The 288,358-nt window shown below is 36.9% G+C and overlaps 1 protein-coding gene across 1 annotated transcript; it reads right to left on the bottom strand.

Moving 5' to 3' along the window:
* Positions 1–116,638: 116,638 nt before the first annotated feature.
* Positions 116,639–237,405, bottom strand: CPS1 (carbamoyl-phosphate synthase 1). Its single transcript, XM_026002212.2, has 38 exons — positions 236,899–237,405; positions 215,439–215,548; positions 211,974–212,118; positions 210,765–210,854; positions 209,014–209,070; positions 206,789–206,881; positions 204,018–204,107; positions 202,077–202,205; positions 201,406–201,512; positions 200,413–200,551; positions 199,689–199,766; positions 197,753–197,851; positions 196,083–196,178; positions 192,934–193,123; positions 191,778–191,935; positions 190,178–190,306; positions 187,231–187,375; positions 185,284–185,494; positions 183,694–183,892; positions 179,534–179,710; positions 176,044–176,162; positions 157,100–157,241; positions 155,731–155,796; positions 155,216–155,279; positions 153,259–153,440; positions 146,545–146,739; positions 146,056–146,123; positions 143,905–143,980; positions 139,853–139,930; positions 137,267–137,374; positions 135,553–135,642; positions 134,046–134,216; positions 131,395–131,469; positions 128,614–128,712; positions 120,840–120,899; positions 119,914–120,026; positions 118,468–118,597; positions 116,639–117,747 (listed from the first exon to the last, which is right to left on the bottom strand). Exons 1-38 carry the CDS (start codon positions 237,022–237,024, stop codon positions 117,649–117,651), a joined length of 4,503 nt encoding a protein of 1,500 aa, XP_025857997.1. The 5' UTR covers positions 237,025–237,405; the 3' UTR covers positions 116,639–117,648.
* Between the last annotated feature and the right edge of the window lie 50,953 nt (positions 237,406–288,358).

The raw sequence follows: 288,358 nt of genomic DNA on the forward strand, positions 1-288,358 counted from the left end.
AGACCTAACTTGGCCCCTCTCCCAGAGTTCATAAACGCACACCAAGGAGTTCTCCAGGGAGAGATATAGTCAAATTGTGTCTTCCTTTAATGACCCATTTAAATGGCCAGCCCTGTCCTACCTGCTCTCAATTTTTTTCTGTTAATACCATTCACCTTTCCTTTAAGTACTTGACCGTTTGCCTGTGTCTGAAGTGTTTATTAGAGCAACTTGAACCAAAGCAAAATAGATTCTACAATGTCTCAGGTTTGCAAATAAAAAAACTTTGACTATAATCTTAAGATCAGCCACTCTTTGCCCATTTCAGTCCAGTTAAACCTAAGTCCCCATTCTATTTGATATAACTATGAATGTAACTATGATGTAACTATGGAACAAAGAGAGAAAAACTAAAAATATGAGGAAGTATCACTTAAAAGAATTTAACTGGAAAAACGAGTCTTCTTGATGATTAGATTTTTTTTCTTTTAAATAATTAAGCACTGCATAAGGGAAAAAATCTAAACTAAGATTTAAATCCCAGTCCAGACTTCTAGTTTCAGCTCCTTCTTGTAAAGAGCTTGGAAGTTATCATTCATCCTACAAAAACAAAACAAAACAAAAACAAAAAGAACAGTGTCTTTGCTTGGACCTGTCAGGGAACTGAGTTCTCAGTGAAAACCTGAAATCTGGAACCACAATTGAGAGCTGAGATCTGCTAACCTGGAGGAGAAACTGCTGAGAGCCATAGACTATAGACAAATTAAATAATTCTCACAAATTGTTGAAGGCTGAACATACTAGATTGAAAGTGAGGAACTCCTGGGAGCCCAGAGGCTTAGAAGGAATCCCACATTTTCATGAGTTTTATCTCCAGGGACCTCACAAATTTCTCATAATAAAGATTTTTAAAAGATTCCCTTATGGCTTTGTAAGGGTAGGGAAATTGTGATCATTGTGAAATAAGCCTAAAGGATTCTCCATAACACAGACCTATTCTCCAAAGAAAAAGATTTTATCAGAGTCTTAATCTAGCTATAGAAAGGGCAGTTCTGGGGATCCCTGGGTGGCGCAGAGGTTTGGTGCCTGCCTTTGGCCCAGGGTGTGATCCTGGAGTCCTGGGATAGAGTCCCACATGGAGCTCCCTTCATGGATCCTGCTTCTTCTTCTGCCTGTGTCCCTGCCGCCCCCCTCCCCCCCCCCCCCCCCCCCCCGCCTCTCTCTCTTTCTGTGTCTCTCATGAATAAATGAATTTTTTTAAAGGGCAGTTCTCCTTCCATATCGGCCTTAACTGAACTTCTTGTCTCATCTAAGTGGAGGGAAGGGGAATCTATACCTCTAGAAACAATTAAAAGTCACAGTCTAGATACACAGATTCACTAAAAACATAAAATTACAGAACATTTATCCTCCCCATCCCTTATCTCCACAGATCGACAGGGTTTGAGTAAGTAGATTGCAGTTAGAAGAGCTGCAAACCAGAGACTCTCTTTGAAGAGGAATACTTGGGGAAACCCAAATTCAAAAAAGAAAGCAAAAACAAGCACATTAAAAGCTGACACCTACTGCTACAGGAAACATTTTAAAAAGCCCAACCCCTAGCCAAATGAGCATAAAGCTTCACATTAAAGCCCTACTTACCTCAATGCTTATTACATAATACAATGTGCCTGGTTTCCCGCAACAACAACAAAAATTACAAGATATTAAAAAAAATAGGAAAAAAATGTGAGGGGACAATGACAAAGATGTTGGAATCATCACACAGGAAGTTTAAAATAACTACAATTAATGGGCTAAGGGCTCTGTAAGAGAATAAATGGACAATATGTAAGAATAAATAGATAACATAAGGGAAAAGATGGAAATTCTAACACAATTTAAGGGAAATGCTAGAGACCCAAAATACTTTAGTAAAAGTAAAGAATACTTTTGATGAGCTCAGCAGTAGACAGGACATGGCTAAGAAAAGAATCATTAGAGACCTCTAAAACTGAAATGCAAGGAGAAAAACAAATGAAAATAAAAGAAAATTACAAAACTGCTATGGAAAATTTTCAAAATGTATTAACATGAAAGTAATTAAACTATCAGAAATAAAGAGAAAACAAAACTGAAGAATTATTTGAAATAATAATGTCTAAGAACTCTAAATGTAATGACAGACACTAAGCCATGAATTCATGTGAAACACCCCAAGCAGAATAAAAACAAACAAAATAAAACAAAACGAACACTACGCCTGAACATATTTTTTTAAATTTTTATTTATTAATGATAGTCACACACAGAGAGAGAGAATGGGGCAGAGACATAGGCAGAGGGAGAAGCAGGCTCCATGCACCAGGAGCCTGACGTGGGACTCGATCCCGGGTCTCCAGGATCGCGCCCTGCGCCAAAGGCAGCCGCTAAACCGCTGCGCCGCCCAAGGATCCCACGCCTAAACATATTAAATTTAAACTTCAGAAAACCCAACCAAAGAGAAAATCCTGAAAGATGGCAAAGGGGAACAAAAGAATGCCTTAGCTCTATAGGAACAAAGATGAGAATTACAGCAGATTCCTTAGAAACCATGCAAGGAAGAAGAGAGTGGAGTGAAATATTTCAAGTGTTAAAAAAAACACAGACATAGAATTCCATACCTGGTATAATTATGCTTAAAATGGGAAGCAGATATAAAAACTCAAGACAAAAACTGAGGGAATTCATTGCCAGTATAAATATCCATCAAAATGTTAAATGGATTTCTTCAAGGGGAAGGAAAATAATATAGATCAGAAACTCAGATCTATGTAAAGAAAGGAGGAGTTATAGAAAAGGAAAAATTAAATAAAATATTTTATTTTTCTTATTCTTAGTTGATCTAAAAGAAGGCTTTGTTTAAAAATAGGAATTATAGCATATGAATATGTAAAATGAATGACAGTAATGTCATATGGAATGTGAGGGAATATACTATGATAAAAAAACCTGTATAACACATCAAGCGTGTAATTTAAGGTGATCTTAATCCCACAGATGATGAATTCTGAACAACCACCATAGATTAACGTATGGACTGAAGCTGAAGCCAAGAACTTCTATGACTATTTTCTTCATTCCATCCCCGTTCCTCAAAACACCCACCCATTTCCCCTAAGTAACACTAAATTTCCTACTTTGGCTTATGGCAGGACACAAGATTGCATTCTTCAATTATATGAGATGGGTTCTTGAGATTTTATATATATAATACATATATTATATATGTAATATAATACATATCCCATAGGATAGGAGATGGTGCTTAGATTATAAAATGTTACAATTACCAAGAAATTACATGAATTTTCTGTCATTGTTGTGTTAGAGTTGTGCTCTGATTTTTTCCTATTAACACATTTAACTGGAAAATTGGAGATGTCAGGTATTTGAGACTAGATTAATATAACTCTGAGGGTTCTGATTTATTCCTACCTTTTCCAAGGAAAATGACTCAGGCTACATTTGTTGGCAGAAACCAGAGAACAATCAAGCACCTGCCTGTACAGGATTTCTCTGGCTGAGAATAAGCACAAGAAAGCAAGGAAGAAACGATAAATGAACTCATTCCTTTCAAGGAGAAGAGATTGTATTTTGGAAGTTAATATGGTTTTGACAATAAGAGAAGAAAAATTTTGTGGTTTGGATCTTTATTTCCCTTTTAGGAATTAATAATGAAAAGAGGATTTAAGACCTTTACTTTGTAGTTATACTTTTTAACATAATACTTCTGTAATGCTCTTTATAAGACCTTCTCTGATAATCTCAGACAATATAACAGGCCATAGTTTGAGATGAGAAACAAAATAGTGAGTGAGTCTTCAACATGATATAGGGTATACTTTGTGTTAATATTAGTTATTCTAAGCTGCTAACTCAAGCATTTAGGAGATAACATCTGAACTCTTCATTTCTCTAGTGTCACTTGGATTGTGGCTCTGCCCAGCTAGCTTCACTGAAACTTCAAATACATTTTTTTTAAGATTTTGTTTATTTATTCATGAGAGACACAGAGAGAGAGAGAGAGGCAGGGACACAGACAGAGGGAGAAGCAGGCTCCATGCAAGGAGCCTGATGTGGGACTCGATCCTGGGACTCCTGGATCGCGCCCTGGGCCGAAGGCAGGTGCTCAACTGCTGAGCCACCCAGGCGTCCCTGAAACTTCAAATACACTTAATGGATATTAAGAAATAAATATGGATAAGAAAGAAAGAAAGAAAGAAAGAAAGAAAGAAAGAAAGAAAGAAAGAAAAAGAAATGTGGATAAATGTAACCAACACAATGACACGTTCTTTCCATGGCGATGAGGGGAACCTTAAGGTTTGGCATAACCTCACCACAACGTAAAATAGTCTAAAGGCAATAAATCTACAGTATTGGGTTTTTCTGTCCTGGCAGATTTCTCACTTCATTAAGAACTGCTATGAGAATTAAGAAATGAGCTGAGAGCTGCATCTTATTACCTGAACATGCATTACTTGATCTTACGTTGGGCATGAGTCACTAGATAATGTTTTTAAAGATTTCATTTATTTATTTGAGAGAGAGGGAATGTATGAGCAGCAGGAAGCAGGGGCAGAGAGGGGACAGGGAGAGGGAGAAGCAGATTCCCTGCTGAGCAGGGAGCCTGATATGGGACTTGATCCCAGGACCCTGGGATCATGGCCTGAGCCACCCAGGCACCCTCACTAGATCATTTTGATGGTAAAGATAAAGTAGAATTAATATCAGCCAGGTTTCAGGTATCATATCCTTAACAGTGCTCAAACCTGGACCGTTTGAGTGAGTCTAGTTCATAGATATACAGAACATCTGTAAATACAACACCAAGTTTCACAGATGCTGGAATAAGGCCTATCTGGAACTCTGTTAATATCGTCTGCCAACAGAGGCAGCTCATCTTTGGGTCTTCAGAATCTTAGCAATTTTGTCCAGGAAGCCAACAGAAAGCACAAAAAAATAAGGCAATGGAAGGAGGAACAAAAATCTCTCATCACCCTTCCTATGAGGAGAATACACTAAGCTGGTTTACTGCCTTGACTCTCAGCTGTAATTCACAAAACTTCAGATCATAATCAATTAAGAAAAAGGAGGAAATTATGTATGTGCATGAGAGAGAGAGAGATACTGTACTATATAATGGTGCGTGTACTATATAATCTGTGTGTGTGTGCACATGTCCATACAGCTCACATAACTAGGAAACACTCCCATCCCCTTTCACTAAGAGAGCCAGGGACTGCGCGAAAACTGATTTAATTACACCCCCACCCTGCCCCCATCAAATTATGTGCTCTGAACCTTTTGGATTTGGAGTCACTGGTGATTTGGAAAGCAAAGCAGATTTGTGCTCTAGTCAAATGGAGTTCAGTTTACCAGAAAGTTCTGTGTTGAGTCACAGACACCTGACTAATAATAAAATGGTACGTTTTTCCCCATTTGCCATGCTACCTTATAGATAGGGTGAACATAGGTCCCAGTTTTCAAAAGGCAGACCTAGTTTTCCCAGCTCAATCAATTATTAACAGTATCCTTTTCACACACAAGTATTCCACTTTGAGTGGAAAAAAAAATGCTACGATCAACTTCCTTATAGTTGGTTCTCTTTTTCCATAAATTGAGTTACTATATCAAAATGGGTTTTGGACTATACTGGGTATTCCACTGAACCCTGACCAAATTGAAAATGCATAAGCAAATACATAAGAGTTGTTTTAGTCCTCCCACATTTGGGGTGGTTTGTTACAAATCAATAACAAAACATCAAAACCAAAACTGCATTCTCAACATTAGCCAATCTTCTTCCATGATGATTTTTTTGGAAAAGAACTAGCCCTCCGTCTGAAACACTTCCTTATATATGAACGCTTCTTTCCAGGTGTAAAGAGTCCTCACAGCTGTGCTGGCCTTATCATGCTGTGTGGGATACCTTTTCTTGTTTCACACTCAGCATGTGCTCTTTTGTTCTGTTTACAGTATGTGCATCATAGAACACCTGGCCGTCTTCATGGCTGTATCTGCCGTCCACGGGGTGAGGACAGGGTTCCTTATACTCCGGCATGAGAATAATGCTTGTGGAAACACACTGACAATGGGGCATTGATGCCCACCTCTTAAAGCTGGTTTTGTTCCATCTCTTCTCTTTACTCGTCCAGTGCTTGACTGTACTGTTTTCTTCAGTGATTCAGGTACCAAGATGCAATGGTCAGAAGTATTTGGACATCTGTTCCTGGTGGTTGGCAGAGAGATGATCTTTGTTATCCCCCAGAGAGATGACATTTTTACAAATACCAATCCTTCTCCTGGGATTGGTGACCAGTGTAAGGTACTCTGCTCAAGAATGATAGGTGGCATGATGCCTTTATATCTTCTGAGGTTTCATTTTTATCTTCTGAGGGTTCTTTTCCCTCAAGTCCTTGTACCCTACAGAGTACCCTAGAGAAAATTCCTTCTCCTTGAATGTCTAACACCTTCTTTGCTCCAAAGATTAGATGAGAGACTAATGAATTTATAGTTAACCTTGGGAATAATAAAGCTCTTATTTCAGGTTACATTTATATTACCTCTGTTAGTTAATAACACAGTAAAAAATAACCAACACATTTCATGTGTCTTTGACTATCTTTATACAATGAAGAAGGTGTAAGAATTAACCTATCTCCTGTAACACTTTGGCAATACTGAGAATGTGTTCAAAGTTTTCTTTCCCCAATAGCCAGGAATTTTTGCGTAAGTTATTCAGATAATTTATCAGATAATTCTTTATGAGAATAATTTTTAATCCTATTTGGTGTAAATTAGAAAAAAAATAAGTACTAATAAGGTAGAAAGTATTGAATTTAGACAACTGTAATCCCAAAGAATTAAAGTGATATGAAAGAAGATTTATGAGAGTAGATTACAGGAAGAATATATTTTATCTGGGAAAAGAGACCATCATCCAGGTAAATTAATAATAATTATTACACACATGATAGATTATGATATGCAAGATGTTGACCAGCTGTTCCTTATTTCCACTGAGTACTGACTATGAGGAAATGTATTTTAAAACACAGCAGAATTTTAAGAACAATAGGGGCAGAACTGTGCTATGCATCCCCTTTTAAAATGTAGAGTGATTATTAACATTTTAAAGTGTAATTATAAGGATTATAAAGCTTCCTTTCTCAAAAGATGTGTTATGAATCTAAATCGAGACTAAGTCTAATGTCTGGCCAATAGATTCCTTCACAAGGAGTATTGACCTTCTCATGTTAGAGTTGATTTTTTCTGTTTTTGTTTTTGTTTTTCCCGAAAGAATAAACATACTATGGTTTACAATGAAAAATAATGTGATTTACTTAAATGTCCAACTTTTTGAGATGCCTTATTCTCCTTGAATGTTCCATTTTTATTATCACATCGTCACATTTCATTTATTTGTGTCCACCTGCCTTTTTTTATATGTAGCTGGAGGGAAATACCCTACAAAGTCACACTGAGCCCTATTTCATTTGCCACATTGCCTGGTTTACCTTTTTATTCTCCTGGTTGCCCTGCTTTCCCTCCAATCCAGTCATACTGACCTTTGCTATGCCGAGAATTTGGCAGCACTGGTTGCTCCTTCTGCCTAAAACCCCCCTCATGCATTGCATATGCTAGCCTTCTTTCTTTCAGAGTTTGCTAACGTGTTACCTTCTCATGAGGTGATTCCTGACAACCTTATTTTATTCTGAAGTTGACCCTCTCCATCACAATGCCTGGGCACTCTCTAGTCTCCTTTCTCTATATTTCCTGCTCTTTTTTTTTTTTACAACATTCATTGCCTTCTGAAAAATAATGTTTTTATTTATCACGTTTACTATCTATTGTCTGATTTTTTTTTTCCCCACTAGAGTGCAATGTAATCTCCATACATTTAGGAACTTTTATTTGTTTTGTTTGTTGAAACATAGATATGCCAAGTGCCTAAAGTAGTGCTTGGCGCTCATTATATATTCATTGAATGAATTAATAAATAAATGAACATAAAAGATAGATCCAACTGAATATTTGCCCAAATTGAGTCACGGAGTATTTGATTATATAGAACTCCTGATTATATGTATAAATGTCTTATCTGCTGTTAAGCCACAGGGATTTTTTCAAGTACAATGAATTATAGGCATAAAAAGTAGATGGACATATACACATATAGAAACACACAAAACTGATGTTTAGGATCAAAAGACAATGACAGGCCTTGCTGATGGATGTTTTATAGAGACTTTCAACCCCAATTACCTAGAATTTTATGTTAGCCTTGATATCTCATGTTATATTTACTAGTTCTTGGTACTATTAACTATTTCTTTTTTAAAAATTCTATTTATGTATTTGACAAAGCAAGCATGAGCAGGGGTGGAGGAGCAAGGGGCAGAGGAACAATCAGGCTCCCTGCTGAGCAGGCAGCTGGGCCTGGGACTTGATCTCAGGACCTTAGGGATCATGATCTGAGCTAAGGCAGACATAACTGACTGAGCCACCCAGGCACTCTAGTTCCTGATTCTATTATTCTCAACTCAGATATCATGATTGCTAATTGGCAAGTCAAGGAGGGATAAAAATAATTTTAAACTTAGAACTATTGAGTCAAAGGGAAAAAAAAAAAGATTATAAGTGTGTCACATAGAAACAATGCTAAATCAACCACTGCTTGCCTTTGCACCTAGTCTTAAGCCATGCTATTCTTTAAGCTGCACTATTTAACTGAAATTTTCTATAAACCAAGAACTAAACTAAATGCTTTACAATTATGATCTCTGATCCTCCACTATTCATTCTAAAATACATATTGTTATCTTATTCTACAGAAGAAGAAAAAAAGATTCTAATAGGTTAGTTAAATTCTTCAAACTCACATAGCTAAAACATAAAAAAAAAAAAAAAAAAAAAAAACCTGGATTCAAGTCAAGTTGTGTGGGTTAAGACCCACGTTCCTTCTATTACAGTAGGCTGCCTCCCTCACTTTGATTGTTTTTGCATTAAGAGCAGGGACATTACTATAGATCATCAGTTCAATAGTAATTTGGCTTCCTGGCAGTCACCATGAGACCATGAGAGTGAACTGGGGTATGTGGGGGAAAAAACTCCAAAAATCCTCAGACCCCTTTGCCCCCCCGACCCCCACATCATGAGTTTTGAGGAGACTCCAGGTCAAAGAATCAAATCAGTGGCTCCTTGACTCTGTCCGCTCTGCATGTTGACCTTTCAGGCAGATTAATCAATACTACAAGCCAAAATCCAGAGCCAACCATGAGGCACATGCTAGGAAAGTTTGGTGGGTCGAGCTTCTGGGTACCAGCATAGTTACTGATTTTTAGCTCTACCTGGAAAGCATTTTGGTTTTTGTTTGCTTTATTTTCTGACAACTTAACAATATGTACTCATTGGGTTTATAGGGACATTTTGAAGTCCTATAAAAACTACCAAAATATTACATGCATTCTCTACACACAAGTATTAATGTGAGTTTTTTGTGTTTTCTTTCCTTTAACTCTCTCATCTTCTCTTCTTCACACACCACTCTTGCCTTTCCTGTACCTAACTAACACTCACTGATGGAACCCAAGTCCCAGAGAGTGAAGGCCTCCTAAGTAAATTTAATTAATCATTCATTTGTGTGCTGCTAATTTCCTATCTTGGAATGTTTGAGGCACAATAAAGAATAAAAGCCAACAGTGCTTGAACTTAACATAGAATCCATCAAAGTAATCAAATAGAATTTATTTTAAAGAAACCACCATCACATCTACTTATGAATTAAGAGAGTACGTGGTATCTACTGTTAAGGAGTTTATTACACTGTGGATTGTGGGTCTTCCATCCAGCTGGGTGATGGTAGAGAAGTCACTTCACCTAACCTCATCTATAAATATAATAGTAGTAATTATAAAATAATGGAAATTACAATATACCTTTCAATGTTGTAGAGTTGTAGCAATGGATAGATGAGCTCACACATTTGAAAATGTACAGCAGAGACATTTAATTCCATCTACACATCATATTCTTCCTATATTTCCCTGCTCCCTCGCAGCTTGGCAGGACCATGTGACTATTAATTGCCACTGATTTATCAGAAGTATAATGAATCATGTCCAGACCAAATCATTTTAAGGAGTTTGACACCACTAGTGTTTTCCCATCAGTGAAAGTGGAGGCTTTGTTTTAGGATGGCAGAGGGATGAGATAGGAACAACTAAATCACTGAGTCTTCATTTCCATTGCATGGAAGACCTATAACAAAGTTTTCATGTGGGAGAAACAAACTCTTATTTGTTCAACTACTAAGAATTTCGGTTTATTTTTCATTAGTGTAATATAACCTTCCTTAAAAGAATAGTAGTCTGATACAGGGAAATATTGTGGACACTTGATAAATCTTCACCTTAAACAAATTTCATGAATACTTCATTCTAATAGGCAGTTTGAGATTGGATGCTACATTGCACAGTAAAAACCACAATTGGGAAATTAGCAGAGAGGGGTCAGAGGTGTGATTAATGCTGGATGGGATTTCATGAGGTAGAGCAGACAGTAGACAGCTATTTATACAGACAAGGAAGATTACATGAGTGAGGGCAGGATGGACTGGGATGAGCACAGTAAGTTGGTTGTGAGATTTGTATGCTTGGAACAGATAATGTGAGTTGTAGAATATTACAAAATCATGAGATTAAAAAAAAACATGAGATAATAAACACGCTTAAAGGCTGGGCAGAATTTAGACTTCATTCAAAAGCCAATGGAAATGCCAAAAAAGATTGGGTCTGTGATAAAAGTAGTGATTAAGGAAAATGCCTTGGCTTTAGCATTCGTAAAATATTAGTCCAGAGAGTGGTTCTCAGCTGTGGCCACACAGTTGAATCACATGGAGGACTTTGAAATGTTGCCTAGGTCTCTCCCCTAATTCCTGATTTAATTGGTGAGTCTGGGCATCAGTGGGGCTTTCAAAACTAAACAACTGATTTTAATTGTTCTAAATTGCAACAAGTATTATGATAACTAGAAATCAGAAGGTCTTATCCTCTAGAAGGCCAGTTAGGGGGATGATATACAACAGCCTTTCAGGTGTGATGACATACAAAAAAAAAAAAAAAAATCTGCTTATTTTACTCAGGCATTGAGGTGGAAGGTATGAAGTGGAAGTGATAGTCTGGATCTTCCTTTGCTATTTTTAATTCTTCTCCCAACATCAGAGCAAGAACAAACTATATTGGTGCACTCCTATCCTTTTCCCCTTTTTTGTTTTCAAAAAACCGTACTCTGCAAATACAGGGTCTGCAGCATAAGGAGTGAAGTAGGACCATACATATTTCTCTCTGTATTCCATCTCATTCACCAACTCCACACTTTAAGCTCTAGATGTAACCTTCATATTAAAGAGGGAAAGGTTAAGTAATTTGTTTCAGTTACTTGTAAAAGAGTTATCCAAACTTCCAAGTGCTTTTACCAGGCTTCCAGCTTCCTACACTTTAATTCATTTTCTAACTCCATAACATACTAAAAATAAGCTGAATGGGTCCAATCACAAATCATATATACAAATTATAATGTACCAATATAGTAGTGATCTCATCCATTTATTACATATCTTCCTATTCCTGACTCCCTTTCTCAGACTCCCAGCAGGCATCCAAACACAGAGAAAATCCCAGAATATAGACAAATATTTGAGGCTGAGCAAGCTTAGAAACAACAACCCACCAGTCAGCTTTTCCAAAACATACTGAATTCAGCACAATGAAATATTTCCTCACCAGAAACTTTCATGATGGCGGCGATCAATTTTTTGAAAGGTTAACATAACTCCCTTTAGCTTCTTAACAAAATTATCCCAGTCATCAGAAGTTGTGAAAGCCAGAGACTCCAGTGTGTTCAGCTTCATGATTTGGTAGAAAATCTCTCATATTTAACAAGAATTAAGTGTCTCTTACATGATCACACTTATTTATTTGTCCCACGCACTAGTGTGTTGGTGTGTTTATCAAGGAGAGCTTTTTGTTTTATTCTTTCTGGTTTGTTGGCTTCAAAACACTATCTGGCCCCATAGGAAACCATTTCGATCTAAAGAAGCCACTCTCCAAAGAGCATGGAGCTCCTGCAATATTTATGAAATCTAAAACCTCTCTTCTTGATCTTTTTAATAAAGATCCTAGAGGAAGGTGTTGAGGCTAATAAAGAGAGAAGGGAGAAGAAAAAGCAGCTTGTAAGGGAGTCTAACAGTACACTCTCAGCAGACTGCTAAAATGTAAACAGAGAGGTGATCAATGACGGACTCTGTTTCTAAATTAGGTCTTAAAATGCATATTAATGAATGCTTTTTGGGAAAGTATATTACACTGAGAATGACACTTGGGCAAATAGAAGCTACTTTAATTTTAGATTCAGCCTCCCACTCACCCGAGTTTCCTGACTAGGAAATACTTGCCTACTTAGTGGGTAGAGTTGTATGGTACATTTTTTTAAGTAATCTGGAAAGAGGATTAAAAAAAAGAAAGAAAGAAAGAAAGAAAGAAAGAAAACTTCCCAAACATAAACAGGTCAAATGTGGCTCTCAACTCATCCCCGAAGGGTCTCTTAGAAAGATTCACAGCTGTTCAGTTTTATAGGGCCACCTGCCATACTGATGAAAGGGATGGGATCGCTTTGAATAGCAAGGGAAAAAAGCCAACCTCCTGGAAATGAGCATGAAAAACTGAAAAGATTAGGATTCAGTGTCTCGATTCTATGAAACAACTGTGCAACGTAAAGCATATTCATGAGTCCAAGAAGAAACAAAATTAGAACTGGTCTAATTCAAATGGAATATTCTTCTGAGGGCAGTAGCACAGTGAAACCCCATCTTTCCTTTATTAAGTAAGTGGCTAGATGAATGTGATGGAGCATAAATTAAAAGTCAGGAGAATTTTAAGGGATGAGGCTGGTGAGCTGGTCAGAGGCTAGGTCATGCAAAGGGTTGCCAATCTTGGATATTATGCAGGCTGATGGCTCTCAGACTTCATAAAAACAGTCAGTTCCAAAAACATCCATCCTTGCCCCCATGTCATATGGCACTATAATACATAAAAAATATAAAAATGGAACTACTCTGGTTAAGAATGCAAGAATAGAGTACAGATGTGGTGAAAACCCAGGAAGTGGACTTTTAATAAAATGTAAACTCCCCCACCAAACCCCACCATCACCACATGGAGCCACAGACATTTCCAATGAACCTTAAGGCTTTCAGAGAACCATTTTGAAAATTGCTCACATAAACAATGAAGGGTACCTGAAAGTTTTAAGCAAAAGATGAGCATGTCCCAATTATGATTTAGATGTTGAACATCATTCTGATATGGGTAAAGAAGATGGATTTGAGTTTGTGAGCTGGAAGGCAGAGCAAGAGTTGGGAGACTATTGCAGTTGTCTAGAAAAAGAAGGCAAATGGCCCAAACTGGGATGGAGGTCATGATAATGACATGTAGAGGTCATATGAGAAGGCCTGGTGATTAATCAGACATGTGAAATTCAGGGTAAAGAGGATTCAAGAATATATATTATGTTGGTTCCAAGCACTGCACCTGGGTAGAGGTGTAGAGAATGCTAAATGCTAGTGGAACAAATATTTATTTGTGGGGTAGGGATAAATTTAGTTTTAGTTATTTTCAAGTTGGGGTGCTTGAGAGGTTCAGTCAGCAATCACATGATTCTGAGTCTTGAAAGACAACTCTAGTTTGGATGTTTATATTTAGTGTTATTAACATATATATAGAATTAAAATTATAGCAAAGCAGTAGACAGAAAAGAAGAATCTATCTAAATTTGAACTCTATGGACCAATATTTAAGGAATAGGTAATGCAAAAAAGGTGTATGTATCAGAAAACATACAGTATGAGAAATAAGAACAAGGAGGATATCAAGAAAATCACCAAAAGTTTTTAAGAAAGCGATCAGCATTGTTAAATGCAACAAAGTAGTCCACAAAGACAGAAAAAAGAAAATACTTCTTTTGCATTTAGCATTTGAGAAGTCCTTTGAAGGGCTGCCTCAGTTGGTTAAGCCTCCGACTCTTGATTTGGGCTCAAGTCATGATCTCAGGGTTGTAAGATCAGGTGCCCTCCCCCAGCCCCGACTCCATGCTCCACCAGGAGTCTGCTTGAATTTCTTTCTCTCGATCTCCCTCCACCCTTTCCCCCATCTCTCTCTCTCTCTCTCTCTCTCTCTCTCTCTCTCAAAAATAAATAAATAAAGATTCAAAAAAAGTTGTTTGGGACCATAACAAAAAAGTCAGGAATTGGGTTACAGTAGTTGACAAGTGAATGAAAGGTTTAAAAGGAACCAGTGACTCCTATAGAGAGGGAAAGAGGGGAAAAAACAACAACTGGACAATGGAAGAGGATTTATAAGATGAGTAGTGTAGTATGCAAACAATGTCTGGCAAACAATAGGTATGCAATCAATACTGAAGGAATAAATGACTGAATGACTACCAGAATGAATGAATGAAATAAATGTAAAGAATAGTTAACAGGATAAAATTAAGGAAACATAACACATCTATAATGATTATATTTCTTTTACATTCCTCAAGCTGCCTCGAATCTTTTTGGTAATTGAATGACAAATTAATGATTTAATCAATCAGGAATCCTTGTAGGATTCAAATTTGCCATGAGTCTTGCCATGTTTCCTTATCCTTGGACTTACACTGAAAGGGATGAGAAAGGAAGGGAATTGAGCTAACATTTATTCATGCAGAGTACTTCGCTGCATTATTGCATTTGATCTTTGAAGAATCCTGTGAGGCAAGTATTATTATTTCATCATCTTACAAATGAGGAAACTGAAGGTCAGAGGGGTTAAGTGATTTGCCTGAGGTCTTACATCATTATTTATATGGCACTATTCTCAGCTATCAAAATCAGCTACTATAAATAGTGTATAAAGGATGAAAATAGGTCTGTGAGTGCAATTTAAAAACCATTCTGACTGGAGAAATTGAGTGGCAACAGAATGTGTTTAGAAAAACAGCATGGGAAGCAGGAAATACTTGAAACACTGAAGAACGTAGAGGATGAGAATGTAGGTTTTGGAATCAGATTGTCTATGGTCTATGACGTTGGGCAAGTTATTTTTCCTTTTCATGCGCCAATGTCCTTATCTGATGAATGGGGATTAGAATCTATCTTCCCTAATGCATGATATAATGTATACAAAATACTTGGTACAGTGCCTGCCACATGGTAAATAATTAGTGAAAGTTATTTTTCATCCTTGGTACCATTATCTTTTATTAGATTGACCTAAAAGAGGAAAATCATAAATGTGATATTCCCTTTAAAAAGTGTTCAGAGATTGTATATTCAAAAAGTACAAAAGGTAATGCTACAAAATTCTGTCTTAGAATATGGTCCATTTGGAAGGGCTCCAGCAGTCTCATGGGTGAAAGATATATGTGGGCTGCCAAAGAATATGAGAGTCAGACCAGATTTTTCCAAGATCTATGCCTGAAACTCATTAAAAAACAAACAAAATTTTCCCTATTTAATTTTCCCTATTATAGAGATTGTGAAAGAAAACATCCTTGAGCTCTGCAGCTGAATGATAAGGTGACTTGATTTGAAACCGTGAATACTCATAATACGCGACATGTAGCCATGCTAACAGGACAATGCTGCTTCTGAAAGATCTACCCTGCTGTGGAATGAATCAGCCGTCTCATCTTAGAAAACATTCCTCTTCTGACCTGAAAACTCCAAGAAAGAGAAGGCAATTCTATTTCTCTGGGTGCTCTAAAGGACAACTGTCCTTGAGAAGTGATATTAGCACACCACCCACTCTAATGTTAACCACTGAATCATCTACTCTGCCCATGATGTGCGGATGCCTTGATGCAGCCACCCATCTTTGGAGAAATCTAGTCCCAGGAAGGAACTTACAACTATGAAGTGATACTTCCATCTTAACATTAACGGTGCTGGCTAAATGAATTATGGGAGGATATATATATAATTCTAAAGTCAAATCCACATGAAAACAAAAATGAGATTCTGGAGAAAATCAGGATGACAAAGTAAAGTTATTTATGGAGCATGGAAGCTTGACCTTTGAGTGGCAAGGTCGGCAGAGACCATGTCCTGTAATGGAAACAAATTCCTTAAAGGGTACCTATGGGAGTCCAATAGTACATAAAAGTAAAATATAGCTGAGGGCTAGAAATGATGAAAAGATGACCTGTGGTCTCTGAGCATAGCTTCAGTCTAAGGAAACATTTTATTAGATTGGGATAAAAAGAACAGCAAACGATTTTCTCTGCCTCACTTCTGTTCCCACTACCTCTGAGTGTAAATATCACCTATGGACAATGAAAAGAAATACTACAGAGAAGCATAACTGCTTGGAAGAGTATGAAGAAATTTGGAGTAAAACTAGAATAAAGAGAGATATAAATGCAGTTTATCCCTAGACACAACTCTGAGAGGAAATATATTATCATGTGTAAGAGCTTAGACACTATCATCAAACTCGCTGGGACTGAATCCTAACAGGTGTTAGCAGTGTACAGTTTTTGGTGAGTCATTTCATTCCTCTCAGCCTCAGTTTTTTATTTTTTTTAAATTTTTTAATTTTTTATTTTTTTAGCCTCAGTTTTTTAATCTGTAAAATGAGGATTACATTGGTACCTGTGTCATCGTGTGATAAAGAAAAATGCTTTTTTCTTCTTCCTTACCTCTGAGTTCTTTGAGGGCTCAAAGTATTTCCTTGGAATCATCTTACATACCTAATTCCTAATAGTGTCTAGTGCATAGTAGAAAATAAAACATTTGTTGGATAAAATATGGAATAAATTATTCCTTGAATGCAACTGCTGAATTACATAAGAATTTTCCTAAGATGCACCCAAATTCATGTTTTACTTAAGGCCAAACAGAATCAAGGGTAGTTTACATGATCCTTAGCTTGCATTTCTGAAAGATTATTCAATAAAAGGCATAAACACTGTAATCAAATTTTGGTAAGCCATAAAAGATGGGCATCGAAAAGAACTATTTATTAAAAATAGTTTAACACAAAAAAAGTCTAATGGACATTCGAAAATCACATTGCTCCTTAGTGTTATTAGCTATATAAAATTAGGCTGTCAAGTGCTGCTTTATGAATAGTCAGTAAGGAAGAAAAAGAAATCACAAGGGACAAATCACTGTCATTCACAGAAGACTACCTGGCAGTCTAAGAATTAAGTTCACTCTTCAGGGCATGCTATCCTCAGCTGTTATAAATATGCCAGAATGCTTCTGTCAGCAGGCTTAATAAAGAGGCCGCCTCCACCAATATGGTGCTTGTAAGGTGCAGTCTGTTACTCAGAGGGAAAGGGAACAAAGACATTTTGTTTCCAATTATTGTCACTTTGCCTTTTAGCTCAACTGAGCGATTTCATGACCAGTAAGACAGACAGGATTCTGAACAGTGGAGTAACTAAACAAAATCCCTCTAATTAAATGACACTTGGCAAGGGCAGAGGACACCCAGAGTCTAGTTTAGAGCAAGTTGTCTCTACATGAAGTCAGTAGCTCAGCGTTTGGGGGTTAGGAAAGACTTCTACATTTCCAGACTACTTCCACTCGCTCATTCTGAACTACTTTTAGGCCTTTAACTATGCATGAATTTTTCTCAGGGGCTCACTGCTTATTAATCCTTACAATATGTCATGAAATAAAGAGTGGTCTTTGATACAACCATAGTCTTTTACAAGTGGTGTACAACTGAAGTTCCCTAATCTATTTTTCTGCCTGCTTTCCTAACCAAATACTATTAACCTACATCCCTGGCGTTATTGATATTTTCAAGTTTACATATTTAGCCTACAAGTTGCCAGAGGTCAGAAAGTGGTTTATAGACTGTATTTAGGAAAATCCCAAGATTTTCAAGTTATGGTAATGGCAGACCGATGTGATTGTAGTAGAGCCAATCTGCAGCTTATCCTTAAGGTCCTAGTTCTAAAGTCATAGAAACTTCTCAAACTCTGAGATCTAAGAAGCCCTAGGGACCAGGGTAGGAAATGAATAGCAGTACGTGGCCAAGGGGCCTCCCTGGACCACTGCACACATGAAGAGAACATATTTGTACAACACAGAACACAAAATATCAATGATTACATTCTTAACAGTCATATCTGGCTGTTGTTCTAGAATCTTTCAAGAGGAATCATAGAACTATTTCCTACCATAGGAGTCATAAATCCCTGGGGGCCCCTGTGGAATAATTAAAGGTCTTCAAATCCAAACATAAAGGCAACCTTGTTAGTAGAATGAATAAAATATCTTTTGTACATAAATGTACTTTCAAATGTATACTGACACTAAGAAATACACAAATTCATTTAAAATATTTCCTGAAATCATAGTATCTATTGATTGTTATAGTTTTGTATTGTTGACTGAATCTAAAAGTTGAACTGACAGCCAGATTGTGAAGAACTATAAAAAAAATGTTGATAATCAAGTGAGTTCCCCTCATTCTTAAGAGTTTAGAAGCAATTTCAAAGAGAAAACAATAAACTTGACATCTATGAAAATTGAGGGAGTGGGGAGTGTTTCAGCTACTGAATTTTCAACTCAAAGAAGAGATTTGGAATTACCGAAACTTATTCCAAGTGCACTAAAACCTATCGCCTCCATACAGTACCAACATTCTGCTGTAAGACACATAATAATGTGCTTTCTGATTAGCACTTTGATATTTTTAGCCTTATTCTTCCTTTATGTGACAGTGAGATCTAACACTAAATTTGCTGATCTTCTATCGCAGCATAAGTTTTATGAGACTTTCAGTATGCCATTACTCTTGCTTATTCATTCTTTTCCTCGCTCACCTTCTATCTGTAGAGTCCTTAGTCATAGATGGGTGGCTTATGCTGACATACTGAGATTTTTTTTAACATTTATCTTGTGATAGGTGAAGTGGTCTACACATTTTAATATCTGAATATATCCTCCATGTCCAATTCAATTCCCCAAGCAATATAGAAGGTGCAATCTAAACATTTCAAGTAGGAGTGAATAATTTACATAGAGAAATAGTTCTTGCTAATAGCATCTAAAATGATTTATATTTTACTCATTAAGACATAAGATAGAAAGCTTTCTCTACTAATGACCTTCACATTATGACATGGATCATATGGAACTTAGAAATGTAATTATGAACTATAAATCCTCTAAAGGCAAAAATGTTAGCCCTTTTTTTTTCATATTATGTTGTTTCATTACCATCTAACACAATAATTGGCATATTGTAGATGTTTGCTGTTTTTGAATGGATAAATAAATGAATGGATACATCAGTGAATTGTATTAGCGATTTAATAACTCAACAAACTCACTTTGCCCTGAAATGATTAGCTCAGTAGTGGAAATAAGGTATAGCTTGGGACAGAAGAGAAGGGGCTTTAGAATCTATACTTCTGTCACCTCTTCCCCAAAGTCATTTCAAACAAACATGAGCTCTAAATTGAAATGATTTATCTTTCTATGCGTACCTTGGCAGATTGGTCAACTGCCACATTCTTCTAAGAAGATTACCTCAATTCAATTTTGTTTTATAAGGAAATTCTAGAGTTGTGATTCAGCAATTAACTGAATCCATAAATTGTTCTTCATTTCATTTGCCTCCCAAAAATTTTGTTAAAATTTCCAAAATTCCATGAAGTCTGCCATAGCATTACCTTTCTCAATTACTCTGAATCACTAGAATACAAGCTCCACAAGGACAGGCTCTTCGCTCAGTTTGTTTAATAATGTATTCCAATACAGTATTGGAATTCCTTGTTACCTGATTTGGCACCTTATGGTCCAAATTATGTTCTCCTTACTCAAAACTCATTTACAAAAACAAACAAACAAAAAGAAAAAAAACCCATCTATAATCAATACAGTGGAGACATTTAGTTATTAATTGGACTCCTACTTAGACGCTGCTTCAAGAGTGAAACACTATAAGACTACCATTGGGTAGACAGAACAGGAAAGTGCCAAAGCAAGAAGGTAAAATAGTTGTCCCTATGCACATCAGCAGTTACACTTTAGAAAGTACTTCTCCATACCCCACCTTATTTAATAATCTTCATAACTGCTTTTTTAGAGTCAGAAATATCTTATTTTCTCAATATTCAGGAAAAGAGACTGAGGCTCAGAGAGACTGACTTCCCTAGGAACACATCGTTAATAAAAATTTGACCAAGTTCTTATTCATTCCCCCTTGAAAATTTGCTTTCTATCTAGCACTTTGGGTCCATGCATTCCACAGAATTATTATAAACTTAGGAAATGAAGAAAAAAAAACAAATGCTAAACATGGGCAAGGCTATGTCTCACACTTGCCCCATTAGATTGCTGCGCAGGAGCTGTAATAATGAAACTGATGAGTGAAATGAAAGACTAAAGAACAAGTCTTAATCTCATAGAAACAAGCCCTCCAGTGGAACAAATCTATATGCAATAAAAATTGGAAAACTGTGCAGAAGACAGAGAAGTCTGTAAAGGCACAGGTGGACAACCTTTCAAAGTGAAAGAGATAATTGTAATTCTGCAGGGACACACACCCTCCAGACCATGTGGCAGCTGCTTTCCAGACCTCTGTCACACTCTTCTCTGCATGTCCCTGAAGTCAGTGGGGGGAAGGAGGGCTTCTTTTCCTTTCTCACTAATCATCCTTGACATCCAGTTGGCACACCCATCAGAGACAGTCTATTTGTGGCTTTCTAGGTCAGCATGGCACTGTGCGAGGAGAGTGTCAGTATTTATAGGTAGCCTAAGGTCGTAATTAGAGTTCCTTTGCATTGTTTGGGGAGCTCTGGGATGCTTGCCCTGGGACTCCATTTGCAGATGTGTTCCCATGTCCTTTGAGGGAGGCAGATTCAATCTGAAGTTAAAGAAACTTATGCTGTAGGACCCCTCATCTGCACGAGCATCTTCCAAGGCCTTGGGAAAAGGTCCTAGTAATATCTGCACATACTCATGTATTTTGCAAATTTTATAAAAATCATATTATTCTATCCTATCTACCCCTCTTTATATTTCCCCTTCTGTCTGGTGGCATTAGAGTAGCTACTGGCACTTTGTGGAACTGGCCAAAGGTGGATTAAATTGGAAATACATTAATTTGGGTTTATAAAATACATTTGTGTAGTTTACAGTCACTTTCCTCTACAGTTAAGTTACCGCTAACAAGGTTGTTCGGCTAGTGAGTGTCAGGGACGGAACTTAAACTGACCTTTGTCTGACTCCAATGCTAATGAATTTAGCACTACGCTATATGGCCCTTCATATGCTTAGTGATCCATCCATAGACATTTGATTCCTTAGCCTAAAAGGAGGAGTAGAGAGCTTCAGCTACTTGCCAACACCTGACAGATCACATTTCTTTACCTGACCCTGACACACTTGTCTAGCCTTATTCCTGACTGCTCCCTCATTGCACACATAGTTAAGTATGCCACACGATTCCCTATAGTCTATTCACGTCTTTTTGCACATGCTTTTTCCTTAGCCTGAAATAGCCAGACCCAATAATATTTTTACAGATACTTATTAAGTTCTGATTGACTTAACCTACAGTACTGACATTGACAAATAAAAACAAATCATAATATGCCACTACTCTGAGGATACCATTGGCAACTGCTTAATGAGAGTTATAAAATTCAACAGTATCTAAGAATACTCACAGTACATAGAAATTTGTAATGCCCTGATATCTTACAATTCCAATGAGAAACTTTTTCCTACTTCTAACAACTCCAAAAACTTACATGACAAAACCAATAGCTAAAAAGATGAAAAGAACTTTGCCATGGTGTCAAAATTAAATATAGTTTTTTTATGAACACTGGTAAAGAAAAGGCTTAATCGTGTTTGTCTTTTCTCTGTAGAAAATGGTATTGCAAAGTTGTTGTCAAAGATTGTACAGCTAAAATGCAGGACGAAAGGTATTACGGAGGTGTGCTGAGCATTTAATTAACAAAAAATCACACGCTATTTTTCTGGATCTGGTGGTGTTTGTAGCATTTGTTCCTTTTTCAGAATTCATGCTTTGCTGTGATTTTTTTTTTCATTCTGATTTTTTTTCATTCTTTTCAAATATTCTATAAAATATTTATTTTGTTTTGGTAATTTTATATTATCTCTTCTTAAAGAAGAACCCCAAGCTTCAGGCCTCACAAAGCCTGTGTTGGATTTTGTTGGAGGGGGACTTAAAGAAGTCACACATATTAATGATGTGTCTAAAGGTCTGAATTTAGATGCTGTCAGGACAACACAAGGGGTCTCCCTGGCAGGATAGAGAGAAGAAACTCACTTAGAGCTAAAGGAATATATTAATGGAGCTAAGGGGCCATAAAGGAAGCCCTGGGGGGTCAGGAATGTGACACTCCATGATGTTGCACGAATTTGTTTCCTTAGACCATGACAAACAATACAGAGAGCATTCTTGGTAAAGTTGCTCTCAATGGATTTGGATTTTGGTGGTGCCGATGCTGGATAGTTCACTGGGGAGAAGGTTCTGTTCATTCCCTAGAAAAATTGGAGGAAGGGCCCAGAATATAGCTTTAGGGGGTTTAGGCTTGTTGAAACCAGGATTATCTGAAGCCTACACTGGCCAGCCAGTGGTGACAAAGGGATCAAGAAGCATGCTACTGAAGAAGCTGTTAAGCTCATAGGATGCTAAGCACAGGATGACACCTAATGTACAGAGCAGGAATTCTCAGTGGGAACCATGTCTCAGGGGTGGTTTGGAAATGTGTAGAGAGAGATATTTTTAGTTGTTTCAATGATTGTGAAGCACTGAGGGTTTATTGGTTGGGGATCGATCCTAGATGGTCTTCAATGTGCAAAATGGTCAAGCCTAATAAGGAATAAGGACTACTGTATTTTATGCTCTGCACTTGGTTTCAAATGTGCTTCTGCATATTAATGTCAAATGGGTGATAATTCTATTTGTAAGTATTTGAGTCTTTTTATATAAATGTGATGTATTTTTGTATGGTTCTAATATAAATTGGACTTTACACCATGTAAATAATGGAAATTTGTTTATAATTTCCCCATCGTTTGTTCATCTCTTTCAAATATCGTGGCCCTCTTGGCAAAGGAACATATGTCACCTCCATTATCAATACATAGTACCTAAGTCATTTTGTATTTGCAGTTGCATTTACAAAATTGTACCCATATGCAGAAATATACGTACATTTCACTGACTTCAAATTGTCAAATGTAAACCAAAGTTTTTTTTATAAGTCTTAAAAACCTATCCACTATAAATATGTGCAAGTTCTTGTTTCCTTATATATTCTATTGCGGTGGTTCCTGAACATGTTTGTAGTGTCAAAGAGTAATTCCGAGATGTTTACATAGTTATTCTGCTTGCTAGAAATTGGTTTCTCAAATATGAGAGAGTACGCTTGTAGGCTGAATAAAGTAATAAAGGCAAAAAAAAATAATTTATAAGAGGAGGGAGGCTCTAGCCTGGCAACAGTGAATCTTGTGTGTACAGATTTTTGGTTTAGCCTGTTGGCTGGACACTAACATGGAAGCATTTGGACTTTAAAGAGGACAAGTAGGATATTGAAAAAAGACAATTTCAGTGATTACGGATTCTCTAGAAGACCTTGAGAGTTCTAGACATAAGCTTTCATGTCAGCTGTCTGTGTTAGGTCCCCTGGGTTAGGTCTGCCCCATATCCTTCATTAGAGTTTTTAAATAGTGATGTATACAATATTTTATTTTAAATTACTTTACCTTTCTTTTATATTGCTCTAGGGATATAATTAAGCTTTTAGGAATTAGGTAAATAGGTGTTATGTTAGCTATGACTTTTATATCAGGAGAATAAAGAGTGTTCCAAAATGTTCACTATGAAAAAAGGAATTGAGTCTGATAGATCTGAGGACTAGGAGCACAGAGCCAAGCAACAGGACAATCTCATGCCCAGAAGCCTTTGGCTTGGACTCTTTCTTGTCCATATAGGTCTCCCACAGGTGGAAAGAGGTACCTAGCAGAGTGTCTCCCGTATGAGAGAAATTCAACTCTTGTTTAACATGTAGATGGATGAACTTAAAATAAAATTAGGTTTTACAATCCTCACATCCTGGAAGGAAAGTAGAGTCTTTCATTTTGTTTGTTTCTTCTCAGTAAATGATCCACTGAATAGAAAAGGTGATTTGGGAATTTTTCAGTTTCAAAGAAATTATAGATAAAAAGCAAGGGAAAGGTACTCAAGATTTCCCCTCAGAAACCCTTTAGATTTGGCCTGAGGAAACTCAATGGAGCATCTTTTAAAAATCGATAATTTTAAATTTTACTAGAAATAAAAACAGGAGTAGAATCATAAGCCATGAATTCTCTCTGACTTCTAATAACAAAAACAGCTAGGCCATGTTGGATATGTTTGCTGCCAAAAAAACTTATGGCTTTATAAAATAAATGGCCAAATCAATGTGGATATTTTATTATTCCAGAGAAGGTGTTTCACAAATTGGGGTGCAGACATATCAGCAATTCACTCTATTACTCTTAATTGTTACCATGATTTTTCTCAAAATCATGGAGACTGCCATGGTCTCTCGCTACATAGTCATCAATTGGAGTGGTGTTCTAATGGTTAAAAGGCTTACTAGTACAACTCCTAAAGGAATTCTTATTTCCCAAATCTCCTGTCCATACTCACATCTACCCATACCTGTGTTAATGAGATGGTCATCTTAAACTTTAAAAAAAATATATTTATTTATGCATGAGAGACAGAGAGAGAGAGAGAGAGAGAGAGGCAGAGAATAGGCAGAGAGAGAAACAGTCCCCATGCAGAGAGCCCAATGTGGGACTGGACTCTGGGACTCCAGGATCACGCCCTGAGCTGAAGGCAGATGCTCAACGACTGAGCCACCCAGGAGTCCCCATCTTAAACTTTCTACCAACACTATAAATAAACCTATGTCCCAGTGAATATTTCATCTTAGGTTTTTCCCCAGCATCTAACTTATGCCTCTATTGCAACAAATCTCAAAACCCGTTTTTCTCCCAGACTCAGCCCCTCTTGCCAACTCTTAGCTTCCTTCTTACTGGCGCTCTGCTTCCCTCTGTAATTCACTATTAGTTCTGGTGATAGGTATGGATGGATAGAAAAGACTTAGCAAAAGTCATTATATCTCTAGAGGTCCTATAAGTTTCTCAGCATTATCGTGTTCAGATATATCATAGGATGGCATGCCAATGCTTTCATTCCTTCATTTGCTTAGTCACTGTTGGCTGAGAGTTTGTGTCATGCCTTAGGTATTGAAGGTGGCTTAAAGTCCAATACCCTATCACCTGGTCCCAAGGTGAACACAGTCCCATTGTGGGGACAGCTATTTCTGTCACTAGTCAGCCTGCTGCCAAGGGGGCAAATACCACATTGTGTCTCAGACAGGGCTCTTTCGTAGAATAATGAACTCCCATGAAAATCATCAATAATTAAGAGCCACTAAAAACTCTCTTCAGCCTTTTGAAAGTTAATGAAAACAACAGGGAATTTAAAAACTGGGCAATTTTAAAAATCTCCTCTGTCTCTTCATTAAGACATTGTTAAGCGAAATTCATGACTAGAAATCCTAAACCTCCTTTCTGGAATGCAAACTGTGGTGGTAATGGCTTTAGAACTACAACCACATGAGAAAACACGTTAGGCACTAATGTGTATGCAAGCAGAGCGTCAACAAAATACTCAGTTTCATAAAAAGCAGAACATAATTTCTACGCTGCTTTTCATTCGTATGTTTGCAGGACTTTTTCTTTAGCCTAAACATGGTAACCCTGCTTAATGATAACCACACAGGATGCTACTCGCTGCTTACAAAAGAATTAAAATAAAATAAATGCACTGAGTTGGATCATTTGACTTCCGAGTGCTTCTACCACCAATCTTGCCTTTCCAGCAGCAGCTGGAGAGAAGCAGGAACAACACCATGCTTCAGTTCAGCTTTACTTTACAGCCTGACTGACTCCAGATGCTAGGATTACTCTGGGAATGTAATTAGTTTCAATTAACTAACATCTGGCCAAACATAAACATATTTGGGATTCAGGTAAAGAAAAGCACATTCCTACTGAGCAAGCTTGTTTACTAAACAGTCTGAAAAGAAGGTTAAGAAATCCTATTTGGGTTCATTGAGAAAGAACTATTTCTATTAGAAATGGCTTTTAAAACATACTCTGAGATATTCTCCATCTCCAGGTTTCTGGATTAACCTCCAATATAATTACAAGAGCTGAAATTGGTTTATGTAATACCCGGTCAAATTCTATCCCATCTGAAATCTCTGCATCAATTTCAGCCAAGAATTCATCTATTTCAAGGAAAAATTTGAATCTGTTTTCAACATGACAAAAGAAGCATCTCCTTGGAATTGGCTGTAATAGGATTTGAATTGCACCTCCATGGGATAATGTGTATGAGGGAAGAATTTGGCTCTGTGATAGCTCTAAGTAGTTCTTTACATGGGAGCTGTACATAACAATATCGATGATAAATCTCTAGTTTGATGTGCAGCATGTAGAGCTCAAACCAAACACTGCCAAGCTTAGTGGGAATAAAAGTCATGTTTCATTAGAGAAATTTTTCTGCACATGTGCTTATGAGGCCATAATCGCTACACACTTCTATTCAAATTTGAGACTTTAGAAAACACACACTTGCCAATGGCTTCAACATTGTCAACATAGACAGAAGACTTCAATCTGTGGCTATAAAGTGGTAAATAACTCATGTCCTGGAAGACCTAAGTGGGAAAACATTTGGTTTCTTGCTCATTTCCATGTTTGTAATATTCATAAAATTACCTTTAATCACCATCCAAAATAAAGAATCAAATAAGAAAGCATATCCAACCATAGGAGATTGAAAAATTGATGAAAGCCTCAAGCTCTCTACTAAATAAATGTTTTTAAAGCACTTTGGCATTCTACCCTCCTGTACCAGAAAGAGTTAGACTAACTGAAGGTATCACATTTTACTTCCTGAAAATAGCTTTTTCACTTTATCTATTCTACGTATAGAAGAAAATTATCATCAATAACAAATTTCAAAAAAAAATTTCAATCCAGTCCATCAGTTAGCATCATTGCAGCTTCATTCAGTTAATGCAGATCGTACACATGGAATAAACAACAACCAACTAAGAACACATACGATAGTGACAAGGTACGTTGTTAAGTCACAAAAAACAACTTCAAATTTATTTACTACACATTTCCTTAGCATTACTTATCTCTCTAATTCATAGCCAAATTCAATCTACATTTCCTCTCTTCATTTTCTCATCACTCTCTCATCCTCAAACCATGCTTTACTTTCATGCCTTTACTGAGAAAACAAATATTTCTCAATGCTTTTCTTAACATTTTCGCTGTGACAAGTTGAACAATGACTCTTCCCTCCATTTGGAAACATTCTGAACCTACCAGGCTCTTGCTTCTACTCCCAGGTCCACACCCATTCCTTTCCTGCCTCCTGGCCCTCCATCCTCTATATTGTCCTTAAATGTTGGTGTTGCCTTGGGTGTTCTCATCCTATGCAGTCTCCATGGCTGATCCCATTTATTACTTCAACCACCCTCTCTGTGCTGACAGCTAATAAATCTATGCCTTTAGCCCATACTGTCTTTCCAAGACCCATAATTATATTTCTAACTGCGTACCACTTACTAAGTCATAGGTGTTGTCTAGATATATCAAACTCATTCTATCCAAAATAAACCTTAACTCTCTTCTTTATGAGCTAGCTCCTCCTACTGAATTCCCAATGTAATTCACCCTATCATCATCTACATAATTTCCCAAACCAGAACATGAGTTTCATCCTAATTTCCTGTCTTTCTGACTATTACTAGTGCTTCAGATTGGGCCCTTATCTGCTCTCATCTGGATAAGTATAACAACTTTATATCAGCCTCATTGCTTTGAGATATGACCTCCCCACCTTGAACTCCAGGCCTTGAGTAGTCATGTTTCATCGTTTAAATGCAAATCTAATATCACTGTCTTGATTAAAGGCTATAAATGGCAACTAAATGTCAATTTTTCAAGAGTTGTATACCATGAATTGTGATATGTTAGATTTATTTATTTTTTGTCAACTTGGTTACACTAGGAACTGTTTCCTATAGAGTTTCAAGTTAGAATTGACCAAAAGTGAGATTGCAAGAGATTTGGGAGGTAAAAGTGAAGCAACTGCCATTACCTTTTGATAATCATTCTTTAGAGAGGATGAGACAATGCATATGTGCTGGAAAGTTCCACTTCGGTCTCTTTCCATTCTACTTCCAGTTTTTCTTCCTGATTACCAACCATTCTAAGTGACAGAGGCTTCAAGCCAATGAGCAGATTCTACACTACAAACTCACAGAGGTGATAGTTACCAAGATTAACAAATGTCCATAGAACTTTATGCAATTCTAACATTGTGTAAGGTCTAATTCTTGTGATAAATTCCTAATTTCCTAATACTCCCTGCCTGAGGCCTGACTGACACCTCTGACACACAATCCCCACATACAATACTGCTGTAGCTATCCTCTAAACATACCCTGATCATAAGTATTTATGCCCATGCTCTTCCCTTGTCCACTATTTATCTGCCCAGACTAGTCTCCCCATGTCTCCTTAACTATTTTTTTTATCAGTTTCAGGTTTCAATCCATCATCACCTTTTATAGGAAGGATTTCCCCACTATGCACATAATAACTGACATTATTACATTAATCACTATATCATATAATTACTAATTGATCTAGTTTTCCTAATTACTAAATTATCTCATTTATCTCCTGGTACCTTTCCTAGATTGTGAGATTTCTGAAGGTAGGGACAATGTTTATGTAGTACCTTCAAACCCTGACACAGAACTTATTGATGAGATCTAAAATAGTAGCCAGATAGGAAACCACTCCAGCCAACCAAATCATCTGACATATGGAATGAAACTCTTCATATGTAAAGATATTTTGCAGAGTTCAAAACTCAAGTTCAGCGCCCAAAAGACTGGCATTCCTCCTTCATTTCATTTTACAACCTGCTTAAAACTCTCCAGCCATACTTCATCCTCTACAGCAATGGTTTTCAAACTGGATTCCTGAAATTCTGAGATTTCCTTGGAGTTATTTCAATGGTCCCCATGGGGGAGGGGGAATTAATAAACCCTAGATTGGTCCAAAAAAACAAACAAACAAACTAAAAGATGTTCTTTGTTTAACATTGGTTAAAAATCACTGGTCTACAGAATAATGTCAAAACTCCTTAGGAAAGCTAGTCCAGATCTCCATGAACTATCCCTGACCTAACTCTATAGATTCTTCTCTTGCCATCTCCTCTATAGCTTTACATTCTAGTATTTTGCAACATAGAGCATGATTCATGCTGATTCTGCTTTGGTTCATGCTACTGCCTTTGCCTGGAAGGTTCCACCCACTTCTTACCTAACTCACTTCACTCTTATGTCTAAAATAAGCTCAGACATGACATCATCATCTCCAGGAAGCCTTTTCTTTCTTTCTTTTTTTTTTTTCAGGAAGCCTTTTCTGAAACCACAGGATAAGGTGGGTTTTCATCCTCTCCACTCTTGTGGTACCCAAAATACACCTCTGTTGGAAGATAGCATTGTACTGACATTATCTTCCTGTCTCTTCCACATAGGACTGTGAGTGTTGCGAGATATGCTTATAGTGATTAGTCCAGCCAGTAACATAGTGAGTGTTCAATAAATCACTGTTGAATAAAACCCTCCCACATATAAAGATCATAATTCATCAAAATATTTTAGATTAAGGAGGAAAAAGATCAAAGGAAATGGAAGGTAATTCAGTTTATTTAGAATGTGCTACTTAATTTCCATACATAGCCTATATGAGCCTCACAAGAACTCCATGACAGTGATATTATTGTTTCCATATTACAGTTAAGAAATCGCAGCTCACAGAAGTTAGGTAAGTCATATGGAGCTATCTAGGAAGAGAATGAAAAGGATTTGATTTCAGGGTTGCATGACTCCGTAGCTGAAGTCCTTATGAAATACTACATGTGTGATAATTAATTTTATGTGTCAACCTGACCAGCTAAGGGATGCCCTGATAGCGGGTAAAACATTATTTCTCTGTGTATCTGTGAGGGTGTCTCCAGAAAAGACTAGGATGTGAAGCACTAGATTGAATGAAAAAGGCTGAGCTAACCAGTTGGGTGGGTATCACCCAATCCCTTAAGAGCCTACATGTGGAGGAAGAACAGATTTGCTGTCTTAGTTGAGCTGGACTTTAAATTTCTCCTGCCTTTGGACATTAATGCTCTTGGTTCTCAGGCCTTTGGACTCAGACTGGGACTTTTACCCTTGACTTTCCTGGCTCTCAGGCCTTCAGATTTGGGCTAGAACTACATCACCCATTTTTCTGAGCCTTCAGCTTACAGATGGCAGATTGTCGAACAACCTCCAGATCACAAGAGCCCATCTCTCACAACAAATTTCTCTCTGCCTATCTACCTATGTGTATATCTTATTGGTTCTGTTTCTCTGGAGATCTCCGGTTAGTATAACATACAAATAACATATGTTAATGCATATTAAAATGTGACACTGAAGAAAACTGACCAAGAGAGTGTGTCTTTTCTACCAGAGTCCCCCATAATACTTAAAATCTTTCCCAAATTTTAAATAAATTTGGCAACCAAGATTTTAAAATAAAACTTTCCTTTCGAAGAACAGCAGTCTATTCTTAAGAATAAGCCACTTGCTCAGTCAATTGAATAAACATTTATTTAGCACCAACTAAATGCAAGTCACTGCATATAGTCCTAATGGAGATATAAAATGAGAAAGGCATGGTCCTTGCCCTTCAGGAACTCATAATCTAAAAATATACATTAACAACTCTGAATGGAGGCAGATGGTGATAAGTGCTATAATAGAAGCACTTACAACGTGCCAAGGAAGCATAAAGCAGGGAGAGATTAATTCCAACTATGGAGTAATAAAACACCTTGGTAAATGTATCTTTCACTATACACCAAGAAAGTCTTTTATGACCCAAGCGAAAGGATGCATTTCTTTGTGAAATACCAGAGCTTATTCAAGAAACTAATAGACACGGCTTTTGTTAGCAAGAGTAGGATTTAACAACAATAGAAGCAGCCCTACCTATATGTGTTTCCCATAGCAATCGGAGGAAACCCAGGGGCCTATTTATTTAAAGGGCTCTCAGTCTGTTTGGAAGAGACTGTACGTGGTTCTGCCTACAAATCCATGTCCATTCATAGCATTTCTTTTCAGTTCACTTGTGTGCTTAAAGTGAGACTCTGAATAGTCAATCTTGACAGAGGAAATGTAGATTTCAGAGGATACAGCTCAGGCCTAAACCAACGAAGGATGAAGGAAACAATTTTTTTTTCTTTTTTAGTAAGAAGCAACTACAGCCACTTACCTAGTTGAAGCTTTGATTCAGAGGACTTAAATGACTGTGACTGAGGCCAACAATGCTAAATGACTTCCTCGATGTGCCAAGTAGATTTATTAGGTGCTGGTACCACTGTATCAGACAAAAGTCATTAGACTAGAATTAAAAGAAAAAGCACAGACAATTCATATGATTCTATCATTAAAGGATCAATGTATCAAATTTGCTCTGTTGTTCACAGATGGATAGTATGCTGTATTGACAAAGAAAAATATAGATCATTCACACTAATAGTATTTTAGAATAAAGCAATTTTTACTGTAATGTAAAAATACACATAGGGTTTATTTTACATAAATCTCTTTGTAAAAATTAGCCATTTTCTTAAGATATATCCATGAGAAAAAAATGTAAACTAATGGGAGGTCAATGTGTTGTTATTTTTAAAAGCTGTGTCCCTGGCAGGATATTCAGGTCATATAAGAGAGAACAGGAAGGATTTGCCATAAGCCAATGGGCCAATGAAAAGTTCTGCTTTTGTAAAATCTTGAGTTTGCTTTAGAGAAAATGAAAAATTGATGAGGAAGTACCCATGACCTTACTACCACCTTGTTTCTTTGAGCCCTATCTCTTCCATTTAGTTCATGTCTCTGGTGTTCTCCATCTTTCATTCTCCAATATCAAGTTCCCCACTAGCTTCAAAGATGAAAAGCTTCTCCTTGTCTTCGGGGGAAAAAATCCTTTGCTATCAATATATTCTTCTACTACAAAATATATATATTGGGCAGCCCACGTGGCTCAGCGGTTTAGTGCCACCTTCAGTCCAAGGATGGGAGACACAGGATCGAGTCCCACATCGGGCTCCCTGCATGGATCCTGTTTCTCCCTCTGTCTCTCTCTCTCTCTCTCTCTGTGTGTGTCTCTTATGAGTAAATAAATAAAATCTTTAAAGAAAAAAAATATATATATATATTTTGTCTTTTTCTTTGATTGGAACTAGCCGATTTCTAATACTTTTTCATGCTTTTACTTTTTTTATCAGTGTTTTACTTCTTAATATGTTTAATTTGACCTTTGTCTCAGCTATTGCTGTTCTGTTAAAACATTCTCAATAATTAGCAATTATACCCTCCAACCTGATAACCTTGCCTTTGTCCTTCTTAACAAGGTGATCTTTCTCTTTTCAACTCCTGACATCCCCTTCCTTATGAAGAGGGTTCAGTTAGCATGACTCTGGGCTTTGATCTGATACTGTGGAGATGATGCAACTTATCTGACTCATAAATTTGGGAAGGAAAACTAGGCCTATTGAGCTAACCTCCAGCTGCTTCTTACTGGTGGTGAATCTGCCTGCAGAGAGCTTGGGTTATACATTCAGGTACCCACGTCAGCCTATCCAGATATAGAGTTGACTGTGATCAGATCAGAAAACTGGATTATTTTAGGATCCTGTTGGGAGGTCCATTGGCTCAGCAGTAGTAAAGCTGTTATTTTTCATCCTTTGTTCTTTGTCTTATTTGTTGTTTCAACACCTAGATTTGGAAGAAAACCCCCTATGATACTTTCTCCTCCTGTGGCTTCTGATACATACTTCATCTCCCACCTTTCCAATGGTTCCTTTTTTGTGGTTCTTTTATTAGGTTTTGTTATTTCCTTTTTTTTCTCTTCACAAACATTTTACATTGAATGTCCTACTTCTCTCTTCATCTTTTTTCTCTCCCTTGCACACACATCTCACACATACATATATACACATACATACATATGTACTCATACATACACAAAAACACACACATATATATATTCTCATTACACTCATAAAGGAAGCTCAAATGTTTTCCTTGTATTGAATAAATCTTCAGACTGCTCCTCACTGATATTCATGTTTTGTGATTAAAACTTACCATTAAAACCAGGCATTCTGCGTCAAAAAATGGAGTGATCTTAAGCATCTGTAATTTAATTCTCTGTATCCAAGCACTTGCTAATAACTGACTTTGCACAATTATTAACTTTCAGAGCTTTGTTTATGTATTCTCAAATCATTATCAATAAATTTCTTAAGTGCTTATGGAAAATCTATGTGCCAGCCACAATAATAGATGAAAAAACGAGTAAGTATGAAACAGACATGGATTCTATTACCAAGGAACTTACATTTTAGAAGAGGAAAGACAAATATTAAACATCCATAATTACAAAATGTGACAAGTGGCGTGGGAGGGGGAAGTGCTATTATAAAAAATAGCAAAGGAACTGGTATACACTGTTAGATGAGGAGATGCCTCACTGGGGAAACGATATTTGATATGAAAACTGAAGAATTGGTTGGAGTATACTTGATAGAAGGGAATTATAGTTCTTAGAATGAGATCATAGACATTTGTTTTATTGTGCTTCATAAGTGACATACATGTAGCATATATTCAATTTCAAGCTATAAAAGTTACAAAATAAAAAGAAGCTTTATATATAAGCTTTTCATAGAATTATGGGATAGATAACATTTATCAAAAGTGTAAGGTTGCATTTGTACGAACACATATACACACATGCACATACATGATTCTTATAGGAACCTCGTAAGTTTAACAAGCAGCTAGAGTCAAATCAATCAAAGGCTCTTGGTATCCAGCTTTAAAAAATCTGAATCTTTCCCATTTGAGAAGCTTTAAAATGGACTTGCCACAAGAGATGCAACATATATGGCTCTGATCACCTTATAGCAACTCCTTTGAAAATGGATTTATAGTAAGAAATTGACTCCAAATTCATTGGTTCCCAATCCTATTGCCCCCAAAGTGAAAATTATGAAGATGATGAAGACAATTGCAATCTCACGAGGCAGAGCATGAGCGCTGTATTCAGATAAGCCTAAAATTATACCTCAGGTATGAGTTCTCTCTCCTCATAAAACAGAACTCTAAATTTAAAGAGATGTTTATAGTATTCTGAATGCAACCTCTAGACAATATGCTTATTATATCCCAGAATAGCACATCCTAACTTTCCACGTCATCTGGCAGGTGTACAGCCATGAAGTCATGGGGGAATGTCTCACAGTTGCTACATGTAGCATTTTATGTCTTACAGCAGCAGCTTAATTATTCATATCATTATCATTGTTTTTCTGCAAGACTTTTGTCTTAAATTTAAATTATGAAGGCTTCTGACAAATGATAAAATTATTGTATTAAAACTAGTGCAAAAGGCTTAATGACATTTGTTGAAGTTTAAATGAAGATTCAGAGAATGTGTATAAAATAGTCAATGAGATAAATATCAAACTTCATTTTTAGCTCAATATATATTTTGTGAATTTAGCTTTCTAATGAACATGTGCAATTGTTCATAGACATGAAACAAATAGTAGCTGCAGTTCTCATATTGATTAAATTGCTACTTCTAAATTTTTTAGCCAATAGTGATTTTGGTTGCCATTTAGGTGATTTCCAAGGTTATGTGCCTAGGAACCATCTTAGACACTGGAAAAGAACAGCCAGATTTCCATCTAGATGTCACATCCCTCAGTAGCTCAGACTAGAGCTTTGTCCTAAAGGGACCGGTGCTCAGAAAGTATGGCTCATTTCCCGTAACACTAGTTAAGGTTTCAAATACACAGTTAAGAGTGAAAAATGAATAAACAAATTGGACCTGCCAGAGCCTGCATCACCAGTCAGAGAAGCAGAGAAGGAGAACAAAGAAAAAAAAATGAAGGAAAACTAATGTGGCCTTGTCCCATTCCAGAGCAATGCTCACAGTTTCGGAAAAATCTCTTTGCTTCCATTTACACACCATGAAGACTGATCGTTATAGTTGTGGTAGTGAGGGGAGACACACACAAGTGCAAGCAATCTGAAAGTAAAGTGCTGCCACAAAGCATCCCCCAGCTCACTCTGTTCTCCTCCAAGGCAAGACTGCATAGAGATTGCTGACAATGTCACATGCTAAATTCATTTTGTGCTTTGGTGGGCATGATTTGTTCTTCTGGTAGAGACAGAAATTCACTAGGGACACACATGAGACTGTCACACTCTTTCCATTTTGCACTAAAACAGATTGGAATGCCAAAGGTGGTAAGGTGGGGGTTGCACAAAGGAGTAGTTGCAGGATGTGTAGCCTCCTTTCTTGGTTGAATCATGGGACATGGCCAAGGCAGGCATCCTTCCCAGATCTTACTGGGGAGACATCCTCAACAAACACTACCAAATGGGAAGAGAAGGGAAGAGAAGGGAAGGGAAGGGAAGAGAAGGGAAGGGAGGGGAAGGGAAGAGGAAGGGAAGAAGGAAGGGAAGAGGAAGGGAAGGGAAGGGGATAGGAAAGGAAGGGAACGGAAGGGAAGGGAAGGGAAGGGAAAGGAAGGGAAAGGAAGGGAAAGGAAGGGAAAGGGAGGGGAGGGGAGGGGAGGGGAGGGGAAAGGAAGGGAAGGGAAGGGAAGGGAAATGAAGGGAAAGGAAGGGAAAGGGATGGGAGGGGAGGGGAGGGGAGGGAAGGGAAGGGAAGAGGAAAAGAAGGGAAGGGAAGGGAAGGGAAGGGAAGGGAAGGGAAGGGAAGGGAAGGGAAGGGAAGGGAAGGGAAGGGAAGGGAAAGGAAAAAAGGAAGGAGTGAAGGAAGGAAGCAAGCAAGCAAGGCCACTACAAATCTTTCAAATCTAGATTTAAAATGCTTTTGGGACTTCAGGCTATTACTTTAAGCAACACCATCCCACCGGGCAGATGAATATAGATTTTGATTCCTCCATGTCTATCTAACACCTCTTCATAAAATACCCTCCTTCGCTTCACCCCAAGCATCCCCACAAAGAGCAATTAAACCCCATTACCCTTCGGCAGGGCCACTCAGGCACAAGGGACACTGACAGCCTGTGAAGCTGTCATCAGATAATCACTATCAAGGTAGCTCAGTTCCTGTCAAGAGCAGCCAACAGAATTCAGCCTGGAGCCCAGAAAGCGGCTCTAGCACTCTCAGGAATCCCACCCACTCTGAGAAGCCGGACTCCTGGGTTTTCCCTGATGATTAGTGTTACTGCAGGGAAGTCTTCTGGGACGTCCCTTAGGGGAAGGAAGCCACCTGCCTCATCATCTCTCCACCGTATTAGCCGCCACCAGAACGGGAGTCCTCCCAGGACCCTGGAGGGAATCAGAGTATTACTGTCATTTACATATCATTAAAGAAAACCCAGGGCAAACCACTAGAGGAAGAATGAGTCATGAATGTCTGGTCAGCCCTTCTTTTCTCTGGGTACCCCTTGGTCTGAGAGCCCAGTTTAGGGACCCCCATAGTATAGTATGTTCTGCTCAGTGTTCCTTCTCAACCACCAACTTTGCAAGGTGTGAGGACAGTCTTCATAAGTCATGTCAGCCTGTTAACCTTTAGAATATTGGCATTTTCCAGTCTTGCAGGTAAATGAATCTTATAAGAAGTGCAGGTAGACAATCCCCAGTGTGCAGCTCAGAGAGCAGCATTTGAAGGCTTCCAGCCTGGCTCAGAAAGGGCAGCGCCTCTGGCTTCCCTCAGCACACCTTTCAACGGGCAACCGACAGGAAAAACTTACAGTTTTGCCTTTTTTCCTCACCTCAGAGAAGCACACAGAGAAGTAAGTGGATCAATGGGGTGTCGTCAACGAATATTCACTGAATGCTTGATGTGTCTAAGTCTTCCCTAGAAGAAGGAAAAGGGGAGCAATGGAGGAAATCTTCCCACAAAAGTAAGGAGGGAAAGGGGAAAAAAAATAAAAGCAAAAACATACTTGTTCACATATTTATATTTAATGAAGTCTCTGGCCTTTATATGAGCAATAAATTAATTTTATGAACTCACGGCTTATAAACATTTAGAGAAAAAAAACGTAAGGTAAACATTATCCAGCTTGTAGGCTAAAGAGCTGAAATGGACCCTAGAGATTATCTTGATTAACCTTTTCCATTTACCACTAAGGGAAAAAACAGCTCCAGGAGGGAGGTGGCTGAGAACACAGATGGGGGAACACAGACCAACCACTTCTCCAGCTAACGAATAATAAGTGGATTGGCGCAGAATTAACCAGAAAGTTCGTATCAGACAAAGAATTGGAATGTCACTGGATTCCCAAGCCTTTTTGTTTTCCTCTATTTTTAGATCTAAGTTATTTAGCTTATTTATGCAGATAAAAAGCCAGAGAACCACTAAAGTAGTAAAACACTTATTCATAGACAACAAAAAGACATTTGAAAAAGAAGTAATAAATAGGCACAATAAAATCTGACTAATTCAAAATGCAGGGAAGACAGGTAAGGGGAACTGACTCATTTGGGTAAAAAGTATTTTTATATACTTTATATACAGGGATACAGCTAATGACTTTGTCTTATACAGCTACTTCCAGATTAACTTTAATGAAAATAAGTGTTATATTGTATGTGGACGTGCCTTCTAGAAGGGTATGTGATAGGGATGCTATTTTGAAACACTTCCAGGTACTTCTTATCTCGTTTTCATACAGATTTTCCCTCCTCCTTAAGCTTTGTATCATTAGGGGTAGGCCAAGAGACTGTTGGCTAAAAGGAGAAAGAAGAAAGATGCAGTTTGGTCATCTACCTGAAAGGAATAAAAACTAGGGAGGAAAAAAACCTTTGGAGAGAGTGGCTATCAATGTTTTGGAGGAAAGGATGGTGGAGCCTGGAGAGGAAAAGAAGGGCCAGATCAAGGGGCGAGATGGAACTGTTTTCACTTTCTTCAGCTCAGAGTATAGAGAGGGGAGGTGGTAGGGGATGAAATGCTAAGGGGGAGACAGAGCACAGGTAAGGTTGGGAGGATCCGAACTCAGAGACCAGCCCCCACTGCTCTGCACACGAACCAGGGGAAACTACATCTCAGGGAAGTGTATTGTGCTTTGGGCACAATACCGCATCCCACATGGTGTGAGGGTCTCTCCGGATCGTAGCTGTGGCTGAGCAGGTGCCTGAGTGCAGTGTCGCTGAGCCGTGAGCACTGCAGGTGAATAGGTACAAAAGCATGAAGGACTTTGTGTGTGTGTGTGTGTGTGTGTGTGTGTCTGGGGGATGAGCATGCACTGGGGCTCATAGGCAGTGAGAGAACTAACAGACTGGAGTCAACCCTGAGTAAAGACAAGGTGGGCATCCACAGAAGCTTCTGAAACTCACCCAAATCCCTCTGTTCAGATGTTTCTCTAGATCTCCCTTTGTTTTTTGTTTTGTTTTTTAAGATTTTATTTATTCCTGAGAGACACACACAGAGAGAGAGAGAGAGAGAGAGGCAGAGACACAGGCAGAGGGAGAGGCAGGCTCCATGCAGGGAGCCTAACATGGGACTCGATCCCGGGTCTCCAGGATCACACCCTGGGCGGCGCTAAACCACTGAGCCACCTGGGCTTCCCCTAGACCTCCCCTTGTTTAACAGAAAGTTGGCTCTGCCTTAAGGGTCTAAGTGGTGGTGGTCTTCCCTTCCACATTCTTCACACCACTGTCTTTGGAGGTGGGATAGGTGTTCTTGTTCCTCCAGTCCCCTTAGAAACCCATTCCATCCCACACACCACCCATGTACACTTCCTTATCACAGCGATCCACGCACTCCTCTAAGTGGCAGGATCACTCCTTTTTAGTTCAGGAAACATCAGACGCTGGTTCATTGACACTCTTACAAATGCACTTGGGTCGTAACTGGTATTTCCATTTCCACATTGTTACATAAAAAAGCTTCCAGTATGCTTGCCTCTTAATTCCTTGACTTGTTCCTTGATTTACTTGTCACTGACCTGTTCTACGTCTTCCATTGTTCCTGCAAATACTAATATACTAGAAGTATATTAACATTTTATTTTTAAGGTTCTATTTATTTATTCATGAGAGACAGAGAGAGAGAGAGAGGCAGAGACACAGGCAGAGGGAGAAGCAGGCAGGGAGCCCGATGGGGGATTCAATCCTAGGACCCCGGGATCATGCCATGAGCTGAAGGCAGACACTCAACCACTGAGCCACCCATGTCCCTTCACTTTTTTTTTTTATTATTTATGATGGTCACACACAGAGAGAGAGAGAGAGAAAAAAAAAAAAAAAACAGAGAGGCAGAGACACTAGCAGAAGGAGAAGCAGGCTCCATGCACCGGGAGCCCGACGTGGGATTCGATCCCGGGTCTCCAGGATCGCGCCCTGGGCCAAAGGCAGGCGCCAAACCGCTGCACCACCCAGGGATCCCCTTTGACTTTTTATTTTTATTCTCACTATCCTATCAGCTTGTTGTGTATCTGCCTCACCTCCAAGTAGCCCGCACTTTCAGATGGTGCTTCCAGGGGTGGAGACAGGGAAAGTCCTGATTCATTGAGCCAAACTGCACTTCCCCGGCCACAGTGATTGGTTCAGAAATGGGAACATGATCTATAAGGCTCAATAAATACAAGGAATTGTTTGTGGAGAAAGTATCTTTCTTGATTATCTGAGAGAACCACCTGAGGGAGCTCTTAATTCTTTTTCTGGACAACGTGGCATAAAGATTTACCATCTGGAACTGCTATGGCCAGTTCTGCTATGACGCTATACATTGCTATACATTGATTTCAGCTCAGGTCATGATCTCAGAGTGGTGAGACGGAGCCCTGTGTCAGGCTCTGCACTGGGCATGGAGCCTACTTAACATTCTCTCTCTCCCCCTTACCCTCTACCCCTCCCCTATCCCTCCCATGCTATCTCTTGCTCTTCTCTCTTTCTAAAATAACAAACAAATAATAAACAGTTTATGATCACCTGAAAACTTAACTGTGTTGACCACCTGAGGGTTCGTTTTATTATAGCCACTGGCTTTATCCTCACCAGTAAACCCTTGTAAGCCCTGGTAAAAAGTCTGAATTCTATTATTCATGTAAGAGGGGAAAGCCATAGGAAGGTTTAAAACAAACAAACAAAAAAACAAACATGTTTTGACTAAAAATTGAGGCCCTAATATAAATAGGCCCTAATATAAACAAATGCATTCTGAAAGGCAGTATTCACATAAAATAATCATCACATTCACTCTATGATTTCTTTACGTACTATGGGTCCTCTTATATTTATTTTTGTTTTTTCCTGATAAACACTTAAGGCAATAATTGATTCAGAAACACAACAAAGGCAACTTTCAGGTATTCTTTATTTTCAGAACATCACTCAAATAATTGTATTGTTCTGACTTTTTATTCAAAATAGATCTCCATGTTCTATTATTCCTACTTGGGTCATCTTTATGGATGTACAATCTATGCAGTCACACAGGCCACAGGCTGGACAGGTCCCATGCTTGGCCTAAGGCTCTTTTGTAGCTATTTTCAAATTCTTAGTAATATTTGAATGAGAAAATCCATATTTTTCCTTTGCCCTGGGCCCCACAAATTATGCAGCCAATCCCGCTCCTACTTAGTCACTACTGTGCATGTTGGCATATGTACACACACGCACACTTTTACTCCATTGCACCCCCTACTTCAATAATAAAAATAGCTAAGGCTCAATAGGTTTATTCCTATTATGCACTAGATATAGTACTTAACACTTTTTTTTTAATGATAGTCACAGAGAGAGAGAGAGAGAGAGAGAGAGGCAGAGACACAGGCAGAGGGAGAAGCAGGCTCCATGCACCGGGAGCCCGATGTGGGATTCGATCCCAGGTCTCCAGGATCATGCCCTGGGCCAAAGGCAGGCGCTAAACCGCTGCACCACCCAGGGATCCCCAGTACTTAACACTTTATATACACTGTCTTTTTTAATTTTTATAACAACCTTATAAGGAAAGACTTTTACTATTCCTATTTATAGGTAAGACAAGGAGAGATTAAGTAAATTTTACCCAAATGTGCCCAACTTTTAAGAGACTGACCCAGGACTTGAATTAAAAGATTCTAACATAAAAAAATATTTATTTATTTGAGAGACAGCAAGAGAGACAGAGCACAAGCAGGGTGAGGAGCAGAGGGAGAAGCAGACTCCTCACTGAGCAGGGAACCTGATGCAGGGTTCAATTCCAGGGCTCTGTTATCGTGACCTGAGCCAAAGGCAGACGCTTAACTGACTGAGCCACGCATGCACCCAAAGATTCTAAATTTCAACTGCTGGGTTGCAGTACAGATATTTTTTTAAGTAGACTGCAAATTCTGTGTGTAAAAAAGTGAAGGGAAATAATACATTCTATCTAATTCTGCTTTCTGGTAGAAATTAGCATCACTATTTTGGATCAGAGCCATATAAGGTAGTCCATATGAGTATTAAAAGCCACTGATAATAATGACCTTTCTTGAGTAAAACATATGGATATGGGCCTTCAGTAAAAGAAACAAATTTATTTTAAATTATGCTCTACTAATATTCTGCAAGGCAGCTATGGAAACTAAAATACATGCACAATATTCCCCTTAATCTCCTTAAATATCAAATTTTGACTCATCCAGTTGTTTAACATTCATAACATAATGTTATAGGAGTTACGGATGAATTATTAATCAGAATCTGAAAAAAATTTATAATTACATATTTATAAAAGTAATCCCTATCTTTGGTTCTACACTTACTGAGAAGAAAAGGCAGCTGAATCTCGGCTCGAAGGAGCCAGCTGCCAGCTCTTTTCATTGCAGCACGAAACAATTACAGATGTGATGCCTTTTAAATATGCTTAAAATGCAAATTTAAAAAAAAATCAGTATTCCTAAAAACTAAGCTGAGAAGTATTAATAAACTCTAGTGTTACTAATACCAACTGGTTAGTAAGAAACAAAGACCACTTACCCATTTAAAAAAAACAAAACAGGTTAATTTCTGTGAACGTCTCAGGTTGACTTCACTTAACGTAGTGTACATTTTTTTCCTCATTTTAGACACTGAGACAAGACAAACCACTCCCCAGTTAGAGACAAATGGGCTTTTGCCCCTGCTTTGTCACATTCTATTCTAGGATGGATGCTCCTTTCAAATCACCACTTCATCTCCTCCTTACTTTCAGAAGATGAACCACACTTATTCTGGTAATAACTCATTTCAGTTTCCACTTTAATAATATAAAGATCCCAATGAGTTTCATTTTCCTACACTATTACATAGGAACAAAAAAATTTTCATTGCATTTGTCTTCAAACTATTCATGTTTCTTATAGTCAAATTTGTCCTCTTTGGGGATTATTTCTTTTAAATTTTGATCATATTTTCTCATTCACAATAAATCACATCAAAATGATTTTCAGCTTCTCTAATATGCTTCCATGATATTAATCTCCCCCTTGTTTGAATCACTTTGCAAATGAATCCTATCCTCCCAAAATACTTTCAGAAGCAGTTTTTTTTTTTTTTTTTTTTAAGGGAGAGAGTCAGGGGAGGGGCAGAAGGACAAGGAGAGAGAGAGAATCTTAAGCAGGCTCCACACCCAGCAAGGAACCTGACACAGGGCTTGATCTCACAACACTGAGATCATGACCTGAGCTGAAATCAAGAGTTGGATGTTTAAGTGACTGAGCCACTCAGGTGACCCTCAGAAGCACCTTTTTTTTTTAAGACTTCCCTACTCCCATCCTTTCCTAACACTGTGGGAACCTGATGCCTCTCATAAGTTTCCTTTATTATAGCTCTGGCTAAACCATATTGTGTAATATTTGCATGTTTTCCCATGTCTTTGATCTCCATTCCAAAAAGAATTTTCCCTCTATCCTTCTCAGTTATTGGCTGAGATCCCTGTAATAAAACACAGATTAATAAAGAAAAACAGAAGTTTATTACCATGTGTACCTCATGTATACATAGGAGATGCTCAGGGAAAAATGAGTAACCCACTGATGTGACTTTAGAATTCAGGTTTAAATATCATACTAAAAATGGGAAAAGAGGCCTTAAAAGGGAAATGTAGGTCTCTTCAGGCTACATGAGTTTTGAGAAAAATGAATGGTTCTCTCAAAGAATAGATGGGAGGTGTGAGAGTTGGTGACAGCGTGTGCCTGGGTATGGTGTTGACTTCTATTTTCCTCTCATGTGACAAGAGCCAATCTTCCTTGGTTGATGAAACTCCTGGGGAGTGACAGTTGAGTTCCTTTTGGAGGATGTGTCTTTAGTAGTTAAGGAGAGTTCAGAGAAGGCTTCTCCTTGCATTTGCTGTTTTTCAAGTGCCTACAGCTCAAAATCATCAGTATGCCCAAGTGGCATATTTGTGGGCCGCATCTCCTGAATTCCTGTAGTCATATTCTGGGGCAGCATAGTCTGTTGCCTCTCACTTCCTATCACAATCTAACATGGTAATAAATGTTTATTGTATGAGTGTTGAAGAAAATATAAATTTCAGGGAATTTGGGGTAGTGATTATTAGCATCAGTGTGTGAGGGACTCTATCATTGTACAATGGACTGAAACGTGGCAGTGTTAGTACACACTGTGTTTGATGAAGAAACTCCTAATGATTATCAGAAGATTCCTACCATGACTGAGCAACATTTCCAGCCTTTGTTCTGGTTGCACATGCCACTGGTGTTACTTAGCTGGGGCTAGAGCTACTGGGGCTCCTGGGCCAAGTTTATACTCAGTTTTTGAGAAAACGTCTTTTTAACAGTTTGTCTTCTGAGCCCTTGCTTCATTTTACAAAGGAGAGATGCTAGAAAAATATGCCAAAAAAGTTATCTCCGAAATAAGTTGGTTTTGTTGCATGGTATTTGATTACTATAGCTTGGATCTTAGGTCTCTCCTCGGAATAATTTAAGTAGTAAATTAGTTTATAAACTGTTTACTTACAACACCAACCATCTTACAAAACCACGACCTGATGATTCCTTTAGGAAAGAATCATTCCTGAAACCTGGCACATATCCTTCATCCCTGCAAAATCAGCATGATAAACCTTTGTTCTTCAAAATGTTCCTTGTATAACGGCATGCAGATCGTCCTCATGCTCTAAGCTTTACCTGGGCCATCTACAAGTGCTGAGAATTTATAGATTTACTACCAGAGTTTTAAAATGGTGTGTTTTTTGGTAACAAATAATTTTATTGACCTGTAATTTTCAGAGTTTCAAATGTATATGTGCAATAATAACATAAGGTTCAGATATATAGTGAACTCTGAGTAAAATAATAATACTTGATAAGAATGGTAAGTGTGAAATTTTTATTTTTTTTTCCTTACATTTTCACAATAACTGAATGACACCTAAGTTGGCTGGCATTGTCATTCTGCATCTCCTATAAGAATATTTGTCCACTTCCTTTCAAGATTCTTTTCTCATAGTAGTCTTCTTCTTACTAAGTTTTATACAAAGCTAAATTTCTGGGGTTTTGCATATGATATCATGCAATTTGTTTTTGCATATTATATTATGCAAAAAGTGCCCGAATATTGGTTTGGAGAATACGGGGAAAATATAAGCTACAAAGCATTCTTGAAATTCTCTCTTTGAGATGTGCAGGAGGAGGCTTCTCAAACAGAAAAGTCAGCACCCTTCAGAAAAGGTGAAATTGGGACAGAGTTATATAAACTTTCCATCAGAAGAGCTACACTATATATATATATATATATATATATATATATATATATACACACTATATACACTATAGTGTATATATATATACACTATATATATATATATATATATATATATATCCACCCCATATATATTAAAAGGAAAAGAAAGAAGTGGCTCCAGATATAAGCCTCAAAACTAAAGTTTCAAGGACAGATATTTTCAATTGCAGGTGCTAGTTTTCTATTTAAACTGCTTCTCCTATGGGCAGCTATATGTTCTGAAATGAATACCAACAGGGGTTGATTTATTTAATGACAGGTAATGATTACCTGCAATGCCAAGAGGACAGCTCGGGTGGTATAAATTTGGAGAAATATATAAACACAAAAACTAAATATTCAGATGAAATCTACTACTACTTTGGAAGCACAGATTAATAAAAGAAAACAGAAGTTTATTACCATGTGTACCTCATTCGAACAAGCTGAATATTTTAAAAAAACACTTTTCATTAGCAAAAGAATTATTTCTCTTTCATATTCATTTAAAATTTGGAACATCCTGTAATTATTGTTAAGTATTCTGACTGGTGAAATGTGTTGACAAATCAGTACATCCACTTTATTTAAGTGACCTAATAATCTGTCATTTGTATTTTACAAAACGGAAAGAGAATTTAACATCCCACCAGTTTAACCATGAATCCAGATTCTTTTATGTGCCAGTAATTTTGATAATATTTGCTCATAGAAAACAAATATAAAGCTTGTCCTTGCAGGATCTATAAACTCATTTATATGAATAATCACCAACAGATTATGACTGTGATGTAGCTTCACAAATCCGTGGGGTGTAAAACTGAACAGAGAAATTAAATAAATCACAATAGCCCAATTCAAACTAAGCAAATTGCTCTTCTTACATTAAATTGCACAAGGTCATTTGACTCACCCTGAGTTTGCCCGAATTACCCAAGTAGTAACTACTAAATTCCTTGCCTTCTTTTAGCAAAATTAGCTGCAGCAGTGGCCACTCTTGAGCCATCCATTTGACTTTGCCTTAACACGGTCCCTTAACAAAACTGCAGAATGACCCAATCTGGCAAACTCACCAGGGAAGGAAAGACAGCCTATTGACAGCTCCTGCTAGAAGAGTGGTTTATGTTTCATATCTGTTAACAACACACAGCTGTAACTTCCAATATTCTTGCCAGACCTCATGTTCTAAGTTTCTAGTTATAAAAACAGAATTTTTGTAACCCCAAGAATACCTATGAATACAATCCAATTCTAGATGGCTGGTATTTTGGACTCAAAGAAAAAGATGAATGTGATTTCTATATATCATGCTATGGTTCAAAGTTAGAGGTCTGAACCCTTTGGGGTTTCTCCCATCACTCACCACATGCTATAGTTAAGGAAAAGGATTAGCCAAGAGTAACTTTTATACCATAAAGGTCTATTTCTGAAAGCTTGTTCATCTTTTGCCGCTTACACTTTTCCAACACGATACAACTCCTAGCAATAAAGTTGGAGCCTCTCTTCTATTGAAGAACCGATCACCCAGAAATCAGAATATATTGCAGCTCTACCTCATTTAAGTCTCTTGAGAATTTTGCTAAACATGAAATTTTTAGTTACTTTTACTTTCTAGCTCAACCATTTTTAGTTTGAGAAAGAGAGTGGGCAAGGAGGGAAAGGGCAGAGAAAGAGAGAGAGAGAGAATCTCAACCCCAGGCCCCATGCTCAGTGCAGAGCCCAATGTGAGGTTTGATCTTAGGACCCTGAAATCATGACCTGAACGGAAGTGAAGAGTTGCTTGTTTAACCAACTGAGCCACCCAAGTGCCCCTCAGTTTGAGCTTTTAATGATTACTGATCAGATTTTTTAAAATTCTAAGACTGATCCAAAGCTTATTTTTCTTTTCCAAGGTCACTTTCAAATTCTACATTCTGACTTAAGATTCCTAATAACTTCTTCAAATAGATTGGCTTCTCCACAAGGTTTATTCATCCTGTTGTGAACAGTCATATCAAACAATCTCATTTGTCAATTTATAGTAACTAGCGTCACCAAATTTCAGGAAGTGCCTACTTTAGCCCAAGGAGTTGCTACCACAACTAAATAAAGCAATGCTAAATTGGCCAGCATAGATGCGAAAAGTGGATTTGCCTGGCTGTTAACAAGTACAGACAAGCTCAAGCCCCCAGAAAGTAAAAAATATTACTTAAAAAATAAAAATTCGGGATCCCTGGGTGGCGCAGCGGTTTGGCGCCTGCCTTTGGCCCAGGGCGCGATCCTGGAGACCCGGGATCGAATCCCACATCAGGCTCCCGGTGCATGGAGCCTGCTTCTCCCTCTGTCTGTGTCTCTGCCTCTCTCTCTCTCTCTCTCTGTGACTATCATAAATAAATAAAAATTAAAAAAATAAAAAAATAAAAAAAATAAATAAATAAAAATTCAACAAAACCACAATAGTAATCGATTTAATCAGAAAACTACATTTAACTCTTTTTTTCATTCATTTATTCAAGAATTCATTCACTCAGCAAATATTTACTGCGCAAATATTTACTTTGTATCATTTTATAGGTGTTAAAAAGACAGAGAAAAACAAGTCACAACCTTTGCCTTTTAAGAATTTATATCCTAGCCTAAAAAGACAGAATAAACTGACTAAATAAATAAAATATAAACTATGTCAGTTGATAATCAGTGCTATGGCAAAAATAAAGCAAGGAAGTGGAATACAGCATGTGGGGTCAAGAAGTAAAAGGGGCAAGAAGGGATGAGGAAAATAGTATGGAAAGGACCCACTGAAAAGGGGGCAGTGATCATATATTAAAAAGAGATGAAGGAACAAGCCACATGAATTTCCAGGAAGGGAGGGCAGATATGTATCTGGATCGAGGGAGCCAGAGCAAGATTAGATGGAGATAAGGAATAGGCCACAAAGATAAGGGCAGGTGGGGAGGAGGAGCATGAGGTCCCACATTCCCAGGGTCTGGCCATCCACGGGAGGCACTCTCAGTGAGGTGGGGCACCACTGAGGGGTTCTGAGTCGAGGAACAACATGATCTGCCTTAGGTGTCATGATGACTGCTGCTGGGATGAGAAAAGATTTAGAAGGACAAGAGCAGAACAGAGGAGCCTTCTTACTGTCCAGGACTGGCAGGCGGAACTTTTCATCCATCCTTTTCTAATGAGAACTCTCAGCATCTGTTTCCTCATGTGGCAAAAACAAGTGTACCTGTCGTGTCTTCTGAAGGGAAACTCCTCCGCAAGTACCATGGCAACTTCCTGTATGTTAAGAGTCATTCTATCAGTACAACCAAGGCTCCCTGTGGGCCTAAATGCTTTGAGAGAGCTCCTTAATTGCGTTTAATTAAAGAGCATGTAAACAATCTTAATTTGAGATGTCTATGTGAGGTTGGATTTTAATTATTTAATATTAAATTTAAAAACCCTCCCCTATAAGTGGAATTTTTTCTCATAGGGAAAATGGATGTAGCTACATTCTCTGGATTAGACATATGGTGAGGTAGTTTTATAACCACGAAAATATAAGCAATTTAAATCTGACACATGCTTAGAATTCTATAATATTGGTATTAAATATTATATACCTTAAAATTCATAATTATAGAAGAGAAAAATGCAAATATCTGTATTTCAGGAAGGTTTCTTTAATCTACAAATCACCATAGGATTCCATAAAATGAAAGCTCCCATAGTAAATTATTAATATATTGATGTCAACACTTTTATAGAAATGTAGTTATACTTTAAAGACTGAGATTTCCAACCTGGGTTATTTGGGCTCATTACTAAGTTCCTGAAGTCTATAATCCCTGAAATCAAAGGCAGAATTCTGTGTTTATGTATGTGTGTGTATAATATGGATTTTTCTGGAGTGATCATAGATCTCACCAGAGGTTCAAGGAGGGTTTTTACCCAACAAATTTAAGAACTACGGTACAGTGAGTATGAAGAGAAGATTGTAGTAGCAAGAAAAATAAGAGTTTAAGGAGATATTTTAGTATTTAATCTGAGAGACATTTTAGGGTCTTCTAAGTGCAGAGTACATGTAATTCTCACAAAAAGGATCTAACTCTTCTAAAATTTATGTTCTTCTCTAAAAGATAAATAAAAAGTACATAAAACAATTCAGGGAAAAGACAGGGAAGTGAACTGAGCAATGATCAGAAACCCAATCATACTAAGTAAAAAGGAATGTAGTACAAGGAATCAGGAGACCTGCAGAGGCAGGCCCCAAGTGCCAAAAGTACACCCAGCTGGAACTAGAACTGAGAGATCTCTTGTTTTCTTTCTCTTTTACTCTACAATATATCTAGATCTATTTTTGGGCTGTCAACTATCTCCAACAAGCTGATCATTTTTGCTCTTCCAAACATTGGGTTATGATTGGCTTTGGATCATCATGATGTTGATGCTGAATTCCCAATTCAGCAAGCTTCTAAGTCTCCAAGCTTAAATCAGATCCAGCTTCTGTTTCTTTTAAGAATATGTCAGTTCTTTAAAGAAAGAGAATCTGATACTCTCAGCTTGGGTTCTGAATCCATCTGTGCTCCAAGAGGTAGCATTATCTGGTATAAGCCTGACCATAGGGGCTGCTACTTTTTTCCTCTGGAAAACCCTGACTAATACAGATTTTATTATTGAAAGCAGTTCTAGAGAAACAGAATCTTGTTTTGTTTTTAAATATTTTATTTATTTATTCATGAGAGACACAGAGAGAGAGGCAGAGACACAGGCAGGGGAGAAGCAGGCTCCCCACAAGGGGCCTGATGTGGGACTCGTTCCCGAACCCTGGGATCATGCCCTGAGCTGAATTCAGGCAGACACTCAACCACTGAGCCACTCAGGCATCTTAAGAATCTTAAGAATGAATTTTCTTTCTTTAAAAAAAATTTTATTTATTTATTCATAAGTGACAGAGAGAGAAAGAGAGAGGCAGAGACTCAGGTAGAGGGAGAAGCAGGCTTCACGCAGGGAGCCTGATGTGGGACTCGATCCCAGGTCTCCAGGATCACGCCCTAAGCTGAAGGCACTAAACCGCTAAGCCACCTGGATTGCCCAAGAATGAGTTTTCTAAATACGTTCTGGGGTTCCTGGAATTGCTATTCTGATTAGATTTGGAAAAATTATTCTATTTCCCGTAGCAAAAATAGCACTGATAGTTCATAGTGTGATGTGGCAACAAAGAAACAGAAAATATCACCATTGGATATTCCTGATGAAATACTTACAAGAGGCAGGTTCTAAGTGACCATGTATTTGATCACTTAGAAGATTTTTGCCAAACTAATGAGTATTATGAGGTTGGCTGGTTGCTCCTAACTGTGCTGGACGAACTGGTGAGAGAAAAGGATGAGCTCAGGGATTCAAATTCCCTGCTAGGGTACTCTATAAATGACCTGCAAATTTCTAGGCCTACCCTTATCTCCTATAGCTGCAGGACTGAGGTCACTGAAAACTAAACCCAGAATCCCATTCTTTGAATGGCTGAATTACAACACAAATTGAATTCCTAATGTCAGAGGGTTTCAATGCTGTTTAAGTGAGGGCATGGACTGGAAAGGAATGGGGTCCTGAAAATTACCCTGGAAATGGACAGGAAGATCCTGATGAAGGTGAAGACATTTGAAGCCCTAAATTTTATTGAGGTTTCTTTGCCGGTAAAAGTGGTCATTTGACCCCCCCCCCCCCAATTTGAGGCAATTTACCCTACTTTGCCTAAGGAAACTGAAATGGCCTCCCCCAAGGAATTGTCTTGTGAGATACTCCAAGTTCTCCTCAGGAGGCTTGCCCACCACTCCTCTTTCCTTCTAACTCTAAGCTAAACCCAGGTCCCAGCAGGCCCAACAAAGTTACATGTAAATCACGACCCATGAGGACGTGAGCTACACTCTAAAAGAACTATGTGATGTTTCCAATGTACATAAAACAGAAATCTGGGGAGTATGTGACAATGGATATTAATGGTGTGAGATGGCAGTGCAACATAGAGTTGCATCAGGCCAAATTTATTGATACAGACCTATAAAGTAGAGATTCTGAATTTAACATTACCATTTGGTGGATGAGAAATAATTCTAACAGTTTGTCGGGACACTTTGGTTGGCTGAAACATGGACCCAAAGGTGGCCTACAATAACTAAAATGATATTTCAAAACTGCCATGGTATGTTATAGAGGAAGGGATCCAAAGGCTTAGGGAGATTTGAATGTTAGAGTAGATTTAGCATTTAAGACCTAATCCTAATAAATAGAAACTAATAAAAACAGCCTGTAAGGCTACTAATAAACCTATTTTGGTAGACAGTTGGAGACAGGAGGAAGGAAAAAGATGTCATATGATAACCACAAAAAATTTTAAGCTTAATGTTCTATGCTGCAGTGTGGAAGATTGAGATTTGGTTTGTCTTACCTTCTGTTCTTGCTACATATAATAAAGGAAACTAGAGGGACCCCTGGGTGGCACAGTGGTTTGGCGCCTGCCTTTGGCCCAGGGTGTGATCCTGGAGACCCGGGATCGAGTCCCACGTCGGGCTCCCGGTGCATGGAGCCTGCTTCTCCCTCTGCCTGTGTCTCTGCCTCTCTCTCTCTCTCTGTGTGACTATCATAAATAATAAATAAAAATTAAAAAAAAATAAAAAAATAAAGGAAACTAGAACAAGAAAATCACAATTTTAGAAAAGATCAACTTCTTATGATATAGTTTTTCTCCCAACCTACTGTTCTCACCTTTGATCTACACAGTAAGCTTTGAAGAATAGAAAAGAAAGTGTTCTCACTTGAAAGTTTAAGATCATAGATCTTCTTTCCTTACTCTGATTATAAATTTGTTGGGAAAAACCCATCATAGACTCTTGACTCTGTCTCCGTCTCTGCGAAACTAAGATGCAGTAGTACTTTTTCCGACCAGTATTCTCCCAGAATATGACATCATTAAATGTCGTATTTAATACTGTTTGTTATAAAAACAACAATAAAAGGGGGGGGGCATGTTAAGTTACTGGCAAGATCTTTATCTCCACCAAGCAAAGATCAAATAGACGTGTAATTGATATTTTTCTGACTACAAAAGTAAATATATATTGGCAAACATGTAATTGCCACTTTATAAGATACAGAAGTAAACCACGATGTACCAGTATATGTAGACAATGTATAACTAAGTCCAGGATAAACAAAAAGGAAATCTTGTGTTTCTACTCATTCTAAAATTGTATTATGTATCTAGTATTTACTAAATATATGCTACTAAATATTTCTGAAAAAAATGTAACTTTATGTAACAGTAAATACAGTTAGATGCTTACTTTTTGGGATCTCATTTCTTCATTGTCTTCTAGTATTTACAGATATGAACACACATAACCAAGACTCCTAGGGTTTTGCTAAAACATCCAAATAATTTCTTAAAATTGTTCCTGATCTGTATGGAACATATTTTATGTTATCAGTATTATTGTATATGTTCAATAAAAATAAAGAAAAGAGAATTTTAAGTGAGATGACTTGGACATTTGAAATGGAGGTTAAATATGCTTTCACTTAAGATCAAATGCCTACGGGCAGCCCCGGTGGCAGAGCGGTTTGGCGCCACCTGCAGCCTGGGTGTGATCCTGGAGACCTGGGATCGAGTCCCACATGGGGCTCCCTGCATGGAGCCTGCTTCTCCCTCTCCCTCTCCCTCTGCCTCTCTCTGTGTGTTTATGAATAAATAAATAAAATCTTTAAAAAAAAAAAGATCAAATGCCTACAATGAGTAGGCAGTGAAGTGAGCAAGAATAAAGAAATATAGAAGATACAGAATGTTAATATGGGGGATATGGTCCATTTGAAGTGGGACAAAATCTCTGCATTCTGGTTTAAATTTGCCATTTGGGAAGTGAGGCTAATAAACATTGCCAGACACCTTGAATTTTCAACAAAGCCAGAAATCCAAATTTCATGTTATTTTAAAGTATCAGTAATGTACTTTTCAACATTCAAAGCTGGTGTGCAGTGTCTAGATGGGTAGGTGTTGGGAACCTGGATATGCCCCAGCTTCAGACCTCTGGCCACTTGCTTGCAATTTCTTGGTCAAACAACACTTAAAATTAATTTCCTATCATACAGCTTCCTTAACTAATGGGAACAGAGTGCTGCATATCTCAGGCCCTCAAACATAAAATTGTGAGCTACGATTCAGTTTCTGAAAGCTAATTCAGAAAATAAATCCAATTCCTGTTGTAAAATTATGCAAACTAATTGAGCAATATTACCTTACATGTGCAATAGGATTGGGGTGGGCTTATTTCAATTAGGCAAACATGCAGTGCTCTGACAGGCAGAACAATTTCTAAGAAAAATATCAGGGAAAACCCTATATAAGCAATTTGGTTATGATCACAAACTGTTTCAAATCAACATCATCAATCTGTTTTAAATAAGCAATAAACAACTAATTAAAACTAGAATCATAACAGATTCAACAGTTAAAATTCTTGCTGCCAAACCAGCTATTTTTTATCTAGAAATAAATCTTCAGTTGACATACACATAAGTTATAGCTTCTAGGCTTCTATGCACCTGCCTCCTTTTTAGGAAGGAAAAAAATCAGCTTAATTTTTTTTCATAAATACAACAAATACAAGATGCAATCCAGTCAAAAGTCCCATCGACTTGCTAGCTTGGAAATACTTAGAGGCTTGACTAAGTGAAGTCAGTCGGCTGTATTGTTCATTCCTGTACCGTGCCTGTCACTGTCCTTGATATTCATTGTTTCACTCTGGAAATGAAAAGTCTACTCTCACAGGGAGGCTGGCATGACTGTTAACTGTATTTAAAGCAAAGTTTAAATATGCAAAGGAATGAACCTTTTCCCCAAGTGCAACATTTCCAAGGCTTCTGAAAATGCCTTTCTGCTTCTAAACTTCCACACAAGGGTGTGTGGGTGGCTCAGTTGGTTAAGCAACTGCCTTCTGCTCAGGTCATGATTCCAGGGTCTTGGTATCAGTCCTGATCAGGCTTCCTGCTCAGGGGGGAGCCTGCTTCTCTCCTGCTTGTCCTTCTCCTTCTGCCTCCTACTCCTCTTGCTTGTGCTCTTTCTCTTTCTCTGTCAAATAAATAAATAAAAGCTTTAAAAAATAATAAAGTTCCAGATGAGCCCCTAATACCTAATGTTTTTTTATACTGATGGAACTAGTATTTATCAATTTAGTTAGTTTTTTTTTATTGAAGTATAAGTGATACGCAATGTTACATTAGTTTCAGGTATACAATACAGTGATTAGATATCTAATCTTGGTAAGCACATAGCTCTATGCTTATATCTTTTGGCCCATACCTCAACTACAGCATTATTATGGCATTTATTTTAAGTCTTGTCCTGTTTTTTTTTTTTTTTTTGTTTTTTTTTTTTTTTTTTTATGATAGTCACACAGAGAGAGAGAGAGAGAGAGAGAGAGGCAGAGACACAGGCAGAGGGAGAAGCAGGCTCCATGCACCGGGAGCCCGACGTGGGATTCGATCCCGGGTCTCCAGGATCGCGCCCTGGGCCAAAGGCAGGCGCCAAACCGCTGCGCCACCCAGGGATCCCTCTTGTCCTGTTTTTAAACAATTTGTGTATGTGTTTTCCTTCACTGATTAGTACCAGGTACATGGAAAGCAATATGGTCCTATTTTTTATTGTTTGTCCACAGAAGACCAACATGTCATAGGGCCTTACATAGAATAGTATACACTCAAAAGATATTTACAAATTAATTGAAATACAAGGACTTGGAGATTTAGATATGAAAGTCAACCATCCTTTCACTGGTACTTTTGTTTTTGATTTGTACCAACAACTGGTGGCAGGTATCAACCAATAATTTTTTAAGATATAGATCACATTGTTGTTGAACTATATAGAAGAGCTTTTGAGTTTTCCAGTTGCCAGCAGAAGATGTCTTTTAGGAATATGAGGATAAGACATATACGTACATTTACCCTTTTTTTTTTTTAAGATTCTATTTATTTATTCATGAGACACACACACACAAACAGAGGCAGAGACATAGGCAGAGGGAGAAGCAGGCTCCCTGCAGGGAGCCCGATGTGGGACTCGATCCCAGAACTCCAGGATCACGCCCTGAGCCAAAGGCAGAGGCTCAACCACTGAGCCACCCAGGCGTCCCTACACTTACCCTTTAAATGGAGTATAGAAAGTGATATGACAAGAGCAATTACAGGATTATATGAAAAATCTCTGTTTCTCCCTTTGCTCAAATACAAATCCCTCAAGATACTGATCATGTCGGTCTCTTCACACTTGCAAAACTAAACACAAGACTTAACATTTAAGAGATGCTCAATAACTATTGACTATCTATTAATATATAACAATGAAAATTCAATTGGAATAAAGATGGCATCACCACCCTCATGATCATACCCAATAAAACATATAGTAAAGGAACTTCTAGGTAGCCAAGATAATGGTAGCTGCCTAAACCCAAACCTCCCCACATGTCCTCCAAAAATTATACAGATCAACAAATAAAACAAATGAAACCACACAAATTCTATATTTTCAACAAAAGTGGAAGACAGAAAACATAATTTCAGATTATCTAAAAGTAGAAAAATAAATATCAATTTCCATCAGAACTATTTCTTAAGCCCCCATCACAATCTTTTGTAGAGAGTTAGTGAGATTTAGAAAGAAAATCCAAAAGAGAAAAGACGGGATTCAGATAAAACATACTCTCACAGAGAATTTTAAAATACCAAAAAGAAACAAAACAAAGCAACAAAGAGGCAAACTGCACAGAGTAGTGAAAAATGACTTAAAAGTTTACATAAAGAGTGATGTCCTCAAAAATGGCAAAGTAGTTAGCTCCAAGGGCCCATCTCTCCCCAGAATTATTGAAAATAGAAGCATAATTATAAGAAACAACTCGGTAAGAATTCTGAAAAAAGTCAAAAGTTCTCAAAACCTACCGAACACTTAATCAAGAAAAATACAACTTAAAAAAGGTAAGAAAACTTTGCAACATTTTTATTTTCTCTTGCCTCACCCGCCTTCACAGCTCAGTGGTAGTCTTGAGACACAGCCCACACTCACAGTGGGAGACCTTGCTCCTGGTTTCTGAAGGGGAACAGAAGGGATCTTATCTCAAAGAATTGTGTTTGTCTGTTCTAACCTACCTGAGTAGCTGAAGAAGGCATTTGCTTTTGTTTTGTCTAACTCAGAATGTGCTTAAGAAAGAAAAGCATTGATACAGAAGGCTTCCCAGTAAACACTGTAAGCAAATGAGCAAAAGGGCCAACACTAGACATGTGGAAAGCATGGGGCAAGAACCTGGGGAGAAAGTTCTAGAGACAGAGTTCCTTTGGGAAATAAGGGCATTCAAAAGCACATGTGTGTAAACTGGAAAATTTTCAAAGCTCTGTTCATATGCAGGGCAAAAATGCTTGCTCAGAAAAGACTTGAGAAGACCCTAAGCTTTCAACCTCTAGGTATCCTTAAGGCTCAGGTTGAGCACCAAGTTAATGCTAAGGCAAAGTGGCAAATGACCTGACCCAGTATCAAAGGACATCCAATCTGCAAAGATTGAGAGAGTTTTATTTTCCTTTCTTTTCTTTTCTTTCTTTAATTTTCTTGTCTCTTTGCCTTTAAGTAAATCTCAGTCAAAACATTAGCTGAATATATGCTAAAAGAACAGAAAAACAGACTTCAGAGCTCACATATGCCAAAAAAAAAAAAAAATACAGACTTTAAAAAATTAGATTAGAAAAGTCTCTTAAAAAGTAAATATGTACATCCCACACACAACAAGCAACATAAACCCTAAGGAGGGAGAGAACCTGATTTCTGCAGGTACCACATGATTATACCCAAATATCAAGGTTTCAACCAAAAAAGTAGAAAACATGCAAAGAAACAAAACTGTGGCTGATACACAGAAGAAGGTTATAAAACCTATCTTTGAGGAAGCAAAATAAGAAGGAAAATAATATTGTCTTTGTTCATAGGGAATATTTTCATCTATGTAGAAAATCCAAAGAATTGACAAAACACTCCTAAAATTAATAAGTAATTCTTGGAAAGATGCAAGATTCAATGTTAACATGCAAGAGTTGACTAATTTCCAGCAAAAACAAGTAGAATTTAAAATTAAAACAATAATACAATTTACATTAGCAAAAAAATGAAATACTTAGGTGTAAGTCTAACAAAATATGTATAAGTTCTATTTGGCAAAAATAACAAAACCGTGATGAATAAAATCAAAGTACTAAATAAATGGAGAGATATTCCCTGTTCACAGATATAACAACTCAATATTGTCAAGATGTTAGTTCTTTTCCATTTGAAATACCGATTTAACATATTCATAATAAAAAATAACCCAGCAAGGTATTTTGTAGATACTGACAAACTTAGTCTCAAGTTTATATAAAAATGCTATAGTCCCAGAATAGCCAACAGAATATCAAAGAAAAAGGACAAAGTAGAGGAACCTCAAGATTCCAAAACTTACCATAAAGCTAAAGTAATTGACTTTGGTATTGGTAGAAGAATAAATAAATAGATCAATGAAACTTAAGAGTCCAGAAATACACCATATAAAGAATCAACTGATCCTTTGACAAAAGACCAAAGGCAATACAATGTAGCAAAGAGAGTCTTTTCAGCAAATAATGCTGAACAACTGGGCATTACTTACAAAAAAAAAAAAAAAGAATCTAGACACAAACTTTTCATACTTCACAAAATTAACTCAAAATGGGTCAGAGATTTAAATGTAAAATGCAAAACTATAAAACTCCTAGAAGGTAGCATAGGAGAAAACCTAATGACCCCAGTTTTGGAGAGGAATATTTAGATGTAACACCAAAAATATAGTTCATGAAAGAAATGATTGATAAGCTAGACTATTAAAATTAAAAACTTCTGTTCTGTGAAAGATAATGTCAAGAGAAGGAAGACATAAGTCCAGACTGGCAGAAAATATTATAAAGCATGTAATCTGACAAAGAACTCTTAGCTAAAATACAAAGAAATAGAAAAAAGCAATAAGAAAAGGAACAACCCAATTAAAAAATGGCTGAAAGACCTGAACAGACATTTTACCAAAGAAGATATACAGGTGGCAGGGAAGTATATGAAAAGATGCTTAGTATCATATAGTCTTAGGGAATTGCAAATTAAAACAACAATGAAATACCATTACATGCTCAGGATGGCCAAAACCAGATACACTGACAACCCTATATCTTGGCAAATGTGTGGAGCAATGGGAACTCTCACTCATTACTAGTGGGGATGCAAGTGGTACAGTCATTTTGGAAGACAGTTTGCCAGTTTCTTACAAAATTAAATATATGCTTACCCTGTGATCCAGCAATCATTTGTATTAACCCATATGGTTGAAAATCTACGTCCACACAAAACCTGGACACTGAGGTTTATGGCAGCTTTATTTATAATGGTCAAAAGTTAGAAGCAATGCACATGTATGTCAGTAGGTATGTTAATAAATAAAGTGATACATCCAGATAATGGAATACTATTCAGCACTAAAGAAATGAATAATCAAACCGTGAAAAGACATGGAAGTGAAAGAGAGAAATCTGAAAAGGTTTCATACTGTATGATTTCAAATATATACCTTCTGGAAAAGGCAAAGCCATGGAGACACTAAAATGATCAATAGTTGCCAAGAGTCAGGGGGAGGGTTGAATAGAGCATAGAGGATTTTTAGGGCAGTGAAAGTATCCTGTATGATACTATGATGGTAGATATATGCTATTATGCATTTTTCAGAGTCCATAGAATACACAATATCAGGAGTGAACCCTATGTAAACTGTGGACTGTGGGTGGTAATAATGTGTCAAGGTAGGTTCATGATCATAACAAATGTACTACTCTCACATGTAAGACCTTGACAGTAGGACCAGGAATAAATGGGGCTTCTGTGCTTTCTCTTCAGTTTGACCGGGGACCCACAACAGTCCTAAAATAGTCTATTTCTTTTTAAATGTGGTGGCAAGAGAGGAATAATAATACATAAAAGTTTTATGTTCTGAAGAGTAGAAATAATGCAACTAAAAGTCAGTGGAACAAGTAGATATAAAATGGAAATATAATAAGACAATTAATTGTTATATGGCAATAAGAAGCAGCAAAAATATATTATTAAAAGCTGACAAAAAGACATTAAAAGGTTAAATTTAAAAAGTGGAGAAACAGGGCATAAAAATGTATAATTCATAAAGGTAAACACTAGAAAAATGGTATAACCTTATATATAAAAGTATACTTCTTTTTAAAAAGTTGAGTTTAAAATATTGATATCCAAGCCCAATTCAAGACAAAAAGTGAGAATAATAAAAGAGAACAATTTGTTCTCAATTGCTAAAAATCACAATAAAGTTGAAACAGTAGTGACTATATATCAAACAACACAGTGACCACGGCTCAGAAGTAGGAACTGCAGAAGATGCTAGAGACATACACTAATAGAAGATTTTAACATACTACTTTTTTAAAATTTATTTATTTATTTATTTATTTATTTATTTATTTATTTATTTATTTTAGAGAAAGAAGAGAGTCAAGAGAGGGGCAAAGAGAATCTCAAGCAGACTCTGAACTGAATGTGGAACCCAACATGAGGCTCTATTTGACAACGCTGAGATCATGACCTGAGTTGAAATCAAGAGTCAGATGCTTAACTGACTGAGCCTCCCAAGCACCCCTAACATACTACTTTTAATTTAAGTACAAGTTAAGAACAAAAAAGAAAGCATTAATATAGAAAATGTAAACAATATAATCAATAATATAGATTGTGTATATATTTGTGTGTATCTAAACTTTATGCCTTCACAGCAAAGAAAAAATCTTTCTTAACAACACAGGAAATATTCACAAAATTGCATTATATTTGTTGCTATAAAGAAAGCACCAAAGAATTCCATATACTAGAAATATTACAAATGATACTCTGCTCTAAACAAAATGGAACCAGAAATTAATAACAAAAGTTTTATAGTCCTTTTTATATAGAAATTTACAAAAAAACCTATTGAGCAACTCCTGCATGAAAAGCAAAAAACAAACCAAAATGATAGAATTTCTCAAAAGTAGTAATAATGACAATTTTATGTATCATAACCTCTGGGCTATACTGAAAACAGTAATCAGTTGAAAATTCATAAACTGAAACTCATGTCAATTAAAATAGAAAAATAAACTAAATGAATTAAATTCTCCAATTAAAGGCAAGAAAACAACAATAAAATAAACCAAAGAAAACCCACAGGAAGGAAATAATAAAAAGGAAAAATTAATGAGTGAAAATAGTACTGTTCAATAGAATTTTCACATGTCTTCACATATGAAAAGTAATAAAAAGCTATTAAAAGGAGCAAACTACTGATACAGGCAATAATGTGGATGAATGTCAAAAACATTAGGTTGCCTGAAAGAAGCCAGACATAAAATAAAAGGGAATTCTACTCTATAGATGTAAATAGATCACTTTTTGCCTTGGGTTTGAGGATGAGGCTAGAGACCTACTGCAGATGCATGAGGAAATTTTTTGGAGTAATGGAACTGTTCCCTAATCTGATGGTATGGTGGTTGTGTGGGTGTTTATACTTGTCAGAACTCATTGAATTGTACTCTAAAAATGAATGCATTTATATATGTTAATTATGCCTCAACTTGATTTAATAAAAGAATCAATGTATCTATGCTAATACAAATATAATAAACAAAGAGAGGTGAAGTAGACCTCTTCCTTACAGTAGACTCCAAATGACAAATATAGCAACAATGATTAAGTTACGAAATGAACATAAGCCTCTATTACAGTGAGTTAAATACGCGAGAATCATCACTGGATGCTAAAACTCATGGTTGAAATTTGGTTGATGAAAAGCAGACTATTTATACAGTCCTAAAGTATCTTCTAGCAAATTACTTAGTAATTACTAAAAAGACCAAAAAACCCCCACATTTTCTAATGGAGAAACAATGCAAACTCCACTTTAAACTGGTGATCAAAGTTAGCATCACTAGTAACGGTTCAAACCAACATCATATGCCTCCTGATATGGTGGCACTGAAGACATATCACACCTGTCACACACCTATTTAGATCTTATGAAAATAGCAAACATTAAAAAAGATAATAGATATCTGTTTTCAGAAACATTAATTGCCTAAATCCAAAGGGTTGGTATAAAAACTAACATAAAGCATTGAAGCATATTAAAGTACCAGTTTAATAAAGATGGAATTAATATGCTGTCTTCCTCACCAGAAACACGTATTCCTCGTTGCTCTAAAGACCTTTACATTCTTCATATACCGAATCTAGTCATGTGGGAATATCAGACAAATTCATTGAGCTCGGTTCTACAAAATACCTAGCTTCTACTCTTTAGAAATAAAAAGGTCATGAAAGAAAAATACTGAAAACTGTTCCAGATTAAAGAGATATGTCAACCAATTTTAATGTGTGTTTCTGGATCCTAGATCAGATAAGACATATGCACACATATTCATAAACATATATTCAGCGATATGTTACCTTTAAGACAAGTGGTAAAATTTTTATGAAGTCAGTAGATTCAATAATATTATACCACTATAACATTCTTGAGTTTGGTCATTGTTCTCTGGTATACAAGAGTGTTCTTGTCATTAGGTAATAGACATTAAAGTATTTTAGGTTAAGGTGGCATCATATCTGTAACATATGATCAAGCAGCTCAGAAAAAATAATTGTGTGTGTATGCGTGTTTGTGTAGATATGTATGTACTTGGAGAAGGATAAAGCAAATGTGGTAAATGTTAGCAATTGAGGGGTCTGTATAAGGAGTAAATGAGAGTTGTTTATTCTCACAATTGTTCTATAAGTTTGAAATTATTTCAAAATCAAAAGTGACAAAAAAATTTTAAAAACATACATTAAATATGTAGTAAGAAATGGTACAATACTCAGCTGGAGAATATGGATATGCAGGAGGTTGTAAGAACGGCCTATTCTAATAAACCCATTTCCTTGGTTGGAAGTAAGGAAAAAAACGTAATTAGAATGGACCCTTCTCTACTGCCTACTGATCTCTGTGATTCACTGAAATACAATGTTCTAGCATTTCAAGGCAGCACCTGACCTCTTCTCTCTTCCTTATTCATCTCTTCTGAAGCCATGTTTCAATATTGTCTCATGAGATTTTCTTGAGGTTTGAGTCTTGAGGTAAGACTCAAGAAGTCTTGAGGTACTTCTTTCTACCTCAGTATAATTGAACCCTCATCAATTCATGGTAAAATACAGGTTCATGAAATCTCTAAGCAGAGAAGCCTCTATATTTAAGAAAATTGATTCCTAGATAAGCATCTCAATTTGAGGTACTATAAGTGAATAATTTATACTGTTATTTCAATAGGATATGCTGAATTTCTGATATAAACTTATAGAATTATAATAAAATGCCAATATTAAAATATATAACAGGTATATGTTTTTAATATTAACTGCCTAAAACCAAACCAATGGTTATAAAAACTGATAATATGCTACATATTATACTAGTAGTTTAATAAAGAGACAATTAATACATGTCTTTCTTACCAGTTACATTTGCTAATAGCCTGAGGATCTTTAAATTGTGCTCAAAAATGATCATCATCTGTCTCAAAAATTTCATTGTCAATTTGATTTTCATGAATGTCTCTAAAATTAAGTTAGATGATGAGTTCTGGGAGAGGGGAAGATTTTATCACTGCTATTTCTTCTTCAATAACTTCTTACTTTATAGACAATTAAATACTTGAAGCAAGCAATAGCATCTCCATTAATAATTTCAGCTAACTATTGTGGAAATTCTTCAATGCATCTATTTGTAGCTTCTCCCTAGACTTTGACAATCTTAGAAATTCTGACTGGAATAGTCACAAATACTCATTCTCACAATAACTGCTTATTGCTACACAAAGCAAAAGACTGCTTGTTGGAAGATGGAGATTCAGCTAGCCTAACCATGCATCCGTGGAAAGTTACGTTTTCCTTATAGTTACTTGACTCATCAAGTTATCTTATCACCATTTATTTAATTGATCAGAACCAGTTAACTTCATTGGACATAAGTTTAGTTCCCACCTTCACCACTTTCATTGGCAGTTGTAAATACAAGCTATGAGTATCACTGAACCAGTAGTGCAGCAGTCACCTGCTCTGACCTACTGCCAATTATCAATGGTAGGAAAAGAAAGCTGACTTCAAAAATTATCATGCATTAAGAAAAAAATATTGCAATAGATAACCAATGCACCAATATGATTAGTATTTATTGGTTCTCTTTTTACATATAGTTTTTAGAACAGCTGGATGCTACTAGGGCTTTAAAAAAAAATGAGATGCACTGCACATGATACATTTCAAACAGACTCAGCACCTTCACAAGACTATATAATCATCAATAATTTTCTAATAATAGGGGCACCTGGGTGGCTCAGTTGGTTGAACTACAGACTTTTGCTTTTGGCTGGGGTCATGATCTCATGGTCTTGGGATTTGAGCCTTGGGCCAGTTCTACTCTCTGCAGGGAGCCTACTTGAGATTCTTTCTCTCTCCCCTTCCCAGACTCATGTTGTTTCTCTCTCTCTCTCTTTCTAAAATAAATTAATAAATCTTTAAAAAAATAAAATGTATTTACAAAATAATAATTTTCCAATAATAAAGTATCTTGAGTTTGTATCAAAATAATGTAAGAGAGAAAGTAGATAGGTGAAAGTCTAGCTCTGAGTTATCCCCACAGGGAACCTGCATCTCCTTTTGCCTGTGTCTCTGCCTTTCTCTGTGTCTCCCATAAATAAATAAATAAATAAATAAATAAATAAATAAATAAATAACAACAACAACAACAAAAAAAAAAAATACTTGTATTGGTATTTAACTCATGACTGTGATCCTGACTGAGGTCTCTCTGTAGTCTCCCAGGCCTGCCTCAACACATTTTTACTGTCAGGAATCATGTGGTAGAGGCAGAAAAATCTTCCCTCTTTCCTTCTAGGTTCTTTGGCTGGCCTAATAATTAAACTGACATAAGACAGATTAACAGGAGAAGAACAAATTTAATTTTATATGTATAGGAGTTCCATAAAAATAGGATACAAAAACATGACTAGGGCAGAAAGTTTTTATACCTTTTAGATAAAGAAAACAATAAATTTGTGAAGAACTGACAAGACAAAGGGGTTTGGGTTTGAGGTAGTAAAATGGTAAAGAAGATACAAGTTTGTTTTTACAGGCTTCTCGTCCCTAGCTTCCCCATCTCTGGTTATAAGGATGCCATCCACCCTCCTGGTACAGGGAGGGTACATTTTACATGGAAGATTTAGCTCCTGCTTTCAAGGGGATGAATGTGAATCAGAGTGTCCTTCTGACACCAGCCAGCTCTCAAAGTTATGTTAATTCAAAATAATCAATATGCAAAGCAGTATCTTCTGGGGTGGCATATACTCCTCCCCTTTAATGCCAATAGATAATAGTCAATGGTTTGCTACTAGTGCCAAGATAAAGCTGAGCATTTAACTTACAGTAGAAACTTCTAGGAGATGGGGATTGTGAGCAAAGAATTAAGTACTTCCGAGGTCAACACAGACGAAATTCCAAAGTGTTTACAAGTGGCAATGGTCAAGAGCATGAATTCAGACTGCCTAATTTCAAAATCTGCCTCAATCTGTTACTTGTCATGTAGCCCTTGGGCTAGTTCCCTGACCTCACTGAGGCCCAGTTTCTTTATCTCCATAATGAGACTATCAGTGCATCCAAGGGCTATTGTTTATTATAGGAGTTAAATCCCATATAACTGGATTTTACTTTTTTAGATTTTCTTTTCTTCCTTTTTTCTAACCACAAAAGCGGTAACAGAGTAAGAAGGGAGAATAATAATAATAATATAGAAGAAATAATGTATCAGTGAAGGGTTTAGGCTCCTCAAAATTTACAAATACCTGGTTTTAAAACCTGGCTCTGATACTTAGTATCGACCGGCACATTTACTTCATCTCAGTCTCCTAATCTGAATAATATACATACATAAAACACAGTTAGTGGGAACTATGGACATAGTGAATATTCAACAGAAAGTCAGTTCAAAAAATATATCTTACTTTTAGAAAGTTTGTATGCCAAACAAGTAATCGAACATAGTATGAAATCAATATGCTATAAAAAAAAATAAGTACTGAAGAATTGATTATAAAACATTTTGCCAAATGATTTGCAATGATGGTAGCACAAGTTTACAGACACTTAACTAAAATTCTTGAGCCCCATTTCAGAACTCAGAATTATTCAGATTCTAAAAAGATAATATACAGCAAAGTCTGCATATTTCATACCTCCAGTGAGGTCTGAGGCAGCACCCCATAATTAAATATATTAATTTTCTGTAGCGCTTTAAAAATATTATAAGTCGTCTCAGCTCAGTTGAGGTCAGAGTTTGCAGCCAGATAACTTGAAAGAAAGCTTTTAGTTTTCTGAGATTTAGAATTTCAGAATTGTAAATAGGGAACCAGGGATCTGTATTTGCATACCTAACTAATAGAACTGGGCATACAGAGAATTCTTTATGTACCTGTTAACTGGGTGATTGCCTGATATGAGAAAATTTTCATCAAAACATTCTTGTCTCTTCAAAGAGTCAAATTTGCACATCACCTACATAAAGTTCAGTGAGTCCGCTATGAACTCATAGCTTTTCTAGACAAAAAAGATCTGGTGGGACTGTGAAATGGGGCTACTGGTTCCCCAGCAGGTTGCCTCATTAGGAGATCTGTAACAGTTTCTATGTCTGGATTGGGTTCTTGTTAGGATATTCAGTAGTTTTGCTTCAGTTCTTCCCAGATTCTCAAAAATACAAAGGAACGTAGAAGTAAAAAGGGTTTCATTAAAAAGAAGGAAGAAAGGGGAGAGGGGAAGGAGGTAAAAGAAAAAAGGTGTCATCTACCCAGATTTATTGGGACTTTTGCAATTCAGAATTTACTCTCATGATAATGAGTATTTTATAAACTCTTTGTCTTAATGGTTATCTATGATTCTTTTTAATGTTATGAATATAATCCAAAACTGTGTAAACTTTATGTTTTTCAAGAAATATATTAAAATAATTCTTTAGATGTCACTGGTATGAAGTCTTCAGTAAATGTTTGTTTTAAACAAAACACCCATAAATATACTTTGTTGCTCTGTTTTTTCTGAATTTCCCCTAATTACTTAACTCTCCATATATTTAATTAAAACGAGTAATGAGTAGAATGCTTTGATTGTCTGGGTGAAACGTTTCATAATTATGCTGACCATTATTATTAATAATTACAACAGTAATTCAGTATAAGTTAATTTAGAATGTATTAAATCAATGAGAAAAACCACATACTGATCCTGCAAAAATGTTATTTATAATCAATTGTAATTCCCTTGTCAGCAAATTTACTTTTATATTTGGCATACACACATCAAACGCTATGGATATTTGAAGCCCAGAAGCCCAAAATTAAAATGCTATAGTCCAACAGGACTTTTAAAAAGTGAGAATTATTTCTCTTCATAAATGGATAATATCTCATCGTTATCTAAAATCCTATATTCTAATTTGGCCAAAGTCACTTTAAGAAAAATAATCAATGGTCAAAAGCAAAAAAATAAAAATAAAAAATAATAAAAATAACCAATGAAGAAAGATAAATATTGAGGAAAATGTTATTTTTCAAATACTGAAGAACTTTCCAGATGCCACGTAATACTCCAGTCAATCCATCTATGTGGAATTTTTACTATACCTTCCAGGGTAAATCAGAGCCAAGGAAGACCAGTAAATTTGAAACTTGACTCTTCTCTAATTGATATCTTAAAGATTCATCAGATGGATTCAAGTACTTTAAAAATAACAACAAAGCTGCTTTGTTTCCAAAGCCTCATGGTTTACCCACCACATCCCATAAGAGTGATTACTAGGAACCATGTTCCATTCCTTTAAATAGGTTTCTCCAGAGCAAAGTTTCAAACTCCGTGACAGAAAAGCATGCTACTACCACTACTCTGACCGGGCTGCAAAGCGCTTCTTTATCATGCTTAAAGCTGAGAAACAAAGCTTATCTTTTTCCAAACCAAAATAAATCACTCAACGTCCAGCGTGATGCTAACTACAAAAGATTTTACAAAAGAAGTCAAGGGCCTCTCTGGGTTTGTTGAAGGAAAGGAAGCAACATTTAGTTCTTGTGAGTGCCAATTGCAAAAGATTAATGAATCGACAGACTAACTGGAGAGGGAGTAAATCAACACAGAAACCAGTAGCCCAGATGTCAAAACACAGAGCAAATAGGCCATTTATTGTGATGTTTATGGAGGATTTTCCCAGGGAAGGTTACAAAGTGCTGTGCCTGCAAATACAAGAGGTACAGAAACTCTTCCACTTGCCTACAGGGAGGGTCTGTGTTCCTGCTGGATGTAGGTGAAAGCATCGTCCTTATGAGCTTGCTCATTTCCTTAGAGGAAGTGAGGCAGTGGCTGGAGAATGTCTTCTCTCTACTCTCACTTATGGGAGCAGATGAACAGATCTTAGACTGCACAAAAATCAATTAATCAATCAATCAATCAGGGAAATTTAGGGGAGAGGGACCAGGAGGAATTCTAGAAGCTGAAACAGAATGAATCTCATATAAACCATCTTGAAGTGCAGGGAGGACATGAGAAGAAAATTTGCATCTCTGTTTATCAAAGATTCAAAGTTTTACAGAAATGTTAATAAAGTCACAGGATCATATCTTCTATTGAACATAAAGAGGAACTTCTAGCAGGCAAGACTCTCTATTTCATGCATATAGGTGAAACCCTTTTGAGGGAAAGAAAGAAGGCTATATTCATACCAGTCATTATGAACCACCATTGTTGGCCCTGCTAACTAACCATCATTACCAGTGATCAATGTTGTTCTGCAGAGACAGAAAAAAAAAAAAAAAAAAAAGACTGCAAACTCTTACATAACACACAACCTATGTTCCTCTATCTCAGGAGAATGAAAAATACCTCCAAAAGAAATTTGGATTGGCACCTTAATGCAAGAGTATTTAATGTCAGGTCCACAAACACTACTCAGGAAAGCTAAAATTCCAACCCCACTCCCTGCCACACACATAGTGTACTTTGTTAATCTGTGTGCATTGTTCTGAGAATCTATAGTTTTCCATCAAATTCTCAAATGATCCGTAAAGGGTTAATCACCACCAATGTAATACCCTACCCATATGGCCAGGAGATAGAACATACTGAAAGGAAGAGAAAGCAGTGACCATCCATTTAACTAACCCAAGAAAAGAGCTAGTTTCATGGAACTCGTGTGTGTGTGTGTGCGTGTGTGTGTGTGTGTGTGTGTGTGTGCGCATGTGTGTTGGAAGAAAGAAAAAAGAACTGAGGTAGAGTCAAAAACATCTTTGTATTATATTGTCAGTATTAATAATCACAATTCTTATTAGTTTTATATCAGAGTAAAGAATTTCAGCGAGTAAAAGGAAGAATGTCAGAGAACAGAATGAGAACATGTTAAGTAGGGTTTTTGCTGATTCATCAAAATGTCTTTAAATAGAAATTTGAAGGAAAGAGAGAAAATTGTTTTATAAGTCTATAAGCAGATACCAGGGGAGTCATCAGAAGAAAAATTGAAAGACCAAGCTGTGGTGACACAGAGTTGTGCAAATGTCCTCCAAATGTCATTGCTTTACATAAATTAAATAATTACTAAGGAGCTCATATTTTGCTCCTTTTTCATTCAAGTGATGTACAATAAGCTAAATTACTCAAAATCAACGTTTTTCTATGAAATGTTCATGTGAGATTCTTCTGTAGGGTAAGTAGACAATAACCTTGCATTGATAAACTTGCTGGGATTTAAACCAGTTTACAAAAAAAATTGTATGATATTCATATGAGAGAGAAAGCTTGATTTTATCTTCTTAAAGAAGAAAACTGGATTTCAACATGGGAAGAGTAGGAATACACAGTATCAGAGATAACTGAAGTCAAATACGATATGGATGAGAAGATAATTAATTTCCTTTTGGAAAAATAAAATCTAGGAGACAGAAAGAACTTGTAGATGAGGTTAGTTAATCATTTTTTGAATCTTCGAATTATAGAAACATCCAAAAGAGTATTACAATACTGAACACTAATCAAAAATCTTGATTTTCAGAAAGAAGAAATTATCGAATTCTGTATATACCGACTGTTGACACTGGCATTGTTCCCTAGCCAAAGTTCAGAACTTATTAGACAAATGGGTTATGAATACATAGAAAAGAAAGAAAGTTGGGTTACTAATGGCCTTTGCGGGTTCACCGGGAAGTGACACTGATGTGAACAGTCCTCCTTGTGACAGAGCTTGCTAGTGCCCACTTGGGGACTTCAAATCTTCAAGCAGACTTTGAAATTTTCTGATCTTATTTCTTATCAATGAATGTAAGTGAATGCCTAAACATTTCATAAGAAAAATGTCTGACTGCCTTGGAAGGATTAAGAGCAGTTATGATAGTTAAAAGATTGAAAAGCATAGACTAAAACAGCATGAACCTGGAAATAACATAAACAAGACAGAACTGTTTGCAAGCTCAGTGTGATCCCTGCGGGACAGGTAGCTGTCAAAACAAGCAAACAAGGATATAAATGCATTTTAGGTTACATAAATAATTTAATAAGCGAGAGAACAACGGATACTCAAGAAACAGATATGATTAGTAAAAAGAATGCATTGGGCATGACAATGGAATCTTTTTCACACTCTGCCTTACGGGGCTAAGCTGGAAGTATAGATGCAATGACCCACTAAGTTCCTTGGTTCTGTGACCCTTAAACTTTCATACTTGGGGCTACATAACCCAGAGATCTGGACTCTGAGGCAGAGATTGTGAAATAAGCAGCCCAGAGTAAGACAGTAAGAATGATAGGGATGTTGGCAAACCAGGGGGCAAATGCCTCTTTCATGGGGACAGATCCATTCTGTTCCAGTCTGTTGTCAGGCAACAAAAGAGGCCCAGGTGGTCAGATCTTCCAGTTGCTCAGCAGAGCCAGAAATCTACTTTTTTTTTTTTTAAATATGCAATCTACTGATTTCTTAAAATATTGGCAATTAATTTAATATTTAAAAAATAACCAGGATCAGGCCCTGGGCTGAAGGTGGTGCTACACCACTGTGCCACCTGGGCTGCCCATTATCTTTATTTTTTAAGTTATTATTTAAATTTCAGTTAGTTCTAACATATAGTGCAATAACATTAGTGCTACTCTGAACTTATTCTTGAGCTCATGTTCTCTCACTTTTTCTTGAGACAAACCTCTGATATATCCCACTCTACCAACCCAATTCCTATCTTGGTTTCCTTCATGGTCTCAGATCCTATGGAGCTGGCCTACCTCTTGCTCTTAACTCTGCTTAACGTCTTTCCAGAGACCGTGGAACTTCACTGAACCTAAATTTCTGAGGCTGTTGTCCACCATAGGGTCTGTTCTATGGCCCACAGACATTCCTTTCACTTCTGGGCTGGCACAGTTGCATATTGGTACCAAATAATGGCCTACCCACTTATTCTAATACCTGGGATATGGATTAGGGTCACTTGGTAACGTTGGTCAAGTTGTCCAAGGTGCACCATTCATGTCACCATTTCCATTTGTAATTTATTTTAACAATTTATTGGCAGAAGGGAGTAAAATGTCATGTGGTGGGTACGTCTCTTTCCAATTCACACAAAGCCATCAATAGTAGGGAAGTCCACATCCCTACTATTGCAAACCCTATTGCCTCATAGATTTTATTGTAAAGTATGTTAAAGATGGATTAGCAATAATTATCTAATTATCAGAAATAAATTCAAACTGGCTTGAGCATTTTAAATACATATATATATATATATATATATATATATATATATAAAATATGTCAGGAAATTTCAGAAGGAATACAGAATATGATAAAACAATCTAACTATACTGTAAATACATGAAACCCTGTCGCTGAAAAGACTGGGAGAGAAGGTGCTGACCCAAGTAACTTTAGAAATGAGCAGTCTATAAGACTAAAAGCAAAATAAACTGTACATAGGGACTTTACTCTAGTTTATAAATTATTTCCCATTGGGGATACAAATTAACCATTCTGATACTAAAATGAATGTTTAATTGAACAATTAAATAAATGGATAGCAGATGGGAGAGCCAAATTTTTCATTATTAAAATAGAACATTATAGGTAACCAAAGGAAAGAAGATAGAATGACCCATGTAGTAATGGATTTAGAGGTGGACACGTTAGTATAAATTCATATTCTGCTTAATATAGATACAGATGGTTTCATACAGAAATATTTGTAGAAATGATAATGTATGCAGAATAGTATATACATATGTTTTCCTTCTTTGACAGCTGAAAGGGCCTGGAAGCAGTGATATTCCATTAGTAATGGACACATCTCATACACAGATCTTGGTTTCTAATACTATTTCCCCCAAAACTGAACTAGGGTTTCTCAGAGAAATGGCTGATTCTAGGACTAGGGCAGGAAATGTGCAACATCTATCTAAAACATCTTGTAGTACCAGAAAGCACAAAAGTGGTTTAAATAAATAAATAAATAGGAAGAAAGAAAGAAAGAAAGAAAGAAAGAAAGAAGAAAAATTAAAAATACTACAATACAATTTTGTCAAAAGGACACAGAAGCCAACTGAAAAAGCTCCTATTGACCATATCTGGAACAATTTGAGCTTCTAAATAAATAAGTTATATTGGATCACAAACTACATATAAAATAAATATCCATCAGCCCACATTATATGAATAATTGATAAAGAGATCAATGAGAGAGAAGAGAAAAATACTCCATGCAGAAGAATCCCATCATTTATGCACATACTCAGCTCTAAAATAAGTAGAATGCCCCATTCTTTAAGTGTGGGCTACGCATAGTGACTTTTTTCTAAAGGTGATAGTATAGAAAGGAGTAACCTTGCAGTAAGAAAGCTGATAAATATTACCTCAGTCAGCTGATTAGGGCCAATGATAGTATGATGCACCTTTGATACAATGTGATAAAATGGCAATTTATTGATGGTATTTACCCTTCATATGAGGTGATAAAATGGTACTTTACATCTCTAGTCTTGCTGTTAAAAATGCATAAGCTCAGTTTAATGATGATGAAAACAGTAGGACATTAGAATTGTGAGACAGTCTAAGAAATGCTTGATTAGTACCCTCCAACAACAGTCAAGGTCATCGAAAGCAAAGATAGTCTGAGAAGAAGCCAGGAGGAGCCTAAGAAGACACTACAGTCAAATACAATGTGATATCCCAGAGGAGATCCTCGTTTGTTTTTTTTTGGGTTTTTTTTTTTTTCCAGAGGAGGTCGTCGCACAGAAAAAACACCTTAGGCAAAACCTAAGGAAATCTGAATAAACTGTTGACTTTAGTTAATAGCAATCTACCAATATTGCTTCATTATCCGTAAAAAATGTATCATTATTAATAATTGGGCAAAATGAATGTGAGATATGCAATGGCTCTCCATACTTTGTATTTCGTGTGTGTGTGAATCTAAAACTATTCCAAACTAAAATTTTTATTTAAAAAAACAAACACATGATTCTAAGAATAAGATTCTTTATTCTAAGAATAAAGGAATAAATTACCAAAGGTAAGGGAGACATTTGAACATTCAGACCTCAAGAAAAGCATGAAGAAGTAGAGCTAAGTGGACGGCAGTATAGGAGCTTTTGACTCCATCTAGTTTACTACCAGTAACATAATTCAGCCTCTGCCTTTCTCTTGTCAGAATTCCTAATCCTCAGAAAAGGAAATTTGTTCAGTGTGCATAGATCAGATAACCAACCTAGACTTAAGTGGCTATAGCTCAGAGAGTAGTATTAATGACATGCCTTCATTCGGTATATTGCAAATGGATCATAGAAATAGGGAATGTATGGTTCAGTTATCCAAGAGTCCATTCTTCAGGGAGGCCTGAAAGGAGGCTATACAAACAGAACTGGGCTGAGCTATACCCCCAGATGGAAGGATAAATGAAACCAATCAGCATTTTAATTCTACTTTACCATTTTGGTTGGCATATCACTTAAGGTTCAGGTTAAGTGATATAAGAAAAAAAAAATTTTTAAACTACCCATTTAACAAAATGTAAGTTTATTTTTCTCACACATAACAATCCAAATGTGATTGATTAGTCCAAATCTGGTGGGTGGCCCTGCCACTCAACACTTAGCTTTCAACTCTAGACCCAAGGTAGTTTATTTTTTTTTTGCCACCATTTCCTAGCTGGTGTGGAAGGGTTAAAAAGAATAGAGAGCAAGAAGCTAGAAACAGGGGAGGAGGAGGAAGAGCAGGAGGAGGAAGACGAGAGGAGGAAGAGAATTGCACATATTATTTCTATTCATTCCCTACCTCACCCTCACTCCCTACTAAAACATTCATTCTACCTATTACAGGCCATGCCTAACTGCCAAAGAAGACTAGGCTGTACAGTCTTTAGTCATATGCCATACACCAGCTAAAACTTACAGAATTCAATTACAGAAAGAAAAAAAGGGGGGGAATACTGGGGGGTCATTAGTTATCTTTACCACAGGCAATAATCAAACTTCTACTCCCATGTATAATGTTTTCCACATTGATTAATTCACCTTACTAGTATTTTATGAATCTCTACCACTTTTGTTTAAAACATATACAGTGAAAAACTCCATTTTATTCTAATACTTTTATAGGCTTTATGATTAGCCTATTACTATATAGCTTGAGTTGGGATGATTTAATATACATTATTGCAATCTGTGGCTACAGGTTATAGGTAAATGCCACAGGTATTGGGGCTGCTCCCCAAAGATGGCACTTAAGAAACTTCTGGAAGCATGAGTGAATTCATTGTCTTATTACTTGGGCCAGTTTGAACTGGGCTTTCTGTTACTTGTAAGACAATTCATATTGATGAATAATTTTTACATCTATCTGGACCTTAAGAAGGACAGTATGCCTTTGAGCAGCATCTTGTCAGGGATCCCTAAATCAACATAGGACTGTCAAGTCCTGGTTGGCTGGTGTACCTGAGAATTTGAAGGGCTCATGAGGAAGTAGAAGACACCTGGAAAAGAACCCCATGAGAAATAACTCTGAAATAAAGACAAAGTTTGCATTTGTTCAATAAAGACAAAGTTTGCATTTGTTCACTTGCTCTTTTGACTTTGCTTATCTTCTATGCCTTCACTGTTCATATTGGAATGGGTGCTGTGATGATGATCAGAAAGTTAAACCATGAAAGGATTATTACAAATGATCGTACATGATATATAGTGAGATTTGTTCTATGAAAACTTGTGCAAGTTTACTCCTTTGCATTATGCTTTGAAATGCTATCACATACTCTCTTGATGCCAACATTAACCCCAAAGTCAGTAGATCCTCCTAAGATTTCCAAGACAGTCTGTTCCATGTCTACTGTCTGTGACCTGGGGGTGAGAGGGGGACAGAATGAATAGAGTTTCAAGTCAATGTGTCAGTCAAAAAATAAAATCAAATAAACAAAGAAACAACAAAAATATACAGAAGGTCAGAAAGAAAGGGGTGGGGAAGAAAAGGAAAAAGTCAAGCCAGAATACCTGGCTGAACCTGACTACACCTTGTTTTAATTCAAGTGAAGTGAAAGTGTGGTTGATTCCTGGTAACATTTAATTCTTACTCTCTTTCATGAGACTGGACTGCTAGTTTCCATAAGGATAAAGACCACAATTTTACATTTCTATTAAGCATCAACTCCCGACTTGACAGCACTGCTGAGCTTCCACATTCCTCACACAAAAATTACTTGTTGATGAATGTACTTTAGTTCAGAAAATCTAAAATTGAATATTTCTTCTATCAGAAAGACTACCTGATGACTTATTTTACTCCCCCCCACCACCTACTTTTCAAACATTTGTGGGCTAGAGTTGAGATGCATCCAATAGAAAACCAGCGCTTGTAACTGCAAGATCCACCTGAATGAGAAAAATTAAAAACAAAAGCACTAATTAAATTTAATTAGGTTAGACAGAATAGACTGATCATCCTGCTTCATTTACTGAATTATTTGAGCTTGAGGAAATGGTAACTCATTAAGCATTTCGCATAGTACTTCAGTAATAGCTAACAGATACTATTCCCTCCATATCATGATTATAACAGAAAAAAAAGATAAAATAAAAAGAACTGAGGTAGAACTTAAACTTGAAACAAAATTTCATGAAGATTAAGAAAAAAGACCAAACGTCACTTACAAACAGGCATTAAGGACCTTAGAGTGATACATTCTTCCTCTCTTCAACATCTAGAGAATTTTGTACTTAGCATGGGGGAATAGTTATAGAAAAGACTAACATGTGGCTTTTTTTTCCCCTCAGATGAGATTTATATACTCATCATGGAGGTTCTCTCCAGAGTTTGGTAGTTTGGTAGAGAGGTCAAACTTAACTACATAGTCCAGTAGTTTCCATCATCATTGTGTGTATGTGTATGTATCTGCATATACCTATATATATGTGTATATATATATATATATATATATATATATATATATATACACTGTCTGTGACATGGCAGTGGGAGGGGGACAGAATGAATAGACTTTCAAGTCAATGTGTCAGTCAAAAATTAAAATCAAATAAAAAACAAAGAAACAACAAAAATATACAGAAGGTCAGAAAGAAAGGGGTAGGGAGGAAAAGGAAAAAAAACAAGCCAAAATGCCTGGCTGAACCTGACTACGCCTTGTTTTAATTCAAGTGAAGTGAGAGTGTAATCAATTCCTGGCAACATTTATATAATATATATATATATATATATAAATGTTGCCAGGAATGGATATATATACACACACATATATGCATATATATATATATATATATATATATATATATGCATTTTTTGGGTACAAGTAACAAAAGACAACTCTGGCTACATTAAGAAAAATGTGGAAACAAAAATATATCAGAAGTGTCCTAAAATCAAATGAAAAGCTAAGAAAATATCTAGTGTAGAAATTGGCAGGAACCAGAGCTGTTCTGCAGCCCACAGAGCAGCTCTCTTCACAAAAGAATGAACCCCAACTATGTTCTGTCTTTATGTCACTCACATCAACATTAAAATTCTAGGGTGAAAAATCCCTTGAACCTAGCTTAGTCCCATTAGAAGGGCCAGGAAACCCTGAGGAAAATTATGCCGAGATATATATACAGTGAGAACACGAGTAATCCCCTCCACCTCCAAAATTTGAGATCCTATTACTAAAACAATGAATGTCAGGTCATTTTAAAATGACAGATATCCACAGCAACCACTAAGGTCTGAATCAATCCCTAATTCCAAAATGGTGGTTGGCATAGCAATGATCATAAAATCCAAGTTGGATCAACCAGGGTTCTTCACAGGGACTTCATGTATCTAAATCTGCTTCCTTGGGGGTTGTTAGTATAAATGATGCAAGTATAGAACCGTCACAGCCTCTTAACTTCTCCTACCACATGGAAAGACTTTCTACAGAAAGGAGGACAGTCCACAGAGGGAAACAAAAAGGTAGCAAGAAAAGGAGAGTAGAAGAAACTGAAAAATATCTTACATCAAGTGAGTTTCTGACACTGACATGACTGTAGACTTACCAGCTCTTTACAGTTCCCATTTGTGGTGGGAGGAGGGGGTGTTAGGATTAAAGTACTTTGAGTTGAATTTCTGCCACTTATTCCCATAAGAAACCTAACTAATAAACCACTTTATAAAACAGCTATTCCCAAACACTAATCATTTCAGGCATCCCCTCTACTCATAACCCTCCTAGTTTTTGTAGATGTTCTTACTAAGTTATAGCAGAAAAAGAAAAAAAAATTGTCTATCATGTGAAACCTCCAATTTTTTGGACCATCCTAATACTAACATGTGCTCAAATCTACTCTATCCACTATTACTCTTACCCTCTTTGTTACAACCTTAAGGGGAAAAATTGCCAACCTTCTTTCCCAAACTAATGTTCAACCTTTTCTTGCATTCATTTGCTCGATAAACATACATTGTGCATTTGCTAGTATCTGGGAAGACCTGATAGAAAAGAGACATGTTAGAGGTAGGAGGTAAGGAAATAGGAAGCAAGAATATTCACAACACAGAAATCCAGTCTAGAGGACATAGAGAAAGCAGCCACGTGGTGATCTCTCTGGGTGCTCCGCGAAGAAAGGCCATAGAGGGATAAGGGCTAAAGCAGAGAAATATGTCAGGAGGGCATTTCTGGAAACCACTGGAGAAATCATGTTGCTTAGACAAGAGTGAATGTGGTAGAAAACATTTTGAAGAAAGGGTTAACAGGTTTGGTCAATGGATTAGAGAGGTAAAGGAGAGGAAACTAGAATGACACCAACATTTTTGGCCTGAACAAACAAGGAAAATGGAGATAGAACTAACTGGGCTGGAAAAGACAAGAAGAGAAACAGTTTGTAGAAGAAATCAAGGATGTCATTCATGGCCATGGTATAATAAAGATGAAAATGAGACACTCAAATAGAGATACCATGTAGGCAGCTGGACATAGAAATCAGTATTAAGAGGAGTGGTCAGAACTGAAGATATAAATTTGGAATGTATTAGCATACGTACATCATTTCAAGGTATTTTGCTATTTGAGGTCACACATAGAAGCAAAGAAGTCTCAGGACTCTGAGGTACTTTTAGAGATTGGAAAGGAGGATCTAGCAAAGGAAATAGAGACGGAAGAGCTGCCAATGAGAGATCCAAGGAGTATCCGAAATAGGTGAGAATATGTTTCTAGGAAGAAGGAGGAATCAAATGCTGTGGAACACTTGATTTTCAAGCTTAGGGTTGAAAAATGTTTCAACAATTCCGTTCAATCGTTATTCCATGTCCCCCTGGCCTTATCCTTATTCTATCTCCAGTGTAGCCCTCCCATCTGACAACAACTGGTCCCCTCCTAGCAACCAGGATAGTAGCCCTTTTCAGTTTTAGCATCTCTTCCTAAAGATAGGGTAACTAAATCACATTTAATATGTATCAGGGGGCAATGGTTTAATAGTGCAAGCGATAGCAGATGCAAAGAAAAACAGTCTTGAAAAGCAATTACCTTGGACATAAAATTATAAGTTGTTTAAATCAGGTGAAAAATTTTGCAATCGTTTATGCTTTTCTAATTTTCTTGCCTCTACAACTCACTGCGGCAGCATTATACATAGCTCAGGGATTACCCTAATTTAGGAGCTTCAGTTCTTCCTGTTTTGAAAGTAATTCTGATTGATGGTATTAATATTATAATATTGCATCAGAAAAGCTATCAAATATTCATTTTTAAGTATTTGTAACCCCAATTTTCATTACATGGAATGACAATAAAGAACGCCTAGGACAATACTGGCAATTCTACAAATAAATTCCAAAATCGATCTAAAGTTGTGCTGGTTTAACTTGCAAAGCAGAGACCAGGTCATCATGTCAGTTAAAATGGTTCTTAAAGTGTGGTCCTTGGACCAGAAGCAGTGGTGTCACCTGGGAACCTGTTAGGAATTCCCAGATTCCAACTCAAATCTACTGAACCACACACTCTGGGTAGGGACCAGCAACTGCTGTTTTTTTACAAGCTCCTCAGGTCATTACAATGTACAGGAAAGTCTGAGAAGCACAGAGTTAAATACCGGAATGGGGGAGGGCAAGGGACCTAGAGGAGGAGGACTAGAAAGGGTGAGAGAAGGAGAGGAGGAAGAGAAGGGGACTAGACAGAGGGAAAGCAAGAAATATGGCAATTAAGGGGGAAACGCTAAATAGCATCCTAGGTATCCTAAGATGTAATAAGCAATTCGGTGTCTACCAATGAGAAGGGCAGAATAATTATCTCACAGTAGTGCTGTAAGACTGGAGAAAATTAAATTAAAACACTTTTCCGGGTGCCCTGGCACCTATGTTGGTAACATCTGTATAAAATGACCGGCCACCACCAAAGAGCTCACTATGAAATTTGCTCAACCACAGCCACAATCTTAACCTTCATTGTCCACTATTATTAATAACTATTCTCATTTGTTTTCTTCAAGGCAAGTACTTCCTGGGAATCCTAGTCTTCATCTAATTTGCCTTTTGACTTATTTTAACTCTGCTTTCCTTCTAGACACGTCATGCATTTCTCAAACCTTCCCCACGCCCACCCACCCCTTACCGTCTATAGTCTAACTCATCCAACTGACTTCCAATTACCAGAAAAAGTTACAAAGGCACAGTTGAGGAGTGGTGAGACTCAAGACTGCCACCGTGTCAGGTTCACCAGTGAGACACAATCTTGGCAAAGAATGATGGAGGAGATTGATACTTGTTCAAGCTGAGACAGGAACACGTTCCTTTTCAAAGAGAGCCAGAGAGAAGAGGAGCCAAATTGTCTTTTTTTTTTTTTTTTTTTTTTTTGGTATCGTTTGACTTCCTTATGGAGACTTGAAGATTTCCTGGAGTTTTATTACCAACAGAAAACACCTGAGAGGCCAACTAATTCCAAAGATTCAGCTCTTCTTCGTTGTTTAATAAAAACCATAAAATCCAGCTGGCTAGGAAATTTAAAGATAAAGAAACAACTAATTAAACTTAATTGGGTCAGTCTGGGCAGGCTGATTACCCTGCTTGGCCTCAGGAGAATCTGATCTTGGATTCACTGAGCACAACTTGGCAAAGGAAAGCCTGAAGTCAAGACAGGTGCTATATTTTTGTCTGACTAGAGATGTAATTTTTAGTGAGAAACAAGAAAAAGAGGTTAAAAAAGGAAACAGTATACTGGGGTATGGCACAATCAACCACAAACAAGTCATTCCAGACCCATTTTATTTTCTCAGAGTGGAGCAGAGGGAATTATTATAATAATAAGACAACAGGCTTATAGGAGGCCCTGGATTTCCTTTTCCTGAATTAACCAAATATATTTTATCGGGTTTTCTTTGCAAGTTCTTGCTTGCTTGCAATCCAGAAGAGAAACTGAAAAGAATGAGACATACAATGAATTGAGTACATGGATGAAGGCCCAGTCGGTTTGAGGAATCCAAATCACAATGTGCCATGAAGAAGAGTGCTGATCCCTAGAACTTGAGGACAATCTTACCAACACACATATGATAATCATTTATTCTGAAACCCTTTATTTTGAATGTAATAATAGTTAATCTGGCTAATATTAGCTTGGATTACATCAAGATAAAAATGGCTTTGCACACAGAAACGATTTTTCTTCCTAGGAAATGACTTTAGAATTTCAGTCCTATACCTTATAAAAGGTATTTCAAAAAAATTTAAATAAATAAATAGTATTTCAGTCCTTTCACCTTATAATAGGACTCAAAAAATTAATTGAATTTTCTTCAAGGATGTATAAACCCCATGCTTCTGAAAGTGATCTGTGGAACATCTGCATTTAATCCATTAGAATCATGGGTTAAAAATACAGATTTTTAGGGCCCAACCCCCTAGTAAATCAGAATCCATGGTAGTAGGTCCAGGGACAATATGTTCTCAAAAAAATGCTTCCCTTAGGGTGCCTGGGTGACTCAGTTGGTTAAGCATCTGCCTTCTGCTCACGTCGTAATCTCAGGGTCCTGGGATCTAGCCCCATAGAGGGCTCCCAGCTCAGCCTACTTGTCCCTCTCCCTCTGCCCCTTCCCCCTGCTCCAGTTTTCTCTTTCTCTCTCACTGTCTTTCATAAATAAAATCTTAAATATACATACATATATATATATATATATACACACACACACATATATATATATATATAATGCTTTCCAGGTGGCCCTCAGTAACCCTTAAACATGAGAAATATACTTTCATTGTCTTGGTGAATAACATAGTAGTTAAGAGTTTGACTGCCAGGGACCCCTGGGTGGCTCAATGGTTTAGCACCTGCCTTCGGCCTGGGGTGTGATGCTGGAGACCGGGGATCAAGTCCCACATCAGGGTCCCAGTGTGGAGCCTGCTTCTCCCTCTGCCTGTGTCTCTGCCTCTCTCTGTGTGTTTCCCATGAATAAATAAATAAAATCTTAAAAAAATAAAAGAGTTTGACTGCCAGCTCCATCATGCCAAATGATGGTGTGACTTACCTTAAGCAAGTCATGTTACCTTTTGTTGGTCCCTTGTTACTTAAATGAAGATAATAAGAGTACCTATCCCAAAATGTTGTTGCAAAGATTAGCACATGGAAAGTATTAAGTACAGTACCTCACTAAATAAACCTTCCCTCCAGCTCTTATTAACAGTAATATTACCTAGATAAAAATAGCAAGTCATTTAAAAAAGTGGAGTCTCAATGAAATCCATGTGGTGACCTATTGTACTATTGCATTTTTGCCATTTTTACATATTTATGCTAAATTTTCTTCATTAAAAGCTAATTTTTTAAGTTTTTGAAACTCCTGGCTCAGTCAGTAGAGCACATGACTCTTAATCTCAGGGTTGTGAATTTGACCCCCACATTGGGGAAGTCTACTCAAAATTTTTAAAAAAAAAGGTTTTGAAACTTCTTTTTTTGTCTTTTACCATATTTCTAATACTGTTAATCTCTTGAAAGAAGGAGAATAAATAAGCAGACAAGGAAATTTTTTATCACACAAGGATGAAACAAGAGACTTAACCTTTATGAAGTGTCTACTATATGGCAGCAATGTTTACATATGACCATAGGGAGAACTATGTATAAATTTATGACCTTTAATTACCCAGAATAATGGCTGATGACCCAAAGCAAGAAAAACCTCTCAGACATTAGTCACAACTGTCAAAAATGGATTAAATCAGTTATGTATTTTGTGATATATATTTCTCATGACTCTGAGACATGTAGAGTAAATTTTTCATTAAGAAAAGAAGTAAAGGGTGCCTGGGTGGTGCAGTTGGTTGAGTTTCTGCCTCTTGGTTTCAGATCAGGTCCTGATCTCAGGGTCGTGAAATTGAGCTCTACCTCTGGCTCCACACTCATCACAGAATCTGCTTGAGATTCTCTCTCCCTCTATCTCTACCTCCAGCAGTGTCTCTCTCAAGTAAATAAATCTTAAAAAAAAAAAAAAAGAAGCAGAAGAAGAAAAGACGTAAAACACAGGAAGATAATGAGTTCCATATCACACAAAGGCCACATCCAATTATCTGTGCTTCATCCACCACAGTTTTATGCTATTCCTACAGATTGATATGCATGATCTCATTTAATTCTCAAGAAATTGTACAAGAAAGGTATCATTCCTTTTCACATGTAAAGAAAATAAGGTTAACGGGATTAAGTAACTTACCCATGGTGACACACCTCATTCAACAGGTGGCTGCCTGCTTCTGGCTCCAGAGTCCTTTTCATCCCTCCGCCTGAGTAATAGGTACAAAGGAGCCTGCTGAGTGCCCAGAACTGAACCAGCCTCTGAGGACACATGCCCTCATGGAGCTTTCAGTCTAGTAAAGAAGGTAGAAAATAAGTACATTCTGATCAGCATCGTAAGAGTTATGGCCCGAAGGGGGCATAAGAAGTTCTTTTTTTTTTTTTAATTTTTATTTATGATAGTCACAGAGAGAGAGAGAGAGACAGAGACAGAGACAGAAGCAGGCTCCATGCACCGGGAGCCCGACGTGGGATTCGACCCCGGGTCTCCAGGATCGCGCCCTGGGCCAAAGGCAGGCGCCAAACCGCTGCGCCACCCAGGGATCCCCCTGCATGATAAGTTCTAAGAGCATGTAACAGGGAGACTAATTTTACTCTGAGGTTAAAGAAAGGACTTCTCAAGGAAGGGGCATTTAATGTGAGATGAACAATGAGTAGGATCAATAAGGGAAAGGGAGAGTACCTATAGTGAAGGAAGCAGCAGGCATGAAAAATCTGAAGCAAGAATGAGTCAGATACTTTGAAGAAAAATGATATCCAGGAAGGCTGGAGCTGATGGGGCTGGAAGGGAGGGCTGGAAAGGAACCAAGGGAGAAATAATGGGAAGACTTATAGGTCATGTAAGGTTTGGAGAATTTATCCTAAAAGATAAAAACAAACAAAAGAAATTAAGCAGATGAAAGATGCAGGCAAATGTTCTGACTTGAGAGGCTCTCCACATCAATGACTGGCACAGACGTACTAGCTGGAGTTAGCAGTTTTCAGCCTCTACTCAACATGCTTTTGAGCAGCAGATCCATAGCTCTCTTCAAGCTATACTCCTGCCAATTCAACGAATGCACCACAAATACAATAAGTACTATAAATACTCTGCAATTTCTACTAAACTATAGCTCCAAGCACCACCTCTTATCTTGATCTCAAGATGTACATCAGCTGTTCCTCTTGGCTTATTGTCTGCAGCTGTGTAATAACAACACCCCAAGCACCCATTAGAGTCAATTTTATTGGTAACTTCTGCTTACTTAGGACAACCATCATTAATCAGCTTCTGGGAATCAAAGCCAACCATAGCCTCTGTGCTGACATATCCTTGCAGTCCAGTGAGTACTAGAACCACAAGGAAAGACAGAGAAACAGCCTTTTTGTGTCGTGTTGATAAGTCACTGGCTGCTTTAATAGATTTTTGTAGGAATCACTGCTGACTATGGAATGAAACTCATCATGTTAATCTTGAGTAATGCCATAGTCTTGAATGTTCTTCACACCTTCTAAACTTTCTTTTTTAGCATTTCATTAACTGATTCACTAGGGATTAAAAATAGGTGTTTGAGTAAACAACTGAGCTGATTTTATTCCTCTTTTGATTTGCTACTAAACTATAAACAAGATTACAAAAGTCTGTCTTTTCATTCCCTGGCTATTCCTGTTGTTCTTTTTTAGCTTATGTATAGGCATCTGTCTCCTAAAATCTTCACCTGGGCTAACCCAGTCCTGCCTCTGCTTTTAAAGATTTAGTTTAGAACTAAAAGTTTCCAAGGATGTACCCTACTCCTTGGAGGCTGAAGCCACAGAATATAAAGTAGAAATGGAAAATAAATAATGTATATTGTAATTTGATGTTGTGATTCCCATCAGAGCCTACAGAGCAAATATATAAAGGTCAGGGCACTGCCCTGAGAGAAGAGATTTTGCATCAGGGACGTTTGGAAGGAAGATGTTCAGCAGGCCCTCCTCCGTGAACTGATTGTTCAACTAGTAACCTACCACAGACTATTCTAAAATTAAGTAAAAACTTTGTGTACTGATGATACGGGAGAGCTTGGTTCTTGTCTCACGGGTTCAGAGGATGAATCTCGTGGACAAAGCAGAGCGAAGGTTGCCACTGAGGGCTTTGTAGGGTTGGTCTTTTATGGAAAGCCAACCAGGGAACCTAAATCTTTTAATATATCTATTGAGATCACCATTGAAATAAGGACTAGTGATAACATCTTTAATGGCTTACTTCCTTCTTAGGGTCCAGTAATTCTTTGCTGGTTACAAGTAATTGATATAATAAGACCCCACCTCTGGCACCTGGGACAGGATGGTCTGGCTTATTCATCTCTGGTTTCCTTTCATCTCCACATTTTTGAGATTTTTGTGGGCCTGATTCTGTGGCCCCCTACCTAGCCCTGCCTAGCCCCATTCGTCCCTAACTCACTGGCATTCCTATAAAATATTCCTAGTATAGAAAGGTTTGGTGGACACACCCTAAAGTCATGCCCTTGTATAACTGCCTCCTCTTGAAGAGGGTGGAACCTGCTAGTACTTCTAAATGATGGATTATGGCAAAAGAGCTAGGATGTAATGCCTTTGATTAAGTTACTTTATATAGCAAAGGTGATGCAATGTCACTCCCATGGATATGTTACATATTTTAAGACTGATTTAGAAGACTTAGAGAAATTCTCCTGCTGGAGGTGAAGTAAGCAACCATGTTGTGAGGGAGTGAAAAGGAAGCTCCCATAGCAAGGAACTGTGGGAGGCACGCAGACCCCAGACAACGGTGAGCAAGGAAATGGTGCCCTCAGTTCCATAGCTACAAGGAGATAAACTCTGTCAACAACTGGAGGGAGTTTAGAAGCAGAACTTTCCTTAGTCACTAAAGCTCTGATGAAAATATAGTCTGGCTAATACCTTGACTGCTGATTGTTTGAGACACTGAGCAGAAACCCCAGCTAATATGTGTCTTCTGCCCCCCAGAAGCTGTGAGATAATAGCTGGTGTATTCATTTTTTTTTCCTTTTCCTTCAATACTTTTTAGTGACATTCCATTATCTTCTGCAATTGGGTTTCTGTGGCAAAAAGTATAACATAAAACTGTCTTGTAGGTGATTTGCTCTTGTTCTTTGTGTATTTGTTAGAATTCTCTTTTTGACTTAACTGAATTGACATATGTACAAGTTACACATTCTTCTCAGGAGAGTATGGAGAGAGATAACATCTGAAGTAGCAACACTAGGAGCTCTGTTGACCGTATTGATACAGGAAATGTTGGGGTTCGGAGCCTATGACCATGAAAGAATCCTTGAGACATCTTTGGCACCAAAAGGTGGTTTATTAAAGCACGGGAACAGGACCCAGGGACAGAAAAAGCTGCCCTAGGGTTGTGAGAAGTGGCCCATTATATACTTTGGAGCTGGGGGAATTAAAGAGAAAGGGAGGTTTCCAAAAGGACTTTCATATGCTAGAGAATACTCACAGGACCTTGGAGCTCTAGCTATTATCAAGCTAAAGTTGTTTTTCCCTCTAGCAAAGCATTAACATTAAGACAGTTGGGAGTTTCCTGGAGAAATGTTATACTCTGCCTGCCTCAAGTATTTGTCAGTGGGCTGCAGGTTATAAGGAAATTTAATTTTATCTGCATTTCCTTCTGCCTTTGTTCCCCACATCACCATCACCAGTGAAACAACCATAACTGGTGAAAATTATTGAAAAAATAAATTAAGTCTCCAGATATTGTCCTATGGGCATATAGAAAATGGAAAAACATTTATTTAAGACTATCTGTGCAATCTTCATAAGAACAGTGAGTCTGTGGCATTTTGAGCCTTTACTGCCTTTCCCCCAGCTCACTGTGATCATAGCTCTATTCCAGGCAGGTGCAGCCAAGAACACAGGGATCTCTTCCCCAGCAACTTGTCAGGGGTCACACAGATATAAGAAAGGCATTAGGGTTCGAAGCCGACAGCCAAGAAAGAATTCTTGAGATGTCTTTGATGCAAAAAGGTAGTTTTATTAAAGCAGAGGGACAGGACCCCTGGGCAGAAAGAGCTGCAGTGGGGGCATGAGGGGTGGTCCATTATATACTTTTAAGTTGGGAGGGGGGGGTTAGGGAGGTCATAAGTCTCTAAGGAATTTTGGAAGCAAGGCTTCCAGGACCTTGAGGGGGTAGCTATTGTTGGGAAAAAGTCATTTATTAGTCTAACAAAACCTTAGTCATGAGACCCCTGAGATGTATATCCATGGGCCATATGCTTGGGGGATGATCGCCAACACGTATCTTGGGGGTTTAGAGATAAAGAAAATTTCCGAAGTAATTTTTATATGTTAAGTAGACTTACAGGACCCTGGGTTTGGGGGGGGGGGGGGTCAGGCTAAGATTACCTTTTGCTCTTAGCAAAGTATCAGCACTGGGACAGATGAGTCCCCAGAGGAAGGTCACTCTGCCTGTTTCAAGGACTTGTCAATGGGCTGCAGGTAGTAAGGAAATTTAGTAAGTTTTCTTCTGCCTCTGTTTCCCACATCAGCACGCACTTGGCAGGGCACAAACCACTAGGACTCATCCTACAGCTCTGCATTGCAGAAGCTCTATTCCAGACAAGAGTGACTGAGCAATCCAGGCCTTCCCAAACTTAGAATACTGGCTCCCGATTGCCTGTCTCTGGTCACTTCCAGCTTGGATAGAGTTTCTATGCTGGGAGAGGCAAGCCAAGATCAAAAGTTAATGCCCCACTCGTGTAGGGATGTCACTTCTAGGGAAGTGGGTCACTTTCCTTACTCTGAGGTCTAGAGCAGTGGCCCAGAGGTTTTGGTCGCAAGCAACTAAACGAAGGCTGATAACTCCAACAAGCTAAACCACAGACCAGGTAGGAGTTGAACAAAAAAGACCAGGGAAAGAGAGAGCTAGGAAGATTTCTTTTGGGGTCAGGACAAACCTCAAAGGCTAGCTTCAAAGACAATCCCTGCTGAGACCAAAATTTAATTGGATTAGACTGGAGATAATATGCCCCAGGACATTGTTGAAAACAATAGAACAATCAGCCAGCAATTAGAGGCAGCCGGCAGCTGGATATGATACCAACGGAGGCAAACAGTTTAACTGAGATCAGAGAAAAAGACTAAGAGAACCCTGCTAATGCCACTGTCATCCCAGGGTGACTCTGTGTGGTGCCAAAGGCGGCATCCTCTGAGGCAGGGTAGAGTGGGGGACACAGATTTCACAGTAATAATCCAGCCAAGCAACCAAAAATGTAAACAAACATCAACAATCACAGCAAGCCCTGGAGGAGGCCCACCAGTATCCAGGGTCGGAACCCATATAGGAAGCTGGTGGAAATGCAAAGCTTCTTTGGAAAACAGGTGATTCCTCCCAAGGTTAATTATACAGCTACCGTATGACCTGGCAACTGTACTGCTAGGTGGAAGCCCCTCCTCCCCAAAAAGAAAAGACCCACCCACACGCAAAAATCAATAAACAAATGTTCAAAGCACTATTCATAATAATTTAAAAAATGGAAACAACCCACGTTGTTAGACCAGGCACCCCTTCAGGCAACACTCCATAGTAAGTGGGATTAGGACCAGATAGGCCCAAGATGGCGGTGCCATGACCAGAACCCCTGACCACATACAAAAGAAAAAGGCAGAAAGTCTGCTCCCTTCCCCAAGTAATGAAAATCCCCCAGCTCACCTGCTGGTAAAAGGACATGATGCGGGAGAGCTAGGGTCTGGTCTCACGGAGTCAAAGAACAAATCTTGCAGACAAAGAAGAGTGAACAAAGTGATAGAAGCTTATTAAGCAAGGATACAGAAAAAGATCTTCAGGAGTGAGAAGGGTCCTGACAGGGTTGCCACTGGGGGCGTGTAGAGTTGGTCCTTTTTTGGAAGCCAACCAGGGAACCTAAGTCCTTTTAACTTCTCTACTGATAGCACCATTAAGGACTACTGGTAACACCTTCAATGGCTTACTTCGTTTCTAGGGTCCAGGAATTCTTCATTGGTCACAAGTAGCTGTTATAACAAGACCCCATCTCTGACACTTAGGACAGGATGGTCTGGTTTTTTTCTTTATCTCTGGTTTCCTTTCATCTCCACATTTTTGGAATTTTGTGAGCCTGATCCTGTAGCCGTCTACCTCTCTCTCCCTATCTAGCCCCACCTGTCCCTTACTCAGATAGAAACCTAAATAAACCCAGGGACTCTGCTTTCTCTCACCCTTGAGCTCACCCACTCTCACATCTTCAGAGTGTGCTTTTGCTCTAATAAACCTTCCCACTTCTCTCACTCGTCTGCTACGTTGGGTGTCTGTCCTTGAATTCCTTCTGGAGAGGAGATTAAGAATCTTCAGTGAGCTCTTTGGAATGGGCTGGGTTGAGAGTCCATGGTCTCCCAGTTCCCCTGGAAACAAAATGTCCATCAACCAGTAAATGGATAAATAAAATGTGGTATATTCATATAACCAAATATGACAACAATAAGGAAAAACTGATACCTGCTATAACATGAATGAGCCTTGAAAACATGCTCAGTGAATGTCTGCCTTCGGTTCAGGGTGTGATCCCGGGGTCCAGGATCAAGTCTCACATCCAGCTCCTTGCATGGATGCAAGCTCCTTGCATGCTTCTTCCTCTGCCTATGTCTCTGCCTCACTCTCTGTGTCTCTCATGAATGAATGAATGAATGAATGAATAAAATCTTAAAAAAAAAAAAGAAAAGAAAACATGCTAGTGAAATAAGCAAACCACAAAAGACCACCTTTTGTCCCAAGATACAGAAAGTAGTGGCTGCCCAAAGAGGGGGACATTGGGAAGAAATGGAAAGTAAAAACTAAGAGTTGTGGGGTTTCTTTTTGAGGTCATTAAGATGTTCTAAAATTGATTGTGGTGATGACTGCACTACTCTTGAACATACTAGGCAATTGACGATTTAAATGGATGAAATGTGTGGTAGGCAAATTATAACAATATAATGGTATTTTTAAAAAACCGGCAATGCCAACCATTTACCTAAATCATCGGACTAACAGAATATTTACACTACAGATTTTATCTAAAGTTTTGTATTTGCCCGAGAATTTTTAGAACATTTCTTTAGTTGTGTGGTAGAGAGAGGGGAGAATTTTTAATTAGTTGGCCTCTGCAGATTTTTCTTTTCAATAATAAAGTATATGTTGCTATAAATGAACACAGAGCCAGGATCTGAGAGGTTTAATATTGCTTAGTAATACGGAGTTTGCCTCCAAAGATTCTGAGGCTTAGTAAATAGAATTCATATTGTGCCTTCTGTTCCCAAATCAATGGTTTAGTTCATTATTATTAGCGATTCTATTCAGGCATACAAAGTGCTTCTATGCTGTGTTTTTAGTTAAGAAGAGCCAACCTTTAAAATTAGGCTTATTCCCTACTCAAAATCCTTGTACCTGCAATTTTAGTTCACTACACATCTATGCTTTTAAAGAAGCAGCATATATATTTAGCAGCATTTATATTTAAGACATTAGAATATATCTTTTGGTACTGAAACATAACTCTTTATTAAAGCAAGTAAATATAAGTAATGCTGCTCAATAAAACATAATTCTTCTAGAGAAAAATTTCTTTCAGAAATAAAGACCTAGGATATATTTCTTCGTAACTACTTTAAAGGAAACAACAACAACAACAACAACAACAAAAAACGAAAAACCTCTAGTCATCTCCCTTTTAACACACGTACACATCTCAGAGTGTGGTTAAAAATCTCCCCAGAAGTTTATTCTCAACCACCCTCAGCATTTGACTGTCCAAGATTCTGTTACCTTCTCTGTTACCAGCCACAGACTATTAATCAGAGTGTTCACATTAATTACGAAAAAAAGTTGGTTCACCTCTGTTACCTACTTGTATTTAGAACATCTGCATCCTCCTCCGCATGCAGCAGAAGAGAGAAGCCTCTAGTCCTTTCCTTACATCCGCCACATGGTCATAGTCATCCTGAGAACCTGCCTTCACAGGCAGCAGGTCTGTCCTTTCTCTTACTCTTTTTAACTTTCTCCCTGCAGTTATTAGACTCCTAAACTGGAGCCAGATATAACTTAATTGACATATATCTTTTTACATTTTGAGAATAACTCCAGGTAGCCTCCATCAAAAAAAAATGTAAAAACTATTCTAAAGCACTGATAATCTCTAAATGATCATAATATTGTAAGAACAACTTAAACAAGACTTTTAAATGGAAATAGTGCTCGTCGAGTTTGGCAGAATGAGGAACCTTATTGGGCATTAGTAAGAAGCCTGCATTTAGCCAACCACATCTGATTCAGGAATCAGGCCCTCTTCAAGCTCCTGGCAGCAGCAATAAATTGATGGCAAGAATGGATCATTAAATTCTGGTAATTAGTGGGATATTATTCCGTCTATCAAATTTGAAGTATAATTGATTAATCCCTTAACTTTGAGATATGTCACATCAATTTATTTTGCTTGTCTCAATAGCAATCTTGCCATGTTCTTAACACAGTTATTCCAAAATAATAGATCAAGCAATCAATATGTATTTACAAGTGCCATAAAGAGGTGGAGCTCTTATGGTAGGCTTTACAGGGGCTACAAGGAAAGATAAAATCTCTTTTGTCACCAACGTACTTAAATATTAGATAACTAGGAACTAAATACATGAAAGATTTTTTTTTTAAGCAAAAGAGAAAGAGGATAAGATGTAATAAGTACGCCAAAAGAGTGGTTTGAATCTCTTTAAAACAATGACCATCATTATTCCATCATTGTCATACACTGGGTTTATGACATTTAGTGCTTGCATTGGCTGCCCAAAGCCTTCATTATACTTGGTGGTAGAAATAAAAATATTCTTATATTCTTTGATATAAGATGAAAACTACAAAACATCCCAGTTTCTTTCTTTTTTTTTTTTTCTTAAGAGTGGTTGGTTTACTTGAGTGGGGGAGGGGGCATGATAGAGGGGTTGCAGAGGGAGAGGGAGAGGGAGAAAACAGATTCGCCACTGAGTGCCTAGGCTGGGAGCCCAGGAATAGGGATTGGGTCTCCATGTGAGGCTCAATCCCGGGACCCCAAGATCATGACTTGAGCCAAGTCAGATGATCCACTGAAGCACCTATGTGCCCTCCAAACAGCCTAATTTCTAATGACAAAGGTAGTTTTGTTTTGACTTGCCATTAAAAAATACTGGCCTTTAACTTATTCATGTAAAAATTTCTTAAAGCATTTTAATCAAATTATTAGTTTCTGCATTAGACTGTCATTTTTATTGTGAATATTCTAATGACCATAGTATAGATACATTTTTAAAAAGTTTAATCTGCTAAACCAACTAATATACAAACTGTAGAGTTGCCAATACTTCACATATCCAGGAAGCAGAACAGTGACAGTTTGGAAGTTTAAAAATAAATATTAGGCAAAGCGTTTACTGTATTTTCATGGCTCAGTTATTTTCATTTTCGTTGCTCTTTTAGAAACAGGAAACTTTTCATACCACATTATATAATTAATGATGGATGTGTGACCCTGTGTACATTTTAGTCCACTGTGATCTCTGGCTACATAAATAATTTATATCAAGGAAACTGCTCATACACAGGAAAAGGAAGCACTGACCTGGAGCTCCTTTATCGGTTTCATCTCTAGTAGGTGTCATATCATAATTCCTTCTTCCATCTCCTTTTAAATTTGATTAAACAAAGAGCAAATATGTTACTGCTGTGCAAGGGTGACACACTCATTAATCACAATACAATTTACAATTATGAGCTACATTTGTTTATTATACTAAGATAATAGATGCCATATGAGTAACTAATCTGATAATAATATTCTATTAAAAGAATTCAACATTGCATTATAAATCTACACTACAAAGAGAATTCAAAGTGATTGGAGAGTTATTTTGTTCCAAAATAGGAGATGTCAGATGTCAGCTATTGTCGTAAGATGGTCCATACAAAATACATAAGGCGCCAATTCCATTGGGAAGATACCTATAGGTAAACACAGAAAAGAAATCTTTTCTTTTATCCTGTAGCATTTTAATTTTGGTTATAAAAGCTGTGGTGTAAAGAGTACATGAAGTCTAAGGGTTATTAAAGCGATATGTTTCATGATATGTGCACAAAGATAAAAGTAACTACCAATGTCTGACTTGTAACTCGTGCTGATAGTTAGGAATTTGCTCTTGCTCATGAATTCATGTTTCTTGTAGATAACAAGCTGCCCTGGGGAAAAGGGCCCTGGGAAGAAAAGGGTAGTGGCCTTTACTGGGAGTGTGCAGAGTGCTTCACTCTATCAACACTCCTCCTTCCTCTGGAGCCTGTCTCTGACAGCTCCCGAAGCTGAGCACTAACACAAGAATTGAAGCAGGTGGATGGTGGGAGGTGATACAGACACCGTTGCATTCTGGAAACAATATAAGTCGCTTTGAATCATGACTCTGCCATTTCCTTACTATATGGCCCTGGGTAGATGACAACCTCTTGAGTTTCAAGTTCCTCATATGTAAAATAAATGGAACATTTTCCATCATCAAGATAAAATGGTATATTGCCCATAATTATCTGGTAAGTCAGAGGTGTCTGATTAATTAAGCTAGTATTTATTTAGAACAATCAAGGTCTACCACATGACAGACACTATGCCGGGAGGCAGAACAGCTTAGGGTGACCGAATGTCCTGGTCTGTCCAAGGATTTTCCTGGTTCTAGCAAAGAAAAATCCCATATTCCAGAAAGTCCTCCACCACAGGCAAACCAGGACAGTGAGTCATCCTACCAGAACATTCCATCTAACAGACTATATCGAGACCCCAGCAAGTATATGACCACAGTGTGAAACTAGTTTCAGAGAGGAGTCAGAAGGGAAAGCAGAAATACCAGCCCTCATCTGGAATTGAAGTGAGCATGAGAATATAGAAGATTCTAAAGGGGCTGGTAAGAGGATGAAGAACTGGATGGCAAACAGGGGGTGCTGGGGAATCAGGTGAGTTTACAGATGACAGAGCCAAACGAGAATCCTTGAAGCTCTAACCAGGAAACTCGAGGAAACTTTCCATCATCTGTGACCTATAGGGAAACATCCAATGGTGAACAGAGGTGTAAAGGAAGCCAAGCGAGTGTAGAGGTTACCACACCATGTGGAGAGGAGCCAAAACATAAAACACTATGCTACACAGGATCTGTGGACAAAGCCTGAGTAGACCACAGACTTGAAGCATCACATAGTCTTAGATGATCATACCTCCATAGTCCCTCCACCTAGTAGTGAAGACACTACAACTCCAGACATCACCCTCAGCCTCCCACTCCTGAGCCATTGCTCCCAATATACACACCTCCGGTCTTCTTTCCTTGCCCAGAGTCTTATCCCAATACTGCTCCAAGCTTTCTGCCTCTAGTGCTTCCTCCCATGCCTGCCCTGCCAACCAAACCTTCCCATAGCCTCCAGATCCCATTATTTTGGATGGGAACTCTCATCAGCTTCTATCTACTTCATCAGCATTCCTCTTGTTTATCCTCTTCCCTCCATTTCGTTGCTGTTTAGGTCACACCTGCATTGCTGTTTTAAATTGGATGGCAGTCTAACTAGTCTCTCTGCCCCTTTTCACCTTTTGCTAATGTAGCCACCAAAGCTGGCAAAGCTGACAGTGTCCAAAACTTCCAGAGAAAGTTCTGAAATGAACATCTGATCTGACCATATCCATTCCTTGCTTTAAAATCATTCCCTTCAAAGTATTTTCTACTTTCTCTTTTGATTTCTTCTTTGATCCAATAAGCAGTCAAGAGTGCGTCGGTTAAATTCTACATATTGGTGAATTTTCCAGTTAAATTTGCTAAGAGGGTAGATCTTATGTTAAATGTTCTTATCACACACACATACTACTACTACTACTACTACTACTACTACTAATAATAATAATAATAAAAGGGAAGTGTTGAATAGGCGTATGGCATAAATTGTGGTGATAGTTTCATAGGAGTGTACTTAACTCCAAATACATCAAGTGGTATATATTAGTAATTTCACGCACAAAGTAATTGAACTTGGAAAAAAAATTTTTTTTCAATTCTGAGTTTAGAATCACACTAAAGGAAAATTCAAAGAAAGGATTTTAGATCAAAAGAATATGATTTGGGCACCCTGGGTGGCTCAGCAGTTTAGCGCTGCCTTCAGCCCTGGGTCTGATCCTAGAGAACCGGGATCCAGTCCCATGTTGGGATCCCTGCATGGAGCCTGCTTCTCCCTCTGCCTGTGTCTCTGCCTCTCTCTCTCTCTCTCTCTCTCTCTCTCTTATCTCTCATGAATAAATAAATACAATCTTTAAAGATATATATTTTTTAAAAGAATATGATTTTACATTAAAAATAGAGATATGCAAAAAATAATGATAATTTAAAATATTGGTAAATGGGCTGAATTAATGTCAAAAAAATCATTCAACTGTCCCCCAAAGTGTTCAGGATGAAGACTGAAGTTCTTGGTTTGGTTTACAAGCCAAACTATCATGGCCTTATTCTCCCATGCTAGTTCCATGTTTCCCAAAGTATGTGCTATGGAGCACCATTTCTGTGTTCTGAAAGTGTTGTACTAAAACAATTTATTTGGTACAATAAGTTTGCTATCTAGAAAAATTCAATAGTATAGGATTTCTTAAAATGATACTATGATTATTTCTTTATAAATCTCCAGAAGAACAACATAATTTATTTTACTGCCCCAAATTAACTGAATCTGAAAACATTTTTTTTTTTTTGTAATGCTAGCAGGACTAACGTTCTCCAAAAGATATTTTGTAAAGTGTTGTTCTAACTTCACCTCCTGCTATCCCCTACCCACAGTAGCCTTTACCCAGTGCGTATGGACCTCCTGGAAATCATTACACTCCTAACACCCTCTCATCTTTGCAGGTGATCCCTCCTCTTCCTGAAATGTTCTGCTTTCATTCTTTCTCCTAGCTAATTTAAATGGCATTTTCAAGACTAAGTTCAAATGTGCCTTCATAGGCTCCCTTCATCTGGTGTAGATGCCCTTCTCCAAACTCCCAGGGCATCCAGTTCTTTCCACTTAGCACTCTGTATTTTACAGGAGAGAGGCCTTCTTACTTACTTTGGTTCCTTCAGGAGTAGTACAGTAACCGACATACACTAGATGTCTGCCAATTGTTGAGTAAATGGATTGTTGAGGTTGATAGAGAAGAAATCATTGAACCAAAATTTAATAGGGGAAATTGGACCAGTAGTATAGCAACCGTCTGTCTGCAAAATTAATAAGAAGAAACAAAGCTGTCTTTCTGGAATGCTCTAAGTACAGGAAAATGAACTGTGTGACCTCTGGGGTCTTCTACTTGCCTTTGGAGTCTGTGAAGTTCTGGGAGAATAATACATATCTCTATGAGTTTGATCTGGCCCTTTCAAATAGATTTATTATTCTTTATTTAAATAATTTATAACTTACCCTTCCAGCAGAATATCAATAGGAAAAACAAATCTGATCTTAGATTTCGTAATGTCTCCAAGTTAGAATGGCATTCAAATTCAATGAGATTAAAAGAACTTGGATAAAAATTATTAGGGATTTCTCCCCAGACTTAACTGTTACTTGCACGGTCTGTCTTTTTCATGTCTATTTTGACTTTCCAAATCCTCTTACAGAGATTTTAAATTATCCTTTCTTGACTTGTTTAGTGAAAACATTTGAATCTACAGAGAAAATCTGCTGCATTTATAACCATCTTTTTTTACCCCTGTCAGATTTTTTTTCCTTATTCTTTTATGACTTCCTTTTTTCACTAATCTACTCTTGCCAGGGATTCTGACAGCTGAAATATGTGATTAGTGCTATTTTATATCTCAACGTATGGATTTAAATTTAGTTACAGTGGTTCTGGTTGAAGTTTTGATTTGTCAAAATATTTTGGTTTTAAATGAAAGCTACCCACATACACCTTTTATAAAAACAGTTCTTACACAAAAAGATTTATGGTACTCTTCCTTCTTAGCGATTCTGAATAGGTCACCTAGAGCAGCTGAAAACTACCAGCTTTATTTCATTCTTTGTACTTTGGGTTTGGATATACACAGTAAAAATTTTCATGCATACCAATACGTAAGACTCAAATAAAGGAGTTAGCTTGCCTCCTGGAAAACATTGTCTGCTAACTTTCCTGTCTCCACTTCCTACTCATGCTTCAATATATGCAACTATGGCTTAATAGTTCACTGCCTTATGAAAACCTTCTTTTAAATGTTTTTTTTTTTTTTTTTTTTTTTTTACCCTTTGTGACACTCTTCAGCGTTGTTTGAGAAACAGGGAAAGAGAAGGTAGTTCAAATACTGATACAAATAAGAAAAAAGAATTTTGGAATGTTGGAACTTGGTCTCTAATTAAAAAAAAAGAAAAGAAGTCTTCACAGACTCCATATATTAACCCTTTTACCTATGTCCTACAAAGGTAGGTAGTTTGTTGCTCTTTCTAAGGAGTAGTATTACATGAATACCAGCAAAACCAGAAATTTCTAAGTCTCATTTGTTATAGAAACAGGGTATTATAAAATATACTGCCTTAGAAGTGACTTGTTTCTGGTCTAAACACATATTTATACACGTAAATTTAATATTTGAGGAGTTAACACATTTTTTAAAGTTTTGATGTGACTATTAAGAAAACAGCCGCTTAAAATCAAGCTTAGAACATCATGTATTCCTTGAAGGAAGTCTGTGTTCTGTATTTCTTTAACTTGGTGCTAACCACACAGCTAGGCACATGATAGTATTTAAAAAGCACTTTAAATTGAATTTCAAGTACAGAACTGTAGCAAATGACTGTATAATCAACAAAAGGCAGACTTTAATTTCTTACATCAAAATCCACCTGTTGGCCTTTATAATCATGGGGAAATTTTACATAAGAGAGTAAAATCACTTTAGATGGTATAACTACCACAAGAGTTTCTCAGTTAAGCAACAAAGGGGGTTTGCTCCACAGAGATAAAACTAGCTTCCCTGTGGTCAGGTAATTCTTTGTGCCAGACTTTGTGCTAGGGTCATCCGTTTCATCTTTCTTTTTCAGATGCTTTAAAGTACCAGAGAAATATAATGCAATGGGGCACATATATGGTTTCCAAATTCATCAAGGACCTCAAGATTGCCTGGCTTGTTTTCCAACTCTCCATGGTGCTCTTCTTAAGTCTTCTGTATTCTCCCTACATCCTGACTTTTCTCAATCCTCTGCAATTTTAGTGGATGATCCTCTCTCTGAGTTTGCTATAATCAATAAATTAGAATCATAAATAAATTAAAATAAACTAGATCCATCGTAAGGAAACTTGTACGACTCATCACCAAACACACAGACCTACTCACATAGGGGTCCAGATTCACCTCTTTCTCTACTTTGAAAATGGAAGAAATATCCTTCCTCCTAAAAAGGGCCTTATCTGACACTTTCTCATAATTCTGTGGCTACAGGTTGTCCCTGGCCTCTCTACTGAATATTTCTTTCTACTAGATCCTATCTTTTAGCATTTAAATATACTTTAATCATCCCTTTGCAAAATTAAGAAGAAAAACAGTCCTTGGATCCCATGTTCTTCCAAGCTGTTCTTCTATCCCTTTTCTCCTTCACCCTCATAAACAGTCCTGTATCTTTCCTGTCTCTATTTGCTATGGACTCTCAAGCCATTCCAGTATGGCTTTTGCCATACCACCAAGGAAAGCACATTTCAATACAGCCAATATATTTTGTAACTCAAAAAAAAGTTTTGATTCTTCATTTTACAAGACTACTTAACAGTATTTGACATAAATGGCCTCACTCTCCTCTTTAAAATATTCTCTTCCTTGAATTCTGTGAGCTCAGATTCTCCTGGGTTTCCTTTTACTTTCTTAAGACCAGCCATCTCAATTTCCCTTGTGAACCATTCTCCTCTCCCCAACTTTTTTCTTTCTTTATAAAGCCGTTATCTTTACATAATCTCTACACCCAATGTGGGTCTTGGACTTACAACCCTGAGATCAAGAGTCACATGCTCTACAGATTGAGCCAACCAGGTGTCCCTCCTCTCCCCAACTTTTAAATGCACATGCCTGGGGGAATCTCAGGTTCTTCAGAATACTTCTCACTTTGCACTCCATTCCTAGCCAATCTCATGCACTCCTACAGTTTTACTTGCCTTCTATATGATAATACCCAAAATTATGTCTTCAACTCAAACATTTCTTTCTAAGCCTCAGATTATCTATTCTACTGCTTAACAGAGATCTCCACTTGCATATGTCACCTGAACCTCAATATGCTAAACTAAACATAAGATTTTATTCCCAAACCTGATCCTCGTTTAATATTGTTTGTATAACCTGGGCATTATGTCATTTACCTTACAGGGAGAAGGTGGGACAGTCAGAGACAGGAAACATTCTCACCAGGAGGTTAATTTTTCCCTGCCAACAAAATGTACATAATTGCTGGTAATGGGAGAGAGAACAGTTGCAAAATGTGGCTTACCCACTTCCAAAGACTGTCAAGGACACATACACAAATCCCAAATTCCAAATAAGTTTCTAACTTCAGAGTCAAGGACTGAGGAATGGTATACTTAGTCTATCTTCCCCAAGCACCATGGAGCACATCACATGCATACTCTTAGAGCCATATCCCTACAGCTGCATAAGTAACACATCTCCTCCAACCCTTCCCCCTTTCAGAGGCATCAGCCCCTTTTAGGTACTGTTCACTCCCAAAGTCCCAATATCCTCTTAGGCCACATCCTCTAACATGGTTAAGTCATTCCCTGTTTCACCCATTTCCACTTGTAGATGAAGAAAGAAAAATTTAGATCACAAAGTAGGAGGACCTAGGAGAAGATTCCATCAACTTATTTACACCCTGAGAGAAAAACATTCAAAGTTTTAGGACATGTTTTACTACTGAGTTTATAATCTTATTGACTTATCTTCTTATTGAATAAAAACCTACCAATTTCACATTATAAAAGTCACCACTATTTTCTTAAATATGAGGGGCATGAGACTCAAGAAAAACGTATGATAAAGACAAACCCATTGTTATGAAACCATTCTCTGAGCCAATGGAATCAACATTCACAAAGTTGTTTATGCCAGAAATATGAAAAACATCCATATCTCTATCTAATTCACTCATCATGTCCAATCAATTAACCTAGTCCTGCTAAATCTGCTATATAATTTTAAAATTCTCAAACTTCTCACCCCCAAATACAAGCCATTATCATCTATAATCTGTAATACTTCAATAGCCTCCCCAAAGCTTCTTCATGTCCAATAGCATGTTCTTGCAAAACGTTGCCATACTATAGTCAGAATAATAAGTTAATTCATTTCTTCCCCCTCATCCTCTTGGAAATCACTCAATACAATAGGAAACAATACCCCCAAATTTACTTTTAATGAACATTCACAGACACCCCTAAAAAAATGAGGAAAGCTGTCAAGTGCAATAAAGATAAAACAAACATGTATGAATCCATCAAAAAAGGGAACCTGTGGCTACTTATCCCATGCAAATTTCGGTGTGTGTTGTCTAAAATATCCCGCTAATTTAAAATAGATCACAAGCACTCAAATTCAAAACCAACATTGCTCACCAGCCTATATCATGTTTGCTTTTTTACAGATACATTCTATACCTATTCCAATCTGCTCTCTCCTTCAGTCAGCTGACTTTGATGGACTGATTAACCAGATGCTTTTGTCTTCACTTCCCCCGTTGGATGTGGCCAATGGGAAATACTTCAGGAGATGACAAGGTGGCAGAAAGTTATGGATGGGGTATTTATTCTGTTAGTTCTCTCCTCACTGAGCCACAAGTTGGCAGTACTTTATTCTTTTACCAAAAAACACAGCTCCTGTTGGGAAACCAGCTTTTACATCTATAGTCTCTCTCTCTCTCTCTCTCTCTCTCTCTCTCTCTCATCTCTCCATCCATCTATCTCTATCTCTGTGTGTCTGTGTGTGTGTGTGTGTGTGTGTGTGTGTGTGTGTTTCTTTCCATAATACTTCATTTCGTATTCCCTCCTGCCCTTGGAAATCCTGGCTCCATCATTGTTAGCCATATAGTACTTCATCATCTCTTAGGGTTTCTCTTAACTATGACTATATCCTTGTTAAACTATTAAATTCTCCTCAATTATTGCATTTAACTGGGCCACTTGATTGGAGTACTAACTGATGCATATTGTTTAGAATAATATGAAAAGAGTAAATGGACTGGGGGCTTGTCTTTCTCTAGAATAAATTTTGTACAACAGAATACAAACACACAGACATGCATGCCATCTTTGTAGAAAGTAGTCTGCAGGTGAGTCTAAAGAGAGTCTGATTTCTAGTCATTTTTGATAACTGAAAAGCCAATAGATTATGTGGGAACATGAGGGCAAATAAAGGCTAAACAACCCACATATAAATTAATTACTGCCAATTCTAATATTGCCCAGACACCTCCTCACATAGGCTTTGTGCAAATAGCTGACTCAAATGTGATTTGTCACCTCAATCAAAACCATATTATAACATTTTTTAGAGGAAACAGACAGAATGATTTAAAAATAGTTTTAGGAAAAAAGAATAGAAAAAACAAATGGCAGGCCAAGAACACAATAACTAGAAAAAATATTGCCACCAAACAGATAAAAATCTTGGCCAGGCATATTGCCATGAATTCAAAATAACCAAGTGAATTAATCAAAGAGTTCAAAGAAAAATTATAAGAACTCAGAAAAAGAAATGCAGTAAGACAACAGAATGAGATGAAACATAATCTTGCAGAGCTCATAAAAGAAGTAAGAAAGAATCACAAAAATGAAACATATCAGAGAAGCAACACAAAGGAGACAAGACTGTTAAAACACACTAAATGATGTGAAGGAAAGGGTTAGGGAAAATAATTAAAGTGAATTGGAAATGATAGGAATAATAATTGGGAAAAGAAGAGAAAGAAGCATATAACACCGATTCCCTCAAATTTCGTATACAGAATGTAACATACATTTTTTAAGTAGTAAATCAAATAAGGAAAATATATTTCTCTAAAGAGGTAAAAAAAATATATAACCTAAGAAAAATAATGTAATCCGTGGAAATCATTTCATAGAGAGTAGAGGATGAAAAGAAGGAAATCTGTACTAATTTCACTACTGCTCTGAAAATAAAATGATATAGGTCATTAGATCATAAACTCAGAACTACACAACACAAAAAGAGAAGAGTTTCAAAGAGAGAACTATAGGTAAAATAAAATATATATATTTTCATATTTTTACTTGACTTAAAAGTCAAGTGTTTAAAGTAATAATGGCAACAATGTGTTGGGTGCTTAGGAATAACAACAGTGTCATAAAGGATGGGAGAAGGATTTGGGAATACCCTGTTGTAATGTTGTAAGTTACCTGAACTAATGAGTACTATCATGTTACTTGGAGGCGGATTTAGATTTATTGAAACTGTATTTGGCAAACTCTAAGGCAACAAGTAAAATAGAAAATGTATAAAAGAAATGAAATTAATGTGCTAAGAAAGAAGGGAGACAAAATGGAATCACATAAAATGCTCAATTAAAACAGGAGAAGGCAAAAAGGAAACAAATGAAATGAATGATAAATAGTAATAACTAATAAAAAGTAAGTAAATAAATAAATAAAACTTTGTTAAACTAAATGTTTATCAAAATATGCAATTAAAATTCTGAAGTAAAGCCAACTGTAGAATGGGAGAAATTTGCAACACACCAACACATATTCACCTATATTTAACAAAGGGCTCAGATCCAGAATATACAAAGCACTCCTATAAATCAGTTTTAAAAAAAGGAAGATGATCCAATAAAAAATAGATTTCAAAAAAATAGATAAAAGATGTGGACAGTTTACAGTAAAGGATGTCCAGATGACCAATAAACACTTTCAGTTTGATTAGTCATCACAGAAATGCAAATGTAAATCATATTGCAATGAAGAAGAGCCAAAATACAAAAAAGAAAAACAAAGACAAAAAAAAAATAAGTTTTGGTGAGGGCATGGAGTAAATGAAAGTCATTTACTGCTAGCAGTAATGTATTGGTAAAATGACTTAAAAAAAACTGGCAGCATGTACCAAAAAAAGCTTAAGCATATTAACTCTCTAACTCAGCAATTCTTTCAGATAAATGCCCAACATAAATAAGCGTGTATATTCACCAAAAGACATGGAGGAGGGTCTTCAAAGCAGCATTCAGAACAGCCAAAACCCAGCAACAATGCCAATGCCCAACAGTAGTAGAATGGATAAATAGGATAAATAAGAAATGACATATTCACACAATAGACTGTGATTTACCTATGGTAGTAAGCTACAGCTGCACACAGCGTAGATGAATATTATAACCATATCCTTGAAGCGAAAAAGCAATCGTAAAAGAGTATATGTGTGTGATTCTGTTTATATAAAATCAAAAGCAGCTGTAATTAATCTACAGTGTTAGGAGACAATAGTAGCTCCTCCTGTGAGGAGGTAGAGACTGGAAGGCACTTCTAGGGAGCTGGTTATGACCGTCTCTTGGTCTGGATGATGATTACATAGATGTGTTTACCTTGTGAAAATTTGTCAAGCTGCATATTTATCATAGTACACTTTTCTGTATATATATTATACTTCAAAAACAAAGTTACTGGAGCAGACTTTTAAATCAAGATAAACTTTCTTTTTCTTTTTGAAGATTTTATGTATTTACTCATGAGAGACACAGAGAGATAGGCAGAGACATAAGCTGAGGGAGAAGCAGGCTTCCTGCAGGGAGCCCAATGTGGGACTTGATCCCGGGACTCCAGAATCACACCCTGGGCTGAAGGCAGGCGCTAAACCACTGATCCACCCAGACGGCCCTAAAGTAAACTTTCTATAGAAAAACTATACATCAAGAATCAGTTGAATTGGTTTTTTATGTTTCACAATACATACAAATACTGAATCATCATGCTGCATACCTGAAACTAATATAAATAAATCAATTATATCTCAATTTAAAAAAGACATATGTGGGAGATAATAAAAGTTGAAGAATAATGAAAACATTTATTAAATTTATTCAATCACATATTAACATTTATTAAATCATATAAAAAGTTATAATAATTTAAATCAAAGTTATAATAATGGAAAATATGGCCAGTATAAACTGGCCACTGTCTGTTTTCCCCTCCTGATCCATGAGTTGCCTTTTTCTACCCTGCTCTGTGCTCTTAGGAGATGGAAACTGTGATTTATCATCAGGCGGGTTTCTGGGTGGGTTCAACAATGGTTGGCCCTAGAGACTGGAGGAACAAAGGATAAAAGTCAAGTAATTATTCCCTTAGCTCAGCTCCTTCTGTGCAGGGGGCTGTAATTTTGGAAGAAGCTGCATTCTTTGACCACACAGCTCCTTTTGGTCCAGCCATTTATTTCTATAGAGGAAAGCCTCCCTGGATTATGGCAACAGTGTTCCCTCTCTTACCTCCTCAGGTTTAGGGGATAAAAGGCTGCCCATTGTTTCTTTTTTTTTTTTTTTTTTTTAAGATTTATTTATTTATTTATTTATGATAGACATAGAGAGAGAGAGAGGGGCAGAGACACAGGCAGAGGGAGAAGCAGGCTCCATGCACCGGGAGCCCGACGTGGGATTCGATCCCGGATCTCCAGGATCGCGCCCTGGGCCAAAGGCAGGCGCCAGACCGCTGCGCCACCCAGGGATCCCCTGCCCATTGTTTCTACTCACTGTGGGCTTTACCCTCCTTTGTGGGTTCCCTTAAATTTGTCCACTCCTCTGTAAATAGACCATTTGGTAATCTCTTCAAATAAACTTTGGAGTATATCATCTATTTCCTACAGGAGCCCCAATTGATATATACTATCAATATGAATAGAAAGATAACTTTCATGAATAGATAATTAGAATAGATAAAGAAGTCCAGAAACTTACAGAAAATTTTGCATATGATAAATGTAGCAAGCATATTAGTTGGGAAATAGGAATTATTAAATGCATAGTGTTGAGGTATCTAGATACTCTTCTAGAAAAAAATGAAGGTTAGATACCTTCCTCACTGGTAAATCTCCAATTGGATCAAACATAAATATTGAAAACCATGAAACTGATAAACACTATAATAAAATAAGAGCTTTTCATTAAGTAGTATGTTCAGATAGGCAAAATATTTTACATGTACAAATAACCCTTATCATCTATGAATTTGAAAACTTAAAAATAGACTGCTCTTTCTTAACAGAGAAATAAATAAAAATCTACCACAGATAAAAGTGAAACAACAAAGTCAAAATGGGAAAAATTATTGAAATGTAAATAATATAAAAAAGCCTAATTTCTTATAATGTCAAAAGTAAAGCTTCTGCAAGTTAATTTTTAAAATGACAATAAGACATGAAATTGCTCATCACAAAGGGAAATATTCATATAAATATTTTTATGAAGAAGTAAAGTCTCTTTCTCTACCCCTTAATTTGGTTTTGGTCATGCAATTGGTATGACCAATGAGATACTAGCATAAATATGATGTATGCTGAGGCTTAAAACATGCTTACACAGTGGAGCTTCTCCTTTAGAACATTTGAACATCATCAATACTTTCTTATTGTGGGAAACCTATTAAGCACAAATTTTTCTAACTTTTTGTTGCTTTGATAGGTATGGTTCTACAATATGAAGATGATCACACTAATTTTTCTCATTTGTTGAGGTTTTACAAACAATTTTATTCCTTCATTGAGCCATATAACATATTAAGCCCTTTGTTCATTTATTAATTCAGTAAAGATCTATTGTATATCCCTTTTGTAGCATGCACTATTCTGGATGCTGTGGAGAAAATATATAAATTCATAAGGACTTAAAATCTTATGGGGTCTATATTATGAAACAATTACAACATACTATGTCAGTATTTGATCAAAGGCTAAACTAACCAATGGACTTTAAGAACCACCTTAGTTAGAAAAGAGTAGGCACTTGGAGGATATGCAGATAAAGGATCCTGAGCAATCGAAGATGTTGTTTTAAACATCTTAAAAGGGACACCTGGGTGGCTCAGCTGTTGAGCACTTGCCTTCGGCCCAGGGTGTGATCCTGGAGTCCCAGGATCGAGTCCCACATCAGGCTCCCTGCAAGGAGCCTGCTTCTCTCTCTCTGCCTGTGTCTCTGCCTCTCCCTCTCTGTGTTTCTCATGAATAAATAAATAAAATCTTTTAAAAAAATAAACATCTTAAAAGAGTATCGTGGGATATAGTGGATTAAATTCTCAAAATTATTTGTAGATATAAAGCTAGATTTGTATGCTTGTCCCTTAAAGTAGGTCACTACTCTGATAATCTAGCTTTATTTTTTTTATTTATTCAATTAAGAAATATTTAAAGTGTTTATTGAGCACTTGCTATGTCCTGGACACCCTTCCAGACACTGGAGATAGATTGATGAATGAGACAGATAAGGTCTCAGAGTTGATAAACTGGAAAATGGGCAATGAATGCACAAATCATGAAACTCATTTCAAATAGTGGTCAGTGTTGTGAAGATGATCAGCAAGGCTACATGATGAGGAGTAACTAGGGAGATGAGGAGGGCCTCTCTGAAAAATAATCATTGAGGCACATTTAAGTAACTATAAGGAACTAGTCTTGACAAGATTAGGAGGAAAGATATTATAAGCATAGAGACATCAGTTGCAAGGTCAAGGAGGAGGAAATCATCTTGGTGAGTTGGAGAAATAACTAGGAAGCTCCAATGACAGAATCACAATGAATGAGAGGCAAAGGAGTTGAGTTGAAAGAAGTAGGCATGCAAATTTATGGTAAAACGTGGCTTTATTCTAAGTGCAAAGGGATAAAGGTTGTTTGATTTGAAGCATCTAGAAAAATGGGTAACTGAAATCCTCATTGAGCTTTATTTCTTGTCAAACAATTTTAAGAAATTGAGGATTTAATCCACTATATCCCACAGTATCCCTTTAAAGGGTTTATAAGAAATTTTTATCTTGCATATTTATACACAAAAGCACAACTTGTGTGCTTTGACCTCGGGTCACATATCTCTTTTACTCTATCTCATTTCTATCCCTGGCTGACAAGAAGCAGAGGACTAAATCTGAGACTGATCTCCAAAAACCAGGCAGAAATTGATGGTTTATTTTGGAGTCCTGAACCTACCGTTAGAGTCATTGCATAATATCATTTTTGTCATCTTATTTTATCTTATTTTACCTTATATTATTTTATTATTATTGGTACTTTATACATTTCTATAATTTCTCTCAAATCCTATTTGGAATGAAACAAGTTGAAAAATATACATATAAAATATGCATGGCCATTCAATTTCTGTAGGCAGCCAAGCTCAGGATCCTTCATCTGTAAATCCTTCAAGTGCCTACCCTACTCTAACTAAGGTGGTTCTTAAAGTCCATTGGTTATAGTTTAGCCTTTGATCAAATACTGGCATAGTATGTTCCAGTTGTTTCATAATATAGGTCCTATAGGATTATAAGTCCTTATGAATTTATATATGTTCTCCACAGCTTCTGGAATAGTGCCTGCCACAAAGGGGTATGTAATACACCTTTACTAAATGAATAAATGAACAAAGGGCTTAATATGTTATATGGCTCAATGAAGGAATAAAATTGCTTTTAAGGGACCCCTGGGTGGCTCAGTGGTTGAGCGTCTGCCTTTGGCTCAGGTCGTGACCCCAGGGCCCTGGGATCAAGTTCTATATCAGAATCTCCGCCAGGAGTCTGCTTCTCCCTCTATGTCTCTGCCTCTTTCTCTCTCTGTGTCTCTCATGAGTAAATATATAAAATCTTCAAAAATAAATAAAATAAAATTGTTTTTAAAACCTCAAATGAGCAAAATTAGTGTAATCATCTTCATATTCTATAACCATACCTATCAAAGCAACAAAAAATTAGAAAAATTTGTGTCTAATAGGTTTCCCATAAGAAGAAAGAAAGTATCGATGATGTTCAAATACATAAATATTAAGAGACCAGCCTATGTCATGCTTTCAGGGTACAGAATTTTACTAGACACAGGTTCGTCAACTATGCAGTGCTTTTGTATTGATTCTAAAGTGCTTTTTGGATGAACTTTGAAAGCCATTTGCTGAGTGTGGGATTCTGCAGGCTTGGGGTTGTCAATAAATGTGTTTTGCTGTAATTAATAACTATATGTTCTTGCACCTGTGGGGAAGATGAAGTAGCTTTCTCATTTCACATTCAGCAATAAACACGAGCAACTGTCTGCATGATTCCTCTTTTGATTCCAGCTGCCAACAGCTTGGAATGCTTTGAGTCCAGCTAACTCTACATTCCCTCATTAGCTGGTGTCCCCATTTATTTTTCTGACTAAATGGGTAGAGAAGTCATTTTGTTTAGCTCATTCGAATCTGTTGAGAAAGATACCAGCAAATCAACACCTGTCACTTTTCAGTAAATCCTAAGAGGAACTGGGGCTTTGTAGCAGATTTGCCTTGGCAGGAAATAAAATGCTCGAGGATTGCAGTAAATGACTGGATTCTATGAAACTGCCATCTCTTCTCTTAAAGTAGGGAATGAGCATCAGTCTATTATGGATGTCATTAATCCAAATCACTTATAAAACAATAAAATTTAATTATGGATTCTTAAAAACTGAGAACCCACCAATTATTGTTAATAGGCTTTTTCTTGATCATAGCTAGTGAGTTAAATTTATGGAGGCTATTTCTCCAACAGTTAACTTTTTTAAAATATCATTTTATTTTTAGTTAAGTAGCTTTGGTATAGCACTGCTTTATAGTGGCAGATCAAATATATCCATTGATTTGAGTGCAGTTCCTGTATTTGGAAAACAATTAGTTAAGAACTAAATTCCTGAATGGGTCTCAATATAATTGACATGCTCTACACCTTTGAGACTTTCTATCTTTATTATCTATTAAGAAAAGTATCTCAACTCTTCTCTGAACAGCTGGCTATCTGTCTTTACATTGATTTTCAGGTACCTCTGTGCTTGAGAGCACAAACATGGCAAAACATTTCAAAATTCATTCTGATTTTGTCAGATCCTGGAGTAGGTCAACTGTTGCTTGCGAGTGAAATCTTCATCCCTTGAAATGGTATTAAAGGATGTCATGGATTTAATGATGCTTCTATCCAAGAGTTAAGCTGTTCCTAGAAATCAGCAGTCTATTCTTAAAAAGTAATTATAAGAATGAATATTTATTGAATTTTTGCTCTGTGCCAGGTACTTTTGTATAGCAGTCTACATGGATTGTCTTATTTACCCGCACTACAGTTCTATAAAGTAGGTACTATTACATTCTCCTCTTTACCATTGAGAAAGCTGAAGCACAAGTCTAAACAGCTTGCCCAAGGTCATACAGCAAGTCAGCGGTAGAGACAGACTTCAAACCCAAGAAATCTAGATTTTAATTGTTACACACACCGGTACTCTCCCCCGACTAGAGGGGGGAAGACGGCGTACACATACGTATGCTGTCATTTCTTTAAAGCCTATCTTGCGCTTCCCATTGCAAAGCACCATGATCAGTACCATAAAATCCCATAGTTACAGAGAGTATATGTAGGTGCCTCCTTAGTAGATCATATTCAGAGTAGTCGTTCTTGCCAAGCAGACATCGTCTTCTCCTAGTCCTAGCCAAGCAGTGTCTCCGAACTTCTGCCTATCTTTTTGAAGACTCATCCAAATAGATCTTCCTAGCAAAGATTCTCTGTTTTTCTTTTGAGTCAGTCAAAATAACTATTATCACAGACCTTGACCCCAGGTGACTTTAAAGTACTACCTAGCCTTCAACAGCAAAATATTATTTTGCACTGTGGGAGACCTAGATACATTTTCAAATAAGAAAATGTTCATACACTGCTGATGAGATTTGCCCTGTGAATGATGTCTACAGCTGTGGTGGTAACTGCACACATAAATCTTCAGGGTCTCAGATCAGTTGAAAATATTTGCAAATTATCTATTTGGAGTTAGGGGTGTGTGATTAATTAAATATGGCTGTAAATTCTTTGCTACTCTTTCAGTTGAGGAATGGAGTCTAATTTCTTCCTCCGGGAATCTGAGCTCGCTCTTAGTGTTGTATTTGACCAATTCTGATGCAGAGGAAGTGACATCCTGAGAATTCCAAGGATAGGTCATACAGAGACTTGCAGCTTCCAGTTAGGTCTTTCACAATCCTTACTCTAGGGAAAGCCAACTGCCATGTAGGGAGTTCAACTGCCCTGACACCACCACATTAGAGACACTAAAGGTAGACAGTCTGGTCAACAGTTTCAGTCTCCCAGGCACTCAGTCTTCCTTCCCAAGGCACTGTACATGTGAGTAAAGCCATTTTGGACCTTCAAAACCAGCTCATCTACCAGTTGAGTACACAAAATGACCTGACCAATACCACAAAAGCAGAGGAATCATACAGCCAAATCTGGTCCAGATGTCTAACCTACATAATTATGAGATATAACAAAATAGTGTTTTAACCCACTATGCTTTGGGCATAGTTTGTTACGCAGCATTGGATAACCATGAAAGTGTATGATACGTGGCTCTGCCACAAGGCAATCAAGCTTAACATTCTGATTCTATCATCACGTAATCCTAAAATCCTTGGCTTAAAACATTCATTTCACATTTATAAGAAGATTTCACTGCCACACCGGGATCCAGCTAAATAAGCAAGGACCTCTCACTCCCCCTTGTAACTGGCTCCTCAGAGTACACTTCCAGGGTATTCAGGAATGAGTCCATGCAAGTTGGCAGCTCTCTCAGCAGACTTCTTTATCCTCTGGGTCCACTGAAAGGCACCAATTCCCACAGATTTGGTTTTATCTCATGGTTTCATGAACATGCTCACAAGGATCCCCAAATCAGCTCATGCGACTAAATAGGTTTTCAGACAACCTCCAGTTCTTCTCTGTTTGTCCATTCCACCTGCCCTCTGTCTTAATTCCTTTGATCTCTTCTTGTTCTCTCTCCTGCAGCTCCATCTCCTCAGATGCACTGCTTCTCCCTACCTCCTCCCTTCACCTGTATATGACCTTGAGCTATAAAAGATAACATAATTCAAATGCTAGCATAGCACAGGTTAGAGAACAAGTGCTCAAAATATGTTCACTGTGATTAATATATTACAATTATCTTTCAGCTTAAAACAGTAGTGGCCCTGCCAGGCAACTCATGCCAATAAACACCTGTCTAACTACCAGCTTCAACATCCTGTCGCCTCTTCCCATAAAAATCTACATTCCATTCAGGCTCATTCAGGTCCATTCAATCCATTCTTTATTCTGCAGTCAATGTGAGTTTTCCAAAAATGCAAAAGTATGTCACTTTCTAACTTAAAACACTTCAACAGCTTCCTGTTATCCTTAGTCAAGTATTCAAATCCCTTAATATGGCTTACAAGGCTCTTATGATTTAGTCTGTGCTATTTCCCTACCCTCACCATCAAGCCTGGACTCACTGCTCCAGTCGGACTTAGCTTCCTTCAATTCTTCAAATGTACTATTTTCTTTGCCTCTGGATCTTCATGCACATTGTTGCCACTGAGCTATACACTGTGGAATGCACCACACTTCTTCACCTAGTAGATTCTTGTGTATCCCTCGGGTTTCAGATTAGATGTTACCTCCTCGTGGAAGCCTGCCCTTACCTGCCCCACACATGTGTTTATATGGCCCCTAAACTTCCCTTTCTACAGCATTAATCAGGCTCTATTATAATTTTTTTAAAACTCTCTGCATTCACCACTAAACTGTAAGCTTCATAAGTCCAAAACTTTTTTTTTAAAGATTTATGTATTTATTTATTCATGAGAGACACAGAGAGAGAGAGAGGCAGAGACACAGGCAGAGGGAGAGGCAGGCTCCCTGTGAGGAGACTGATGTGGGACTTGATCCCAGGAACCGAGTATCATGACCTGAGCTGAAGGCAGATGCTCAACCACTGAGCCACCCAGGTCTCCAAAACTGTTCAGTTTTGTTTAACATAGCTACTCAAAACTATTTGTGAAATTAATGAAGTTTGACACAAAGAGGCTAAAGAGAAGTGATACAGAAATATTATATGCAAGCACACTCCTAAATTAAAATATCTATTTTCAACCCAAAAAAAATGGATTTCCATGAATATTCTGTGTGAAATATTCTATGATAGGAAGTTAAAAAGAACTAAAAGGAAGAGTAAGTGACAATGAACAAACAACCATAGAGAAAGAATAAATGAAGTCACAGATAAATATAACTTTTGGAGCCAATAAATGTCTATTTAACATCATGGGCATGGAGATATATACAAACTTTCATAAGATTACTAAAACAAGTAGGATTGAAGATAATTATATTGATCTGTGATAGTCTTGAAGAGAAAGTAGTTTGAAGATTTGGGAAATTAACACTGATAGGAGTTTCCTTTACAACCTGCTCCAGCCTCCTATATACATCACGAGTGAAGTTAAACTGGAGGCCAGTGGATACTGGTCATAGTCCGGTAGCCAAGAGAGGAAACAGGAACCCCTAACTAAATCAATAGGTGACAGGACCACAATTATTCTGAGCAAAAATTTCATACCACTATTACTTTTTTGGATCAAAATATTGTGGATTCAATAGTTTTCAATGTATACTATCATTTAGGTTCCAGAAATACAAGTCAGTAAGACAATATCTCTCTACCTCCTGGACACTCTACCTTCTGCAGCATAGAGACTCATGATTAGCTCTCAGCTCTAGGTTCAGATTAAAGAAAAAGATGTTGAGATGATCTGGAAATACTTATAATGGAGTAACCTCACTGATTAAACCAACACTGCCATATGGACATTAGTACATACCGACATTTAGCTACTATATGTAACCCAAAAACTGGTGTGGTTCATGTACTTCTGAGAGTATCTGTTTAAAACTGGCCTTCCAAGGAGATTAGTATGGTAAAACTCAGAGATGGAGTAAGTCAGGGACCATTCCCTGATGGTTCAGACTACAAAATACCATCTGGTGGCATTTCCCATTTCCATGGGAAATTCAGATCCACAGACTTCAACAAAACCAGGCATTAGAGTTGGCAAGTTACTTCAGAAGCAAACGGGACCTCACACAGTACCCCAAGGCAGGTAATACAATTGGCCAAGGTAATTTTTTGTTCCGGAGGCCTCCAATGTTGGGGAGGGTCAATTCAGTGTTGCTTGGTCTTATTCTACAATAAGATACAATAAATATTGAGCCCAATTTAACATCAAATACTTATGCCTCGTGATTTAAAAAAAAAAATCTCTAAAATCTCCTACTCATTCATATTTTAACTGCGACATCACTATCTTTCCCCTGAGGCACCCTATATATTTTAATTATGAGTCGGAAAGAAAGTATATCAAACCTGGCAAATAATATGACATTATGTCCTCGTTTTAATTAGAAAACATTTTTTAAAACAGGATCCATATGTAAATCCTCTTGAATGGAGAGATTAAAATAAATGTTACAATCTAATTAAATTATTTCATATAAATTTAATTTGCAGCTTTCTATGTGGAAATTTGTAAAGAGTCATGAAAAACACTCAGCAGAAAATTTCAGTTATGCTAAAGACCTCAAAGTCCTGCCATATTTCACCCTTCAGGATCTTGCATAGGGAGGTAGAAAGGAGACTATGAAAGAATTGCCAAATGCCCTTAAGTTTCAGAAAGGAGAATATGGTCATCTAGACATTGGCCATTAGAATGTTTCTTTGTTAATAAAATACATACATTTTTCAAGTTATTTCTCACTTAGTAACATGTTTTGAGTTTGTTGGATTTCTCTCCTTTCTGCATGTTGATATCTTGTCTGTCTTCATTTTGGCTGCCAACGGCAACAGCTTTGTATGGGAAATTGTCATTTGGAGACACAGCATCTTTGACTTTTTTGTGAGACTGCTGGTGTTGCTTCCTTTGATGAACAAAAGCACTTCTCTGGGGTTTGTGGGGTTCTTCTAAGGAAGGCCTTAAAGAAATAAGGCTGGTAGTTTCAGGAGAGAGAAAGTGGACCTTTAATGCAGAAAAGCCTATTTTTTGTTCTGGTCAACAATCAATAGTTTTCTTTGTGGATACAAGTCCTTTATAAAATGAAAGTTGTCAAGACTCAAAAAATGATCTTTAAGCAACAAGAAGCATGCACAAATGGTGCTAATTTTGACTTGCTGAGGGTTCCCTCCTCCCCCCCTTATTGCATTGATCTCAACAGCTGTAGATACTTAAACTCTCTTTCTGGAAACCTTGCACCCTACATTATGTGCAAGAGAAAAAGTAGGGACGATTATTACCAATTTTTCACAGAGCCCTGAGAGCCACTCAGGAGGAGGAGAGAATAGACATTCTTCTTCTTGTCACGTTACCTTCACACTCACCAGTTGCCCCAGCTTCTCATAAAATAGCACAGTAATATTCATCAGGAAAAATGGAATTTTTATGTATAAGAACAAAGGGAAAAGAAACAGTAAGATAAAGAAGGGAAAGAAAGTTGAGCTAGTCTTTTTCAAGCTAAGGGTGCCTCAAATGATAGGTAATGAAAGGTCTTTGTGGATTTGATTGGGTGTGTGTGAGCATTTATGGCACCTGTGCCTGCGGGGGGCAGCACCAGCAGTCATGTGGTAATACTGGGGTGTAATTACAGAGCACTTAACTGCATTCAGCCATGGTTTGTTTCTCTGATAATTTCCACTTTCATTGTTCAAGAGGCTGTGGACACTGTGGAAGCTGAGGTTCAAGTACCTGCAGCTGTTGAGATAAATGAATGTTGTAGCTGTTTTTTTAAAAGTTTCCAGTAGGAATGCTGTTTAAGAGGGAAGTTTGACAGAAGTACAGTTAACATATTCTACTTACCTTTCCAAAGCCATAAAATCCTAAATCTATAAATGGATCATTCTTTATTCCTCTTCTTCATTTCACAAGCCGTCTGAGCTCCTTTTCTCCCCACCCGGTAGCACTGGTCTTCCTTGCATGCTATTAAATTCTCAGTATGGAAAAAGCTACTTCGATTTTCTATTCAGCTCCACAGACACAGGCCCTATGTTGTCTGTCTGCACTTGTGATATATAACAGAGTCAGACATTTAAAAAACGCATTAACCTGTTTATATGAAAGAATAAAAATGTTCCAAAAGCACAAAACCTTGCCAAATCTGAACACAAATCTGCTTCCATTTCCTTGTATTTCCCTCTGCCAACCAGAGATCCTGAATGCACTGTTTATTTGTGTTTAAAGTATTAAGTTCGAAACATTGGAAAACAGAAAGGTAATCATATCAGTACAAGGGAGAGGGTATGTATCTTGTCTTCTGTTGTCCAGAGACCCTTTATTTCACCAACAAAAAATATGGGCTTCATTTAGGAACAATGCTGCTTGATTCATTATTACTCTTCTCATTTTCCTGTATTTTAAATAGTCTTTTCAAATTAATAAAAAAAATTAAGAACCTTCATTAAATTCCCACAATACAAAGACTTAACTATTGCTTCAAATGTTTAGTAGTTTCAGCAAGCAATATTGTCTCAAACTATGAGTTACATTTCTAAATTAGTCACTTGCAGCCTGATTCCTTTTGGTTGAAGTGTATTTTTTCTCTTCCCTATGTACATGTGTTTAAATAGACGGATGATGATAATGCTGGGTGGATGGGTAGATAGATAGATGATAGATTAGATAGATAGATATAGATAGATAGATAGATAGATAGATGATACAAAGATGATAAAGTAATAATAGAGGTGCCTGGCTGGCTCAGTCAGTAAAGCTTACAACTCTTGACCTCAGGGTCATGAGTTCAAACCCCATATTGGCTGGAGAACTTACTTTAAAAAAAATTAAGAGAGAAAAAGTAAATGGGGTAAAATATTACTAATAGGTAAATCTGAGTAAAGAAGAGTACAATTTTTATTTTTGCAATTTTTTAAGTCCAAAATTACTTACAAAGTCTTAAAAATTTACATGTGGCTCAAACATATACAACCAAGAATCTGGCCCCGACTTCTGCCCCTTGCCCTTTTCTCCACAGATACCCTGAGTTTGTCATATAAATTACTTGTAATTTCCTCCAGTGGCTGCCTTAAACCATTAGTCTCCCTAAGGAACTATGACACACTGTTCAAGACAATACATGAGGCCATCTCCCCCAGAAAATTCTTTCCCTGATCTCTGTAGGCAAGTTAAATCTTTCTTCTTTGTGAGAAATGTATTTTTTTACATGTTTGTCTTCATTATAAGACATTAAAAAAGTGAGACGCCTGGGTGGCTCAGTGGTTGAGCATCTGCCTTTGGTTCAGGGCATGATCCTGGAGTCCTGGGATCCAGTCCCCACATCAGGCTCCCTGCAGGGGAGCGCTTTTAAAAGACATATAGAAAGTGAGACTGCATTTTGTGCGACTTTGGTCATATTACTTAATTTTTACTTGCAGTACAGAGATGACAGCACATACTCATAGGAATATTAGGGGATTAAGTGGGTTAAATCATGTAAAATGCTTAGAATGGCCTGAGTTATTATGGTGATGTGATAGTGATAAGTGGCACAGTGTCAGAAAAGTACTAGAATGACAGGAGGGATCACGGATCCTACACTAACCAGGAGGGGACTGGATCTTACACTAACCAGAATCTCACTAGATATTTTCAGGTGAATGAATGAATGGATGCCCAGGGAGTACATTACTATAATATTAAAGGGACGAAACAATGAAGGTTTCAACCACTGTGGTAACAAGGAGAGAAGGAGAAAATGAATTTGCAAAGCTTTCATGGAGGTCTATATCAAGTGGTAATCCCTTGATTAATCACTGTGGGGAGAGGGGAGGCATACAACTATTAAGCCATCATTACCTTAGGACCTTCACAAAGCCCCATCTTAGGTGGTATTTCTGGAATATGGTTATCACTGGGACCTAAATTAGCACTATCTCCACCAGGCGATATGGATCAGCCTTTGATGGGGTTTAAGTACGTCTCTCTGTGTTGTGTGAGACATTTGTTTAAAAGTTTATTATATATATGTAGCAATCCTTAGTGTGTGGTTGTATATATTTGAAAGAGTTTAGATCAAAGATAATATATAACCATATAACAATGTGATAAATTTTTTATTTATTTTATTTTTTTTATTTTTATTTTTTTGTGATAAATTTTTAAATGAGACTTATACACAAGGTGAGGGAACAAGAAAAAAAGGAAAAATATAACAGCCTGGGTGTTCCGTTTACTATTAATTTGCCCATTCATATCCTATATGACTTTGTATAGAAAAAAGAAAAGAGACATAATCCTGGCCTAAAACTGTGTTTCATCAGAGAAGTGAACTGATTTTATTAAATCAGTTAAATCAATGTTAAAAAAAATAATAAAATAAATGCAAGAATACAAACATACTGCCTCGTAATAGTATTTTATTTAAAAGTTTACAATTAGAGCACTTGTAATAACACAAAAAGTTTAAAAAGGACACAGTTTGCCCTGCAGGAAGGACTTTTCTTGTACGCAGAAGGAATGGGGGCCTTGTGCTTAAAATGTGTAGATTTCATAGTGCAGCGTGGGGCTCAGTAGATCAACAGAATCTATCATCTGAAGGGAATGGACATAACTTCCAAGTTATTCCAAATTTGGCAGGGGGTGGGGAGTCAGGGGTGGGGAGAGAGGGCATCAGTCTGAAGATTTCACTTGGCTCAGGTTAAAATCCAAAGGAAAATGAGAGCAGAAAACCACCTCAGTGGTATCTACCATCTGCTGACATACTCAAAAACACAAGACTGCAAACCAGCGTGCTTTAAGGAAATCCATACTTTAAAGACCTCTGTCACTTCTCAAATTCAGTACTGTGAAAAGGGATAGCGATATCCCTGGATGAGCCAGGTAATGGAGAATAATTATCAAAAAGATACATTACACAAACATCATGACGAAGGGGTTCATAAATTAAATCTGTATTTCATTTTAACAAATTTCTATACTCTTCTTCCTTGTTGAAAATCTCCTGAGTGCGGCAGATGCTATTTAAAAGCAATGACAATAGTGTCTTGAAAGTATGTATAGTAATAGTTCAGAAGATAGAGTAGCAACGTTTTCTACCTCGATCATTGTTAATCAGCACCATAAAATGTTAGCTGCAAAAAAGCACGTAGGTAAGCTTAGCCCACCAAAAATAAGGCATTAGAACACAGATGAATTCTCATGCAGGACAAGTTATTTAGGGAGGAGTTTATGGGAGGTTTGTAAAAAGGGGCTGACAATAATTTGTGAAAGGAAAGAATATTAAGGCATAACCAAGTAAACTGAAATAGTTTGGTATCAATATTTGTCTGTACGGAAGATGGCTGGGATTCAGTTCTTTCAGATACAGTGTGGCTTGGGTTGATTTCGGAGAGAGCTGAGTGTCTATGTCTCTATGCCATTTTCCCAGCACTGTACTGCCTGTAGTGGAAAAGACTCTTGGAGTCCACATTGCGAGATTTCTGCACAGCTTCAGCAAAAAGTTTGGTCACCTGAAAACAAAAGGGAAGGAATCTTAGCGAACCACATGACGCAAAAATGTATATTTAAGGAAGCTGGAGCAAACAATTTCCAAAGGGACATGTGATGAAAGACACAAAAGGATTTATTTTTTCGGGACTTTCTCCTATATCTCAGACCTTACCATAATAAATTTATCCTGCTCCCCAAGTCTCCAAGGGATTAAAACAAATTTAGGGTGAAAAAGCACGATGGGTAGAAAGTTAATGAGTCTTGAAGTACGGATCTTCTTGGTGGTAAATTTGATATATCATGTCCAAGTTGGGCTAAACATACCTCATGTGATCATTTTCTGTGAATTGGACAAGCGCTTGCATGATACCTGGTTCCTCAATTATCATTAACCTGTTGCTCTTATGTGGTGCCTTTCATTTAGAAACAATGGAATAAAAGTTTGTATCTTTATTCCATGTCACACCACACTTTTTATTTGAAAGATAATTGTATGGCTAATGAGAGAGCATGGCTCTCCATGGCTTTTGATTATCTCAATTGCTTGATCACCAACTGTCTCCATTAGGCCATGACCTACCATAATAGCACCATTATTTTAGATTCTATTTAAAAATTCTTCTGCATTCTGAATGTTACAAGAAGGGGAGAAGAGGGATGTGCATACATTGATGAGCACTCTTAAGGGAGGTGCAGAAATAAGAACCTGCACGTAGCTATATTTGAGGAAACAAATATACCTGGAAATTGGTGAGGAGAGGAACCCCACTGTCAACAGCTGTCCTCCGAATCACATAATTATCGTGGACAAACTTAGTGTTGTTATTGGGGAGGTTAATCACCAGGTCAATGCTGCCATCTCTCATCAATCTGGAAGAATAATCAAAATAAACAAAAGTTTGTAGGTGGCCCTATATATTTTATAATTAGTTTTTAAAATACTAATGTGATTATTCTCTTACACCATTCAAGTCAGTGTCATACTGAGTCGACCACCACCTACCCTCCTCTATGCCTAAAGAGGTGTTCAAATTACACTCATTTGGGGGTTACAATTTTTTATTGTGTTCTTGAAAGAATTCTGGTGAGAGTCTAACTGATTAAATGGAAAGGGCTTTCTTTCTCAAATGCTGTCTATCTATGGAAGAATTGGCAATTTGATAGGCATTTACTTGTTTTACAAGGAGATTTTTTCCTCCAATACTGAAGTCCATTCTACCCCCATACGCCCAACTCCCGGATGAACTTTACCTCACTGCCTGCTTCCTGGTGCCTCTCAGATAACAGTAGGAAAACACAAGTCATCTGATTTTGAATTAAACCACTTCACATTCTGTTGTGGGACTGCTACATGCACTAGGAGACACTTAAATGTCCAAAGCATGAAGTAATGCTAATAACTGTTTTTACAAAGTCCTAACCAAGTGCTTATAGCATCATTGGAAGTCTATTAAGGGCTGAACGATTTGCCCATCTTTTAAAAATTTGCTAATGAGTTATAGGTTGCCTTCTTGAGAGCCCTAAAAAATGGTAGCTATATCCTGGAATAACTAAGAATTATCTCATATACCTATGCCGCGTACATCTATAAGTGTGGATGTAATGGAGTTCCTAAAGACTCACGTAATGCATGAAAATAACATGTCTTACCAAATCTCATGACGACATAGCCTAAGGCATATAGCAACCAACCTGACCAGAGAACAGTAAGTTAGGCAGTTCAATGGATGGTGCTATCCTATCACTCATCACAGCCTCCTGCATATAGCAAGTGCTCAATAAGTTGGGCTGATTTATTGTTGCACAACCTTGGAGAAATGCCGCTAGCCAATCTTATACCTGATATACACATCTGTATATAATATAACTTTGATGTAAAATATAAAGTGCTGCATTACGTTCTCCACGTCTCTGATTCTCATCACTGAGATTTCAGTGTCCATCAAGGAAAGCCACCTAACTAGAAAATATTTTGAAAGATGCTACATATCACCATGCACACAAATATGTTATAGTTAACAGCAAAATCACAAGAATGAAACTGAGATCCACAGATTTATTCATCTGAAATGGCTAAGAGGACTTTTAGAAGAATTGCAATAGGGTAAGGTGAAATATTTTCATCATATTGGCTCCCAAAGTTAATCCTCTAGCTGTGGGAGGATAGAAGTGTGCCCAGTTCTTACTTTCTGATGGAAGAGAGGCTGGGATTCTGGCCTTCCTGAGACGGCCATGCCACTGGGGTGGCAGGAACATTGTTGGCATTGAGCCAGTCTGACGTGGCTTCCGTGGCAAAAAGCTGCATTTAAAAGGGAAAAGTCAGTTACTATATCACAGGAAAGGCTTTCGCGGAGCAAAGAAGCCTATTGGGATCACATGTCATTTAAAACATAAAAGTAGAAGAAAGTGGTGTATATGAGAAACAATAATGCCATGAATAGAGATTTGGACTTGCTGTCTTGAGTCACGGACACTGAGGATGTTTAAAATATTCTAAGGAACAATTTAATAACCTCAATTGGTTATTCAGTTGGTTATCGAATATTGAAATAACCTCAATTGGTTATTACAATTTGGTTACTACAAAACCAAAAAAGCTTTTGTAGAGGAAGAAACAAAGAATGATTCACAGCTGAGGATTCATCATCATCAGATCAATAAAGCCCCATGACCACAGGCCCACTCTGAGCCTTGGGAATCATTTTATTTTACTGAACCAGGCTTTGTGTAGAAGTATTCATGGCAAAAAAAAAGTGTTGCCTATAACCGCAGCAGCTGAAGACTGTGACTTCGTATCGAAACAAGAAAAGGAAAAAGGAAAAATATATGGGAAATGCATTGAACCTTGGTCCCAATTCTGCGTAAACGAAACTCTCTAAGTTTGTAGCTGCCAACTTCTGTGGAGTTTATGGTACCTTTGTTATAACTTAAAACTGGTCTTTCTAATAATTTTATTCTATTGAAGTTTTGAAACTATCAAGTTAGTTAAACCTTTCAAGTTGAAAGGATATATTTTGAGCTATTTCATTCCTTAAGAATCATTAATATTCTCTTTTGTGAATAGATTTCAATGCTTATAGAAAAAGACTTGAAAGAAATTAATATCGCATACCTTGAAGCCTTCATTGTGTAATTGTTCAGCCACCCCAAGGAATCTGGGACGGAATGATTGCTGAAATTAAAAGAATTTAACAAAATTCACTTTCTAGGTATACTGCAATATGGTACTCTCTGACGCCATCATGGAAGACGATGCCATACGTACATTGCCAGGTGCTTTATAGTCAAAGGTTCAAAGGTGGCAAGTCCGATCCTTTAATCCTCCTATAGTGAGTAGGAGTTCTACTTACTTCCCGATATAGATAAGATGACATCCACACTGTCTTGCTACCTACAGTCTGACTTTTCACCTTGCTCTCAAATTCCTCCACTCCCTACTTAATCCACTCTGTCTGCAGATTAAGATCCACTCAGTCCTATGTGGATCTTTCCCCTAGTGAGGGAGAATTTAAAGACCTCTGAGTTAGGAGATCAAAACCAAGGCAGCCTTGCTGACCAGTCCGCCTGTTCAACCAGTTCTAATTGCTGAATTCTAACTGGTCCTGCTCTTAGGTAACTGGGCCCTGTCCTAGCAGCTTGTGCACACCTCCCTGCAAGAAGTCAACCATTTGGGACTCAATTTTGTGTTACCTCTAAAGAAAAGAGTGAAAAAGAATGGGCTCTAGAGTCACTAAGCTGCATTTCAGATCCTGGTTTTTCTATTCATTTTTAGCGTGTTCTTAGAAAAGTTAATGTCTTTGAGTCTCCATTTCTTCATTTTTAAAACAGCAGTGAACAAAGTAGTGTTTCTATTTTGGGGGGCTCTACAATAAGCTGTGTGAACTTGAGCAACTTACTTAACCTCTCTGTTGCACTTTCCTCACCTGTTAAATGGGAATAGTAACAGTGTCTTTGTTATAGGGTCCTTGTGAGTATTCAGTGAATTGATTTATAACTGTCAGTACGGGAACTTAGCACAATTACTTGTCCATTGATAGCTCTCATTAAGTATTAATTATTATTATTAAAATGTTTATTTTGAAGACTAAACAAGGACTAGATTCCTGCCCCTGCACCCTAGTTCCCAAGCCTGGATTCCCTACTGGCCATCAAACTTCAAATACAAGCCAACTTCCTCCACACATATACCTTACTTCCAAACAGGCTTCTCTCATGTTCCATCTCACTGTTCAGATATTTTCTTAGAACCCATTGCTGTGAACTTCCTAGAGCCTCAGCTGGACCCATCTGGTTTACAAGTCCTATTTTCTGTGACTCTTGCACATTGTCACCAGAGTTCCACCATTCTGGAACTTACCTCCTTTTTGTGACCACAAGCCAATATTTGCAAGACCAGTGATCAGGGTGAAAGAAAAAAAAAAAAAAAAAGCTAGTGGCCTACCCAGAACTCCCTACCTTGACCTCATTAACTTGAATGTTTGAGAACTGAGCTAAACAGAATATAAACATCATACACAGTTAAAAACATATCTATTTTGCCTTACATGAGAACATTTTGGCTGCTTTCTATAATGTTTATAGATGAAATAATTTGGTTACTTCAGTAAATGTTTTATAATCTATTTAGAAACCATACTGGTAATGGCTAAAAAAAAAAAAAAATCAAGGAGATGATCTTATTTCAGAGTCTCTGAGAAACTAAGAATTGCGATAACAAAACACATCAAGATCCTTGTACAATTTTGATAATGTTCAGCCCATAAAACCTCCTAATATTTACTTGCAGAGGCTTTCTGAGAACAGATCTAAATCCTAGGGAAAGACTCCAAAGACTATGTTCAAATATAAAATTCTTTCAGATTCAGTCCCTCTCAATCCCAGAACTGCAGTTTTATGAGAGGAAACTATTGGCAAATAGAAAAGATAAATGCAACTGGATGAATCTCAGCTAAGGCAAGCTCAGGGGTTATTCATGGACAGTCTTCTAGAGTACAAATTGTAACCGTGCCCAGGATAGTAGCTTTCCATTCCTGCTTGGACCAACAGGAAGAAATGGGCCTGATGTGCAAGAAGCTCAAGGCTAGACATAAAAAAAGGAAACGAATAAGTACGAAATCAGAGTAATGCAGTGACATTAGGGCAATTTAATGAGGCATATGGCAGTCTCTTTAAGAATAGGTTAAATAGAAGAAAAGGATAATCACTTTTCAAGTTTGATTCTTCTTGGAAAGCAAGGGGCTGAATTAGATGGCATCTTAGGTTTTCTTCATATTTTAGGGTTCCTTAAAATATAGTAAATATACATGAAATATTCTAAATGAACTTCTGAATTTTGTCAAATTTCCCTGATTTGGAACATTACATTGTGACCTCCTGCTGAACACAGGACAGACTTGAGTAAGTGCTAGAGCACATTAGAAGAATCAATATAAAATTGTCCAACAGCTTATTTGTTAACTGATACATTAATTGTGTATTAAACAAACTATTCTCAATTTCTTAAATTTTCCCCTAGCAAAATGTAATAAATAAGATATGGCCAGGTGATAACATAACACTGAAACCATTTTCTAAAATATCATTTCAAAAAATAAAATAAAATAAAATAAAATAAAATAAAATAAAATAAAATAAAATAAAATAAAATAAAATATCATTTCAGGAGCATCTGGCCGGCAAAGTTGGTCAAGCACCCAACTCTTGGTTTCGGCTCATGTCATGATCTCAGGGTCGTGGGATCGAGCCCCGCATTGGGCTCCATGCTCAGAGCAGAGTCTGGCTGAGACTCTCTCTCTCTCTCTCCCCCCCCGCCCCTCCCCCCCACTCTCTAAAATAAATCTTTTAAAAATATATCATTTCACAAGTACAGTGGTTCTCAAAATGTGGTTCCCAGGGAAACCAGCATCACCTGGGAATTTATTTAAACTATAAAAGTTTGGGCCCTACCTCTGGAATCAGGAACTCTGAGGATGAATCCCAGTAATCTGCATTTTAATAAACCCTCCAGGTGATTCTGATGCACACTTAAGTTTAAGGGTAGGAGGGAAGAGGGAATAGGGGAACAATCCTTCACTCATCTTATAATTTAAGGTGAAGATGCATTCACCTTGGCCAAAGTCACAATGAAAAATGTTAAGGAAGGAGTACCAGAATGTAATTTTTTTTCTTTGCTATTTTAAAGTAAAATAAGTCAGCAAGTCCTCTAAGACCCGCAGACACCAGTCAGAACCTCATTATGGAGCTGTTTCAATGCTGTCCCCCAAGTGGAAAAGATAAATATCCGACATGACAGTATTGGCAGTTCCCAGCCAGGGAACCACTCTGCCTTCTGGTCTGGGGTGTTGGCTTTCATAGCCACATTATAAACTTCTATCAAACATGTATTGAACACTTGTGACACATAAAACAGCCTCTCTACAAAAAGAAATTACAGCTGTCAGCTTGCATCTGAGTAGCCCCAGATTTAATAGCTGATTGAAAATACCTGGGTAAGAAACCATTTGTTACTAAAGGTGAAAAGTACAAGCTGATTTATTTCCTGGAAAATGTTTATAAGAAGGAAAGTCCTTTAAAAATGAAAAAATATATATATATTTCCTCCAATTATCACTTTCACATTAATCCAACTTCTGGCTCCAGAACAGAAAGCCAAGTTAATACTGTGTGGTGCCTGTGGACTCTATAGGGACGTCTGCATCGACAACTCTATGGTTGTTCCTAATAATTCTGTATTGAAGATAAAAGGTTATTCATGTCACTTGGAGTTGTCTTTTTCAAATAAAATGCTTGCTTTGTGTTTCCGAGCAATGCTGAAGCGCAGATGTCAGGATGGTGCTCGCCACTCCACAAACATCACTGAATAGCCCAATCAGAGGGGAAAAAACAGTGAGTGCTCTTGATCTACTCTAGAGTAAATCATTTATTGTTAAAGGGTGTTCCAGAAAACTTCAAAACAAGGCAGATTGCCTACTCATAGCAACTAAAAATAAATCCTGATGGGATGAAAGGAAGCTGGAAATATTGCAGGAAAATCAAAGATGATTTTGTTGCCATAAAATCTACATTATGCCTTTCTTATGTTAGGATGTGAGCCTATAGAAAGCCTCGTGTTAAGAGACTTAGTGCATGTAATAGTTGACAAGAATCCTTTGAGAAAATCTAAATCTTGATTTTTCCCCCTCTAAGTTCTCGTTATACACAATTGATGTTATGACTATTTCAAATTCCTTGGGTAATTTGTCCCATAGGATTTAACTCTGGGAGGGCAGAAGCAGAGGCGCTGTGTATAAAGGAATAGGATGGGAAAGAGAAGAGAAATAAGAGGCTAGGAAGACTGCAGTATCACAAATTAGCATGTGTGCCCCCCCCCACACACACACACACTCTATTTACTAAATGCTGAGAAGTGGCTGATACTTGCTAGTAAGAAATTACTATTATAAATATGTGTTAAACTATCAAAAATAAGAAAAAAAATGTCTCCTGGCTCAGGGTCACTTTTACCTCTCTCTCCATAATTTCTCTTTTCTCCCAATTTTCTCTTGCAACCTATTGTGAACATTAATGAGTGAAGGTATCTTCAATTAAATCCTCATGTTCATAGCGGGAAGCTGGGTCAAGGTGGGGAGATAAAACGAAAAGGCCTTTCCCTCAAATAAATGGGACAGGTACTATCTTCCTCACTTCTCCATGAAGGAATAATAAAGCAAATTAACTGCAGTGGTGCTGGCTACTGGTGCTCTTCTCCGAGTTAAGTCTCTACAGCATCAGGCTAAATGAATGATTATCTTAAGTCAAAATGTAGTTGTGGATTTCTTTCTTAGAACTTCACTCGATAACTCAACTGGATGTGTTCCTTCGTATTTACTGGCCCTAATGCCCATTTTTCTGTCAGCAGTATTTTTTTTAGGTCCTTCTAAGTTCTGACTTTATATATTTGAACAAGTCCATATGAATTATTCTGACCACGCAGAATCACATTAAATAGAATGATTTCAAAAAAATACAATGCATACTGAAATGTGGAAACTTAATTACTTTGTTCACAGTTTCTATGAAGCTTGGGTAAAAGGCGGAGGTTAGATTTGGTCCCATGCTATCTAAGACACCCAGTGATATTTCTAGCCATTAATGCTCTGGTTAGTATATCCTGTCATATTGTTCAGTTAAATTTATGACGTTACATTTTTAAAAATCACTCTCAATGAAAATCCCCCAGATGGTAACAGAAAGGCTGTACATGAACTGCTGCCACTGGCAGCTCTTCCTTGCCGCCCACATAGAGTAGGTCAGAGAGTGACTCTTACCTATCTCCCACTGATCAATTTTACCACCGCTACAAATACTGTATTAAATACAACTTTACAATAAACGTTTCTTTAAATATGCTTTTAAAACTCTTTAATTAAAATAGATACATATCTAAAGCCCTAACATTGTGCACTTGCAAGAAAAAAGTTCTTTGGGCAGAAGAACCTCATTCCTTTAAGAAAATTCTTTTTACCCTACAAAACCCTCTTTTTTTCACCTATAAAGCAAAAAATTCTGTTCACTGATGCCAAAATCATACAAATATTTTATAGGGATCGAATTAATTTTTGCTTAATATTTCCCTGCGGCACTAGAACCAAACAAGGCACAATTTTATACATCACTGCCTCTTAAACTGGTATTTTAAAATGTTAGCACTATTATGATTAGTTGTGAAGACGGGGACTAAGGGCATGGTCTCCTCTGAATGCCCCCAGGTCTCACATTAAACTTTAAGCCATCACTGGAAGTTGGGCAAATACTCTCATACTTGTGACTTAATAATACTTAATACTCATTTATAACATGATGAGTCTCTCATATGGTGTGATGTGTCTCCAACCTGCCATTAAGCTTGACGATTGCAAGTCATCTTGTTAGCCTCTGCTCTAACTGTTCTCCATCTCCCTTTTGGCACCTTTATAAAGCAGAATTCCAAGTTGATCTTTGCAGAAACTTCTCCAGAGCCACTACCGATCTAGTCTCCAGAGTCTAATTTGCTGATATTAAGACACCCTAATGAGATGGTATCTACAATAATCACCCACTGGCTTGAGAATACCTGGTACTGCTCTAATTATATTTTTATTGATTTTTTTGTAACCGTGCAGGGTTTGGGCTTATTAAAAGTACAGCAGGGGTGACCATCTATTGTTTTTATAGGACCCAAGAATTCCTAACCTTAAATGTAAGTGAATGACCAGGTGGGAAGCATTTAGTATTTTTCAGGAAAATTTATAAACCGAACAGTCTGTACATTCTTGCAATAATTATTCCAAGGAGTAATCAAAGTTTCTTGGCTATCATTTTGCCCTGAGATTTCCATTTGATTTGCAAAAATACACCAATAATGGCCTTTTCATTGTATAAAGATATTGTCTTCTAATTATTTCACCTGGCTTTGACTTAGAAGACTTACCAAATAATAACATTCAAGAAACTCCCCAGTATATTGTGGGCTCTGCTAACTTTCTAAAGCCCATTAAGCTACTTCCCTTCAAGAACTTTCAATCGGTCATGGAGTGAGAAAAATCCCTCAAATAATGTCCATGTCTTCTTCGGCTTTGGATCTTTGACATTTACAAATGGTCCTTGACTTAAAAAGGTCCAACTTTGCAATAGTGAAAGCAATACACATTTGGTACCAACCATACTTTGAATTTTGATCTTTTCCCGGGCTAGCAAGTAGCAGTATAGGACACTCTCTGGTGATGTGGGCGGCAGCAGCTCCTAGTCAGCCACACAACAATGAGGATAACTAACCCATACACCTAACAACCATTCTGCTTTTCACTTTTAATAGAGTATTCAACAAACTACATGAGATATGCAATCCTTTATTACAAACAGGCTTGTGTTAGATGATCTTGCCCCATTGTAGACTCACATAAAGTGTTCTGAGAACACTTAAGGTAAACCACACTAAGCCATAATGCTCGGGAGGGTCAGTATATTAAACTCATTTTTGACTTTCTGACATTTTCAATTTATGATGGGTTTATTGAGACATGACCCCACCATAAGTTGTGGATGATCTATAGCAGAAATTGAAATGTGAATGAATGACTATAAGGAAGAAAGGAACAGAGGTCAGGAAGGGGGGATCCCTGGGTGGCGCAGCGGTTCGGCGCCTGCCTTTGGCCCAGGGCGCGATCCTGGAGACCCGGGATCGAATCCCACATCGGGCTCCCGGTGCATGGAGCCTGCTTCTCCCTCTGCCTGTGTCTCTGCCTCTCTCTCTCTCTCTCTCTGTGACTATCATAAATAAATAATAATTTAAAAAAAGAGGTCAGGAAGGGATAACATAGCTTCAGCTTGGGATGTGTTGCGCTTGAGACATCCAGAGAGGGGTATCCAGAAGATAGTTGAAAATAGGGGATGACCGAGAATGAAGATTTAAAAGTGACAGTTATGGATAGGACAGTGAATACTACAGTCATGAGATGGCAAAGGAGAAAGTCAAGAAATAGAGACAGAGAGAAGGAAGAGGTGAGACTCCCAATTTACAGAAAGCTAAGGATGAAGAACAAAGAGCAGAACATATAGAAAAGATAGAACCAAGGCATAGAAGAGATTCCTGTTTAAGGCATCCTAAGTCCTTTTCAGAACAAATACCCTTTTTACTAGAGACTTTTTCTTTCTGTTCATTTTATTTAGGCACTTATTTGTATTGATTGCTGCAATGGAAAAAGGCAAAACGCAGGGAACATATAGAGAACAAGTGTCCATTTTTTCTATTAGTTGCTGTTTTCTTTAGTGGACTTAAGATCTCTCCTCTTTTATTCCACAATTAAGGTCCTTTCCCAGCCACTCCTAGCATGTGCCCAAGGGCATGCACACAACCACACACCACTTACCTGGATTCCAATCAGGATGCCCTTCTGGGGTATCTTAAACCCTGTAGAAAGCATTGCCTTTAGGAAAGCTGTATGAATGCCTTCACCAAAGCAAGCCACCTGTTTAGAATAAATTAAAAAATAAAATAAAAGGAAAGCAAATCCTAGTCAACAGCTCTTACCAATAAATAAATACAAATGGAAAACACTTTACTCGTAGACCCCTTTGCTAGATTTTATTGACTTGCCCAAAGACCATGCAGTCTGAATTCCAGAATTAAAAAGCTTGCCAGGGCAGATGTATCTTATGTTTTTAATTAAGCATAATGAATGAATAAGCAATTCTTTCTCTCTCCAACAACACTCCATGGAGTAACATAACTGGATTCTACTGTGAGTTATTTGGATACAAATCATAGTGCCTGGTCCATAATGTGGTAAGTTACCAAATGTTAATATGACTTAATGTTTAAATAACGGAGTATATTATGTATGCAATGCCACAGTGCATGAATTCATGGGTCAGTAGCACAAATGCATAACTGCTGATCAATTGGTTAGGAGTCATTTCATACGGCTTATGAGAAAGCCTTCTGAGAAGTTCAATAAATCCAGGAAAATCTCAAAGGACCTTTTTTTAAAAAAAAAATAATTTTCATAAAATGAACCGAAACACCCTGCTACTAGTTCTAAATACCACAGCCAGATGTAAACAAACAAGCAAACAAAACAAAACAAAACAAAAATCCAAACTAATGTATAATGTCAGGATACACAGAAGTTTCATCTCGGGTAATTGTGCTGCTATATGACTACAAGTCAAAAATGGCCACCATAACGGTAGAACAAGTGGTATATTTGAGCATGATGGGAATAGATCTGGCCATACAGATCATCATTTGGCACAGGTACAGAACCACAATTATAGTAAATAACACTGATGGCTAAATTCATTCTTTAAGCAAATGACTCCCTTATTGTAAAAGGGATGTTCTCATAACTGTGACCTTCAGCCAACCCCCAGTCCATGTTGCTTTTCTCTCTACAGCGAACACTATCTTTGGCCAATTACTGGCCAACTAGCCTAAGTCATGTCACCCTCAGTTAATGAAACCCAAATTCTATTGACAGGACCAGGCAATTTCATCATAAAAGCAGACACAACAATACACAGGTTTCAGCAAAATACATAGAGAACAGTCAGGTTTCTACAAAATACATAGAAACCAGTCCGATATTCAAGTAAGCTTTGGACTAACATTCCCACCTTGCCACTGAGAGAATAAAATACCCCTTACCTAGATCAAGAGGTAAAGGTTAATTTAATCCCTCAACAAGCCATTTGAACACTGAAAATGTCTCTTTGAAGCATGACTAAGATCTCACTAAGCTAGAATTATTATTCTGATTTCAGTTATGAAATCAGGCCTTGTAGCATCACACCCAGTGACACCTGGAAGTATGACTCTAATAATGGAAGAAGAATTATCTCTATATTTCTCAAATAGATAAGAACAAAGGTGAGCTGAGCTTCTAATTCTTTCATATTTTCATAGTTCAGCAACTCCAATAATGTATGTCTGGAAGCAGAATGGACAGAGGCACTGAAAATAAGTTTCCCACACTAGAGAAAGCAGCACAAAGAAAAACATCTCTCCTTGATCTGAATCCTGGATCTGCTGTAAACACGCCTGCTACCCAGTGACCATGGGATCCAGATGAACCTGAAGAGTATCTCCTTAAACAGCGGAGAACTGTAATGCAGGCCCCTCGTTTTAAAGCTGGGTTTTCTCACCTATTAAATTAAAAGCAGCAGCAAAGGAGCTAAGATAAGGCAATCTCCAGTCCAAATACAAACAAGATAGCCATTTATTCCTCACTGCCTGCCTTCCTGTCTCACTTGACTTCTCATCACAGATGTTGCTGGTAACCAGGCAACCACATAAACCATCACGTATTTATTGTAATTAAATATTTTCCCTTTTCAGGTGTTCCTTAATAGCAGGAGGAGACAATGATGCCTCACAGTCTGATGTTGCCACTCTGATGTGCACTGATGAGAATCTGAAGGTTGTATCTAGTAAGTCTGTCAAGGGCTAGGTGATTCATAAAATGCCCTGACACTGACATGTAGGGAACTTTCTAGAATCTGACAGCTCTCTACAAGAAACACAGTTCACATTCTTAAAGAAACCTTCAGCTGACAAGCATCCCAACACAAGTGAAGAGGGACATCCAGTGGCCAATTCCATTATAGGTTTTTAGATAGTCCCCAGGAGATTCAAGCTGCTTTGAAAGTTGTTTGGGGATTTTGCATTTATCTACCGATTCCACAATGTTTAGGTCCATGATCTTTCTAATGCTGTACAGTCATTCTACATACTGCTAGTAAAAATCCAATGATCTAATTTCATAGCAGCAAGCAGATGAGGAGGCTGGGGGTGGGAAGTGCCGTTATAGAAAGACCTTAAAATTTAAAACAAAAATACCCAGGAGATATTTACTTAGACATCTAAAGAGATATTTGGAAGCTGTTCTCAATGTGTAATGTGGAAATGAATTAGGAACACATATATTATATTCACAAGTTAAATATAAGTGAAAATTTAGACTCTGGTCCACAGAGGTCTAAGATTCTTCTTTAGTTCAAAATTCTTAAGCCCTTTCAGACCTACTCTGATAACAGAAGTTTCTGTCCCCCTTAATACTTAATAACTTACTTACTGTATTATACTCAGATCATAAAACCATAGATTTCAAAGTAGGTTTAATGAAAGTGTTCATCGGTCATTAACTAGTTACCTCTCCAGTGGAAGCCATCTCACATCGCAGAATGGGGTCAGCATCCCTCAACCGGGGCCAGGAAAACATTGGAGCCTGTCAGAAATAATGGGGAGGAAAAATATGTGAGAGAAAGGTATAAAAGGAATAGGAGAGGATAAATATATTTAGTGAACCATCTCTCACAGGATTCATTTAGGCTATGGTAGACACATAAAAAATCTCTTTGGTCCAAGCATCTGACTTGAAAAATAGCTTTAAAACCCTGTTCCAAGAATTTCTTGAGCTCTTAGCCAAAATCTTGGGTTAAATAATCACAAATTATTTCTGTAAATAGGGCCCCTGTGACCAGTCTAGGCCAGTGTTTCTAATCTGGCCTACACATATTCTTATTGGAGTGATTTCAAACAAAGTCTACTGGGCATTGGTCTCCCCAAACACTGAGTTCAAACACATTTTTTTCTTGGTAGGCCTTTGAAACATTCCTCTTCTTTTTCTGATCATTTGAACTTGCAACAGGCAACCATGCCAGAAATGTCTGTCTGTAAGCTGACTTCTGAGACATTAAACTGTTGTTGACACCTCTTAAAATGCTTTGAAAAACATTCTGCTTGGGAACACTTTTGCCCAGAACTTTCATGTGAACTAGAACATAGATAGGAGTGTTTCTTTTTCATTTATTTTATCAGTGCAATTCACTAAGAACCAAATCCTTATTTCTTGCGTCTCTATCCGTTTGTCTGGTGTGGACCATTCTTCCTTTGATTCTGGTACCCTCCTAAGTTATCCTGGGAGTTCTAGCTAGGGAACATTCTTAGTCAAGTTATTAGACATTTCTGCACTCCATCTTTTCTGTACCCTCATCTCTGGACATCTACCCACCTCACTAGTCCTATGTTAAGAATGAGTATAAATAAGGAATTCTTTTTTAAAAAGTCAAGAATCATATACAATGGTAACTAGGAAGGAAGTAAACTGGAAGATACGGTGCATGTTGAAAAATGAATATCTATCCATCAATATTGTTTTTAGTTGGATATTGTTTCCTATACATATGTATGTGCGTATATTTCTGCGTCTATGAATTAAAAAACATGAATTGGAAATTTATATAGGGTATATCCAGTGGAAATATTTGTCAGAGCCTTCTACTTTTGGTCTCAAACAACAACAACAAAATCCTATGTATTTTTACCTATGAATAATTCTCACTGAAAACTTTAACAATTTATGCTGTATTATAGTCTCCAGGATTAAACTGCCACCCTTCCCTAATATAACAAGTGACATTCCATTGCAATGCACCACAAAACCCAAGTCATCCTAAATTATTAAGTTAAAAAGAATTAATAAATACTTTTTGATTTGTAGCTTCAACTTATTAAAGCTTCCACGGTAAAAGTCAGAAGTCAAGAGTCTCAGCTATAACACAGTTATGTTTGAGATCACTAGTACCTATAGGAATGGAAATCGTTTGAAGGCATCCAAAATATGTAAATGTTGCATAAATACATCACACAATATAAATTGATTCCGTTGTATGTTTTTTCTAAAATATTCAAACATATTTATATGGTATCTCACTAATCCTCATGCTAGCCCCGTGAAGTAGTTAAAGGTCATAAATATACATACTCTGTGCATGGACATACTGAGGCAGCTGGAGGAGCACAATGGTTTTATTATTAAGGTATTATGAGAAATATACATACATATTGGAAATTAGTGAGCAAATCTTAAACCTTTTTGGTCAACCCTCATAAAGATGCCATCAGTTTCATTACCTTCATGGCACCACCATGAATGGTAACTGCTATTTCAACTTTGCAAGTGGAAAAATTGTGCTGCTGAATAAAATAAGAATGAGGCAAGGTGGCCAAGGTAGGTTAGAATTTAACCGACACCACAGGGTAACACTTTTACAAGATCCAGGCATTCCTGATGTCTTGGCATAATTCAAAAGGGGCGCAATTCAAGCCTTATCCTAACAAAGTATGTCCAGAATTTCTGTTTACCAACTAAACTGACACCACCATGGATCAGCTGCATTAACATCGTTTATAATTTACTCAGCTAGTTGGTTTTGAAGTTATGTAATTCTAAATGATTTTTTTGTTATTTTTGAAAGAGATGAAAATTCATATAAAGTTACCCTGTTACCCGTGTGCACTATTCAAAGGAAACATCAAAAATCCGTAGTCCAGCACTTTAGTTAAAAGGTTTATAAAGTAAAAAAAAAAAAAAAAAAAAAAAAAAAAAAAAAAAGTTTATAAAGTAACTTTAAAAAAATGTTTTTAAATTTATTTATTCATGCGAGACACAGAGAGAGAAAGAGAGGGGGGCAGAGACACAGGCAGAGTGAGAAGCAGGGGGATCCATGCAGGAGCCTGATGTGCAATCTCAGGCCTCCAGGATCATGCCCTGGGCTGAAGGCGGCGCTAAACTGCTAAACCTCCGGGGCGGCCTTTTTTTTACTTTTTAAAAAAGTTTTTCTAAGTAAGCTCTACACCAAACATGGGGCTTGAACTCATGACCCCCAGATCAAGAGTCACATTCTCTACCACTGACTGAGCCAGCCAGGTACCCCTCAAAATTATTTTTGATGAAAAATTATTCCTTTAATTTCCTTGAAACTTAAAAAAAATGGCTAATAGATTTTTTTTTAATGTTACCTTAATTGCAACATAGTCAGCAGGAATTATGGGATGGTCCAATGTGGGAAGAGGTTTCTCATCAATGCTCTCTCCAATCATCACCTTGGTGGCCACATCAATGAAGTCTACCCCCAGTGTCTTGGAAACAAAGGGGAAGGATCGAGAAGCTCTCAGGTTACACTCAATCACCTGGAGAGATAACAAAATCCAAAAAAAAGACCAAAGATGGTGAGAGCAAAATGACAACATATTAATATCCTCCCTTTCCTGGGGGTCTAGCTGTTTTTCCCCAGGACTGGCTCTCTTGCTGTCGTCTTGCTTCCCCTCCCACTGCTTACACATTTGCTAACCAGTTTCTTATTAGTCAGTATTATTGAATTCTGACTTTTTTCCATCCATTTCCCACAATTTCATCCCCAAACACTGCTGATAGATCTTAATGCAGAACTCAGATAATGCCACATCCCTACTGAAAAACCTTCAGTGGGTTTCCACTGGCCATCAGATTAAAGTCTAGTCCTTGAAGGCTTTCTATTCTCTTGCCTCAATATGTCTATGTTATCTTATACCGTTTCCCTGATCCCAATTTTACTTTCCAAGTTTACCTTCCACTATTTCCCTAGAAAAATGATCTTGCTAAACTGAATTGGTCATTAACTCCTAAAATGTGCCAAATTTTCTCTTAGATGTTCTATGTAAATACAATGTCCTCTCTCCCTTCCTTCCTTTCCTTGTCAAAATTCCAGTCATTCCTAAGACCCAGCTTAAAATTCAAAATCTCCCTTGAAATCCACCCCAAACCAGGTATATGGTACTCAAGTACGTGTTCAGGCACACACGTGTGCGTGTATGTGTGTACACACACACACACACACACACAGACACACAGGCTAGCAGATATGCTCTCTCTGTTCTATGACTCCAATACGATGTATTTGTACATTCCGTCCAGCAGCTATTATACTCTAACGTATGTTATAGGTGTCTACAAAGTCATCTTCCCAGTCCTCACCAAATTGAATCTCTTTGAGAGCAAAGATTGTTGTGTATACATCTTTATTGCCACCATATGATTTCACATAGTAGATGCTGAACCAATACTAATTACTGATTGGTTACATTAAATAGACTCAATTAACTAAGACTACTTGATTTAACAATTTTTTGTATATGAATAGTATCTAAAACTTCAGTGTATACAATTTATGATTATTCGACATATTCAGATTAGTTTATGATAGTCACTGTGTCCATCTGTACTATACCAGATGGCAGACAGTGATCGTCTTTCCAGTGGATCAGAGAGCTTTGCAGAACTATGACTGATATATTAGTGTCACCAAGGGCCTCTGCCTTCAAACAAGGCAGGCTTTCTATGCTGTACAACAACCTACCCTCAGACATGAACAGCTGTAGGAGTTTCAGCTGCTCTGTCTGTGCTCACAGACAAGATCACCAGAAAGACACAAATCAACATAACCGAACACAGCAGTGCTGTCCTCTCAAGCACCTTGGCATTTCTTACCAAGACATCGTTTCCTTTGACAAGAAACTGGACGTTGAATGGGCCGGAGATGGCAAAAGCCTTTGCAATCTTTCGGGTAGCATCTTTCACCTAGATCAAAAGGACAATGATATCGTGCTAAAGAGCATACCTTGGTTAGAAAACACAAAGAAAACACCTATTACTCAGATTTATTTAATTTCTCTTTACAGAGAACTATACCTCCATAATAATAGCAGTCATAATGGCAATAATAATAATAATAATAATAGAAGCCACTAGTAGGCATCTACCAACAAAATAATAGTATGTACTAAGTATTCACAATAGACTAGCAAGGAAAAGAACAAATAATTTTACACAATTACTTTTCTGCCAAACGTCCCTATCTATCTGCCTCTGTATATACTGGTTTTACTTTGAGGACTAAATGGAATTCTTTCAGTCTAGTTGCTTCAGCATCAGAAACTCCAGTCCAAACTTCCTGTCAGTCTCATGACCTACCTGCTGAGAAGAGCAGGCCCTGATATTACCTGGCACTGCAAAGAGACCAGAAAGATTTCTTTGATGTGTTTTTCTGCTGCCCTGGACTCTACATGGGTAGATATTATTGTCAGAAAGAAATTATATTTCCTTGCAGGGAGGCTCTGCATGTCACATATACAAATCCTTATATCCAACCAGAGCCAGAAGGTATCCATGCAATGAGGGGCCACGGACAGCAAGAAACCAGAGCTCCTCATTCTTATTTTATAAGAGTGATTCAGCAACTTAACCGGTGGTAAAAGGCGGTAGAGTCCATGGCACATCAAACTCTGCAAGGTTTGGAAAAATCTGAGTTCTTGACATTATTTGTACTGATATGATAAACTAAAACACGCTTGAAATCCAGGGATGTTGTTCACTTAGGCAGCTGGTGTAATGATCTTCAGAATCCAGCCCAATGTCCAGTTAGCCAGACAGTCCTACCTAGATTCTGATGGCAGGATATTGGTAAGGCTCACCAAAAAAGCCAAGCCTGACCTAACATACCTAAAGAGTAAAGGAACATTAACATGAATTATTTAAGATGATGGTCTCTGAGGCCACCTAGCAGCGCATATTGAGTACTGAGGCATCATTCTCGGGAAGATCTTTAAAGCAATGGCTCCAAAGAAGAGGTTGAAAGCAACACATTAGGATGTGCTGGTTTGAGATGAGGGTAAGGGTGAGAGTGAAAACTATAGGTTCCAGAAGGTTCCTACGTGACTGCTGCACACCTGCTTCTAATTGAGAAGCATAGCTTTAAATGCAGCTCACTTGAGTGGCTCCCAAACATTAGAATCATCTGCAGCAGTGTTCTTCAAAGGGGGGGGGGGTCCCCAGACCAACACCAATAACAACAGAATCACTGGGGGACTTGTTAAAAATACAAATTTGAGGGCGCTGCTTAGAATTACTAAATTAGAAGCTGGGGATAGAGTCCAGCAATCTGTATATTAGCAAGTTCCCTAGGTTGTTATGGCAACCTGAGGTTCCATACTGAGGTTCAAGAACCACCATGCTCGCATACAGCCAAGTGGGCTCAAAAGGGCAGGAAGGAAATCGTTATCTCTAAAATACCCAGCAGACGCAGAGCAAGAAAGTTCGTTTCATACTTACATATCACCTGAGCTATGACCTACATTGGTACCTAGTTAAAAAATACATATATTTTTTGCTTTTTCCCCTTTCACTTTTATTGATAAATGATGACCTTTTCAATGGCTCCTTGGCTGATGGTTTGTGTGGGCAGCATCAGAGTAGCATCTCCTGAGTGAACCCCTGCATCTTCCACATGTTCAGAAATGGCATGGGAGATAACCTGGCCAAAAGAAGATTTTAGAAAGAGTTGTCAGGCACCTACTTCAATGAAGCTACTGCTTCCCTGTCCTGTCTCTTTCCCTGCCCCAATTCTAACAGATGCCTGGAACGCTGTCAAGTTACTTTGTGCAGTCCTTGATGAGGGGAGTACAAATAGCTGTGCAGGCGTGTAGACTTCACCATCTCCCTGTGCAGTGACAGACTGCCTCTGGGGCAGCGGACAGTGGCTGCCCTGACCACCCTCCTCCATTGATTAGAATGGGGACAAATCATAGGAAAAGAGAACAACTGAACTATGTTGACTTTTAGGAATGAATAGGAAACTAAAGCATTTGGGAGACACCAGAGCAATCTTTATCTTTTCCTTCCAGGTTAGGTTTTAGACACTGGAAAAGAAAAGTTTGGAGGGGATAATGCCTAGCAAGGGGTATGGATAACTTAGGTGGACCAGAGAGAAGACTTAAGATCCAGAGCAAGAAATTTTTTAATTGAAATTTGAGAAAGAAAGGAAGCAAGAAAAAAAAAAGAAAGGAAGGAAGCAAGAATAACATATCTTTCTCTTCTCTTACAGGTAAGGAAACGAAGGCAAGATAAGAAGAAATAACCCAAGTGCATGTGACTACTGTATGGCCAAGTCGGATTTGAAACCCTTACCTGTCACATTCCAAAGTTTATGGTCTCAATCATCATAACCTGAATGTTAACAGTATGTGTGTCGTTGGGAAATAAAAAGCTCACAGTGGGGGAGAATAATTGGGTAACCGTAAAAGACTTAAACAAATTACAGAGATGATTTGTTTATCAGATTTATAAATGGCTTAAAGCAGAGTGACATTTGAGTCTCCTGCTGTCACTTATGAGCTCTGTGACCTGGGCAAGGTATTTTATCTATCCAGCCGTGGTTTCTGGTAAGGCAGTACTAACAATGGTATCTTTGTTTGTAAGGATACAAGAGAACACATACCCAATGTCTGACCCAATATTTAGTGCGTAGTAAATTCTCAAATTTGTCTAGGAATGGGGAGGCAATACTCCCACTGAGCTCTGAAAAAAAATCATAATATAGTTGAAGTACTATGTCCATTTCTGAGTGTGACTATTTAAAAATTATGTGAATAACCTGGAACATTTCCAAAAGAAGGAGTCCAGGATGATAAGCAATGCTGATTTCTGAGAGAAGCTTAGATTAAGAGCATATCCTAGCAAGCTGGAGCCAAATCAGGCCAACGGACAGGCATTATATAAAAAAACCCACAAATGTCTCTAGGCCAGTCTTACATTCTCCACTTTGACATTGGTATGATCACATCCCTCTCATTTTATACCTCAGTCTCAAATACTTAAAATGTTGAAAAGGAAGAAAGATTAAACATATGCTCTACAATTCTGGAGGCCAGAAGGTGAGGAATGAAAAAATTCTAGGGAAACAGACTTTATTTCAAAAGAAGGAATAAATGAGATATCCATATATATATGATATCTTTCAACCTGACAACTTTCTGTGCTGTCTGTAACCAAAGTTGCTAAACAGAAAACAGGTGACAACTTTCTGGGCATGAAAATTCTCATCCTTCAGGATGTGGGGTTGAAATAAGTGATTTCTAAGGGTACTTAAACTCAGGATGATATGACTCTAGTAAAAAGTCATCACTGCTGTGTGTGTGTGTGTGTGTGTGTGTGTGTGTACAGATATAAAGACTACTTTGAACTATTAATCTGGAAGCCAAAAAGCTAAAAAGATTAAACATTTTCAGTAGTGTTTTAAAGTATCTACCAAGTAGAAAATGAAGGACGATTTTTAAAATTTTTCATTAAAGCAAATAAAATGACATGGACTCTCTAAAACATAACTTCTTATATTTCAAGATAAATCATAAATGCCTTATTAGTACAACTAGCAAACTAAAGGAAAGTCCTCTTCACATTTTCATTTTTCCCTGAAGTTGGAAGCATTCGTTGTACTAGCAATACAAGATGTGATGTGGTGAGCTAATTTTATGTTATTATCCTTATCCACCCTACTCTGTTTAGTTTTGTCTTTATTAACGCAATAAAAAGGTGGAGGCTGGGAAATCAAGAGAGGAGAAAAACTAGGGATTCAATTAGGAACTTCAGAAAGAAAAGTATTGGATGTTTTTATAATACCCATTGAAACATAAAAGGAAACCCACAGACAAAAGAAAATGAGAGAGAAAATTCTATTCAAAAAGAATGATGAGTACAGGACGATAATTAATTTTGAATATCATCAAAGAGAAATTCTAACAGTATGAAACACAGGATATATGATGCCCATGACACATCAACTAAATTGTCAGTGAATTTGAAAATTTTTTTGCACTGAGCAACTCATCCACTATTTTTAGAGACCCGTTTTATAGAAATCATGACCTTTAATCTGTGTTGTTTCAAAGAACAACAACAAAAAAGAAACTTGATGGGATGGCAGGGATCTGGGATATGGTGATAAAGCACTTACTCTTCCATCTTTGCCAACAGCATCCATTTCTACTTCCCGGGCCCCTTCGATAAATTTTGTCAGCACCACTGGGTGTTCCTGTCATCAAGGAAAACACAAGGGCAGACATTGTGTGTACAGTGTCAAGTAAAAATTGTATATTTAAGTAAATCCCAGGGTAATACTTGTAAAGATCTTAATGCCAAACACACTACACAGACTCATTAGCCATTTTTTTTCTTTCATTTGGTAAAAACAAGGTCATTCTCTACTTTCCATGAGGCAGAAGGTCTTTCTTCAATTGTGAGTACTCCGTCAATTGAACATCAGTGCTGAAATTTCAAATATAGACATTTCAGTGAGTGAGAGGAAAGAGGGGGCTACGGAGAGGGCCGAATGGGGGGGGTCCCTTTATCTGTTCCCAGAGTCATGACCATCTCTATTTTATTTGTTTACAATTGTATATTTTTCTTGGTTCAAGTTCTTTTCCTCTTCTTACATTCATCTTTCCAAGCACTGCAATTTCCTAAATCAGTTCTCTCCAGGAGATTGTGAAAGAATTTAGGGGGAGAATCTCATTTTGTTCCAGTTTGGTTAGGTCAAAGATGGAATCCATTACTTGGAGCTGACATGCCTTAATCCACTTCTAAAGCATGGTGTTTGCGTGTCTCTCTTCCCCAAATGCACTCCACCGTCTCTCCTTAGCTCCTTCTTTCAAATGTCAACTCATGCTTCAAGGCCTGGCTTAAATGCTACCTCCTCCCCTAAGCCTTCTCCAAACATCTCCTTTTCTGAACAAGTCCCTCTTGGCCACTATCATGGAGTTCATCTCATGCATATGTGTTCAATTTAATATATCTTATCTCCTTTAATAGAATCCTTGAAGTAGAAAGGAATTTTGTGGAAAATTCAAAAGAACCAATATCTTCTGCCATAAATAAGCTTCTCTCTTCTATTAAATGTGACAAATTTCCATACTTTCTTTTCTTCAAAAGCCCATTGGACATGCAACTGTTTATTAGTCAAGAAAAAAAAAGATTCCATCTCTGTTCCATCTTTAAATATTTGATGCTTACTGCAGCAGGCTTACTGGAGCTGTACTGAGACCTCTATGGGATTTTTCCCCTATATTCTGATGATAATAGCATAACTTCAAAAAAAAAAGATAAAGTTTACCAGCTGTCTTAGCTTCTCTAGCCAACTCTGAGACAGAGATCCTTGTTCAAGTGATTTATAAAGAGAGTCAGAAAAACAGGATGGGGCAGCAGGAAAAAGCTAGTACATCCATGGTCTCATGGAAATTGGACTTGGCCTTACCCTACAGGAGGCTCTGGAGGGTGAATTGCAACACAGAGGAAGTCCCACTTGGAGGCAAAGGTCAATTGCTATCTAGCATTTTAAGGGTGGTGAGAGATCTTGCCTCCTTGTTGACAAAGCTTCCATATGACTGAGAATATTTACTCAGAGAAGAGGCACAAGCTGGTAAGTGTTGTCAGCCATCACTACAGTTAGGGACAGGTGCTTCCACAGGTAAAGGGATCTGAGTGGGGCAATGACACAGCATCTACCATGTTGGGCATTTGAACAAATGTCTAAAATAGTCCTGGCTATAATGAGAAAGAAGATTTCTTAATAAATTTCAATCTTTCTGCAGCATCATAAATTGTTGACCTTCTGAAAACACTTTCTTCCTTTGATATCTATAAACTACCTTTTCCTTCTTTGTTAGGCTCCTTTATGGTTCTATTTTCTCTATTTAGCCCTTACATGTGTATCCCTCTTGTCTCTCTTAGTCATTCCTCTTCCTCTATGCTCTCTTCTTGATGATCACTTCCATTCTCAAATCTTTGACTAAACCAATACACTACTTAATTCCAAAATTTTATGTACATCTCTAGAGCTAGCCATGACCTTGTATAACCCACTGCTTTTGAAGCATCTCCACTCGGATTCCTCACAGGCACCTTAAAGCAAAGGTCAAAAATAAAGTATATGATTTCCTTCCCTAAAATTTCTCCTTCTCCAGTATTCCCGATTTTAATAAATGGTACCACCATCCATCCAGCTGTCCAAGGTAGCAGCACAGGAGTCATCCTTTTCAGATACTCTTTTACCTTCTACCTCCATGCACTCCCTAATTGCCTTCTATGAACATTCTCAATACTTCTAGAATATGTGTACTTAGCTTTTATCTTTACTATCTTTACTCTGCTCCAAGGTGCTGTCATCTCTACCCTGAGCTCTGGCAAGAGCCCCTAACCTTTTTCCATGAATGCAGTCTGGCCCCAAACTCATTATAATGGACATAGTTCTCTTTATCTGTTCCCTGCCTACTCTATCTACTCCTCCCCCATGCGCAGTGTGCTAGCCACATACTAAATACTTTATCAGTTTCTAGAAACTCCATGATATCTGTCAGCTTTGAACCTTTACCTGTGCTGTCCTTTCTTCCTACTTACACCCACAATGTAAACCTTTCAACCAGTTAATTCTGAATCAACCATTTTAAATTAATTTTAAAAAGCCCTTCTTTAGGGGTGCATTCCAATGCATGTACACTCACCCTCAGCATTCTGTGCTTTCTTATTGCAATGCTCATTATATTTTATTGTAATTATTTGAAGCCTGATGTCCCTAGTAAAGAGTCCTCTGTGACAGCAGACTGTATCTCTCTTTGTATGAGTGTGGCCCCTGATACTGAGAACAATGCCATTATATAGCAGGTGCTAAACATGAGTGAATACATAAATAGATGAATGATTGATGGGAGTTGATTTTATTCTAGATTCACCGAATGGAGTATACAAGATTTTGCTATAGTTTGAAGGGGAGAATTGAATCAGAATGCACTCAGTCAGGACATCCCCATTATAAACCTTTGGTCCAGTAGGGATTCTTTCTATATGCTAGCAGAAAAAATAGTTTTAAAACTATTCTATGAGTAGAGGCCCTGTGAGATGCAGTGTCCTAGGCAGAAAAGAGAGGAGACCTGCCTCCTCATTTACATGAGCCCAGCTGGGTCTAACTACTGGCTTCTCAAAAAGGAAGAAGACAGTGTCTTGCTCCAGTGCACATTAATGAAAACAGGCCCACTGGAGAGATTCCCTCCTCAGCTATCTGACTTTCATACAGAAGTGAATTCAAAATCTACTTGGTTTTCTTTTTTTGCATTCTTTGTCTTTCTCACCCTCTATCTTTATCTACTCTCTTCACTGACCTGATGTCCTTGGGGAGTAACCACCATACAGAAGGGATGTCTGGATTCATGAGCAGGAACAGTCCATGCTCTTTCTTTGAACTGCTTCTGACTTCACTCTTCAGCTCCCTCCAATTCCACTTGCCTAACATCAAACTCCTCTCTATGAATTGTGCTCTCTCTCTCTCTCTCTCTTAAAAAAAACCCAACACGCTTTTGAAAGCTTTTAAAAGGAAAACATTACTTTCATCCTTTACAGTACAAGGTCTACCGATCAATAGCCCCACTGGGTAAATCTTAAATGGATCACACTGAGGCTATAAAGGAGAAAGTAAAAACTGAGGGCAAGGGAGGAAGGCAGTTGAATCACCAAAAAATTATAAACATTTTTATTAATTGACAAATGGAATGTCCAAAATGAAAAAAAAAAATCAATAGGTGAGCAAAGGAGTTTACTATTAAAATTGCAGGGCTGACTAAGGCAAAGTTTCTCCAAGTGTGAGAATTGAAAACCAGGAAAGCTCTCACTGATACATGATTAGCTTGGTTAGGTAGTCCTTGAGGCTGGGAACCCAGGGATAACTTGATCAGCATCTAAGTTATGAACAGACAAAGATGCTTATCCAGTCTCACTCACTCCTGGAGTCTAAAACCAGATAAATGTTGTGATCAGTATGCACTGGTCTTCTTCTTCCACTAACCCTAAGGATCTAAACACAATTAAATGCATTTGACTTTTCTTATCCCCACATATAGGAGACTACTGGGTGGTGAAAAAAAAGGGAAAACCATCTTAACATGGTGTGAAAAGAAAGACATATGAAATAAAGTAGAAATTAACCAAAGTAAAAGTCACCAAGAAGAAATCAGACACTACCTGAGACACTCTAGTGGCCTCCTCTAGGAATTTTTTCATTTCATCCTCGGAGAATACCACGTTCATGGCTGACCCACTGGAAAGGAGAGAAGGACAGGTAAGTTTCTTTCACAACTTTGGGAACAAAGCATGCTAGACTTGATTGCTTCTCAGAACAGTTCCAGGCAATCTCTAGTTTCAGTCTGGACTAAGAAGATGCTTTTTCCCAAATTGAGTCGTTACTCCATTTAATCACCAGAATAATCAACCAAAGTAAAGAGTCACCCAAGTTGGGGGGGAGAGCTGTGATAATGTCCAAAGAGAACCATGTAGCTGTAGAAATAGCGGTATCCCTAAGTATCCTTTCTGATTTGATGTTTTCACTCTGCTGGTTCCACGTAATTCTTAAACCTTTACAAGATTCATCCCAGGATCTAGCTATTCCTTTTTGTTTTTGGTATTGTTAAAGATTTATCTATTTATTTGAGAGAGAGAGAAAGAGGGAGAGAGCATGCAGGGTCGGGCAGAGGGAGAGACTCAAGCAGACTCCATGGTGAGTTTGGAGCCTGACACGGGGCTCTGTCTCATAAGCCTGAGATCTTGACCTGAGCCAAAACCAAGAGTCGGATGCTTTACCGACTCAGCCACCCAGGCACCCTAGGATCTAGCTAATTTTACCCTGTTTCTTCAGAGGTCATTGACAATGGCTGATCTTAACCCACAGGTCTATTGCCAAAAAAGGTCATTCTACTACCAACCAGGTTACAAAAGAATAAAATTTTTAGTAACATTTGCAAATATAATGTACAGTATCTGGCTGAAAGGAATTCAACTGTGCCCTTCTTACTAATTATGTGAGAAAGAATGCTTATGTCAATTTATGCTGAATTTTGGTATTTTCAAAGTGTAATAGGAAGAGAAGAAAGATGGAGGAAAGAGGAAGGAAAAATATGGAAGAAAAATACTACTTTCTAGTTCTTTTTAAAAAGTAGCATTTTCTTGGGGTGCCTAGGTGGCTCAGTGGTTGAGCATTTGCCTTTGGCTCAGATAGTGATCTCAGGGTCCTGGGATTGAGTCCAGCATCGAGCTCCCCAAAGGGAACCTGCTTCTCCCTCTGCCTATGTCTCTGCCTCTCATGAATAAATAAATAAAATATATATTTTTTAAAAGTAGCATTTTCTTTACCTTTTCTACTCTATTGCAAAATTTTGCACAAAGAGCTTTTAATTTCCATCTACTCAAGACAGGAAGGCTAAGGCAATAACATTGATAATTCACAGGATAGAAATCTGTCCTAAAGAGACAGATTGCAGAGATGAGAAAGGAAGCACAATACTCAAAACTGCTTTCTGCAACCCTCCCCTGAATGTGTGTTGCTTAAATTAACTTACATTAATACCTCAAAAAAGTATTATTTGACTGAGATTTACACAAAATGTCATTTAAATAAAAAGAAAAGCTTTCCACCTCATTTCAAATTTTTCATTATTTTAAAGGATCCCATCTCAAATTCCATTTACACTTTCAAATTGTGCACAGCAAATTGTGTTTCTCTTATTATCCCCTGTTCAGTGAAGTCGGTCCTTACATGTGGTAACATCTGAAGAGAGTAAGTGATAATTCACAACTTCTCTTTTGATGATAGAACTTCGTTTCAAAGTTTAATATTAAAAGATCCTCACTGTCCCTGTCCCTCACCATTACAATTCATCTCCAAAAAAAAAAAAAAAAATGTGATCTCAGAACTCAAAAATTCAAACTAGAGTCCCCATCAGAAGGTGCTGACAATAGTCAGAGATAAGCTGCCAAGTCTGCTGACGAGAAAACAGGTACTGGGGAGAAAAATCCCAAGTCTGATTTGTTTTGGTTTATGCTTTTGGGTTTTTTTTAATTGTTCTCTTCTCTGATGTAAAACTATCCTCCCTCAGTCTGGCAAGGAGATGCCCTACGCTATGCTTCTAAGATGTAGGACTGTAGACTTATTGCCACCCTCTGACAGAAAAGTAGTACGCTGAAGGACCACGCTTACATCCTCTATCTGTCATGTTGACTTGGGGTTTGTGGATGGATTTAGAAGTTACTACACAACAAAGCCAAATGCTATTAGCATACAGCACATAGTTCTGCATCTCCTGATTTTGAAATCATTACTTTGGGAAAACAACATATTACCTCAAAACATAGGAAGGTCTCAACAAGCAGGGGTAGCCCACGGAGCTTGCAAATTCCAGAGCTTCATTCTAATGAATGGAAACAACAACAAAAAAGTGCATGAATAGTTTAAAATACTCAATAGAACTGCAGAAAGGCATCTTTAGGACAAATGGTAACACAATTCTTTCCACCCTTCCTCCCAAAAGACGCCATTAAAATGTAAATTGGACATTGAAATACATAAAATTCCTGGTTTCTAATTGTAAATATCAATCAAGCTCAAAACTAGTTTGAATGTTTTTCATTGTCCGAATCTTAATGAGAATATTCTCACCAATTTATAACGAGCATTCAACTGCAGTCATGGAAATATACCAACTTTAAAGTAAAGTCACCAGGCACAAGAGCCTTCTCTCTGCTCTGCAGTTAGCATCTGCAGTTGTTAACATTCAGGTTACAACTCTTCAAAAGCGACCATTAAAAACAGATTTGTGTTTCTCTCCTTACCAAAGTGTTAACAGCTTTCCAGGGTGCCTGAGCCACCTTCAGCTCATCCAAGACAGCTGAGAAGATGGAGCGATCCTCAGCCCTGTCGATCTGCAGAGGGCTTGTGCCCATGATCTTGACACCATTCTTGTACAGAGGGACTGCCAGGTTGTTTGGAATCTGACCCCCAACGGAGATGATGCAGCCACCACATGCCTGGAAAAAACAGCCACAACATTGGCCACTGAGGTCACATGATGAATGAACCATTGCCTTCGTTTCCATACTGAAAATGTTTAACGTGTTGGGAGCGTTTCATTTCTCCCATCAATGGAGAGTGTTAAATGATGTCACAAGGAGATAAATAAACTTAATTCTTTCCAGGCACTTACAAAAAATCTGTGTGAGACTTCCATAAGACTACATATCATCACCGTGTCAGACTTTCACACAACCGCACATGAATGTGTGACATTTACGTGCATGACAATTAGAGAAAGGAAATAAAGACAATTAATATTTTTGCCACGAACTCTACTACCATCAAGTGCTCCTTGGACTACTGTTGTAATTCCCTAAAGGGACATAGTTCTCCCCTTCTAACGCTCACCTCTCCTGTTCCTTCTACCCCAGCCCTTCATATTCAGATTAATCATCTTACAAAATTGTTTCACCAAGTTACTCCTATACTTGAGTTCTCCAGTTTCCTTATGCCTGAAGGACAAAGTGTAGTCTCATGACCATCAATGTTAAATGAAGAGTCTCCAGCCTTATCTGTCACCATTCTCAGCACCAAGAAGATCTCCTGCTCGGGGTATCCCCAACTATGTGCATGCCTGTTGGCAAGATCTCTACCCTCATTAACCTTCCCGTGCCTTCGCTGCCTCTCTTTTTTTCCCCTCTCCCTTATCTAAACTCCACCATCCCTACACAAAAGTCCAGTCTCAATCCTACCTCCCATTTTTACCTCCTTTCTCCTTTACAGCTACCTTAGCACTTGTCTACAATATCCAATACCTGATCCTCATTCTTGTTTCCTTACTATTTGCCTTAAAAGCAGTGTCTGAATCCTTAACTTTAATCTCCTATTAATAGTCAAAACTTCCAGATTTAAAAAAAAAAAAAAAGAAGTTCCTTCCCATCTTAATTCCCTCTGTGAAACTCCTTCTGATATTCAGTCTTCATGTCTGTACAATTAGAATAATAATATCGGTCTGCTTCAGAAGGTCACTATATAAGTTAAATAAGAAAAAAAAACATTAAAAACCTTACACACTGTAAGTGCATAAATAAGACATTGTTATTAATATTAGAAAATATTATTATATCTGATAGGCCATTGATCTTGAAATAATTTGTATTTGCCTTAATAACCTACTAATGCATATCAGAAGTGCTGAAGTAATAGATATGTACCAAATATATTTTATCATCATTTGAAATAATTCTGAAATAGTCTTAAAAGGGATAAAGCTAATTTCTCTTTGATGAGAGAAATTATAGTACTGCCTAAGCAAACAACCTACAATTGAGTGCTTAAATGCACTGTAAACAGTATGGAAAACAATAATCCACAGCTCTGCATATTTATAAGTGCACCTACACTCCATTTATCATTTTTTATGTTCAATATACATCTCTGCAAAACCGTTAAGAAGATTTACTCTTTGTGCTGTAATAATGGTTTTATTTGCTTATTATTTTTAGTTTATTAGCAGAGTTAATATTTTAGAGGCTTAAAAACTAATTTTTCAATTAAATGCATATAAAAATTTCTTATGTAAAACCCTTCAAAGTAATTTCTAAAAGAGGAGTATTAAAAGAGAAGTATGAACCCATAAGTAAAAATAGGGGTCCATTGCACTAAATAGGAGCTCAAAGTTGAGTGAAAAGCCTTTGATTAATAAATACACTAACACTTTTTGAAATGCTCTATGAAATTGATTTTTATTTTTCAACAAATTAGCAACTTTCAAAACAGTAATAGCATAAGAAGCTACTATTCATTAAGAATATTACTATTTGCCCTAGACCATCTGTTTTGACCTTTACCATATCCCTCTGAAGCAGTTATTACTCTCCCCATTTTACAGCTAAAGAAACTGAGGCTTAGTGAAGATGAAAATGACTTGCCCATGTTTCTTACCTAGCAAATACAAAGCCAGTTCTAGAACTCCGTTCTACACACTATAAAGCAGCTATGTTTAACTAATAAACCAAATATTTGAATCTCAAGCTATCTCTATTTTTCTGCTTGGTTTCAAAGGTGATTAATGTTAGAGGACACAAGGAGAGCTATTTCTAAAACATTCTTTTTGAAAAGTAGTAGAAAAACTTCCTTTGCACAATCCCATTCTCATCATTGACTACATGTACAAATAAAGATCATCACTGGAAACACAAGTACATCTACAGGATGTTTTAGAGTAATGGTTGAAGGTGTAGTCGTAGGTTTTGTCCTCACAGCAAAAGGAAGTCAGTACAAGAGAACATATTTGTAGGATGAAGTTAATATAGGACAGCTTTGTAAAAGAATTTCATCTCAAATTGGCCCCAACTCCAAGCACAGAACTAGCAGGGACTTAGGAAAAAGAACTTGGTATCCCACATGGGTAAATTATCATTATTATCATAATCACTTAAGCCTAAATAGTTTTAAATAACTCACTGACATAAAATATCCTAAAATTCAGATTTGTTTCACTGATTTCTAAATACTATAGACTGAAGATAATTCCATCAGGGTCCCAAAGTTCCATTGATCTTACCTGGATTTGTTTGTATCTTTTTACTCAGTTTAGTTTCCTTTTTTTTTAAAAAAAAAAAAAAAACTTGGTATCACTAAGCTGTAGGTAACACCACACAAGAATATTTCTGGAACGGGATTCAAATGCAATCACACCACAAATGTAGTTTTAGTACTTTGGTTTGTCCTTATTTTTGTGGGCAAATTATGGACAGAATGCAAGGGAGAAAATTTATTTTACTGATATAAATAGCATTTAATTCATTGAAAGATGGCCCAGATTTTTGTAATTTTGTGTATTATCTCTAACTTACAAAACTCTACTCTTTGTACATCTGTCTTTGAGACTGATTTATTATCTTTACCATGCCTTATTATCTTAGTAGTTCACATTTTTGTAAAACACTTTAATTTTCAACACTTCAGGTAGACCCTTAAGATTATATTTAACTATAGTTAAATCAAATGCTAGGAATGAAATTCAATTCTAGTTTAGAGTCATACATTCTTTAATGGGTTTTGTCTATCATTAATGAATGTTTGTCATTCATTCATTTAACTCAAATTGTGTTACAGAGTGCCACTGTATACATATATATACATATAGCATTAGGTATTAAAAATAGAACAATTATATCATTAATCAGAGTACATTTTAAGGGGTATGATCCAGTAAATTATTCATTGTAAAAGCAAGAAAAATTAAGGATTCCAACCAGATAGGGACATCATGAGGTGTCAGGTATATTGCCTGGCATTCTTAGACTCAATCTGGTTTTTAATGAACAAATTAAAAAAATAATAATAAATGGGTCTTATCTGGGACTGAGATATAGAAGAAAATTAATGTTCATTTACATAACTTTTCAAACCATGACTCTCCAAAGAAAAAAAGGAGAATGTGAAGTTAAGACAGGAACTGTGAGTCTTTTTTTCTTTTTAAAGGTTTATTTATTTATATAGAAAGAGACCGTGCAAGCAAGTGGGGCAAGTGGCAGAGAGAGAGGGAGAGAGAGAGAGAGAGAGAATTCTAAGCAGGCTCCCCACTGAACACAGAGCCAACCCAGGGCTCCATCTCCAGACCCTGAGATCATGACCAGAGCCAAAATCAAGAGTTGGCCACTTAAATAACTGAGCCACCCAGGCAACCCATGACCTGTGTGATTCTTATTCATTATTGTAACCTGTAAAGATTATTGCATAATTCATCCCTAGAAAATAGATTTAATAATAGATCTAATAAAAGAGAAGCGCAGTGTTGCAACTTCTATAAATAATGTCATAATTTTCAACTCATATATCTCAAAATAACTTGAGAATATCTCTCCCTTTTAAGAAGCACCCTAAGCAAAATTGTGAACTAGACAAAATATCATCTGTCAAAGCCTCATAGATAGCAGTCACCACTTCTCATTTTCTTGACTCAACACCAAAATTAAGGGGAAAAAAATCACAATGCAAGTTTCTTCTCAAGGAGTAAGAATCCATGAATGCAATCACAAGGAATAAATGACTTAAGTTTTCTAATGATTGCTCTTTGTAAAGTATAAAAAATGTCTGCAGCCAAAAGAATATATCACTGTAACATTTTCTATTAAAAAAATTAACAAGCAGGAAGGAGAGTTTAGCACAAGGGTTCCTTCTGGGGTGCCTGAGTGCCTTAGTCTGCTAAGCATTTGCCTTTGGTTTAGGTCGTGTCCCAGGGTTCTGGGATTGACCTCTGGGTCAGGCTCCCTGCTCAGCGGGGAACTGGCTTCTTCCTCTCCTCCTTGTTCATGCTCTCTTTTGCTATCTTGCTTCTCTCAAATATATAAATAAAATCTTTTAAAAAAGTAATAAGGACCCCCTTCACTCCATCTTAGATCAAGACTTCTTTTTTTGTTTTTTTAGTAGGCTGCATACCTAACATGAAGCTTGAGATCAAGAGTGAATGCTCTATTAACCAACACAGTCTGCTTTACTCACACAGCATGTCACTTTTCTGACTCCCCCTTACGTTTTCTTTAGAGGTGCATCCTTGTTGCCATGGAAATAGCATTGGTCTTGAACTAGACCAAGAGACCTAGACTGGGAGAGTCATCATACTTTCTATCAACCTATGTAGCTATGTAGCCTATTGTCCTTCTAAAGTGACTCAGATGTGTGTTTTTGAATAAGTTTAGATGTCTTCCAATTTTCTGCAGATTTACTACTGAATGTTTCAGTGCCTTTAGCATCACCCAAAGATAGATTATGGCAGTCTCCTGGAGGTTGTGAAGGGATACACAACAACCTCATAGAAGGAAATGTACATACATGTGTGTATGATATGTGTATATGTTAAAATAACATTTCCGGTGAGATAGTCTAACAAACACATCAATGGAATATTGTTCTTAAATTCTCCAATATAACATTTAAAAATATCTTAAATTGTAGCACTATAAATGCCAATTAACTTCAAAGAGGGGCCAATTTATTTTTTACCATCATACTGAACTCAGTTATTATGAAAGGATCTCATTAATATCCATGTATAACCATATCCAAAGGCAGTTGTAGAAGTTTTTAATCTTTCCTTAAACCATTTCAAGGGGAAATAATTAATTATGTGTAAAATGCCCGCTGTAATTCTTGTAATCCTTGTTAATATTTTTTAAACAACTAGGTAATTTTTCATATATTTATGTTATGGGTCCCAGTTCTATTCTAATGTCTTAAAGGTTTTATGGCTCTCTATCCTGCTAAGCCTGGTATTCAAAAGGTACTCAAGAAATATTTGTAGAATGCATTTGGTTTGAAATGAATCTTAAAAAATTATTAGAAAAATCATGTCAAAAAGGGAAATAAAAAGTGTATATATTCTATCTAAAGGTTTAATTTCATTATATTAAAAGATAAGTGGGCCAGTCCCAAATGGACAACTATAATGATATATCCATACTAAATTTGTCTATTTTTCTTCAGTGGAATAAAATCATCACATGTTCTAGCACTGAACTCTACAATGTGATTTCAGCCACAAATCTCATTATCTTCACAGTGCCTTCACGGAGCACATATATACAATCATCTGGTTCATTAACAACAACAACAACAACAAAGATGAAACAGAAGTTAAGAAACTTGAGCAACTCAATGAATTGTAAATTCAAAACTTGAATTTAAGTACTATGTCCCTAATTCAGTATTTTTTTTGTAAGTGGTCATATTTCATACATAGGGATGATTCTCCATAGTAGCAAATTAACTGTAAACACATCAAAGGACACAACCCCTAGATGTCACTCTGAAATCTTCCAGTAGTTATTTTTTTTAACTGTAAGATATTTTAACTTGTTCTATAGACATATAGTAACCTGTGATCATAGGAATTCACAGTGAAGATATTCTCAATAATATTAGAGTACTGGTAGAAGAATAACTGTCAGAAAAAGCTGTAGAAGTACCGATATCAGTCAGAAGGAACTCATCAATCTTAAACTGAAGACTAATGGCTTCATCTGATGGCACAAAAAATTAGCTGGTCATTTGTGAACAACTGACTTCTCTCCTCTGGGGACCATTCATTATTAAACTGCAACAACAAGTGAACTACAGAGATGAGGTTTATTGTATGTCTAGATGATCAATTAAATCATTCTGCAAAGTATTTTGGGGGATTGTCTTGTATAGTTAATCTGTGTCTAGCACAAGTTACCAAGAAGAGTTTTCAATCTTGTTGGAATGCTTAAAAAAAAAAATAATAATCACTCTGTGCCAGGACCTCAAGACTCTAAGGCTGGGATAATTTTTTTAGAGTTTCACTACAAATTTAGACAGTGGAAGACACTGGCAGCTCTTTCTCCTAAGGGGAATTACAACATTAATATATATATATATATATATATATATATATATATATATATATATATTATATATATTGCACCAATAAAGTATGCACTGCATATATTTTTCTTCTTTTTCCCCCTTTTTTTCTTTCTTTCTTTTTTTTTTTTCTCTCTTTTTACCTCCTGATGGTAGATGTCTAGGATCCTCTCCAAAGACAACTCTTCAAAGTACAGTTTGTCACACTCATCAAAGTCTGTGCTCACGGTCTCAGGGTTGCAATTCACCACCACTGTCTTCTTGCCTAGCTGACGCAGTGTGCGGATGCTGGAGACAGCACACCAATCAAATTCTACACTGCTGCCTGCAGAGAGGGTGAGATTGGGAAAGGGGTGGAGAAACGAAGTTACAACACAGAGAGCAGCAGAAAGATATTGCCAGTCAGTCCAGGCGAAGGAAGCTAATGCCCTCTCATTGCAATTTTTAAAACTCTAAAATGTAAATTTCAGATCCATTATGCACACTATATTAATAGTAGGAAAAACAGAGGCTAATTACACAACAATGATATGTTGGCTTGTTTTGTATGCTAAGTTCTGCAATTGGTAATCTCCATATTTAAAACATTCAAATTCAAAGTTAATGGGAGTTAATGTAATGATTTTAAAAACCCCCCATTTATGGAAAAGAACTCAAAGTGAACATACTGGCCTCAGTACACAAAAATAACTCAGCTAGTGATCAGAATACTTGAGTTCTTGTTTTAGTTATTCCACTTACTCTGCTGTCTGAGGTCTAAACCCAATGATCCTTGAAGTGCCTTGGAGCTCTGACATATCTTGATTGATTGGAAAATCCTGTCCTTTCCAAGCATATCCTTTTAGCTTGGCAAGGCCACCCCATACAGAGTGAGTGACCTTCTAAAAAGTAATTTGAAGTACAATAATGGCCTAAATACCTCAAAATATCAACTCTACTGGGATGCCACAGAACTGAAAGTTCTGGGATTTGTATTAATCCTTTGCATTAGGATTTTGTCTCCGAAAAATTCTTATCAGAACAATAATTACTCAAAGATAGTAGCATGCTAATTTTCACTATCAATTAAGTATAGACTTGATTATCAGCCTAGCTAGTCTTCCCTGGGTCCTAAGGTAATGCAGAACTGTTACATGAATTAGGTAAAATTTGAATAGGAAGGAAGATAGGCCTAGAGAAGAAAGCAGTAGACCACTTAGCCATGAGATAACTAAAGTGGTAAAGATATAAACACTTACAACCTACTTCAATATTTGACCAAAGATTGCTGAAGTAGCATATCCTGAAGCACTTGGTTAATTGTAAAACCTAAAATAAACTATGTTTAAAGTAACAGAGTAAAAAAACTAATAAATAAATAAATAAATAAATAAATAAATAAAGTAACAGAGTAAGACTACATACATTTTAAATTCTGTATTTCATCATTTCCATACTAGAATAACTTGTGAGACTAGATGTTAAATATACTTGTTCAGAAATATCATTGTCAAAAAAAAAAAGAAATATCATTGTGTGTTTACTATATACTTTGTAAATGTAAGTTATTATTACATTGTTATTAAATGTCTAATTTTAAGTGACTGGGTGAGGTGTAACAATTTGTGGTGATAATATTTTAATTAAATCATATAATGCTCTGTCTATGCACAAATGATACAAGCTCTTTGTGTTTGATACTAACAGAAGTCATATATTCATAGATCTCATCTACAAATGTAATTTCTGGTTGATATATGAAGTTCTTGAGCAAATACAGATCTTTATGTAAAACTGCCAGATGAGAAAATGCCAAAGTGTAATTCATTCCCCAATCTCAGTGAGAGGCTCAATTTAGTTCATGAGGATGAAAACATAAAAGGGGGACACAGTGAAATGGGAGAAGGAGTTAGATTGGAGACCTGCATTTGAGTCCCATTTCTACCATTTAATAGCCATATCAACTGGGGCTTTACCTCTCTGAATCCGAATTTCTTAATTTGCAAAATATTTCTTCTAACAGCATCGGTTTTATATCATTCTTGGAATAATAGAGTGAACGTGTATGAAAAGTACTATATAAACTGTAAGGTCCTATGTAAATATAAGTTACCACTTTACCAATGTGATATGGACCACAGCCCAACACCATCATGCCATGGTCATCAAAATTGATATCATGCTCCTGAGGAGAAGGGAAAATAAAAAAAGACACAAAAGTTATTGTGTGCTCTTCTTCAACCAAATTAAACTCTTTGTCCCATCACTGAGTCTGCCTTTCTCATCCTTCCTCTTATTGACGTGTATCCCCTACTAGTCTCTGAGAACCCATAAGTATAAATTTATTCATAAAAAAATAAGTTCAGTATCATTTTAATTAAATAGCCATGAGAACACACCATAATTGTATGTTCATGTAGCTGGTATCATTATCATATTTTCACTTGTTTGATTTCACCATCTTAAGGCAGTTCTGAAAAGACCGAGTATAGGAAGAGATGATCACATCTGACCCACACGATGTATTTTTAATACCAACATTAACAGATAAGCAAAACCACAAAACTTCTATTCCCCCATGTGGACCATTCACTAAATCTAGGGCCTTGTGCATCCAACAATTTGGCAGTGCCCACCTGACCATTGTAGGTGACATACAGGTAGTTTGTTACTGATGGGTACTCTGCAGCCAGTGTATCAATCTGCAAGAGAAAAAAAAATGAATAAATTGGGATTTTATTCCCTTTGTTGTATTTTTTTTCAAGAATAAAGTAAAAATTGTGCTGCAGTCCTTTAATGCCTCTTACTGTCAAAGACAATGAAACGGTGGGTACAATTCAATTATTTTCTAATTCTGAAAATGAGATTGTGTGGAGAAACAATGATATAACCTAGTTATCATCTGAGCAATAAAGAACAGTACACACATCCCAGAGCATCACTGATGGATTACAGCAGTACTTCTCATGTCCATAGCAAAATGGTCATATAGTCAACTGGTTACCTGGAAGGTTTACCCAGACAGCTGTCTGAAGCAGATCAGAGCAGAGCAAAATGACCTGTATGCAAGAAAGTCTTTGGTTTGCAAATTCAGGCATAGGATTTAAGTTACCTATGGCACAGAGCAATAGGATGACACAAATACCTTAAAGCCTGGGGAAGAGGGGAAGGGGACAAGGTCTCATTGAACATATTTGGAAAAAGTAAATCAATTCAGTTCTCAAAGGCCAGGAGCTCAGCTTAGTGAGCAAGAATTCAGGGCCAACAGGGCAAGCGAGTGTAAGGCAGGTGAGAAGGAAGGAAGATAATTGCTGAACAGAATATATTCAGCATCAAGCCTGAGACCAAAGGGTATGTGTGTGCCCCCTGAGCACGTGGAGAAAAGTCAATGATTTTAAAGGACAAAAACCAGCTGGTGGTACTTTAAGCCAAGGCATCCCTCTACATTTCCTCTACTAAAGTCCAAAAAGAAAAAAAAAAAATCACAACGCTACACCTATGAAAGTTCTTGTGTGATTGTCATGCATACTAGATGAGCTCATTATGCCCAACCCTATCACAATGAATACTAAATGAACCATAATGATGGGGCACTTAAAATAAAGTATTACCCTGTAAAAAGTTAGTGCCAAAAGAGATAACCATTCTTTTCAAGAGGTCAGCCACCATGCTAGAGTATTTCAAGTCCTCCTATTACACTGAGGATTTACCTTATCGCAGATATATTTGCACATGGGTCAAAAAAGTAAAGGAGAGGTCATTTTGATTTTTTTTTTCATTTCAGCAGAGAAAACCATGTACTCACGTTTACCTTTATGTCCCAGCGCCCCTTCAACCTTTCCCTTTAAAGCTGAAATCAATCCTATGCTGAATAAAATTTGTGGCATCGTGGCCATCTATGGGAGCAGTAGAATCACTTTTGAATTCCACCCCTCTTTCTATTGGTAATGGCTCTACATGTTGGGGCCTCTGTTTACCCCTGTGAGGAAAGGGAAATTCCTTTACCTGTTTAACCCAAGGGTGGATGTTTTTCTTTAACCTCAGCTCCCTCGTCTGGGCCTCAGTCAGCCCAAGGCATTTTGAAATCTGCTTGTCTGAGAACCCAATCTCCTTTGCCTTTTTCAGGGTTTCTTCTGTAATGGATTCACTAGGATTTAATGAAAAAGAGAGATTCAACTTTAGAACAAACACAGTGAGGACCAGTGAATTCTTCAATTTCAAAAATACCAAAGACTCCTTATTTTCCATCTTCAGCATGTTTAGATCTCCTATCTTTTAAAGATGCACAAATAAATAGCCCACTAAATCTTCCAGCCTCTATGAAATCTTTTCGTATTTTCAACGTTGACCAAATTGGTTTTCTACTTTCACACCCCTGGCACCTTCTCCTCTCCTTATTTCCTGAAAAATGGCTTCTGTGTTTACTATCTTAATGAATTTCCTCTTTCAAAATAATCATGGACTAAATTAAATATTATAAGATCTTACTAAATCTAGGAAACTTTCCTCAAGTTTCTTCTCTTCAACTTGTCAACATATGACCTGCTTGATATTATTCTTTAAAGATACCTTCCTCTGGCTCTGGTAAGTTGTTTCTCTCTCTACTTTATAATTCACAAAAATTATTTACTGTTTTTTTCCCCCCTCCAAGGCTCTCTCTTTTGTTCCCAGATTTAAGACTAAAGATTTAAGACTAAAGGTCTGGCTATCTTCTCTCTCCCTCTAGATTTAACCACTGTCATTGGTTCAAGCAACATAATTAGTCAATAATTCCCAAATCTGGGCAGCCCGGGTGGCCCAGCGGTTTAGTGCCACCTTCGGCCCAGGGTGTGATCCTGGAGACCCGGGATTGAGTCCCACGTCGGGCTCCCTGCATGGAGCCTGCTTCTTCCTCTGCCTGTGTCTCTACCTCTCTCTCTCTCTCTCTCTGTATCTCTCATGAATAAATAAAATCTTTTTTAAAAAAATCCCAAATCTGTAGCTTCTTCTCTAATGTCTGACCTATGCTCTAGTCTTTATTTATAGGATCTTCAGGATCACCTTCACCTGGGCATCCCAACATTGTATCTGACTGGGTATCCTCTGCATAAACGGCTTCTTTTTTTTTTCTTTTTTTCTTTTTTTGCATAAACTGCTTCTATTTACTAATATCACATATCTGTCTATGTTGACAAGATAGTTCTCTGTGATTATTTCCCACCCACCGTGTGGACTGTATTTGTGTTGTTTCTCTCACCTGTAATGCCGTGACATTCCTATTACCTACCTGACTGCTCTCCAACTCCCAGTTACTCTTTATAGGTCAACTAGATCCAAGTTTCATCCATGAAGATTTCTTAGTCTGCCCTCACACACAGACCTTCCAAGGCTCTTCACTGACTCATTTTCTTGGAGCCAGAAGTATAATTGGAACTATACTGCTGAGCATGTCAATATTGCCAATATTTGTAATGTTTCTTAGCTTTTATTGACCAGCCTGACTTTTCCTGCTAGATTCATGTGCCACGATGACAAAGATCACATTTGGCTCATTTACTAGATCATTCCCAAAGATTAGCAGGCTAGCCCACAGACAACACTCAATAAATATTTATTAAATGAATAAGGGAAACTGGAATTCCATAGCTTTAATAGAAAAAAAACAAGTTATTAAAATCAGCTTGTAACTAGAATTCAAAATGTACAAAGAAATAATTTGTAAAGAGCCAAGGTACAGAAGAATAAAGTATTTCTGTAAAAGTATATCTAACCAAATATTTCAAGCTATAGTCAATACAATAAAATTCAACTATAACAGTTTGATAGTCAATACCATGAAATTTAAATATAACAGTATGTTCTCAGAAGATCTAATAATAAATAAAACATTTTTAATTGAAATTCTAATAGAATGTAGTTGAATCTATTGCATTTTGTTCATCCTGTTCTTCAATCTTCTTTAATTAATTCATATTCTGAGTTTAGAAAAGAAAGAATCAATCTGGTATATTTAATAGCCATGTCTCTGGATTTTGGATACCAGTATTAGTTGGGATTTTTACAGCTATGTCTCTTCTTAGTCAATTTGCTTTTCTTATGGCACTTAAATTTCCTCTGCTCTCAAGTTAACTCATTATTTCTTCCCAATAAATTTAATGTCTCTTTTTTCTATTCTTATTTTGATTTTTTAATCTTCTCAAGTATTTGATAACATTCTCCCAGAGCAACACATTTTCCTGTCAAATTCTTGAACATAATCTGATTATTAAGTATTATCTGTCACTTGCTATGTGTGCCAAGTACTGTGCTTCATGCTCTAGAATTACACTGTCTAAAATGTCAGCAACTAGCCACATGTGACTATTTAAATTTGAATGTTAATTAATGAAAAATTTTTAAAATTAAATTTGACTCACAATTGCACTAGCCATATTTCAAGTGTTCAATAGCCATACGTGGCCAATGGTTACTGTTGCTATATTAGATGGTGCAGATTAAAGAATACTTTATCATCACAGAAATTTCTACCTGGGAGTGCTGCCCATGAAGATACAAAACAATATTTGAGACAACGGAATGATAGAGAGTGATTCAAAACATTTTACAGAGAGATAAGCTATGTGGTGCAATGTGAGGTCAGAGAAAAGAGATAACAATGAGAGTGGATGTAGTTGAGAAATACTATGGCAGTAGAGAGATGAGAACAGAATCATAAAGAAAGTTCGGCTTTATATGGACGAAGGAGTTGACAGATGTACTATAGGCAAGGGCAACTGTGTCTGCAATAATTTGAGACCACAATGGGCATGGCAGGGATAGACCCTTTCTGTTTTTATCTTATTTATTTTCTTTCTGTATTACCTATTTTAATGATGGAGAGATAAAATATCGAATCTCTATATTCAGGGAGATCAGAGTACATTAGGAGGCAAATAAATAGCCATAGATTTGCCTGCACTGTGAAAATTCATGCAAGAGAAGATTGTGGCTCAGGGGAAATGCTCCCAGCTGCCACAGGAAGTCTGGAAAGGCCTTACCCAAGGGATGACTGCTGAGCTCCTGAGGGCTTTTGAAACACCCAGGTTTCCAACGTTTACCTTTAGTCTTTCAAAAAAGAAAAATTTTGAGACAAAAGCAGAAGAAGAATTTGTTTATTGCTACTTGTTTTGGAAACGTATATTTTCACTTTTCTTGCCAAAATTATGTTCCTAAATCAATTGCTCATTTGTTTATATGCAAGTGTGCATTAACCCTCAAAGTGGAAGTGCTTGATAAATAAGCTATTTTTCTAAATTAGAACTATGCATGATGTTCTTTTTAAATAAATATATTTAATTGTGCGTTTTATGAAAGACAAATCATATTACGTTCACCTGCATGCTGAAAGACTACACATTTTCCCTATGATCTGTAATTTTGTTAAAAACATAAGTATGAAGCTTGAGTTAGGTGGAGAAATACTGCACATACAACATTAAGCCAATTCTTACCCTTAGATTTTTCTAGCTACTTGCTAGGACATTTTCCCATAATTGTGCAATAGCAGTAAAAGAAAAAAGCAGAAATAAACAGATCTTCAGTAGGACATTTCTTTATTATTGCAATAACTATCTGAGGCAAGACCCATATTATGTTCCTTTGTCATAGCCGAACTAACTTACATGACTAAATCCTAATCCCGAATAGCAGCAATCCAGACACACTTAGGAAACATACCTTGAAAAAAACCATCACACCTGTTATTACAACAATGAACTAGCAAAAATGCAAGTTCTTCAAGTCCAAAGATAACCAGAAGTAATCATATATTTATCTTTAAGCTCTTTTGGTCATGTTTCTCTACTTGTTTTTTTTTTTTTCCTTGCCTTGAACAATTTTTTTTTCTTTTTATAAGGAATATCAGTCAATTCTTCAAAGGTTGCTACATTGCTTTAAATGAAAATTATAGATAATGGTATTAAGCAAACAAACAAAAAAGAAACCATTTAGATTCCTCACATTTCTATTAGGGTTGAAATAAATTTGCATTTGTTTTGTCCACATTCAGCAATGCAGTCTTTTCTATTGCTGAAATATGCATAATTCCTCCTATTATTTTCCACCAAAAGAGTCCAATAGAGCATTTAAAGACATCTTCAGCAAATATGCAAAGTCTTCCTCCGCCACTCACCAAATAAAATTGGACTCTTACCAACAAGCAAATAAAAAAGAAAGAAAAAGGAAGACTGACTGATAGACTTGGTCTCATGCACAAAGAAGAGTAAAGTGAATTAATTCTGTGCTGATTTTTGGTGGCAAAAATCAGCTATCTGTCACTAAGACTAACTCAATCATTACTGCTCCCCATAGCATCCCCACCCCAGAGAGTTTTCGTTATTTAAAGGGGACGCCTGAGAAGGAGCAACAGGAACACAGAATAATGAATCACAAATGAGAGACTTTCAGGAGGGGGCTGAAAAACTATTTCCCCATAGGCACCTCCTCAATTCATATCAGGTGATATTTCCAAAACAGATGTAACAAGCCAGATTTGCAGAGTGCATGTTTTGAGTTCACAAGCTGGTTCCTAGAATATTTTCTTGGTGAGCCAAAACAGCTTTTTAACTTTTGCTCAATATTCAAATAGCTAGATCAATATCACAATGTGACATTTTTATAAACATCTTGAAAATCAGGATGTATTAAATTGGACTGGCATGTGAATATAATCATGTTCATCTATTTTAATATGAATGCAAATATTGGGTAGGTATGATCAAAGAATTTCAAAGTGATGTATCTTCTACAGTATTTTATTTATAATCTCTCTGGTTATTAATTTCTACTCTGTAGGCATGTTCATGAAATAGTGGAAAGCATTTCAGTCTTCCTCACTGACAAAATACATGTTAATTCTGACCCAGCACCATAATTACAAAGACATGGATAAGTTAGATCCCTCCCTACATTCAGTGCTATTTTAATTCTGTGGGGTACCCCGACCTCCAAGACAAGAAGCAAGTTGCCTCTCTCTTTATTTCTCTCATCCACTCTCTCTACTGTTTTTGCATAACGTGAAGCTGGCTGGCATGTCACTACATAGGGAAGAAAATTGACTTTATTCCCTACGTGTTCTGATACAGTTTTATTTTGAGTCCCATTATAATAAAATAAAAGAAGAGACAGTTTGAAGACACGATCCATTAGCTTTGGGCCAGTGATTTAGATAAGGTTAAACCTCTTCAGAGTCAAATGCAAGATGAATAATCTTAAGTGAACATAAAGCTCATTTAACAATGTAGAGATTCAGGTACATGCTCCTCCTCATCTTTATCTGCCCACATTGGGCTGTCCTCCATTTTTTCTGCTAAAAAGAACTTCCATCAGAGGGAGACTTTTTTTTTTTTTTTTTAACAAAATCAAGTTGGATGAAAGCTTCTTTTAGGGACAGGGATGTAATTTTTTTATTTTTCCAAAGGAAAATAAAAACCTTAATTTGGAACAAACTCAAATAGAATAATTATTAAAGAAATATAAGTGCTGAATTTGTAATTCAAAACTGCCTTTGGAAGCCTCGGTAGGGAATGCTCCATTTATATTGTATTGTAAATCAAAGGAGCATTATACCAAGCAAGAATGTGATCAGCTGAATGGAGCATATTGCCCAAAGAGCACACAGTTTTAAAATATGTACAATAAATTCTCCTCCTGTGATTCAGTATGTATCTCTGCGTACTAGTATGTGTCTGTTGATCTTCACTGCATCCTCCAAAACGGGCCTATATCATATACGTGATTTTCTCTCCCCACCTCCTTTCAGAGTTCAAGGGCAAACTCTGCAAAGGTTACACTTCTATCGTGGCATAAAAGGATCTAAACAGTAACACAAAGAAGCACCAAGTAGCTGTGATGCTGGCCTTTTCATGATCTTCAGCTCCTCTCTACTTAGCAGCACAAAATGACAGGTCTGAAATTTTGGGGAGGGGGGAAAAACACCTTCAAAACAGACCATCAGACTTTTACACACTCTGCCATAATCTTTTAACAGTTAGACAGCATGGCTCAGCTTCTACAGCGGGAAGTCTCTCGTGTGTTCTCTGGTTTTATAAACAATACGAGCCTTTCTCCTGTCTCTCTCCGACTTCCAGTGTAGATTTGGTGGTTGTTGTTGTTTAAAATTCTATCCTGTCATCTCTGAAACTTCCTCCACTCACACTTAGTCTTCAATAATAAATGATAAAAGGAAATGGAATAAATTCCCCTTAATGAGGAAATTTTCACCTGGCATAGAGGAGCCGGGGAAATCTATTAACTGGAGGAGCGCCTGCAGCATCGCAATTACCAGGGGAGCCAGCACACTTCACACAGTCCTCTCTTCCACTTGACTGGCTTTTATCTGATCCACCAACTCACAAGTAATACTAAACAAATTTCCCTCCAGATTGCACAATCTCTAATGTGAAAATGAGCACTGCACTTGGCCTACAATTATGGGATGGGCTTATGATTTTACTATTATCTTCTTTTTAAAAATCCCCTAAAAGGCAGAAGCTGAGAAAAACACTAGGACCTGATGCTCAGTAGTGACCCCTGCTTTAATAAGCACAGAGAACCGAGGAAGATGCATGTTCTCTGCCCCGAGACACCCCATCAGCCCTCTCCCCTGACTTTTGCAAGGCTTCACAGATTATTTTTGGCATGTCACAGGTTCAAGACCATGCCACAATCCCAATAATGCAATCAGGGGAAAAGTTATTTGTCTTCTCATCTTTTCTTTCAAGGAGATAGGTGGCTACCCTTTTCCTCAAGAGAAATACAAAAGACATTCTTCAAAAGCAGCAGTTGAGTTTAGAAAAGCAAAGGATGAAACCTAGGCAATTGGGTAAATACCACCATTTTCTCTTCATCTCTCAAAGCGCGATGCTTTGTTACTATACAGCAATGAGGTCTTTGGAGGAATTGAAGAACACCTTGATCTTTACCTCTCATCTACAGGACAAACAGTACCCCAGATCCAAGGTCCATGTGAAAGCACATCAGCATGAAAATTATATATTAGGATATAGGTCCACTTAGCGCTATTGTGATAATATGCTACAATATTACAAGTATTGATTTTCAAGGGATGATAACTGAAAGGCTACTAAAGACTACTAAAAACAGAATCAAAGAGGAAAAGCTTATGAGCAATTGATACTGTAGACATTTTTAAGTAGGCAATTCTTAGTTTATGAATTTTACCTTCATTTTTTTTACCAATCTTTATTTGATTCCAATAATCCAGGAATATTGTATTACTTTCAATCTGGTAAGACCACTTATATACTACTGATTATAATATCATGATTACATTCTATGAATACCAAGTAATGATAATGGAGAAAATGACCTAGTAGAGGTTAATTGTAATTTCTGAACTATAATAAATCACATTTTGTATCTCAGCGATTCCTAGTTGAAAAGGCTGTGGCTCTTGGGGCACCTGGGTGGCTCAGCCAGCTAAGCATCTGCCTTTGGCTCAGATCATGATCCCAGGATTCTGGGATCGAGCCTCACGTCTGGCTCCCTGCTCACAGGGAGTCTGCTTATCCCTTCTCTCCCTGCTCTCTCTCTCTCTCAAATAAATAAATAAAATCTTTTAAAAAAAGAAAAGAAAATGCTGTGACTCTCTTTTTCTCTGCCATGGGTTTGGTAATGATGAAAAACAAACAGAAGTCACCCTGTCACAGTAGTAAGTCCTGTCTATTAGTGTATAAGAAAGTGTTCCATCACATTCAAAAGAGCATGTTTCTACTGATTAGTACAGCTTTCACCTGATCAGATCGAACTAAAGGGCAAAGTGCATACTATAGAATACTGCTTCTCTTACTTCTGATCAATACATTTACTTATAATTTTAAATCCGTTCAATAGATCCTTCCCCAATAATTAAGATGTATTCAGTAAGCAAACGCCTGGTTTTTCCCATAAATATAGGTTTCTTATATGTCCAGAATTTAAATTTTAAATTTAAAAATAAATGCTATGTAAGGCCTTAGTAGAAAATTGAGATTAAATGAGCATTCTTTGATGTTTTAAAATCTGTTATTTCCCAAATAAACTTATCTGGAAGTCCTGTATTTTAAAACCTCTCCATTATCTTTGTTTAAAGAAAGTCGTGTTTTCACAGAGTAGTTTTCCACCTATCAGATGTGTTGTTCCAAGAAATAAATGTATAACTTTCAATATAGAACTTTCTTTGACTTCTAGAAACCATTACTCAGAATCTTATTAAAATAAATTCCTGAACTGAAGCCTATCCACCAATAACCGCTACATAGATTTTTTCTTGCTAAATGGAACATATGTAAGGAATAATTTTTAACCAATGTTTTTAGTTCTTGAATGAGCAAATGTAAGCCTTTCCTAAAGGGGGGTAAAATTGAAAGTCATTTCTAGGAGGATGTCGAAAAATTCTAGTTTTAAATGCCTGATGACATGTCACCTTAGATCTATGTTAATTTGAGGACTACTTCCTCCAAGGAAACAAAAAATCTTTATCACTGAGTGTTTTTCAGAAGAAGACATAAAAATAAACATGAACACCCATGGATGGCAAAAATTCTCATTTACTTCACATTAATGACTATATACTCAAGAGCAAATAGAGTAGCTCTCCCTTCAAGTTGCCTAAAGCAAAGGATGGTCAATTAAATCAGCCCATCGGCTAAAGAGTAGGTGGTGGGATAGGGTTTGAGGCAATATTTGTAATATCACCATAGCTATGTTAATACTGATTGCATTATTATCATTATATTTAATTGACAAATAGTGCCTGACTGCCCATTCCAACCATAGGGAAATATCACTGGCCAAATCTAGAGTCAGGCACCAACTCTGCTGGGAAAAAAGGAATCACATCAATCAGATAAAATGGTAGACATGAGAAGTGTGCGGCACAATACCAAACCAGTAATAAATGCTTCCTAAATGGGGGATAAGGGGATAAGGAAGAAAGGGAAGACCTGGCACAAGAGAGGAGAAAGAGAAACAGAAGGGGGAGAAGCAAAGGCAAAGTTATTCAGAACAAAACTGGTACGTCATCTCAAATGGGCCCCTGCACCTCAGCATTCCTCAGACCTTCCCCCCTCTGGAACATTCCTGCGGCTATACCTTGAGGTAATGAGGCCCAAGGTACCTGTACTCTCTGCAAATTACAACTGATCTTCTGGACAGCATATGCACACAAGCATTTTCAACGCTTGTTGGGAAGCATGGCCTAAGTTACCTTATGCTCCTCAGGAAGGAAATCATGCACCTCACCTCCATGGGCTGACTCAGAGCCTCTATGCCTCCATAGAAACGTTTCAGGTATGAATGAACAGGTGAAAAAATTCTGGGGGTCAGTGAGTGATTATCCAGCTTCTGTTAACTACAGCTGAGGCAGACTGTTTTGTATAAATGTAATTTCCATTGTACACTTCAGGAAATCTTTACCAGCTTGCATTAACATGGAGGATAGGTATTTGCATCTTATTTAAAGAAAAAAATATGTATGTGTGTGTATGCGTGGATGTAGACGGTCTTCTATTTGAAAGATGGCAAAATGTAAAAGGAAAACCCTTATCCCAGCTCTCCATATCCTTGAGAATTTTGTTTACATCTTTTAAAGGTGACCTGCCATGACTTTCTCCCTGCCAGGTCCCTGTGTTTCCTCCCCAAGAGTTCTAGAGAAGGGCACATCTCTTACAATGCTTCTGCTCTAAGTGAGGTCAACAATTCAGGCAGGAAAACACACAGCTCACAACTTGACAGCTAAGGAGGAACTGATCTCCAGCTGTCTGATTTAAAAGTCATATCTCTAAAAAGAAGCTTTTGAAAAGGGTTAGTGACTAGAACCGCAGGCAGAAGCCCTGGGCTAGATTCCTTGCTTTCCTCTGACTGCTGTGACATAGAGTCTGACACACACACCTCAACGTGACTCAGTTTCACCATCTACAAAAATAGAAGAGTAATATTTTCCACCTCTACTATGGCAGAAATTCACCTTAAGGTCACCAGAGAAATATGGATCTCTGTATCATAAATAATATAAGTATATATTTTTTGCCTCCAACTTCCTCACTTGGTTAATTAAAATAGAACCTTCGTACAGTTGTAAATACTTTTGAATATTTCTCACAAGAACTTTCAAGAAAATTTGCAAGTTTGAAAACTTGGATAGTTTTTTTGTTTTTAATCAGAAATAGAAAGAATTTTGGCTTGTTGTCCACAGGCAGTAGAGATTTTATAATGTACATATAGGTATTATATTGCTTCCAGTGTGTATAAATCTCCATTTGATAATATAAAACAATTAGATAAACCCCCTTTTATTAGAGAACATCTTATTCAAAGTTTTCCTACCTAATCAGTAGATATATAGCCACTTAAAAAAATGAAAATGTAAAGATAGTGATTTACAGTGTCTTCCAACATAGTGAGTTTATATCTTGGATATATATTTTTCGGGTAATCATTTTGTGGGTCTCTTGAAGCAACCAGGAATTATAAATGCATTTTTTTCCTACTCTAATTTCCCTTCTTTGCCATGACTAAGAAATTCTGATTTTCATTTTCTACTGAGAATATATCTTTATGTAATGGACATACTATCACACAAATATTTCTGAATGTTTGCTTGATGGAAGACACTGTGCCAATGCCCAAGAAAATATATGTTCAATAAAGAATTGGAAGCCATTCTTATCTGTTTCAGAGCTGATGCTATGCTTTAGCATAGCGAACTTTATTCTGTATTCACACAAATTGGCAAAAGCTCTTAAGACTTATAATTAAAGTCTATTAAGACATTATGATATTTGGAATTTGCCCTAAGGAATTTACAATTTAATTGGAGGATGGTACCAACATGCATCAAATAATTACAGAACACTGAAATGAAACTATGTGGTTCCAACTACTACCTACATTGAACAATAGGTAGATAATATCCACTTTAATTTCTGTTCATAGACTTAATTTCTTTACAGTAAGATTCTCACTTTTATGAAACATAGCAGAAATATAACAAAATAAGAGCAAACACGATTCGTTGCTTCCTAAGTAAAATTCATCCATTTACCAGCTTCCTTTCTTCTTGCATATTCAGTCCTTACAGTCTAGTTCCTGTTCCTTCCTCCCCTGATCATCACATTTGGTGGACTTGCTCAATTCTCTCCCTCTCTACTCTCCCTAAATCATGCAATGATGCTGAAAGTGTCTTTCTATTTTATGTATTCTGTTTTGGAAATCTCTCTTTCCTTGGTTCCCCTGGCACTGGGATATATCGAAGGATATTTTTAGGGATATATTCAAGGGATATATGCTGCCTTGGATTCCGCAAATCCTGACCTTAAATCCTGGATCCAACATGCACTACCTCTGGAACTTTGAAAAGTTTACTTAAACATCTGAGTCATTGTTTTATTTACAAAATATGCACGCTTTCTAAGAACTCTTAAATTAACATTTATGTGAGATAATATATGCAGAGGTCTTAGAGCTTTTGTTTTTAACCTCCATTTAACTTTCCTGGCTTTGTGTTCCGGCCTCTAGTTGGTCTGTTAAGAGTATCTATCTTCTGTATAGACACTTGCGTATATTTAATCTTCAAAAAGATTATAAATCCAATGAAGGCAGGTGAATGACTAACAATTATCCATCGACAAATGGCATTGAACCTAGAACCATGCCTTGCGCATAGCAGGTACTCAATAAATATTAATGATTGTATAGATGAACAAATATCATGTGGTCCAATGAGTCCCTAATAAAGAGAAATGCCATCAAGTAAATACATAACTCATCATGCTGAAATCAGAGATATTGACATAGGGATAATCTGTTAATTCTTGACTATTAATAGAGACATGCAAATTATGAGTATATGTTATTTTAAGTCAACTGAGATTTTGAACTATCAAATATTTAAGAATCAATACACAAAAATATATAATCCATTTTACGAATTATCTAAGTATCACTCTGTACATTTTGAGTAAAACATTTATCTTGCCCATGCTAGAATCAAGTTCTCTCTTACACTTTCAAAATGCGCATTTGTAAACACTATTTAAATAGTGAATTCAAAGAAGAGTCTCAGAACATTAAATATTTGATGTAAGCTTTTATATTCTATCTGATTCAATAAATTATTAGTTAAAAAAATTAATGGAGGCCTATTAAATCTATGGCATTACCTAAAATATTTTATTACATGGAACATAAATTAAAAATAAAATGTATTTTTGTCATTAGTTCACAGAGGCACAGTAATTCCCAAAGTAATACTCCTCTTTCAAATAGAAAAAAAAAAAAAACTTTTTCATGTAAGCTTCAATTTTTGGTACTCTTGAAGAGGTTTATTAGATAAGTGGTTTAGGGTATGAAAACTAAAGCCATAAAATGATAACATGTAGTAACTGATAAAATTGTTCTTCCCTGGACTTAATTATTTTGCAGGTAATATGTTATATATTCATCTTAGTTGCATGGCTTCCCAGTAAAATATGAATGGAGTTTGTTTTCTTGTGTCGTTGTTTTTTTTAACTAGAGTGAAACTGAGACTCAGAAATATCGTGAGTTGGCAGTGAGGTCAGAGGACATATAACCCATTGTCTGTGAATCAAATCAATGGGCTCCACTAAAGCATCCAACCATCAACATTCCATCATTCATATATTAAACAACTAATGGTATCACAAAAATATGTCATAGTACAGTATCATCAAAATTATAACATTCAATTATATGTTATATATAAGGAAATATACATATATATATCTTTCCCTAAATTATTTCTATATTGAATACCCTTTAAGACTAAAGTTTTTCATTATTAGAGGTTTTCTCTTTCAAAAAGTATAAATTATTATTAGAAAGCAAAGTACAGACATTTTTCTGTCTTATATCTAAGTTTTAACAACTTTTAGAAGACACTTTTCCCAAAAAACAACTTTAATCAAATATAAGCACAAAATGTTCTTGTCTGGTTTTGCCATGCCTCATGAGCAAGTTAAATAAAAAGTCAATAGAAACTAACATGTGTAGGAGAGGACATCCAAAGGGAGTGTTCCAGCTAAGGTGACACCTGCATTATTACATCTGCCAGAAGTTTGTGGCTGCAGGGAAATGGCCAACTTTACTGAGCTCAATTTAGCACTTGAATGCCCAAGTGGAACTCACCGGATTTGCCCTAGATTGTTTTCCTAAGCAATAGGCACACCTATGATTTTTCAGCACTCACCAATGGACACAGTTTATCATATTGAACATAGCGATGTTCAGATGAAAATTGGGCCCTTCAAAAGTGTACTTTACTTTTTCACTACATTGAATATAGCAGTAAGTGGCAGTGAAGGAGGAAGTTAGAATATCATCAGAATTAAAATAGTAAAAAAAAAAATGAAGCCTATAGAATATTGGACAAAAGCAATTTCTGAATAATTTGTACGTTAATTCACAGTAAATTAAATTTATATCAACAATTAATAGAGAAATAGATCCAAATCTTAGCCTCCTATGTGTTCGTGGTATAAACTATATGGTAACGGTCATATCCCTTATTTTTAAATAGCTAAATTGGACGAAAACAGATTCCTTTTGAAATGCCAATCAGTAATAGCTAAAGCCTCCAAAAAATAAAACAAGGAAATAAATTAAAAAGACACAGGTAGAAAATAAACAGATGCTCAAAGCTGGTAATTAGCAGCCTCACGGTTCTTTTTCTTGCCTATTCATGCTGTCATTTTTTAAGTATCATTGTTGTCTTTCAATCTAAAATCTAAATTGGTTGCTAATCCAACCTGATATTGTAAATAAAAATGTTTGGGGTGTAATGTCCTGAAATAGTCTCTGCTCATAAACCAGCTTTATTATAGTTGACTTCCTTCCTCACTTATAGCAAAAGGGGTTCAACTGAGAGATCCTTATACCTGTGCTTGTCTATTAATGAGTAACATAGTTGAAAACTTTATGTGTGCTAGATCTCTGGTGATGGGACTGATATCCCTTTGTTGATTACCATTACTATATTGAAAGTGTCTACTATATATAACCTTATTTCCCTCAGATGTTATTTAATTCACCTTCCCACATCCTTCACCATACATGTATACAACTATATGTGTGAATACATATATACATATAGCACAGGGGTAAAATATCAAATATCCTAAGCTCTGGAGTCCTGCTCAGGTTTGATCTTACATCTGTCATTTATTAGTATGTAATAGCAAAGAAGTTGCTAAATATCTCAGCGCCTTAGCTTGCATCTATAAAATCAAGATAATACTAATTTCTTTAGGTTGTGGTAAAAATTAAATAATAGACTTAGAACAGTGACTGATATGTAGTCAATAAATTTTGTGATTATTATCTCATACTTGGCAGTCATTCAGAGTTGTTTGATTGAATTAAAATTCAGGTTTCTGTATTAAAAGATATCATTCTAAATCCATTCTTTTGTTACCTTAGGGAATCAGCTATAGCAGGAGAACCCAGCTGATGAAGACATTTGACATTTGATTTATTTGATTTATGGTACTTGTACTTTTGCCCTCCGGGTCAGATTTATTTGCATGATCAAAATTGAATCTATCTATATGCTAATGGAGAAAAGGATTACAGGTGAGGTTTTTGTAATTTTTAATAGATCAAAATAAGCATATTTTTTCTTATAGTGAGTATTTATGAAAATTCTATATGGGAGGAGCATTATGTGTGAAAGAGTTGGTGTTGGTAAGATGAAGGAGTATGGGGAAAATAGACATTAAAATGTGGGAAGCTCAGTTGTGAAAGCCAATGGATAGAGTTTATGCAAACGTTTTAGCTTCATTAAAAATTCTGACAGACTCAACTTTTCTTAAACTTCTTGCAAAGTGATCCAGTAATGTGAAGTCAATAGATTAAACATCTCAATCCCAGTGCATGCGCATAACAAGCATTGGAATCCTACACATCACATTGAGTAAAGAGAAACTTTTCAAAACTTAAAGAAATTCACTGTAAAATATGTTATCACTCTAGGTCGATTAATGCTACTATACCAGCTTATAAATTTGGGGAACTGCCTAGAACCATCAACTTTCCTAGCATGCCCTTGGGCAGCAATAAACAATTTAAGAGGAAAAGGAGAGAGTCAGTGAACTCAAGTGGGGAAGAGAAATTTTTTGTTGAAGCTGTCTGAATAATGGTTATCACCTGAGTTGGTAAGAATGGCTATCGCTCTGGAAGTCTCCCGAGGGCTACCATTGCTATGCTCATGTATTGGAGATGGCAAACTGAGCTCTGATGGGAGCAACTTGCAGACAGGATGCTGAGTCAATTATTCTAACACTGGTCTAATGTCTCATTGCCCTGAACTAGGACAGGCTTTCATATATCATCCTCAGCATGACACATGTTCATCTCCACCCTTCAAGAAAAAGAATCCTTCAAGAAAATTAATCCTTCAAGAAAAAGAATTTCTGTGATTTTCACTTTCTCACAGACATGGAAAACTCATCAGTTATTTCCATAATGCCAACTTCATTACAAACACTGTTTTGTTTTCCCCACTCCAATCTATGGATATTTACATATATACTAAATACATAGGTATATTTCCTTTAGGAGTCAAATTCTGAACTTCATCTTAGAGGACTATATGTAAATATAAGTCATAGACTGGCCATCAATATGAATGATATTCTCATTTTCTCTAGTGAACATGTTTATTGGATTTTTAGGAGAATTTTAGCATGATTAACAACTGTAGAGTAGGAATTTTTGTTCATTAGCATAATGGAATATTATTGATCTTTGGGTAAGAATAGCATTTGTATTATTTGCTATCATTGCTTCTTTTAAAAAAAATAAGTCTGGTATTAAAATCAGTGACAGTACATCATAAAGAAAATTAAGAAAGTTAAGTGACTCTGAAAAACAGTCTTTAAATGTATATATCTGAAATCCCAAAATACTTTTCATTATAAAAAGTAGTATTTTCATTTTCAGGGGGAAAATCTTGTGCACTCATCATGTGCTAGGTGTCCTTTACATTCATACTGTTTAAGCTTCACAACAAAACTATAAAGCAAACATTAGCAGAAAGAATATAAGGCCAGAGAAGTAAGGGAGGTGACCGGCCCATGATTCCACAGTGGGGAACCAGACTAGCTCCGTAGCCTGCACTCTTTCCAACACACAGGAAAAGAATCAAGTGAAACTTGCTTCACTCTAGCATAGTGAAACTCTAGCATTCTATACTTAGTTCGCTCTCTAAGTTTCTCCTCTTCTCCCAGCTGAGATCCCCATCGCCTACTTTCCCAGGGACTTTTATGAGGAAAGTGCAAAGGGATCTGGGCACATTGGCACCAGAGATATGTTGAAGCAAGAGAATTTGGGGACCACCTCAAATCACACCAAATAAGTAGGTACTTTCTGGGCCTACATTGAAAACCAGCCTTTCCAAATGCTAAAACAGTTGATATTTTGAAACAAAGTTAACCACAGAATAATGTAATGCAAACTGGCAATGCATAATTCAGCTATATAATGCCAACTGCTAATAAAGAGTTATTATTACTGTTGGAGGAGTATCTACCTCGATAATTAAGCCTCCTTGGATATTTAGAGGCTGAGAAATATGTTAATATGACATCATAATCCAGGGTAATGGTGAAGATAACCAAAATAGAATAACAAAACTCAAGTCCTACACACTTAAATCTACCAGCTGTGACGTCCACTCAACTTCATATCTTTACACACCATACAATGATTTAGACAGGTAGCTTCAGCAGCCATCTATTCCTTCTTTTTTTTAATTTAACACCTCTAAATAATAATCATTATCAAATTGTATGTGTACATCTAGGACGCTCAAAAGAAAAAAAAAACAGAAAGAATTAAACAGTAAAGTATCATTCAGAAAATAATGAGTTCAGGGTTTAGGTTTACTAACACCATAGATCACCTGTTGAGTTCTTGAAACAAAAGATAACTTTAAAGTATAATTTTTTAAACTCTTAAATTATTAAAAGTTTTATAAATGTTGGTCATTATGAAAAATACAAAATATCTCTATTTACAAATATGCTGATGCCAGAAAATAGAAACTAAAAATGTTAAATTATCAGTGAATAAATGTAACAGCATGTGGAAGTCAGAAAGATATTATAAGTGATTTGTTAACAGTAAGTGGGTCTAATCCTCCAAGGACCTTTTTCACCATCAATATACACTTGCTTAGTTAGAATCTCAACCTGCTTTCTGGTTGTAACAAAACTATTCAATTAAAACATAGAATTTGGGGATCCCTGGGTGGCTCAGTGGTTTAGCACTGCCTTCAGCCCAGGTCATGATCCTGGAGTCCCAGGATCAAGTCCCACATCGGGCTCCCTGCGTGAATCCTGCTTCTTCCTCTGTCTGTGTCTCTGCTTCTCTGTGTGTATGTGTGTGTCTTTCATGAATAAATAAGTAAAATATTTTTAAAAACATAGAATTTGCCCCCAAATCAAAATGTATATCAAGTGAAAATCTAAATCACAAAAACATCTGCTATTTTTCACCCCAGTTCTCTCCTACTGCTACTATTGGCATACTGCAAGTTTCTAGCACCCTCATGTGGTTTAATTGGAGTGGTTTCATAGGCATCCAAAAGCAGTTGTCTGAAACTGGAAACAGTAGGACAGACTATAATTCAACATGGAAGTTCTGCTGGCCTCATAAACCAAAAAAAGGAAACCTCAAGTCAGCAAATTCTAAGATGAATGTATAGGCTCAATTCTTAACGTTATTTGCTATCTACTGTTCATTTTATGTGATCACTAGAAAGGATGACTTGTAAGCAACCACAGCTAGTTTCATTTTTGGCAAATTGGAATCCCCCATTTTCAAAACCAAGCATTTGTTGTGGGCAACTGTTCAATAGATGAAAAAGAATCTCATTTTGCTCAAAGAAAAGCAAATGTTATTATTGCTCAGTCTGTGTGCATCTTGATTAGGTAGACATAGTAATCCAATTATATGTCACAGACGTAGGCTTTGAGAACTTCCACTGTCTTCAACAACATTTTATGTGATTAATATCTTTACATTTTCTCTAATCATTTGGCAATAATTTACACAGACAAAACATTTTTGTCTCTAAACATGCACCTGGGCTTGTAGGTGAGACTTCTTTCCAATAATCATGCATTTCAGAACCTTCTTAAAGGGGAGAAGATGAAGAGGATTATACTCTCTCCCCTAGATTGGTAATAAATGTTCCTCTTATCAAAGATCCATGTTTAGAACCTATCTGTGATTTTATAAGCCTGAGGTGCCCCAACACATGGTCTTCTCATGAAAAATAAAAAAGTGGATTTTAAAGCACTGACATTATCAGAATATTCTGAACATTAAATGAAATTTTAAAAATAATTGGCCATGAAGGAGATAAAATGTAAATTAGTGAGAGGTAAAGAATCTATTAACAGAAACTTGAATGTGGCTTATTTGTATGCTGAACTGGAAGTCCCAATGTTAAAAATATCAGTAGAATGCAAGAGGAATACATTTGCTCATCAATATACCAGCAATATGTAGGTTGATATTAGGAGAGAAAAACTGACTTCAGAACTTAGAAATATTATAGAAAATAGAAATATTATTTATTTGACTATTGATTGATAGAGTTTTGTTTTAGGTAAGTTAAATAATAGCACATGAATTCATAGATGTACACCAATTTTTATGACTTCAAAAGACCTAATAAAAAATCTCACTATGTTTGACAGCAATGGTGCAAGACGGTTAAAAATATCAAGGGATGCCTCTCAAAATGTAAGCAACTAAAACTACCATTTCTTGTGGCTGTGGCTACTGCTTACTGACCTTGGCACTATTTCCTTCATTGAATCAGAATTTTGGCCAAATGCGTAAGGGTAAGAGGAAGACAAAAGCTGCAGAGAAGGTATCTGGGATGAATCAGAGGAACACTGCCTTACCTGTTGAGCCCTTTCAGTGTCTTTTCCATTTTTAAAATGTCCCGCATCTTATACAAAAACCACTTGTCAATGGATGTGAGCTGCATAATCTCATCAAGGGACATGTTGTCTTCCAAGGCCTGCCAAAAGGAGATGAGATGGTTTCTTTGGCAAACATTTTATAAATGTCTTATTTGGTTGAAAATGAAAACATATAGCAGCCATTCATTCCTCTCCACAGTATTCAGAGAGCCTGGGGCTAGAGACTGAGAACGGAACTGATACCATATCATTGATGTTCCTCTCAATAAACCTACCAATGCTGCCAACTATATCCACAAATGGCATACCAAGGAGGTGGCTAGAGTTAATCAGAGTAGTGTGTGCTCAGAAAAATCCCCCTAACAGGCTCTGCTTCCCTGCTTTTTATATAACCATGTTCCCAATTATGTCCTAAACTTGGTACACCTCTTTGGAATTAAAGATTATCTCTTGAAACTAGAGTTAAGGCAAATTGGTAGGGAAATCTAGAATCAATATAATGATTATTTAACTTGTATTTTGGATAATTACTCTTTGGATAAATACCACACTTTTGTTACCTCATTCCACACTCACACAAACCAGTTAGTGAGAATTTATGGATCAAATCTGGCTTAGAGTTATTTTTTTAGAATATTTCCTCAGAGAGGACTTCAAACAATTATTTTGAAATTGGTTACTATGACTTTTGTGCTAAGACAGGCACTTTACAAAATCCTAATATATTCCAAAACAGTGTAGTAATAACTTCTGTTCTGATAGGCAGCTCAGCTTTTTCCTCAAGCTTACTTTAGCAATTTCTCAGAAGTAAAATTACAGCTATGGGTCATTAAGCTGAGTAAAAAAAGGCAATGGAAAGAGGAGATAAACACTCAAAACCCAAACCTTGATATTCAAAAGATGTTCACCCTTCTTCTTTACTATCTTTAGATATATATTTGTACTGCATGAAAATTGATAATCAGATAATACTTCAAGGCCACATATTCTAGAGATGGCACATTGTATTTTTAAATCCCATTAAGAAATGTGGGTAACTAGTAATTCCGCTACTCTATTTCAACCCAAGGAGATTAATTTTCTTTAAACTTTCACTGATTTTAGCACCAGAGAGACAATGACTGTGTCGAGAGGCAGCACAGCTTATAATTCTGTTGACTAGCATAAAATGACATCTAACGAGAATACTCAAAGGCATATTCATTTTATAAGTCTATTTATGTTTCTTTTGTTTAATTCTCCCTATATATAGCCAGGTTTCCGAGGACTTAATATTCTGTCTCATTTTCCAAGTGATTAAAGGCACCATTCGCTGTTGGCCATCAATACTGTGAGGGGGATAGAACCTTAAGTTAGTGAGACTTTGGACAGACCAGAGGAAGTTTTCATACAATCACACACACTCATCACCCTGCCTGTGGCAGAGGACCTAAAATCCTGGAATCCTTATTTCATTATGACAAAGAACAACTACAGTCACAGCCACAGTGTCCAAGCCAAAGCCAGACCCTGCCCATCCTCCGACTTCCATCTTCAAGCACTGCAGCTTTGCCATGTCACACAGCTATAGTGAAGTTCATAATGGCTCAAACAAGTTTGAGGTTACTCTAATGTTTCCCAAATCAAGAATAATGCCCTGTGTTCTCCCCAGATCAAAAGAGGTGATGATCCAGTCATCCTGAAATAAGACTGCAGCAAAAATCAGGCCTCAGAGCAACTTGCCCTTTTGTAAGAACCATGAAAGCAAGTGAAGATTTACTCACTCCTTTCATTCCTTTTCCCCTTCAGCCTTCCACAGCCCTTACTCTCTTTGTCAAAATCACCAAGTTCCTGGTTGCTGGGGAAATGAACAGTAATGATGACCTCTAACAAACAGAAACCAGTTCCTTCTGCTGGCATTCTGACAGACAATAATTTATACCTCAGACCCTGCACATCTTGCTCGTACATAGGGTGCTCTGTGCAAGAAAGAACCTCCACACAGTTGCCCCTGAATTCTCACCCTTTATAAGTCTGTTAGAAAAGAATGAGAGCTTTGCTTGAGTTTTACAGCCTCGCTGGGAACTTGAAAATACTTCCCTTTTTCATCCTCCTCAAAATGGCAGAAGTATGATAACTAGGCTAAAGGAAAAAATCCACTTCCTGCCCTTTGTCTGCACCCCCAAAAAATCATATGTACATCTACACATATGAATATGGTAGAGTGCTTTTTTAAACAAAGGCCTGAAATAAGAACAATATAGAAGGTGAAGCGGCTCTCTGAAATACGCTCTCTTCACTACTATCACCCCCCTCCCCATTGAAAAATGTTAATTCTCTATTACCTTGAAACTCAATATTGAGAAATGTCCATCAAAAGACACTAGCATCTGCCAGAATTTCAATGGAACTTAATATCCTGCATTTAGAAACCATAAAGGTGAGGAGAGTATACATTATATGCAACGAAGGAAACATTCCCTCCCCTTCTCCCCTCTCAGCAGGACAGACTCTCAGTATACGGACATGAAAGCTGCAGTGAGTTCAAAATCATTCACAGCATTTTTCTGTTGCTACAAAGGCAAATTACAAAGACAGAGTTCCTCTTTAAAGAAGAATTCATATTTTCATCAACTCATCCCACATGCATGCACGCACATATAAAATGGTCAGCAGGGTTTTGTAGCTCCAGTGTGGTTTGATACTGTTGGCAGATTAATGCCTAAGCTTCCTTAAATGTCAAAAAGCCATTCAGGGATTTCTGACCAGACAGGTCCCAGCTGCCCAAGTCACCTTTTATAAAATCAGATGAGCTGAAACTTCAAAACCCTACACATAGTAAACATGAAAGGAGATTAATATGGCATTTAATTTGCATAAAAGGGAACTAGGGGGTAGAAGTGAGAAAGGTGGGGCTTTATTGTTCTAAAAGTTAAGATCAATAAAAAAAATCACATAGAAAGGCCTATAATCATGGAAGATCTTTATAGCCCTTGTTGTTTAAACATAGAAAAAGAAGCAAATAAAGACTCTAAAGTCTGAGGTAGCATATACTAAATGATACTATTTTATGCATCTTCTCTTCTAAAATACAATTTATGTATTTTCAAGGAACAAGTAATGAGAGTGATAGGAACTGGCAAGTCAATATGATGAAAACTACTTAAGAGTATTATTGATAGGATATAGAGTAAAAGGAAGGAACATTTTATCTACATGATCATCCTTTAAACTGCAATGTGTCCTCAAGTCTAGGCTTAAATAAAATTTTAAAAAGGCAGATCAATTATAGAATCAATTATAGAATTGATCAATTATAGAAAAATCTGGAAAAAGCCACAGAAGTCTCCAGTCTCTCTACCAAAGAGAATTGGATTCTTTCCCAAAATCCCTGAATTCATGACCACTTTGTGTTTCAGTTTTACTTTGAAGTCCAGGTTGGCTGTACTCTGAAGAAAATAGTTGCTCTGGGCCCCTTATCACATATTACCTTGGCAATGGCATAGATGCGGGTGCTGGATGGGTCAGCCAGCTCTCTTCTGAGATCTATGTTGGATGGCCATTCCTTGTTCATTGGGAGGCGGGAGGTGAAACCATCTATGGATGGGTGGCACATTCTTAAGGCTTTCTGCAAACTCTCCTCAAAGGTACGACCAATAGCCATGACCTGCAATGCACATTTAAGAACTGGTATTTAAAGAAAGCGTCTCTATATTATGAATTTGAAAACACACCTAGAAATGGAATATTTTTCAGAAAAGACTTAGGAACAAAACATATAAGAAAGTATACTGCTCAAATTTAGGTGTTGCTACTGTTTTTTTTCTCTCTCTCTCTCCTTTTCTCCATGGTTTTGATATAATGAGTCTTTAACAATATTAGGTCAGTTTTTTATCACATAGGGAATTTAGTTTTATTTGCTGAGACTGATGAGGAAATTGTCTGCACCTGCTCTGGACCATAATATTAAACTGAGGAATATGTGGAAGGAGCATATAGACCCTTCCTTAATAAAATCTTGCTTTTATACAGATGTTCTTTAGAATGGAAAACAAATGAAGGGAAGCCAGACATACATTAACACAAAAACAGAACTATTTCTAAACGGGTTATCAGTCACAATCCAAGACAGGTTGGCTTTCTTTATAACCAAGTATTAATATTAATAAAACCTTCAGAATCATAATGAATACTGACAGATTCAGATTCTGAATGTAGGTGGAGTCTGAATTCCCCATGACAAATTCAATGTGTCTTCCCACAGTCTTTATAGCTGATTGTACACTAATCAATTAGAAAGACCATGTGGTGATTTGGTTTGGACAAGTTACAAGTCAGAACTAAACTTAAATTGCCTTCAAGCCTAACTGGTTATTTTCAGTGGATAAACACTGTCTTTGAATCTTTCCACGGAATAATAGATTGCTATGCATTTTTGGTCTTCAATTTAAAATAATAACAGTGGTAATGCTGCCTTCAGTAAATTTCCATGATTCCTTAAATAGACCCAAATTCCCATTCATGTCAGTTTCGTAAACCTTCATGTCAATTGTGTGACGAGATACATATTCAAAAATCGCTAAAGCCAAACAGATAACCTTTCATGCGGCCCCAAATTTAATTAGAAGTAGGGAAGATTCTCAAGAGCAGAGATAAATAAAATGTTAGTCCAATTCAGATAGGCAACCGGCAAGGCATACTGGTACTTGAAGGATTACACAATATGGTCATAGACTTGCTTGCCCAAGCATGAGAGAGACTGCCAGAAATAAAATATTTTATAGTACTATCAAATTAGGAAAACATTTCTAGAATATTTAATACAATTTTAAAGTATTATATATTTTTTAATTGGCCATAAAATAACTAGTTCTATAAGTAACTCACCATAAATTTTAATTATTTTTAAGCACACTATACATAATGGTATATGGAATATAATCCATAAAAGAAAAAACATATCTTATAATAATTAAGGAGTACATAACTGTGTTCAGTCAAAATTTGTGGTTTTTAATATTTTATATTATTAAAATTCACCTTAATTAAGTGAAAATCTCATCATTTTTCAATGGAATAACTGACATAGCCCTAACCCTATTCCCTGACCCTATTCTTCTACATTCTCAAAGCACCTGTATATAAACACTTTTTTTTTTTTAAGATTTAAGTTATTTAATTTATTTATTCATAAGAGACACAGAGAGAGGCAGAGACACAAGCAGAGTCCTGCGGTACCTGATCCCAGGACTCCGGGGTCATCACCTGAGCCAAAGGCAGATGTTCAACCATTGAGCCAACCCAGGCACCCCATAAATACTGTATTTTAACTTTCTTTCTTTATTTTTTTTAAAATATTTTATTTATTTATTCATGAGAGACACAGAGAGAGAGACAGAGACATAGGCAGAGGGAGAAGCAGGCTCCTCGCAGGGAGCCTGATGTGGGATTCGATCCCAGGTCTCCAGGATCACGCCATGGGCCAAAGGCAGGTGCTAAACCACCGAGCCGCCCAGGGATGCCCTGTATTTTAACTTTCACCTCAGTTGAATTCATTTTATATTTGGTTCCATTTATGTATTCTGAACTTACCAACTGCAGATAATGTGTAACAAACATCTACATCTTATTCACTGTTTTATTCTCCCAGCATCTTGCATGGAGTAAGAACTCGGGAAATGCTTCCTAACTTGAATTAAATGTCTGATGGGAAATATTCACTGACAACAAAAATCCCTTAGATAATAAGCCCTAAATGAAAACATTACAGAAATTATCTCATATTCTTTGGTCTATAAATTTTACTGTGAGCAATGTGAAAAGGGATACTTCCCACAAAATAAACCAAATAACAGTTGTTTATTTGGCAGAAAAACTACAAACCAGACTTTCCATGGCATTTGAGTTTTAATTCTATTGTATACCTTGAAGCATGATGGAAAAAAAGGAGATTTAAAGCAGCTATGAAGGACTACCAGGTTTGGTTTTTGTTTTTGTTTCACAACTAGTAGGACATTTTAATTTAAAAAGGTCAAATTTTCCTTATCTTTTGTTACTTTAAAATTTTGCATTCATATCTTGGAAACTAGGGAAACCAACATAGTAATAATTCTCCCTTTCATGCATGAATATGATCAGTAAAATGTCTTTTTTTTTTCTTCTTTCCTCCTGCATTGCTGATAGATTTAGGCTGCACTTTCTGCAGTGGCTAGTCTGAGGATAGGCTATAATCTGTAACACAGGACAAATAAAAGCCAATATAGAACAATATGTCATAAATAGTTCTTTGCTCTGTAATCTAACCAGCTTCGATATCTAGGCATAGACCAAGAGCTCCTACGTTGGCCATATATAGACAGGGATGAGATAAAATAAAATAGATAACAGATCAATTAATTGATAGGGATGGAGATTCACGCTTACTGCTGGTAATTAAAAATCCTACTCATAAACAATGACAACAGTACTGGCAAAATACATTTATTGGAGATTCCTTATGAATCTAAAAGACATTACTGAATATTTACATGTAGTAACCCTAAACCTTATAAAAATCCCACAAGGTAGATATTATCATCTCTAATTTTCAGATGGAAAACCTGAAGACCAGTGTCTTGCATGAGTGTCTTTAATAAGAGGAACAAGAGTAAAATCCAAGCTCATGTGGTTCCAAGGCTCATCTTCTCTCAATTTATGCCAAGACAACTGGATGCAAGAAGAAGTAAACCCATTGGTGGGGGAGGGAAGAGAGTGACCATTAGAGACTGGGGTCTGAATTCCTTTCTTTCCTTCTGCACAGAGGAGCACCGCATCTTTGAAAGATGGAATAATCAAACGCTAATTTTATTTTCAAATAGTATAAAAAGGACATTATGAAAAATCTAAGGTCATAAAAGCTTAGACCATTTCAGAATAATGAAAGAGGGCTTCATAGCCCATTTTGCTCTTCTCAGTTTCAAACTTTAGAGCTAGATGGCACATGAGAGAAAATCTTCTAGTCTAGCCCCTTTCTTTTAGAGATGTAGAAAGTGAGGTCCATTGAGGGTAAAGTCACAATTTGTGTGAATAGATTAAAATTGAATTCTTAACCTTAGTTCAGTCGTCTTTTCCGTATACCATTTTATATCATGTTATTTTCTAGATTTGTTTATAAAACACATTATAATTCAGTTATATATGAGAATATGGTTTTCATATATGCAAATATATTCTATATCCACATATATGGCCTCTCCTTTAATTTTTTTAAAGATTGTATTTATTTATTCATGAGAGACACCAGAGAGAGGCAGAGACACAGGACAAGGGAGAAGCAGGCTCCCCACAAGGAGCCTGATGTGGGACTCAATCCCGGACCCCGGGATCACACCCTGAGCCAAACAAAGGCAAAGCCTCAATTGCTGACCCACCCAAGTGTCCCAGGCCTCTCCTTTTAAATAGAAGCTTTTAAGATCCATGAAATGGTCATGTAACAAATGTCTTATGTTAACAGTCAGAGAAATGTTGAAACACCAAGGAGGAAATAACATTCCCATATGTCCTCCAATCAAGAACCCAGTATCCAGGCAACCTTAAGATTTTCAAGGATGTTAAAGATTTGACAAAATAACTGAGAACAAGAATAAATAGGGGAATAAACCAAGGACTCACCTCTCCCACACTTTTCATAGAGCTGCCAATTCGGCTAGACGTTCCATGGAAACGATCAAGATCCCAGCGAGGAATCTTGGTAACCATGTAATCCAGACTAGGTTCAAAGCAGGCTGATGTCTTCCCTGATACAACATTCTTGATTTCTGGAAGTGGGATTCCTAGGGCAATCTTTGCAGCAATGAATGCCAGTGGGTAGCTATAAAGGAGGAGATACTTTTTTTTTTCTTTCAGCAATGAGCATTTTTAAAAACAGCCCAAAACATAAAGTGGTCTTTCTTAGAAATTCTGGTATTATTACACATCAGGGTATAAAACACATCTGGTTCTCTGTTCTGTATGAAGATTTAATAGCCACTTATAAAATAACATGAGTGATGATAAAATAGAGAGGCATGGATCATGAAAGAATTCACTCTCTATGCCTGACATTCAGTGCTACAACTGCCAACCTTCACCTCTTTAATGGGGATTAATGACCGAATCAATGACTTCCTTGATAAACTGCTCACTTGTGTAGAGCCTCCACAAAGATGAGAATCCGCAATATATTCTTTTGAAAATATATATAAGCATCTGCACTTAGGAAGACCATGAAGTTAGCTGGTACTGCAGGGCATGCAATGGTCAGAAAACATTGCAAGCTTGGGTCCTTGCTTTTTCTCCAAATTATTTTTGAGCTTGAGACTCCTTACAAAACTAACACTCTAGGAACTTGACTGGATAGTTTTGGTAATTATATTTGAGAAAATAATGCATGGAACTGTAGAATTACATGTGAGTCTTTTAATACTTCTCCCCCATCTGACAGATGAGGAAACTGATTGAGACAGTAAGTGATGCGTCAAAAGTCAATAGGAGAATTGGAAAGAGAGCTCAGGTCTCCTGACTCTTGCTTAGGGCAACATTTCACTGCCACTCCATGCAGTACCACATAGCTGTATTAAACAAAAAAATCCTTACAGGCAATTATTCTGCTCATTTAAATGCCACGTAATTTAAATGCCATATGCTTAGTATATTAATAGAAACAAAAGGTACTAGTTAATGTTCCCTCCAATTATGCTTGCTAGCAGTTTTTAAATGACCTGCAAATTCATTCATCTGGTTGCAACATTTATCAGTAGAAAAACCCTACAATGTTTGGTCCTGTGGAGTTTGGCTAAAATAAAATAATTTACTAAATGCTTGAATCAAGTCAACTATACAATGTGCCTGTCATTTACTATGTACCTGAAGAAACCAGTTGAGGACTGAAATTGAGAATTAGCTTTCACTTTTTAACAGTATCTGCAAAGTGCAATTAGGAAGCAGATTTTTTTTTTTTTTTTTGCAGCCTGCTTTGACCACCCAGATTTTGATTAGTTTATGATTAGCCAGCAAACAAAGCCAGCTAGCAATATCATTTGCCTCAATCTGGCAGCAAGCTCATTAATAACCATGTCCTTAGGGTCCTAAATGATTTGCAGCCAGCATACAGAAATGGGGACTATAGCTTGTAAATGCAGCTCAAGTCTTCCACTAGCTGTCAGTTTTCCAAAACTATCTGTAAAGAATCTGCAAACACATGGCCAATCAGTCTGATCTTACCCAGTGGCCTTTGAGGCCAGGGCAGAGCTTCGGGACAATCTGGCATTCACTTCGATGATGCAATATTCCATTGAGGTAGGATGAAGGGCAAACTGAATGTTGCATTCACCCACAATGCCCAAGTGGCGAACAACATTGATTGAAGTACGTCTCAACATCTGAAACTCCGCATTGGACAGGGTCTGGGCAGGGGCCACGACAACTGAATCACCTGTACATCCAAGCAACACTTGTCATTTGGTAGCATATCTAAATAACTCATTTTAGTGACTCGACTGATTTGTGTGATACATGACACAGATTAGTCTAAGGGTTTGTTGGGAAAATAACTGTCTCAAGGCGATACGTATAAGGCACATCAGAAACTGATTCTTGTTTGGTCTGTACTACTCTGACACGTTACTGACAAAAACCCCTCTACACTTTCCCAGGTTCACCTAGCTATCAAGGCCTCAGTCATCTACTTACCAGATCGACACTAACTTCTTCAATTTCCCTGCTCTTCATTTCAAAATCTCTCTCTGTGTGTCAAGTTCTCCCTTCTACAAACTCTGATCTCCTCTTCACCCAGACTGGTTCATCCCTCTGCTTTCCACATCTCATCCTTTCCCATTGTCTTACTCCTCTCTAATTACTGCCCTATGTCTTCAATCTCTTAATCTTTAGTCACCATTCCTTCTGCCTACAAACATGCTCAGATTTCTACTGGCTCAAGAAGCTCCTCCTCAGTCACAAGAACATCTCTCTTATTCTTTACATGACTACACTTCTTGAAAGTTTCCCATTTCTGCGTATTCCTTATTGCCATATAATTCTTTTCAATATGGCTCCCATAACCAACTTTGCATTGAAATTGTCCTCTTGAACCTCCAAAAACCCACATGAAAATCCTAATTCTTGACCTTTTGCATCATTTGATTTGGCCAAAACCAAAGCTGTTTTACAAAATATTTTCTTGTATTGGCTTACTTGGTAGTGTACCATTCTGGTTTTCTTCCTATCACTTCTCTCTTCATCTTCAACACTAACCCTTCCTCTTACTCCTGTCCTGTAAATCTAAACAGTTCCCAAGTTCAGTCCTTGACCCTACCGTCTTTCTTTCTATGCCCATGCCCTTGAATACTTAGCCTATGCTTCCAGTTTCAATTATGTCCTTCACACCAATGACTCCCAATGACTTTGTATCAGCATCTTTATTTGTATTCTCTTTTCTTGAATTCTAGCTCCCTATTACCAACCCTCTTCTTGAGAATTCCACCCATGCCTCAAACTTAGCATTTCTAAATCCTAAGTCATCATTTTTGCCCTCTTATCTAATTAGTTTCTCTTCCTAAAAAAACTTATTTTAGGGAGACAGAACATGAGAGACTCCTAACTCTGGGAAACGAACTAGGGGTGGTGGAAGTAGAGGAGGGCAGGGGGTGGGGTGACTGGGTGGCAGGCACTTAGGGGGGCACTTGACAGGATGAGCACTGGGTGTTATTCTGTATGTTGGCAAATTGAACACCAATAAAAAATTTTATTATTAAAAATAAGTAAATAAATAAAATTTGCCAAAAAAAACTTATTTTACCTGTTTCTATTACTTGTGGCTCTTTTTTCATTCACTTGGTAACTAATACTCATCCTCTCATTTAAGCCTTCTTAACCTCATTTCTTTTCAACACCAAGTCTTACAGATTTTGCCATCACTCATTGTTTACATTTGACCTCTTCCTCAAATAAAATCAAGATAATACCTGCCTTACTTCACAGGGTTTTTGTGAAGATCAAAATGAATGTGAGGTTATTTTCAATACTGTGATATACTATTTTCTGTGAAACTTTATCACTAGTCTATCAGCTAAGAATAGTAATTTAAAGAAAATAACTTAATAAAGACTGCGATGCATCATCAGAAGCATGAACTGAAGGCATTACTATAATTCCCGAAGATTCTTTGCCTACCTGTATGAACACCCATGGCATCAACATTTTCCATGTTACAGACAGTGACACAATTGTCATCAGCATCTCGGACCACTTCATATTCTATTTCTTTCCACCCTGTCACTGATCTCTCCACCAGAATCTGGTTGGTCATTGCAAAGGCCTGGAAATTGGTGACAAAAGACATCAAAGAGTAAGGAAAAGCACTGGTTTAAACATGGATATTTGGCAAAATGCCCTGTCCTAAATCCTGGTCAGTATCGAAGTCTGAAGCCCACCCTGCATCCTCCTCTATGCTCCAGAAGGCACAATGTGTCAGAAAATCAGTGAGGTACTAGGAATAGCATCCTGCAGTGAATATGCTTGATTTACATTATTGAGGCTTGCCATTCAAAGTGCTGATATGACATTAAATCAAACTAATTTAGGAAAAAGAGAAAATAATTGAGCAATCAGGCAGAGGGAAATGGAATTATTTCAGCAGCAAGGCTTCTGTGAAACTAGAAAATGTGATAAGTGCGAATAAATATGGAAAAATAAGTCTAAAGACTCCAGTTTTCTCTAAAATAGCTGAGAGTGCTTTGTACAGTGACATACACAATAAAAGTCAGTTGATGTTGATGAGGAGAAGAAAGGAGATAATGATGGTTGTAAACAGTTAGCCAAGATGGCACGCGAAACTTGAGAATTAGAAGAATCATATGCAACTATTATTATGGTTAATCACCGCCTAAGTGCTTAAATACCCTGAGTCATATATCATGTATGCCTGATTAAACAGATATGAATTAGTATAATTATCATTTCATATTTATGAGTACCCACTGGTGTGTAGAATACTGAACCAAAAATATGAAAGAGGCGGTCTCTGACCTTAGGACCTTGAGTGGCTGAAAATCCAACACAGAAAAGTCCCCCTTTGTCTCAGGATATTTTTGATTTGCAATGGCAGTGAGAAGGAAGAAAAAGCAACGGGGGAAAGTACTTTGATTTTTTTTCAAATTATTAGCAGGCAGTGTAATGAAATAATGTTAGTTGAGTGTTGTTGTTGTTTTTTTTTTTAATGTGTCGCAACACTATCTTTTTAACCTCAGTCAACACTACAGGCTCTCCCATGTGCAACTGAAAATGTAACACATTTGTCCCCACAGCTGCCTATGATGAGGTTTTCAAAGTAGTTAGAAAACTCTGTAGCCAGCATTAACAATTTAATAATGATTCATTTGTCATTAGGATTGCATGCTAAAAGAGGAAATCTAGGAAACAAAGGATACGGATTGGGGAAAGTTTTCTGCATTCTAATGGATTCAGCTGGATGTTCTGACACAAGGACAATTGAGATCAAATTTACCTGTTGCCTCAACTTCCTTCTTTCCAGTCTCAAGATTTTATACAAAAGACAAACTCTGAGACCTAGATGAGTAAATGCAACTTCTAAGGGTGCTAAATATAATTTCAAGAGAATAAGGTGTGGTTTAGGAATTAATGATGAGTAATTATTATCAAGGGAAAAGCTAGGTTTTTGATTAAAAAAAATTTTCAATGCCCTATTGATTATCTTAGAGGAATTTAAATAATTAAGAACTATTCCATTTCAAATTTTTTCATTGTAAATCTTTTTAGACAATTCAGTATTCAGAATTTTTTATATGGTAAAAGTATATTTTTAATAGAGAATAATTATACATTATCAGGGAGTAATAATGAGACTATTAGTATTAAAAATATTTAATATACTAGAGGAAAAAATGCCTCTATAAATATGTCTTTTCTTTAAATATATGATTCATAATTCCAGAATGGAAGCAAGAATTATTTATATTGATATATTTGATATATTTTCCCTTTTTTTTTTTTTTTTTGGTTTGTTTTGGCAACTTTAGAAATTCTAACACCAAGTCATTGACGTGTAAGTTTGTCATTATAGATGTTAAAATACAATTAATTTTATTTATCTGTTCTCAAAATCCTATGTCAACAATTCAAGGACCACATTTTGTTTCACTCTACAACTAATGACAGATGCAAGCTGTGCTTGGTATTTACTCAGCACTCCCCAAAGTAGCCCTTATAATAATTCTGTTAGATTCACTTCTACAACCACCACCTAAGGTGCATGGGCCTCTTAGCTACACACACATTCATTCATTCAGCTAACAATTACTGATTCCCCACATCATCAGGCATTGTTCTATTCCGTGAGAAGAAAGAGTGAGTAAAATCCTCTGCTTTCATGGAGCATGTTTTCTTTGATAATGTCTAATTTATTTTCTGGAACATATCTTAATTTTCTCTTTAATACTTAAGAGAGGACCTCTTCAGTGATATGTTAAAGCAATTTTGATAGAACATAGATTTTGAACACTCAAATCTCATTTTTGCTTATATGAGTGAGTGGCAGTTGGAAGAGAGCTCACTCATTTATGACACTAAGAGGTTTATATTGTATATAGTTTAAACACCTGAATTGGAGGTAAAGCCAAACTACTCAATGTATTTTGTTTTCATTTTAGATGTCATCCATGTCAAATTATTTCCAAAAATAATAGAAAATGGGGCATTTTATTCATTTTTTTAATCACTGAAATATTTTTTAGCACAATGGCTGTTTTGGAACAGATTTTGAAGGAAAGGGAGATGAAACTGAATTGAGTTTATACCACTGAAATCAAGTAGTACAATCATTTGTATCATCAACTGACCATCATCAATTAGAATGATCACCAGTAGAGTGACCACCAGTTTTTCTAGGGCCATTTGGGTTAATGTTGTGTTCCAATGTAAATAGCTGCACTGCATTTCCCTTCCAAAGGTACTGTCTTTTGGACAACACTTTTAGAAAACACCACAGTGGTTTAAAACAAAGAAAAGGTTCATTTCTCATCTACATAACTTTCTGTAACTAAAAGGGTATATCAAATCTGTTTTCTCGGTTGTTAAGAATTTGGTCTGTGAAAATACATACCTTTGTGCCAAGGTCCACTAAGGTCTCCCTAGTGGGACAGATTCCTGAGCCTAACCCCCCCAGGGCATAGGCCGAACGGATCATCACTGGGTAGCCAATGGTGTCTGCTGCTTTCAGAGCATCCTCAATCTATCAGAAAGAAAAACTCAAAAGTTTTAAAAGCTGACCACACTAGCAGAAAAGACCATACCAAGAGAGTCTAGCAATTCAGGTAAAAACAAGTGCTGTTTTACAAATTTTAAGTAAAATTCTAGGATTTTTTTTAATACACAGTAAAGGCTGTCCTTTATCTTCTTGTTGTAAGCTTTATTTTGCCATATAGAAGATGAAACAATGGCCAAAACTAAAATAATCATCGTGAATTTGAGAATGGGAGCCATATTGAATTTTTGAAATCAATTTAAAAGTCTTCATCTCTTAATGATACAAGGTTTTCTACTGCTGAAACGAACTTGATATTACTGCAATAGGCTATTAGGAATACTATATAGAAAGAGAGTTTTCATTTTTCAAGTTCAGACAGAGAATAGTCCCAGAAGCTTGGAATTTTTTTTTTTTTAACTTGCAGAATACAACATATGGTGGCTATATTTTTCTGTCATGGAATATTATTACACTACCAATGGGAATGTAATTACACCTTTCCCATATGCCTGTTTCTCATCCTGAGGAAGCAAGGACATAATTAAATCTGGCAATGAAAGAATAAATGTATGGCAGGAGCTTTCCAAATGTTCAGCAGAGCTATCCTGGGACTCTTCCTGACTGACAGCTCTGCAACATAGTATGTACTTGAGAGCATTCTTTTCTGAAACATATATAGCCCATTTTAGTCATCCCAGTAGTAGTTGGGATCTGCCTATTTTTGCAGTGGGAAAATTGCACCAAAAGCTGCCTCCAGAACCCTTGCTTCATTGACTATATGTCTGAATCAGGAATAAAGTCAGGGACCAAAACAGATATATAGCAAGTCAACTTTATTGTAGTACCTTGGAATAGCCTATCTATAGGAACAGGCTACAGCTGAAAAAATATTAGCAAAAATATGAGAGAATCTTTTCTCTCTAAACATCTAAGCCACAAGTTTCTCAGTCATGAATCTGATTTATTAAATTCAATGGCTTTATCTAGATGATTTCATGTTTAACTGTTTATTCCATTCTAGCAAGAAAAGTTCAATCCAATCATCTCCCATTCGCAGGTCATCTGCACATACAACATAAGTGACCGATCCCAGAAAGTAAAGATCACTTTGGCATTGTTAGTTGACGTGGTTCTTTGTATGAATTCAGGAGATGTGCTATTCAGTGGCACTTCAACCACTGATAAATCATTTTGTCTCTGGGCTTTTGCTTTCCTTTTCATAAAATATCAATACCTATCCTAAACATTTCAGCATGAAATGCTGCAATTAAAACACAAAGTCTCTGAGGTACTAACACATTTCTGGAAGAAAATACAGGTAAATAATTTAAAAAAAAAGAAAAGAAAATACAGGTAAATATGATAATTTACCTATTATTTTTAGGCATGACAAATCACTTGCCCTACAATATAAGACAAATAATGCCCTTGTTTCTCCAGAACAAAGATTCCTTACCGTTTCCACTGCAAAGCTTGGAGCAATCTTTTCATTAATTTCATTTAGTTTGTCTGAGAACAGCTGCCTGTCTTCTGTGGCCATTATGGATTCAACTGAGGTCCCCAGGACTTTCACCCCATACTCCTTGAGTACACCTCTCTTGAATAGTTCCACTCCTGCAGAAGAACCAGATATAATCATTTTTTTAAATCTCAAATTCCTATGTCTTTTTTAAACAGATACCTGAAATGCAATTTTTTAAACTTTAAAATTAACTCCAAAAAGCCACCACAGTCCAAAATAGAATTGTGCTTAAGATTTAAAAAAAAAAATTAAAAGAGAAATTTTGAAGATATTCTATTAAAATATGTTGCTGGTGATATTATTACTTATGCTACCATCTTCTCCAAATGATTTTTATTATCCTCATTAATAAAAATTGTAGGATACAGTGAACCTCTCTAGATTTTAATATATTTTCCTTCCTTCTAAGGTCCATTCCTATAATGAGATCCTCTTATTTAAATAATCCCACTGAGGTGGGTGTCTACCTGGGTTCAAAATCATCAAAATACTGTTTCCATTAACATGCCATCTGACTTTGGCTAAGACTTTTATATTTGATACATAAATTATTTCACCAACTGATTACCCTGACTAGCTAATGAGATTCTCATTCATGATCTAGTTCCAAAGATGTGAAGCCATGTAAACAGCACAGAATATTGGGTTCAGCAGGTGCATGAAGGGATGGTAGAGAGACTTACCTATGTTATCATGAAAATATATGTGAAACCCAAATGCCATGGGGCCAACATGTAAGAGCACAAAGCATTTAATCAACGATAATTCTCATTTTTTATTTATAATCGTTCTCAGGATTTCACTGGTAACAGGGAAAGGCAGTATGCTGAAATGGAGCAGAGAGATCTCACCAGGCCACCCCAGAGCATGAAAGTCAAAGGTTTCTTTTTGTACCTCAGCTGTTTTGTGAACTAAACCAGTAATATTTATCATATGACATTGTCAGGTGTCTGTTTGCTAACTGCTTCCTCGCATATGAAAAAAAGCTCTTATGAACACACAGAGCATGATTGTTAGATAGAGCCAAACCAGAAATATCACACATGAGTGCATGGGCGACAACTCTGCAATTAAACTTAAAAGAACTCACCACAGTTCAGAGCTGTCTGGCCACCCATGCCTAGAATTAAGCCATCTGGCCGTTCTGCCTTGATGACCTCTGTGACAAACTGAGGAGTGATGGGGAGAAAGTAGACAGTGTCTGCTTGCTTTAAGCCCACCTCGTTGGTTTGCACGGATGCGATATTTGGGTTCATCAGGACAGTTTTGACATTTTCCTCCTGAAAGAAACAAAAGGATCCAGAATCTGAACCTATAGTCTAAAGGAGAAAATGACCATATTCAAATGAAGGGTTTGAACTGGGTGACAAAATTTAAGGTTATTTTGTGGGCTATAGAGATCAGTAATACGGCTAGTGAATGGAATGGAAATGAAAGGAAGACAAACATTTAGTGAGAGGAAGTAAAAAAGTTGCTTGAAAATAAAATTCCAAAAAGAACTGGCTACCTCATGAGGTTCACCTTGAAGTGCTTGCTAGAGGTTATCAAGCAAAACTGGAGTCACTGTCTATAGAATTTGACTAGAAGTCTACGAACACTACTGAACATTCTAGCTCAATTGATTGTAAAAGACTAAAATATTTTAAAAACTTAAAATTAGTAAAATATAAAGTGGAAACAGGGGCAACATCAAAGAAGCTTCCCTTTCCAATGTTTGTCAGAGACCAACATGAAGTGTACACTTAAAATGCAAGATGATGTATTTCCTTGCTGGAAGCACTGAGAACCTTCTGCTGGATTCCGTCTTTTCAGATTTTCATGCTTGACGTAGTGCTTTAACAAAGAGCATTATACAACTCTTTATACATATTATATTAAAAGAAAATGACCATATGGCAAAAAAAAAATGTCTGTGTGTCTATGTGTGTGTATAAGGATATTTATAGGTCTATCTTATTTCTGACATCTGGAGAGACCTCAAAAATAATTCTTCATGTAGGCTATGAAGAATAATAGCTCTACAAACTAGGATGAGGGTGACACTTAGCAAAATAATTATTATAAAATATGGCCATATGGCTCTTATTATTTTACCTATTACCACATCAATTTTGAACTCTTCTAAAACATCAACAAAATATTCAGAGTATAGAAACCATCTTTGAAAGCCCTACATGTTCTGGGGGGAGGATCTGAATAAAATATTAAATATATTTCATATTACTTTAAATTCAAATAGTGCCTTAAAACTTATAATGCACTTTTTTATTAATTTATTTGATGTTTATACCAAGGCTACAAGAGAAATCTCTGCCTCACCGATGAAAAAATTGACATTCAATTAGGTTAAATGACTTGCCAAAGATCCTCTAACTGATAAATGGCAAAATTAGGACTCTAATCCAAGTCTTATGATTCAAGTCTTATGCCCTTTCCTCAATATGAGTCATCTCTGAATATTTTAAATTATTTTTAAAAAAGTATCATTCAGAAATTTTTGAATAAATACATACAGATAAGCAAGTGCATTTAAAATATAGGCTGATATTGAAATAATTAAGCCTAAATGGAGAACACGTCTTCAATAGAAGTTACAAGAGGTCTCACTACCAATGAAGAGCACCAACAGACTTAAGTATATTTGTATTTCCCTGAATGTGTTATACAATGAATATGGTTATTTTTGTAAATCAAATTATATAGGTAACAATTCCACAAATGACTGCGAAGAATGTCCATATATTTTAAAACTTAGAAATAATTTCCAACTATTCTAATAAACTATTTTTCTAATATAGTTCTGGCTATAATATATGCAGCATCTGATTATTCTTAAATATTTAGTCCATAAATTCATTTCAACTAACTTCCTAATTAATCACAGTACTATAACTAATAATTCCTATTCTTCAGTTAAAATATATAACTTCACCTAATGGAATTGAAGTACATAAAAAATACAAGCTACGAAAATATTAATTCTTTATAAAACTACCAAATAGAATAAAAAAATGCCTCTTAAATGTATTTATAAACTCTGAACACACTTACATTGCATTCTAACCAATCTTAAGCATTGAACATCCTCTAACTATATAAAGAGAAATCAAATCATAATACACTGAAGTAAAGTATTCCTTGAAAGTGTGCACGAAAAATATATGTGCTTGTGTGTGTGCACCTATGCGTGTATAGAGAAGAGTATTAAAAAATAAAAACAAATGGGAAGAAAAGCAACGTAATTGAAAGCTGCTATTCCATTTTTTTTCAACAGACATTTGTCAGGTGAAAATCTATGTATATAGCATAGAAATAAAACAAAAAGAAAAATTCCGGCCAAATGTTTTCCTGCCTTTGTTGTCCTAGTCTCCTGTCTTCTTTGTGTTGCTTTCTCCTAGGCAAGTCTCTGGAGAATGGCTTTGCGCTGCAAAGCCAGAGGCAAGGTCACAGAAGAGCTCACATACACTGGACAACTGATTAGCACCAAAATGGGGATCATTCAAGGAAATAAGGACAGCAAAGAGAAGCCAAGTTAGCTCTTTAATAGAAATACCTTGTATGTACAATGAAGTTTTTCTAAAGGTTTGTTTTACTATGATACAGGGTTGGGGAGATATTAAGAGACTTTGAAGAACCAGGGTCGGGGGGTGTTCTTTCCCACATGAGTATCAAATCCTCTTTTCCACGTGAAAACCCACCTAATCGTTCTGGTCAGTCATCCGGCCCAAGTCACAGATGAGAAATTGAGTCCCAGAGGGACAGATAACAACTTCTAAACCTTGGACAAAAGACATATGTTGCCTTTGCTACCTCAACTGGATCTTTCCATTTTAACCACAGAGATGCCTGAAGCATACTCTAGAACATTTATCTTAGAGCACTAAGGATAGGCAAATTTCCTCTTTCACACAAAAGACAAGTATATTTTACTTGTCTCACTGCCTCCAAAGAAATGAGGAATATCTGTAAACGTGGCTTTCTATGTTTTCAGTATAAATAGGTAGTGACAGATAATTTTGGAGACCACTCTAAAGTTCTTGATTTGCAAATTGCAAAAAAAATTTGCGAAAGTTAAAAGTTCTGCCTGTGATCAAAGTTTCTTTAATATAAGATGTGCAAGAAATAGTTGAGAAAATCAATTATAATGACTTTGAAAAGAGGTAGTGTCATAAATCTAAATTATAAAATACTAATTAGACTCATTAAAGGAGTATATTAATTCTTACAAAGATCTCTCACCTTCATGGCTTTTACAGCTTGTGATCCTGAGTAATCAAATTCTCCTGCCTGACCAATGGACAGCCCCCCCGATCCTAGGATAAGGACCTTGGAAACCTGTAAGCAATAAGAAAATGACATTGCTCTGATTAGTAAGAGGGGAAAATCAGCAATTTCCAGAAAGGGAAGTCCTAACTACATCGTTTAGATGATTTAAAGTACAACGTTTCAAAAAATACATAATATGTGAGGGAAAAGACTAACAATTTAAAAGTCTCTAATTTCCAAAGTTCATGAAGTGTTTTTCACCTAAGTAAAAAATTTTGAGAAGAGGTCTACATCTTATTTAAAGATATATAAATATCAAAAAAATTATGTAAATATATATGTGAATACATACATCTATGTGTGTGTATATATATGATAAGAATCTCCCTAAAATTTAAGTGTATTACATTCAATATTTCATAGTTTTCTTCTGAACAAAGCAAGACTCTGGGCCAAATGAAAACAGAGAAGGCAAGGGACGTGAGTGAACTTTCATATTCACCCTTTCACCTTTATAGTTCGTGCCAGAAATACTTACAGAAAATGAAATAAGAAAAAGCTCATATCTAGGCAACTGAAATTCTACAGGTTGTATGTATGATTCCAAGCAAATAACGATACTGCTTATTTTTTACGCACCAGTGCCAAACCCTTCAGAGAAAAAGGGCCACTGCAAAAGACAAGAACTTGGGAAACTTGGTTTGCCTCAACAAGTATTTATTGGATGCCTACTACATGCAAAGGTATTATCTTTTTTCTCATCATTAACAAAAGAAAAACATCTGAAACCTCAGTTGATATCCTGAGAAAAGTGCTGTATAGTAAGTACATGGCTTCTTTGGCTACCAAGAACCCACAATTTGATTCTATACTGAGTGGGTTGATTACCTCCCATTTTTCCATCTCAGGAAAAAAAGGCTGCCATGGAAATCCTTAAAACTGAGCATCCAACTCAAATTATCATTTCATGTAAACATATAATTCAATTACTTCTATTTGTAAAAAGAGTTGATATATATACACACACACACACACACACACATATATACTTGAAAATACATATACATTCTTCTGAATTTTATATAATAATGATTTGGTTATATGTGTGGTTTAACTATGAAGGAAATGGATAGAAACCTTATATCAATCTATACATTTACACAAATAAGGACTCAAGTTTGCGCTATAGTACTCCTTATCCATTTGCTCCTTTTAAATAAAATAATATTATTCTATTCATGCTTTTGAATAATAATTCTTCTAGCTGAAACAAAAAAGGTTATATTGTTTCTAATGATTCTATAACCTGAACTGTATCTCAAGCATATATAAGGCTATAGTTATTAAGTGATAGAACATATCAAATTCTAAACTAAAAGTTTATTCTTTATTAAATTATTTTGTTACAAATATTCTAGAACAAGCAAACTGCAAAAGATATGATTTTAAATCAAAACATGAAAATCCCAATGAACACCATCAAGAACAGACCAAATAGTTAGATGCTAAAATAATGGGTAATTACAAGATTACCAATCATTTTTATAAACATTATAATGGCTAACATCATTCATTTAAAAAAATTATCATATGATGGAGAAAATCAAAAATACATAAACCAAAAGAAGCCCACATATACTAACCTCAACTCGAGATGCAACTAGTGCTGGCTTTGGTAGAACCGATGTAATCGTGGTGCCTTTACCTTTCTTTATCAGTGAGAAAAAAGAATCAAATAGGTACTAGAAAAAAAATAGAATCAACTAGTTAGAAAATTCATAAGCTGATAGATAAAATACATATATGCCCAGTTAAATTTGATCTTCAATTAAGTAACAATTTTTTAGGATAAGTATTCATATGCAATGTTTGTTTTTTGTTTTTCTGCCCAAATTGGCAAAACTAAGTATTTACTACTCTAAGAATTATATCAAATAAACATTTCTAATTGTTCACTTCAAATTCTATCAAAAGAAAGTTTTCAGTAGACAGTGAACATTTCAGATCATGCCTTGTGAGAATGTCAAGTTTTCATTGCCTTAATTATGAGTTATTTTCTTCTAAATGGTTTCTTCTAAATAAAACTCTAGTAATACAAAAGAAATTAAAGCTATACTACTTATGTATCCTAAAGTTAGAAATAACTGGATTTTGAAAATTTCTATCAGCTCTAAAAATATCTCCAAAGCTTATTCTTAAACTTTACCAATGAATTTACTTCTGTTGTTTCACGAGACATGATAAACTTCAACAAAGATATTCATTTTGCAACTATCTGGCAGGTCAAAAAAAGGGATTGAGTGCTACTTCATATTGCATGTCTTAATTTCAATGTTCCTAATCTGAAGTACTAATATGGGCAAAATATTTTAAATAAAAAAAAATAGTATTCAGCATGCATTAGGCCATAAATGTATGTAACCAAATTTTCTTTTCTTTTAAATAATCTTTAAAAGGTTTTATTTATTTATTTGAGAGAGAGAGAGAGCAGAGAAACAGAGAGAGAGAGCACTAGTGGGGGGTGAGGTGCAGAGGGAAAGGAAGAGACAGGATCCCCGCTGAGCAGGGAGGTCCATGGGGAGCTCCATCCCGGGACTCTGGGATCATGACCTGAGCCAAAGGCAGACGCTTAACCAGCTGAGCCACCCAGGCACCCCCCAAAATTTTCTTTACATGTTTCATCATGGGTAAGTATTGTTATACCGATTGGGCTATTAAGAATCATTATTTCCTGAAAATATTTAAAAATGAACAAAACATCTACATCTACAAAGGCAATTCAGGGATGAGGAAGTAGAATTTACAGAAGGAAAATTCTGATTCTCCTTATTTTGCCCAGGTGTCTTCTCTGGGGGTATCCTCTCACAGAGAAGAACTATAGTTCTTAGTACTAGAGGCCGTACGGTGTGAGAGAAGAAGCCACACTCAACTTTCCAGACATTTCTGTGTTGCCACAAGCTCTTGTTTGAAAGGAGGATCTTGAGCTCTGAACCAAAAGCTCACACAAGAAATACAAATATTTAAATTAAAAACAAAACTCCTCTAAGCATTCCTTATGGTTCTTTTCTTAAGCCATCTGACTCACATACATGTGTGTGCATCCCCTCTCCCCTCCCGCACACCCCTGCCCTTCTTCCTTCTCCTGCTGCTGTTTATTCTCCCTTCCTGGCTACACAACCAGTTGCCATAGGGATTTTTGTGAAGTCACAGATGGGGGATTAAAATTTCATTTCAGTTATGAGAACAAGAGAGCAAGAGGGAATTCATTTGCATAGTACAATTGTAAATTTCAGAACTAAATATATTAGACTGATAACGATTTAAATAAAAATAGCATTGCATCAGGTTTCTTAAGGGCTTTTCCACTTTAAATTTTAAAAAAGACAGAAACTTCCTCCATGATATTCATGGGGAAATTTTAATGCAATATACATGTGTTATCAAAGCACTCCTCTTGAAATATGTTCTGTACCCAAGATCGTCTGGGGTGATTATTTTTGTTTCTCAAGTTTCTGCATAAATACATTTCTGATTTAAAAAAAAAAATAAGAGTATAATAGGCCTCATTTTGTGACATACCTCAGTGTCTGTGGGGCCTGGGCTGACTTCTGGGTGGAACTGTACACCAAAGAAGGGTTTGCTCTCATGCATAATCCCCTAGAGGAATAGAAAATAGAAAGAAATTCCTTCTGTAACAATGAATGTCAACCAGGGCTATGTATTATTCAGTGGACAATAAAGTTCAAATAGAAAAAAAAATAACCTGAGTTAAATGCTTATGGGCATTCTAACAGCTGGCAGTCATAATAAAAATAGGCCAACAAAGACTCAACAAATGTGGTCCCCTTAATAAAACAACTCATTTGGTCTTTAGCCTTTGAGCCCCCCTCCTCCTGCCCCAGGCTCTTTTCAAAATAAACTCAAATCCTCTTCTTATCTCCAATGCCTAAATTACTTCTCCAAGGGTCTTCTCAAAGGCTACTTCAGAGCCAAGTGAGTCTCAGAGACCAACATAGACTAGGCTCAAACAGACCTCCACCACTAGAATGAATGTGTTAAGATGATCACTGATTAACGACTCAAAGAGTGGATCTTAATGAGCCAACTGATGAGAGAATAAGACAGAAATGACTTTTTAAAAAGCAGAGGACTATGGGAAATAACCTATAAAAAGAGTTCTTACACACACACACACACACACACACCCCAAAAAAGTCCACATAAACAAGATGTCTATACAGCAGAGTATGAAAAGCCCTGCATTACCCATTGCCAACTGAACAGGTTTATTGAGAGCACTTACCTCATTGGTTTGATCATTGACATTCACAAAAAGTGGTTTCCAGCCAGCAGGAAGGGTGTTGTCCAGGGCATAGCCATGATTCTGAGCAGTAATGAAAGCCTGTCTATTTGTGATATTCAAAACTGGCTGATTCTGCCCTCTGGAGAGAAAAGGAGAAAAAGAATAGGAAACAGAAAAAGTGAAGAAAAGAATATAAATGCATTCATTGTAAAATAGTGAATGAGGAAAACCTATTAAAATATGAAAATTTCAATTGCTTAGTGGAAATTATTCTGTGAGAAAAGCCATAGACTGTTAATGCCAATAATTTTAGCAACAGAAATCAATTCAGGAAGCTTTACTGTGTGTTAAATACCAGGTCTACTCAACTTCTACCATCAGTAAAAAGGAGAACTGTGCTCAGAACAAATAGTTAAGAGTCGCTCACTAGCTTAACAGACAAATACGAGTAATTTATGTTAAGGGAGATATGTAATTTTAAAGCCAGAGAAGAGTTTTTGGTAAATAATAAAGAGACAACTACTCTGTCCTGAATCATTTTGAATTCCACTTTCTGTAGAGGGTAGGCCATGGCGGAGGGCACCATGTTGAATAAATTGGCATTATGTGGGGTAAGGAAGTAAAATGGAGAGGATCTGAAGACTTCCTGGTGGTTAAGTCACACTAGTCTTACAATGTCATCAGTGCTCTGATACCACGTTTGGAAACCAGAACAGTTTCCCTTGGAATATCATTTGATTGAACATAATAATCTCAATTTATGCCAAGGAAGGAAAATAAACTACAGCAATGTCATTGTTAGAGAAGGCTGCCTTTCAAAAATGCAATAAAAGTGGTATCAGGTAACCAAACAACTGTTAACTATGTAATAATATGGTTATCTGTTTTTTCTGAAGAAAATGGCATGTAAGTTCTCTAGGGCTTTTGTGTTAATTACCATTAGTAGTATTTCAGAGCTAGTTTGACCTGTAAAAAGACATATAACAGTCTTACCTGTTGGCCATGGACATCTTGTAGGTTTTGGCACCAGCAGCCAGTCCTGTTATTAAATTTCCTGTACTGATTCCAAACAATGGCTCCTTGCGATCACTCTCCAAAATCTAAATCAGGGAAAATTTTTATTAACCAGAAGTACAGTTCCAAAAAAAATGCTGCCTCTAAAGGAATAAAAATGAAGCATCTCTTTTTTTCTTAATTAACAAGGTAAAGAGAAGAGTCATTGAATAAAAAGTTAGACTATAAATAAGAATACGACTGACAAATGTGTAGCAGTAGAATTTGAAAAATGTACCTCATATTCAAACTAAACAAAACTTAATATTTATCTTCAGAAACTTGAAGGTGTTATAGGTCCCAAGATCATGGTGAGAAACATGAACTGTCATTTTACAATTGTACAGAAAGGCATATATGGAGATGGACTCTAGCTCTCTTAACTTAAGGACACAATCTCAGTTACTTTGCCTGAATAAAGGTTATTTTTCCTCTGGTGCTCTCTCCTCACTGGTTCCTCTCATATAATAGCTGACACTGCCCCAGAGGTCACAGATAGGAGCACTAAAGAACATCTGAATACCTAAAATATATTACCACCTTTTCAGCAGCATGGAGCAGACTTCCTCTACCTCACACACAGATACACACTACCCCCAGGTTTACTGCACCTTTTTGACATTCTGGATTAGTGGTTGAGCAAGAGCAGGGTTTCCGGGTCCTCCGGCAATTAAAAGCCCATCATACTCCATCTTGGTGAAATCATGATTCCAGGGAACTAAATGCACTTCAGCTCCTCGCTGGAAAAGAGAGGCAAAAATGATCAATTTAATAATATTTTTCTTTGCCAAAGGGTAATTTTGCCTAGACTATCTCTTGACTAACCTCTCCCTAAGGTAGAGGGAAGAATAGTACATGATTCAAACAGAGAATGCTGAGGAAAATGTCTTTGGTGGCTCACTGTGTTTTGTGTGATGTATACAAAGCCAATGGTCAATAGAAAGTGGAGAAAAAAATACCACTAAACTTTTGATCCTGAGAAAATAGATAACACACTTTCCCTACTTCAAGAGGTTTCGGAGCCTAAAGATTTCCTGACTGGGAACCCAGGAATATAGGTTATTTTCACTACCTGTAGTAGAGAGAGTGACCAAAAAAAAAAAAAAAAAAAAAGATAAATCTATTTTCTGCAAATTTTTAGTTGGTCCACCTCCCACCTTTTTTAGTTTTGCTTTTTAAAAAATCTGACCAAATTTCATCAGCCTTCTTTCCTAGGGTTTCCTCATATTACTTGTAGTATTTATACCTCTGAGAGAATAATTAGAACTTTTGTATATAGAAGTCGGTAGGGAGATATCTTTGATGGTTTCCCTTGAAGCATTTCCTAAGACAAGGATTTGAGGGAAAGAAGTATATTTGGAAGGGTTTCTAAGAAGTACCAACAGAAAGTGACACTGTGAAGCACCCCATGAAGTGTGTGTTACCAAGCCCTGTGGACAACTAGAGCTTCAGTCCACTGGGGAGCTCTGAGAGCCAGTGTTGACTATCCACCCTCAAGATAGCTCAGTCATGGGACAAAGAAGTTCGGATATCTACACGCTGACCTTCTCTAGTCATTGGGTTGGAATTGCTCTGGGACCATTAATTGTGTGGTATTTCCTACTTCCCAACAGGCTCCAACCATCTAAAGAGAGGTTGCAGGCAATGAAGTAGAGACGTTTCAAGTGGTGGTTGGGCAAAATGCCTTATAATGGTAAAATGAGAAGGAGATATATATATAGGCCATTGAGAGCATCTGCTACTGAAGAGTCCATGCAAATTTTGGTTAATAAAATTGACCAGAATATGAAATCATGATTTGGATATTGGTGATATTCTCTAACAAAGCAAAGGTGATTTGAAGGATTCCTCTACACTCACACTATGTTGGTGTTATGCAAATGTCTGTGTCTGTGTGTGTGTGTGTGTGCATGAGTGTTAGAGACCGAGGGAGAGAGAGAAACACAGTCTTTGACCTCTGAGACAGCATCAGCAGAAAGAGAGAGACACAGATAGAGAGGGAGAGATGGAGAGGTGGGAGGAGGAAAAATCGCAACAAAACAATATTCAAGAAAAAATTATAATAATGGTGACACCCTCCTGAAGGATTTTTAAGGTTTGACTTTAATTGGTTGTCTAAAAGTTTATATCAATCCACATGAAAATTTGTACTGTATCAGGCCATGATCCCTGTAAACAGCTGGCACATAATAAACAGAGTCCAGTAGAGGAATTCTCCAACTGACTGGTCATCTCTAAACCCAAAGAAAGTCAACATGGCATATCTCAGAATGTCAGTCAATATGTGGTAAGAATAGCCATCATTCTTCTCTGTGTTTGTGGCCTTTAAAGATTTTTTTAAAAAAATATATAGTCTACATCTCTAATTTTAACAGGGATACATGTGTTATTTTGTAGATCAAAGACAACTAGAGAGCAGATCCCCCGACATTCCAAGGGAACACACAAATCTCTGAAACAGAGAAAGGAGATCAGTTTAACATGAAAGATCAATATTATGAATCCTCAAAAAATTACAAATCCTCACCTTTCAGACGGAACAGATTACTTACCTTTACTAGTAGTCGAATTACATTGTTTTTAATCCCACAGTCTACAGCTACCACCTTCGTGGGGTTTCCTTTGCCATACACCTTGACATCCTGCCATTTGAACAAGCAGACAGTGAGAGGGAAGTACCAGCCAAGAGCAACACGCCAATATCATAAACACATCTGAGGATGCTTTGCACTTCTATTGGCAACAGATTGATTGCTAACTACTAGGGAGTGACTGGCTGTTAACAATCAATTTATAAGGCACAGCGAGTGCCACAAACTGTATCTTTTTTTTTTTTTTATGAGGGAAATGATACTTTGCTGCTTTATACAAAATGTTGATTACAGTAATAACAATGATCCCTAAGAAATTAGTTGCTTCCATAGTTAACAATAATCTCTCCCATGTTTTACCTCATTAACAACCAGTGGCAATGGAATTTTCAAGTATTATTGCCTGATTCAGCGCTAGACAGATGTGGTAATAGATACATCATGCTTTAAATACCACTTGATCCTCAACTTGCAATAAAGTTTGGATGGGCCAGAGCTGTTGCGCATTAGGCTTATGCAGTGGAGCTCATGGATAAAATCAGTATGAGAGGCAGAGGATTGCTAAACTAGTGTAGACCACTGGTCTCTTTAGGTTATGCAATCATTTACATTTAAATGGTAGACTTCATAAAAAGATCCCTGAGCATATCATAATCATTACCTACATCTTAAGCACTGCTTGGAGCTAGATCCATTTTCACAGGCATTTACCCAAGAAGCAGTTCCCCAAAGTCATAAAAGGAGAAATAATAGAAATGGAGAGAAAGCCTAAAGGGCTGGGTGCCCACACTGACTATGGCTTTGAGAGTTACCTAGTATATCCTGTATTTAGGATGATTTCAATGTTTCCAAAAGGTTTTAGAGGAAAGTTGCAACCTGGATATTTGAAAGAGCATTTTACTTTAACTGAAATGTCTACCCGCCACTTTCTACAAACTCTATAGAATGGGAAATCATAATCCTTAAATTGCACTTGAAATACATCTATCTATCTATCTATCATCTATCTATCTATAAAATTTGTCACATTTTTTCCCCTGTTAACTATTCTAGAGAAAAAAAATGTCCCATTCCTTCCATGATCTGGGGAAATTATTGCTGAGCTGATCCATAAGTGCTACAGATCAGCTCTCTCATCAAATAATCTGAAAAAGTATAGATTTATTTTTAACCTTAGGCTTCTACTACAAAAGAAAGCAATATTACCATCTAGTTGTAGCTACATCAAATTGCAATTACAAGACAATGAATTAAGTTATCAACCATATCCAAACAAAACTCAGAGAAGAAATATAATCTGATACAAACACTCATTTTATCACAGCTACAGTGAAATTATTTAATTGCACTAGCATTAAGAAACAGAGTCAGTTTTCACCATTGCAATCGCTCTCTTGATTTGATATAGACGAAAATACAGAGAGGCTCCTTGTTGCTGGTCCCCACACAAAGTACATTATATACTCCCCATACAGAATGGCAAGTTTTAAGCAAGACCCCACGGACGCATGAATATATGAATGTGCATTATGAGTCTTGAAGAGAGGAATGTATTATGCACTGTTTTTAACCTTATGACTACAGAATTTATTTTAAGGTGAATTTCTCTAGGTCAGTGTTCCTCACATGTGGAAAAGGCCACAGTAGATCTCCAAGGTAGTTTTCAATTCTAAAAGGAAAAATCACCCTTTTTCATGCTGTGTCTTCAACTAAATCACTTTACAGGGGAATGTATAGAAACAAAAACAAAGAAAGTTTCATGCCATTTGAATGGACATATTTTAGAATTAAAAACAAGGGAATATTGCATATGACATATTCAGGTTCTAAATATATAAACAATTACATGTCTAATTTAAAATTCACTGTCTTGGGGCGCCGGGTGGCTCAGCGGTTTGGTGCCTGCCTTTGGCCCAGGGTGTGATCCTGGAGTCCCAGAATGGAGTCCCACATCGGGCTCCCTGCATGGAGCCTGCTTCTCCCTCTACATGTGTCTCTGCCTCTCTCTGTGTCTCTCATGAATAAATAAATAAAATCTTTCTAAAAAAATTAAAAAAATAAATAAAATTCACTGTCTTTAGCAACTCATATTTCTTATGCTTCACCATCCTGTGAATGCATGTTTGTGCCCAACGTCAGCATCAAGGTTAGGACTGATCCTCAGGAACCCATAATCATGGTCCCCCTTTCCATGTAAATAGGCATAGGAATGGGAATATCAGATAATATCAATGTATGTTTTCACTGAGGCTGACATGCTATTAATTAGGTGATTTTTCAGTCTCTTAATAACATTTTCTTAAGGAAAGGCCCTGGTGCACCAAAGTTCTCACAGCACGAATACTTCATAAGATGCTGTTCTCTAGAGTCATTCTGAATGATGCTACATTGCAGCAAGTAAAAGTTACTAACTTTAAATGCACTGATTTGGGGCAGCCCGGATGGCTTATGTCGGGCTCCCTGCATGCAGCCTGCTTCTGTCTCTGCCTCTCTCTCTCTCTCTCTCTCTCTCTCTCTCTATCTCTCTCTGTCATAAATAAATAAATAAATAAAATCTTTAAACAAATTAAAAAAATAAATGCACCGATTTGTAATATATATCTTAGCAGCTATGAGATCCTCCCCCCCTCAATGTGGGTGCTTCAGGAAGATGACCTCAGCCTACGTGAAGATTTTGATATTCTAAGAAATAAAACTACAAAAAAAAAAAAAAAAGAAGGGAAATCTCTCACCTTGGTTGAAACCTCAGCAATCAAATTCTGCTTATTTGGATCCACGAAATCCACCGACTGACCTTCAAATTCAATCTTCCCAAGCATGGTACCCTATCAAAAACAAAATTAGACAGTTAAAAAGGGAGCAATAGTTAAAGTACTGACAGGATCCATCCACGGGGATTGAAATGGCTGCTCCAAGATCTAAATGTCTCTATAACTACTCATAAACCTCAGCAGAAGTCTCTCATCTTCCCAACCAGGAAAGACGAAGCAATTTGCACAATATGTTTCGAGAAACACCCTGGGAAGTACAATTTATTTATTTATGTATTTATGTATTTATGTATTTATTTATTTATTTATTTATTTATTTATTTATTTATTTATTTTTAGGGTGGAAACTGGCACCTAGAGTAAGCAAATTCAAAAGGCATCAGAATTCAGGTGTCCGACTGAGTTCCAGGCTGGTGCAAATTAGAGCATTTAGGGTACCTCTTCCCTCTGTGCATGTGCCCTAAAGATAGTTCACTGGGGACATGGATGAGACAATCTATTGAGAAGAAAATAAGAAATCTAAAAGTTGTAGAAATTTGAAAAGAAGGAGAATTAAGTAAATTAGGGTAGTAAAATTCATTTACAAAGTGATGTGAAAATGCTCTATAAGTCACAACCTTTGAGAAGTGGAGTTGAAAATATTTGCTGTTTTGAATATGTTCAATGCCCTGTTGTCCCTAAGGCCCTGAATTTTAAAGAATGTTTAGACCTCTGTGAGGTTTTCACAAATTAGCCTTGCTAGCCTGAACACAGCAAATGTTTTATTATTAGATATGTCATAAGAGTTACTTATTTGCTAGTAGGCCTAGCTTTATCTATTTAACAAAAATAGCATATTGCATTTAGTAACTAAGATTTTACCAGGTGGGGTTGGGGAAAGTCAAGATAATTCATTGATTTGCCGTGGTCCAAGGAAATCACTGCATTGAAGGGAAGAGAAAGAAGTCTTTATTTCCTTCTGAAATGTATCCCTTAAGGAAAGGAGCAGTCACCTGGGAATGAGTAAGGGTGGAAAATACCAGCATGTCATTCTCATTGGTATCTCAGGAAAATTATGGAGGAGGAAGTAAAATCATAGGTGGAGTGGAAGGACTGTGTAAGCTCTCAATGTCTTCCTTCCAGTCATGGGTGTGTGGCTGTGCCTTCTTCAAAAAGCTGTTTTCAGAAAGTTCTTCTTTCTCTTTACGGAGATCCTATGTGTCAATGTGCATTCTAATAAGGAGTCTACAGTAGATTTTCTTGAAGAGTCTATTTCACTTTGAAATAGTATTATTTCTTTTTTTCCTTTTTTTATGTAATAAAATTCAATGGGAAACTTTAGTGGTATTTGGGGAATTAAGTTAGCATTAGTGAGGTAATTTTCTTTCTGGTCTGGGATATGAAGGTTTTGTGTAGGGAAAAAAATAGTGCCCTCCTTTTCCAACTAGAAGAAGCAAGCAGATGATGATGACATATTCTCAAAAGGAGGGGTCAGATGGTTCAGCAATCAGATATGCAAGCAAAAAATAAAATTACCTTTTATCATCTCGGTCATTGGTACAGTCTTACGAAAGACTATATAACTGAAGTAACGTTTGCAGGGCTCATTGGACACACCCATGAAATATAACTCATTAATTTTACAGATTACTCTTCCAAGACTAAACAAATAACAGCACCAATGCTGCACACTTCCTTGTTTGCCTTTTTCAGCAGGTCACTATTAAATTGAGGCAAAATCGTTATGCACCTGGTTACCTTCTCCACTGGTCTCACTAACCCTGTCACTTGAGCAGAATTATAAAGGCCTCGACTCACTGGGACAGTGAACACACAGTGGGCGCTAAATAACCTGCTGCCAAGTGAATTAATCTCGAGTCCATTTGGCAACAAGCATCCCAATCAAGTATTCAGTCTTGAAAATACATCAGAAATAGTAAAACAAGATGACAGAGGCCCAAATGACAGAAATTGGTCCAATTTTTTCTCTCATATCGCTGGATTCCTCAAGCACTGAGAAAAAATAGAATATATATTATATTTTTTAATTTATAAAGTGTGAGCATCATAAATATACTATATACGATATATATCAGGAATATATATAGATCGATATCCATATCTATCTATCTATCTATCTATCTATCTATCTATCTATGTAGAGAGAGAGAAGAAAACATAGAATTGGCTAAAGATGATGATCATACCTTATCCCGAATTATTTTAGTCAGCATTCTTGTATCCACTCCATAAATTGCAGGGACCTATAAGAAAAAAAATTTGTAGTGACAGTGAAATTGGAGGAAATTAGATCCAGCATATTGTTTTCAAGTTATAAACTTAGCATCATCTATCTTCTTGAGCAGTAAATAATTTCCCTGCTCCTTCTTTTCTCTGACCCAGGGTGACTGTGTTGTCAGAACACGGTAAATTGCTGTTCCAGTTGGGAACAGGACTCTTAATACCCAGGCCCTTCCTCAGAATAAAAAATGAGAAATTCGGAACATCAATCTTCTGCTACAGTGTTGTTTCTTTTTACAACAGGATGTTAAATAGGTAATGTTACATATTTATATATATTATAATATATAATTATATATTAAATGTATTTATATATATAAATAATGGAATTTGTGAACTTCATAAGCAATGAAATATAAATAATATGCAAATCCACATGTTAAGCCAAATGTTCTGGCTACCTATGAGACACTCAACTCATTTTTCTGAAGGTGCTTATTAAGTAGTCAGGTTGTAATGAGATTTGGCCATCCTATTAGGAAATCAGGCAATACCACCATGTTTTCTTTTCTTTGAGTGGTTGGATAGAGACAAATGTGGTAAAATAAAAGGGCAATGAGTTAGGAAGCAGCATTTTTTTTGCTTCCCATTTATTTGAGTGATGTTTGAGCAACGTGTTCTTCCTCACTGTACACAGAAAGAGGTGAACTAGTTATTTAGACCCTCTTCTACTCTATGTGTCTGTGATCATGAAAGAAGTTTCAAAGCACATTTTAAAAACAAACTAACAAGTCATGGATTAAGTTTATACTCAAACCATTGGTTCTGACACAGAGCAGCTGTAATATCAGTTGCCTGATGACACAAAGGAAACATTAAGCAGAGGGTCTCCTAAATGACCGTTACAAAAATTAGCTGTCTCGGGAATGGAGGTGAATTCAGATAATGGTTGAGAATGAAAGAGCAATGATTCAGAGGATGATATAGATGCCTTCTTCTCCCTCTTTAAGATTTATAAAGAATGAAACCCAGGAAGCCAACATCAAGATTTATTGATTTGTCAGAAAGGAGGAACATTTAGGTAGATGTTCATTGTGTGGCAGAGCTTCTCAGAATAATACTCTATCAGTTATAGATCCCACAGTAGTTCAACAAAAAACAGCTATCGCAACACTGGAGATGAAGCCAAAAATATATCAGGTCTCTTAACTTTAAGTACATCTGATATTGAAACCAGGAGAATCCTCTTATTTGATTAGAAAATAATACTTAAACTAAGGAAAGTATAAGACAAGGTTTTATAACCCTTTTCAATTACTACTTCAAATAAGATTATATCAAATTATATGTCATAGAGTCGTAATGTCTGAGCAGAAAGAAATTTAATAGCAATCTATTTATCCCATAAGAGTTAAAGATTTAGGAAGTATGGTATGATTACACACGATCTGCACAAAATCACACAGATAGTTAACAGTAAAGCCTGTACTAGAACCCATGACACAAGTTGTTATGTCGCAATCCTGGATATAAGGGGATGGGAAAATTAAGTGGCTCAAGAAAATAAGAGATTCTAAAACATTCTCTAGGTTCTTTCCCCAAAAAGAAATGCTACCAAGCCTGTGTGAGTGCCAGGTAGTGGATTAAACCAAAAACACATGGCCCTTGGTGTTTAGAAGAGAATTAGTTCAGACAGGTCAGCTTGCATATTTCTCACTTTTTCTTCCTGTAGCCACTGCCCGAGACTCTTGGTAGCCAGCCAGTGGTGGTAGTCATCACTGTAATTCAGCACCAGCAAACCTGCAACCTGGAAAGACAGGGAATTGTTTTGAAGGGGTGACCACAAAATACTATCCAACTCTTGTGACTTGTCTTACGAGTCTGTTTGCAATTTTTTAAAAAACGTTTATTATATCCACAGATACAAGGCTTAAAATTATGGAGACATGAAAAAAAAATGATCAACATTCTTCTCTTAAAATACATCATTATTTAAAATAAATAAATAAATAAATAAATAAAATACATCATTATTACCTTAATTACCACGTCGAGGAATAGTCTTACCCCATTTGCCAAATTCTATGACTAAACTAGGCTCCCATCTCAGCACCTTGGTACTTTTTCTCCGTGGCATTTAACAATAATCTAATTAATAATTACTTTAATGTACATGAAGAATAAATAATTTTTCATCTTCATTTAAAGGAGACTGAGATATATGGGGAAAATGGTGAGAAATAGAATTAAGCTAAGTGATCAGTCCAAGCCATTCAAAAATAGAGTGGGGGAAAAAAAAAAGAAAAAGAAAAATAGAGTGATGAATTTGGAGTATACATTTTTTTATTGTTTCTATGGTCCACATTCCTAATATTATCCAAATTTATTTTGATTAGGAAATCTTAATGTGTTTACTTTTAGACTGGCACATAGCTATCTTTTATTCATCCCCTAAGTAGGATAAGATTAAAAGGCAAATAGTTGATACAGAGTTGATTACCAAAGACCTTTTAAAACATAATTCATCACCATTTCTTGTAGCATTGTTGTCATTTAGACTTATAGCAACATCTTTCCAAATTAGCCAAGTTTCATCCAAGGCATTAAGAACAAATGCAAAGTGCCATGAAAAATGAGATTCAAAATAATATCATGTTAAAAATTATTCTCGTATACATAAGGTTGAGAACACAAGTTTAATGGTTTGTACTACAGTATTGAGGAGAAACTTTGACCATCTTAAATTCTTAAAAATAAATCAACTACCCCCCCCAACTGAGACTTTTTATTAATTTTTTAAAGTAGGCTTCATTCCCAACGTGGGGTTCAAACTCACAACCCTGAGATCAAGAGCCTCATGCTCTAGCAACTGAGCCAGCTAAGTGCCCTGAATTGAGACTTTTTAAATAGTCATCACTGGCACTACCTTAATTCCATCAGACTCCAAATATTTGCTAAGTCCCAGTTCATCCAGTGCAGTAGTGTCAGGGGCTCCACCATTCCCAATAATGGGATTGGCCATGGTGAGAATCTGTCCCTTGTAGGCAGGGTCAGTAAGAGCTTCCGGGTACCTGAGTAAAGATGCCAAAAAATTACGAACAAAAAAATGTATGTAACTACAAAACTGCAATCCACATACGTACTCTTAATTATTGAACTCTTGACAATCAGAGAACATGAGATTAAAATCCTATAAGGATGCCTCTAGATTTTACAAATCTCAAGAAATGTTATGGTAGAGTATGAAAAGCTATCCCATCATATGACTGATATGAAAAGACAAACTGATTTTTTGAAAAAGCTTTTTCATTTGAGTATAGTTGACACACAATGTTACCCCCCTTCCCTCTGGCAAACATCAGTTTGTTCTCTGTATCTGTGGGTCTGGTTCTGCTTTTAAGATAAACTGACTCATAAGTACTCAGTACTAAGGCACATAATTTTCATTCTCTCTACTTCTTCAACTCTTTAATTCCTTAAAAACTTCCTTCATGGGTCTTCACTTTGAAAAGAAACGTTCTATTTAAAGTTTGAAGGTATCCTGAAGTTTCTCCTGGCCTACCAGACATGAATCCAAACTGATATTTACTATTAAGGGCTGCCAGTTTCACCAAAATATTAATTGTTAAAAATGTTTAAGTTACTTTTTTAAAATGTCTTTTAGGAAACTGAAGAGTATCCTGATTACATCTCTGGTAAGTCACTGGCATCACCAGTGACTTCATGGGTATCTATGTTTATTAAAATTCATTGAACATTTAAAAGGACTGAGTTCAGGGATCCCTGGGTGGCGCAGCGGTTTAGCGCCTGCCTTTGGCCCAGGGCGCGATCCTGGAGACCCGGGATCGAATCCCACATCGGGCTCCCGGTGCATGGAGCCTGCTTCTCCCTCTGCCTATGTCTCTGCCTCTCTCTCTCTCTCTCATTCTGTGACTATCATAAAAAAAAAAAAGGACTGAGTTCATCTCTGTGCTAGAATTACCCAATAACCTAAAGGTTGTAGGTTTTTATTTTAAAGTCTGGAAAAGGGGAAAAACAAGAATACATATATTCTAAGAAAGAATTGCTCAATATACTTGATTGTTAAAATAGATTTAGAAAGAGGTATATAGGTTTGAGAATGATTATCAACTTAGAAAAAAAAATCAATCCCACAAGAATTGACCTGAAGCACTTCTGATTTCTAAATCAAAAGATTCCAAATAACTATTTAAAGTACTAATGTGGCATTAGGGAGGAATGCATTAGGTCTTTATTTTAAAGTTAAAGACACATATAGTCTCAATTTTATGATATATATATATATATATGCATGTATATCACTCTTATTCTTAATATTAAGAAACATTATTCTAGTAAATACCAGCAGTTATCTGTAGCTGTTCTCTGCGCTGAATACAATGCAAATGCGGTTCCCCCCACCCCTGTACTCACCCACTGCCCCCCTCACTTTTTCACTTTCTGCAGAAAGAGTTAAACCAAATTTTTCTTGTGGATTAGTACTACTGAAAATGAATTCAGGTGCTGAGGGGGACAGAATCAACAACCTTGAAACCAATAAAGTTCAACTCAGGCAGTAGTCACCATAAATTCTTCAACCCCATCCAGACAAACTCCTCCCAGAACTACCTTTGTCAACAAAACACTTAGTCTTTCAGCTCAGCAACCCCTGAGGTGACTAGAGTGCTGTAATATTTATCCACACCTCCATCAGCTAATTTCTCAGATGCCTCTCACCTGTCAGGAACTGATAATTTTTTAACCAAGGCTTACACACAATATAAATGCATTTCTTGAAGATGAAAAACAAAATAACCCCTTTAATTATCAACCACCTTGCTGAATGAGCCACACAATGAATGAAAGCAACAATTCTCAATGGAAAATAGGGTCTGTGGACTAATCTTATTAATGGATGCCTTTTCTACTTCAAAAACATCTTTAATTAATTTAATTTTACTTCCCTTTCTTCTTTCTCTCCATAAAAGAACCGGCCGTTCCCTTTAAACATATGCTTACAATACTCTCTCTGGTAAATGAATAAATACTGCTTGTCCTAGAGAACTGCAGTGTTAGAAGCAAATTAATCCATCAGGTCCTGTTTGACTTTTGTGATGTGACAAGATTTATTACCCATAATCTATCACAGGGAAGAAAACTCTAGTGCCCTCCATCATTCTGATCTATATTAAACAGTTGTTTGTTGGCAGGTATATTAACACAGCTAGTAATTAGTGCTGTCGAAAAGCTTAAATAATTGCCTGGTGAAGCAAAACTTTGCAAACAGCCTTCATACACTGTAATTTAATGTTCTCACCAGTGGAACTTTTTTAAAACCCACCTAATATTCTTCATTTCAAACAGAGAGTCGAGAGTTTACGGAAGAATGTGTGTTAATAATATAATGGAAGTTTGGTCAGTCGATACCTTGGATATCAGTTAACCCAATGTCTCCTTGTCTTTATAAGGTTAACTGAATTTTCCTAAAGAATTTCTCAAATACTCCAAGGAAGTTTAGTCCATTGAATCTCTAAAGGAAACCTCTTGAAATCACCCAGCCAAATTTTTTTAAAGGACTCAGCTTGTTTGTTTTTTTAATCTCAGCTACAAATTGCTATCTAATACAGCTCCTTCATTTTTAGATGTGGAAACTAGGATTCAGAAAAGTTAAGTGATTTTTCTCAATATTGCAGAATCTATTGTCATTGAAAGTTGATCAGAACTTTAGTCTTCTGGTTCCCAATGAACAGACGTTTGTTGGTTGATTAGAACAGCTGTGTGATTTCTGTGGCAGCTCTTATCTTTGTTGCCACACATCTATTAGCAAATCTTAAACACTGAGTTGAGTCTCAATTGATAAATTTTGAAAATATTAGATCTCTGAACCTGTAAGACAATAAATGTATCTGTTATTTCACCTTTCTTACTATAGTGCGAAATTACACAGAATACCTAAGAACTTTCTTAGCTCCTTATAGTAGTTCATAGTAGATGCATAAGGTGGATTCTTAACTGTGTTAAAGGAATGGCACCAGTGTGCTACCCATCCTTTTCCTTGCTCTGGTTTTTACCTGACTCAGATCTATACCTTCCCTCGCAGAAGCCATTTAGTAATCTCATATAACCTGTGTCCTTGGACTCGAGGTTTCTAGGATTAATTTTATTCTTTATTTTCAGGGGAATACCAGTGTTTGTGTTCTTTCATTTTACCGCAGCAGGGAAGAGTTTGTGTGTATGCTGGAATGGACCACATGCAAGCACAGAGCAACGTCAGGAGAATATGTAGTCTTATTATGATGTGATGATTTCAACTTCCCACTGTGAGTCAGGTCATCTAGTTATTCCTCTACACAGAGGAAGAGTAAAACCTTGGAGCACGAGCATTACTCACCCTGCCAGGCCCGTGTTAAAAACCACTTCACCAGCAACAGAGGATGGATGGCCAAAGGAGTAACCTTTCATCTTAGTTCCATCTTCCAGGACAATGTGTGCTGTCTGCGCCTAAAGAAACAGATCCATGAATCTTAGCTGAATACAAAACATGAGGCACAACTAGTTGAGAAATATCCAAAGATATGATATACACACTTTTTAAATAAGTGTACACTATAGTTGATGAAACCATACGGCCTCTATTTGGAGTTGCTCCCCTGTTCCTTGTCACTTTTCTTCAAACGTATGGCTCTAGTCACTGGCAGCTGTTTTGTTTTGCTTGAAAAAAGAACTGAAGCATGTTGATACACTGTCTATTCTAAGTCTACTTGTAGAATTATTGACAATCCAGAAATACTTCTGTTGAGCTGAAATGTTAAGTCTATCTTTTTCCCCTTACTATTCCAGAGCGTGGCCCGCGTCTTGCTTTAAGGGAAGTTCATGAGTTTGCAAAAACATTGTGTATTGTACCATAGAGCTCATCATCACTCTGAGGTTTAGAGCTAGAAGGAATCTTAAAGATTATCCATCACATTGTGTTCCGGAGACCTGATGTAGAGAGGCAACCCATGGGACAACTCCATCACACAAGAGGTCTCCAGAACACAATGTGATGGATAATCTTTAAGATTCCTTCTAGCTTAAACCTCAGAGAGATGGTGAGCTCTATGGTCATAGAGGAGCCAAAACTTTGTCCCTCTATTAATACTGATACAAAAGGAAGCACTAGGAAACATCTAAAAAGAGATCACATTATATTTTTTTAGTAGAGTTAATGGTATCTATGTCGGGTTCTCTCTTTAGAGTATAAGGCATTCTGAATTTGATTACTTCACCATACTAGTCTTTGAACCAGCCTCTGAAAAATCCATGACTAAGAAGAGGGGCAATGAGAGAAACTTATCTTAGAAGCAGACATCAGCTGCTCTTCAAAAATACTCTAAATTCTACTGTTGAAACAAATTAGGTCAAATCTCAATATCCATAAAATTCAGGGAAGGGAGAAATGTGTTAAGCCACATTCTGAGAGGCAAAATGTAGACTCCGTAAGAAACTAAAGGGCAAAATAAGTGGAATATGGTTTTACAAAAATATAAAGAAAAATATTTCTGCAAGAATTGAGGAAATTTGGTTAATTTTTGGTATAATTTTTTAAGATTGGAGATGGCACTGTACTTATATTTAAGAGTCCCTTTTTAAAAAAAGATATACGGCAAAGTTTTTAAGAATAAAATAATATGATATATGAGATTTCCTTTAAAATATTCAAGGGCTAGGGCAAATGTATAGACATATAAATAAATTTGGCCATGAGCTGAAATTGTTGAAGTAAGGGAGATCAGGGTGCTGTTCTCTCGCTGTTCTCTCTGAGAAGATTAAGTGCATCCATTAAAGAGAAACAGGAATTCTCTACTTTCTTTCCCTTACAGTTTTAGGACCAGACTCATAGTGTCTAATCCTTTTGTACCCTACCATCCACCCCCACTTCCACCACACACACACACACACACACACACACACACACGTTGGCATACAGCAGAAGCTCAGTAAGTGATTTCTAGACCTTTGTTACTACTCTCTTTTAGTTTAGCAACAGGCAGTCAGCTTTTCTAGTGTTAAAATGGGAAAACCTGACTATTTTTCTCTAGTAGTCTTCTCCATAGAAATACAATGCCTTTTTTTAGGTATAAAGTACACAAATCTCTTGGCATTCGAACGATTGCTCTTTAATGTATAAAGCGGTGTTTGATCATCTTTAAACCAATATACTCTATGCCTAAATATTGTTTATAGTAGGTATGCACACACATGAACTTATATTTACATGCAAAATAATTTAGTATATCCTATTAAAATTGATATGTTGAAGATACTCCTCTCAACAGGAGAATTCATTTTTTTTAAATCAGAGGCACAATGCATGGATCTATTTCTGAGAAAGATTGGACAAAGTGCTATACTGCACTTCTCATATATGTTTCGGTGTGTGAGTGCATATGTGTGTGGCCATAGGCAGAGTGACCCGAAGGAATTTTGTTGGCTTATTAAATAATCTTTAAGATAAAGTTTCACTTTATGTATCACTTTGGAACTAGGGTTCAAGATCTCAAGCTTGATATTTTATCTTTGAATAATTATGGTTTATCTTCTCAGCAACTTTTTTTTTGAATTTAAGAAACAAAACATATAAACATAGGGGAAGGGAAGAAAAAATAAAATAAGATGAAAACAGAGGGAAGCAAACTATAAGAGACTTAAACTATAGGGAACAAACTGAGAGTTGCTAGAGGAGAGATGAATAAGGGATGGGGTAATTGGGTGATGGGCATGGAGGAGGGCACATGATGGAATTAGCACTGGGAGTTGTATGCAACTGATGAATCAGTAAATTCTACCCCTGAAACTAATACTACACTCTATATTAACTAAATTGAATTTAAATTTTTTTAAAAGCTTTGGAATTACTCAGCATAAAGAAAAATAAGTAATTAATGTAATTTGAGTGGTGGCAAGGCTTCTACACAAGTTCTGAATTCTGCTTCTGTATACAGGAAATCAACTGTGCATGTCACTTCTTCTAATAGCATGATTTTCCTATTTTGCATTTTATTTTAACTTGCCAACTATTGTTTATTTACAATTCAAGACTGATGACTTGACTTATTACAATTCAAGACTTATTACAATTCAAGGTTGTTGATTTTAGAAAGTAAGAATAATAATGTTCAGTGTACTGCTAAAGATTATAAGCTAATCAAATGTCTATGGTGATGGTTCTCGGTAGGGGAATTTTTAATAGGAAAATTCCTTAGGTATCTCTGACATGTTTCACTAGGTGAAACTCTTTGGTCCAGTAATGAAAATTCACTGTCAAAAAGTATTTTCTACTAAAAGGACTATTTTCTGTTCTTGAGGAATTCATGTGTAACCTACATGTTTCACAAAATGGAAGGAGGGAAGAAAATATTTTCCTAAATAATATGTAACTTTGATAGAACTTAAAAATAACTGCAGTTAGTTGGCAAAATGGGCTTGAACTACAAATGCAACTGTTCTCTATACACCAGTTTATCTCTCCTAGTCTAAGCCATACTTGCCTAAAATATCATCTACTTTTTTATCTTTTTTTTTTCTTTTCCCATTTAAGAATTGCAAATTGATCTCTGGGTTAGACACCATCTAATTATTTTAAAGAAAGGTAAAAATTAACATAAGCAAATCCAATTCTTATTAGCTTGTTCCTACAATTCTACTTGCCATTTTTCTTTCTCTCTCCATGGGACTAGATTTCTACTTTGCTTTCAGCCTTTTAAAGATATATTTGAGGAGACATTTACTGTTGCCTGAAATAGTCCCTGAGATTGTGTTCAATATGTCTTTTTGATCCTTTAATTTTATTTTTTGTTCTTTTTGGCAGCTTTTATAGATCTTCCAATGCTCTTTCCCACTACACATTATATTGTTACAAGGCTTCTGTTTATTGCCTATAGTACCCTTTATATTCCACTTAACTACATGGGCCTCTGATGAGTTTAAAATGATGAGTGCCAATTGACTTATCTATGAATTGATAGAGGAACTCTGAACAAAGAGCTATTATTTGGAATCCCCTCTGCTAGCTAATAGTTCCCCAAATGCTATTTCATTCCAATGAGTCCAAAAGAAATCACCTAGTTACTATTGTAAGATATTTCAGTAGCCTCATCCTAGTAGAAAGAGGTCCATAGCCTTAGGAATTAGATTGTAACATTAAGTGATAATTTAAGTGCCTACTGCCAGAGCACTTTAATACTTCAAATGCGGAAAGTACAAAGGAAACCTTAATGAAGAAAAGCCTGTACACCCCTACGATGTCAGGGAAAGTAACCAAAGGATACATAAATATGAATTCTACTAAGTAAATGACCTTAGTAGACATGGTCATGACATGGCCCCTATGTGATTAATAAAAATGTATATGCCAATAAGACTGCTTAGACATTCAGGTAAAAAAAAATCACTGGGCACCTACAATGTGCCAAGTTCCATGCTAAGCTCTGGAGATACATGGACAAGTGTCCCTAGGCCCTCCATTTAGCAAAAGACCTAGATATCTGCATGAATGATAAAAAGAAGAAATCTCAAGAAGAATATCACTGAACGACCTGGGGATAACAAAGATAAAATATCCTTGGCTTTGGGAGATGTGTCTTTAATAAAAGAATTCACCCTTTCTTTTCCATCTATGCTTTAAGTAATACAAATTAAAATTTTACAAAAGAAATTCATGTCAGATTATGAGTTTAAAGTCCAAAATTTAAAGACTCTTTCAGGGGGTGTCTGGGTGGTTCAGTCAGTTAAGTTTTGGTTTCAGTTCAGGTCATGATCTCATGAGATCAAGCCCCGTGTTGGGCTTTGTGCTCTGCAGAGCCTGCTGGAGATTCTCTCTCTCTCTCCCTCTCCCTAAAATAAAAGGGTTAGGGTTAGGGTTAGGGTTAGGGTTAGGGTTAGGGTTAGGGTTAAATAAAATCTTAAAAATAAATCTTAAAAATAAAAAAGACTCCTTCACATCTACTCAAATGTCATCCATTTTCTTGGCGAGAACTACCTTGACCCTCCTATTTAAAATAATTATATGCGCCCCAGTGCTCTATCTGCTAATATCTTCCCCAGTCCTTTATCTGCTTAGTCCACTCTTCCTTTATAGCAGTCATTGCCTCCTAATATATCATCCACTGCCTTATTTTTCAAACTTCAGGTGGGCAGAGTATTAGGTCGGCTTCCTTTGCTGGTGTACCTCCAGGGCCAACATCAGTGCCTGGCACAGAGTAGACAATTGTTCAATTCTTGTTGCAGGACTAAATATTCACTGAGTATTAATCTGAAGAAAATAACATAAGAATATACTGGAAATCATTACTATTTTAATCATTATTATTCAACTTTTAGTTTGTTCAAGATATGAATTTAAAAATAAGCAAATACTTGTTTTGAGTTGCCTTTCCATTATTCTTAACTAAGAATGCCTTTCTATAACATTTCTAATCTAGTCTCATAATGTGAAGATATTATGTTGGGAAAGTGATATGAGTGGCATTGAGGGAGACAAGGGTGAAGAAGGGAAAAATCAGTGGATGGTTAAACCAGCATATGCATATTGAGTCTGCTACATATAAGTGTAAAAATGTATGCAGATCTCAGACAAATATCATGATAATACAAAACAAAAGATCATTTATAACTATTTACTAGGCATTTCACATGAAAGAGGCTGACAGTGCTTGAATCACTTAACAAACTGTTTCATTCCCTATTTCACTTTGCAAATATAGTCAAAGAATGAGAAAGCTCTCCTTACCCAGTAAATTCTAAAATATAGAGGAATGGGAAGAAAATTCTGTTTTATTCTATTTAATTTTAGGATAATTTATGGAAATGAATCTTGAAGAAAAATTATTTTACATTTCTTATACTATTCTCAGGTATTAAAAATACGAATTTGCCATTGCAGATTCAAGTGAAAGGTCTAAAGTAAGATGAATTCAAAGGGATAAAAAGTTATTTTGCACCCTGAAAGCTCAATCACCAAAATGAGTTGAGTAAACATGCATACATCCACCTTACTCAAACAGAAATTAGAGTCTAATTGGCTGCTGCCCATGTCTTTGTCAATCACTGCAGAGCAATAGAAGGAAGCATGCAATACATTCTAAAGTGGGTCAACTCTGACCCCTGCTAGGTGGAATTGTGGAGGATTTAATTTCTCACTAGACATGGAGAACAACTATTCTCCAAAATGTGAATACACATATGAGCATTATTTGCAGATGGATACTTTGGATTTTTCCTTTGTTTTTCTCTTGTTGTTGTTAACTTGGGATAACAGTCTCAATTCTTTTTCACATGTCCTTACAGTTCTTCATTTTACTTTTTCCCTTCTGGGTCTTTAACTAATATTCCAATAACTTTTCTTAGTAAAACTTTCATGAAAATTAAATTCCATGTGTGACAGGATCCACTTAGCGCCTTAATTTTAATTGAGTACTCATTTTCATTATAGTGTAATTCTTCATCACTAATTAAATGCATATGAAATTATAAGAATATTCTTCAAATCTCAAAATCATAGCCAATAAAAAACTTAACTTTTAACCCACTATCTAATTTTAGATTTAAGTGCCTCAAAGTCAAAGGACTAGTTAAATGTTGTTGTTATTATTAGCTTTTCTTCATATTACTCCACCAATTTGCAATAAAATGCTTAGAAAACAACCCAAACATGCATGGCCCACTAAAGGTAACCGTGAAAGGAACCTTAGCAACAGAACAAGAAATGTCTATCTGGGAATCTCATTTCAATGAGATCAATCACATGGTGTTTGGCAAATGCTTAGGTCACAGATTTTAAAAGATAAAATAACATGCATTGTAAATATATATTGACATGTAGGATAAGAACAAATATAATTTTCCATGTAACCAGGTGAGGAATTATTTTAAGTAAAGAGAGGGTAGATTTCTGGAGGAAAAAAAGCAGATGCTTTAAGGGAAAAAAAAAATCATAGACTATGGTCAATTACTTCTACCCGGGCCCCATCCATACCAATCCATGCACAGCCCTATTTATTAGGGATCATTTAAAATTGTACTCTGTGGGGATCCCTGGGTGGCTCAGCGGTTTTGCACCTGCCTTTGGCCCAGGGCGCGATCCTGGAGATCCGGGATCGAATCCCACATCGGGCTCCCGGTGCATGGAGCCTGCTTCTCCCTCTGCCTGTATCTCTGCCTCTCTCTCTCTCTCTCTCTCTCTGTGACTATCATAAATAAATAAAAAATTTTTTTAAAAAAAGATGCTGTGTTTAAAAAAAAGTTACTCCTTTAAAAAAATGAAAAATATTAAAAAATAAAATTGTACTCTGTGGATGGAAAGAAGAGGTAATATAAACGCAGTTGGTTTGGAGAGAGCAATGCTGACCGTCCCTCCCACCTTTCTCTCTCTCTCCCTATTCCCTTGCTGGTAAAATATGGATTTCATTGCTTTTTTCATTTGTTTGTTTTTTTTTTTGCTTAGTTTTGGTTTTGGATGTATAAATGTGATTAATTGCTGTATATGAAAGGTCAGCTCTACAGATGCCTTTGAAGACTTTGTCAGAAAAAATAAGCCTTGAAGAGCTATAATAACTCGGATATGCCCAAGTTCTCACCCTCATCCCTGCCATCTCTTCTTTCTACCTACCCAAATCCTACCACTTGTTAGAAATCCAAGTTTGATTATCTTTGTGCATTAACCAAACAAGCAGAAGACTTATCCCTTCCCAAGTTAAGGCTAAACAAAAATTGACACTTGTTATTTACTGCCCCGTATCCAAGCATGTAGCTAATTTCTCCAATAAGACTATAGACAACACCAGACAACATCAAGGACAGAGAGCCTGCCTGTCTGTCCCACACAGGATCACCAGCACATAACAAAATGTCTGGCACATGGTGAGTGACTGGAGAAACCATTTTGTACCTCTCTGAATTCATACCTTGGACCATGAAGTTAACTTTCAGAGACTTTGGAAATGGTCTTTTAACCCCTGGTCCACAAGGAAGAAGAGGAATTATTGGTGACTTTGGAAAATGGAATTGGGCAGGACTGGCTCAGCCTTTCTTAATCTCTTTCCAAAGAAACCTGTTCTAAGTTGCACATCAAGGAGGGACAGCTGCAGTTGTATTCACTTGACTAAGGGAATAGAAGTTCCAAGAAGCCTATTTGGTTACATATCTAGGCCCTGCTTTCTAAGCAGCATTAACAGTAATAAAGCTGCTACTTAGACTGCTGTTTGAATACTGTGTCTTATTTCTGTATTGATTCTAAATAGAGAAATCGAAGAGAATGTATCATTAATTATCACCCTAAAATCTTACTAGTAGTATAAGATACTGATTTGTTGAATGGATGAATGAAAATGAATGAATGAATGAATGAATGAATGAATGAATGAATGAATGAATGAATGAGTACTTGAATGAATGGCTATCAGGTGGCAAAGATGCAATATTTGAATGAATGGCTATCAGGTGGCAAATTTGAATGACTGGCTATCAGGTGGCAAAGGTGCTACATAATTCTATTTTTGTTTCTCTGGAACATAACTGGCTTAAAGAATGCATTCTTGCTTTGCTCCAGTCATATTTTAACTATTTCTTTTAGGTGCTGCTCACAAAGGTAAAAAGCAATGGACAATGTACAGCTGTCTTTAATAACATGTGATTTATTTCCTGGGAGACTAGTTAAGTGAATAAAGAACACCTGCTTTCACAGTATTTTTCTTCCATATTCTACCAACTAGAGATGTAAGTGGGTACAGCAATTCCTTTTTATAAAGCCATTACATCATAATTAAGCTTTATTCACACTTTAGTAAAATTACTTTAATAAGATAATCTACTAACTGTTTAGCAGAGTACTGCTAAATGATTAATGAATTTGGTAAGACAGAAAAAATGAAAGTATATACTATCTTCCACATCCCTCTTTTCCATTATTTCCTTTAACATTGAAAATTAGAAACTTTAATACTGAAAATAACAAACATTTATTTTTTCATTTTATCCTTGATGTAAGTTTTTACCGTACTGTGATCCTTACTTCCTTTGTCTTATTTTTAGTTGAACTTCTTTTATAAAATATAGATTTCTAGTTCAATATTTTTCTCATTGCCATTGGTTTTACAAATCTTTCAGATCCAAAGATAGTAAGTCTAATAGAAAGATGTTGGAGTTTCAGTGTCTCTCTTTTTGGCATCTTTTCCTAACATCCCCTGGGAGAAGAACTTTCAAATCACATCTGGTCCAACAGGCTAGATAATAAAGTTACTTAAATAATTACTACTGTAATTAAAAATAATTCCACTATTCATGGGAATGCAAAATGATGCATCCATTATGGGAAACAGTATGGAGATAATTCAAAAAAAGTAAAACTGGACTACCATATAATCCAGCAATCCTACATTTGGATATTTACGCAAGGAATTGATCGGGATCTCAAAGAGATGTTAGAACTTCATCTTCACTGAACACTATTCACAGTAATCATGATATGGAAACAACCTAACTATCCATCAATAGATGGGTATATAAAGAAAATGTAGGATATACATACAGCGGAATATTACTTAGCTTTAAAAAAGGAAGGAAATTCCATTATATATGGCAACATGGGTGGACCTTGAGGACAGTATGCTAAGTGAAATAAGCAGTCACAGAAGGACAAATATTGCATGATTCCACTTATAAAAGATATTTGAAATAGTCAAACTCACAGAATCAGAAAGAAGAAATGTGGTTGCCAGGGGCTAAGGGAAGGGGTAAATGGGAGTTACTAACCAACAGACATAAAGTCTCAAATGTTTAAGATGAATAAGTTCTAGTGATCTGCTGTACAACATTAGCCCTAAAAATTTACAGTTAAAAATTTGTTAAGAGGATGGGTCTCATGTTCTATTACTTTTACTATACTCTTACTATGCTCTTATTATACTATATATTCTTACTATAATAAATCCTCTTGCTATAATAAATACTATTTTATTTTTACTCTTACTGTAATACTCTTACTATACTATGTATAGTACTCTTATAATAATAAAGTAAAATAAAACTGTTCCACCGCATCATAGTATCTACTAATTCATAATGACTATTAGTAGCTCATAGGTAGTAATCTATTTACGTCTAGAATTAATTCCACATTACATTGGATTTTGTCACTACCCAAGAGAAAATCTCCATCATCATTTATTATTACCTCCCAATTGTTCCCCGTCTCCAATCTCTCCCTGCTTCTACCTATCCTATGCAGTGCAGTTAAAAGCTATCTTTCTTAAACACTTACCGCATAATATTAATCTTCAAATTCCCCAATTAACATTCTGAGTTCCATCATCTGGCCCATTTTCTTAGACCTCCCACCTTTCTAGACTTTTGTGCTTCCTTTTCCTGTCTATAACCTGGTTATCCTTCCTAGTCCTGCTCCTGATATTTCTTCAAAGATCCCCCAAGTCAGAATTAACAATTGATTTTCCTGTGATCTCATTGCATTTGTGTATACTGTTTGTATGTTACCTTTTGATTTAATTGAAATGACTCTTCTACTTTGCTAGTTCATGACTTCTGAGACAGAAAACCCAATGCCTAATTCGATTTTATATTCTCACAGAAATAGCCCACTGTTGCTCACACAGTAAGGCAGTCACTACATACTTGGTGAATGCACAGAAATATGGGTCATTATGGCATGTTAAGATGTTGTTCACATGCTGATATCATGGTTTTTCAAAACAATTCTCTAATGCCCACTGGCTACTGGGTTTTGTTGGCTTGTTTATTTTTACTTGTGAGCAAATACAGATGTCCCACATAGGTATAGTTCATGCTAAAAGATGGAAGATGAAAGTAAAGAGTGAGTTGGGACTGGGTGTCAACCTTGTGTCATAAGCACCCCTAGGTTTCTACACTGACTAGGTTCATACAACTAATGTCTTCAGAAGAGCCTAGAAGATGATTTCTAATCTCTATTCTTTGGGCTTCCTAATAGGTTGCTTCCATTATCAGTACTAATTATTATCTTAACATCGACTTAAATCCAATCCTCCATCACTGGGGAAAAGGAATAAACTAGATGTAGCATACATTGCCCAATTATTCTCCTTTCTTCCTTTACTTTTTTTAAAGACATATTTATTTATTTTAGAGAATGAGAAGTGGGGGAGGGGTATATGGAAAAGAAAAGGGAGAGAATCTCCAGTAGACTGTCCCCTGAGCGTGGTGCCTGACACAGGGTTCAATGTTACCACCCTGAGATCACGACCTGAGCTGAAACCAAGAGTTGGATGCTTAACCGACTGAGCTACCCAGGTGCCCCTCTGCCCTTACTTTTCATCTAAAACGCTTGCCAAATTTTGCTATATGTCAGGGTCAATTCCATTTATTTTAATTCACTAACAGTCTCATAATATTACACTTCTATACCAAATCCTCAAATAGTTTACAACGAATAACCTATTTTTATTTCCCTCTGGAAAAAAAAAAACTGAGGCTGCCATATTTTTATTGATATTTTTGCTGAGATTTACATTTAGTGCTGGTATATATTTAACACATTAAATATTTTAACTAATTTTGAGAATAGTAACTAAAGATGACAAGTATACTTCAATTTTTCTCTACTTGGCGTCCATATGTTAAAGCACCTCCTACTTTGTTTCCATTTTAATTCTGAAATAATCATTATGTTTGAAAAAAAATAAAACATAACATGTCTTAAGCATGCCTTATAGAAGTAGATTGACCCGTCACAGTCCTGTTTCCACCTTTTGGTATTGCTTTAATGAGACTCTGTTAAGGCATAAACCAGATGGCATATATAGTTATCTGTGCTTATTAAGGTCTATACGCAGTTGCACAGATAAATTGTGTATATAGGTTTGAGTGATGAACGTCTACTCTTCTGAGAAAGGTATCTTATCTCAAATAAAATTATGAATTTATGTTGGAAAAATAAGATTTGGGAGCACTTTGGCCTCCCTGGGAACTTCACCCTGATCCCCTCCTTGAGGCCTCATTAATACCAATTAACATGACATGTTAGGCCCTGTTTTAAAGCTATTGATGGATTTTCTCTTCTAATCCTCATAAAAAACAATGAGGTAGGTAATGTTAAGATCTCCATTTTAAAGAAAAGCTAAGGTTTGGAGGAGTCGAGATCATTTCACTAGTAAATGAAAAGCAGTGACTTCTGACTGTCATCAGTATGGTTTACAATCCACAACCCTCTATTATTCTATCATTTCCCTCTGCTTGGAGCCAAGTAGAAAATTTCATTTTAAGATTATGTATTGCCTCTTTTTCTTTTTATAAGCCTACTTCTATTCCTTCCTTTTTTTTTAAAATAGGGATAAAAAGCAGTGCAATTACAAACTCACTTGAATTTATTAATAAGAGCTTTCTTTCAAAACTGCCATGGATAAACTGCAACATGCCCAGGTCAACCAAGAATCACCTAGCTTAAATCTATAAATTGTCAAAGTGAAATGCCAAGCCATTAGTTATATCCTGTAATCTTAGGAGAACCAGAAGGCTTTGAGAACTTTTCATACTGATTCCAAGCCCTTGAGAAGAGTAGCTGAAGCTTTCAAGACTATTAGGACCGTACATGCTATAAACCTGGAGATGCCCCTCTGGGTCCCCTTCATGAAGGACTCACTGTCCTGCTGCAAGGGGGGAGGCCTGGGGATAGTCACCAGTCATCAGTTCCTTTCAGGGTCTACTTTAGCTCCAGAGAGCTGTCCTGCCATGAGCCCATGGAGGCCCAGCATGGAGAGCCTCATGCCCACACTGGCTACTGAACCAGGCAGGGAGATGAAAGCTCAGGTCCAACATAGGATACTCTGATGGAGTATCTGGAGCTCTCTGTCAGGTTGACCTATGCTTCACCAAGCCTGCACTACAGTTTACTTCTTCTCTGCCCGACTCTGTTTCCTCAAACTTCCCTCCACTAGAGTTGACCCCTAATAAACATCTGGCTCCCTAAACACCATTTCAGTATCTGCTTCTGGAGAACCTAACTCATGATAGATACTTAAGCCAAACAAGTCAATAAGAATTCAAAGGCTTTGGAGAATCTCAGGAAATAAAGTTTTGCTAATTGTGGGAGTTCTAACCCAGAAACTACTAGATGCATATGGAACATGGCAGGACACCCGAAGGATTTCTTTTCTTCATGTATCCTTCAAACATTAAAAATTAGCCCAAACTTTGAGTGAATTTGACATCGTGCCTAAAGGTCAGTCAAAGTCCTTAGTCCAAAGCTCATGGTACCTCCAAGTTGCTCAATGTCTAGGGGTAGACATTCACTTTTAGGGGCCACTAAGCACAGGTTCAGTATGCAACTGCCTAAAATAAAATTCATACACATACACACATACATACACTTCCCTATACCTTCTAAAGGTCTCTTGATTGACCTTGAACCAATGTTTAAATTGTGTCTGCAATTAATAACATTATCTCCACGTTGTCACAATTGTATTTTTCTCCCATCCATGTAATTATGTTTACAAAAAATGCAAACAAACCCCTGCACCTCATGCCCACCCTGCCAAATAAGGCCAACAGTTTGTAGCCAATGTGGGTAGCAAGAAAAAGGCATCAAAACTAGTTCACGCTTATAGTTTGATTTCTCTTAGTCTGGAGCATACAGATACTGTGGATCTGGAAGCCAATTAGATTACAAAAAAAGTAATCAGAAACTGTGTGTTCTTGTGACTTTATATGATTTTGAGGGCTAAAGACTGAAATTAGCAGTTCCTATGTCCTAGTACTACTAAACATTACTTTTGTCTGCAAATTTAGAAGAGGAACACCCATAAGATAGTAGATTTTCCCACACATAATATTTAAGTAGGCTAAAGTGGAATTTTCCTATATATATGTAAATACTCCATTTTAACCTTTTATTTTTCAATTGTATTTTTTTCTAAGTTAAACTAAATCACATAAATTTCTACATGATCTGTATCCTTATGCTACTTTTTAAATGGAATTTTTAATAAACTGCACAATCAAAAAAATTTTTTAAAAATAAATAAATAAATAAACTGCATAATCTTTGGGTGCTGTCCGTTCTAATATTTATAGAACCTGGAGATTCTTTCACAAAGTATAGGTAATTTCTGACAAAAACACATTTTTTTTTTGTGAGGGAGCTTGCATATACATAGAAATTCCAACAAATCCTCTATTTATTGGTTTGTCTGCCAAGGAGGTTGATATTGTTGTTTTACCATATCATAAATTTTTTTAATGATCTCAAAAATGTGATGCTATAAGCAAATCTGCCATTTCCCCTAAACATCTCATCTCTGTAGGGCTTCTGATTTTTTTCCCCAAAATTAAAATTCATTGTAAACCTACATTTATGAGTCTATTTTCATTTCCTGGTAAGATGACTGATTAGCTTTAGGCGACCACAAATAAATGACCAAAATTTTATACCTAATACTCTCAGTTTGAAATTAGGTTTAAAGGGGTAGATGATTCAAAGAACTTTCCAGGATAAGAACAATGCAGCAACTATTAATAGGAGTCACACAGCTAAATTCTCCTTCAAAAAGCTTTGAAAATGTGTCCCCGGTGCTATGCTCAACTGATTTAGAGGGCTTAGGCTTAGGAAGTAACAGTCAAAATTCAATAATAATTTATAATTTAACCTATGAAAGTTTTAGAAGAGCCCAGTGTTCATTACTGTTTTTAGGCTTTTCCTTTGCATTCAGTATTATGTTATTAAAAGTCATCCACTCATTCCTTAATCATTCCACATCCCAGTATCACTCTGGGCTAACTTCGAAAATATTGGTCCTTTGAAGCAGTTTTCTTTGGATCCATTAGTTTGAGACAGTGGAAAGAAGTCAAAATAAGACTTTTCTAGCAGTCTAAAATTGCTATCAGTAAACACCTATCACATTAGATTTCTGCATATGTGAAGCTTACAGGACTATATGAGAAAGAAACAAATTGAAAATTGAAAGACAGCATGTTTTGTTATAACACATGACAATATTTTGGTTGAAGTGGAAGAAATATGTCAACTACAAATAGCACTGCCCTAAAATATCCTATTTAGAGAACTGTTTATTAAATCAAGAACCCTTACTAATTCTTTGATTTAAACAATCTGTTCTCAAAATGCAAACAAAAAGGGAGAAAAAAGGTAATAAAAATATAAATAATCTATTTTATGTGGGGATAAAGTGTGGTATGTAAGTGGACTCTTGAGTAAGCAAAAACATTACAGCAGGAGAAGTGATTTAGAGCATTCTGAAACCAGGTTAAACATCAATGATGGCTTCAAGTATATAAGCACAGTAAGCAAAATGCCAAATTAAAAAATTCTAAGTGGTGTTTGGGCCTAATTAAAAGTCTAACCAGATTTGCTATGGGCATATTTCACTTGGTGTACCAAAACAGGCATCCATGTGTCTTTGTGTTAACTCTAGCACTTACACATCCATGAAATGGGGATAACTACATTGTTTCTTCCCCTGAGTGTGAGAATTTATCAGTAAGATGTTCTGGATGTAAAGCCCCAAACAAATTTATCAATAAGCTCCATAAAATATTTGAATATAAAACATTATAGTTGCAATAATCCCCTTGAGCTAGTAGTAGAAATGAAAATGATTTACTCTGGGAATCTGACTGTACTGCTGTTAAATTATTTGTCTACATAAATTATTTGTATATCAGAAAAAGTTGAAACCCCATGAGTTTATTTCCATTTTCACCAAGGCCTAAAGCCATATAACATCTTTGATTTCTGGCTTACCTGATGTTTCTTAGCTATTAGTTTACATCAATACTCATCCTTCCAAGAAATAAAATAAATCTGAACCAAGCTTTAGAAAGGAAGGAGCTTAAAGCCAGCATTTGTTTCAGTTATTATTGCACAGATAATATGGTAAAAGTTAAAATATTAAGGCATTCTTTATTGGTAAATTAACCTTATTTTTCACTCTTGGAAACGTACTATCAAAATATGGATACTTAAAATTCAGAATTAAGGCACAATTTCTATGTGGCATTTTTAATGAGATCCTCTGTAGTTATAATGCCTAACACTTACAATTAAAAGTAGTGTAACAGCAGTAATCAATTAAGCCTTACAACATCCTAACTTAATATTAAGCTCTCTCTGCCTTTGGTTGAACATAAGCCATGCCATTGTTGAGGGGGAAAATCACAAGGTTAATTTACTTGAATACTTCTCTGTTCTGGACATTTGTAAACAAATGAGTCAGATCCATAAGTAATTTTTATTCTAGTTATGTTTCTCATTATGAATAAAATGTAGCATTTAGAAAAATTCCATTACAAAATAAATTCACAGAGGGTAGGTTTATTAACAAGTACCTTAATGAGCGTCTCCTATGTGGGAAAATTATTCTGAGAGGGATCTCCAATATTGTAAGCTAATTTTTATTTTATGGTAATAAATTAATATGGTTTTATTTAGTTCTACATCATAGATGAAACTTCTTTAGTAAAATTCTTAGTGATGCATTGACCCGATTGATTCATCTGTTAGAACTTCACGTTAGCCAATAATCTCCCTGTGAAATATAAAAGACTGGCATATGGCATTTAGTAAGTTGACAACACAAGAAAAAGGAATAGAGGAGCCTTGAAAATATATTTATGAATTGAATTCATTTAGATCAGATGAAAAAAATCAAGTGGAAACTATTTGGTCACTAAGACTGAAGAGTCCAAAACACCAAGTCTGATGCTGGCTCACACAGCTTCCTTCACACCTCAGTCACCATGCATACCCTAGAAATTACTAGTCACATCAAGCATGTTTGGTCTTGCATAGCAAACTGCTGAAGCCTCTTTTTTTTTTTTTTCACTGCTGAAGCCTTGAAGTGGGCTCTGGCATGACCATTGCTAAGAAATATTGAAAACTCTCTATTATATCCCCAGGCTTTGGTACAAGTCAGAAATGTGAAAAAGGTTTAATGAAGATGTGATGGCAAAGGAATGTTCTCCATTTCCACAAGAGTAGAACCTAAATTCACTTCCACACCATCAGTAATTCTGCAAAGCATGGTCAGGTGGACTCAAATCTCCATCAGCTGGAGAAGGAAGTAGAAGGCCAAGACTTGTCCCATTTCTATAGGCACTTCCCCTACCAGATTTCTTGGTTTCCTACATAGGATTGGAACTCAGATGAAGTGAGTGAGGTACGTTTTGGGCAACATGGATGGAGGCACACCATGGCCCTGCTTTACTGATGCACCTTTAGTGGCTCACTCGCCCAATGCTTATCTAGGTTCTGTTTGACTATCGTTTTTTTCAACAGTTTTTGGCAAGAAGCTCAAAATGACAAGGCACTCTTAATGACCAACAAATGAGCCTATACTTTAGAAAGAATGGGGGGGGGACGATATAAAAAGTAGAGTACATAAACAAAAATGTTCAAAAAGGAGGCTACTTCCTAATTAAAGAAATATCATCCATCCAAAATATACAAAGTTGTTAATCATCCAGACCAATTTTTCAACCACTCATTTGGCATTGAATTTTATTTTATTTTTATTTTTTAAAAACTGTATTTATTTATTCATGAGAGACACAGAAAGAGAGGCAGAGACACAGGCAGAGGGAGGAGAAGCAGTCTCCATGCAAGGACTGAATTTTAATCTTTTTTTTTTTTTCAAAAATCTGTAATATCATGGATGAAATCCAACCCTAAAAACATATCTATGTGTATTAAAGGTTTAATACAATAGCTATTTTTGAAAGTGTATGATAACCCTATCCCTACCCCCACCTCTAATACATACAAAGAAACTCCAATATAATAATGAACTCTATTTCCTGTGAATGTCTTTAAAGCTAGTACAATATAACTAAATGATTCTAATTGTATGAGTTTTTGTAGATGCCAATTTCTAGTCAAATGACAATAGCTCCTCAAGATTGAGCTAAATAGGTAGTTTCATGTTGGAAACAGAATATAAAAATCTTACAAAATGAAAACCATTCAAAGGGAATAATGACTCCTAGGGCTCAATTGTATCTGAAGTACCAGAGATAAGGACACTTGGACTGTTAGATTCTTGGCTTAATTGTAACACAGGTCACCATTTTGAAAAACAAGTGGATTACCGTGAGAAGCAGTACCTACTGAACCCTTTTATATTCATAAGGAACTTAACCTTTTCAATTTAATACCTTTGATTTCCAAATTCATTTGCAAGTAAAAATAAAACTATTTCATCTTGGTGACTTCCCAGAACTTGTGATTCAGAATTTTTAAATTTATAAGTTTCTTGAAATCAGAGACTATCCACTTACTACTCATTTATTTCCATTTATTATTCTTCCTGTATACTCCCAAGATAAAAGCATTAAAAAAGATATTAGGATATACATCCTGACTTTTGGAATTGAATTCAAAATAGTAGAGATCATTTGCTTCAGAGTTCTTGAGTTTAATTTGCTATAAGCAATATCTTCCTAGGTGTGTGTTTAATATTAAGGCAAAGGTGAAAAAAATCATCATTATATATATTTGAGAATTTTCATCAGACGTTTTGTCATTATAATAATTATAGTTCATGAAAAACATGAAGAAATTCTGATCTTTCCACTAAGTCTTTCTACTAAAATGTATTGGACAGAATTTTTTTTTAAGTATCCAGGCTTGGGGGCTCTGGGTGGCTCAGTTAAATGTCTCTTGGTTTCTACCCAGGTCATGATTTTGAAGTCGTGAGATAGAGAACCACATCAGGCTCTGCACTGAGCATGGAGTCGACTTTCGATTCTCTCTCTCCCCAACTGCCCCACCCCGCACTCCAACCCCCACCCGCTTGTGCTCACTGTCCTTTTCTTTCTCTCTCTCTCCTAAGATAAATAAATAAAATCTTAATTATCCAGGGTTTGCTTTTACAGTATTCTATAGATTTTTTAAAAAGATTTTATTTATTTATTTGAGAGACAGCATGAGCAGGGAAGGGGCAGAGAAGGACAGGGAGAAGGACAGATTCGTGCTGAGCTGGGGAGCCCAGGACCCTGAGATCATAACCTGAGTCAAAGTCAGACATTTAACCAACTGAGCCACCCAAGCGCCCCAGTATTTTGTAGATTTTTAAGCACTGATTATATGTGATAATCACACAGCCCTTTGAGTAAGCCAAGAATTGTTTCTATGCTGCAGATGACAAAACTTAGTTTCAAAGAGAATATGTGACTTAACCAAGTTCAGAAATGCACAAGAAGGGTTAAAATCTGAATCTTTTTATTCCCCATCCAGTATGTTTTCTGCTACACAGCTACAATGGGCTGAATATAATATTGAGCACTGAACATTTTCTATGTTAATAGAAAGAGATCAAGATCTTTAAAACTTCCATATGATATGGCCGTTGATCGTATTTATCCTTGATATCTAATTCCTTTGACTGTAGATCTAGTACCTTGAAATTCTTTCCTCGTCCCTATAAGAGAAATACAACTGTGTCGATTGGCAAGGTACACCTTGTAAATATTGGCCACAAGTAAATACACAAGGATGGGCCACATAAAAGTCCAAGTGCGTCACTGCTGTCGTCAAACCCACTCTGTCACCAGTGGGAGAAGAAAAGTGACCTCCAAAGCCACTAAAAAGGCAACTAATACATAGGGCAATGCTTATAGGTCTGCCCACAGGGTATCTTCTGCCATCTATTTACTAGCTATAAATAGCGATAATGCCAACTCTAACTGCCTTTCACTGACCATTATGGAACCACATCCTAATAATTTGTATGGCATGTCCATCTAAAAGAATAAAATTGGATATAACTTCTAAGGGAGTTGAGTTTTAAAAATGAAGGCAGGAAGAAAAGCAGGTAGAGGACTGTTTCAAAATAAGTGAATAAAACACAACCCCCCTGAGACTGTTATATGGAATTTTAATCCACTATTGAGAAGTTCAAGAACTTCTATTTTTCATGCCTGGCTTTCCTCCAAAACTCTGGCCAGTGATGACTGAGTGTGAGTAATGACTTTTACATCATGAAACGGTGGCTTATTCCTCCTACCAATTTGTCACTCTTAGTTATGAACTTTGACAGACCTTTAAAACACTTAGGCCACCGTGAGCTAGAAAAACCACTTTCACTGTAGTCTACCCACATAATTAAATCATTTTTGTTGTGGTTGTAGTCATAGGGAGCACTTATGGTCACGGAAAAGTGGCTTCTAATCTTGGTCACATCTCTGCCATTTTAAGTAGTCACTCGATTTCTGTGTTTCTGGTGTCTGATAGAGGTACACCTATCCCTACCTACCTATTTTTGTAAGAAGAAAAATATATTCCCAGGGACACAACTTTGTAGTCTTAAAACGCACCTCTAACTGTAAGTGATAGTATTTTCATTACTATCTATTCTCTCTTCAGTAATATATGAGTACCCCTGAGATATTACTAACACTGAACTAAAACCAATATTCACTTTCAGAGTTTGTACCCAGTCAGTGCATCTTCGATGATAGTTTAGAACATACCTCCTTTCTGGCTGTCTTGTTGCAATTTAACTGAACACCCAAAAAAAGGTTGTTTCTAGATTTCTTACTTTAAAATGGTAGTTTCTGATACTTTCTCCTGAGATCTTGTGTTATTTTTCTTTTCTCTCTCTCTCTCTCTCTCACTCTCTTCCTCCCCTCCTCATTCCTCACCTCTGTCTCTTTCTGTCTCCCTCTCTCTTCCTTTCTTTTGATGCATATTCTTTCCCCACCCTGTAACTGGAGGCCACAAAGATCAGGAGGCACAAAGATTAGTCCTACAGATGTCATTCTGGGCTAAAATCATGCTGAATCCTGACTTGAGTAATCTAAGCAATGGAAGCTGTGGAAGTATTTGGAGGATTTTCAGTCAACCCAGTGAGCATACAAAGCATTAGTAGAACACTCAAAACTATTAGAACCAATTTTTACATCAACATATAGAGGTTGTTTGGGTTTTTTTCTACTTCACTTTTTATAGCTCTTACTACTAAAGAAGCAATCTATTTCAAGCTACTGTGATTACTTAAACTTTATATTCACTAAAAATATTTTTCATTGGCAAAGTTCCCATGGATAATTTCCAACTTCTCTGGTAATAAATGCCTTCATAAATTTATAGGAAGGAACAGAAGTTTCTACTGGAATTTCATAACTCAAGGTGGGAGTGGGGAAGAACACTTAATGTTCTCTTCCCAGACCTGCTCTTCAGTTAGAGATACATTCAGAGGGACAGAATTATCAGCCGTTAATTGCCTGAATGTCTTAATCTGCAAAATAAAAATAATAAGTGTGGACCACCAAAGGAAGGGTTGAGAGGGAAAGGGAAAAAAAGCAAAGATGATGTCTATGTCACAGTCAGGAAATACTAGAATTATGTATTTTCTGTCCAAAATTTTTTCCTTAAAAAATGACATTCCCAAGAGAAAACTTTACAATGAGCTAGTAAAGAATAGCTTACAACATTACTTCTGTGCTGTGGCTTATGAACATGTAAGCAACTTCATGTTTGAACCCTAACTGTGTGCACTAGTGACGGGGCACAGACAGACCCTGATAGCCTTTAAAAGTAACTATTTTTCTAAACAGAACACTTACATTTTATATATTCACAGGAATTGTGACCTTTCTTTACATTGGTTGAAAATTTCCATATTTTTACTCAAAGCAATAGAAAATGAACACTTATTAAACCAGTAGATTCAATATTAAAGCCAATACTAATCAAGTAGCTCTTCAGAACTATATGCATATCTGTATCTGCTTCCTAAGTGACACCTCTGCTTCATGTTAAACTATACCCCATACAATTTTATTCAAAACAATAAATATGGCAATGTTACCTTGACTGAGAGGAGCCTGATGCCAGCTCTTGAAAATCTCCATTGATGGTGTGCAGTCACATTGGTAAAGCCAAAACCAGTCTTCAGGGCCTTCACCACTTTGCAAGCTGTCAAAATCCTCGTCATTTTGAAGATGTTGATTTGTGACTAAAATTAAATAAAATTGTGTGTATTTATGAGAATTGGGTTAGGAGGTTTTTTAAATTAATGTGAAAGAAAGATGGGGGGTGCAGTCCAGTGTTTAAGGCTGACTGCACAGCAATCTTTGAATTTCCATTCATTCTGACATTAAATGTCTTTAGCCACAGCTCCTCCTTCTCTTAACCCCTCCTCCTGAGATAATGTCTGTAGATGTTCCATGGACATGTAATACAAATTGCAACACATCAAACACTGCCTTCTCCTGCTGAGATAATGCTAGTGTTGTAGAAAACCAGCCATCCATCAAAGGAACTGCTTATGCAGCTGAATAGAATGACCTAGACACAGTGGATAACCTTAGGAATCTCACCCTAAAGACTAGTAACTTTCTAATAATGCAAAAGATCAAAGGCTTTTATGTGTGTTTGACATCATGCCTAATTTGCCTCAAAGGAGATTTTGGATTCCCAAAGAAACCTGAGGAATTGCCATTTTCTGCTCAGAAAAAGACGATACCAACCACAGATAGTAAAAATTACATCAAAATGAACTTTTATCCATAAATATAGATTGTTCTTTTTTAAGTTAATAAAGTAGCATATTACACTATTACTATTGCATTGATTTGTATTCCAAATTTTAAAGCAATCAGTAATATTAAGTAAAACACAACTGGAGCAAAGTAGCCTGTTTGTATCTCTCTCAAGAGTTAATAACGATTTATAAGAAGTGCAGGAAACAATAGCCAGCACTGACTTTCATATAAGTACTACTGCTAAGTCAAGATTTTTTTTAATTTTAAAATGTTATACATTTATAAAGTTCTTGAGCATTCGTGCTTCAACCAAGTCAAAATGAATTCGTGGCACCCTTCAATCCTGTGTGTTTAATCAGGCAGGCAAAAGGTCTCATTGGCTTGTGGCAGCACTCATGGAAGTCGTGTGTCTGTGTAGATTAGAAACACTGGAGCATCATCCTTTGGTAGCCCTGGAAAGGAAGCTGAGAAATGAAAGCTCCTTCCTAAGGCTTCCCATAATAGAAAAGATGGCATAGAATGGCATAGAGATTGTAAACGTCATTTGTATAGAATGAGTGCTGGAACTGGGGGAGTGAGGATGACTTAGTTTGCTTCTTTAAAAAGAAAAAAGTTTAAGCTCATGCTTCTGTCTTACTTAATGTATTTTGTATAAACATTCTCTGAAGCCAACGTACTTCATGGTTCCTGGTGAAAGTAAGCTGAAAAAAGTATCTCAATCTAATGTATATAAGTAATTAATAAAATAAGTGATGTTATGGCAGGGTGTCCAAATGCAACGGAAAAATAAAGAAAGACAGAGAAAGAAAGGAAGAAAGAAAAAAAGGCCCCCTTGCTCATGTCCAGTAAAATTTACATACAGGATTATGTTATCCTGAACTATGTCATCCTGAAGGCTGCATAAGAGTTTACCAAGTAGATGAAAGGGGGAAAACACAAGGGGTGGCATGAGCAACAGCACAGACACATGAACATCATACGGCATATTGGGAGGGGGGAGTCTGAAATAGTCTGATAAAGCCTAGCTGCAGGTATGGGGTGAGGAAGTGAACAGGAACAGAAATATAGAAGACTTTGTGTGCCTTAAAATGGATGACCTATATTCATAAATACTATTCATGGTAGCCGTGGAAGTGTATTGAACAGAGATGACATTTGTGGGAAAGATCACAGAAAATGAATTTGAGGGCATTGAAACTGGTAGAGGTGGCAGTGAAACTGGTACTGCCAATTTAGAGTACAAAGAATTTAGAACAATATTTACTGGCTTAGTATAATTCTAAATCAGGTCTTGGTCTCACCCCTTGTAGGTGTGTGTGTGTCTTTCTCTGTCTCTGACTCTCTCTCTCTCTCTCTAGATTGATATATATTATACATGTATCAATCTCTCTCTATATATATATATATCGATATCAATAGTGGGACTTACCTTTTCCTAATTAGAAAAATGACATATACTTATTATGGAAATTTTTAAATGCAAAATAGATTTAAATCATAGTCCCATTATGCAGAAGTACTCATGCAGTAAATGTTGTAGTATATTTTCTCGCTTCTTTCCCTGCACTTTGATTGAATTGGACAGTTGGAGTACTGAGGACTCCATCCAGAGTTTGAACAAGGAAAAGACAATAGTAAGTAGCTTCGTGACTATTTATAAGAGTTAACCAAAAGCATGATAAACTAGACATGGTTTTCCAGAGAGATGTCTATAACTTCAGGATATAATTCCATGACTGTAGAGTCTAAGGAAAAATGTAAGCCTGAGAGTTGTAATGGGATTTCATTTGGGTAACTGAAAGGCCCTGGATGTAGGCTCTGGTCCATGTTTCCAGTCCTCAAAAGGAAACAGGAAGGGCAGAAGATTTTTAAAAATTTTTAAGTGTTCTGAATTCGAGACTTAGAGAATTTATCCATCATGATTCTACAATCAACTTGGGAATTGGAAAGACCAATAAATCAAATGATGAGTACTTTCAGATTTGAGTGTTCAAGATAGACAGAAATCTACAACCAAACTAAAAAAAAAAAAAAAAAAAAAAAAGATTGCTAGTGAGAGAGTTTACATCAGGATAGATCAGAGGGGTGAGATGATAAGAGCTGATTGGTAGGAACATTAAAGCCAGAGATGAAATATTTAGTAGAAATATTATACTTTTATGAAAGACATTTCATCAAAGCATTTCAAAAGAAAGTATTTTTCAGGTTGAAATGATTTTTTTCCCTCTGATAGCATTTACATGGTCCTCCCCTCATATAAGCTATCTGCACACAACTGAGGATGCATGCATGTACACACAGGGCCCTGGGGAAATCTGTGCATTTGAAATATATTTTATATGAGCCAGGATACAAATCCTCTAATCTTATAAGTCACTCATTCAAAAAAGAAAAATATTTTTTATAAATTTACTCCTTTTCTATGGATATATTTATCATAGCTATTACTGTTTATAGCACTGGGCTACTTTCCCCTGCACAATCTCATACAGAAAATTAAGGATTATTAAAAACCAAGCATTTCTTTATTTTGTTGTATTTTGATTCCTGAACATTTTTATCAAATGCTGAGAAAGTATTTTATTTCTTCCATAAATTGGAATGCTGTGTGTGTGTGTGTGTGTGTGTGTGTGTGTGTGTGTGTGAATAAAGAAAAAAAAAGCAGGAGAGGGAGGGAGAGAGAGAAAAGTCCCTTTACCTAGTATAATTATTTATCATTTCTTAAGAGGAATGGAAGCATTCAGCCTTCCAAATCTCTAAGAGCATTTAATTTGATAAATTTAGTATTGAAAATGGTACTGTATCAAGTACTAAGTGATATTTATTTTCATTTAATATTTTTTAAAAATTTCAAATATGAAAAATAGATGGTAATCCACTTCTCAAACATAAAATCTGTTAACATTTTAGTGTACCATCTTCTAGCATTCACCCCTATTTAAGTGTCATAGTTTTGAACCTGATCAGCTTGCATTAGGTTTTTGTGAGGTAAAATTATACTAAGAATATGTTTGATACCATTACATGTTCTTTTAAAATCTTTATAGAAAGAGCTATAAAAATATTTGATTTCCATTGCTTCTATTGTTGCTACAGTGCATATCAATATTGCCATTTTTTGTCACCATTGCCAAATTTCTCTCCAAAGGGAGTGTACCCATCTATATATCAATTGCAATATATGAGTGTCCCTCTCAATACACCCTGCCAACATTAGGCATTGTCTTTTATTTGCTTATCTAAGCACAGAAAATGGCATTTTGTTTTCATTTAAATTTTAAATTACTAGTGAGGTCAAAACGTTCATTGTTCTTCTTGTAAGTACTGTTTCTTATTTTTCACATCTTTTTGTTCCCATCACTAAATTCACTCATATTAAAGACCAAAAATATCTTTAAAAAGGAAACATCAAGTAAGTTAACACTGATTAACAGTCTGTATTAGTATTTGCACTAATTTCAAATAGGCTCTTCATTTGGATGATCCATTGATGTAACCAAGGGGAGATCTGTAACCAACTGGAAAAAATGAGACCAGCTCATCCTAGAGAACAAAGCATATTTGTAGTCTTGATTGATTGATATTTTAGAATATCAAGAAAATAATGGTTTTATATATATATATATATATATATATATATATATATATATTAAAAGTCTTTAATAGAGCAAATATGCAAGAGATGCTTCTGGAAAAAATGACTTAATGAATGAATGGATTCCTGTGTACTGAGTTGCTGCTTGATCAGTTATGCTTATTTAAGCAGAAACAATTATGTCAATGACTATAAGAGGAAATAAAGATATTCAGGAATAGAAAAAAAGAACCGTCAATTACGAATTCTACAAAAAGGCTATTTTGAAGAGCTAAATTTAAAGCAAGAGGCAAGGTATGTCTGCAGAGCAAACAAACCCAGAGTAAAAGAAGATAAAGTAACAACTCCAAAAGAGAAAGCTCTACATTGTGTTTGAGAAGGGATGCCAGGAAGTAGAATGTAAAGGGTAGAAATGATTATTATGTTTCAGTTCTGATTCTTATTAGCCTAATATAGCAAGGAACACCATAGTAAGTAAGGATATGGACCAAAAAAAAGGCTACTCTTGCAAGGCAAGTGATGTGGATTTGTGTCTGCATTAAAGGCATATACTTTCTCCCAATCACAGAAACTGGGACAAACCAGTAGATAAAGTTTGGCAGGGAGAAGATTTATCAATAATGACAATAGACAGATATTAGGTTATTAGACGATGGGGTTTTAAAAAATCAGATGTCTTTGGAGATCCAATCAAGTGAGACACAGTCATTAAGATCCAATTGGCATTTAGAGAGATGGAGAGTGAGGGAGCAGTTTTCATGAATGTACTTATTAATCTAACATTTGATAACATAAACAAAGGATGGTGCAAAAGGAAGCTGGAAAAGAAACTTTGTAGAAATGATGTCACACTTAAAAGCCAAGACACATGTGATTTATGTTCTAGAATAATAAAAAAAAGCTGTTACATATGAGACCCCACTTGAAAGTACCTTAAAGAGAACAGGTTAATCTATACAAGCAGCGTGCATTTATAAAGAATAAATCTTGTCACACTAATTTCTACCTTTAAAAAAAGAGACATAACTACTAGACTGACTAGAAAGATTAGATGCAATCTATCTTAATTCAAGAGCATTGACTACATATCCTAGATCGGGATTAGGTACATACACATCTGCTGGAGAACATGTATAAATGTAAGAGGACACAGTGAATTAGCCAGTGAGTAAACCAAGCTTTTTATATATTTGTAGAATGAGAACAGAGTGGACAATGCCTTAGAAAGAATCCACAGTGACCTTGGCAATTGGCCAGTTGAAGATATAGTCAAACACAAACAGAGTAAAGTGCAGACAAAGTGAGGTCAAGTGTAAGTCAATTCAAAAAGAGGGAGAAAAGCAAACTGCAACTACAAGCTATGGAGGACTGATTGTATGTTGTATATCATATGGAAATAGGCCAAAAAAGCATACGTAGCAGTCATAAAGCATAGCTGCCCAGAGTTAGTTTTAGTAAGCTGTTATTATTAAAGCCATACATGGCAAAATTTAGAGGGAAATTTAAGAAAAGAAACTCAAAGTTCACTAGAAAGTTAAATATTAAGTAACTTAAAATTCTAAAAATGGAATTTTGACATAAAGATGACTATTAAATTTAAATTTAAAATCATGTCATGAAGGACTCCTAATCAAAATTTTCCAATCTTCTTGAAAGTGCAAAAAAAAAAGGCAATTATTGGGTAACAAATAAGAAAAATTATACAATAGAAGTTAAAACACTGGAATTTATAACTACAATATATTAGCATATACTTATGTCTATATAGAGAGATATACACACAACTTGCTATTATGTTAATAAGGGAAAATAGGTATTTAAATAAATCCATTCTAATGGCTCCAATGATGATACATATGATCCTGCTGGAAAGCGGAGGTGCTTGCCATTTGTGAATCACCTACTAATTGCTGACCTAGGTATTTGCTAATACATTATTTGCTAATCTTCAAAGCAATCTCTGTACTGAACATAGCTAAAGCTCTCTCTATATCACAAAGCTGGTGAATGAGTCCCAGAGAGCTAAGTAGCTTGTCCAAGGTCACACAGCTAATAAGCTGCAGAGCCAAGTTCCAACCTCAGCTCTTAGCTAATGTCCATCCTCTTTCCAGCATGTCGGTTATATCTGGGAAAAACAGAGGCAACAACATGAAACGACTTAGGAAGAGTAGGCAAAGTAAGATCCAATTTCATAGGAAGGCTACATGATTGTAGAGGCAGCAATGCTCAAAAATACTATGACATTACTGGGAAATTAGGAAAATGGAATTTCAATAAAAATCAAATAATGAGAGAAAATATCTACAACTTCTTTGATTCATTTTTATGTTTAAAATTAAAGTAATATAAGAAACGAAGTAGGTAAAATAATTTTTTTTTAATTTTTTTTTTTTTTATTTATTTATGATAGTCACAGAGAGAGAGAGAGAGGCAGAGACACAGGCGGAGGGAGAAGCAGGCTCCATGCACCGGGAGCCTGATGTGGGATTCGATCCCGGGTCTCCAGGATCGCGCCCTGGGCCAAAGGCAGGCGCCAAACCACTGCGCCACCCAGGGATCCCCGAAGTAGGTAAAATAGAAGTAAAACTACACATTTTTCCCAGTAATCTACTGGTAGAATCACCTGGCTGGGCTAACTGATTCAGCTAGACTTACCTAAAATAGCAAAGGATATTTTCTATTTTTCAATCTTACATCCCCTTGCTTGAGGTTACTTGTTCCAGAACCTGGATAATTTAATGCCACTGAATTTTCATGATTGCTTATAAAGTCTAGAATTATTCAAAGAATAAGTAATTCAGGAAGTATATACTAAGTACTTTCCATGAAGGCTTTGTACATCAGGAAACAGTATTGTTTTCTGTTGAAAGATGCTTCATGGGAAATTGAAAACTTTTTAAATGTATTGTCGAAATTCTCCTCGAACAGATTATAAAAAAGTATGTAGACAGATGGTTTTATATAGCTGAAATGGATCCTAAAATACTCTTTTCAATTCCTTTGTTTTATATGTATAAGAAATAAATATCTAAGTGAGCCAAAGTCAGCTCATTATTTTGAGCTGACTCAAATATTTAGTACTAGAACTAGAACAAATATTTAGTAATAGAACTAAACCTTTAGTAGAAATCACTGTAGGAACATAAATTCTGAACAATCACTACATTTTAAGTAGAAATAATTTGCAAATGTTGGTATAATTTGTGAAGCAAGCTACATAAATCATATCAATCAAAGTCTCCACTTAATGTTGGCCTACACATTTCTTCAAGTTGGGCCCAAACATGGCTACAGCACCAATTTCATAAAATAAAAATGACCAAATCATTAAGCAACTGTCATTCTAAAGAGTGAAATATTTCTAAGCTAAAAAATTTAATTCATTATCCGCCTTTTTTTGCACAATGATTATCATTGCATCAAAATCATCTTCTAATGTGCTGAACAGAACACAGAACAAACAGCTCTGACGAGCTTGTTTTCTTAACATTTGTTGAGGGTAAACACAAATGATTTTGCAAGGCTCTAAAGAGCAACACTGGCCATGAGGAGGGGTTATCTATGGTAATACAGGTCATGTGCTAGGAGAGTATTGGACCCTCTTTAAATTAAACATTTTTGAGGCTCACAGAGAAGCAAGTTGTGCAACATGTCTTGAAGTTACCGACTCCATGAAGTAAAGGACAGCAGATTACATTGAAATGACGTTGAAGAATTTTTTCTTTTTTGACTAAAACCAGGTCACCTACGTACATTCATACTCCACCTCCTCTTATATAGTACGTTTGTTATAGTAAATCTGATCTCTTCCTTGGCCTCCTATTTCTTCCAGGAAGATGTATTCTGTCCTCCTCAACTGCTGTCGTAAACAATAAAATTCCATCTTCCTAAATACTCCTGCACATCCTCATGAATGGACCATACAGCTATTTCTTCCTCCAGATTAGGGGATTTCTGAGTTGAGTCATTGAAAGATAAAATTTTTATTTTATTGAGGTTAAATCTTTTTTTTTTTTTGCTGGAAAATAAGACTCTAGAGGGGAAAAAAAGAGAAACAGGAAGGAGATGGAGAATGGGAGGAAGAAGAGAAGGATAAAGAAAAAGAAGCCAACAGCCTGATCCTTGAATTCTGCAAACAGTCAAAAGTGCCTACTTGGATTCAACTCCTACTTGGGTGTTGAAGAATTAAGCGTTTTATTCTGGTATTCTTTTATTTGATTTCATTTTTTATGTCATTTATTTTTAACTTATACTTGACTTCATCAGGATATCCTCAGCTGATAGCAGAAGGAAGATAAGTAATGTTGTTGCTAACTGAACTCGGATTAAGAAACTGATTATTTCAAGAGAACATTCTTGAAAACTTCATGGACCGAAAAAGCAAAGATTGAACGAGCATTCAAAAGTTGAGGATTGTGCCAGGTTCCAAAAAAATATATTTTTAAAAGTTAATGGACTGGGATTAGAAACTGAGGACAGGGGATCTCTGGATGGATTTGGTTTGGTGTCTGCCTTCAGCCCAGCGTGTGGCCCTGGAGTCTTGGGATCAAGTCCCACGTCAGGCTCCCTGTATGGAGCCTGCTTCTCCCTCTGCCTGTGTCTCTGCCTCTCTCTCTCTCTCTGTCTCTGTCTCTGTCTCTGTCTCTCTCTCTCTCTCTGTCTCTCAGGAATAAATAAAATCTTAAAAAAAAAGAAACTGAGGTCAAGCAGTAAAAATAAAAATCCTATAAAGAGTGATTAGACATATTGTAAAAAGTAAGATAAATGAAAAAAATAAGGTTGTATATGGGAAGAAGTATCAGTATTATGTTACTCTGGATAGTACACCAATATATAAACAGAAAAAGAAAAAGTTGTTAGGTTAGGATAATATTTGTACTAAATATGTTAACTACATTCCTCAAATTATTAGAGACCTTGACTCAAAAGTCACTTCTCTAATAAATGTCTATTTTTCTACCTTTTAACAGGATTAATTAATACTTGATTAATTAATCAATATTTCCCTATTATAACAAAATAAAGAGAGATACAAGGTCTTCAGGAATGTACATTAGTTATAAAATATTGCCATTTCCAACACAAACCAAGGATTCTCTCAAAAATATATCTAGTTCTCCAAATTCACAAATAGAATTGTACATCCTCTAGATAAATTTATTGTGTGATAAACCTTTGAATTAATGACCTTTTATTAGGACATGATTCTTTTTTTCATATTTATATTCATATAAGTTTCAAAAGCTTAACACCAGATGAAAGTTACTGAAATCTTCAACTAAGGTCTTTCAGGAATGTAGTTTAATTTCCCCATTCACATGGAGACCAGAGCCCTATGATGTAATGATCATTTGGTGACACTAGAAAAAAGAAGTGTTATCCACTAGGTTATATCACTCTCATTTTCTTTCACTTTTAATATAGAGGCTAAGAAAAGTAAGAAATTTCTTTACCTGTGAAAGTATCCCAATTCTTATCTTGTTAATGCTTAAAACCAAGATGTAATATCATGGTGAACTGAGAAAACAGTACTCAAATCTGAGAATACACTTTTTTAATAATCCCAAATTATAGTCCTGAACTGTCTGCATTTTTTTGCAAAATGTCTTTGCAGCTAACTCTCTGCTTAGAGGCCAGAATCAATTTTAATGAAAATCCATCTTTCAGGGGAAAAAAGTGCTTTTTAAAAATAATGTTTACATTTAAATATAAAATGCTTATAATAACAACTGAGAAAATATTGCAAATATGTCCATGGAGCACCATAATTTTTTAACTGTTATTTTCAGTTCTTGGGGTTTATAAGTAGAGTTTTTGTCTCAGCTTTTAGGCAAACATGACTTGGGGGAGGATGATAGCAAGCTAGATGACTCTTAAACACTGAAGGTAGGACATCCAACTATATCACAGTGATAATATAAGAAATCAGAGCATAGTCCTATGCAAATATAAAACAAAAGAAAAGAAATTAACACTGAAGGGCAAGCCTGACTCCTGGCAGAGACTAGAGCCACTCAATAGGAGGATCCAGTTCTGTTGTGATGTTTCTTTCCCATCCTTCAGCTATAGCCACTGGCTGGAATCCAAAGTGTCTCAGTACTCTCCATCTCTGCTACTTTCCCTTCTGTTGCTCATCCTGCCACACAAATTTCTCCAAAGAAAATACTTAAAGCATGACAGAAGGGGTACAGGGAACAAGAGAAGAGAGAAGTCAAAGGAGGAATGTACAATTACAAAACAATACATTGAAAATATGTAAACAGATCTCACAGTGGCTTGACACACTGCCAGCAATGTCAAAGCCTACTGAAATGTTCTCTTTATAAAATGGAGCTGATCAAGAAAACGAGGAGGAATAATTAATTACACAGATGGTGAATCATTTAGCCAACGTAAGATGATGCAATATTTTACCTGATGAAGAAATTTGAGGGCAGTTGTTTGTTAGATTAATTTTCTCAATTTGTCCATATCCTGTTAACCATTCAAAGCCATGTGAAATCACACTTTCCTCTATGAATTGTATGTATATCCATCTTATCTGTATCATTCATTTAAGTGGCTATTCACATACCACTATTTCACATACTAAAAGAGCTCTGCACTGCTTATTGACTATAGTGCAAAGCTAAAAATACAATATATACACTTTTCCACAGCTTTAGGCTCCTTATGGCTCATTCATGTTGTGAGATCCTAAGTTAGTTCCTTCATTGTCTCAGTTTTCTATCAACAAGTTGGAAATAGCATCAACTATGCCCTCTCATGGGTCATATAAGTCCTAGGTGATAATTAATTCTCTCTAATTCCTTTTTTCAACATTTATTGAAGGCCTTTTTATGTGCCAAGCACAGTGTGAAATCCTAAAATAGAAGTAAAACTCCAATAACAGACTTGACCCCCAAAAGCTCACTCTTGAAAAGCCTTCCAGGTTTCTTCTTTAAAAAATACATGGCATACATTTTCTACTTTCAAGATCAAATAATAAAGAGTAACAAAAAGAATGGAAAGCCTAAGAAACTCAAGACCCACAAGACCCAAACATAACAAACCAAATCAATATTACTTCCTAGCAGCTCTCCTGGGATGAAATGTGATCACCTGTTAATGCACTTCACAAAATAGAATCTTGCATATCCCAAAGGAATTGACCCACACCCTAAGAGACACTTTAGATCCAACTTCTTAAGGGAAAAAATAATCACGCTTTTCCACCAATTTTGTCTAAAGGGTGTAATGATCAACACTAAACACATTAACTAGAGTAAAATTGTAAATATCTACTGTATATGTGACTATAAAAACAAGGTATAAGCCATGAAACCTCACATTAATTTTTTTAGAAAAACAAATACTTTCTGAAAACAGATGAAAGAGAAATTCAGGTTAAAGTACATTTTAAATGAATTTAGACTAATGTTGAATGCTATAAACAGGCAAGGCATAATATAAAAAACAGCAAGCTTTAAAATAAATAAAACCTCAAACACTCATAAAATTATAAATCTAGAGCTACCCTCACACCCAATAGGAATACCAGAATCTAATTACTAAACCACAGAGAGAAAAATAAGGCCTCAGACCAAAGTTATATTACAGGTACAAAAGTTTTAAAAATCAAGAATAATAAAATTTCTCAAGAACGTCTCATCAAAATCAAAATCCAGAATCCAGCTCACCACTGTTTCTTCTTTTCCAAATCTTGAATACGAGCAGCTAAGAAAAGATAAAAATTTAAATCAAGGTAAACAAACTTATGACTGTTAAAGCTTATACACAGGGTGGTTGGAAACAGGATTGCCATGTCCAGGCCCAAGTTAGCAAAGTCCTCTTTTTAAGGAGATTAATCTTTTTCTTCAGACTTAAAACCCCTATGTTATGTCTGGGAAAACAACTACTCCACTACCTTGATACTGGACTCCGTGTTTCTTCCAGACCTAAGATAAGACACTTTTCCTTATCTTCTTTGAAGAAAAGATATAGCTCCAAAGTCCAGGAGACAGATCACGTTCTAATACCAATAGAATTAGAGGCCTTACCGAATCACCTGACCTAGAAATAGTATAGGGATGGAAAAAAGAAGTGCTAGACACTTCAATAAAAAGTTCTCCAAATTAATGTATTTCCTCAATAAATCATATCCTAAATATCTTGATAAATTTCAGGAGGAAGTATGACAACTGTTCTTTTACACACATAATGTATTATACTTGAAAATAGCACACACACCTTGAAGAAATGTGCTCCAAATTATACTTGCAATTATATTTAAAGTCTGATGTAATTTTTTACTTCAAGGAATACCTACACTCTCAAACTAGCATGAGGGAAATTCTAATGAAACCAGTTGAAAATAATTTATGGCTTAAAAATATTTTAAATGTTTAAAATCATTCATACATGCTATATTTACACATATGAATGATATATAAAGAGTTAAGTAAAATGTTATACAAAATGTTTCCCTGGAAGGACTCAAAGCATCCTGAATAATCTTCCTTTGATGTGTTTTAAGTCTTAGCAATCAACAGAATTGGAATTTTTAATATTAAACAAATAAACTGTTCTTCGAATGAGGATGAAAAACAGAGCTGTGTTTATGAAAGTCAACTAGAAATCCCAGGATGGAGCTTTGACATGAATTCATTCTATTACAGCAGCTGAGTTATTTAACATATATTTGTCTGCACCATTTTCTCATAAGGAAATTGAAAAGGATTAATGATCATGAAAAAAGAGGTTTTGGCCTAAAGGTGTATCTCAGCAAACGTTCTATGTGCAGAAGAGAAGGAATCTTCGCAGTAATACATTTCAGAAGCAAGTTTCCAGTTTTACAAAACTACTGATGTGGATTCATCCCCAAGATATTATCTGTAACTACTAGCAAGTGTGTAACATGCTAAACCAGTCAAGAAATGGAAGACAATCCTTCCCCTTGCTCCGTCATAAACTGATTCTATTGCTAGCTCATCAATTAATCTTTCTTTATCCCAGTTTCTCTAAAAACTGGGCAAGTCAATGTCAAGTAAATGACAGGGGTGTGTAAGAGTTAGTGAGAGAGGGGATCCCTGGGTGGCGCAGCGGTTTGGCGCCTTCCGTTGGCCCAGGGCGCGATCCTGGAGACCCGGGATCGAGTCCCACGTCGGGCTCCCGGTGCATGGAGCCTGCTTCTCCCTCTGCCTGTGTCTCTGCCTCTCTCTCTCTCTGTGACTATCATAAATAAAATAAAATAAAATTCTTTAAAAAAAAAAAAAAAAGAGTTAGTGAGAGAATATCTATCAAGCTCTGTGGTCTCAGAAGAGAGCACCAAAGGATACCAATTTGATTAAAATCGAATGGCCTTATGTTGATAGCCTTAGTAGAATTGTTAAGGGTTAACTGGGGGAAAAACGAGTGTTTCCTGATCCCTTGGTTTTGTATGTCGAGTTTATTCATCATTTATCCATTTATTTATTTATACATTCAGCAAGTTGAGTATCTTCTACTATATACCAGGTACTGCACTAGGCATTGATGAGATGAACTGACATGGTCTCACATCTCATGATACTTCAGAGATGATGTTTAACAAATACGAATGAATGGAGGTTTTCAGTATATTAAGGCAGCTTAGTAATCAATCATACAATATATGATTACAAATTATATTACAATGTATAATTACAATTCTGCAGGGGCAAAAAGTGGAGTATTCAGCTACAAAATAATAGTGGGTAACAAAATTTAGATTGGATGGCTAAGAGAGAATCTCTTGGGGAAGCAATGTTTCAGCTGGGATATGAATGATACATATCAGTTAAATGGATAATGTGGGAAGAAAAACGTTCCAGCCAGGGGGAATGCCATGCGTGAAGACTCTAAGTTGGGAATGGACAGTGCTTTCCAGGAACTGATTGATGTCGTGGGACAAGAAGATGGTGAACAAGGAGTAAATATGAATGGGTGAAATCTGAGAGATTGTCAGACCTCAGATCCTATAGGGCTTGGTAGGGTATGTTGAGGTATATATTTGTCATTCATAATACAGTAGGAAGCCATTGAAGAATTTTAACATAGTATCAGTCTGCAAAATAAACACTGTATATTTGGTGGCTTAAACAACAAACATTTATTTCTCACAGTTCTAGAGGCTGGGAATTCCAAGATCAGGGTTCCAGTATAGTTGGTCTGTAGTGAGAGCCTTCCTCCTAGTTTCCTCAGGTTTCAGAGTAAGAGAGAGAGAAAGCAACATCTTTCATGTCACTTCATGTAAGGGCACAAATGCCACCATGAGAGTTCTACTCTCATGACCTAATTACCTTCCAAAGGTCCCATCTCCAAATACCATCATATTGGAGATTAGGTTTTCAACATATGAATTGGGAAAGAGGATCATAAACACTCGGTATCTAGCACATGGAAAGTGAAATTATTTTATGTTATAAAAATTGCTGCCTGTATAGAGAACGCATTGCATGCGAGGTGAGTCCAAGTAAGAAGCTAACTGTGGTTGACCTGTTTGGGTGTCCTTCCCAGATCACCTTTACAGGGCCGGCATACTCATCTCCCAGCCACTGCAAGGGCTGACTACTAATCAGTCATACCTGACACCTTTTTCAGACACTTGCCTTGGTGAATGAGTGTTGCCTTGCTCTATTTAGGGTCATGAAAGGCCAAACTTACTTCCCTCAAGAGCAGACAACTCTGCCACGTGGTTTGTGTTCCAGAGCCCTCCCTATGAGGATCCAGCCAAAGTTACAACTTACTTGAAACCAGAGACCACTTTTTAATTTTATTTAAGTGATGGAGGGAGAAGTCAAATGCCAGCAGATCAAAAAGTGAATGGGATGTAAAAAAAGTAGAGACAATATTGGGGGCGGGGGGACACAAATAGATAAAATAATGGAAGCTGCTTGAGAATGTGGAGCAAGGAAAGGTATCATTTGCTAGGTTTTTGGTTGGTTGGTTGGCTGGCTTTTGAGATGGAAAATGACCAGGGCTTATTTGATGAAAGGAAGGAATAAATTTGCATGAAACAGTGTATCCAAAAAGTGGAGACTTTGAGAAAAAGAAAGGATAGAATCCAGAGAACATGGAGAAGGACTGGCTTATGATAGGAGGGGTAATATTTCCACCCTTGTAACAAAAGACCAGTAGAAGTAGATGCATAAAATATCCCCTCTCTTACTCAAGGTTTGATGAGTTGGTAGTGTGAAGATGAGAGCATGGCCTGTTTCTACTTTATAATGAAATAGGGCATGTAGTTTTCAACTGAGGATGGGAAAGTTTAAAATAACTCCTGTGAAGAGTAGGATCATACTCTCATTAGAGAACCATAGTGAGAGCCATAGTGAGAGATTCCATTTGATCATGAATTTATAGTAGTAATACCAGAATGTCCACATATATGGTTTTCTACAGCTATGTTCAAATCCATGGGTGTAAAGATAGACACGGAGGATTATTCACTAAAGGCTTGAGTTTTGCCAGGCCAATTAGAGAGACACAGGAGTTTGGAAGTTAAGGCTATCTACAAAGAAAGAATCATAATTGTAGACTTTAAGATAGACGAGATAGGATACTCAAGAAAGAGTTAACAATGGGAATACTTGAGTATATGAAGTCAAAGAATAAGGAAGGGGGCAGGGGCAGAGGGATGTTTGAGATTTGGAGGTGGTGCAATTTCTAGTAGAGAGCGGTCTAACTGTGGCCACAGGAGTTGGTGGCTAAAATCAATGTTGAGTCAAAGAAGTGGGATGGTTTGCTAAAATTGGTTTACATCACCACCATTTGGTTCATGCAACTCCAGTACTCTACGGTTAACAAAAAAATCTACCAAATCACATGAACTCCCTTTACAAAAATAATTAATCATTGCAAAGCAATCTGAATGAGTAAATTGTGCTAAGTGAAACACAAATATTTCCCACTTTTTCCCTTTGAAGGGATATGTAACTTCACATCACAGAAATACTGGCTTAAAAGTTCTCAGAACTTTTTTTGTTGTTTTTCAGGGGTTAATAGTACTAATGTGGCCTTGGACTTCTGTAAGTCAGCACAACTGATCAATCAGCATTTCACTGATTGCCTCATTCCCCTTCTCTACATAGGAGGGGGAGAAAGCCCTTGCAAAACGTGTTTGCTCTGTTTGTTATTCTGGACAAAGCAGATAACGAGTTGCAGCTGCTGAACACAGTGTACTGCTTGCCGAGGCCATTGCTTTAACTTATAGATAGAAGTAGAACAGCCAGAGATGTGCCTCAGGCTGAAGCGGTTGCTGTAAATAGGACAGCACTCACCAGCTACAGTATATGCGTTTCATTATCCAACAATTTGTTCTGTGAGGGCAGTTTGATTGGCCAGGCAGGAATTCAAAAAGAGAGACTTTAAATATCACGACTCAGCTGAAAGAGTTCTGTTTTCTAACCTGAGGAATTCGCTCTGTCAGTCTCAATAAAGATGCTCGTAAGAGTAGATGATGCAGACTCTGAAGGCATGTGTCCCTCTGGACACGGTGCACCCCTGATGATTAGTCTTGGGGCTACGCCTCAGGCCTCACAGTTCCTAGTGCTAAAGCTACTTGCAGATCCAGCCCTTCATCCAACTGAGTTCTGTTCTTCTCGTCCTGTGTAACTAATGATCGAGAGGCAAAAAGATGTGAGGTCAACTATTTGCCCTTGACCAGTAAATAGGTGTTGACACTGAGCTGAGTAAATAGCACCATTTGTCCATTATTTGTGATTTCATTTTCTATTTTATCCAGGATTAAGCACTAGGACATGAAGAAAACAATAGTGGCCAATATTAGATAGTTTAACCCAAAGTAGACAGATTTTCTGGAGTGGAGGAATTAAATAGGATTCTTACGCTTTTTGTCAAAAGATTTGCCAATAACCTCTATCTGCATGACCTTGAGCAAGTTGCTTTCACTCTTTGCACCTCAGTTTCTTCATTAGATAAAATGGGAGGAAGGAAATGGAGGATTGCTGAGAGAATTTAAGTGGAATAAGTGCTGGAAAATGTCTGGCACCGATGAGTGAAGGAGACTATTGGTCACTCACTCATAATGTGAGTATAAATTGGTTAGTCACTTCGTAGCACAATTTATCATTACATAGTAAGATGTAAAATGAGCATATCCTATGGCAATTAACATTTCTCACAATATAACTTAGAGAAATACTAAAACGTGCACAAAACGATAGATGTAGAGATAGATATTCATTGCTGTAGAAATGAACCAATGGAAATAATATTTAAATGTGATAACATTCTTTTTCCTTTTGAAATTCTTTTTCCTGACCTTCACCACATACACACTCCATTTGCTCTGGGATAGTTTAGAATTATGACAGCAGGAATACAAAGAGAAAGAAAAAGTTAATACTTATCTTCTGGCATTCTAATGGTATTTTGCAATAAGGCAACAGTCCTAAAAAATAAGATGTATTTTAAAATCCTTAAAATCCTATTGACTTATCAGACCTTGTCTAGAGAACTCAGGTTATTAGCATTCTTTCATATTACAAACAGACCAACCTTTCCTATCATAATTACTGGGCACTATGGTGGAAAGGAGACATGGCACAGAAGAAGCAGACAGCCTACCCCTTCTGGGCTGAAGGATGGTGCAAAGAACGTGGAAGCTCAGAGGAAACAAGGAGGTCAGATTCAGATCTCTTAATCCCAGTCCCATCTTTTGCCCACTCTTTGGGAAGTGAAGACATCATGGAGCAGGCCAGCAGATGCATGAAACTGAGAAAGAGCTCATGGCATTCCAGGCCTGGAAACTGGAGACCCAGAATCACCTAGAATAATCCTCATTGTGGCAACACAGAGGTTTTAAAGCACCAGAGGAATAACAAGGCCAGGGGTTGAGATGAAAAAAATCACTGCAAGCAGATCATTTCAGACAAGAGACCAATAGCTAAAGCCAGTATTACCCCCAAAAAGTAGGTGGAATATGACCACACAACAGGATTCAGTAGAGAGCAGACCACTCAGGCTCTCTTGCAGATATCAACAAGGATTCAGAAGACACTACATCAATTCCGGCACCCTTCCTTTCTCTACGATCAAATCATATAAGCCAAACAACCAGAGGCAGTCTTGAGGAGAATAGGGTAAGCAGTCAGAGCGTGGGAAAACTGAGCATCTACATAGATCACTCAAGCAGGGACAGAGTTACCTAAAAGAGGTGCTTGCGTTACAGCACTAGGCTCAAGGCAGTGTCTACCAGCTTAGACTAAAGTTTAATTTATATCAGCTGAAATAGATCAGATTAGTCATTTAAAAAAAAAAAAAAAGAAAACTAAAAGGTGCCTGGGTGTCTCAGTCCGTTAAGCATCCAACTCTTGATTTCAACTCAAGTCATGATCTCAGGGTTGTGGAATCAAGCCCAGTGTCCAGCTCTGTGCTGAGCATGGAGTCTGTTTAATATTCTCTCTCCCTCTGCCCCTTCCCCCCCCCCAAAAAAAAGAAAATTAAGCTACATTTTCTTTGAATATCTGAGCCTTCAGTGAGTAATTTTAAACCTTGCTTCAAAATAATCAGTGGAGATATGACTGAACAAAGCACAGTATGCCAATCCTATGGAATATTTTGTAGCCAATTAAAAGACTAAGCAGATCTCTACATACAAAGAGTGAGAGCAAACACTGACACAGCATTTACTCTGTGTATTGGCTTTGTTTTAAATGGGTCACATGTGTTAACCCATTTCATCCTCCAAAAGTCCTGTGAGGCCAGTTCTTTGTTATTCTCATTTTATGTATGAGAAAACCAAGGCACAAAAGTTAAGTTGTCTTCCCAAATTACCCCTGCTAATTCGTGATGAAGCCTACATAGAAATATCTCTAAGGCATACTGGTAGGTGAGAAAGGCAGCTTATAGGGCAATACATATAGCATAACATTAATAAATACACACATGTACACAAACCAGCACTGTACAATTTTATCTATAAACCACTGAAAGAGGTTTAAAATGATAGTATCAAATTAGTAATAACACACTCCTCTAGAGGCAGGAAGAGTTTTTCCATAGGGAGGAATATTGTCAAACAGTTTAGTCCTATCTGTAATGTTTTAATTTTTCATATTCACAACACAGCAATGCACTACTCATGTTGCTAAAATTGATAATATGGATGATATAAAAATAGCGGGCTGAGAATATGATGATAAGTAATTTTTTAAAAGCTTTCTTCTTTATCTGCAATATGCTATAATATAGAAAATTATTCTTAAAATGCAAGAAAAAGTATAAGATGATGTTGAAAGTTAATAAGTTGCAAGCTGATTATCCTACCATCTCCACTGGATATCAATGGACTGATTTTTAATCATGCAATAGTAATTAAATAGTAATCAATAGCATTCTTTCAAGAACACTAAAACAAAAGTAGTCACTCAAGGTTATTTCTATTGCAAAATAAAAGAATGAGGAGAAAATTGTTGAAATTAAAATACATATTTTTACTAAAACATATAAGGATATCTCGTTTTAATATACTGAATACATTCAGCCACTATAAAATTCCGTTTTCCTGATTTTTTTTTCAAAAACCAGTTGAACCTTCACTCTAGGCTATATTGTACAATCTATAATATACAAAAGTGGACCATTTCAAGTGTGATATCATTAGGTATGTATGTGCTTAAATATAAAGAAATAAAGATACAAGCTTTATTATAATAGGAAATATAGACCCCCATAGAATTTATAATGGCCTGTATTGGGACAAGATAGGAAATCTAAAGATGGTGCGCTATTAGTTTTAAAGATAATTTCATTATATAATTAGACAATCTTTATTTTTATTTCAAATCTTGCCACCAGCAAACAAAACTGACCACCATATTAAAGACTGTGAGTCACGCTGCCCACCCCAAGGCCAGGAGCATCAATGCACCCATATTCCACAGGAAGAGAATCCTTTGCGACTATATTGTTCTTTTCACCTGAGAAAGACTAGTCGTAGTGGAGTAGAGTGTGGAAGAGTAAAAGTAGCATGTTTTGTAGGATGACAGACTGCTTTAGCCTCTGTGCAAGGCCAGATTTAGCACAAACACATCGTCTGTCAACAGCCACTCAATGAATCCCATCACCAGTGACCCTAAAAGAATAACTGTTGCCTTATCATTTTCATATAAAATGACACACTGGTCAGGGAAATGTAGTAGCTTGCTCCAAATCAGTGGTATAAGACATCCACCTTGGAATCAGGGTATCATATTTGATTAAGACTCTAATTTAACAGCAGTTGAATATTGCTGCTGTAACACCTAGAGAACACTCGGGCCTATCAGTACTCAGTACTTCAGAGGGCTGCTTTGGCAGGTGTTATTGACGGTATTAATGTGAGGCAGGCCCACCACTGCAGGAGAATGGCAGTTCCATGCTAGAGCAAACTCACCATCTTGTACGTAAAGCCTTCACTAAACCCCATGCCTATTGCTCTGGCCAGACTGAATTCAGCGATTATTCCTTCCAGAATACATGACAAATGCAAAAGAAATATGCATCTATTCACATGGAAGGAAATTTGCCAATTACACTTGCTTTTTCCCCCTTCCCTTATCACTAGCTCTTCTGACCACTCATTGGTTTGAAAATTAACCCCCTTAGCAATGTACCGTAACTGAACCTGGTGGTGATTTGAGGAAATAGAAATCCAAAACTGATAATTCATCTTTAGGTAATATACGATACACCTCTACAGCTTATCAGCATTTCAAAGTACAAGAGTTTAAGAAATTCCTATTAAAATGCATCTGGTATCATTAAGGAGGGGAATGGTGAACTTTATATCTTTCTGAGTTTCTGGCGTATTCATGAATATGATGTAAATTTATCACTGACTTTCAACTGCTGATATTTCTACCACTTAGAACAGTGAAATCACCTGTTAATACTACATGGGTTTTTTTTCTGTTCACATGTATTTATCTTGTACTGTTTAACTTTAGTTTTAGAAGTAATATAAAAATTATTCAAAGTTTCCATTTAATAATTCATTCTTGTGTTCTTTCTTCCTTACTCTCATTTCCCTCTAAATGGATACAAGATCCATCAGGCAATTTAAATTCTTCCCTGCAAAGGTATTTTGACAGCAGATACCTGCAATTGGTATTTGTAGTTCCAGGATTCTTTGAAGACCTACTGGGTTACTTTGTATTTCCAGTCGGCTGGGTTTATATCTAAAGAATCACCAAAGTACTATTTAATCAGGGGCGGCTGGGTGGCTCAGGTGGCTGAGTGGCTGACTCTTGGTTTTGGCTCTAGCTAAGATCTCAGAGTCCTGGGATAGAGTCCCATGGAGGGCTCCACACTTAGCAGGGAGTCTGGTTGTAGATTCTCTCTCTTTCTCTACCTCTGCCCTTCTCTCACTCATGCTCTCTCTCTCTCTCAAAGAAATCTTTCTTAAAAATTTAAGATACTATTTAATCAGAAGGATTTGTTTTTAACTATCTAGAAAAAAACTTTGAGATTATTAGAAACTAGAGAACTGTCTTTTAAATTTAAAAATTGTATGTAATGTTTTCATTGTATATGCATAAAATTCTTTTGTTGGAAATTAGTTTCCATGTAATGTGTTCAGGATGGATTTTGCTTAGTGTGTGTGTGATCAGCTTGAAATAGACTCGAATCGGAAATGGCACTATACTGGCAACTTTTAAAATATTAGGTATAAAGTTAGAGACCTGGGTTTGGATCCCAGCTTTGTCACTTACTAACTGAGCAAGCCTAGACATAATCTCTCTAAATCTGTTTTCTTGGAATGCCTGGGTAGCTCAGTGGTTGAGTGGTCTGCCTTTGGCTCAGGTCATGATCCTGGAGTCCTGGGATTGAGTCCCATATCAAGCTCCCCATCAGTGAGCCTTCTTCTCCCTCTACCTGTGTCTCTGCCTCTCTCTCTGTGTGTCTCTCACGAATAAATAAATAAAGCCTTTTTAAAAAATCTGTTTTCTTATCTAAAAAATGAAAAATCATAATAGCACCTCTCATCACATTCATTTTAGATGGTCTCTAGATGGGGAGCAAGCTAATTTGGGGGAACAGGGGTTAAGATACAGTTACATCAATCTTTACCCAATAATGAGGAAGTTTTGATATCATCAAAGAATGGAGAAGGAGGGATGCCTGGGTGGCTCAGTGGTTGAGCATCTGCCTTTGGCTCAGGGTGTGAACCCGGTCACGGGATCGAGTCCCACATCGGGCTTCCTCTGCCTGCGTCTCTCCCTCTCTCTGTGTATCTCTCATGAATAAATAAATAAAATCTAAAAAGAAAAAAAAGAATGAAGAAGGAAAAAGGGAGGAGAGATTGAACTTTATATATAAAGTTATATATATAACTATATATATTTGCATGCAATAAAAAAGATAAGATAGGATAATATTTTTGAAATATTAATTGATGCATTTTCTTCCCCAGGATTTCTTTTTTTTAAGATTTTATTTATTTATTCATGAGAGACACAGAAAGAAAGAGAGAGAGAGGCAGAGACATAGGCAGAAGGAGAAACAGGCTCCCAGGGAGCCTGACACGGGACTCAATCCCAGGACTCCGAGATCATAACCTGAGCTGAAGGCAGATGCGCAACCACTGAGCTACCCAGGCATCCTGTCTTCTGCAGGATTTCTTCATGTTTCCTACCCTCCTCACTGAATCAGACAGCTGCATTCCTTACTTCCAGGTGAGGATGTATATAGCAGAGAAACAAAACGTCATTCCTCAAAGCTGGGCCAATAGCTGAGAACAGTCTGGAAAGCCAGGCTTTCGTATATTATTGTGAGAAAACAGATTTGAGTGTTCCAATGAGCCAGAGCTTAACTGACTCGGCATAGCATTTATAGTATAAAACTTACAGCAGGGATAAAACATGAGGTTTCCGAATACTAAAAGGTAGATAAAACCTATAATGAGGGGGGGTGAGGAAGGGAAGGAAATGAGACAGGTGAGAGTCTTATAGAGGTTGTGCAGATTGTCACATGCTGATCATGAATAGATGCCAGACCCACTCTCTACCTACCTGCCCACCCCACTGTGACTAAACCTCCAGAATAGGGGAGCAATTAAAATGTCCAGAGCAGAGATACAGATGCATTGTTTCTCAAAGCATAGCCAGGGAACACTGTAAGCTCTTAGGAAAACCCTTATTCAGCCTGGTACCAAAGCAACATGGCACAAGGGCCACCATGATGGCTATGGAGCGCTCTACACCAATGAGCCAAAAGAAACCTCCTAGAGTACCATACCATGGAGCCCACTCTCTGCATAGAAAGCAACCATGAGTTCTTGAGTATCTTACGGAAAAATAGGGAAGTGCTCAGAGGTCCTGTGGCCTAAGAGAGCCAAAACTGGGTTATAAGGCATGGTCTGGACCTCTAGACCCAACCAGGCCCAAGTACATCAGCACCAGATGCTGCCCGTAGGGCCCAAGTGCTAGAAGAGGTCTGCTATACATCAGTGAAAGCCAGCAAGGCCCATGGAAAACCCAAGAAACAAGACACTCTGTTAATGCCAGGATGACTTATAATAAGCCTTACAGCAACTTAGATCATCTCTAGAGATAATGGAAAAAGGGACCGGAAAGCTAACCTCAGAACTTTATCGAATAAACTAAAAGTAACTGGGTGTGTCTGGGTGGCTCAGTCAGTTAAGAGTCTGCCTTTGGCTCAGGTCATGATCTCAGGGTCCTGGGATTGAACCCCACGTCAGGCTGTCTGCTCAGTGGGGGGTCTGCTTCTCCCTCTCCCTCTGTGCCGCCTCTCTCTCTCTCCCTCTCTCTCAGGTGAATAAATAAAAAAAATATTTTTAAAAAGGGGAATAACTGAACTAAGCTGAGGTGGCAAGGGTAACAGTTTTCAGCCAACAAAGTAAATAGTTTTAGCTAGTTTCAGTAATAGAATAATAAGCGATCCTTTCTGTACACTTGAGTCATGACTGTAAATTTTAAGCCCACTATAATGTCTTATCAATTATATATTTCCTTGTAAAGCAAATGCACTGAGACCTCTTGGAAATTTACTGTCTGTTTCTTCTGAGACACTTACAAGTTAACAAAAGCATGAGATCAATGCTATGTCGTTAAGTCAATAGCTGCCACAGTGGAACAATCCCAGAAATGTACAAATCTGACCTACAGCGATATATATTAATGGTTTTTGGTAATTGTTATGGGAGTGGACAGTCATTTATCTTTCCATAATGAGCCTGAGAAGAAAAATGAAGTGATTATGCATGGTCCCTCCTCCTTCAAAGGTGCCCTTCATCCTTTTCCCAGCACAAGTGAACGGGAACACCTGAAGGGAGCAGCACATCCATTAGTCATAGCAGGGCTGGGCTACGCACCTCAGGGACGTGTGCTTCTGTAGGCAGCCCCCCTCCCAGGCAGTCTTTTTGCCTTTGAAACATTGCTTATATTCCCACAGGATATCCTAATGCTTCTTTTAAGAAGTGGTATGACCATAGCAGTTAAGTGCTAACACATCAGAACATGTGCCCAGACTCCCACTATGGCTCGATCAGTCACATTATGCTTGGACTAGTCAAGGAGCCGTCAACAAAGGGCAGCTGAGGACACTGGCTTGATTCAGCAGTTCACCGTCTGATGAAAGCAGGCGGAGAGAGTTTTAGCGGTTGGTTTCCCTATTCCCCAACGGCTTTCCTTTGAAGAGAAGGAGGAACAAAGGATCATTTTTGATTACTCTTAAATGAACTTCTTACAGTGTTTGTTCATGATCATTTGACTGATTTTGCTTGGTAGGTCACTGTCTGGTGCATTATTCCTTGGGGGCCTTCCAGAAATAGAGACCATCCAAGAAGCCAAGACCATCCAAAAAGCCCCTAAATTGCAAAAGTAGGAAATACTCCACAAATGATCCCTTTACAGAAAACAGATGAGTTTGTATTGTTTTGGAAAGCCAGGTACATAGCTTGTGACCATCCCTTTCAGCCCTATGGAGCTAGACATGCACAGCTTCCACCGAGGAATCTCACTCTTCATGCAGAGTATAACTGAGGACAGAGACTCAGGAGCCGAACTGCCTGGTTCAGATCCTGGTTTCACCACTTATTAAATGTGTGAACTTGAGAAAACTGCCTACTTACCTTCTCGGTGCCTCAATTTCCCATCTGGATGATTGGAATCATGACATTGCCTACCTCATAGGGCATAATGAGAGTTAAATAAGGGAATTATAGATAAAATGCTTACAACAGCATCTAGCCTGTAGGTGCCACAGAAGTGTCAGCTACGTTTTGATCAACATCATTATTGCTATTTTTGTGATTTTTAAAAAATATTGTATTTATTTATTCATGAAACACAGAGAGAAGGAGAGACATAGGCAGAGGGCTCCTTGCAGTACCCCATGAGGTACTTGATTCCAGGACCCCGGGATCTTGACCTGAGCCGAAGGGAATTGCTCAACCACTGAGCCACCCCAGGTATCCCTATTTTTGCGACCTTAAAACACTCTACCCATAAGCAGTTTTCAGTTGCCCAACCTTTGACCTAAATTTAAGCCTTCAGAAAACCAAAAACCCTTTTCATCCTTTCAACCCAATTCGTCTTGATTCCATAAGACTCCATCAATTTATGATATAAGGTATAAGGCACCATGTATGGAACCTTCTAATTAATACTAAACTCACCAGTAAACACATATTTTTAATTTAGAAATAGCTATCTCCTAAACCAAAGTTTGAAATAAATAGCTTCAAACTAAATATAAGCAGTTTATTTTTTTATGGCAAAATATTATTAATGAAATCACTCATTCACACCTAATAACACTAATTTGTATACGAAGATATTCATCTCTTAAGGACAAAATATCAAGTAATTTCATTGAATAGAACAATTCAGAATTCTAAGCATCAGCATAGAAACCACTATGTGAAAATCTAAAGCATCTAGTTATCTTTCCTGACCTGGCAAACTTCATTAAAAAGCCAGACACAACTATTACCTATGGTTTGTGCACAAGCCCCTTCGTGTCATCCACTTAGTCCTACCAGGAAACAATGGAAAGGCAGAAAAACCTACATCTACTTCAGATTTATTTAAGACTATTTCAAAACAAGAGATTAATTACGAATTTAGGACTACTAAGTGGAAAGCCATTCATTTAGCATTTTATCAGTTTCCCTTTCCATCCTTCAGAACCATTTTTAATTTAATACTTTCCAAGTAACACATTCCCCTTCCAAATGACTCTAAGGTCAAAAACTAATTAACCTTTTCTTTTTAAATTTGGCAATGATACAGACCTTGTCGCCTTATTTTCAAATTTGGAGCTGCCTTATAACTCACCAAAATTAACTACACATTCTCTAAAATACCTCCTGGTTCTTCGTGATCTAGTTGAGACTAATGAAATGCCTAAATTTTCACTCCAGGGGCCCTAAATGAAAACCACGGTATGGAAGTGTAGTGTTAATCAGAGACCTCACTAAAAATTACCAGACAACTGTGAGCTTGTCAGAGTGAATCAAACCCTGCCTGGGTGAAGGAGACCATAACAGGAGCCAATCAGAAATCTCCTCTCTCCTCACTGACTTAGGAACTTTGGGTTGCTAACTTACTGTGTAAGTGTACATTTTCCCAGCAATTAAATAGAGAGGATTATGTTCAGGACCTCACAAGAACAATGCAATCTAGAAAGCCAGGGACAGCACAGAACTGAAAAATAGAGTTATAACTATCTATTTGTGCTTAAATCTTCACATTCAGGACATTCCTACAGAATGGACAAAGTATTACCTTGTATCAAAGCCAAATTTATAATTTTGATCCCCAGTCCTTTTTGGTAGCAGATTGTAAACAATTTAAGCAAACCTTCTGTCCAAAAAGGATTCCACTATAAACTCCTCCCCATAAGTGACTTTTTTATCTGCAGCTCAAAGTTACCTGAAATTCTCTAAGCTTTTTTTTTTTTTTCTTTTCTCATTCATTAGGCAAAGTAAAACAGAGCTTACAGGCATAACTTCCCCAAATTTGAACAAATACTTGAATGCAAAGCTTTGGGTTGGATTGCCTTATTAAAATGTTCCCAATTGATTACTTTTATTGTTCACTTTTTCAGTAGGCATGGAATGATAAGTACCAAAGAAATAGAAATCCTAAAATAACTGGTAAATCACTGGACAATTGAGAGACCATTACACAATGCTAAATAGAAACCACAGGAGCTAACAACTGGCAGAAGAATTCTGTTTAAAATTACAAACTGAACATAGAATTATCTGTTCTGCAGAGTTCATATTTTTTCCCTGTCTTTGCCTGTTATGGCTGAAATTAATTCCCCAGGGCTTTCAGCCCCAAGGCCACGATCTTTCAACTTTCATACAAGTTACTCCTTCTGTCATCATTTCTCCTATATCAAAACTAGAATTGTTAAATCCTGTCCTGGAGAGTTTCCAAGCCTTGTAGTTTTATTCAACTGGCTATATGACAAGAGTTTTTAGGACAATATTACCAGTTATTTTCAAAACTACATGTATAGTATAAGACTTAAATAAGAATAAAGATTAGGGGCACCTGGGTGGCTCAGTCAGTTAAGCATCCAACTCCTGATTTCAGCTCAGATCATGATCTCAGGGTTGTGAGATCAAGCCCCTCGTCAGGCCTGTATTCAGTGCATAGTCTGCTTAAAAATTCAATCTTAGAAAAAAAAAGAAAAAGATTAAAAAGCAATTATCTCATGAACATTTTCTGATACTAACTAAGGTAATTGCTCCCCAAGCTTACGGTGCATAACAATGACAAGGAATGATGGATAAAATGCAGACTCTTGGCCCACATACCAAATGTACTAAATCTGAATTACTATAACTGAAACTGGGGAGCTGCATTTTTAATGAGCACCCCAGTTTATTCTGAGGTAGATAGCCGTCAGCTACATACTCACCAGAACTAGAGTATAAATGGAGGTTGGCGTAAAAACAATTAGGGAGGTAGTATTTGTTTTTGTTTTGTTTTAAGACTTTATTTATTTGAGAAAGAGAGAGAACACAAGCAGAGGGAACACCAGGCAGAGGGAGAAGCAGACCCCCCACTGAACAGGGAGTCCAAAGTGGGGCTCGATCCCATGACCCCGGGAGCATGACCTGAGCCAAAGGTAGACGCATAACCAACTGAACCACCCAGGTGCCGCTAGGAAGGCGGTATTTGTGATACAGCAGGAAGATTCTGGAATTTGGCTAACTGCTGACCTCACAGCTTCTACTTTAGGTTAAGCTGTTTCATCTTCTTCTTCATTAGTTTCCTCGTCTGAGGAATAAAAAATATTAATACCTACCTCGTAGCACCATTGTAGGGTTAGGTTTACAGTACTGAAAACACTCAATGAACTAAAACCACCATAAATGGGCTGCCTTGGAATTGAACACCCCTTACAGCAGGGCCGAACAAAACATCTTTGCTTCAGGAATTGTGATGTTTATCCTCATGTCTCTCGTGTCTGTACCTAACACAACTGTCTCTGAAATGGGAGGCAAAAGTAGTCTAAAATGCAGGTTCCGGAGTTAAACCATCTGAATTTAAATGTTAATAAAACCCCTTATTTGAGCAAATTAATATTTATGTGCCTTGGTTTCCTCCTCTATATAATCAGCATAATGAATGCCTGTCTCATGTAAAATGTTTGGTAGAGTTCTAGTCAATGCTCAATAGTTCTGCTATTATTGTGCCATGTGAAAGGGATATAATGGAGAAAAGTGAGTAATTTTATTTTTGTAGGTCAGGATAGAAGAAAAATGATAAAAATTATTTTATTAAGGATCAACAGCATTTAGAAAAGCAAATTATTGTCATTTTCAACAAACATGATTCCAGATCAGAAAAGTCTAATCCTCTTAAAGAGTTCAGTAACTCCATTCATCAAAAATCCTATTTCGCTTAGTATGTAACAACCCATTTTGTACAAGAATTTGGTAATTTTGCACAACTTTTATGTGACCTCATGCCTTTATGCAGGTCACTAAATTGCCTTCAATATCAACCTTCCTATCATGAAGATAATTATAAAATGGTAACCTTTGCCAACTTACCAAGATATTATAGTATTATACTTTTAATAAAATGTTTACAGTCTACAAGATTTTTTAAAAGCCAGGAGCTTAAAACCACTAAAATTCACTATAAGAAACTTGAAATCCATAAGAGAAGATTTAGCTGGTGACAAGATCTGAAAATGCTTTTGAGTGAAAATGTCCATCCTTATATTGAGTGTATATCTCAAGTTGAAATAGAATAGAATTGAACTGACATGGAGCAATGAATGGGCAATAAAATGGAGATAGAATAAATGCAGTTAAGATGAAACCAAATAAAATCTATACTTTATCCATCCCCATCCATCTCCACAATACTGTCACTTATTATCAGGGTGTCTAACCCAGTTCCTGCTTCCAGTGTGAAGGAAGACTCTGTCTCTTGCGGCGGGTGGAAGGAAGTATTGATTAAGTAGTGAAGAGTAAGCAAAAATATTCTGGAATGCTATCTTTCCAGATTATTTTTTTTTTTCTTTCTTTTTGCCAAAATCAAAGGAAAACTCGGGCTAAAATATTTCTCACTGTTTTATCTCAAGAGGCTAATGTTTAGGGCCTAAGTATTGGTAATGCAATAAACCCAGCAACCAAGAAAGGGCAAATGAAAAAATCCTTCCCTAGTCTATAAACCTGACTGGAGGAAATAAATGGTGCAGATGGACTCTCTGGTTATGGAAAGAGGTGGCCTCTAAACTACATTTATTCTGGCAGAGACTTTAAAACTGAAGACAAAATTTTAAACTAGTTCTAGGAGAAAGTGAACATTTCATAGCAACTCACTCTTTCCTCTCTTGACTTCAATTCAGTTTAATACCTCAGTGACTTATTTTGCACCTACTAAGAGCTAAGCCTTAGGGGATTGGATGATGATTAAGACATAGTTCTCTATGTTCAAAGAAACTAGAAGAGTCAGAGATGTACAAAATTAACTCCAGGGGGAGTTAGTCCATTCTTTTGGCAATGCCAAGACGGACTTTATATTTCTAGTTCTATTTCACTATAACTTTAAAATCTTAAAATCTTAACTTGGACTTCTCTCATGAGAAGTCTTCATCATGATAAATTCAAATATGCATAAAACCAAATGTATCATAATTCCCTCCCTTCCACTCCCCTGCAAAAAAGCATTCTACATTCCAGATTTTCCCATGGCATCACTAATTTCCCAATCAACCCAGGCTGTAAAAGATATGCCTTCTCTGACACATCTTTTTCTCTACTGTCCCACTATGTCCCACAGTTAGCCACCATGTCTTGTCAAACTGTGGGTAGTAGACACAGCTGGAAGAGCTTTACAAAGTTCACCACCTAGGTACCCTTTCCTGCCTTTCCTGAGGCATGATTGTGTGGCTTTTTCTTTGAGCTACGTTGGTGTGTTTATAACACATTACCTTTTTTAACCTACTGATTTCCGTTGCTTGCAACCAAAAGAATTTTAACCAATACAAAGGAAAATAAGATTGAGTTAAATGAATTAAATCAACAAACAGTAAAAGGAAACAGAATGTCTCCCAGATTTATATTTTGTTAAAGCTTAACTGATACTCTTGATACAAATAAAGACATCATAAATGTCAAATGGAAGCCAGTATTGAAACCTCTCTTAAGGGGGTGTGAAGTAGCACCGTGTACATCAGAGAGGCTATAGTAGGGTCACTAAAAAGGTTTCTATTTTTTTTGCTGTGGGGCAAAAATGCTTTATCTCATCACATGGCAACCTAGGTAAAGATGTGCCTCCAGAACGTCACTTCCCTTTTGTTCTAATTATATGCACACTAAACAATCACAATTAACTGAGTATAATGTCAAGTCTCCACTTACCTCAACACTGGCAACAGAGTGACCTGTGTTGAGAACAGAGGATAGGTCCTATTTTAAATGAACACTATCTCTATGCATTTAGTCATTATGAGTTTCTTCCGAAGAGTGTACTAATTTCTTAGAGGACCAATAAAAGGTGGCTTATGGTTTTAACATGCTAAGGAATATAACCTTAACAGACACAAATTCACAAGGAAAATATTGGTCTCTGAGCCCTTTATGCAACCTTCATGTCACTGACTCTCATCCCCCACTCCCACTCTGTTGCATCAAATTTCAACATCTGTATGACAATCCCCACCCTCACAAAAACTTTCATGCTCATTCATTCATATTTGAATCTTTTTTTATCTGTCAAGCACTATGTTAGGTGATGGAGATATAAACTGCACAAAATATGGATCATAACTAGCTGATTAATAACTAATAATTTATTAATATTATGCCAATGAATGTAACAAAGAATAAATAGAAGATTCTATTAGGACGTATAAGAAGGTGACGTATCCAAGTTAAGGTTATCAAGGAAAACTTCCCTGACAAAATAATATTGAAGATGAGACTGGAAAGATGACCCCAGATCCCTCCCTCCCAATGTTTTTTTCCCCACCGCTGCCAAACTAATCTTTGATAGAGCTTCCAACACTTCTCCTATGTGCTAGGAATGTAATTTAACTGAAGAGACCTGTCTTTGGGAACCACTGGACTAAGTGGTGATTCCTAAGGTCCCTTATAGATCAAAAGATTTTATGATTACTTTTCAGTATGTATGTAACATTCTGTATTACGGGAGTCCTGAAATCAGATGGATGTCTCCGATGTATGTTTATGTAAGAAAAGAAAGTTACAAAGAAATGTAGATGATTACTCCATTTTTAGGAAAGTGAAACAACAGTGTACTAGATGTTTTTGCTGTTATACACTTTTGTGAGTGTGGAGAAGTACATAGAGGGAAACACATCCAGGTATTCACAATGATTTCCTAATGGGAAGAAAGAAGGTAAGAAGAAGAAAAAAGGCCATAGAATAAAAGATTAAAATATCATGATTAAACTTTAAGTAAAAATTCAAATATAAATATTCTATTTATGTACTATTTGTAAAAATCTGTAAAAATTGAAAATATAAAGATTTTGGTCCCGCCAAAGAAATATCATGCATAAATGACAGTATTAATTGATTGGGTGACAAGATCATGGCAATTTGTATCATTGGTTTCTGGTTTCATTTTAATACTATGCTTGCAATTAAGTAGTGTTTAAGCTTGTGATTTTATATCAAAAAAGCTTCCACTCCACTTCAAAGGATCTCTTTAGTTCAGTTTCACCCTCTCTCTTCAAATGATTTCCCACTACTTCCCAAATGCACCCACCAAGCACTTTTTATCAGTAACCTTCAGTTTTATGGCTTTTGTGATAAATGTCAAGGTGTGTGAGGAGGGGGAGAGAGAGAAAGAGTTCTTGAATTCTGCTGTGTGGCATGTATTGTGCTAAGTACTTCACATTCATGAAACCCTTTAATCCTTACAATAACGCTAAAAAGAAGATATTATACCTTTTCCCTTTTACAATCAAGGACACTGGGTTAAGTAACTTTCTTAAGTTGACCACACTTAAGGGGCAGAACTTGAGTATTCACATAGGACAGCCTAATTATAAAATTCATCCTTTACCCACTATACTTTATCTTCTGTCCTCCTTTCCATGCTCATCTCCCATGAGTCCTCCAGTGGACTCTTCCTTCCAATACCAGTCATGATGGACTGCTTGCATTTTCTACATAGGGCACTCTTTTTCTCACCCAGCCTCCTCTTCCCAATCTTCTCCTCCTCCCTTTCCTCCTTCTTTTCCTCCTTCTCTCTGTATTCCTCTCCCCCTCACTTCTTCCTCTCTATTTGCGTGGTTTGGAATATAACACTGTTCTTCTATCTGTATATCAAGTAAATTCCTATTTGTTTCCTAAGACTCAGCCCAGTTATCTTCTCCTTCTACAAACCACCCATAGCATGGCATATCCAACCAGACTCGAGAGCGTCCGCTGGATCCCCATTATGCCTATTTTTAAACCTCTGCTGTAACACTTATCACTGCCGTAATTATTTGATAATTTAGCCACCATCTCACAATCAACTTTCCTTCCCCTGACTGTGAGTCACTATTGGTCAAAAACTATAGGAGGTTATTCTTTGTAATTCCAGAATCTCATAAAGGATAGAGCAAAAAAATAAATGCATGCTATAAATAAATAAATGAAATGTTCTCTAGAGTTCAGTATATAAATCCAGGTTCATTTAGAGAAGACAGGTAAATAAACAAGACAGAATGAATATGATAGTTTGCCCTCTGTTCTTAGAAGATAGCATAGGCTCTCAGATAAGTTAACTGTCTGAGCGAGATTTTGCATCAGAATAATTAGCTGGAAAGTACAAAGTTTCAGAGAAATTATGTATTACATGCACTGAGTTTTCCATGGTACACCTGTAAACCAAACCCTAACTCAGGCATGTACAACCACATCAAAGATTCCTTTATTCTTGGTGTGTTGTAAATAGTGGTTGTTTCCAACAATGAACAATGTGGACAGATGACTAATGACAGCAGGAGCCTCTTTAGTTCTCATCCCTACAGGAAGAAGTACTTTCCTTAATAATTAGATTTGGAAAAAAAAAAAAAAAGAATTAGATTTGGGACGCAGTCAGTTAAGGAACCGACTCTTGGTTTCAGGTCTGGTAGTGATCAGGGCTGTGAGATCAAGCCTCAGATCGGGCTCCTCACTCAGTGCAGTGTCTGCTTAGGATTCCCTCTCCCTCTCCCCCTGCCTGTCCTGCTCATGCTCTCTCTCTCTATATATATATCAAATAAATAAATAAATCCTAAAAAAAAAAAAAAGGAGGGAGGGTGCCTGGGTGGTACAGTTGGTTAAGCATCCAACTCTTGGTGTCAGCTTGGGTCATGATCTCCAGGTGGTGGGATTGGGCCTCACCATGAGCTCCATGTTAGGCATGAGCCTGTTTAGGATTCTCTCTCTCCTTTTGCCCCTCCCGCACTCATGTGCGCACTCGCGTGTGCATGTTCTCTCTCACTCTCTCAAATAAATAGATAGATAAATAAATAAATAAACAAACAAATAAATAAAATCTCAAAGGGAAAAAAACTAGATTTAATTTCCTTCCAGTCCTGTGGATGTGACTGAGAGTTAAGTTTAAGTTAGTAAATGGAGATAAAGAAATATGATACTTCTTACTTAACCAATTTAATATAGTTACAATTACTAGGTTCCAAGCAACATGAAATTCAACAACTTAAATAGGAAACATTGAAGATTTTTCATAGAAGGAACAATCAAAGAATGAAGTTTTTGGAAATAACCAGAATTAGGCTCTGGGGTTCTGGGTAACAGAAATCAATGGCATTTGTCAGAGTGCCATCTTTGGGCTGATTTCACTCCAATAATTTTCCCTTTTGTTACTTAATCTGACAGACTATCTGATTGGTACAGCATTGTCATGTGTCCACAAACTGGCTAAGGGAGATAGGAGTGGAGTAACTTGAGGGACAGCCCCATCAAGACTCCAGTCAAAGGAGGATAATTTTCCCATAGAAATATTGGGATATAGCTACCAAGAAATAAAATATATAAATGGAATTTGGAACAGTAAAAATAGCATATCTACTATTGATTCATATCCCTACTTTTCCACGTTTAGAATGTAAGCTGCATGGAGATAGGGACTTCTGTTTGTGCTATTTCTTAATATATCTTCATCACTAGTGCATTATCTTGCATTAGTAAACATTCAATAAATATGAGCTAAAACAATTTAATACTCTAAATCCCTTTGGTTCTAGTTATCTAATGGTTCTTACAAGTAGGCAAATGCTCAAAAGGAAAAAGTTTTTAAAAGGATCAAACCCTAAGGCAGACTCTATTGGAACCCTTGATGAACAGGGAACCATATGAAGTTTCCAGAGGCTTATAAAAGATAAATCGCATAGTACATGTTGGAGAGAAAGGCATAAGGAAAATGAGAGAAGGGAAATAATATTCATTAAGTGTCTACTTTCTGATAGCTAATTTGATAGGCCCTCTTAAATATGCTATCTCACCAAATATGGCATACCAAAATTTCAGGGAATACATAAATATTAATGACTACTGCAGAAATGCAATTTTATTTACTTCATAATTGTGTGTGTGGTTGGGCCTCAACCTAAGGTACCCTCCACTAAGCACACATTTGTTTTACACAATGAAGCCATCAGCTCTGATAAAGTGCAAAGGGTCAGCATCACTGGTCAGAGAAACAACAATCCCTCCAACCCATCTCTGCCCCACTCTCCAGCAAACCCACAACAAGGAAATATCGCCAACCACTTTATACATGCCTACATTCTCTCTTTAAATGTGTTCTCAGACAAGACAATCAGTCAAGTTTTCAAGAACTTCCTTCTCCCCAGCCCCTAAAGTGGAAAGAATCTGGCTCACTTGGTCCTAAAATAAAGACTGCTGGCTTAAAGGAGGAAAGAAGGTTTTTCTAGATCATTATCTTTACAGACAGTTAGATCTAGAAAAAACTAAGGAACTCTGACAGTTAGATCTAGAAAAAACTAAGGAACTCTGCAATATCTACCCATCCTTAATTTCCGGACGACAAAACAGAGGCTCAGATAAGGAAAACAAGATGACTCATTATCTTGGAGCTCATTAGTTTTGGGAAGAGAACTTGATTTGGGGACTCCCATTTTTTAGTCCACCTCTCTTGTTTCATCAGTTTATTTAGATGTTAAGATTCTGTGGTAGCTTTAAGCTGTTTATAATAAGAAATGGTAGGTTAACCATTTTACTTGTTGATTAAATAGTATTTTAATTTGATTTAATTATTCACCTCTATCTTTCAGAATGTTTTTCTCAATCCAAATGATGTCCAATGAAATGGTATACTGGCTTCTCATAAGAAAATAGAACCCAAAGAAGAACCCCAAACCACTGGTTTATCATAGAGGTTTTAAATTTGAGGTATCATTTTTCTTTTTGAGGTCTCACCAACGTAATGATATCTACGATTGTGATGAGATCCATGGACCCAAGGGCAATATAAAATATCCACTATGATCTCTGGAGTGTTTCAGATCAATATACATCAACCATCCAGATAAAGAAGTCTCTGGATAGGCACACCAATAGCACCCTCTGGTTGACAGCAGTAAAGGCAAGCAACAAAAATTTCAACTGTCCAAAATAAAATTTTATGATTCCAGATTTGCTTGCTCCCATTTTGGATCCACAATTCCCAGAATGAAATATAATTTTTTGGTCTCCTTTCTTAATTATCTCATCAGGTTCATTTCTTAGGTGTAAATAGAAAAATCCACCCTGGTTAGTTTAAACAGAAACAAATAATTTATTAAAATGATAACAGCCTTAACTACACCAAAACATGATCCATAAGAATAATGAATTGGACTTCATGAAAATTAAAACTATTTACATTTCGAAGATACCATTAAGATGGTAAAAAGATAAGACAGGGACTGGAAGAAAATTTGCAAATCATATTATTAATAAAAGACTTGTACCCACAATATATGATGAACTGTTATAGCTCAATAATAAGAAAAATAATCTGATTTAAAATGGATAAAATATTTGTATAGATATTTCACCAAAGAAGATACACAAAAGACTAATATGCACATGAGAAGATGCTCAACATCAGTGATCACTAGGGAAATATAAATTAAAACTGCAGGGACATACCCACTTGATACCCACTAGGATGGCTATAATTAAAAAAGATAACAAGTGTTGATAAGGATACAGAGAAACTGGAATCTTCATTCACTGCTGGTAGAACTGTAAAATGGTACAGGTGCTTGGAAATCAGTTTACCGGTTTCTTAAAAATGTAGATATAGGGGTGTCTGGTGGCTCAGTCACTTAAGCGTCTGCTTTTTGCTCAGATCATGATCCCAGGGGCCTGGGAGGAGAGACATGAGTAGAGGGAGAGCCTGCTTCTCCCTCTGCCACTCCCCTGCTTGTGCTCTCTAGCTCTCTGTCTGATAAATTAATTAATGAATTAATTAATTCCTAAAAAATAAAAAAAAATAATGTAAACATAAATTTTGTACATAACCCAACAATTCCACTGCCAGATATTTACTCAAAAGACATGAAATAAAAACATATGTCCACACAAAGGCTTATAGACAGACATTCATAGAGGCATTATTCATAATAGTCAAAAAGTATAAACACTCCAAATGTCCACCACTTGGTAAATGGATAAATCCATACAAAATCCATATGTACTATCCAGTCATAAAAAAGAACAAACTGCTGAAATGGCTGCCATGCAGATAAACCCCAAATGCCTCATCCTAACTAAAAGAAGTTGATGCAAATATTTTCTGATTCTATTTGGATAAAATGTCTAGAAAAGGCAATTCTATGAGATGGAACATAGTAGTTGTCTGGACAGGGAGTGAGGACAAAGGTAATTGATTGCGAATGAATATGAGATCTTCTTGAATTGATGGAAATGTTCTCAAATTGGATAGTGATGGTGGCTGTATAATTCTGAGAATTTATCAAAAGTCATTAAATTGTACACTGAAAATGGGTAAATTTTATGGTATATAAACTAGAATTTAAAAATTCTCTTTGAAGACTTAAATTTTTAGCTAAGATGGCATATAAAGGACTGGATACAACCCGCCACCATGTGAAGTAACAGCAGCAACAGCAAAAACCAGTGTATATGAAACAACTGCTTTTCAAGACTAAGGAAGTCAAAATGGGGAGGTGGGCGGGGGGGCGTGGAGTCCCTGACAGACTTGAGTACCAATGAGGTGAGCCCTCGGGTTGCCCCAGCTTACAGTGTGGAAGACTTTTCAGGTTTTGGCTCAGGGAAAGAGGACTGAGGCAGAGTCCAGTGCACCCTTGTCTTTAAGGACCTGAAGCTGGTTGAGTTGGGGGAATGACAGCAGCCAGCAAGAGTTCTCAGGATAGTGTAACAGAGTCTGCAAAAGGTCCTTTCAAGTGTTTGGTATTTTCATCCAAGGATGAAATCCCCCATGAGTGCACAGAGCCACACTGATGGTAATTAAACTATCACGGCATACCCATCTGAGGTTACTAATCATCAGTCACTTTTTATAGAAGCAAGTGAACAAATCCCAGTCATGTGGATAACATGTATGATGTCCTGTGTCTCATATAGAATCATGATATGAACTTAGAAATGGCTTATAATTATCAAAAACACAAAACTCTCATTTTGGATAACCACTTGGTTGACCAGTTCACACTATGGCATAGCCTGAATGAGTTCCAGAAAATAAAAAAATTATTTAAGACATCCTTCTAACAACCATAATCTGTTTTGAGTCACAAATTCCTCTAAAAACAACTTAAAAGCTATATGGTTCTATTAGTCAGATTCTCCCCCCACCACCAGAAAGAAGTAAAAGAAGAGGGAGAGAGAGAGAAAAAATTTGGAGGAAACATCAATGAAAAAGAAAAAAGCCTAAACTGTGTAAATGGAATAACTGCCATCATTTTTCTTTGTCATTACCTTGACAATAAAGGTTTGTAGGGAAGCTCCTGATTTATGGTCCTTTCCGGCAGCCACTGCTGAACAAAGCCACATTGATTTCCCAGGATCCAAGGTGGGGCAGTTCAAGGCCGCTAACAATTGCAACTCACACTTCTATTGGTTGAATATCTATGAATTGGATCTGACCCAGACCAAATTTATGAATGGGGCTGCTCTTGGCCTACTTGCCTTATCGCTGACAAATAGAAACCTTTACCTTTCCATAAGTTATACACATGAATTCCCCCTGGACTTCTGACCCATCCTTGCGCTAGCTCTCTTGTTGGGAGACCTTATGACTCTCTTTGAAGATTATGCACCAATAAAGCATATTAATCTTTGATATAGCCGCCCCTTTACCTGCTGAGAAAGAACAGTATTATTACACAAGAAGACTAAGTTAAAGAATGAGGTGGAAAAGTTCAATGGGTTTATTCTCAGGTTTTCCTTAGGTTGTCATTACCAGGGCATGAATAAAGTGGGATATGCAATTCCTTTATGAAATATTTCCTTTTTTATAAAACATTATAGGGCAAATCTGCAGAGAAATAAAGCAGGGACATAAAGAAGATGTGGTGTCAACATACATTAACCTATGCATAGAGGTAAAGAAGAGATTAATAAGAGAATGATTAATAAGAGAAAGAAAGCTAATATTTCAACAAATAACTGATAAAGAGGAAGAAAAGCCTGCCACCCAAAGAAATGGAAAAGAAAAGAATTGGGAAAATACTAGATAAACAAAGAAAAATCAAAGTTTTAACTATACAGCTGAGTGTATCATTTAAAGGTTTCTGAAGAGAGTGGCATTAGCCAAGTTTTGAGGGCCAAGAAGGAGTTAGAAAGAACAGGATGTGTGAAGATAGAAAGATGTGTTGAATCTAAAGAAGTTAGTGTTTGACTATGGGGACAGCTCCCAAATGCCATCTGTTAGTTTTGTCTGTTGGTCCCTGTCTCTGTCCCCTCTCAAGTAACACAGAAGTGAGTCAGCAAAAAATGAACTAGGGTCATCCTCTCAGTCGTTTATTTCCTGAGCTTATTTAAGATTGTGTAGACATACTGCACAATGCCAGTGACAATTTAAGAAGTGTGCCTCCTCTTGGCTGCCTGACCAATAAGAAGTGGGTATATACTGGAATGCACTTAGGTCGTCCAGAATGGGGAAGAACTGGGTTTGCAACATCCATTCAATCTTACACCAAGGAACCTATAGCTACAAGAACAGGAAACACACATTAGGAAAGTTCCTAATGACTATCCAGTTGGAGAATCTATCCTTTTTTCATGTGGGACTCTAATGCATGACCCTTTACCACTTGAATGTAGGATAAAGAGAGTAGGGTCTCTGGTATCAGATTGCCCCAGCTCAAAGCTTGGCTCAGTTACTCATCAGCTTTGTGGCATTGAGCAATTGACTTAACCTACTTTTACCTAGTTTCCTCATATGTAAAATAGGGATAATAATAGAACCTGGGTCATGACATTGATGTGAGGATTACAGGATAGACTGTATGTCAAGTGTTTAAAACAGGATCTAGCAAACAATAAGCACACAATAAATGTTAACTATTAAATTAAAGAAAGACTTTTTCTTGTTTTTTTTTTTTTGTCTTTGCATTTCTTTGGTTGGTTAGTTGTTTTGTTTTTTAATGAAGATTGGTATCTGATGCTGCCAGATGGAAACCAGAAAAGAGTAAACAACAAGGGATCTTCATGGATGGACACACACCATGCTTTGCTCCCCTGTTCCAGACAGTGACCCATCAGTATATGTCACTCAGGGAAGAAGAAAGCACAGTGGTATATCCTGGCACCAACAGCATAGCATCTCCCTGAACGACAAGCAGCTGGGCTGGAACAGAGCCAGGGAAGGAATGCAATCTCTTTGGAAAAAAAAAATCACAACACATCTTCCTATTTTGACAGCCCAGGGAAAAGAGGCAGCTCTATAGAATAAAGCAGCAAGTGTGCTTTGAGATCTTCCAATGGGAAGCAACGGAGAAGCACACCCTATTATTGTGCAAAACCCCTACTTACATGTAAACCCAGAGCTTTGGCCCTCACCCGAACTGTGCTGTTAAAAGGAGAGGAGTTTGGCTGTTTTTCCCTGATGGGCACATAAAATTCTTTCTTTCTTCCTGGGTTTGGCTGGTGCTGCTACAGCTGCTGCAGAAGAAAGCCCCTGAATAAGAATTTCTCCATTGTAACCCGAATATGTTCACCCTTCTAAGAAGGCTGTGTCTGAATCATTTTTAGATTCATGAAGTTTTTATCAGTGACAAAGGTACCAAAATAAAATATAATCTATTATTAGTTATAACCAGACTGTAAATAGCGACAAGAGGCAGAAACCAAGAAAAGAGGAGAAAGAAGGGAAAAGAGAGAACACAGCAGAGAGAAAGAGAGGACAAATGCAGAAAAGAAGAAAGAAGCACATGCCTGCTGGAAAGAATAAGAAAAATGTGAGCTAATATTTATGCAGAGGTTCGCGTTCTTTCTCCCTTCAGACGATAGAACGTGTATTTAATGAGTCTCTCTCTATCAACTTGTCAAGCAAAACAGCTGCACCTTCTGGGCTTCTAGCTCAGGGAAAGGAACTAAAGTGTCATGTCCCCACAAAGCTCCCAAAGCTAGGTGTCTCAAGTATACCGCACGGGGAAAGCAAAATTCCAAATTACCAGAATCTCCTCCATCTCAAGAATTGCCTGTGCCATCTAGTGGCAGCATGTCTTATAACGTCCCAGAGGTGTGGATGCCATCCTTAGAGCTTCTGACTTCATTGTCTATAGAATTAGAAAGACCTATGCTGGAGGGAAAGTGGGGGGTGGGTAGAATGGGTTAAGTGGGTGATGGGCATCAAGGAGGGCACTTGTAGGGCAGCCTGGGTGGCTCACCGGTTTGGCGCCACCTTCGGCCCAGGGCATGATCCTGGAGTCCCAGAATCAAGTCCCATGTCAGGTTCCCGGCATGGAGCCTGCTTCTCCCTCTGCCTGTGTCTCTGCCTCTGTCTCTCTCTGTGTCTCTCATGAATAAATAAATAAAATCTTTAAATAAATAAATAATTAATGAATTAAAAAGGAGGGCACTTGTGATGAGCACTGGGTGTTGTAGATAAATGATGAATTCTACTCCTTCACTAAAGGGAGGTCATAGGGTGAACATATTAGTGAAACTAATATTATACTGTGTGTTAACTAACTGGAATTGAAAAAAACTTGAAAGAGAAAGAAAGAAAGAAGAAAGAAAGAAAGAAAGAAAGAAAGAAAGAAAGAAAGAAAGAAAGAAAGAAAAAGAAAGACCTAAATCTACTCCATCACAGGATTTCAATGCTGGGAGAGAACGTAGCAAGACCAATTGCCTTGACTCTGGCTGCACAAAGGAATCACACGAAGAGCTCTTTAAACATATATTAGTATGTAGGTCTCATGTCTAAATACTCATGACACTACAAAATGATTTTGAATAAAACAACTTATTTTACTCAAATAAAAGGAATCAGAATTTCAGGGTTCCTGGAAATAGTAGTTTATAAAAGTTCTTCAGGTCCCTTAGGCTGAATGTACCCTTAAGTAACAATGAGCTAATCCAACCCCCACCTTGTTTTAGTTGGGAAAGGAAGCATGGACTACTGTTCATCACTCAGTTGCTGGAGGGGCAGAGATGGGAATGGAGGCCCTCAACCAAATTGTGGGGTCTTATCAGACTAAGGTGAAAGCCACAAGACTGTGAAGGTGCAGGGCAAGAGGGAAGCAAGATGCACCAACCAGACTGGAACTATGACTTCCTTTATTTGTTAATTATGATTTGTTTTTACATCTCCCAGTTTTTTAAAAGGATATGATAAAGGATACATATCAGCAACCAGATAAAAAGACATATAGGGCCAAGTCTTGAGAAAGTGTAGAGTTTCCACATCCTTTCTGGGTTCTCCTCTCCCTCCCTCCACTTCCCATGTGTTCACCCCATGACCTCCCTTTAGAATGGGCTTGTTTTGTTCTTTTTTTTCTCTTCCTTCTCCTGAAATACATCCAAAAACGTTCAAACCAAATCAATATATGTTGACATAAATCGACTTGTATCCATGTGAAAAAATTATTTTTACAATAAAAAGGTATAAATCTCCCAAAATGAATAGAATGTAGGGGTTTTTTTTAGAATGTAGGTTTTTAAGAATATTTTTAAGACATTTATTAAGCTCCTTTTTAACAACCTCTTTGCGTACATATTTTCCTGACATTGGAGGTACAAAGATAGATTTTTCTTGATCTATAACCTGCCTCAACTCAACAAAGATTTAGAACAAAAGTAGATATAAAACAGTATTTTTTTTTATTTTAAATCAGAGTGAAAGGTAATGAAGACCAAATAGTAAGACAAAATCAGAAAGAGTATACAGCTCTGCAATTAGATCTCACACAAATTTTCCTGTGCTTACTGGAAGCCAGTTGTTTTCTGTTTTTGTTTTTGTTTTTGTTTTTTTTAGGGGACATATTATCAGTTACAAGACTCTCATTCCTTATTTGATAAAAACAGGCAGGTTGTTCAGAATAAGAACAGTTTTCTTAGGCAGAAAACAAAAGCAGTAAATCCCACATAGTACTAAATGGTGATAAGCGCTATGAGGAAAGATGAGCAGGGGAGGATAGTTGAGTACTGAATGGGGTAACCAGGAAAAATGCTGCAGGGAAGGTAGGACACAGAGCGATGCAGCTACCTGCATAGTAAGCTTATTTCTTACTCACGTGAAGCTCAGCGCAGGTCAGTGTGATGATTCTAACCCAAACAATAATTCAGAACTCCAGGCCTTCCACTTTGGGGCCCTGCTCTCCCCCCAAGGTCCTCGGGTTTCTTCTCTCTATTCAGCTGGACAGTGGAAAGAGGAGGAATATGGGATGGGTGACACTCCCCCACCTAAGGAGAAGGACATCACCCTCTCTCATTCTAAAGGTGAGAACCAGCCGTACAGCTCCATCTGGGTGCTGCAGCCCTGGGAAATGTAGGCAAGTGGTGTGCCCCAGAAGAAGGGAAGAGTATACATACAGATAAGCATTCACAGCTCCGACCCACAACCACTTAGGAAGCTACTGCAGTTATCCAGGGGGAAGATCATGCTGATTGGGACCAGGGTGATGACAGTAGAGCTGGTGAAAACTGAAAGGATTCAGGATTTATTCTGAGTCAGAGCTGACAAGGTTTACTGAGGAATCAGATGTTGAGTCTGAGAAAATGAGAGAAGTCGAGCTTAATTAAAGCCAAGATAGATGAACTGCCAAAGTTCAGACATTCCTGCACGAGGGCATCTTGAGAGGATTCAATTTTCCTGAGTCAGTTCCTACACGGCTCTTATCTGTGGCCCGAGAAGAAGGTTTTATTCAAGAACACCCAGGGAAGAGAAGCGGGAAATATGAAGATGGTGGCTCCTCCTAGACCTTGAAGTTATTCTGAAAGACCAATGAAGGGCTGGTTTCCACAAAGGGCTCTGGACACAGAGACTTACACAGTTTTTTAAAATTCCTCGAATAGGGGCTTCTGGGTGCTCAGTGGTTGAGTGTCTGCCTTTGGCTCAAGGCATGCTCCTGGGTCCTAGGATCGAGTCCCACATCGGACTCCTCTCAGGGAACCTACTTCTCCCCCTGCCTATATCTCTGCCTCTCTCTCTCTGTGTCTCTCATGAATAAATACATAAAATCTTTTTTTAAAAAATAAGATAGAATTGGGCAGCCCCGGTGGCTTGGCAGTTTAGTGCCACCTTCAGCCCAGGGTGTGATCCAGGAGACCCGGGCATCAGACTCCCTGCATGGAGCCTGCTTCTCCCTCTTCCTGGGTCTCTGCCTCTCTCTCTTTCTCTCTCTCTCTCTCTCTCTCTCTCTGTGTGTGTGTCTCCAATAAATAAATAAATAATCTTTAAAAAATAATAAGATAAAATTCCTCAAACAGCAAAATTTGTGTGGGAAATGTGGACATTTTCTCCAGCAAATCATATCACCTAAGAAAGCAGCAGATGCCGTGGACTCTTCTGGTGCATCGGAGGTAACCTGTTGGGTTGAGCTTTCTGGGGAAAAAAAAATGATATAAGATACATTCCAAGAAGTACTTGGTGTAGGGGACAGGGCACTTTGGTGACAACAAAGATCTGAATTTTTGAGAAATGATAAAAAATGTTTTGTGTTGCCTACCAATTTGTCTGTAGAAGGGAAGGAAAGGATAGGAGGGAGAGGGGAAAGAAGGGAACAAGGGAGAGAGAGACAACCTATGCTACCTTATTCTGCCCCCAACAAACACACATACACACCTACACACACTCACACACACACTCACACATACCTCAAGTAGTGCATTCTGGGCTCAGTGACGAAAAAGAGAGATGTGATAAATTGAGGGGGAGAGGAATGGAAGTTGCTTGCTAAATACTTTTCTTCATATTTTTTGCTTCCAAAAGTCAAATCCATTTTGGGGGCAAGTATACGAGAAAATACTCCTCCTATCAAATAGGCAAGTGAAACAGGAACCCATGAAGGCAAAAGAATTTTGCTTGGCTTAAATGAGATTTTCCTCAACCAGAAAGGACAGGCAGGAAGAAAGGACTCTGTTGCGAGAAAGATGGGAAATACGATTCCCACTAGGAAGAGGGCTGGTGATGGAAGGTGCACAGATCCTGTCTTTCTTTAAAATTTTGCTGTATTCTTCATCATGGATTTTTTCACATTAATTCAGATTTTTTAAATGTCCCATTGGAAGATGATTCATGTAATACTGCGTTTTGTGGCTCCTCTTAGCCCTAGTCCTGGTGTCTGGATGTAGCACATCACAGAAAGACGCCAGTGTTCTAAGCAAGTCACACCACCCAACACCACCAACCCCTGCCAGTGTGATGCTGGGCACCCAATGGTAACCTCAGTGGACTGATGACCTATAAAGAGAGGCTCCTCTGTTCCCCCAAATTTTGGACGATGTAAGAACTCAGAACTGTAGAGTTCAGTAAACTGGAAGAAAAAATGAGGTTAATAGCAAAATTGAGATTAGGAATACAAATTATTTAAGTTCTATTTCTTGCCCATTACGTTCATAGATTGATGCCCACATCCGTTTTGCCAATAATTCTCAACACTGGCTGCACATGAGAACCACCTAGAGTGCTTTTAGTACATACCGAAGACCCAGCCCCATCCCCAGAGGCTCAGATTTAATTGGTATGTTTTAAAAGCTCCTCGAGTTATCCTAATGCTGGAGCCAGGGCTGATCCATTGCCCTTATGCTAACAAGCATCAGTGGTCATGCCATGTGCACTCTGACAGTTGAGCCGAGCAAGGGTCCAGCAAAACAGCAGCCTCTCATCACTATCTTCCTTTTCCTCCTTCTGATGTGGCTTCAAAACAAATCTCAGTGCCACTGTGATGAAGCATAAGACAAAACTAAACTCACTCCAAAATTCAAGAAAGCTTGGAAACGCAATTCAAAAATCAAATTTAAAAGGATCCTTTCACCTAAAACTCACAGAATCTCAATTCTTTAAAAAGGGTATTTGCGGGGCACCTGGGTGGTACAGTCAGTTAAGTGTCACCTTGATTTTGGCTTAGGTCATGATCTGAGGGTCTTGAGATTGAGCCCCACGTTGTAGGGCCCTGCACTCGGTGGGAAGTCTGTGTGAGATTCTCTCTCTCTCCCTCTCCCTCTGCCTCTCCCCTCTGTGCTCTCTCTAGAAAATAAATCTATAAAAAAAAAAATCAAATTTTTTTAAAAAAAGTGTGTTTGCATTTATGTGATCATTTATTTCAAGGTGACAAAGCCATTTTATAGAGAAGTTAGGAAATAAAGAAAACACATTTAGAAGAAAATAGCACAAAACTGCTTTTAGTTCTTTTTTATAAAATGCATTTATTGTCATAGCTTAAATACTTTCTTTATGCTCCATGACAGCAACAAACACTGCACCACCTTTATTTCTTAAAGCCTAGAGGGAAAGCATACCTCTCTACACTGTGTTAATACAAACTTGGTTTAGGTGAGATTTAACCCTGGTTTTCAAGGTGCTTATAATCTAATAGACTATTGGTAGTTCAGCATCCAGCATTGTGACACCATGATGGATGTCCCTGAAATAGCTTGTGAACCAGGTTACAACTTCAGACAGCTTTATTAACCCATCTGTTCACTCATATGAATGAAATCATTCCTCTACAAACTACAAATGACTATCACTTCAAATGACAGCGCTGCAAATGAGATGTTCAACTTGAAAGAGTATTTGCCTGCCCCTAGGGAAATGTTACTGCCAGGATAAGTAGAATCAAGAGCAAAGTGAAAAAGAACTACTTCCTCTGTTTGCCAAATAAAACCTACCACTGGCTTATGAGTGGGCGGGAGAAACAGTCAACCATAAGGTGAAGGGAAGGTATCAGTTACAAAAATATCCCTTTACCCTTCTATCCAAGTGCCGAAAAAGAACCCTCAAATCCATGGTTGGCAATGGATTCCTTTGGGTTTAATAGTGCCGTCTCCCTGTAGACCCTATGTAAATATTCACACTTAATATCCATGTAAAGTTGAAAGCATTGTCACTAACAATTAAATCTAATTGAATTATTCGTATCACTCAAAAGCATTGAGCCCTGACTTGGAGGAAGATTATGTAGAAAAACTGGTAAACGAGACCAAAATAACAAAAACAAACCCCACTTTATAATTTGATCTAGAGCTCACCCAGCCTGTGTTCTTATTACAATCTTCTGTACTTCACACAATTCTCCAATGAAGCCACCAGTTTGCCTCCTATTTGAAAAAACCTATTTGAACACCATCTCAGACAAGCAAGTGATGGAATATGACTTGAAAACCCACCAGAAGAAGACAGTCTTGAACCCACAGACAAGGGTCTGTAAATAGAATTCAAAGGAATTTAATGATTTTTTTTATTTCTTATTTTAGTTTTTGCAGAAATACTGAAATAGCGTATATATCATTACTTCAGATTTATGATGATTGTTAAGCCAGCTGCTAGATTCTGTTTTTTAATGTGTTAATAAAAATCACATATATTATTCTAGTGCAATTTCTAAGTTATTTTGATAACTATATTTCAATGTGATTTGTTTTCCTCGAATCCTTTGTACTTTATTATAAAAATATTATTATGAGGAGGAGTGACAAGCCAAGGCAGTCAAAACACAAAAAAAAGCTTAAGAACTCCAAAACAGAGAAACCTCTCCTTTTATTATATTTATTGGTAATTTGACTTCCGTATTCTCTTACTACCTATCCTGAGCATATAATCCTAAAAGTTGTATCAAGGAAGGCCAGAAACAAGATATCCTCTACTAGATTCTTTGTGACAAGTGGCCCTCTGGGCTTTATGGTGGGGTGAAGAAGGCAGATATCCTCTACACTTCTATACACATCCTCTACACACATCCAAACACATTAAAAGTTATTTTCTGCAGATGATCAAACTTCGGTGTTATGAAAGGCTTTCATTTGCATTTCCTAAAAAAGAAAAGAAATTGCCCACTACCCATTATGATAGCTGTACTATGTCTGACTTCTATAGTGACTTGCTAGAGGATGATGGCAATTATTTTAACCTTTTGGAACTTCTACTTCTCTATATGTAAAAAGAAAAAAAAAGAAAAAAAAGGATAAAGCTGCGGGTCATTGAACCATACAACTACATCTAGAAGCTCTTTAGTGATCAAATCCTTGTATTGGTTAGAATTTATTTTGAGACTTCCAAATGAGGAATGTGATATAGTCATAAAATGGTATAGCATTGAGGGAGAATTCTGGAAGAAGAGTAATGCCTAACTCTTGTCAGTTGGTATATTAGGATGGCCTCAACTTAAATTCATAACAGTCAACTGTGTTGGCTTCAGTTCTGCCACCAAGTTTTTGATCACCAGCCACTCCCCACCCACAGTGTTGGTTACTGCCAGGGACTCAGTTGTACTCTTGCCAGCTTTATTACCACCATGCTTACATCTTCACTGAAGCCCTTGCCAAGTTAAGGCGATGGAACTGAGAGAGTGGAATGGTGGGACTATTCTTCAGGATAATAAGCTGGAGGGAAGCCCTGGTCTTCCAACTGGAATACAGCCCCCAGAAAAAGATTCCTCTAGGAGAGAGGCATCCTCAATCCCCAGTGTTCACAGATGTGCTGAGGTGATCTTACTTTTTTTTTTTTATGGGGAAACTGGTGGAGACGTGGTTACTTGATGGTGATAGCAAGATGGTAACTGCCCATTGTCACAGGACACTCAGACCACCACGGAGAACTGAACAAATCCAGAGACATCAAATGCACACTAGTACAATCAATGCAATTGAGATACATCATCCAGCATTTAAATCCTTCCTGGAGGAACCCAACACAGGCAGTAATTACATCATCCAAAGAAACAAAGCACTCCCTTATAACCAATTAAACTCATTCAAGTCAATTATTCAAACAATTCCTGCCAATACACAATTCAAACCTTCGCATCAAAAGCATTTGTTTATCAACTGACTAATGGCTTCCAGAAATTAGCTCCCTGGAAACATTATAAAGTGTCCTAGTCCAGAGCATCACAGCCCTCAAGGGGATTTTTTCCAGCTTTGCATCGACAACGTTCCACATCTTGTAGATGAGGAATCCAGAGACCACGGAGTGGTCTTAAGGGACTTCTGAGGGAAACAGAATTGGACTCACAAGCTAAGGCTCAATAGACAACATTCTTATTTCACACACACAGGAAAAAGTGTAAAGTAAGCTTCTCAAGAATTACATGAACAGGCCAACAAATTCATTGTGTACATGTGTACTGTGAGGCTCAAATTGTAGATGGTGGTTTGACAGTAAAAAATCGAACCACCCCACTTTCAATTTTCTAAGGAAACCAGCTTTGGGCAATCATGGTCATAGCTCACCAATGAAAGGACAGAGACTCTCTTCTAACATTTGATGTATCCTGTCATCATCAATTAGGCCACTAAATGACCTTCCCATGTCCCCACTACCTCCTACAAGTATCCGGGAACTCTCTGCAGTTGCAGTACACTTGACTGCACCACTAGAACAGGAGTTCAGAATGCGGTGGGTGAATTTTGATGTTAACGTGCATCATTTTTAAATGTTCAATTCTGCCATTAAAATGCTATTGTAAAATCACCTGGGATCTAACTCTGGATTTATGTATTAAAGTCATATGCATGTATTAGACAGAAAATTCTCTCATGTAACCAATGCTGAGATTGATCTACTAAAGAGATCAACCCGCATAGAGAAATTCAGCATGGCTGTGCAGGAGAGAGGAGGAGGGGTTACGCACAATTATAATGTATGTTGGGGACGGTTTGTGGGTCAGACGTAGGTCTATAGACATACAAATATTATCATTTTCAAGAGTATTACTGCTATCAACCAGGCTCCAGCTCTAAGAGGTTCCCTAAATGGTGTTCTGGGAAGCAGAACAATGCTGACAATGTTATATGGTGACATAACAGAGTGCTCATAACAGTTGAAGCAGGACTATATATAAAGTAAAATTTCTCTTATTCTCTTTCTCTTCCTCCTTCCTTCTTTCATTTCCTCCGCCTTCACCTTTCCTTTCCTCCCTTTCATTCCTTCTTTCCTTCCTGCCTTCCTGGCTTCCTTTCATTCTTAGGATAGCAAGGGGAAAGGCAAATAGAACTGAGGTGGTCCTGGGACTGGTTTATGGCTCTCTCTCCCCCCATTTTATGATTTCTGGCTTCAACTAGATTTCCCTATCTTTGATTGCTCCTTACCTAATATTTATTTACTTGATCCTATGACCTCCAAAAAAGAAATGTCAAAGTGTTAGTTGATAGACATACCAGGGAAGGATGTTTTTCTCTCATGCACACATGAAAGTGGAGCAGCCCTGTTTCTGGGTTTCTCCACTGGTGTAAAGTCAACATGCACAGAGGAAAGCATTCATTCCTGAGATGCACCAGGGAGTAAACCAGTGACAACACACCTCCGCCTATACTGTACCCAAGAGATTTAATCCATCCTCTAAAAAGCTCTCTAGCCAGAAATTCAAAACAAAATCAGCAGCAGTTAAACATCACATTCTTCACAGCAAACTAAGGGTAGATGCTGGGAGACAAAAGGGAAAACCCCTTTCCTCTTTAACCCTGGGATATATACTCTTCAGTCCTAAAAGGTAATCAAAGCTTTCCTTCTTCAAGGCTGTTTGCCCTGTTCTGGACCTTAAAGATAAGCTTTCTCGCCATCTATAAATTTGCAGTGTAGACCAAATAATTTTTCAAATGTTAAAATAGTAATTTTCTTACTAAGCTCCCCAATGAACAAATTGCAATTGCAATAATCCTTAATAATCTATTGCAACTTTAATTTCCCAGATGTGTACAAAAGTAAAGTACACATGAAAAGTATGAGTCTTCAGTCCACTGATCCCTTATATTCGTTAGAAAAATCTCAGTAACCTTACTTGGGAAAAAAAGTAAAACTTTTTTCCCTATAGATATAAAAATAAACCTTTCTACCACTTCTCTGGCTATGAGATGTGATTATAAATAAAAAGGCAAGGGGTGCCTGGGTGGCTCAGTCAATTAAGTGTCTTCCTTCTGCTCAGGTCCTGATCCCAGGGTTTTGGGATTGAGTCAGGAATTGGTTTCCTTGCCCAGCGGAGAGCCTGCTTCTCCCTCTCCCTCTGTCTCTCCCCTCAGCTCCTGCTTTTGCTCACTCTCTCTCTATCAAATAAGTAAATAAAATCTTTTT

Source organism: Vulpes vulpes, chromosome 16 (genome assembly GCF_048418805.1).
Source record: "Vulpes vulpes isolate BD-2025 chromosome 16, VulVul3, whole genome shotgun sequence".
NCBI lineage: Eukaryota > Metazoa > Chordata > Mammalia > Carnivora > Canidae > Vulpes > Vulpes vulpes.

Coding starts and splice junctions, on each gene's coding strand:
- CPS1 (XM_026002212.2), bottom strand. CDS start 237,024: ATGACGAGGATTTTGACAGCTTGCAAAGTGGTGAAGGCCCTGAAGACT. Junction 201,513..202,076: donor TAATCCAGAATGTCAAAAAG/GTGCAGTAAACC, acceptor TCCCTGATTTAG/ATTTTGGAGAGTGATCGCAA. Junction 190,307..191,777: donor CAAGCTTTGCAGTGGAAACG/GTAAGGAATCTT, acceptor TCTTTCTGATAG/ATTGAGGATGCTCTGAAAGC.